We start from the raw sequence: 288,358 nt of genomic DNA, 5'->3' as shown, positions 1-288,358 counted from the left end.
CCGAGCAAGATCAAGATATCCCAATCCATCCAATCCCAAATGATCCCCTTCCATTTCATGAAAAAAATGTCCTTTCAAATCCCATTGACATTCCACTTCCTAAGAAAGATCAAGATATCCTTTCTATCCTTTCTGATGATCCCATTAAAAGTCAAGAGCAAAGCAATTTTAAAGAGGAATCCAATGATCTTCCTCCATGTCAAGATCAAAGTATCCTTCCAAGTTCATTTCCAACACAAGACCCTATCATTCCTTCAGATCCTCCACAAGATCATCTTGTTCCTTCATCTCCACGTCCTAATCCAGTATATCCACTCCAAGATTGCATTTCTTTTGATGATCCCATTATTTCTCCCATTCCATCTCTTGAAGAGCCTGTCATTGAACCATGTCCACAACACAATCCTAGTCCCCCTCATGATCATAATCCCACTCATGATTCTAACGTGTCAGTGCAAGATGTTCATGAACCCTCAACATGCATAATGGGTTCTTCCACTTTGGTGCAATCTGATCCACTTCAAGATCTCATTATTTCTCTCATATCATATCCACCTCATAATGGACTCGCATCTTCTTCCCAAAGAAAAGAGTATCCTACAAGTCAAGATATTCATAAAGGAAAAGGAATAGACCTTCATGAGCAAGAATCCCTTCATGTGAAAGAAAATGTTAAGGGTCATGTCTACACAACTCACTCTCAAGACGCTGGTATCCCTTCAAAGTCAAAATCCAAATGTCCACCTTCCCCATCATCGCTTCCATCCATTCTAGGTCCCTATATCCCTCCATCTCCTATGCAAGGTCAGCAAAGGCACACATCCTTGAGTAAATTTCATCCATCCAAAAGAACTCCATTTCATTCATATCCATCCATGCATTCCTTTCCCCCTCCAAGCAATTTGGATGCCAAGCATAAAAGTCATAAGTCTAGAAATCCACATGTATTCAAGGATCAACATGTCCAATATAATCGACATGTCAAAACAAAGAACAATATGATCTATAAAGAAAAAGAAATATCCAAAAGGCCACAAAGGCCCACTGAGAAAAATAAAGCAAAGTCAAAATATATATGGGTTCCTAAATCCCTTGTGCAAGCAATGCACTCCAAGGAACCACAAAAGCATGAAAAATCACAAACCATGTGGATCCCTAAGCGGCTCCTTGAAGCACAAAAGCCTAAAGAAACATCCAACTTGGCATCTACAATTGCTATTCCTCCATCCAAACCTCTCAAATTTGTTCCTCCATCACCTTCTTCATCCGTTTTGGGCCCTTATGTCCCAAAATCCATAGCCTTTCATCCATCCAAATCTCACAATTTGAGATCCATTTTTCCTCCATTAGTCCATCACCCCTCAAGGTGTGTGCCAATGTCGATCTTGCCTTCATTTCCATCCACTGAAGCCCAATTCTTCCAATACCCTACCCATTATCCAATGCATATTTTCCATCCTTCCATCCCTTTGATCCAATCCTTTGCATAAATCCTTGCCTTAGTTTCATCTCATTTTCCATGTCCTTATCCTACCAACGTCTTTGAGCATGCTTTTAAAGGTCATGGTCCATTTTTTTTTCAAGGCTACTATCCAAACAAAAAAGATGCTTGAGTCTTTCTTCCATCCCCTATCATGTGTCCAACTTCTATTGAAAAAGTCAAAATCAAAAAAAAAAAAAAAAAGTGAAAAAAGACAAAGAAAGAAACAATAAAGAAAAATAATTTGTCCACTGGTGAAACCTGGCAAATAGGCGCCTTGGGCAAGTACCGTGATGAAAACCTGGCAAACAGGCATCATGCGTAATTTATGAACTTCTTGCACACCACACTTGGGGGCAGATTTCCTCCTTCATATCCTATTGCCCTTCATTATCCTATCCAACCCCTGTCATTACCCTTCATATCCTATTATCCCTCATGCACATATCCCCTTTTTCACATTTGATCTTGACAAGGCTGAGGATCATCATGAGCATCATGCATCTTGTTTGCAGCTTTTAGTCTATCATAGCTTTTGGTCATTTGCCCATTTGCTTATTTCAACCTTTCATCCATATTCCCTGGCTTATTGCAACTTTCTGCCACTGTCCCTTAGCCAATCCCGACCTCCAATCCATGTCCCTTATCCATTCTTGGTCTTGCTTATCCTATCCATATCTTATCACTATCCATACACTCTTTTTCATTCCTTGATCTTGATCTGACATAAGGATGCAAAATTTAAACATGGTTTCAAACACCTCTTGACATGTCCCTCATGCCATGTTCCTACTTTACATTGTCATATCCAGTCTCTTGTCCCATCACGCAATAGCCCTTGGAAATTGCATCCATATTGTCTCCACGATAAAAGGCCTTTGTCTTCCCTCTATCCACTATCATTTCAGCAAGCCTATTTATTCACCTATCATATTCCTTGCCTTGCTAGACACTGGGGGCAAAATCCATAAACATTTAAAAATGTCCTGAAAAAATCCTAAAAAATCAAATAAAGTCCTGAAAAAATTCAAAAAAAAAAAAAATTTGAAAAATGTCCTGAAATAATCCAAAAAAAATCAAAAAAGATGTCCTGAAAAAATCTCGTAAAAAAATCGAATAAAGTCCTGAAAAAAGTATCTAAACACTGAAAAAATGAAAATCTCCAAAAAAGTCATATAAAGTCCTGAAAAAATGAACAAAAATTTTTCAAAACATTAAAATCCAAAAACAAGCATTTTGTAATAAAGGATCCCTTGGTGCATAGACAGATCACTGAGCATCCATCCAATACCTCTAACGACAATCAATCCAACACTGAGCTTTAATAAAATCATGCATAAACAGATGAACTCTTTTTACTCAAACCAAACATTCAAACTGATCCGAGTTGTCATATCAATCAACCTCAAAATCATTCGTCCTTGGCACATTATCATGGGTCTTATACAGGGTGTGGTATACTCGAAACCAGACTGTGTCCTGTCTTAGACGAGGTACCGCATGTCCTGAAACCAGACAGCATGATCGTCCTATCAGCACTTTCAACTTTTGACAACGAAGATCAAGATGTTTGTTTGATTTGTTGGAATTTGTGCATCTTATCTTTTTATTGATTTATCTTTGGCTTCGGTCATGTTCCTATGTTGCTCGATGATGTCACTAAGTGATTTAGAGTGACCGAGATGGATCATGGTCCTTTTCTTGATTGTGATTGTTGTTTGTCTGTGATGTGTCTGTCTTTTGCAAAAAGGGTTGCATTTTAGCTCTGGCCTTCAATGCCATGATGCTACGCATCCATTTTGCTACAATAAATAAAGGTTCTCACTTACTTCTGTGCATTGGTGAAAGCAAGTTTTTCTTCATTTCTAACTGTCCTCTGTCTCATTTCTTCTTACTAACATTTCTTCCGTCAATCTTGGCAGTCTGTTCAAACCTATCGTCTTCTGTCATTCTTATCGATCAATTGGCCTCTTTTCTGCATGTTTACGGCCAATTCCTCGAGGGGGCATGCATATGTCATTGTTAATGTCTGGGGCATTTTCATTATTTTTCTTTGAAACAATGCTTAGAATCGCATTGTCTCAAAGAGGGGCAAAATGTAGACACCTAAAAATGGTCAACGCTTGCAAAGTCATACTTTAACATTTGCGCATTGCCTCATTTTAGGTTTTTGCGTCGCATTAACATTTTCTCCTATGTCACGCACTTGGTCTTTATCATTTGTGAGCATTGAGTCTTTCTTCTACATTCTTCATTCATCTCGCCTCTCGAATTTGGTCTTGTCGACAACACTATCCAGTCATGATTTTGATCAATTTTATCCTATCGCATCAATGTGCATGCTCATTTGTCATTATTTTGGACATCGTCAATCCTAATTAGGGTTTTGTCCTCCTGTCAATCTTGCGATCGATTTGTCATCGATCGTTGTCCTCTTATCAATCTTGTCATCTGGTGATCAATTTATCATCAATCCTTATCATTTTTGTCGTTTAACGATCGATTCGTCATTGATCGTGGTCATTTTCAATCCTGTCATTTTACAATCTATTTATCATCAACTCTTGTCATCTTGTTCGATCTTGTCATTTTGCGATCGATTTGTCATCGATCGTTGTCTGTCTCAAATATGTCAATTTGGATCAATTTGTCATTGTTCCTTGTCAATTGGCGCATTTTCTCAATCAAATCATTTATCACATTGGTCATTTATCAATCCAAAATCAAATCATAATCGAGTCAATTATCTTTCATCAAGACCTAATTCATCTTCTAGGGTTTCATGATTTAATCATTTAACCTTGTGTGTCATTTCTTCCTTTAGGGTTAATAAATCATTTATTTATCCTAAGTCTTCTTATTACAATTAAATCTTCATTTAATTGGCTAATTATTCCTCTTTGTGAATTAATTAATAAATGACAAATTATTAATTAATTTACCTAATTTCTAATTTTCTTCAATTCCTAATTTCTTAATTCCTCTTTTTCTAATTTTCTAATTTCTTAATTCCTAATTTCAATTCTCTCCTATTTTTCTCCTAATTTCATGGGAATGACATAGAAATTTGTCATAATTTGTCATAATTGACAATCAATCAATTCTTGACATATAAATTTGTCATAAATTGTCATAAATTCTTGACATAGAAATTTGTCATAAATTGTCATAAATCCTTGCATAGCAATTTGTCATAGACATGTCATAATTTTGCTATTCTTGATTTGAATTTCCATTCGAATCACTATCATGCTAATTTGTTCATCTCTCCAATTCTTCTATAAATTGGATGATCTTCATCAATCAAGGCTAATTGGTAATTGATAATCAGGCTATCGAATCTAAGTTTCTAGTACTCTTGATCAAAAATCCCGTCTACTTGCTTTCAATCATGTATGTGCACTTGTAGGTGAGATCCACAACTATTTGGAGAGGAAAGAAGAACAATGGAGCCGCATGGAAGGAGCATTCAAATCGTCATCCGGTTTGCACAATCATTAGTTTTGTATGCTTTGTTTTCATGTCTCTATTGAATGTGTCTTAGGATAGATTCATTACAATGAATGCATTTGTGATTGAGTTATTATGTTTATATTGTTTGTGATGATTTCCTATTTCCTAACGTACACTGTTATATGAATGTTGTTGAACCAAGGACTCAATCTTTGCCACCAATGGGTTATGAGATTGACTATGATATCACACAATAGCAAATTGATGCCTATCTTTCATTGCCAAGGCATGCTACCGAACTAAGATACGGAACTTATGAAGAGGTGAAACAAAAAGTAAAAATGAGAATTGTAGTACCCAAGGCTACAAGAAAGGCTACAAAGATGATAAAGGTTTTATCTAAGAAATTAGGAGAAGAATCCTCCTCTACACCTATCAAAGGCACTCTTGCCATTACTGAAGAGGAATCAAAAGCTCAAGAGGCAGCAATAACATTAAGTACCGAGTTGCCTAAGGGTAAAGTTTTGAAAAGAAAGAAACAAGACATTTCAAAGGCCCTACTGACTCCACCAACAAAAAGACCTAACACTAGAGCATCACCGAGTAAGAAACAAAAGAGTGTTACTGCACCCAAGGTAGCCAAGACCTACAAGAAATCTACTCGGAGACTCATTCTGGCAAAAGAGTCTAGTGATACAGAATCCGATGATGCAAACAAATTTCAGATTGTAAAAAGCAAGAAGGTAAATATTCATAGAATTGAAAACTTTTGTGCCAATCTTAAAGAATATGGTGGATTTGCAGGATTTAGATATGTCAAGTATGAAACTAGGAATAATGATGAGAAGCGACAAATTGAAGAAGTTGTCATCTGCACACTTCTAAAGTTTCAGCTAGCTCCATTAGAACTAGTAAAGTCACTTTCGAGTGAATTATACTTACATATTGATAACAGATGGAAATATGCAATGGACTCAGAGAAATAAATAAGAGAAAGAAGTCTAGTCCATTTATTTCCTGATATGTCTGTAGCAGAAATTAAAGAACATTTGACAACATACAATTCTAAATTTCTTGTCAAACAGAGAGCCTTAAAATTGATGAATGGGCTATACATTGATGTGGAAAAGGAGACAAAAGCTAAATGGTAGGATATCTTCAAAATAAAGGATGTTGGTGAACAATCTCAAGTTGAAATTGTTGATGTCACCGAGCAAGATCCTGATGTCACCGAGCAAGGTCTTGATGCTACCAAGCAAGACCCGGTTGACACTATTCAAATTGATGAAGATGTCATGGATGCAGAAGCACTGGAGCAGGAAATGATAGAAGGCACTACCTATGCAAAACTTGTATCTAGTGAATCTGTCTTAGAACAAGTTCAGCCTTATCCGCCGGTCAAGCCACCTGTCTCTACCAAAGCTCCTAAGGATACAGAACAAGGCACCGAAGGTCACAAGTCTGAAGCAGCAGAAGATACAACTAAAGATTAGATGTCTCAAGCACCGTCAAGCACTAAAAATGTTACAGCTGAGACCCCTAGTACCGAGACACCCAAGGACACCACAACGGCTACAGGAACCGACCAAAGTGTTGCATCTACCGAGCAACCTATCGAGAGTCAACAAGCCTCACAAGCACTTGTCTTAGTACAACCGACCAAAGGTAAAGAGAAGAAGGTGAGAAAGCATAGTTTCAAAGTTGATTTAACTAAACCAATAGTGTTGCCCAATGTGGATATCTCAAAATTAAAAGGGAAAGCACTTATTGATTTCGGTGAACTATGCAAAGCAAAGGCCGAACAAGAAAAACAATTGGCCATTCAAAAGAAGAATAAAGTACTACAGAAGGTAAAGACACTACTAACAGATATGCTACCTTCAGCAACAGTGTCAACCGATGCAGCCATCCACATTCAACTAGATGAACTCCTTACTCAAATAGAAACATCTGGAGTTGATGCATCTAAGTACTTGAGCAAGCTAAAAGATAAAGAGCTTACTACAAAGATGATAGAAGAGGTACAAAAAGCTCTCGCTATAGGGAAAGTAAAGCTTGTCAAATTCATTGCTGAGTTGTCCCCTCAACTCAAGCATATTCTTTATTTATTTCAGAAACTTTGTACATTTTCCTTATTCATTAAAGATATCAAGAATAAAACTGATGCAATTGAGAAAGAGATCACCGATCTCTCAACTAAGTTGACCACCGAGCCTAATTTAGTTCAGAATTTTTATACTAAGCTTCAACAGCTCATGGCTCAACAGTTAGAACTCAGAAATGAAGAGCATAAGATCAGGATGGATATAATGACCCTCCAGACATTATTCCTTCCTCATCTCTCATCAGTTCAAGAGCAGATTAACCGAGCTACACGCCTATCTACTACACAAGAGGGCAGCACTCTTGATGGCTTAATATCACTATTGGCTGATATTCAAGCACAAAATTCTTTAATGGAAAGTGTAAAGGATGCACTCTCAGTCGCACTCACCGACACCCAGAATAAGTATAAATCTATTTTTGATCAGTTACCGCCCCCGGATGGAAATTAAGTTTTTGATGTTTGTAAAAAAAGCGGAGTAATACTACATAAGGGGAGTAATATACTATATTTGGAGAGTGATACAGTTTTGGTAATACAATTTTGAGTATTGTATACAAGGGAGTATATCGAGCGGAGCAAGCAGAGCACACAAGCACAGAACAGAACCGAGCATGCAAAATCTGAGTTATATACAGAATAATGATAAGGGGAGTATATCTGCATATACTGTTTCATTGACTATTGTATATATTGTCAAGTGTAGTCATTTTGCAAAGTATATAGATTTTTGAGTTATGACTTTGAAAGTAGTTTTTGTCAAACATCTCAACTAATGTCAAAAGGGGAGATTGTTACTACTTATCAAGTTGTCATTAGTTTTTTATATTCAAAGTCATACTATATATTCTAGTCAGTTAGCACTAACGAATCATGAAGTCGGTTTAAAGAGAGAAGTCGGTATGCACAGTCTAGTCGGTTACAGAAGAAAGCAGTCACAGAACGTAGTATACACCGAGCTGTCTACCGAGTATCTTTTTATGGTTACCAAGCAGTAAAGTTAACACACCGAGTTGATATTCATCGAGTGAAACGTGTTACCAAATACATTGAACCTAGACATGCATATGAAAACGTGTTACAAGATCGAGGCACATCTAACCGTTATTACATTGGAAATTGCACTAGAAGATTGTGTATGATTGCGAGGTCAATCTAACCAATGAAATATTTTGTTTAGTTATTCATTCGAGGAATCTTGTTTGTAAGATCGAAGCAATGAATTGGATCACCATTTTAAGAGATCTATAAACAACATTATTGAAGTGTATGTATGCATGAAGGAAGATTGTTACAGAGACACAGAGGTCACTGAGAAGGTTTTTAGAGAACAATCAAATAACAGAGTAAACAGAAGGGTTTATCGAGTTACTATATGGGTTACTGAGGTATGCTATAAGCAAGGTAATCTTATCCTGAGCACATAGAATCTGCTATAACATTCCAGATGTAAAGTTGCAGATGTTTGTAATGATTTTATTGTAATATTGTGAAGTTGAAAGAGAAAACTTTAACAGGGTAAAAGACTCTAACCAAGTCTATAAATTGTAAAGCCTCTAACCAGGTGCAGCATTCAGAATAAATGTTGTAAAATCCTTTAGCAAGGTAGATCTAACAGATCTTGTACTCCTAATAGGGTAAGCTATCAGAAATAGCTAAATGTAGCTCTAACTGAGTATTCTTTATTATTGCAGTAGTGAAGTTGTGGGTGCCATCCCCACCACAGTTTTTCTCTCTAACCAAGAGTTTCTGTGTAACCAAAATATATGTGTTATGGAGTGAATCATGTATGATTGTTATCTGTTTGTTTTAACTTTATTTTATGTTACTGCACTATTCTGTTTATGAATAACAGTAAGGTTATTATTCAAGAAAGGTTTTGGAGTACTGATTCACCCCTCCCCTCTCAGTACATTAGCTTTCCATATTGGGCATAACATTATCTGGCCTACTACCGGTGGATGGTAAGCCAGTCACTTCCCTGACTGCTTTTCTAGTGATTTTATGAATAGAGTCAAGCCAAAAGAATTCTCCATGAACTCTACTGAGTACAATCCTTACAACTTCCTTAGTAAATTCTGGAGTGTCAATGATTTCCACAAAACCTAGGGTCTCAATAACCTTATGTTTAGGTTTTACAGTTCCATTCTCAACATAGATAACATTCTTATACATTTTCATGATTTCTTTTGAACCTAGTTCCTGAATGTGGCAATGTATGTAAATTCTAGGGTCTTCTACATATGCAACTCCTTTAGGGATTTTTGAAAATGCACCTAGAGTATCATCCTGCTTCACTAATTCAGGGATAATCTTGAAAACAGGCCTAGGGTGTTTAATTACTTCTATAATAGTAGGGTTTGCAATGAATTCTGGAGCAAAGGAGGAAGCCATTGATAAATACCTTAATCTGCCTGATAGGTTTGGATGCTTGAAAGAACTTTCTTTACTTCTCACTAAGGATGACTTCGCTCGGATTTTTCATGCTCTCTGAAAGTTTGAATGCTTGGTGAATGAAAAAGAGGGAAAAACACTGATTTATAATGTCTTTTACTTCAACAACCGCAATAAATGCATGTCGGTTAAGTGAAACTTAACACATCTATCGGTAAAGAAGAAGTTTATCTTCTCACCATAAATTGAGGGTAAACTTGCATGATTTTCAATTTTCTACATTGCCCCCAAGGATCTTTTCAGTTGGATGAAGAGTCTCTTGCCGGTGGAGTGATACTTTGTTCTACCGGTGAAGGAATAGTCTCATCAACATTCTGATCTCTCTTTATAATCCATTGTTTTGAACTTGCTTTACCTCATCTACCTTCTCTTTACCTTTCAAACTGGGTCCTTTGTTATTTGTCGATGATGCCTTTCTTCTACAAAATTTTGCAATATGTCCAATCTTGTTACAAGAATAACAAGTCATATTATTTTTCTAAATAGCCTTTCCATATCCTATGTCGGTTTGTGTTCTGCATTGATTAGATAAATGTTCAAATCTTCCACAAACATAACATCTTACATTCATTCTGCTATTTTCTGAATTATGACCAATTTTGTTGCATTTGGAACATTAACCAGTGGGTGCATTAGTGTTCTAATAGTTTCTAGATCTACACTGATTTTCTCTATGACCATACTTGTTAAAGTTAAAGCATTTCCCATTAAATTTGTAGGCATTAGGTTATCTTACCAATTTGTTGTGATCATGATTGTTTGCAGTACTGGAGCTTTCACCAACTTCAAATCCAAGTCCATTAGTATCTCCATTAGGTTTCTGATTTTTTAGCATATCATCAAGTTCTTCTAAACTTTTCTTGAATTTCTCTTTATGTTGATTTGCAGTAGCCAACTCATTTTCCAAAAATTCCTTCTTTCTCATAAGTTTAGTTTTATCATGTTCCATGTGAATCGGATCTGTCTTCAACATATCATTTTCATGACTGAGTCTTAGATTTTTAGTTCCATCATCATTGAGTCTCCTAGTCAAGTCATCTTCATTCTTCTTTCTGTCTTCAATGTCTTTACAAAATCTCATAGTCATGTCTTGCATCTCATTCCTCAAGGTCATGTTTTCTTGCATCATCTTGCTTACAAGATCATTAAGAGTTTCCTTTTCATCATCATCATTTTGTATCTTCTCATTAAGTTCTATTATTTTATTTCTAGCAATAGTGAGATTCTCCTGAAGTCCTTGAATGAATTCTTGTGCAGTCCTCAAGTCATCTTCAAGTTTGATATTCTTCAATTTTTTTGCATCAAAGTCTGTACGAGTTGTTTCCAATTGCTTTCTCAAGTTTTCCATCTGTACTGGTGTTAGAATCTTCCTCAAGTTGTTAGGCTTTGGAAAATAGAGGACCAGGCTCTAATACCAATTGTTAGGATTGATGATAGTCCCAAAGATACTGACAGGGGGGGGTGAATAAGTATCTAACCGGTTTACTGAATTTCTGACCTTATTAAGTTTTTTGTATTCCAAAACAATATATCAATAAACAATAATTAATGCAGTAAATAAGAACAGTAAAGATAGCATAGAAATCACACCATAACACAAGATGTTTAATGAGGAAACTCGGTGTGGGAAAAACCTCGGTGGGATTTGTGACCCACAATATTCACTCACTAGCCAATGAATGGATATTACTTACAAGAGGGGCATGCACATGCAAGAAGGCAAACTGCCTAAAGCTCACTGCTCAATTACAAAGGAAGTCTCACTAACTTAAAAAATGGATTATGAAACTCCAATATAGTGTACTGCTACAAAAAGAATCTACTATGCTAGGTTCAGTACCGGTTTAAGCATATACAATAACCATAAACCCTTCTACAAAATCTGCCTTAATATTCGCTCTACATATCCATCATATCTATCCTCTATGTTGTGTCGCTCAAAATGATCTACATGATCTCATAATTATATTTGAGTCTTATTACAATATCCCATGTCGGCTTACAAATAGATATTACAATTAAATACAATATACAATAATCAAACTCCTGTCAGCTAGGATGTTGGTAAACATTATTGTCATTGTCGGTGAACTATCTGTCGGTGTAGAGTCTGTTGGTGCCACAAGATTACAAGGTTGTCATCAATGAAAACACCTTAAATCACCTTTAACTACCATTAGAGTGTGTAATGCCAACAATAATAGGATCTAAAATAAATCCTTAATAATCTATTGGGGACATTTTAGTTTGAGGCTCATACTTGTTTGACTTTGTTCATCAATTCGGGTGTCCGGGTGGATTCCAGAGGCTTGTCATGAGGTTGTTTTGTTTTGTATCAATATATGTGGGTTAGTAAGGCCTGATTTGAGATTGATTCATGTCTGTTTATTTTTTCCTATGCTTGGATGTTGGAATGCACTGATACCAACAGTAAACTGAGAGGGGGGGGATGAATCAGTTTACTAACAATAACAGCAATTAATTCAATTATAAACCTTAAACTAGAGCACAAACCAATGAAGAATATAATATGAAAGAACAATACACATAACACCAATATTTGACATGGAAAACTCGGAAAGGGAAAAACCACGGTGGGAAACCCTACCCACAATTAGATGAATACTCCGCAGTAGTATTGTGAATAATTACAAAGGGGCCTACACATGCAGAAAGGCCAATAGCCTAGAGTGCACTTCTCATCACAAAGGGAAGTCTCACTGACTTACAAAAACATCAGACTACAATCCGAAAAACAATGAACTGTCAAAGTAGCACCTACTAATGCCTGATACAGTTCTGGTTAAGCATTGATGTCTGCTTTGCAATACAAAACCTTTCCAACCTTCACCTGAATGATATGACTTTATTCGCACTTAATTCCTTCTCTGATAATTTAGGCTTAACCAACCATAACCATCGCATACCCAATTACATGAATAAGTCGCCTATAAATACAAATCATCAACCTTATTGACAAGGTCGACTAAACCTTGAACCCATAAACTCATAATTACAAAAATTACATCACAAGATACCACCAAACCAATATTATGATTTACATTACATAGCATGGACCTAAATCAAGTAACCAAACAATTATATCCATCGGGGATTCCGCTAAGACCAAAACCCAACATGCTTCCCTTGTCGGTAGTGTAAAGCGGAAAATCGAACCCTAGGTGTTCCCTCTGCTCCACTCCAAAGAGAGAGAAAGGAGGGTCACTAGGATTGACGGTTTTCACTTGGGAGAGACTTTACATTCAAAAGAGGGGTTGAAACCCACAAGATCCAATCTCACCCAATGCAAGACTGCGTTCTAAATGAGTTTCAAGGGTTAAGACATCAAGGATACCCTCTTTTGTAAAGAATGTAGATAGAATGATTGAACTAGGAATGCATGTAAAGTAAGAAAGATTTGCTTATAAACAGAGATGGGGACAAGGGATGAAGCTACGGACCTTGAATTAGCAGTAAAATGTTGAGACAATGTTGTTCCACAAATTTGAGCGAAAGTTGACGGGACGATGGCGCCCGAAGTGCACACGGTCCTCCAAAAAATCCACGAAACGAAGGGGGATCTGTTCGTCTCTGCACAAGGATTCCAGATCTTCAATTACAGCCACGTACCTGCAACCTACACACAGAAAAGAGAGGATGATTGGGGGGTTAGGGATTGGGGGTTTGCCTTTAGGTCAAACCCCAGTTTTGGAATTAACCAAGAAATGAGAATGTTGTAAATGTAAATGTTTGTAATGTAAACAAGTACTGATACCTTGTTGTAAGAATGTTTGTGTTCTTACATGCGAAGGTGTAATGAATGTTGTACGTTATATGTTGTAAGTGATCTCCTCTTCAATGGTTGAATCCTTGTCTTTGAATGCAACACCTAGCCTTGAATGGAGACTTAGAATACTCAATTGCTTGAAGGAATGCTTGAATGCTTGAATGTTTGAATGTTTGAATATCACTTCCACGTCCTGCTCTTGCCTCTTTTCTTCCTTCCCTTTCTAGGAGAGGAAAAGTAGTTTATATACTTGTCAATTAGGGTTGAGAGACTGATTTTTCCGACCTTAGGCCAACCTAGAAGCATCATTTTCCAAATTGAAAACTTAAAGACCCGATGCCCAACAAGAGACCGGGCCCAAAATAGGGCCAGGGACTAGGGCGCTGGGCGCCATGGTCCCACCTCCCGGGACAGCAGGGTGCAAGGAGGATCAGGCCAAGGTGCAGAAATATGCAGTTTTTGATGTCATAAGCAGGTTTCGGGGTCTCCATTCAGGTTCAACATTGCGCCACCATCGTGAAGACCCAAATGCAGTCGAAATTGCAAGTGTCACAATTTTAGGATGCTACATTTAGCACCCGCTTTAGCGGGAGTATAAGCGTATGCCCATACTTCCGGTAAAGTACAAGGAAACAATGTTGAAAGACTTTCACCACATCAAGGAGGCAAGATACACCAAGCCCCCAGTGGATTAAGGATCTTACGACTTCGATTGACAAAGTAAAAGGGAAGATCACGAGGGAGAACCATGACTGTCAGTAGTAAGGTTCCCTCACTATGAGTCATGCAAGAAAAATACCAAAAATTTTCAAGGCAAAGCTAAGTTCGCAAAGAAACTTTCAAGTATCTTGAAGAGATATGAACGGGGTGTATGCCCCCCTACGTTAAAGCGATCGCACATGCCTCATCGGGGGTGATTGCTTTAAGGTAGTGATACACATAAGAAATGAGAAGGAAAAGGAGCATGTTATCACAAGGATTTAGCCCCCAAGTGTGAGATAAGCCCTAGGATAATAGACACAAAACACAAAGCACAAGGTGACTTCGCTTTCCTCAAGGTCAGTATGATGTATGATAATTCATGTATATCATATGTATGTACGCATAATTGTTCTTCATTCCCCAATCAAGGAAGGTCACCTAGAAGAAGGGAACACATGTGTCTTTTGAGTCAACATGAGAGAGACCAAAAGAGATCTCAATGCTTTGCATCATCCTCAAGTAGACAACACTAAGGACAATAAATAGAAGAATGAGAATAACACATAGAAGAAGTAACAAAAGAGATCAAGAGAGGAGGAAAGAGTTTGCTATGCTAATGAACTAGTCTAGCACCTCATCCACCCCCCGATCTTGCTGATCAATATTTCGGGAAGGCAGGAAACACGCTAGAGGAGGAACATCCAACACAGTAGATGGAGCTATCACAAGATCCAAACAAGGGCTATGTTCATGTTCCGAGCCACGTTGTTCTTTTCTAGGAGCTAGGATAAGTGCTTTAGAAAATTCGTTAGATAAATGGTTATCAACATCAACATATTCATATTCACTATCAGAAGAAAGAGGAGTAACATTTTCATCATGAATAACATTTTCATCTATATCATCATCAAGATTTATAAAAATAGGATCTTTAACTCGCACAGGATCAAGACCATCATGCATCTTATGTTTAGGAGATTTTGGCTCAATTTTCAGCTGAGGAGAAAATGGAATAATACAAGCTGAAGGTGTTTTTAGGGATTGCAAAGTTTGAGAAGCAGCTGCCTGAGCTCTAAGACAACGCTTTCGTCAGTGTTCACGTGCAGAACGATTTCGTCTAGTCTTAGTAGGAAGTTGAGAAGAGTGAGGAGGAGGAATGTTCTCATCCTTATCACCTGGGTGTTTAGGTTGTGGTCTCTTAGGTTGAATAATAGGAGAAGAGGAAGGTCTCTTCTCTCCATAAGAGGAAGGAGGAGGAAATGCTCCATATAAAGGAGGAATATTTGGTTTAGGAAGGAGACCAAGTCCATCATGACGAGGAGGTATAGGTCTACTTTTAGGAAGTTTATTAGACATAGTCACATTCATAGGGATGGGTTGGGAATCTTCTTGAGGAAAGACATTAGTTTTATCTTTCAAAGAAAGAACTTCCTTCTCAAGAACGATAGGAATATCAAGTTTGGGTGTTCTAGGTTCACTTAGAGATAGGATCATATCTTTTTTCCACTTTTGATAAGATTTGAAAAGCTGATCACTCCGTGGTGGAAGAGATTGAAATTGTTTAGGCCAAAAATAATCAATAGGAACGCTAGAAGTTCTTTTAGCTGGTTTAAAGAGACTATGATTGATAGTAACAACTTCACCATTATGGGGAAATTTCAAACACTTGTGAATAGGAGAAGCAATAGCTTTCATGGAAGATAGCCAAGGATAGCCTAGCTTCACATAAAATTGTTCGGATGATGGAATAATAGCAAAGTCCACATCAAGGGGTTTGTTATGGACCTCAATAGGTAATGTAATAGAACCAATTGCAGGAGAAGAAAATGCATCAAATAATTTCACAACCACATTTGTTTTGTCATAGATCACTTGATTCAATTGCAAAGTAAAAAGAAAATCTTCAGTAATGACATTAACCATGCACGAAGGATCAATAAGCACTCCATGGCAAGGTGTATTTTTGACTTTTGCAAGTATATATAAAGGACCATCAGGTGCCCTGATAGTTTCACTGGAATCAAATGTCATGGAAGGTTCTTTAGGGATTTTCTGCTGCTCCACAAAGTTAATCACATTCGGAGTCATAGACACAAGACTATCAGGTGAAAAAGAGGAATCATTAGTCTCAACCACATTAGAGGTATGAGAAGGTAATGGATCAGTAAAAATCTTAAGATTTTGGTTAGGAGGAGCTACAGATGTGTTGCCTTTATCATTCACACCAGAAATAGAGATAGTATTATTATCAATCAAATCTTGAATTTTACCCTTTAAAGCAAAACATTTTTCGGCATCATGCCCAGGTTGACGATGAAATTGACAAAAAGATTTGTTATCAAAATAGGGTGAATTAATCTTTGCAGGATCTATTTGCCTTAGGAGGGAGAGTAAGCACATTTTGTTCCAATAACTTATTCATAATACTATGCAATGATTCATTCAAAGGAATAAACTTTCTTTCTTTCTTGAAAAACTTAGAAATAGGAGGCACACCTGATGCTGCATTCACATTGTTGTTGATGATGTTTTCATTGAACTTAATGGACTCTCTGTTCAGTTTAAACTTCCCAAATGGTTGTTGACTACTATCACCCTTATCACTCGGAGCCATAGGATTTGCTTGTTCCATTTGACTCACAGTCAGTTGATAATTGTGAAGAGTTGCGCACAACTGTTGGAAAGAAGTAAACTCAGAAAACAGAAGTTTTCTCTAATATCTTTTTGTAAATTAGAAATAAAGATTCTTTGAATATCATTGTCAGGCACTGGAAAAGAAATTTGAGCATACAAATGCTTATATCTACCAATGAAATCAGTCACTTTTTCTTTAACACCTTGTTTACAATGCATTAAATCAATCAACGTAACTTTAGGGCTTATATTGTTTTGAAATTGTTGAATAAAAGCATTTGCAAGTTGTTCGAAAGAAGTAATAGAATAGGAAGGCAATGAGCAATACCATTGTAGGGCTTTATCTCTTAATGTTCTAGTAAACAGTTTTGCAAGCAACCTTTGGTCATAAGCAAAATCGATACATATTGTTTGAAAGGTCATAACATGTGTTAGAGGATCACCCTTACCATTATAAAGCTCCAATTGCGGGATTTCAACATGTTTAGGGGGGATAGCTTGAACAATGTCAAGAGAAAGTGGGCTCGCAACATCAAATGTGGGCACACTAGACTTAGATTGATTCATAGAGGCAATTTGTTGCTGTAAAGAAGAGACAGTTTGTGCAAGATTGTTAATGGTCGCTTCAGTCGAAGAGTTCATATTAGACGTATTAGATTGTGATGGAGGTATTATGTTATTGAAAGAAGGTATTGATTGAGAGTAAGGTGGTGGGACACTATGATAGTTAGTCATAGGAGATGATTGGAAAGGAGGAACACTACAAGGAGGAATGGAATGGTTAAATGAATTGCCCCCTTGCGTCATGTTCATTTGTGGAGATATAATAGGAACACTCATTGAAGGAATGAATGAAGAAGTTGGATTGAATGAAGGAAGAGGGTTGCTTGAAGAAGAAGGATTGCCCCCATGACTGGTGATCATAGGTGGAATGTCTTGTATTGAAGTAGTCATTATGTTTGATGTAAAGGTAGGTATACTAGCAATAGGAGTTGTCAAAGGAATAGAATGATTAACTTGAGTAGGAGGTTGTGTATAACCTAAAGTTTCGGCACAACTTTTCATAGGCATCATATTCGAATCCACAATGTGTGCAATACTACGCAAAATATCAATTCCATTCTTATCACTTTGAACCATATGTTTTAGACCCTCAATTAATGAAAGAGCTTCACTATCAGGGTATTCTTGAGACATCCATTGTCGAAAATCATCAAATTGGTTATCCAATTTCAAAAGTTGTTCTATAGAAACCTCATGGAGAGCTTCTTCATCATTAAGAGGATTAGAGGAATTACCCATGTCTTCGTTAAAAAGGCCATTCAAATTAGGTTCCATCTCCTCAGTAATTAAACCTTGGAAAGACTTAATTCTAAGGCTTCGTCTAACGGGAATAGTGTAAGTAGGGCTTATTGTTGTAAAACTCATGCACTAAAGAGAGAGAGAAGATTTTGAATTTTAGAGGTAGCAAATTTCAATAAAATCAGCCAATCTCCTAGATTTAAGCTGTTAAATACAATCAGGACAATCTCCCGAAATTTCAGGAAAAATGTCAGGGACCGTGGCGAACGGAGTGCACACGGTCCTCACAACTTTTTTCAAAATTTTCAGGGATGAAAGCTATGATGATTTTAAAGCTAATCTGAAAAAATTGAGTGATTTTACGATCTATAGATAGGCCAAATTAAAGTTGCAATCTCAAAATTGAACCCTACCAAGATTGTTGAAAAATGCAAAATTTGAATTTTGAAAAAGAGAGGGAAACTGAAATTTTGAATTTTATGATTTTAGAGGGAATACTGAAAGCAATGCAGGCTTTGAAATTTAAAAGTTGACTCAATTTCATGCAAAATTCAAATTTGAAAGCGGAAATCAAAGTTACTGCAATTAAACACTTAATTTCAAAAGTCACAAACTGCAAAAATTTGAATAAAGCATTGAAATTTCGAATGAATGCCAACACACTTTTCAGATTTAGCACTGTAAGAAACACAATTTTGATATGAATTTTAATTTCAACAATTTTTGAATGATTATAAGCCTTAATCCAAGCAATCACTAGACCAACTTTGACTTTAATTTTGAAAGTGTTAGAATTGATAAAATCAGCCAAAATTTTGGATTTTAGCAGAAAAATACAGTAAGATCTAGCTCCCAAAATTTCAGAAAAAATGTCAGGGACGATGGCGCTCGGGGTGCACACGGTCCTCGCAACTTTTTTCAAAATTTTCAGGGATGAGAGATATTGTGATTTTGTTGTGGAATCCAAAGTTACAACTGATTTGGAGGTGTTTTGATCAATGAAATTATCAGTCAAAGGTTGAATCAAGAGGGTTTTAAAAATTAGGGTTTTGACACTTAACCACTTAATTTTCAGAATTAAAGCACAAATATGAATTGACAATTTTTAATAGAAGGGTAGATCTGAAACAAGCATTAACAATTAAACATTTCACAAGCTCAATTACTAAAAAGAAAATTTTAGGGTTTTTTATGCAATTAACCTCTGAAATTTGCAAAAGATCAAACATGGAAATGTAATTAAGGAAGCAAATTTTTTAGATCTAATCATGAATAATCAAAATTAGGATGTTCATGTCAGGTTCACCAAAATGTAAAGCGGAAAATCAAACCCTAGGTGTTCCCTCCGCTCCACTCCAAGGAGAGAGAAAGGAGGGTCACTAGGATTGACGGTTTTCACTTGGGAGAGACTTTACATTCAAAAGAGGGGTTGAAACCCACAAGATCCAATCTCACCCAATGCAAGACTAGATTTTAAATGAGTTTCAAGGGTTAAGACATCAAGGATACCCTCTTTTGTAAAGAATGTAGATAGAATGATTGAACTAGGAATGCATGTAAAGTAAGAAAGATTCGCTTATAAATAGAGATGGGGACACAGGATGAAGCTACAGACCTGGAATTAGCAGTAAAATGTCGAGACAATGTTGTTCTGCAAATTTGAGTAAAAGTTGACGGGACGATGGTGCCCGGAGTGCACACGGTCCTCCGAAAAATCCGCGAAACGAAGGGGGATATGTTCGTCTCTACACAAGGATTCCAGATCTTCAATTACAGCCACGTACCTGCAACCTACACACAGAAAAGAGAGGACGATTGGGGGGTTAGGGATTGGGGGTTTGCCTTTAGGTCAAACCCTGGTTTTGGAATTAACCAAGAAATGAGAATGCTGTAAACGTAAATGTTTGTAATGTAAACAAGTACTGATACCTTGTTGTAAGAATGTTTGTGTTCTTACATGCGAAGGTGTAATGAATGTTGTACGTTATATGTTGTAAGTGATCTCCTCTTCAATGGTTGAATCCTTGTCTTTGAATGCAACACCTAGCCTTGAATGGAGACTTAGAATACTTAATTGCTTGAAGGAATGCTTGAATGCTTGAATGTTTGAATATCGCTTCCGCATCCTGCTCTTGCCTCTTTTCTTCCTTCCCTTTCTAGGAGAGGAAAAGTAGTTTATATACTTGTCAATTAGGGTTGAGAGACTGATTTTTCTGACCTTAGGCCGACCTAGAAGCATCATTTTCCAAATTGCAAACTTAAAGACCCGATGCCCAACAAGAGATCGGGCCCAAAATAGGGCCAGGGACCAGGGCGCTGGGCGCCATGGTCCCACCTCCTGGGACAGCAGGGTGCAAGGAGGATCAGGCCAAGGTACAGAAGTATGCAGTTTTTGATGTCACAAGTAGGTTTCGGGGTCTCCATTCAGGTTCAACATTGTGCCGCCATCGTGAAGACCCAAATGCAGTTGAAATTGCAAGTGTCACAATTTTAGGACGCTACAAGTAGAAACCCTCAGTGAAAGTTTAACCAAATCCAAATAGGACCACCATAATAGCACACCATCCAATGCAAAGTCACCAAATGCTCAAGATATGATCAAGAAGAACCAACAACATGAAAGAAATCGATTCCATAAGCCGGACCCAAAATCCACTGACCAAGTCACCAAAACAACATATCGGTAAAGCTAACCGGGAATGCTAGAAGTCGGTAAAACCAAAATATAGTCGATAAAGGCATAAACCAACCGGTAATCAAAAATACCAAAGCAATAACCAAATCATGAAACCACCAGAATATAGCAAGCATATAACCGTCAGAATAAATATCCAAAACTAATTCCAGAGGTCTGATCATACTAGATCAGAATCACATATAGAACCAAAATGATCACCAAGACTAATTGAGATGGATCCAACCGGGATACAGTGTTGACATCAATGATGACACTTAACCAAATCTAGCACATTTCCAACATTGGATGTAATAATATCCTATGGTTATGATATTTGGAAGTGAACTCATTGATGTATCTTAATGGATAAGGCCTAGAGAGGTATTGTGTAAGTATATGATTCAAGATTCATGATTATGGATTTATGTATGACTCATATGAGTTATTTATGTAATTGATGTTTCTCATACCTTGTAATGAAACTCTAGGTTAGAGGTCTCTAGGTGCATTTTAGGGAGATTGGCTCTCAATGGGGGTCAGGGCCCTAAAATGGTTGCTAGGGTAACTCATTGTGAGCTTTCTAATCAAGTGATAACTTAATTAATAAGTTGGGAGGGAAAACACACATTAAAAATATAATAATGGTGCCCCACCCATGGCCTTAAGTGCTCATACAGACTAAGGATGGGAGTGGGAAGGCCTGGCTAACTGGGGGATGTTGATATGGTGTTAATGAACTTCCTTGTCCTCGTGAAAGGATTGTTCAGATCTACATGAGTCCTCCATGGGGGCCAGGGTCTAGAGGTAGGAGAGGATCCAATTTCCAAGGTAACCCATGTGAGGCTATGCCATGAAACTCTTTCCTAATTGCATCTTAGAACCCAATCCTATGTAGTTGTGTTAGAAGCCTCTCCTAAACCCTTTTTGTGATTTTGGTTTGTCCATGTGTATCCTTTGTCTTTCCTTTGGTTGTTGGTGTTGTTGGTCTAGATTACTTGTGTTTTGTGGGCCTCATGTCTATCTCCAGAGCATGGTGGGGTGGACCTAAGGATTCCACATAGTCAATAGGTTGTTTCCTACTTCCATTGGGTATTGATGGACATGTTCATACGTTGGATGGATCCTATGTCTTCTTTCTAGTTTTCTCTCATTACTTGGTGTACATGATTCAATGATGTATTAGGATATGCAATGCATTTAAACATAATTGCTATTGGAGCATTGTAATTATTTCATTATCATTATAGTTTGGGCACTCCCTTAGGGAGATTAATGCAATTTGATGTAATGTAATGCAATATGTAGTAATCAAAAGAATGTAATTCTAGATTAGTGTTGGTATCGACCACTCTTGTGTTATTGGATGTATTGTTATATCTTTGCAAAAGTTATCATAAGAATACTTAGTTTGGTGAATAAAAAGGAACCTAGTGTTAGACATGTATGCTCATGCATTTTGTAATGCTATGTTATTTATTGTGGATCAAGTTTATTAGCTAATGTTAAAAGCGTTACCTTAGTAGTGACATTGGAGAACCCGCAAGAGGACCTAGTTTATGTGAATATTTTTTTCTGCTTATGCATTAATGCAATTTAATTCCATAATGAGTTAATGGTTGTAATGTACTTTATATTAAAAAAATGCTATGATTAAATCATTAGTTAGTTTTTGTCCTTTGGGTTCCTTAGTGGAGCGTTACATGCACGGTAAAAGTGAATAGTAAATTTTCAAATTTGTTAATATAACGCCTTCTCAAGCCCTAATTTTTACCGTCTCAGTCCCTTTGAGATAATTTTTTGTGCTATTTCATAACAAAAAGTTCCCTAGCCTACCAAACAAACACTCATGATTAGGACACTAAGAAAATAAGCTAAATTAATATAAGAGTGAGAAAGTGCAAACTCAATAATCTCCTTTTGGTTTGATTGTCCTTGATGATGTGTGCTCACTTTGGCAAGGGTGCTTGAACACTCCATAGTTGTGCAAATATGAAATCCAAGCTAAATTGGATGCAAGATGGATGCTAAATGCAAATACAAATTGACATTATAACAATGCGTTCATATGAAAGTGGATGAATTGTGAAGAAAGTGGAGAGATTAAAAAGAAATAGAAGGAATGAGGATGCATCAAAATGTGCCACTTGTCTTTTGTGAAGCCATATGGTAGAGAAAATGATGATAATTGTCTTCTTTGAGGGAAAGTGTCAATGCACATGATGACAAGTGGAAGAGAGGCCATGTGTCCATTTAGGAGGGAAACAACCAAATTAAATTATTTTTCCAAATTATCTAGAAAATAGGAAATGTGCACACATGGCATAGGGTTAGTTAGGAGGATAAGGTTGGTTAGCAACCATAATTTAGTTAGTGGAATGGGCTTAGAGGAAGGGTTAGAGGGGAGTTAGAGTTAGGAAAGGTGCTCCAAATAGGAATAAATTTGAATTATTTAATTGAAATTTAAAAGGCTAGGACGAAAAAGGCTAACATGAATAAAATAAAAACAAATGGGGGTATTTATTTTATTTAATAGAGGAAAGGGGGAATTAATATTAATTAATTAATCAGATGCAACTTAATTATTTAAATTAATTTAGCCAAAGGACTGACATTGATCAATTAAACAATACAATTATTTAATTAATAATGGAATAAAGGCAATTAAATCCAATTAATAAAATTAATCATATTTAAGTGTCTACATAAGTCATGGTAGTGAAGACTTCATGCAAGTATAAATAGTCTATAAGAGCCTAGATGATCATCATATGAACAAGGTTTACCCCTCCTTTGTTAATAGGTTAGGAGTGAAGGATGTATAAGTTTAGAAGATATCAGAGAGCCCTAAACAATACATGTCTTTGAGTATTGAGTGATAGTGATGGAAGTTGCTTTGTGGATTGCAAGACATGAAATGAGGAAAGTGCTAAAGATATGAAAAGTATCATGTAACCAATCGTGAATAAAGAAATAATCCATGAAGTGTAAAGATATGTACAAGGTTACAAGTATTTAAATGAAGGCAGTGAACATGGATAGAATGAATTTACATTCTTAAATAAATGGCAATCATATAGAAATAAGAGATGATATATCTTAGAAAGGATAAAGAGCATAGTCTAATGGGGTAGTTTAAAGAAATATTGAGAAGATAGTGAAGTTTAGTGTATCAAAAGAATAATCAAAAATTCATGTCATGACAGTCCATGAAGGCTTACTATACCAATATGATGCAAGAGCATCCCCGGTTCTTGGCAATCTTGCATCAACCAAAAAAAATTCCTTCATGTTTTGCTTTTTGTTTTGCAGTTTCAGTATTTCATTCTACATTTTCTAGCATTGGCTCACCGGATCTTGAGGAGTTGGATTTTGCTTGAGGACTTGATCATCTTCCTTATTTCTAAACCTTGGAGCATTTGGATCATTTTCTGACAAGTTATCGCTATCAGTTTTTCGAGGCAATTTTATGGTACCGGTTGCTTGGACCTATTTGCATTAATGATCTACCAAATCCCTTCGGTAGCTAGTAGAGCCCTGAGAATTGATTTCAATGTTCCTTGGTGTGTGTATGACCTTCCCTTTTATCTACACTTCATCCTTTGGATTTTTCGGAGGAATTTCTTTAGCAAAGGTTGATCTTGTTGTTTTTATACGTTAGGTCTTGTTCTTCGGCATTTGATCCCTTTTTGGACCGACCGGATCCCTTGGATCGTATAAATCATTATAATCAACTATTAGAATGTAGATCGAAGGTGGTAGATAGAACATAGAAGTTAGATCTTAAGATTTGAGGTCTCAATTGTGATCTATTATGTAATTGAGCATGTTTTAGTAGGCTAGTGAGCCGGTTTTTGTAACCCGGATGTCACCGGTTGATTGTAATCAGTTTTCACGATATAATTCATTATGTTTTGCATTGCCTCCATCATATCATTGTGTTTACTCTTGTTGACCGGTCTGGATTGATCTCTCTAAGGTCCCTCCTAACTGGTGACTACACCACAATAAGGAACAAATGAAAATGTATCCATAATGTGAATGACCCTTTTTGATAGTCTAAGTAGAAGGTTCAATGGGTATTTATCATGATAGGTCCATTGTTATTGTTTGTTGTACATAACACAATATTAATTGAAAGTGAAAATCCTTGTTAAAAGATAGCTATGAGTTTGCATAAAAGTTCTCTTGATATAGTAGGATAACATATAGAGGGTGTGATGGGGAGCGGGAAGGAGAAGGCGAGTGGACGGGCCCAAAATTCAATTTTTTTGGGCGGGAGTTTTGGTTTAGCACTAGGATAGAATGTTGTAGGAGATTCAGAGAGCCCGGTGGAAGGGGGGAGTTCAGATGGAAAAGATCCCGATGCTCCTTTGGATTCAGGGGACCCAATGGGAGGTCCAAGACCACATGAGGAGCAGTTAGAAGAAGGAAGCGAGAACGGACAGGTTCATACTTCATCTCTGAGAGGTAGAATACCGAAAGTGGATCGAGGTTAGCAAACGACAAGCAATTCAGAGGAAACAGTGGAAGGAATAAATTCTTATGGGAAGGATCTCAAGAACCCGTTGAGATCAGAGGATATTAAGGGGGGACCCAAAATGATTGGACACATTGGCAAGTGGTCTTCTTTGTTTGGGGTCAAGCCTAAAGGTAAGTCATCCTTTCCTCCAGTTAAAAACACTTCGAATGTGTCTCAGGGAAAGTTTGCCATTTATGTTCCAGACCAAATCATAGACCATAATATTGTTAGAATGGAAAATACTCTGATTGGTAAATTTTATGGAACGAGACCAAATATTGAGATTGTGCATGGGTTTGTTAAGAGGAAGTGGAGCTTGAAAGGTCAGGTAGATGTGGTAGCAATGAACAAAGGATGTATGTCCTTCTCTTTTTCTTGTGAGGAGGATCGCAGAAACATTCTCAGCTCTGGTTCATGAGCGATTGGAAAATATATCATGTACACTCAAAAGTGGTACCCTAACGTGGGTAAAGAAAAAAAAATTTGGTTCAAGTTCCTGTCTAGACAAAACTACCTGGGCTCCCAATGGAATATTGGGAGGAAGATGTGCTTGCAGGAATAGCCAATTCCTTTGGGGAGCCTATTGCTATTGATCCAGTTACGGCATCCAGAAGAAGGATTATTTATGTCAAGATGTATGGTGCAGGAGCACCCTTCCAAGCTCTTCCTCCTTCTTTGTTTTGTTGGTGTTATGCTTCTTTTGAAGCCATTGTATATAAAATAAAGGGCCATGTGCTCATTGGTCATAGTTAAGGTCCTAGTTGAGGTCTTAGGGTCATAAGTCAAGATTGAAATTTTCTTGCAAATAGAGGTTATGTGTGCCTTTGAGGTGTTTAGGGGTCCTTCATAGCATGGTGGTGTCCTTAGGTTGGCCCAATGTGGGTCTAGGAGTCAAGAAAAGCAACATTGAGAAAGTTGCTCAAAAGTTGCAAAAGTTGCATGACAACTTTTAAAAGTTGTCAAGCAACTTTTTCACCTAGAGGCCAAAATTCTTAGTTTGGCATGGAAAACCCTAGTATGGGCACACAGGCCAAGGAGAGGGTAGTACAAGTATTTTCCAACCCTAAATTAATGGGTTGGATGTCAGACATTGTATGGCCCAAGCAAACTGACTGACTGTGACTGCAATTTTGTTGCCAGTCGGCACAAATGGAGTAAAGAAAGAGTGTTAAAGGATTGATTTGTGAGAAAAATTATGTGTAGTGTCTTCTATGGTGTAAATAATTTCATTTTGAGCATATAGTTTAGGTTTTTATCTGGCAAGTGTGGTGTGTTTGTAAATCTTTGTAAGCTGTCTTTTCTCTGTCCAGTTTTGGACTGGTTTGAATAAATGGGCTCATAACTCCATTCCCCATTGTGGAATCACCATGAAACCATGGGGAATGAGAGTATAGACCCTGTACTATATTTCAATGCAAGAAGGGCCCTTGAAAATGCAAGGAGGCCATATAAGAACCCATTCCTAGGTGAGACTGGACAGTGCCCGGCTAGGAAGGGTCAAGTTACAGAGGTCTTGGAGAGTAAGGTTGGTCAGAGGAGAGTGCACCCTTTGGAGGAGGTGTAGAGGAGTGTGTGAAGCACCACTGGTGTGAAGGAGGAGCCTCCACCAATCCAGACAAGGTGGCTAAAACACAAAACATACACTGTGACCCAGGCAGACCATAAAAACCCTTAAAAACCCCAAAATTTGCTCTAGGCACTGTACGGCCACTTGGAGGCCCAAAACTAGAGAAATCCTTGAGCCCTTGCCAAATTAATGGTAGTCCATTTTGGGAGTTTGGGTTGTTTGTGCATCGTTTGTGAGAGGGAGCCCTAAAGGACCGGGTAGGAGGCATAATTGGTCAAAATCCTTGTAGCCCTATTTTGTAGGCAAAAACATTAAACAATGAATCGGTAAGGGGTTGAGAGCTTGAAACCTCTTGGGGGCACATGGATGGATGTAAAACATGGTTTAAGACCTGTCCTAACCTTTCTAGGACCTAGGAAGTAGTAGGACAAGCCAAGCCCTTATTAGCCATAGTAAGGGGTTTTGAGTCTCATGAGTAGGTGAGACCTTAGGAGCAACATTGCAACTCATTGGTGGGTGGATTGGGCAAGGTCAAGGGATTCCTCAAGAAAGGGAAGTCCTAGAGACCCTAGGGTGTGAAGGGAACACCAGGTGATCCAAGAGCATAGACTAGGCTAGTCTATCCCAAACCCCATCCCATCAATGTGTGTAGGAGTTGGCCCCGAAATGGACATGCCAGAGGAGATAGAGATTGAATCTAAACTTGGGAAATGGAAGCAAAATATTGTCTATGAAACAATCCCTTTTGCTTGCTTTCATTGTAAGAAAGTTGGGCACTGGGCCAAAAAATGTCCTAGTAATGTGGTCAAACCTTAAGCTCAACCTAAAGTGTGGAAAAAAGTGGACAGCTCTTTGAAAGCTAATAGTCAGGATCATGAAAATCAGTCCCAAGTTGGTAGGATAGAGGAAGAGAACGTTAAAGATTTGGGAAATGAATCGAAGAAAGAAGACAATGAAACAATAGATCATCAGGAGAAGGAGAAGAATGGAAAGGATTTAGATCAGGGAGAAGGAGAAGGAAAACCACAAGGTAGCAGCCGAAATGAGGAAACAGAAGAGGATAAGACTGAGCAAAACTCAGATAATGATGAGAGTAATGGACATAATCAATCCAAAGACAATAAAGAGGAAGGAGACAATTTCAATTTAGTTTCTAATTTGACCGAGTTAGAAAAATAAATAGACTAGATCCAAGATGCTCAACCTGATAATATTTTGGATCAAGGGTTGTTGGAGATCTCATTAGCCTCTCCAACAAAGGTGAAGATGACTTTTTCGGAGGAGAAAGAGCCAAAATGGGGAGATAAGGAAGATATTAAGAAAGCTCTGGGAAAGAGTGAGTCTAAATAGGAGGGAGTAGAAACAATGGAGGATAAAAGAAAGATCAAGCAAAAAAAAAGGAATAGCAACAACAACAATAACAATAACAGCACATCTACCGGAAATACCAGAAGTAGGCTTGGGGACGTAGGAGCTCAGCATACCTCTCCAGGAAGATATTCAAATGCAAAGAAGAGGAAAATGGAAACAAGCAAGAATATTGTAGATGGGACTTAAAGAACCATCTTTGAGGCAGGTATTTCTAAAAAACTATGAAGGTCATCTCTTGGAATATTCAAGGGTTGAATAATCCTCACAAACATGATTTAATAAAAAGTATGATTAGAGATAAAAATGCGGATATTTTTTTAATTCAAGAAACCAAGATGTCTAAAGAAAAGGTTGAAGGTCTGAAGATGTTAAATAATGGAGGATTTAGTGGTGGTAGTTCAGAAGGTGCCTCAGGAGGAATTGTTACTTTCTGGAACAAAAACAAAGTTGAAGGAGAAGTTTTGATTCAGGACAACAATTTGGCATGTATTAGATTTAAGCATCTGAAGGATAGCACTTCATGGGTCTTAACTAATTTATATGCTCCTAATACTAGGACAGGCATAAGTGATTTTTGGAATAAACTCTCTTTATTAAGAAGTAGGTTTACTGAAGATGGCTGGGTGATTATGGGGGATTTCAACATCACTTTGAAGGAAAATGAGAAAAAGGGGGGAGCCAAATTAATCTGGACAGTAGAGTGGAATTAATGGACTTTATCAATAATAATGCTCTCCATGATCTGGATTTGCAAGTTGTCAAATTTACCTGGACTAACAGAAGGAGCGGCAAGGATTTAATCCAGGTTAGACTTGATAGAGCTCTCATCTCCCTTGATTGGTTTAATATTTACTTTTGTTCTTTATCTGCTCATATAAGGGTTGGATCGGACCACTATCTTATTTCCTTTATGTCAGAGGCTAAGAAAAGAAGGAGACATTTCCCTTACAGATTTAAGAGAATGTGGACTAAACACCCGGATATGGAAAGCAAGATCAAGGAATGGTGGAAGGTCAGTATTGAAGGGAATGCCATGTATAAAGTGGTCAAAAAGTTGAAGTTTGTTAAAGAAAATGTTAAGAGGTGGAATAAGGAATGCTTTGGGAATATCTTTGCCTCGAAAGCGACTATTATCTTAGAGCTAAAAAAATATTCAGGATAATAATGGATACACTAATACTTCAAGAGAGGTTGAAGATGTTACCCTTATGAAATATCATGACATAATTGCTAAGGAAGAAACATTCTGGAAACAAAGGTCAAGAAATGTATGGTTAAAGGAAGGGGACAGAAACACTAAATACTTCCATATGTCCACCCTAAAATATAAAGACATCAACAGAATATCATAGAATAAAGTGAATGGTAGAAGAGATGATGAGGAAGATTCTATGAGTAGGGTTTCTATGGAGTTTTTCTCCAATCTTCTAGCTAGCGATCAGAATTTGGACGAGCAAGCCTACAAGAACCTTTTTTATTGCATCCCTACAATCCTGGAGCCTGACCAGAATTCTCACCTGATTGCTATCCCTACCAATGTTGATATTTTGCAAGTAGTTAACTCCTTTGAAGGCAACAAGGCACCAGGCCCAGATGGTTTCTCCATGTTCTTTTTTCAAATGTATTGGCACACTATTGGTGATGATGTGTCTAGAGCTATGAAAGAATTTTTTGGAGCAAGAAGAATATTGAAAGAGTTAAATGGTACTTTTATTGCTCTTATTCCCAAAAAGGTAGGAGTTGATTCCATGGATCATTTCAAACCTATAAATCTTTACAATTCTCTTTACAAGATCATATCCAAGGTTCTCACCTCGAGAATCCTGAAGTTGCTCCCTTCTATCATTTTGCCTCAACAAAGTGGTTTGGTTCCTCGAAGATAATCTTGGATTTGATAATCTTAGTCCATGAAAACATTCATTCTTTATCTAATTCTAAAAAGGAAGGCTTTCTTCTGAAGCTAGACTTATCTAAAGCCTACGACATAGTGGATTGGGATTTCATGATGGAAGTTATGTCTGCTTTTGGCTTTTGTGATAGAAGTATCAATCTTATAAGGCAATTAGTGTCTTCGACTTCTTTCTCTATTTTAATTAATGGCTCTCCCTCCCCTTTTTTCAAGTCCTCAAGGCGACTCAGGCAGGGAGATCCTCTTTCTCTGGTTATTTTTATTATTATGGTGGGATGTTTGGGGAGAGGTATAGGGAAGTTGGTTGAGAAGGGGGAGTTTTGCGAGTTGAAGCCTTCTTCAGCGGATCAGGTCTGTTCCCACCAGAAGTTTGTGGATGACTATATAATTATGGGGAAGGCTACTATGCAGGATGCTAGAAGTTTAAAGAAAGCTCTAGATAGTTATGGTTCTGCTTCTGGGCAAATAATTAATTGGTCTAAAAGTTTTGTTTATTTTATTAGCACTCTGGAGCGAAGAAAGATCAAGATAAGTAATATCTTGGGATGTAAATTGGGGAGTCTTCCTGCATCTTATTTGGGGCTTCCTTTAGGCCAAGATCCTCCTGATGCTTTCTAGGGAACTTTGGTTGAAAATTTCCATAAAAAGCTAGCTGGCTAGAAGGGCTCTCTTCTTAGCCAAGCTGGTAAGGTTCAATTGTTGAAGTCAACTCTTCAAAGCATTCCTCTTTATGCCATGAGCCTTTTCAGAATTCCTGCCAAGTATGCAGAGGTTATTGAAAAGATCCAAAGAACTTTTTTGTGGACAGGGGTTGAGGAGAAAAAGAGAATGAATCTAATTGCATGGGAAAAGGTTTGTAAGCCAATAAGAAAGGGAGGTCTGGGTCTTAGAAGAATTAGAGACATGAATGAATACCTCATGGCAAAGCAGATCTGGAGAGGGTATAAAAATCTGGGAGAATGGAAACAAATTTGGGACAATAAGTATAAAAGGCAATGTCCCACTCTTCAAAGTTTCCTCAAAGCTGAAGATATCCCAATCGGTTCCAATATTTGGAAAAATGTCACTAGAACAAGAGATTTAATTATCAGAGGAGCAAAATGGAAGATGGGGAATGGGAATCTCATCAAATTCTAGGAATATTCCTAGTTGCTCAAGTCCCCTTTGACTGAAATCCTAGAGTGGAGCAGATTCCAGAACCAGTGCAAGGAAAGATATGGATCAATGGTGGGTGATTATTGGCAAGATAGACAATGGAAGGATTTATCTCAGGTGGATGATACCTTGGGAAGTCTGAACATAACTACAAACTCCATGGTGGTGGTGGATGAAGAAGATCAATTAATATGGAAACTCACTGCAAATGGTAAATTCAATGTGGCTTCTCTCTACTATCATAAGTATTCTAATTTGGAGAGTCCTTCCCGGGCCAAGGCCTGGGTGAAAGGCCTTTATCCCTAAGATCAATATTTTTTTTCTGGATAGCCCTTCAAGATAAAATTTTAACTATTGATAACCTCAGAAAAAGAGGTATGTGTATGCCCAGTGTTTGTTTTCTTTGCTTGCAGAATGAGGAGACCACCAACCATTTTCTCTTTCACTGTCCCTTTTCTGCCAAGGTTTGGGAAGATGTTTGGATCAATTCAAAATCAGCTAGAGTTTCCCAAAGTCAATTCAAGAGGTTTTTAATTCTTGGTTCCATCCTTCAAAGAACAAATTTACTACTTTGTTTTGGAAACTTGCTCTACCCCATATGTGTTGGGGTATATGGAAAGAGAGGAATGAAAGAGTCTTCAGAGAGAAGGTGTCTAAGGTTCAAATTGTGTTTGAGATAATTAAAATAAATATAGTGGAAAATATGAATATAATAGGTGGTATTGCAGAACCTCAAGACAAGGATGATCAAGATATTTTCAAAAAGTAGAGACTAAAAGTTTGTGAACACCTTCAGAATGATCCTAGAGAGGGAGTGATATGGGAAAGCCCGCCCAATGGATGGATGAAAATAAACTTTGATGGTGCATCAAAGGGCAATCCTGGGATAGCAGGATGTGGGGTGGTCCTTAGGGAAGAATGGGGAAGATGCAAAATTGTAAAAAGTATACCCATTGGTAATCAGACAAATCATGTAGCTGAAGTTGTGGCTGCTTACCATGGTATGGTCCTGGCTAAGGAAGCCAAATGCACTAAAGTCTGGTGTGAAGGAGATTCATTAAATATAATAAATTGTCTAAATAAGAAGTTCCCTCCTTGGACAATTAACAATGCTATTAAGCCAGCAAGGAAAATTAGTGAGGAATTTGACATGTGTGTTTTTACACGTGTATAGGGAAGAAAACTCATGCGCAGACTGGGCGGCCAACTTGGCTTGCCAAACTAAAGATATTATTGCTAGTTATGGAGAGAGTGAGCTCGCATGTGATATGAAATCTCTACTCGATCTGGCCCTATCCAAATGGGCCTACGTGGCACCATCAAATATAATTTCTAAATGCCCCCTCCTCTTTTTCCGAAGCAAGGTTATTACAGAGGTAATAAGTATTTATTTATGTGTCTTTTCATTATTGTTTGGCACAAATTCTGGGTATTTTTTCAAGGCATCCACAAAAACCAAAGAAGAAGATTAGTAGCTAAGAGGCGGAAATTTAGAGACAGTGAAGGAAAAATGGGAGGAAATAAAAAAGGTTTGAACCTACCTCCTGATCAGATTGGAGGAAGAACAGGGAAGTGTGGGATATCCTTCAGGAGGGGGGTTTAAGTGTGTTTATGGAGAGGCTTAGCGGGAAAGATCCTGTAGTTACCAAACACTTTATCAAGAACTGGAAGAGTGGTAAAATCTTGGTCGGGTCCCAGATGATGACTGTAGATGAGGATATAATTGTTGAAGCTACGGGGATGATCACGGAGGGCATGAAATTTTATAGGGACTGTAGCATCTCTGATAAAGTTGCAGACAAATTCCCTGTAACGGATGATGAGAGGAAGAAAATGATTAAAGTTGACAATTCCTATCATTCCTCGAAATGAATATGCAGGCCATGGAGGTTTGTTTTATTTGCTACTATTACTTGTATCACGTTGGATGGGAGGTTTACCAGAGCATATGGTCACCATTTTGTTTTGCTAAACCATTTTCTCCATAAGGAAAAGGTGAGTTTGTCGTATTACCTGGCCTGCTCTATGGACCATACTATCAAGGAGATTCAGAAAGATCCTAAAGGTGACCATGCCCTGCACCAAAGTCTTATGGCTCTGGTCTATAAAGTTCTTAAAGGGAAGAGTATTGAAAAACCTATAAAAGGAAAATATGCTAGAAATGAGGACACGGAGAGTGAAGCCAGCGGCTTCAACTTTGATTCAGAGACTGAGGGTGACTCGGAGACTAGCAAAAAAGGAAGGAATAAGGCTAAGAGGAAAAGGATTGTGGTGGATTGAGAAATTTCAGAGTCTGGGGCCGAATCCTTTGAAGGGAAATTTATAAAAAAGAAGAAAGGGAAAGTTACTGGAAAGAAAATGCAGAGGAAGAAGACAAGTAAGGAAAGAAATGAAGAAATCAACCAAATCCTAATTGATTATGAAGAAGAAGCAGAGGAGAGTAAAAAGGATGAGGGACATGATAAGGAGGGGGAGGAGAATCAGGTCACGGACAATATTGAAGGTTTGAATGCCCAAGACATGCAAAAAGAGGAGAAAGAAGACAAAAGTGGCAAGATTAGTGACTATGTTGGTGAGAATGCAACTATAAAAGGTTTCTATGAGACTGTTGGTATGATGGTGAAGGATATTGGTAGCTTGAAGAAAGATATGCTAACTATCAAAAGAGCTACAGTGGGAAAGAAACCCCTGATGGAAAATGTTAAAGAACTGGCAGTTACTATTAATAATGCGGAAGCCATTGAAAGCATGGTGGGTAAAATTATTGCCACTAAAAAAAAGGTTAAAGAGATGGAAGAAAATAAGGAGGGGGGAGGAATGGACACCACTGTGAACAATTTGGGTAGCAGAATTGATAAGTTGGAGCTCACTGTTAAGAAGATTGCAGAACAAAATTTCTAGATCCTTAAAGCTTCGGTGGATAACATGAACATCTCGATCAATAGATTTGAGAGCAATACTGAGAAGGAAGTTGATAAGGAATAGCCAGACAAAAAAGGCCATGAGAAGAGAACCAGAGCCAATACTAGGATCAAGGGTGACATCAAAGGTCGTGAGCTGGAGGAGTTAAAGACTTCAGCGAACAACATGAAGCTGATGGTTGTCCAAGTTGAGGATATTATGAAAATCATATAGTTGTCTCTGTCTGTCTTGGCAATTATCTTGTTTTTGTCTTTTTACTGTCGTTTTTCTTTTTGGATGCTGTCTTTTCCTAGTGTTTTTATGTAATGCTTTGTAATGCTATGTTTTAAAGGTTGTGGTCCCTTTTTGTAAGGTTGGGATCTGTTTTATCTTTTGAAGTGGTCAAGCATGGTGTTTTCTAGTCTTTTCTATATTTCCTGCTTTGTAAAAGGTTCGGGTTCCTTTTAAAAACCTACTTTTACTTAATCAAAACAGTGAAGTGAAGAGAGACAATCTTGATGATTGTCACAACCCATCCATGATCATTTTTAAATTATTAATGATGAAGTGTGTTGCCTTCTTTTTATTGGTTCATTTCCTTTATATTTATTGGTTTAATAAAGCAAATATTCCTAAGGTTTCCAAACCTTTTTCTACCTCCAAAAGAGTTCTCAAAACTCCATTAAGCCATGAGAAAACTTTATGCTCTTTGAAATTTTTTCTTCACCTTTATCCCATATTTCTTCATCAATTTCAAAATCATCATTGAGAATTGAGGAGGTTTCCACAACCTAGTCGGTCACTGAAGCCTCAATTTTGGAAACCCCTTTACAATCAATAAAGTTTCTCTTCAAGGTTGTAAATTATTTCTCTTATACATCAATCTATGACTTCATTTCATAGCCTATGTTGGGAGTTGACAAGATTCTCACAAGCCCATTAGTCTTTGAAAATGTTCTTGAAACCTTTAAAATTTTGATGAACTATCATTTTTCAAAGACTCAAAGTGCAGTTCTCTATTTACTATTGATCTTTAGACACAATTTCAAAACTATTATCGGGACTAAACATGGCTTTCATTACCATGTTGGGGCTAGACACATAACTCATAACTTTAAAAGTGCTCAAACTTTTTATAAATGAAATTATTAGAGACTTGCCAGATTAGGCATAAAAAAAGAGAATAGGTTTTGAAACCTCTTTTGGAACCTGATAAGGTTTTCAAAACCTATGAAAAAACTGCTTGACTTTTTAAAACTATTATTTTCAAAAGTATGGCATGAAGTATTACTCAGAGGAAGAGCTTACCCATGCATGCAATTAATATTCACCATCAATGTTCTTTTACACATTGAGGCATTGAATATAAAGACATTTAAAATACAAAAAATACTCAAGTTATTCATTTTAGAAAATATTTTTTGGATTTCATAGAGCACAAAAGTGAAAAATCACAAGGAACTCTTAGAAGAGAAATTAAGGTAAGGGACTTGAATTCAATTGAAGGCATCATGCATCTCTAAATTCATTGTGTTTAAAGGTAATATAGAATGAGTATTTTTCTCAATTATATGGAAGAAAATGTGTTTCTATATTCTAAAAATCTATCAAAATAAATTCTTGAACCCAATCTTCCCTTTTTTCACTATATTTTATTCATCATGAAGTATAATTACCTCAATTGTATATCTGGTTTGACTAGCACCATGCTCAAGGTTGGTGACAAAAGGTTGGGGCATCTTAACTTGAATGATTTTTGGGAGATAATTAATAAGGAAGGTAGACCCCCTCCACTTAACTCCTCCTCTCGTGTGACCCTATCCATTGATCTCTCAATATCTAAATCAGCCATTCATCAAAATTCAAATATTCTATATAAATAAATCTTTCATATCATTTGAGGAAACCACATCTTCAATTTTCTTCTTGTCATTATCGCATCATTTAAGCTTTCAAATTTGTTTTTGTGCAAACATAAACTTGGTAACATTTTGAAGAAGAAATAAGAAGGACAATGGAGGCTTAGAGAATTCGATGCATCAAGGGTTTGGTTTGAATTTGTTTTTGTTTGCATTTGAATTTAATTTCTTCATTGGTTGGATGGTAGTAATTTGCTTTGAAATATGAGTTTGTGGTTGCTCTAATGTTTCATTATACCTGCCCCTATTTCTATTTGACACCACTATTTGTGAAGTTTTGAACATAATGCAATTATGGGTATCTTGTGTTAGTAAAATGGTTTACACACAATCTAGTTTGTATAAAAAGTTAGATAGAAAAGAAAATAATGTTGTAGTATTAATAAAAATTACTATATTCATGAAGAAAATTAAAAAGTAAATCTCTACTATGAAAACAATACATGGTTTCTTATTTTGATTTCTAGATGAATGAAAACAAATTGTTCTTTGCAATACTTTTGTCTTCCTTCATTTGTCTCTTTCGTTATTGAGAACCATGCGATTAATTTCTTCTATCGTATCTATTTCCTATTTCAAAACAAGGACAAATCCTTTATATTTTTTGTCTAAACATTAATGATATTAAGAAGAAATCAATTACTCTGTAGAAACACAAAGATTGATTAATTAGAAGAACTAATTTTGTTAGCTTGTAATAATAATATATGAGTCTAATAATATATTGATTTAGTCAGTGAATTTACAAATACATATACCAATATGAGTAAAATATACAATCAATCTGCACATCCATTCTATAAAATATCACACAGACTAACCTATATTCAAACCAAAAAGAAACAATAACCAAGAACTCGAAGTAGTTGTAAATCTAAAATGATAGAATATCCTTTCCTATATATACAACTATAATTTTTTGAATTTATTTCAAAGAAGAAAAATAATGAATTTAAAGAATACAACTTAGTTATACGTATGTTATTAGTTTGTGAGGCAAGTCTTTGATCAATTTAATATTATCATTTGTAGCCCCAAATCTTTAAGTAATTTGTATCTAGTTTTAATAGTAATTTTCTTTTATTTATTTTCGTTCAATTTAGAAATGAATTATAGATGGTTTTGACAATTTAAAAAGTTAAGTTTGTTGCCAATGAAATTAAATTAATAATTATTTATTTAATTAAATTAATAATTTCAATATATTATGTTTTAAAAATAATAATGTGGCTGAAATCGAAAGTAGTTAATTATTTTACCTTGAGGAAAATAAGCTACATATGGTTTATGAAGCCAATTTTAATTGCATTGATTATGTTAATTATATTTGTACATAATGTTTAGATTTTTACTTAGGTACATTAAAGTCAAATTTAAATGTTTGGTTGTAAATAATTATTTTGCTAATTAACAATTATTATGTTAGAAATTAGCGAATATTGTCAAAACTAGGACAAAATAGAGATATATAATGCTACTTTGTTGAGGAGCTATGAATTGAAATAGTTGGGATAGAAATATTTATGCTCTTTGACTATAGGTTAATAAATCAACAAATCTCAAACAATTCATCTAGAAATGCTTTATTATTTTCCTAGATCCTTCATAGATAATAAGAGATTAGTTATCTTCTTGTTGACCAAGTGATCCTTAAATTTGAATTATGTGTCCTATGTAACCTTAAAGAGTTTATAAGTTGCCTTTGAGTTGTAATATTGTCTATGAGTTAGGATATATAATTCATAGCATCATAAACTTGATGCAAACACTTGAGTAGAGAATTCCTTCAAGAAATTTTTTGATTTATATTTAATTGGAAAAAAAGTTGGTAGTTGTGTTTTTGTAAGGTAGTGTAAATACTGGGAATTAAATTTGGTATTAGAGAGAGGTTTCCACATTGGTAACTCTAGAAATCATTAGGTGTTATGTTATTCAAGTCACTATGAAGTAATTAGGAAGATATTGAGATGTTATGAACGAATAAGCTGCAGTGTACTCTCCATTTGTAAGAAATCTCAATTTAATTTTCATTCAATGAATCAAAATTCACTTTGTGTTATTGAATGTTTCAATCATGAGATCAACATGAGTGTTTATGACCTAACTTTTGCAAACTAAGCTGAAATTGAAGAACTAGAATTACTCCTTGTTTCTTTAAAATCTATTATATTTAAGCAATGTTTAGGGTAGACATGTTTCTACTCTCTTATGATCACAGACTATAGATTCTTGTCATGATTAGAATATAAGAATGTGGTAGTATAGACTCATATTTTTTATTATTCATGTTCTCTTGTCTTTGTAGTGTTGATGGGTGATCGAACTTAATTTTTTGGGTCCCATAACAATAAAGGTATTGGTTATAAATATGAAAACTAGGGCTCATGAATGTCTTATTTTGGTCAACTTTAAGTGATTTTTCTATAGTTAATAGTATTTGCTCATGTTAAGTGAAGTTGGTGCTTTTTATTTTAACAATTGAGCCTAAAGTAAATTCAAGTCAGAAATGAAGTCAAGGGTTCCATAAAAAGGAGTAATAGGAATCTGTAATAACTAGTTGATTTAAAAGTGTCATAATTGTTCTTTAATTAGGTAAATGAAATAATTATAGCAAGAATAAAATGAAAATTATTTTGGTACAATCAAATAAATTTTAAAATATTGTTAAGTAAATTAAAAAATAATAATAATTTGTGTAAGGTGGCATATGCCAAATTTGATGTGCTCCCTATAGTAAATTGACTTATGAAAACTACTTAGTTACTTGATTGCTAATAATACTAAAAAAATACACACTTTAAATTAGGGGTTAAATCTTTGTTAAGCCATCTTGTCCTATATGCATGTTTGATTGAAGTTTGATTTGGTGAAATGTGAAAAAAAAGAGTTAGACATTAAGTAGATTAGATTTATTTTTATTTGAATCTAGAGTGGATATATGTGTTCCAAGACCTTTTGAGATAAAAAAATCCTTGTAATAGAACATGATAAACTTAGAGATACACAAAAATAAACTTGGAAATTTAGAAAGCGCAACAATGTTAAAAAAGAAGCAAAAATTTGGGTTTTTGATGTAGGAAAAATGTTCTCATTATTTTGCTAACAATTAAAGTATAATTGGTGAAAAGTAGTAATGGAATTGTAGTGTAACATGTGTACTAATGATTATTGTGAAGTATTGATAATAGAATAGACATATAAGCTCATTATGGCATGTCTTGTGGAAAACTAGTGAATATTGTGTGACTCGTGCCTCTATTTTGACATACAAGGTATCCAACTTGGGATGAGGGTGTGGTGGACAACTAATATTATCTACCTAATATGTTGGGAACTAAGATCCTAACCTAGGAACATAAACTAAGATCTCAAATCTCTATTTCATATCATTGGAACACAAATAGACTTAGCTATAGTCCTAATAAGAGAGTTGAGCACTTGGATTTATGTTCCTTTTCTTGAAAGGAATTTGAGATTGTGAAATGTGTATAAATGAATCAAGATAAATAGTATGAAACTGACAAATTTCAACACACAATAAAATATATACCAAGAGATCAACACATTAGTTGAGATCCAAAAAAAGGAAAAAGAGAGGAACCTATGACTGCAATTTAGACCTAAAAATACAAGGCTATTGTGTTGGGTTCCCCAACCTGAGGCTGTCTGAATCAATAGTAAGTTCTAGATTTTGGATTAGAAGGCTTTGTAGATATGTGATGCAAGTGACCTCAATCAAGACTTCATAATTCATACTACCAAAAAAATAACTCTCTATTTGAAAAAAATCGTTAAACTTTCAATCAATAATACAAATTTATTCCTTTTAACCTACAAACATCATTTTATGTTCTTGACCTATAAATGGCCTTTCTCTCACTACAAGATTTCAATTACACATTGCTACTCTATTATGCTCATTTTTTATTGCAATCATTCTTCCAACATACAAATTCCTCAATCTTTGTGTCTACTAGGCAGAGCCACCACTCTAACAATTGGGTTGATGCCTCTCTCATCTTGGGTCACTGCTACTGAATATCCTCTCTTATGTTAATATTATATTATGTCTATTGATCTGTGATGTTTTTCTTCTTTCCAGTGTCAACCAATTCTCTTTTCTTTCTATTTCATCACTTTGTTTTATTTTCTATGCACCTTTCCATATTCCAATATCCCTCTTTCCTTCGCATTCTACCTCCTCACTATCACAACCCCTCCTCTCTAAGATTTTTTTAATCATTTATAATTATTTACTTTACCTTAATAATCCTCCATAATTCATGACTCATTGGCTTTCCTTTTCCATTGACCTTGCACCCTTTCATTTCCTTTGCTACAATTAAATAACTTACATGTCTTTTGTATGATATTCACAAACTTTCATATCTAAAAAACACATGTTTTTGGATGGATTTCCTACCTTTCTCTAAGGTTCTACATTGGAAGAAGGGTGTTGGAAAAACATTGAGGAAATTGGCATTACACCTCCTAATCACTTGAAAGTTTGTAAAGCCTTCTCTACAAGTCTATTTTGCACATATCCTACAATATTTGCAATTCATGAAATGACATTTGATTGAAGCACTCTTTCAAATAGTTTCAAGTGCCCTATCTATACATCCACATTTTATTATCGTAGATGTAATTATAGCATTTTGACAAAAATCCTCTTCCTTTATCCTTTGATAGAGGTCCATATTCTCTTAGAAAATTTCAAGAAAAGAGAACGCTAGGAAAGGTTATGCAATTTAACTTTACACCTGTGAATCACTTTGTTCATGCGCCTTGTTTATACTTCCACATATTGCATACGTTTCTACTAGGCAATTGAAATTCCAACTCTTGTAAAATAAAAATAAAAAATGAATACATATTTAAGAAGTTTAGGCAGTTAAGGAGAGATGCCAATTGAAATAAATCAAAACCAAAATTCAAGAAATGAACGAGATTTTTTTTTGGTGGTGCCGATTTCTCGTTCACTCATGTGCTCCTACACTAGACATGCCAAGTAAGTGAAATGTTCCATGAGTTGGAAGACTTGGGAACATTAAGGATGCATGGAACATTAATTCCATGTTTATTTCTAATCCAAATTTAATCCTTGTCCGTAATAGCCTTCCCTCTTCCACTCTTACGTCTCTAAGCTATTATTTTATTTTCCTCTATTGCATTATTGTAATAATTTTGAATCCAATCCACCTTTTTGTCTTCAAATATACACTTGAAATATTTTTGAATCTTTATGTTCAGTCTCTTCCTTTTCCTCTATACATTTCATTTTAGCTCTACAACAAACAATGGAGCCTGATTCTTTTACTCGCTTCTCCTTCTCCCTTAAATGATTCAACATATACTTGCAACCATATTTCTGTATGATGTACACATTCTTGCAACCATAATGAATGACCTTTCTATCAAATAGCCATGGCATTCCCAACAACATATGACAAGCACTCATAGGCATCTCATAACATTTATTCTTTATAGGAGCCAATTCGAAAACCATTCAAACATTGTTCATTCACAATCATCTTTTGTCCCTCTTGTAACCATGAAACTTTGTAGGTACTAGGCTGCTTACAACTTTTCAAAGCTAAATTTTCTACCATCTCCTCTAAAACCAAGTTGTCCATACTACCACTATCTACTATAAATTTGCAACATTTACCTCTAACCTTGGACACGGTTTGAAAGAGACTCCTCCTTTTAAATGGTTCCTCCTTAATTTCCTTTCGATATATAAGCACTCTCCACATCATGAGAGATTTACCTTTTTCTAGGTCTTCACCTTTTGAGTATGCATCACTATCTTCCTCCTCTTGTGCCAAGTGATTTCTTGTTTCACCCTTCTCACTACCTTTTTGTATTTGAGGACACTTATAAGAACTGTAAAGCGGAAAATCGTGATCGAACCCTAGTTGCTCTCCCCTCTTCCAACTCCAAGGAGAGAGAAGGGAGATTCACTAGGGTTGATGGTTTTCACTTAAGGGAGAGACTTTACATTCAAAAGAGGGGTTGAAACCCACAAGATCCAATCCCACGCAATGCAAGATTGGATGCTAAATGAGTTTCAAGGGTTATGACAGCAAGGCTACCCTCTTTTGTAAAGAATGTGCATAGAAGAATTAAGCTAGGAATGCATAGAAAGTGAGAAAGATTCGCTTATAAATTGAGATAGGAATACAGTATGAAGCTGCGGACCTGGAATTAGCAGTAAAATGTCGATACGGAACTGTCCTGTAAATTTGAGGAAAAGTTGTCGGGACGATGGCGCCTGAGCGCCACGGTCCTCCGAAAAATCCGCGAAACGAAGGGGGATCTGTTCGTCTCTGCACAAGGATTTCAGATCTTCAATTTCAGCCGCGTACCTGCAACCTACACACAGAAAAGCGAAGATGATTGGGGGGTTAGGGATTAGGGGTTTGCCTTTAGGTCAAACCCCGGTTTTGGAATTAACCAAGAAATGAGCAATGCTATAAATGTAAATGTCTGTAATGTAAAACAAGTACTAATACCTTGTTGTAAGGATGTTTGTATCCTTATGTGCGAAGGTATAGATGTTGTATGTTGTATGTTGTGGTAGTATGTTGTAAGTGATCTCCTCTTCAATGGTTGAATCCTTGTCTTGAATGCAACACTTAGCCTTGAATGGAGACTTGAAATGATCAATTGCTTGAAGGAATGCTTGAATGCTTGAGTATAGTTTCCACGCTTTTTCCATCATATCGAATGAAAGAGGAAAATGTAGTTTATATACTTGTCAATTAGGGCTGATAGACTGATTTTCCCGACCTTAGGCCGACCAGGAAAGATAATTTTCCAATTTGCAAACATAAAGACCCGAAGTCCAAAAGAGACCGGGCCCAAAATAGGACCCAGGGACCAGGGCGCTGGGCGCCATGGTCCTGGGGGACCAGGGCGCTGGGCGCTCTGGTCCCACCTCCCGGGACAGCAGGGTGCAAAGGAGGTTCAATCCAGGGTGCAAGAAAATGCAGTTTTCAGTGTCATAATCAGGTTTCGGGGTCTCCATTCAGGTTGCGTGTTGCGTCGCCATCGTGAAGACCCAAATGCGGTCAAAATTGCAAGTGTCATAATTTTAGGACGCTACATTTAGCCCCCACTTTAGCGGGAGTATAGGCGTATGCTCATACTTCTGGTAAAGTACAAGGAAACAACATTGAAAGACTTTCACCACGTCAAGGAGGCAAGATACACCAAGCCCCCAGTGGATTAAGGATCTTACGACTTTGATTGACAAAGTAAAAGGGAAGATCAAGAGGGAGAACCATGACTGTCAGTAGTAAGGTTCCCTCACTATGAGTCATGCAAGAAAGATATCAAAAATTTTCAAGGCAAAGCTAAATTTGTCAAGAAATTCTCAAGTATCTTGAAAAGATATGAACGGGATGTATGCCCCCCTACGTTAAAGCGATCGCACATGCCTCACCGGGGGTGATTGCTTTAAGGTAGTGATACATATGAGAAAGGAGCACGTTATCACAAGGATTTAGCCCCCAAGTGTGAGATAAGCCCAAGGATAATAGACACAAAACACAAAGCACGAGGTGACTTCACTTTCCTCGGAGTCAGTATGCTGTATGATAATTCATGTATATCATATGTATGTATGCATAATTGTTCTTCATTCCCCAATCAAGGAAGGTCACCTAGAAGAAGGGAACACATGTGTCTTTTGAGTCAACATGAGAGAGACCAAAAGAGATCTCAATGTTTTTCATCGTCCTCAAGTAGACAACACCAAGGACAACAAATAGAAGAATGAGAATAACATATAGAAGAAGTAACACAAGAGAGGAGGAGAGAATCTGCTATGCTAATGTAACTAGTCTAGCACGTCATCTACCCCCCGATCTTGCTGATCAATGTTTCGGGAAGGCAGGGAACACGCTAGAGGAGGAACATTCAACACAGCAGATGGAGCTATCACAAGATCCAAACAAGGGCTATGTTCGTGTTCCAAGCCACGTTGTTCTTGTCTAGGAACTAGGATAAGTGCTTTAGAAAATTCATTAGATAAATGGTTATCAATATCAACAAGTTCATATTCACTATCAGAAGCAAGAGGAGCAACATTTTCATCATGAATAACATTTTCATCTATAGCATCATCAAGATTTATAAAAATAGGGTCTTTAATTCGCACAGGATCAAGACCATCATGCATCTTATGTTTTGGAGATTTTGGAGAAAATGGAATAATGCTTGTTGAAGGTGTTTTTGGAGATTGTAAAGTTTGAGAAACAGCTGCTTGAGCTCTAAGACGACGCTTTTGTCGGCATTCACGTGCAGAACGATTTCATCTAGTCTTAGTAGGAAGTGAAGAAGATTGAGGAGGAGGAATGTTCTCATCCTTATCACTTGGGTGTTTAGGTTGTGGTCTCTTAGGCTGAACAATAGGAGAAGAGGAAGGTCTCTTCTCTCCATAAGAGGAAGGAGGAGGAACTGCTCCATATAAGGGAGGAATATTTGGTTTAGGAAGGAGACCAAGTCCATCATGACGAGGAGGGATAGGTCTACTTTTAGGAAGTTTATTAGGCATAGACATAATCACATCCATGGGAACGGGTTGGGAATCTTCTTGAGGAAAGACATTAGTTTTATCTTTCAAAGGAAGAACTTCCTTCTCAAGAATGATAGGAATGTCAAGTTTGGGTGTTCTAGGTTCACTTAGAGATAGGATCATATCTGTTTTCCACTTTTGATAAGATTTGAAAAGATGATCACTTCGTGGAGGAAGAGATTGGAATTGTTTAGGCCAAAAGTAATCAATAGGAACGCTAGAAGTTCTTTCAGCTGGTTTAAAGAGACTATGATTGACAGTAACAACTTCACCATTATGGGGAAATTTCAGACACTTATGAATAGGAGAAGCAATAGCTTTCATGGAAGATAGCCAAGGATAGCCAAGCTTCACACGAAATTGTTCGGAAGATGGAATAATAGCAAAGTTCACATCAAGGGATTTGTTATGGACCTCAATAGGCAATGTAATAGAACCAATTGCAGGAGAAGAAAATGCATCAAATAGTTTCACAATCACATCTGTTTTGTCATAGATCACTTGATTCAATTGCAAAGTAAAGAGAAATTCTTCAGTAATAACATTAACCATGCACGAAGGATCAATAAACACTCCACGGCAAGGTGTATTCTTGACTTTTGCAACTATGTATAAAGGACCATCAGGTGCCCTAATGGTTTCACTGGAATCAAATGTGATGGAAGGTTCCTTAGGGATTTCTTGCTGCTCAACAAAGTTAATCACATTCGGAGTCATAGACACAAGACCATCAGATGAAAAAGAGGAATCATTAGTCTAAATCGCATTAGAGGTATGAGAAGGTAATGGATCAGTGAAAATCTGAAGATTTTGGTTAGGAAGAGCTACAGATGTATTGCCTTTATCATTCACTCCAGAAACAGAGATAGTATTACTATCAATCAAATCTTGAATTTTACCCTTTAAAGAAAAACATTTTTCAGTATCATGCCCAGGCTGACGATGAAAGTGACAAAAAGCTTTGTTATCAAAATAAGGTGAAGTAATCTTTGCAGGATCAATTTGCCTTATAGGAGGAAGAGTAAGCACACTTTGTTCCAATAACTTATTCATAATACTATGCAATGATTCATTCAAAGGAGTATACTTTCTTTCTTTCTTGAAAAATTTAGAAATAGGAGGCACACCTGATGCTGCATTCACATTGTTGTTGATGATGTTTTCATTGAATTTGATGGAATCTCTGTTCGGTTTAAACTTCCCAAATGGTTGTTGACTGCTATCACCCTTATCACTCGGAGCCATAGGATGTGATTGTTCCATTTGACTCACAGTCAGTTGATAATTGTGAAGAGTTGCACACAACTGTTGGAAAGAAGTAAACTCAGAAAACAGAAGTTTGTCCCGAATATCTTTTTGTAAATTAGAAATAAAGATTCTTTGAATATCATTGTCAGGCACTGGAAAAGAAATTTGAGCATACAAATGCTTATATCTACCAATGAAATCAGTCACTTTTTCTTTAACACCTTGTTTACAATGCATTAAATCAATCAAAGTAACTTTAGGACTTATATTGTTTTGAAATTGTTGAATGAAAGCATTTGCAAGTTGTTCGAAAGAAGTAATAGAATAGGAAGGCAACAAGCAATACCATTGTAGGGCTTTGTCTCTTAATGTTCTAGTGAACAGTTTTACAAGCAACCTTTGGTCATAAGCAAAATCAGTACAGATTGTTTGAAAAGTCTTAACATGTGTTAGAGGATCACCTTTACCATTATAAAGCTCCAAATGCGGGATTTCAACATGTTTAGGAGGGATAGCTCAAACAATGTCAAGAGAAAGTGGGCTCGCAACATCAAATGTGGTCACACTAAACTTAGATTGATTCATAGAGGCAATTTGTTGATGTAAAGAAGAGACAGTTTGTGTCAGATTGTTAATGGTCGCTTCAGTCGAAGAGTTCATATTAGACGTGTTAGATTGTGATGGAGGTGTTATGTTATTGAAAGAAGGTAAAGAGTAAGGTGGTGGGACTCTATGATAATTAGTCATAGGAGATGATTGGACAGGAGGAACACTACAAGGAGGAATGGAATGATTGAATGAATTGCCCCCTTGCGTCATGTTCATTTGTGGTGATATAATAGGAACACTCATTGAAGGAATGAATGAAGAAGTCGGATTTAATGAAGAAAGAGGGTTGATTGAAGAGGAAGGATTGCCCCCATGATTAGTGATCATAGGAGGAATGTCCTGTATTGAAGTAGTCATTATGTTTGATGTAAAAGTAGGTATACTAGCAATAGGAGTCATCAAAGGAATAGAATGATTGTCTTGAGTAGGAGGTTGTGTATAACCTAAGGTTTCGGCACAACTTTTCATAGGCATCACATTTGAATCCACAATGTGTGCAATACCACGCAAAATATCAATTCCATTCTTATCACTTTGAAGCATACGTTTTAGACCCTCAATTAAAGGAAGAGCTTGACTATCAGGGTATTCTTGAGACATCCATTGTTGAAAATCGTCAAATTGGTTATCCAATTTTAAAAGTTGTTCCACAGAAACCTCATGGAGAGCTTCTTCATCATTAGGAGGATTAGAGGAATTACCCATGTCCTCGTTAAAAAGGCTATTCAAATTAGGTTCCATCTCCTTAGTAGTTAAACCTCGAAAAGACTTAATTCTACGGCTTCGTCTAACGGGAATAGTGTAAGTAGGGCTTATTGTTGTAAAACTCATGCACTAGAGAGAGAGAGAAAGTTTTGAATTTAGAGGTAGCAATTTTCAGTAAAATCAGCCAATCTTCCAGATTTAAGCTGTTAAATACAATCAGGACAATCACCCAAAATTTCAGAAAAAATGTCAGGGACCGTGGCGCTTCGGAGTGCACACGGTCCTGGCAACTTTTTTCGAAATTTGCAGGGATGAAAGTTATGATGATTTTGGAGCTAATCTGAAAAAATTGAGTGGTTTTACGATCTGTAGATAGGCCAAATTAAAGTTGCAATCTCGAAATTGAACCCTACCAAGATTGTCGAAAAATGCAAAAATTTGAATTTTGAAAAAAGAGAGGGAAACTGAAATTTTGAATTTTATGATTTTAGAGGGAATACCGAAAGCAATGCAAGTTTTGAAATTCAAAAGTTGACTCAATTTCACGCAAAATTCAATTTTGAAAGCGGAAATTAAAGTTGTTGTAATTAAGCACTTAATTTCAAAAGTCACAAATTGTAAGAATTTGAATAAAGCACTGAAATTTCGAATGAATGCAAACACACTTTTCAGATTTAGGATAGTAAGAACACAATTTTGACACAAAATTTCAATTTCAATGATTTTTGAATGTTTAGAAGCCTTAATCCAAGCAATCACAAGACCAACTTTGACTGTAATTTTGAAAGTGTTAGATTTGATAAAATCAGCCAAAATTCTGGATTTTAGCAGGAAAATACAGTAAGATCTAGCTCCCGAAATTTCGAAAAAAATGTCGGGGACGATGGCGCTCGGAGTGCACACGGTCCTTGCAACTTTTTTCCAAATTTTCAGGGATGAAAGATATTGTGATTTTATTGCGGAATCCAAAGTTACAGCTGATTTGGAAATGTTTTGATCAGTGAAATTGTCGGACAAAGGTTGAATCAAGAGGGTTTTAAAAATTAGGGTTTTAACACTTAACCACTTAATTTTCAAAATTAAAGCATAGATGATAATTTGTAATAGAAGGGTAGATCTGAAACAAGCATTAACAATTAAACATTTCACAAGTTTAATTACTTAAAAGAAAATTTAGGGTTTTTATGCAATTAACCTCTAAAATTTTGCAAAAGATCAAACATGGAAATGTAATCAAGGAATCCAATTTTCAGATCTAACCATGAATAATCAGAAAGGATGTTCATGTCGGGTTCACCAAAATGTAAAGCAGAAAATCGCGATCGAACCCTAGTTGCTCTCCCCTCTTCCAACTCCAAGGAGAGAGAAGGGAGATTCACTAGGGTTGATGGTTTTCACTTAAGGGAGAGACTTTACATTCAAAAGAGGGGTTGAAACCCACAAGATCCAATCCCACGCAATGCAAGATTGGATGCTAAATGAGTTTCAAGGGTTATGACAGCAAGGCTACCCTCTTTTGTAAAGAATGTGCATAGAAGAATTAAGCTAGGAATGCATAGAAAGTGAGAAAGATTCGCTTATAAACTGAGATAGGAATACAGTATGAAGCTGCTGACCTGGAATTAGCAGTAAAATGTCAATACGGCGCTGTCCTGTAAATTTGAGGAAAAGTTGTCAGGACGATGGCGCCCGAGCGCCACGGTCCTCCGAAAAATCCGCGAAACGAAGGGGGATCTGTTCGTCTCTGCACAAGGATTCCAGATCTTCAATTTCAACCGCGTACCTGCAACCTACACACAGAAAAGCGAAGACGATTGGGGGGTTAGGGATTAGGGGTTTGCCTTTAGGTCAAACCCCAGTTTTGGAATTAACCAAGAAATGAGCAATGCTGTAAATGTAAATGTCTGTAATGTAAAACAAGTACTAATACCTTGTTGTAAGGATGTTTGTATCCTTATGTGCGAAGGTATAGATGTTGTATGTTGTATGTTGTGGTAGTATGTTGTAAGTGATCTCCTCTTCAATGGTTGAATCCTTGTCTTGAATGCAACACAGCCTTGAATGGAGACTTGAAATGATCAATTGCTTGAAGGAATGCTTGAATGCTTGAGTATAGTTTCCACGCTTTTTCCATCATATCGAATGAAAGAGGAAAATGTAGTTTATATACTTGTCAATTAGGGCTGATAGACTAATTTTCCCGACCTTAGGCCGACCAGGAAAGATAATTTTCCAATTTGCAAACATAAAGACCCGAAGTCCAAAAGAGACCGGGCCCAAAATAGGACCCAGGGACCAGGGCGCTGGGCACCATGGTCCTGGGGGACCAGGGCGCTGGGCACCCTAGTCCTGAAGGACCAGGGCGTTGGGCGCTCTGGTCCCACCTCCCGGGACAGCAGGGTGCAAAGGAGGTTCAGGCCAGGGTGCAAGAAAATGCAGTTTTTAGTGTCATAATCAGGTTTCGGGGTCTCCATTCAGGTTGCGTGTTGTGTCGCCATCGTGAAGACCCAAATGCGGTCGAAATTGCAAGTGTCACAATTTTAGGACGCTACAAGAATGATGACCAACTTCTCCACACTAGTAACATTTACCAATGAGCCCTCTATTGTTACTACCACATCCTCTTGCTAAAATTTCCTTTTTCTTTTGTGCTTTGGACCACTTTTTAACTCCATTTGGGCTTGGATTCTTCTTCAATTTGATTTCCTTTGTTGTTGCTCACTTATTCCTTCTCTCTGCAAATCTTCCATAACTTTTGAATTTTGTTATTTTCCTTCTCATCAACTTTTCCTTAACCTTCAATGCATATTTATATGCTTATTCCATGATGTTAATATGAAACAACTCATTTCATCTTGAATATTGAATCACAAGCCATTCACATACCTAGCTACCATTTCCTTATCAGTATCATGCCTTCTTGATCGAATTTCCAACTTATAGAACTCCTTTCTGTATTCTCTTACACTCATATCTTTATATTTAAGATTTTGCAACTTCTTATATAATTTCATTTCTTAATCTCTAGGAATGAATTTTCTCTTCAACCTTGTTACCATCTAATTTCACCTTGTTACTATGGGGTCTCTGTTCATTACCCGCTCTCTCTACAACTCTTTCCACCCTAATGCAACATGCCCTTTCAACTTTGTTTAGGCCAAATTTAGCCTTTGTGGATCGCTGATTTCCTCCACTTCAAAATATTCTTCCAGCTCCCCTATCCAATTAATCAACTCATCTGGATTTAATGTTCCAGATAGATCGATACATCTATTTTGTTGCTCTTCATGATTCTTGAAAGAGCCCTAAAAAATCTATATCCTCCACCTTCCTCTAGTTGTTATTGTTCTATTTCATTTCTTCTGCTTCACTTTCTTCACTTACAAAATTTCTTTTATTTTTGGTAGCTAATCTCACCTTGTTCTTATATCATTTATGATATCATTTCTTATCATCTCTTGAAATCATTCTAACACATCCTTTATTTTGGGAATTCCTCTTTGACTTGACATCTTTGTCACCCTTTCAATCAATGGCTTCAATCTCTCTCTACTCAACACTTCTCTCTCGCCTATAACAAGCCACACAAGCTTATTCATAATTGCTTGATGATTCATACAAGTCTTGGTGTATCCTTTACACTCTCAAGACCAATGACTACCTTATTCAATTGACTTTGAAATTCAAACTACCAAAACCAAAAAATCGTAGTTTGAAAATTATCAATAAACTTGTAATCAAGAATATAATTTCATTCCTTTTAACTTGCAAACATCATTTTATATTCCTAGCTTATCAATGGCCTCTCACTCAATACAAGATTTCAATTACACATTGCTCCTCTATTTCTCTCATTCTCTACTGCATCTGCTCTTCCTAACCTATAAATTACTCAAGCATGGTGTCTACTAGGACAAGCCACCACTCTAACAATTGGGTTGATGCCTCTCTCCTCTTGGGTCATTACTACTCAATATCCTCTCTTCTGTTGATCTTATATTATGTCTAATGATCTGCAATGTTTTTTTATTGAAGATGTCAACCAATTCTCTTGTCTTTCTCTTTCACCATTTTATTTTCCTTTCTATGCATATTTTCATATTCCATTATCCCTCTTTCCTTTGCATTCTACCTCACTGTTGCAACCCCTCCTCTCTAATGATTGATGCAAAAAAAAAATTGTAACCATCTACAAATATTTATCTTATTTTAATAATCCTTCACAATACATGACTTATTGGCTTCTCTTTTCCATTCGATGGATGTCCTTTTATCCCGCATCAACCCTGCACCCTTTCATTTCCTTTCCTACAATCAAATAACTTATGTGTCTTTTGTATGGTAGTCAAAAACTTTCATATTCGAGAGACACCTTTTTTTTGGTGGATTTCCTACCTTGCTCTAAGGATCTACATTGAAAGGGTATTTGCAAATGTTGGGAAAATTTGCATTATACCTCCCAATCGCTTGAAAGTGTCTAACACCTTCTCTTCAAATCCATTTTGCACACATCATGCAATCTTTGCAATTCATGAGATCATATTTTATTGAGGCATTCTATCAAATAGTCTCATATGTCCTCCATATGCTTCCACACTTCACAAGTATAGTTGCAACTATAACATTTTGATAACATTCCTCTTCCTTTATCCTTTGATAGAGGTCCATACTCTCTTGGAAGGTTTCAAGAAAGGAGAATGTTAGGAAAGGTTATGCAATTTTTCTTTACACCTGTGAATTGCTCAGTTCATGCACCCTTTTTATACTTCCACATATTGCATACATTTCTACTAGGTAGTTTAAACTCCAACTCTTATCAAAATAAAATAGAGAAAATTAATACATATTTAAGAGGTTTAGGCACTAAAGGAGAGATGACAATAAAAACAAATCAAAACAAAAATTCAAGAAATAAACTCCAGATTTTATTTTTTTGGTGGTATCGATTTCTCATTCACCCATGTGTTCCTACACCAATATGCCTTTTTGAAAATTAGCCACAAAGTGTTAGACACGGTTGGAGGCTACCCTGGTGTAGGGGTCTCTATTTGTTCAAAGTTTGAGATAATCTGTTGTTGTTTCCTCTATGCACATGTAGCATTTTATATGGCTGGATTTGGATCTGCACACATGAATATGGAGAAAATGTTATCTTGTATAAGGGTTTGTCTACTTGTCAATTCTCATGTTGGTGTTCCCACCTCCACTACAATAATGAATGATGAAAAGAAAGCTTGTCCTAAAAAAGGACATAAGCTAAAGAATTTATGGAAGTGCTTGAATTGATAAAAGTTACCTTAGATATGAAATCCTCAGTTGAAGTCTCAGATAAGGCTTGATGTTTCTTGAATGATGTTAATGCATGCCTCCACCATGGAGCAACACATTATGATTGATCATGATTTCTAAAGCTCGAATACTTGAATCCTTGATTGTACCTATACAAAATTTTGTTTGATTAAATGCTCAATTAGAATTGTATCATGTGAGTTCGAGTTTGAAAAGAAAGATGGAGTTGTATTTATATGCAACTTACACATTTTTAGATTGATTTTTAGGTAAGGATGCTTTTGAGGATAAATTTCTCGGTACTCTCAAAGTTGACTATTGTAATTTGAAAATTGGAGCCAAACTACTTGGATAGGGGTGCTAGGTACCATAGTCCAACAAGATAGGGACATTAGGCACCTTATTCCCAACAATTTGAGCTAGAGAAAAGGTCATGAGTAGGGGATTGCACCGAGTTTCCAAAAACAATCCCGAAATCGGGCATAATAAAAAATGAATTAGGTATGTTAGTAACAATCACCAAAGTGAGTTCAAAGTGAGTGTGAAATTATAAAGGGATATAATTTACTACACTACACTACCTATGTGTACCCTTATTAGTCGATAGGCTATATTACATGGGGTTTTCACTCAACCTTGTCTCATGTCGATAATCTACTTGGGAATTTGTTTGTTGGTTTTCAGTTGCCTGTCAATTCTTTTAGCAAATCATGACATCAAATCAAATCAAAATTCATTCAACTTGAGATCAAATTAGAATTCAAATCAAATCAAATCAAATCAAATCGTATTTGGCTATAAATTCTTACCATAAATTCTTCAGCTTGTTAGCCGACATGCTATATTTTATGTGGGGTTTCTACTAAAACTTGTTTCACTCTATTTTTTATGAAGGCAAAAATAGGTTTTGAAGGTACCCAAAACCCATTACAATCAAATTTTGAATGGATTTGGAACCCTCAACCATAAAATTGTCCTAACAAAAGGAACACGAAAGCACCAGACAACCATGGGTTGTTTTGACTCCTATAGCCATATACATGGGTTTTAAAAATAGACTCCCACAACTAAAAATAAAAGCTACAAAAAGAATAGCCAATAGCCAACCTAAAGTTGACCCCGTAGCAAGAACCATCAAGATTTACATTTAGAGCTACTCTTGTGGGAGTAGAGAGTCATATCAAAAGAGGGCTTAGTGAACTTATCTTTCTTACCCTTAACAAAAATCCAACCCTCTTCCACTTGCACTTCCTTACCATGCCAAGCTAGCAAAAGACCACCATTTTCCTGAGAATGAATGCCTGCAAAAAGAGTCTTCACTATCTCAGAGATATCATAAGTTTTCCTCCCTCCAGGCATGACATTGCCAAAAAAGCCAACAGATTTGATAGCTGGAATGCTATCACCAGAAATTGTAGCATGAGGCTCATTCTCTCTCTATTAAGGGGTTTCAAAATGATAATCTTGCACAGCTTCAGCAACCCCACCATTTGTGATATCTGGAGAGGATGCCCCAAGACCCCGTGAGTCAATCGCAACCACTTGAGAAAAACTCCTATGTTGCTCAAATTTCTTCTCAACTTTGCTCCTATGTTTCACTCTGTTAAACCTTGTAAGAATACAAGACCCCATAATCATTATTAGAATACAAGCTTTAGGAAAAACATTCAAATTATTTCAAATTCAATCAAATCAAATCAGATTTGGATTGGGCAATCAAGTCACATCTTTCTTGTAGCTCAAAAAAATTTAAATCCGATCTTTTTACATTTGTTTTATGTCTGTTATAAATAGATTGAAGAAGGTGTAATGAAATTATGTTGGCTTATCTCTTCTTAAACAAATTCTTATTTTCATAGGGTTCTTTGATATTTTTCTTGCAAACTTGCTCATTTATTCTCATCGACATCATTGGCAACAAACATTGATATTTTTCCTACAAACTTTGCTCATTTGTTCTCATCAACATCGTTGGCAACAAACACAATATGTGCAGAACCTTTTGGTAAATAATTTGCTATGGTTTTGGAATGACAACTTTTTGTTTTTGGGAATCTATACGCGGTAGGGTCATTATTTGGTGTGCTTTATTTTATTCTAAAACAATGGTGTTTTTATTTGTTAAATGAAGGCTTTGCGTTTGAAAATTAAATTCTCCTTCAAAGCTACCATTGTGCGAGGAGAAACTAGGATATAGATGGTAAAAGGAAATGCATGTAGCCGCAAACTATGGACCCAAGAAATAAATTTGCCTTGCTAGTGGAGAAATAATAAAGCATGGGTTACATAAATGTATAAGCCATAGCTCGAAAACACAGACATGTCAGCTAAACTCTGATATTCCCAAAAATGGTTCGAATGTGATGAACCAAGATATATAGATCTCACATATAATTCCCTTTAAGAATGTGAAGCAAAAACTATCCCAAATTGAAAAATAAAGGCATTTGTTCAAAAACACATATTTTAGGGGAGCAAAACTTAGAAGATCAATGTCAAAGGTCAAGAAAGCAATTTCAGCTTCATGGAGCAACCACTGATTTCATCTTCTGACCTAGCTTCTTCCAACTACTTATATCACTCCATTGATTTCCTTAAACTGGTTTAAATTCTAAGTTAGATGAATGAAAATGAGGAGAAATTCATGTCCTCAAAAGAGAGAATTGATATGGCTTTGAAATAGTTTTTATCGACGTAATCCTTGCACCCCTTTCTGGTGCAAATGCTAGTGATAATTATGTGTGATGTGAGTTCAAATGTAAAGATGTAATATTTTGTTGATAAATGTTGTTGATCCTATTTGACTATGTTGGTGTATTCCTCTAGTGTCAACCCTCCCACTTGGAGGAGGGCCTACTAGAATAACAAGGGATTGAGTGGGGACAGAAGGCCTCCTTTATGACCTTTCCTAGGGTGAGATGAGCTACCATTTGGCCCTACTTTATTAGGAGTGAAGTGAGCAAATAAATGACCTTCATAGTCGCATAGGAGTGTTTTCCCCCATTGCCCCCTCTTTATGGATCCATTGGTGATTCATATGTGGAATCTATTCCTTGAGAGTTATCTTTCATGGGTTGAGGATGAACCCTTATGTGCCATAATATTTGATTTGTATTATTTTTGCTACAAACATAAGATAATTAGTGATATGGGTACTTGATACTATTACAACTTCATGGGTATGTGATATGGCCATTTTTTATTAGCATAAGGGTTAACTTTAATAGGCATGTATCATAATTTAATTAATGATAGAAAAAGAATGAATGATATGGGAATTGTTTCAAAATTAGCACCAAAATTTATAACAACGAATATCATGGAATATGATTCAAGGTTCAAGATAGTACATAACATAACGATGATACTTGTACCTTGGCAACACTATGTAGGTGATAGTCTTTGTAGTGATAATGACAATGTTTTATGATGGTGATCAATGGTTCACATTAAATGTTGTTGGAAGTATATGTTGTTGTAGTTGTCATTAATGTCAAACTTGTTGTTTTAGATAGGTGTTGGTCTAGAATGCCTATGGTGTAGAGATATCTTGTTGTGTTGATGTTGTAGTTGTTCTATTGGATGTTCCAGAAGTGTTTGGGTCTTAAAAGTGTTGCTGATGTTGTTTGTTATTGTTATCTTCCTTGGATATAGTTTTGGTATCATGGATATGATAGTTATGTGGTTCGAAAATATCTTTGTGTTCTTCAGAGGTTGTGGTATTGTTCATAGATGGTTGTGATATTCTATGTTAGACCTATCCTTAGGTCCGAATATGATTTGTGGAAGATTGTTTGATGTGTTATTGGGTCTCACTATAGCATGTAGAGATATAGATTAGAGATATTTGCATTGGAGGATATGTTTTAACAAGTAATTGCTTATATGGATGTGTAGCATGTTCATATCTTGTTTGTTATGTTTCAATGATGTGGATCAATGAATTGATTTTTGGAAGATGTGTTTTGGTCATGTCTTTCTCCTGGAGTGGATCAACGTGTGTTTTTTTAGTCTGGAAGGTATATTTTGGTTTAGGCTGACTTGGTTCAAGCTTTGATGATCTATCTTATATATAAGAATGAATGTGATTGAGTTAAGTGTGTGATGAGGTGTAGAGTGTAGATGTGTGTTGTAAAGATAGCCAGTAAGGTTTGGTGAAGAGAAGAGATTAAGAGTTGTGTTTGAATAATATGCAAGTTGTGCTGACACCGTGATAGAGATATGAGACAAAGTGTTGGTAGTTGAGGTTTTAGTTGTGTGTGTTGATGTTGGTCGCTTAATGAAGAGTTCAAGGACAACTTCATGATCAGGAGATCCTTCTTTTCATATTAGTTTTGTATCTTGCCCTGTTGCAGTTAGCTTCAGGTTTGCAAGTCCTCTTTTGTATCTTACCCCAAGAGCAGTTAGTTTTGGTTTGCTAGTCCAGAGCAGTGAGCTCTTTTCATTGTAATATGATATACATAGTGGATATATTTTTGTGGGCAGGTGCTCACTGTGGTTTTTCCCTATTTGGGTTTTCCATGTAGAAAATCTTGATGTTCATGTGTTGGATGTGTTGTTGTTCAATTGTTTGTGTGTTGCATTAATTTTTGTTTTAGATTGATTCACCCCCCCTCTTAGTCCTGCCTTGGGTTACACAAACGTGAGATCAAATATTATTAGAAGATAGAGAATTTTTATGTGGGATTATTAAAATATATGATTTATGGATATGTTAGCTAGTGTGTCCCAAGTTGTGTGGGAGTATGCTTATTTTTAGGACTATAATAACCCACCATGTTTAACCCAACAAATTTGACCATTCTTTTTTTTTTTTTTAATTTAATCATTTGTGTTTGATTCAATCACATACTCTGGGCATCTATCCATTTGGATTAGGCATTCATCCATCTGGGATGAGCATCTAACCATACGGGTTAGGCATATGTCCATATGGGACATAAGATTTCATCTATCCAATACAGGATAGGCATCTACCCATACAGGGTAGGCATCTATCCAATCGGGATAGGAGGTGCTCTGGCCAGAGACTTAGACTCATCGGGACCATTCGGGTCCTGAGCCACTCACTAAGTACTACACTCTTCTAATAGAAGTGCACCAAGGTCACCGTCCTTAGGAGTAATTAAATTACATAATAAAAGCTTGAGTTTCGCCTCAGAATTTGGCTTAAAGCCTCGGGAAGTCAAGCGAATCCATACGGGATTCCTTCCGAGTATGCATTGATTTACTTTTTCCATTTTATTATACTTATCTTTCAAATTAGGATTCTTACTCAATCCTTCTTTTTTTCCAAGCCTAGACCCCACCCACGAACGCCTGAGTACGAGGGACAACTCTGTCCCAAGACTACCTACATACCCGCTTTAGCACGGGATCAAGGCGTAAAGTATGTAGTTCTATTTTCTACTCTATGGTTTGATGTAAACTGATTAGTGGGTACGCAACCCTTTCTAGGGTCAATGTCCCAGATAGTTTCTCTGTGGTTGCTACCCACGGAGGTAGCGCTTAAGCAAAGGCTCAATATGGCCTATTGCTTGTGGCCTAAAACACTAGATCCTAATTCTTATCATAAGTGTCACCCTTGTCCAATTGTCAATCGACAATAATTCTTCAAGATTAAATCAATTTCATAAAAGCATTTTTACTCATCATCCCTATAAGGGTTTACTATAGTTTAACTCAGCGGATGAAAGATCATTTTAGAATTATCTTATTAAATTATCGATCCAAGGGGGATTACCCGCCCCTTGGATTTTAACTTCCAAGTGTCCCTTATTACTCCCCGATGATTTATAGGGACGATGCCACAGACGTCGTTGATGCAGCTTTATTAGGCGTTAAGTGCAGTAGTTCAACATGATGGCATTACCCGTAAGCGTGACCCAGAGGCACTGTATATACCGAATGCTGCTAGGTTTTGGTTTTCCAGCTTCCTTTATTTAATTTCTAACTTATGATAAACATCATGCTTGGAAAATAATTATGAATTGAACGCGCATGCAAAGCTCAATTAATTGAAATAACTACTTGATGAATTACATGGAATAAAAACCATAACTAACATTATTTATTATTCAAAATTTGAAATATAACTTGCATAAAAATGATAATTATGAAACTTGCCTATTAATAATTAAAAGTGTAACTTGCATGCAAGATTTAAGCAATGCATGATTCCTATCACGGGAATAATTAATTATGGTCATAGGTTCCAAAAATAGTGATTAGTTTAGACAATTAGCATACGATAATTGCTTTTAATGAGTCCAAATGCCAACTAAATAACCCAATGAATTTTAAGTAGGTTTTTTATAAAATTCCAATTATAAAATTTAATACAATTTTAACTTACAATTTGAAAATTGCAAAAAGAAATTTAATTATTATAATTTTTTCTAAGGGCAATTATACAATTTAAATTACAATTGGAAAAGTTGCTAAAAATAAATGCTTTTTCGAAAATTACCTAAAAAATTTTTTATTAACTTAAAAAAAAGAATTTAACAATGTCTGAATTTATAGTGGCATTTTTTTAAAAAAATAAAGAAAGGGGAGCAAGTGGGAGTGGGACCCACGGGTCCCATCACCACTGTGGGTCTGTGGAAGCAGGCCCGCAGTGGTGAGGGGACCTCGTGGTCCCCTCCACTACCCTATGGCCACTGTCGTGATAGTGATCGCAGGGGAAGTGGATGGTACCACTTCCCCGGCGGTTACGATAACCGCCTCCACTACCCTACACGCTGCCCAATACCCCAATTAAATTTTGAAGGACATAATTTTCATATTAACATTACTTGCAATATTGAATATATTCATTTTGTATGAAATAAATTTTTAATATATATATGTGGTTTACATTTATTTAAAGGTATATAATAAAAGAGTATTTATGAAAATAGGAACAAGAATGGAATATAAATCAAGATATCACAGAGGTAGATAATTGCTTTAAAATTGATTTTACAGTAAACAGGAGATCAATATTTACAGGGAGAGAGAGAGAGAGAGAGAGAGAGAGAGAGAGAGAGAGAGAGTTTATTCCAGCATTCACAGGGAAATAATTTATTTTCTGCATTCATAGGGAGAGAGAGAGAGAGAGAGAGAGAGAGAGAGAGAGAGAGAGAGAGAGAGAGAGAGAGAGAGAGAGAGAGAGTTTATTTCCAGTATTCACAGGGAGATAGTTTATTCAACTAATATTCACAGAGAGATCTTATTCAACTAATATCCACAGAGAGATTTTATTCAACTAATATTCACAGAGAGATCTTATTCAACTAATATCCACACAAAGATTTTATTCAACTAATATTCACAGAGAATTATTTAACTAATATTCACAATGAGATTTATTTTAAGAATAAGATTCAGATTTCCATTCGAAGAACCAGAGAAATGAATTAGAGGGAAGAAATAAAGATTAAGATTCAAATCACATAGGGAAGAGTTTTACTCTCAGAAAAAGAGATTTAAAAATAAAGGAAATATGATTTTTGCACAAATCTAAAAATCTTTGGAAAAACAAAAAGCAAGATTATGTGTATATTTTCTAGGAAAAATAAATAATAATGCTATCCTTTATGTGCATTATAAGAAAGTATTTTATCAATATTTATTCCTAAATAAAAAGATTTAAAATAAGGGAGAATCTAGAAACTATCTTTGGATAATACCATTTCTCATATGTGAATGTGAAATAACAAGAAGAGAACCTGGCTTATCGAAGCTTGATGTTGAATCCTCTAGCTATCATTTTGATCCTCCTTTGCAACTTGAGAGAAACCTTTCAAACAACAACTTAAAAATCCTGCAATGAGAAATGAAACTACCAAAGAAAAAACTTGGGAAATTTTCTTCAAAACATAATCAACTCCCTTCTTTGAAACTTGCATATCATTTTATAAGAAAAATCCCTCCGTTCCACTATCTAGAAAATTTAATTAAAAAGGAGATTCTTTTCCAATATTGGACTCATGCAAATTGATTAAACTTAGTGGGGGAGTTACATGCAAGGTGGTGGAGATTCCTCTAGAAGCTTCTTATTCTTCCTACAACATGTGCCATTATTGGGAGTGGAAAATAAATAAATAAAAATAATGCCTTTTGAATTATATTCTCCAAGTGTGTATGTTTGTTCATTTTTATTCTTTTATAACATTTATTCAATCATTTAAATAGCTTAACCAAAAATATAATAGAATTGTATTTAAATCAAAAAGTGATAAAGGAGGGTTGTGACAAGGACATGTTTACTATGTTGATATTTCATAGTTTGGGACCACTAGTATACTATATTTATTATGTGGTTTGAGACCACTATTCCCTTCCACCCTTTGAGTGCCTTTAGAAAATTCAATAGTGGATATAGTGTGCAATTTGTAAAATGTATAATATTGTTAATTTATTTGATTGGTGATTATATTTCCTTCAATTGATGCCAATAGCATTGCGATTTTAAGATATTTAGCTTGTATTGAAATTTTTCAAAATGATCCCTTTTGCCTCAAGGATTTATTTTATTTTAATTTATTTTGATTGAAGTTGAGATGTTGCCTTATTTTACTTGGACTAGATTCTTTTTTTACTTTTATTGTAATTTTGAAATCTTATTATTCTTACATTTCTTAGTTTTGAGGATTTATTAATGTTTTTTGTAGCTACTGGCATGTGTGGTGTAATGTGAAAGTTATAAATTGCTATATCCAAGAGGAATCCTTGGTAGGTTGTATGGAAGTGTAGATGTGTTGGGAAATTTTTATTGTGAGGATGGAGCTCCAAATGGGACCTGAGACGGCCATAATTCATTTCCCCCTATTTTCATGTGAGTGTTTATTTTTGTAACTTCCTTCTTGGAGGCTAACTCCCTTACACAAACAAGGGGAGGTACTAGGAAATGTATGGAGGGGACCTAAGAAGTGGGCCTCAAGGCTATCTTTCCTAATTTTATTACAGTTCTATGGATACTTAGTGGTGACATAGTGAATCTATAGCTACATGATATTTCAAATTACAAAATCTAGAGTGATATGGCATATGGTTATTTAGCATTTGTTGATATCGTTCATCATCATAAATCCCATTTTGTGAACCTTGTGCTATGTTTGTGTTGATTGACTTGTGATATCTGTGTTGTGAACAAATTTTTATGTGATGTGGAATACCCATGAACTCATGATAAAGAATATTATAATAAAATAAAGTGAGTGTTTCTTTGAGATGTGATTTGATTTGAGATCATGATAGTATGACTATTTTTGTTGTGTAATTAATGGGATTAATGTGAACTAACATATACACATGTAGTATTGTTTTAAATAACCATCAATTTAATATGAGAAGTGATGTAGACAAAAAAAATACTAGCATTATTGGGTTGTGATTGATATTTTTAGAGATTGTCGTAATTCCTTAGGATATTTATATAGTAGAATAAAAAATTTGTTACCATACTTACAAAATTATCATAAATGAAACAATTATATTCAAATATGTTGAGTTGTGTATGAAAATTTCCCTGAACCTTAGTGACGTCTAGGAGGAAGTTGAATCTAAAGGGAGGGGAGTGTAAGGTCCAAACTTTTTATGTCTTGAGTTGTTCTTGTGATAAAATTATTATTGTTAGATGGTATAACCAAAAAAAAGTTGAGATAAATTAATTGGTTAAATTCATGTGATGATAAGGTAACTATTGCATGGGAGGATGCATCTTATACGAGGAATTCATAGGCTCGCCCTTTTGAGGATTTCTAGGAGGAAGTCCAAAACTTAGGGGGGAGAATGTGAGATCCCACCTTTTGTGATATTGTTGATGAGCTATATTTCCTTGATGATATTATGAATTTGGCTTGAAGTTTTCATGTGTTGGACTATGATTGGACATTATACATGAGTGCTATGGATGGTGATTTGTTTCATAGACACAATTGACGTTCTTATGCTTATATGTATAGTCTTGATTATTATTGGACATTGATTTGATGATATAATTTAGTCGATTAATGTTAGTGTAGTTACATTGGGATTACCTAATGAACTCCTTATGTGAATAAGTAGGTATACATATTTATTGAGATTAAATCTAATGAGTTCAATTTTCATTTGCGATGATTTATGAAATTATACAATTCCTATTAGATTTGGGAAAATGACAGTTTTTTGAAATAAAATTATTGATATATATATTAGGTTTAGTTGTTACATGCTTTGACTATTATCACTTCTAATGACATACTAACATATGTGATTGAGAGTGCATGCTTAATTGCTAATAAAATTTGAGGGTCACATAACAATTTCCACTTTTATTATTTCCTATGACTACTGATCTCAATTGATATGGAGGAATTAAGATCATGTGTTGTATGCATGTTGTAGTGTTTTGAATATGTAGTTATGTGGTTTAATGTGTTTGTGATGTCATTAATACATGAGAAATTTTATTTTTATTATTATTTTGAGTTGATTCTTAATATTTTCTTTTAGGTGATTGATGTGGCTTTTTATGTGAATTAATTTCCTTTTTAAAAACTTAAAATGATCCTAGGTGCTAGTTACAAGGTTAAGGATCTTGTTCAACTATAAAAGTACCTTTTAATATGTTTTTAATCCTCCTAAAATCCCCATTTCTAAAGGGTAACACAAATGGGGAGTTAGTTGGTGGATGGGGTGATATGTGAGTAACTGTCTTTCTCTTTTCATTTTTATTCTTCTTTCCTTTTGGGAGGGGATATTTTTTAGCTTTCTTTTTGTTTTTTTGGCATTCTTTTGGAGATTGTAGATTCTAGATCAATTTATACTAAGTTTGACAAGTTATTTTAAGGGACAACAAGTGTTTAACATGTTTTGTGGTGGAGTAGAACCCCCTCTTAAGAGGATTAGGTTCTCTTTGTCCTTGGGGTTTTGAGTGAGAGTGGCTCTCATGAAAGGGTTTACTTTTTGGGTATGAGTATCCTCTTCTATCTCATTCTGGATATGAGTATCTATTTATATGGTTATGATGAAAAAATTAGAGAGTTTGTGATTGGAAGGATGTGTACATATGCAAATAGAAAGGAATGTATGGGGTTATATATAAGAAATACATCTAAAATAATCTTTTTATGATTCTTAATGGTTGATTCCTCACTCCCCTATCAAATATTCCAAAACTATGATTGTGAGGATTGAATGAGAATTTTTGTAATGTGTTTAAACTTGTAGATATGGAAAGTTTGAAGTGTTATATTGTAGGAAAGTTAGTGTTTGAAATGTTATGAAATATGTTGTGTGTGTAAACCTGATTGGTTATGTGACCCCTTGATTTAGGGTGGGTTGATAACAACCCTATGATTGGGTGGAGAGCCCATGGGCCCTAGTGGTTTTCTTTCCATTGCAGTTTTTGCTTTCAACACTATAGATGGAGGCTAGTGTAGTTTCACATTCTATGATTATGCAAGAATATATTTCTATTGAGCATTTTACTATTTGTGAAGTCCCGAAGACAATATAATTATGTGTATCTTATGTTAGTAAACTGACTTGTAGATAATCTAGCTTGTGTAGAACTTTAGATAGAAAAAATAATGTTGTAGTATTAAGAAATTATCATGTTCATGTACAATAATATAAAAGATTAATGTTTATTATGAAAATATTATAGGGTTTCTCATTTTGACTTCTAAATGAATTAAAATAGATTTCACTTTACAATACTTTTGTTTTCCTTCATTTCTCTCTTTCCTTATTAAGGACCATATGATCAATTTTCTCTCTTATGTTTATTTCCTATTTGAAAACAAGGAGAAATCCTTTATAAATTTTGACTACATATTAATGATATTAAGATGAAATCAACCACTCTATAGAAACATAAAGATCGATTAATCATAAGAAATAATTTATAAGATTTTAATAGATATATCTTTAGATTGATTGAACTAGTAAATGTACAAATACATATACCAATATGAGTAAAATGTACAATGAATCTACACATCCATTTTGTAAAATATGGCAAAAAGTATCCTTAATTCAACCTATAACATTTATCATCAAACCAAAAGAAACAATAACCAAGCATTAAAAGTAGTTGTAAATCTAAATTGATAGAATAACCTTGCTAATAGATTTTTTTCAATTGTAATTTTTTGAATGTATTTCAAAAGAGAAAAATAATAAATTTGAAGAATACAGCTTAGTTATAAGTATGTTATTAGTTTATGAGGAGAGTCTTAGTGAATTCAATTTTCTCATTTGCAATCCAAACCTTTAAGTAATTTGTATCTAGTTTTAATATCAATATTCTTTTATTTATTTTCATATTTCAATTCAGAAATGAATTATTAATGGTTTTGGTAGATTTGAAAAGTTAAGTTTGTTGCAAATGAAATTAAATTAACAATTACTTCTCATTCTTGATTTTTTTTATTGTTTCAATATATTATGTTTTAAAAATAATAACCTAGGTGAAATTGGAAGTAGTTAATTATTTTATTCTGAGGAAAATAAGCGATGGCTTATGAAGCCAATTTTAGTCGCATTGATTATTTTAATTATATTAGTACACAATATTGAGATTTTACTTGAATACATTAAAGTCTAATTTAATTGTCTATCTATAAATAATTATTTTGTTAATCAACAATTAGTTATGTTAGAAATTAGCAAATATTGTCAAAACTAGGATAGAATAGAGATATGGTGCTACTTTGTTGGGAGGTTATAAATTGAAATGGTTAGAATATAAATATTTATGTTCTCTAACTATGATTTAATAAATCAACCAATATTAAACAATTATTCTAGAAATGTTATATTATTTCCTTAAATCCTTCATTGGTAATAGGAGATTAGTTTACTTCTTGTTAACCTATTTATCTTTCAGTTTGAATTATGTGTCTTATGTAACCTTGTAAACTTTAGAGGTTGCCTTCGAGTTGTAAGATTGTCTATGAGTTAAGATATGATATAGATTCTTTCTTAATAGGTGATAGGAGATCAATTTTCTTCTCTTGACCAAGTAATCCTTGAATTTAATTTATAAGTCCTATGTAACCTTGTAAACTTTATAGGTTGCCTTTGAGTTGTAAGATTATCTATGGGTTAGGATATTAAAATAGATTCTTCCTTCATCGTTGATGACATTGTAAACTTGATGCCATTAATTAAATTAAATAATCCTTTAAAAATATGTTAATTTACAATATTTTTTAATAGTTATATTTTTGTTAAATTGTGTTTTTCAAATACCATTTCCTTATAAGAAACATATTATTTTACTAGCAGTTGCAGGGGGAGTGCCTGCAACAGGAGGCCGATAGGTCTGATTGTAAAGGCATTATGTCATTAGATCAATCAGAGTTTTGTACATCTAGAGATATCTGGATTTAGATTCATGTTATAGAAGTATTAATCAATTTGAAATCTACTTGCTCATAATACTTACAAACAATAAATGGATAGTTCTTTAAAGTGAAATCATGGATTTGAAATATTCATGTGTCAAATGAACATGTGAAGAAACAGATAGTAATGCTATATTTTCCACATTAAAAATGTTTTGGTGTATAACCCAACCAATGGTTGTTCCCAAAATTTAAAGTTTTCCACCCACCATCCCCCATGTTGTTGTATGCAGCATGATGTACTGAAAGAAAATGTCATGAATATTATTTTTGACAATTATTTTTTTTGTAGGCTATATTGTTCCCAGCCAAATGTATTCGTTGGACCCAGAAAATTGTTGTTATCCACCCTCCATCCCCCATGCTGGTAAGACCAGCATGTTATATAGCCTTTTGTTGAAATGCATCTGATTTACATCATGAAAGACCTGCATCATTGATCCATTTATATAAGTTAGATTCTGAAAACTTATAGAACTGGTGAAGTTAAATACTTTTTAAAAAATCCAAAATTTATAATGAAGTAATTTTTACTAAAATAATACCTTCTGGAATGTGACATGGTACAATGGCAATCTCACCAATCATCCATAAGATAAAATTAGTCAGTATTTGAGTGTTGTGGGAGAGGTTTTCCTGCAGATAAGTTTTTTAGATCAATAATCACATTTGGTTTAAGAAGTTTTGTAATTCTGTTATATAAATAATTTCTTGAAAATAGTAAATGAGTGCTACAGTTGTCTTAGTGCTACCAAAACAAGTTAAATTTTTGAAGTGGCTCTGATAGATTGAGCAATCTAATACCATTATGTAATCTGAAAAACTTTACATACCTTGAAAGTAATGAGCTTGGTGTATTGGATGTTGTTCTTTATCAAAAGATGAATTCTTTAATCAAGACAACCTGAAAATGTTAATGGATGGTAATGAGAGAAGGTAGTTAATGTTAAATTGAGTAATTTTAATGATAGATAATTTGTTCAATGTATTGAAGAATTGTACAATATACAGTGATGATGATTAATTACATTGGTGAGTTGGATGGTTAATCAACATAAACAAATTAATAACCCTGCAAGGACATGCAAAAAATACATAAGCACAGTATAAAATAAATCTTTGCCAAAGAAATAATCTGTAAGAATAAACACTTACCTTGCAGATTAAAACCATTCACTAACAGGATAACGGCAAAAACAAACAATATTAAAGCAGAGAACATTAAACATATAACACTTACCAACTATAAAGATATTTTAAGTTGATGATGAAAGAGCAATACCTGAGAGAGAGAGAGAGAGAGAGAGAGAAAACACCTTCACAAATCTAATACCTGTAAGAGTGAACAGTTGCCTTGCAGAGTGAAAGTAGTGACACCCACAAACACCGAATCAACACAAACAAAGTAATAACATTGCAAGCACACCACGAAAAAACATAAGCACAGTATAAAAAAAAACTTTACTAATTAAACAAACTGTAAAATAAACACTTACCTTGCAGAGTAAAATCATTCATGGCAAGAAGCTCAGAAACGACACCAAGAAAACAGCCAAAGCGAGCAAAAAACCTAAGTTGATGACTTATGTTGCAGAGTCAAACAGTTAGCACAACAACAAAACCAAATACATTTTACACTGTAGAAAATTCAGTGAATGTATTGCTTCTGAAAATAGGAATTTAATGACAAAGAGAAGATATTGTAAATGGTTTCATAACCATCTGGTGTATATCATCTTAAGCCTATTGCAAATAATTTGTATTAGAACTTTATGATTGAATAGTAAATGTATTCAACAAGTGGCTAATATCTATAATTGTTATTTTGGTGCACTTACAGGTTTTAGTGGTCATGTATTTTGTTAAGGTGGTTGTCATGTTCTGTAGCTTTCTTTGTTGGGTTGCATTTGAAACCTGCGATAAATAACAATGTATCAGAAAGTAATTTTGGCAAATATTAGAAAATGTAGATTTTGAAAGCAATAAAATAGTTGAAGAACAAATGGATGATAGAGGTGTACCTGTTGTTGCAGACTTGGCACATCTAAAAGGCCTCTTCAAATTCATACTCAATATAATAAACATTAGTTGTGTTGTTGATCCTGGAAAGTGTAAATATTCTTTTTGGTTGGTGCATTTGATAGAAGATATGCAGCATGTAAAAACGTAATGAAGATGTGGTTTGCGTACCTGATTCTATTTGTTCTGTAAGTATGTTTCTTCTATTGTGCGTGAAAACTTTAGCTAACGGTCTTCCTCGTTCTTCCATAGAATTGTTGATGTTGCACCTTGCAATCTTGAGTACCTTTGGTAGGTGAAAGTTGGGTGTATGCGTAGGTGATCAATTTCTTTTACTCTTGAAAGTGTTGTGAATGTGAGGCCTTGTTTCTCTGTTTTCCCGATATCAACTGTGGCAAAGTCTAATGTTAGACCCTGTGATTTGTGAATAGTAATGCCCCATGCCATCGCTAGTGGAATTTGTGTGTGATTTCCTCTAGTAATTGGTGGAATAGGCACATGTTTTGGATTTTCTGGATCCCATGAAGGCCCAGTATAATGTTAGAAAAGAACCACTACATATTTTGGCAAATTAGGTGGTTTAGAAGCTACATCGTAGATAATTTGTTTGATTTGACCCAAAGCACCATTAACAAGGCCAACTTATATCCATAAATTTGCAATAAGCATTACTTCCTGGTCTACAAAAAGAAGGATTTCAAATGATAGTTGTTCTTCTTGGTGTGTTTGCTTATCTCTTTGATGTGCAATGATTGTTGTTGCATGTGCAATGGGTGAGTGCAATTGTGTCAATATTTTTATGTTGTGTGCACTTGAAGCTACGTTTGTTGCAAATAAATGCTTTTGTTGGTTGAAGTGGTTATTCTGATCAAGAGTCACAGCATGGGTTGACCGCAGTTGCAGGGATTCCCAATCTATTTGCAATGGTGTTGTGCTGCATATATTAAGCAACATTTCACAGAATTTGATCTATGAAGAACTTATACCTTGTTGACGAAATGGAACATCCAAGGTGACAACAGTATTGAATGTGTGCCATAGAGCCAGTGCTATTGAGTGAGATGCATATAATGGTCTATCCATAACTGGGGGAAGTTGTGCAAGATCACCAACCAAAATGATTGAGATAGCTGCAAATGATTCATGTTGTCTAGTGGGAAAAGCTTCTCACAATCTTTTATCAATCTTAATCAATAATTGAGGGCCAACAAAGCTCATTTCATCTATTAAAATGTAATGTAAATGTTTGCATTGCTCTTGAAACATTAATAGGGAATGGCCTGTTAAGGGTTTCTATTCTTGAATGGGTATACGGAGGGCAGCATGGATTATGGTTGCTTGGATATTATATGTGGAAACACTTGTTGGTGCCAGTACAAGAAAAGGGTATTGTGCATGTTCTAAATCAGAATTTAACTGTCTACGTATACAGTCAATAAGAAATGATTTTCCAGTGCCTATTGTGCCTTGAATAATAAAATGTAATGGTGAAGAATACAAATTATGTTCAGCATGGGTTTTAATAATATCAAGTGCAATAATTTGGTTTCTTGCAAGCTCATAGTTAGCAAGTGTATTTAAATGTGGGTTGGTAAGGGTGTGGGGTGTTTGGCTCTTCTCTGTCAATATGAACTGAGATGCTTTTGAATTCAGTATTTCATCGGGTATAGAATCACTCCAATTAAAGTTGAGATCAAAATCATGTTTGCCAAGCATTTGAAGAGTAGCAATGTCAAAGTTGTTTGATGCTCCCATTTGTGACAACAACTCCCATTCGTATAGATCTTGATGAGTATATTGTTGAATGTCTTCTGGTTGCAGCTCTTCACTATTTTTTGTTGTGATGTGTTCTTCAATCCCATTTACATGCCAGCAGATGTAATCTATACTTTGAAGATGTTTCCAATTTATTATAATTTCTTCAGTTGAGTTTCCTATATGTAGAGGGATGCTTTGAAACGGTTTGTAGAGAAGCAATTCACTCCAACAAAAACTTTCAAAATTGTTGTCATCTTGTAAAGGTAAAGATTTGTGTTGTGGGTAGACATTTACAATTGTTGGTAGCTTTCTTTTCAACCATTTACATGATTTACGTTGGTCAGAGTATGTATATTGTTGAGCTGAACACAACAAAGTTAGGTTTGCTAACTCTGATGGTTGTTTCATGTAGTTGGAAATGAAAGAAATTGAGGTTTGTGATCCTTCATCACAATTAACTATATGTTGGAATATTATTTTCCCAACATTGAGTGTTACAAACTGACATGTGCAAGATATCAATGGGAGTTTAAGCAGCATGTGACAAGTTTCTTGAGCGCTAATGTCCCTATCAGCAACAATTCCCATCAAGAATATTTGGTATGCTAGCAGGATTGTATCTTCTAAATTTGTCGATCCAACTATGCGTTTTAGCATATCAGTATAACTTTCTGACTTTTGTTCGGTTTTGGATGCGTATTTTGAGATATATAGTAGAACTTCTTTTTTGGAGCAGATGGCTTGACAGTCAACATTAGCCCTCCATATGGCGAGAATCGTTGGGTTGTGTACATTTAGACGATTGTCATTCCCTGTTGGCTTGTATGATGGGTTATTATTGTGGTCTAATATGAATGAGGATTCAAGTTGTTCAGGCCAAGGAGCCTTGTACCGACATTCAAGTGTTGAGTTTTTTTCTTCAAGTAGGTATACTCTGAACACTTTGTATGCCATTGAACAACATTGAGTAATTCAGTATAATCAGTGGAAGGATCAGACCTTGATATGATTTATGTATCTTCAAGACACGGATTTGAAATTGCGAGCACATATCGCATGTTCAAGCAAGCCTCTTCAGTACGTGGATTCCATGTTGTGATGTATTGGTCAAAGAAGTGCTTAACTGATTGGATGCTTGCATGGTCTGACCAATCAAGGTTATCAATATTGGGTGCTTGTGGCAACCAAAGAAAGCCATGTATATGGGCAGATCCTCGATGTTGCCATTAATATCTGTACCAGTGGTCAATGGCTTTCAGCTGTTTGACGATGACTTCGTCACGAAAGATTTGAAATCTTAAGTGCAAGTATAAAGCTATTATATGTGGATTATTGACTAAATTTTCAATAAATTGTCTTATGTTGTTGTGCACAGTAGTTGACTTTGTTTTTGGGAATAACTTATGCAGGTTTGGCCATTTTATATCAGCTGAGCTTAAGGTAAAGAATAGTGTAGGTGCACCTAACTGTTCTATCATTGTTGTAAGGTCTCACCGGGATTTGCTCCAAAATGCACATGTACCACGCAATGAGGCTGCATATCGCATGATATGATTTGGCAATTCATTTGAGGGTGTATTTTGCAAGTATTCTTTTAGACCATGAAGATTGTGTGGAAGACTATCTTCTAGATTAGTCTTAATGAAGACAATAGCTGATTGTTGAGATCAATGTCTCATCATAAGATTGTAGATATAATATCTAAAGCGCACATGTTGACCAAATCTTTGATTGTAATATTTGATCAGGTGCAAAGCATATTCATGTAAATGTACATTCCTTGTTCTTTGTTGTAGTGGTAAAGCCATTCCAGAAGGGAAGAGTGTTGGGAATGCCATAGAAAGGAGGCCCTTTGTATTGTACTCATTGATAGGCGATGTATTGATTTGTGTCCAAGGAACAACATTGTTGTTGGTATTATCTAGATGTAGGATTGCTTTTATGGTATCAAGTTCTGGTATTGATGATGGTAGTTGTGGAATGAATGAAGAAGTGTTCTCCACTATTTGTTCTTCATTGTTAATATTCGGCAGAGCTGGATTATCTTGAATCGCATCTTCTTGAGGTGAACGTACTGAATGCAATAGCTCTATAATGTCAGTGGTTTGGTTTGGCAATAGATGCACTACATCTAGATCAATGAGTACATCTTTGTAGTATTGATCATGTTTTATTTTGTAAGTCAATACACCCATGATGTGAAATCTATTCACGTAACCGTCATAAGTTAATCCTTGTAAATTGGTTCTATGGACAATAAGGATTTCTAAATGCTTAATTTGATGGGGCAATGTTAATGCAATTTCAGAAATATCTTATGGAAAGTTAATTGTGTGGCCAAAATATTTGTATTGCCCTCCCCTTGCACGTGCAACTTGAAAAACAGGGGCAATCCTTGCTATGAGCATTTTTTCTACTTGAGAAAGAGACTTTAAAACAGAAGGTTGCTCACTTGGGTCCATATTGTTTGATAACAAGAAACGGTGGACACCTTTTTCAGCAGAACATCTCATGCACACAACTACATGATTGACTTTTTTAATAGTCATGCCCACATACGTTTCTTTACAAATAGTACATGGCTCTGTGACCTCCAACATATCAATCCTATTCTGAAAATTAGACAATGCATGTTGAAATGAAGGTGTCTTTAGGGCAAGTTCAGGAGCAGTAGAATGTATTTGATTCACATTAATTTTCTCAAGATCATTGCTTTTCATTTGTAATAATTTTTCTGAGTTATTACCAGGTCTTTGTAGTGCATGACGCCTCAATTGTCATTTCTTGGAGATATTGCCTCAGTTCTTTGCATAGTAAGTTCTATTGGTTTGCTTTCTCTTCAATTTGATAGCATCGACTTCTTGAGTGAAAGGCTCGATAGATATCTAATATTTGGAAGAGAATAGAGGTATGTCAGAATTTTCATAAGTGAAGAGAGTTAACATTGAAGTATGTATTAAGAATGTATGGGAATTGAAAATTGCCTGATCTATGATTATGTGTTTTATGAGGATTAGTTTTGTGATTTGTAAAGTGGTTTTCTGATGTTTATTTGTATGTATACTGATATGTTCTGTTGTTTTGTTGTTGTGATTTAGTCAACATATATGTACAGATGTATATATACATGTAAATTAAGTATGTCAATACTTCTACACGTAGATATGCACATATATAAATACATGTGCATATATGTCGAATGATAGAATCCTATGTTTGTTAGTGTATATATGTTAGGTTGAGATTTTGTTTGAAATGTATGGGTTTTATAAACTGGTTTATTTGAAATGTATGGGTTTTGCAAAGTCGTTAATTGAATTTGTCGAGTTCTTCTGGCTACACTTGTTGTTGTTAGTGACTTGCTTTTTCAAAAGCATTATTGTAATATACATATGCATAGATATAGTAATTTCTGATACATACAAATGTATGTATACATATACACATGTATATATACATATCAATTAAATATTTGAAGTTCAGTATATAAACATATGCACATATATAACTACACATGTATATATCAAAAATTCTATAACTATGAATGATTGTAGTATATATATATATATATATATATATGTATGTATAATTATTTGATACATACATATGTATGTATATATATACACATGTATATATACATATTAATCAAATATATGAAAATTTGTATATATAGATATGCACATATATAAGTACACATGTATATCTACATAATTCTATAACTGTGAATAATTCTGGTGTTGTATAGTTCTACAAATAGATATGCAAAAAAGAAAAAAAAGATCTATGTGCATATATGTATAAATTTTCTGCAAATAGGGTACTCCCCGTCCATTAGAAAAGTATAGAAAGAGGATAGAAGGTACAAGACATATTGGAAAGAATGTTGAGATTGCAGAAACTTTGTAGTTCAAGAAAATTATTACTGAGTAATTATTAACGCTTCAAAGAAATAGAGAACTGGAAATTTGAGATAAATTTCAACATGTTATTGTAGAGGAAACCATGACCAGAAAGTACTTATATATGAGAAGGATCTCAAGGAAAGCAATTTTATTCTGCAAGGCAGTTAACCAGTATAGAAGAATAAGCAGTTAAACGTGTTGTCCAATGCAAGAGCAAGCTTCCTCAAAGATTTTGAAATGTTGTATATTTAGATGTGCATAAACATATAAACATATCTATTTATTGACTAAATCTCATTACAACAGTACATGCAAAAGTAATAAGCACGAGTGAAAAAAATCTTATGTCAGAAGGAAAGAATTTCAAAGAGATAAGAAATAGATGTAAGAAATGTACATATACATATTTATAGAACTAGTCATGTGTTCATAAAAGCTAATTGTTTGTATTTGTAAATTTATTAAATATGTAAATTATGTAATGTAATAATTGTATTATAAACTAAAAGTTTTGTAATCAGGAAAGATGCCTTATAATCCTAAGCCTGTGTACTTAGGCGACCAATTTCTACAAGCAGTGCATCACACTCAGCTTTGAAGTCAACAGGAGAGACTTTGTTGACTGTGACTTTCATCTTTGATTCAAAATTGTATGTGTCAGTGGACACCAGGAGTGTGAATGAATAGTGATGTGACAGAAGCCTGGTAATCACTGAGCAAGGTGTTTCTGTTTTTGTTGCATCATTTTCCAATGCACAAAGCTCTTTTGCAGTTTTGTTTAGCAAGTGAATGCCAACATCATCAAATGCAATGGCCCAAAGAGTACCTATTGCATCTTGTAACTTTACTAGCAAGAGGTAACTATAGTTGTAGTCTTGCATGGTCATTTCACATCTAGGGCAGAACCAAGAATCGTCAGCCTATTGTGTACATTTTTTTTTGCAAGGCCTTCCATTGACTATTAGTGGACAAGCTGCGTAATAGAAACTTTTATCAGTTACGTTTACAAAATGCAGAACAGCCAGTAAAGTAGTCTAAATTGTTTCTAGTTTGATACTCATCCTCTCGCGGATTGAAGAAATAGTCATTCTACTATATTTCCCATCTATGTGGATAGTTTCTGGAACAAAGGCTGCAACAAGCAAAGGGTCCTTTCCTCTTAATGTTAGAGGTTCTGCCTCTAGAAAAGGTGGGTTGATATGTAATGTTGTGGCCGCTGTTATTTTTATAAGCTTTCCATTGAAAAAGCCAACATGAGAATTACGTAAAGCAAGGATAACAACACTATCATTGGTCAACATGTTTTTCAATTCTAGGCCTCTTTGTTCTACCATTGGACCCCATAGGTTGATGTCAATTGTTGATCTAGATAGATCATTAATTTTTACAACTCGCTTCTATGTTTGACTACCATCTTTCTTGTGTATTGGAATGATATCTCCAACGTATAAAACAACACCAATTATGTCAACCAACGTGTTATTGTTTAGCTGAAACAATTCACTAATGGGCGTGAAAGGAGAACGTTGTTGATCTGGTTCTTCTTCATTGGTGCAGTGTTTTAATATGGATGTAATAGACAAGATGATTTCTAAATGGTTGTTTAGTTTGTTGTATCTTGTGTTTGCTTCCTTGATGGATCCCTTTGAAATAACATAATGTGAACCTACTTCTACACGGTTAGAGTGTAATTGAGCTAATTCATCAAAACATGTGACTCTAATCTCACAGCCCTCGGTGTCGATAATGTCAAAGCTAAACACGTGCCCATTTTAAGTGGCTCTGTTAGATGCCTTAATAGGGCGCTTATGAGTAACTTTGCCTTTAATTGTCCATTTATTTTGGTATGGATTTAAACTTTTGATAGGGCTTATGCTATCAGAGGTTGTACTTTGTGGGGATGGCAATTTAGTAGAAAATTGAAGAGATCGTTTAGATGTTGATGGTGTGTCCTCAAACGTTATTTCTGGTTGTTGTTCTTTGAACAGGTATACTAGTTTACCAAAGAATGGACAATCACTTTGTTTTACTTGCAAACTAAGTATTACAATAGTCCTGTAAAAAGAAAAGGCTTTTCTTTAAAATACTTTCAATTATACTTGAAAATAATTAAATAGAGATGAAACATGTCGTATTTAATAACCATAGTTTGTTTCCTACCTTGTGTTCCATATGTATCTGCATGTATAACTAGACAATTGGACTATTGTGCCTATTTTTAGAATATCTGAATCTATCAGAATAGCATACTTAGAAGGCAAGAGTGCTAACTGCATGTATGTGCCATCAGATAACACTAATTTATGTCTGTCAGTATCATCTTCGTTGTTCTGCATTTTCTGAAATGACAAAACTTGTAGCAATGTTGAAGGAAGCTCATTCCCAGCATTGATAGATTGAATTGCAAAAGGGGTAGGGGCATAGTATTGGGTATTTTCCTACAAAAAAATAATATGAATATAGAGGATTTAATGTTAACGCTAAACAAGTCATACATGTGCTTACTTGTTAATGTAAAGCATGTGTTAGTAGAGTATGTAATCAAGCGATGTTATTTACAGAGCATTCATCTATTTTTTGACTATGCTATGAAATAAGGGTACATGCAGTAATGAAAAGGATGGAATGGAAAAGAGAGATGTATTGTCAAAAAAAGAACATTAAAGTTTCTTGTTTTGAAAAGGTTTCATAATTTAGCTTACCAAACTGTCAATTTTGGAATCCTCTATCGGTTCAAAGGTGTTTGCTGGAGATACCATTGTAGATATAGACCTTTTTTGTTTGAGACAAATCTCACAACTTAGCGTACATGCCAGTTCATGTTATGAGAGAAAGTTAATTTATTTAATCCTAAAAGTTCTATTTATTGGAAGATTTGAATATTGTACAGCTCGTATGAAATAAACAGAACGACAGGCAAGGATAGGGTAATTACCTGTTTGTTAGTTTCAAAATCCTTTTAGATTCAATCTGATGATAAATTCCATGTCGCCTTGACTGGTATATTGCCTTGCAGAATAAAGTTGATTAGTTTCCTATTATGACGTTTAAAATATTTTGTTAGAATAGATTGAATGCCATAATGGGTAGAGTAATTCATTGTGGTTGATAAGTACGCAGCAAAATCCTACTAAACACAAAAACTGTTGCCAATACAAATTGAGGATTGTATTTTTTTTTTGTGTTATTTTATTTAGTAGTTCTTCAGTTTGGGTAAGTTCAGCTAAGCAGTGAACTAACCGCATTGAAAATGGGGAAATTGTACCTACATTAAGGTGGAAAGTTTTTTTATGATTTCGACACTTAAAAAAATTACAAGCATGATGAATTGTATTTCTTATATCAAAATACAATCACAACACGAGTTTCATTGATCAAAGGCATATATGCATAAGAACAACAAAATATAAATTCTTAGTTTACGATTTACAAATCAAGTACAAAAAAATGAGTTCAACTCACCATAGACTAATGATGATATGAGTTGAAGATTTTGTTTCAAATGGTAATGAACCAATCATAGTGTAATTGAAACATGTGTTCAAATGGTCAATTGGTCATATGCTGACAAGCTTAAAAAATATAAAGTATCACTTTATGATTTAAATATTTGACAACGAGTTGCCAAAATATGAGTTCATATCATCTAAGACCAATCAAAATATGAGATGAATTTGTTTGTTTTGAAGGTTAATCAAAATATGATTGTAGCTTTTCAAAGATTCAGTAATTATAGAGAGAGAGGATTTACCCAAGCAACCCATCCAAGCTAGTTATCACTCCATTTAAATAATTTGTCTCCCAATGTGAAAATAACCAGTGGATCTGTTAATTGTTCAGCAGTTGGTATTAGAAGAGGCGATAATTCCATACTATGTATGATTGTTACAACACTACAAGATGTAGAGAGGTTTTTTGTTGATTGGTTGGCTAATTTATATTCGTAGTGCTGGATTAACTTTCTGAGATTGCTCTTTAACTTGTTGCTCTCTTGCAACATCCTTCCAATGACATTGTTAATGTCCTTTGTTTCTTTCAATCTTCTATCCATTGTAGAAATTTGATTGTGTTAGTGTGGTTGTTTTCTGTTGGAATGACAGAATGAAAATGCATTACTAAAAAAAGTGAACACAAAAGAATAAGAGAGCTTATCTCAAAGTAGATCATAATTTTTTTTGTAAATCCTAACGAATTTTCTGTTGACTGATTATAAAAACTTTTAATAATTAGTTGAAGAATCTAACTTATGTAAATGAATCAATGATGCAGGTTTGACATGGCATAAATCAGATGCATTTCAACAAAAGGTTGTATAACATGCTGGTCTTATCAGCATGGGGGATGGAGGGTGGATAATAAGAATTTTCTGGGTGCAACAAATACTTTTGGTTGGGAACAATACAGCCTACAAAAGAAATAATTGTCAAAAAAATAGTTCATGACATTTTCTTTTAGTACATCGTGCTGCATACAGTAGCATGGGGGATGGTGGGTGGAAGACTTTAAATTTTGAGAACAACCATTGGTTGGGTTATGTACAATACCTATACTATTTGACATATATAGAAAAACATTTTCAAACTGCAAACTAATGTGGAAAATATAGCATTACTAACGTTCAAAAGTTTTACGGGTTAAGTAGTGATGCTTTCTTATAGTAGTATTTAATGGCAACTCTTTGTTTCTTCACATGTGCATTTGACAGATGAATCTTTCAAATCTATGATTTCACTTTTAAAAACTATTCATTTATTGTTTGTAAGTTTTACATTTTATTGTTTCATAACATCCAACAATGTAATCTCATTTATGCTATCATATGTATTTTGCAATAGAGCATAGCCATGATCGACATTACATTGTTGTTGCTAAGTCGAATAGAACTGTAAAATGTAAAAAAACTTCCACTCTACAAAAAAATTGTTCACTTTCTTGTTACTCTCTCTTGGTTATTGATCTTTCGTAATCTTGTTAATGATTAGTGACTTTGTGGATATATAAATTTCAGAATGGATTTACATATGTGTATACATGTATATATATACATGTATTTATATCTATAAGTACTACGAACACTTTTAATAAAATCTAATATAAATACATGTACATATATATATATATAAACACTTATTTTAGGATCTGTCCATATATATATCCATGTGTATATATATAGATATACATGTGTATATAGATGTAAATACACGTATATATATACATGTATTTACATGTATAAGCAACACTAACTGTTTTAAGAAAATTTAATATATATATATATATATATGTATATCTATATATATATATATATATGTATATCTATATATATATATATATATATATATATATATATATATATATATGTATATCTATATATATACATGTATATATATTTAAATATGGTCGTGAATGCTTTCACTCAGCAAGGTAAGTGTTCACTTTTACAGTTTAAAGGGTTTCTGAAGTTTTTTGTTATAGACTTTAAGGGTTAACCGGTGGCCATAAACAACATCAGCATTCATGCACATGGTCAGACAGGAAAACATTAAAGATAGGGTCACTTCGGGGAATGCACGCACAAAGCAAGGTGACCCCAATCAAACACGTAACCACACCAAAAGCCTATCATCACGTCACCATGCCGGTAGGAATGCTGGCAGGGAAAAATTATGGTAACCTCCAGAATGCCTTGCAATTTGGTGGCAAAGTTCTGCAAAAGTGCAGTTAGGTTTAGCGGTTGCTCTCTAACTCTGGCTGCTTTCTAACAAGTAAACATTCTTTCACTGTGCAAGTTGAGTGTTCACTTTTTTACATCTTTTACAATTGTGCACGTAACAAGTGCATGTATAGTTAGACCTTGGTTAAGAAGTGAAGGGTATTGTATGTCGAAAATGTGGTGTCATCCTGCAATAGGAGGAAACATCTCAAACACACACATGAAACATTGCATTAGAGGTTAGAAATCCAAACAAAGCAAGTTAAATGAATCTAAACTCTTAAAATTGTTCCATGTTCCTCTATCTCCAAGGATCTTCAATATTCAAGGTGGCTCTCAGCTTGGAAGAGCACTTGATTCTTTAAGATGTCAACCTAAAGAACGAGATTTAAATGATTCTAAGATCTAAATGGAATGCAACCAAGATCCTAGTGATGATTTAGATATGAAACTAGATGATGATAGGATGCAAGATATTGATATGAAGCTTAAAATAGTATGAAAATGATACTAAGATGAAGCTAACATGATATGAGATTAACATGATAAATATAAGATTATAATGCTATCAAAATGATCTAAAATGTTATTCTATCAAAGAGAGATAATATGCTTAATGTTATGAGACTATAAGTTTGATGCACAAAGACTTGATTGTTTTGAAGAAGGAATGAGCTCTATCTATAGGGAAAATAGGGCAATGGAGGGTCAAGATTGGATAATCTTATCAAGGGCTAGGATTGAAAGTTAATCAATCCATGTTTACAATTCTCACCAATGAAATGGTGACAATTGTCAATAAGAGATTGCTTGAGAGGAGATGTAAGAAGCATTATATGCTTGAGAAGACCTCATGGTTACCCTAGAAGGTAAAGGTTAAGGTTAGGTTAAGGTTATCCATTGGATAAAGCTTTTACCCAAAGGGTAAACTCTTGTGCAAGGGTTAAAGGGATAACCATGGTCAAAGCAATGAATGCTTGATGAGACCCCTAGGTTAGATGAGGGTTGAGTTAGACAAAAAGTCTCTAACCATGCCACAAAGGGTTAGTTAACCAATAATGGTTTGAATACTTTGGGGACAAATTTGTAAGAGTCCTTCCAAATTTAGGGGAACTCAACAAGTTAGCTTGTCGAAGGCATAAAGACTTTAATGCCTTTGGAAGACTTTACTCCAATTTTGAGAAGCAACCTCCTCAAATTTAGGGATAAGGGACAAATGAAGGGTTTAGCTTAATTGATTAGGATTAGAGGGATTCTAGAAGAATGCTTTAGGAGGCAAGTGGGAGATGTAGGATTTTGCTAGTGGGTGAAGAAAATAGAATTTAATTAAAATAAATTGTTTTATTTCAATTTGGTTGCAAGTTGGGAATTTAAATAAATTAGATTTATTTAATTGGGGTAAAAATTTTAATTAAAAAATAGAGAGAAGGGATTTAATTAAATAAAATGATTTATTCAATTAAATGATGTAAAGGGCTCACGTGAATTTAAATAAATAAATTGAAATATTTATTTAATTAAATAGAAGAATGTGGGTGATTTAATTAAATTAGATTTAACTAAAATAGAGGAATGAGAATAAAATGAACATTAAATATTCATTTGGGAATATGGCCATTTTTATATGTCTACATTTTGCCCCTCTTTGAAGTGACGTGTGTGCACATGTTGATTCAAAGAAAATGATGTGTTGTCATGATTTGGTTATGATCGGTGTGATGTCATGTTGAGATATTCATGTCGTGCCCCAAATTTGATAAACGATGCCCCATATTTGATAAATGATGTTGATAATGCCCCCTCGGGAGATGAATCAAAAATTTAAAAATTTGATTTATTTTGATAAATTTGATTGCGTTTTAAATTTTTGTCTATGTTGAATGTGATAAGTTGATTCATCTCCCGATAATAATGTTTGCAAGGGTTAGAAATGAGACCACGAGCAATTTATATGTTCGTCCACACAACCCTAATTTTCATTTACCCTATAAAAAGGTAAAAAGTGATTTCTTTTGTCTCATTTGTACTGGTTGACTTTGGAGAAAGTGACACTTGGAGAAAAAGACAAAATGTTGATTCCTTTTGCTTCTCATCGATTCGAGCATGTTCAGAGGTATCGAAGGCCCGCCACGTATGGACCACCAGTAAGTCATCATTTTTTACCCCTTTTTTAAATTTTTGTTTTGTCATTTTTAGGCATGTTTTTGAAATTTTCCACGCAGATTGAACGGTTTGGCGTGTCGAGTAAAAACCGTAGCGCATACGATAAGTTGTGTAGCACGTAGTGTTTAATGAAGTAGGGTAGCATCCAGGTAGATTAGGATAGCGCAGGGGTGGGTTAGGGTAGTGCATAGAACTAGGATAGCGCATCGGGGGCACAGGGTAGCGTGCAGGGGAAAAAGGGTAGCGCCTAGGAAAGACCTGGTGCATAGGGTTAGCAAGGGCTCGCATGGGTAGAGTAGGATAGCTCGTAGGCATGACCTAGTGCGCAGGGTTAGGTTCACAGTGCAGGGACCAAGTAGGATAGCACATAGCGTAGAAGTAGCGCAGAGGGTAGTTTGGGTGGTGCGTCGATAGGACAGGGTAGCGCACAGGTGCAGGCTAGCACGTAGATAAGAGTTTTTAGCACATGAGTGGAAAAATTTGGGGAAAGTAGGATTTTGGATGAGGAAAAATAGGTAGGTTTTTGCCAGTTTTGTCGAGATGGGTGCGAATTTCAGTCTATGTGTCTGCTGTCATTGTTTTGATAAGTTGTCCAATATGAGTCCCGATATGGTTTTTGGACAGATAACTTGATTTGATTTGCAATGTGTCAAGTTGATGTTGATTTGATGTTGATTTGATATGATGTGGATTTTGATATGGATGTTTTAATATGAACTTGATTTGATAGGCTTTGTTTCAAGTTGATAAATAGGTGGAACTTGAGTTGTTTTACAGGTTGATATGATTGTGGAACTTGAGTTGTTTTACAAGTTGATATGATTGAACTTGAGTTGTTTTACAAATTGATATGATTTGATATGGAAATGGATTTGATATGATGTGGAACTTGATTAGATTTTCAATGTTTCAAGTTGATATGAATTTGATTTTGATATGAATTGATTTGATAAAGAAACTGATATTGGACTTATTTTGTTTGTGACAAGAGGGCATTGGGGTTGTTCAGTCACGAGAGCGATTTTTGAAACTGTGGTCATGGATACCACGATTGACGTAGGCAAACAAGGATATCATTGAGAGGTGTGGCATATCCTCTTTGTTAGAGATGCCCCAGTTCATCATTAACCGAGGTTTATTGACAGCATTGGCCAAGAGTTGGAATAGTGACACCAACACCTTCCATTTGGTGATAGGTGAGATCACAGTGACACCTAAGGATTGCTATTGGATTCTACGGATTCCTGTAGTAGGTGCATTATTACCTTATGAGTAGACAAAGGAGGACGGGACAAAGGCACTTCACTGGATGCTACAGGATGATATGGTTTGCAGATATGAGATCCCTTGGCAGAAGTTCATAGATTTGGATTACGATCCTCTACCATCTATGCTGGCAGGATTCATAGGTGGTTTCTTATGTCCCGACCGTAGGTCGAAGGGACTGGCAGTAGGATGGGGGTTGGTCCTGGAGGACATGGTGACATAGGGTGGTCGATTTGCATGAGGGTCGACTATGCTGGCCCACTTATACAGGGATCTGCATCAGGTGGTTTACTTGGGGTACAGTAGTCTATCCGCTGGAGTGACACTGCTACAAGTATGGGCGTGGGAGCATATTCTCGCAGCCAGGCCACTTGTGGACAGAGATAGGCCAGCTGGGTGTGCTTATGCATATGGATATAGAGGGATAGTTGTCCAGCGTAAGCTGAGCAAACTAGAGCATTGGAGGAGAGTTTTAGATGATATTGATATGGTCATCTAGAGACCGTACATGGAGTCTAAGGTATGGGCAGAGGATGGGATGGAGATTCCCTATGTCTACATGTCCCAATTTTTTATAGGGCGGACACCCTTTGTGATTGAGAGATTCCTGCATAACCAGGTGTTGCGATAGTATGGTCGTCAGTAGGGAGTTCCACAGGAAGCATGCTTATATGCTCGACGGAGACAGGATATACCAGAGTAGGGACCCACTATTGATAGCGCAGCGGTAGTTGAGGAGTTCTTTCACTTAGCCGACCAGATATGGGACTACGCCTATGGGGTAGTGGACGCAGGGATGACAAAGGAGTTCATCACATTGTTTGCGGAACATGTTGTGGCTAGGATATCAGATCCAATGGAGATGATTCCCGCTTTTGACGATGATGAGGAGGATGAGCAGCCCAAGAGGATAGGGAGATGGGGAGAGGATGGAGAGGAGCTGGATGAGGGACGTGGGGATGGTGGAGGTGATGATGGTGGACATGGTACAAGAGGTGGTCGAGGTCGACGAGGGGATAGAGGGAGAAGAGATCGGGTTCAGAGAGGAGACAGAGGTGGAGATGGTGGTGATAGAGGGATTCAGGTAGAGAGAGAAGTTTGACAAGTTGTGGTGGATAGAGGGAGAGGAGGCTTGGCTATTGGAGCTGGGGGTGAGGAGAGGGTAGGAGAGGTGATAGTGGCTGTGGGAGGGACTGACGAGTTTAGATAGCCGACTCAGAGGAGGAGGTCTAATGTGTTACCCCCACCAGCACCAAGGACAGGGAGAGGGATAGGCATACCACTTCATAGGTACCTATCCAGATGTGGATTCTGATGCACCAGGAGGATGCACAGATTAGGTCGTTGTAGTTATCAGTGTAGCACCTGTAGACACAGCTACTGGCACATCAGTGACAAATTACATAGCTGACCACTGAGTGGGATACAGTTCTAGAGCGGTTGGGTCGATCTGAGGCTCAAGCAGAGGCTTTGGAGAGAGCGGTGGCGGGTGGCTCGATGAGAGATACCCTGAGAGAGGTGGCTTTGAGAGCCAAGGAGGCAGAGTACTATCGGAGGCATTACGAGGATGTGGTGCCCAGGGAGTGTCGAGTTTCGAGTTTTACAGCTTCAAGATCTAGTCATTCTAGAGAGACTGGGTCGAGGATAGAGAGTAGAGGCATGACAGGCCCTACTAGACAGGATCCACTTGGAGATCCAGGTGCTGGGACATTTGCTGTGAGACCATCACCCTCAGGAGATAGTCATACCTGAGAGACGTTGACTCTATTATATTTTGATCATTTTGTTGTTTTTGGCACAGACATGATATATTTTGTACATTGATCATTTTTGAGATATATATATATGACACCATTTTCCTTGATCCTCATGTGATTTGATATGTGATTAAGATGATGTGTTAGTGCATGATGTTATGAGATGTATCTTGAAAATGAGATGTATGATATGATGTGTTGTGAGATGTATCTTGAAAATTAGAGGTATGATATGATGTGTTGTGAGAGGTATCTTGAAAATGAGATGTATGATAATGATATGCAACTAATTGTAAAATAATATGCAACTAATTGTAAAATGATATGAAACCAATTGAGCATCCTCATACTTTCATTTGTCATCTTTGTATAGTCACATGTTTTTGCTTTCTTTGTAGGTATCATCATTGAGCATGGATTTGCTTGGGATATGTTGAAAATTTATACAACCGTAATGGTATAATTGAACCATAATGACCTAAGAAAAATTTACATGATTTTTTATTTTTCAAGATAGCACAAGCGTCAAGGTATAATTGAACCAGGATGACCTGAGTGCGGATTGCGTATAAACATACAAGATTAAACCATTTGTATGCACAAAGTGGAATCATGTCTTCAGTGATTTGTTTGAATCACGTCTCGAGACAAGTATTTGCATAGTACAAGTGATCGCCTCACAGACAGAAAACTAAAAAATATTGGAGTCCCCATGACGTTCTCTAGCTTGATGCATCGTTGAGAAAATGTAGAGGATCCAATAGTTCAAAAAATTTAAACGCAAAAATAGTCAAAACTTCATGCAAGATGCATACATTTGATACTTCAAAAAACCATCCATCATGTTTCGTGAATCCCTTTAAATGATCAATGTTTGTTTTTGTGATTGTTGATTTGTTTGCTAGATATGATGCTCTAAGTTTGCTGCAAGTTTTGATCAATGCTACCCCTAGTTGAGTTTTCCTCTTAATGCGGATATGTACAGTGATTACCAAGCCATGGTGGGATGTGGTGAAAGGATATGTGGATAAACCAGGATAGTGACTACGCTAAGTATGTCCTGGATAATGTGATAAAATGATGGACGATGGTCGATAAAGCTTGACTATGGATATAATAGTTTCTTAAGATAGATAGATAGAGGAGTTGTCCGCTCGCAATAGCACCTATTGCCAGGTTTTCACCAGTTGCTTTTATTGTACCTTTTTATTTGCTTTTTCTTGATTTTTGATTTTTTGATATTTTTGACTTTTCTATGCATTAGACTGCTTAAGTGTAGTATTTCTTCAGATGGATGTTGTTAGTTGGTTCATCGAGCACATCTCCTTCTGAAGTTGTTAGCTGATAAGCACCTAATCCATAGGCTGATATGATGACATAGGGACCTAACCAGTTAGGTTCAAATTTCCCTTTCTTTTCTCGATCCTGTTGATTTCTAGGATTTTCCTTGAGTACTAGATCACCAATTTTAAAAATTCAGGGAATGACCTTGTGGTTGTAGCTTCTGCACATGTGTTGTTGATATGCTTTGAGGTGAGTGTAGGCATGTTGGTGTCTTTCATCTAGAAGTTCTATCTCTTGCAGTCGGTTAACTCAATACTCTTCATCTGGAATTAGGCCTTTCAAAGAGACTCTAAGAGATGGAATTTCTACCTCCAGGGGTAGAATTGCCTCTAATCCATATACCAATGAATATGGTGTAGCTCATGTAGGTGTGCGGATGCTAGTTCCGTATGCCCAAAGTGTTGGATTGAGTTGTACATACCAATCTTGGCATGCATCATTCACTGTTTTCTTTAGGATTTTCAATATTGTTTTGTTGGATGCTTTGGCCTGACTATTCCCCTGTGGGTATTAAGGTGTAGAGAAACGATGTTGGGTCTTGAATCTATCACATAGTTCTTGCATATCTTGGTTCTTGAAAGGTCATCCATTATCTGTGATGATGGAACTTGGGATGCCATATCTGCAGATTAGATAATTAAGGATAAAAGAGGCGATTTGTTTCCTAGTTACTGTGGTCATGGGGACCACTTCAATCCATTTGGTAAAATATTTTGTTGTAGTGATAATGAACTTGTGTCCATTTGAAGATGAAGGATGTATTTTTCTGATTAAGTCCAGTCTCCACTGGCAAAAGGGCCAGGATGTTGTGAATGGTTGCAGTTCCTGTGCTGGTGCATGTATAAGATTGCCATGGATTTGGCATTTAAGACACTTATTTGCAAAATGGTAAGAGTCTTTTTCCATTGTCGGCCAGTAATATCCCATTCTTAGAAGTTTTTTAGCAAGAGTAGGACCACTTGAATGTGTGCCATGGATACCTTCGTGAAGCTCTTGTAAAGCGAAGTCAGATTCATTCCTATCAAGGCAACGAAGAAGAGTACCATCTAGACCTCGATGATACAAAGTATCAGCAGTGAGAGTGTAACGGGCAGCTTGTCGGATAAAGTTGCATTTTTGGTTTTGGGATAGGTCAATGGGTAGGATATTGCTTTTAAGATAGTCGTATATCGGTCTGTATAACAGAAAGTCAGAACCGATCAAGGCATAGATAACATGGGAATCGGAATGGTCATAGGCTAGGGAGAACAATTTCTCTACCAGAAACTTGTAACAACTCTGTTGCTCTGGAATTTATAGTAGTGAAGCGATAGTAGCCATTGCATCGGCTTCTCTATTGTCCAACCTTGGTATTTGCTCAAAGGTGATGTGTACAAAATATTAATTAAAATCATCCACCATTCGTTTGTATGGTAGCAACTTGTCATTCTTCATCTGATAGTCATTGTTGATTTGATTGATGACTAGTTGTGAATCTCCGTAGACTTTTAATTATGTGATTCTCCATTCCACGACCATTTTGATGCCTATAACCAGTGCCTCGTATTCAGCAATGTTATTTGTGCATGGAAACATGAGCCTATAAGATCTTGGTATGGTGTGCCCGTCAGGAGTGATGAACAAAATGCCAACACATGAGCCATGTTGAATATAGGATCCCTCAAAGTATAGGGTCCATTGTTTGGTGGAAATAGTAAGAACATCCTTGTCTGGAAATTCGATCCCCATTGGTTGTTTTCCCGGTAGCGGTGCTTCAGCTAGTTGATCTGCAATTGCTTGTCCGTTGATAGCTCGTCGCTCTATGTAGTGGATATCAAATTCACTGAGAATCATGACCCATTTAGCCAATCTGCCTATAAGAGTTGCTTTGTTGAGCAAATATTTGAGAGGATCAATTTTTGCGACTAGCTTAATTGTGTGAGCTAGCATGTAATGCCAGAATTTTTGAGAAGCAAATACAACTGTTAGACAAGCTTTCTCAATGAATGTATAGTTGAGTTCATATCTGTTTAATGTCCTGCTGATGTAATATATAGCTCATTCCTTGCCTTGTTGATCTTCTTGTGCTAATAATGCCCCCAGTGATATATCTATTGTTGAAATGTAAAGAATGAGTGGCTTCCCTGCTATTGGTGGTACTAGAACTGGTGGGTTCATTAGATATTGCTTGATTTAATAGAATGATTCTGCACATTTGGCTTCCCATCTGAATGGTACATTTTTATGTAGCAAATTATTGAATGGTAGACTTTTATCTGCTAGTTGAGCGATGAATCGCCTGATTGACTGGAGCCGTCCTTGTAGAGATCTGAGCTGGCTGATGTTCTTTGGTGGTGGCATCTCCATTATGGCTTGTACCTTTGTTGGATCCACTTCAATGCCCTTTGCTGAAACTATGCAGCCTAGTAATTTGCCTAATGTTACCTTGAAGACACTCTTCTTAGGGTTGAGCCTGACTTGGAATTTCTCCAATCTGTCAAAAATCTTTTCTAAGATTCTTAGATGTTCTGCCCGGGTAAATGATTTAGCTAATAAATCATCCACATAGTCCTCCATGAAGGTATGCATCTTGTCATGAAAGATTGTTGTCATTGCTCGTTGATAAGTTGCCCCAGCATTTTTAAGCCAAAAGGTATGACATTCCAACGGTACGCTCCCCAAGGATAGCTGAATGTTGTTTTATCTTGATCCTCTGGGGCTATCTTGATTTGATTATAGCCCAAAAAATCATCCATTAGTGATAGCATTGCATGGCCTGCTGTGAGGTCTACAATTATGTCAATGTTGGGCAAAGGAAAGTCATCATTTGGACAGGCTTTGTTGACATATCTAAAATCGGTGCAAATCCTGATGTTGCCATCTAGTTTAGATACTGGTACGATGTTGGAAATCCATTCAGCATTATCAATAGGTCAAATAAATCCGACGTCTAATAGTTTCTTCAGCTCAACTTTGACCATGAGTGCTACATGTGGATTCATCTTTCTTAATTTTTGCTTGACTGGTTTAGCACCTGGAGTAATGGACAAGTGATGCATGATTAATTGTGGATCAATCCCGGGCATATCTGCATATGACCAAGCAAAGTTGATATGCTTTTCTTTGAAAAATTGGATAAACTCTGATTTTTCTTCCTCTGTCAAAGATTCTGCAAGGTGTATGTTTTTGATTGCTTCTGTTATACCAATGTTGATTGATTGAGTGGGTTCAATCAATATGGGTGATCGCTCCTGATAATGTTCAGGAAGAGTGTCAAGTCTCCCATATTTAGGTTCCTTAAAAAGGTTTTCACCCTCAGATGTGCCCTTTGTTTTTACTTTTTTTGTGATCTATTGCTGCCATTGACTGGTTTTCAGCAATAGATCCTTTATGTTGTTCATTTTTGCGACTGAGAAACTTGGCACTCCCTTGATTGCAGATGTCGTTACTTTGTTCACTGGTAGAGTCTGTTTCCAGGTTAATGGTACACAAGTAATGGATAATGGATTCATCATTTGGGAAAATGGGTATGTCATGATTTTCAGGTTCATCCCAGTCTATGAGGTCAGGAAAGATAAGTGGTAAGGAATCATTAGGTGGATCAAGTTCAGTTGTTGTAAGTGTTAGGATGGAGGTATCATTGTGGTTGGCCAGGATATTAAAAAAGTTAAGGATTTCGTCGAGGTCTTCGATGGTATCATCTTCTATGTAGACTCGCTCATAATGTCACTGCTCATTTTCTTTGGCGTCATAGATATTCTGTGGACCAAATTCAAGTAGTCTAGGTTATGTGTCGTGTCCTTCTTGAGAGATAGGTGTATGACTGTCATTTGCAGCAATATCTTTAGTAACATTAGAACAGTTGCCCCATTCATAGTCATTTGAATCAGTCTCAGAGGTATTATCCTAGATTCTGGTAGTGTTGTGGATGGGTATGTTGTAGGGTGAAAACAAGTCTTTGATGATTGATACAAGTCTGATAGTTTTCTCTGATTCTGTGTCAGATCCTACTTCCACTTTTTTCATTTGTTTATATATTGTCTCTCCTCGGAGAGGAATGATGTTATCAGGAGGTGATTCCTCTTTGTCGGACACTAGTTCTGGAACATGATGTACTTCGGCACTAGATGCTGCCTTCTTTTGATTGACGGGCTTCTCTTGATGTTGCTTTCTTTCTTGATATTCTCGTTCTTTACGTATTGTCTCTGCTGATTCGAATAGTGCTTCTGGCCATGAGTTCTCCTTGTATTTCTTCTTTGCCTTCCACTAAGGTTTTTGGTATTTGCTTGGTGTCTTCCTAGGTGGTAGAGTGTGTTCATAACCCAATCCTGTTTTGTCTTTACTGAATTGTGAAGGAGGATCTAATGGTTATGTGACACCTTCCTGATGCTTGCCAATAGGTCCTTTGCCATTGCATTCTATTTGTTGCATGATTAAGTAGCCTTTTCCATACAGGTGTGTTGGTATAGCTACCTCCATAGTAGTCGCTCTGTCTTCTTCCTCATCCTTTTATAGCCAACTAAGGATGTCCTTTTCCTCTCACTCATGTGCTAGAGTGCCTAGTTGGATAAATTTGCCATCAAACTTGGTGATGGGTTGTGTTGATGCTGTAGGTAATCCATGAGATTTAGGCAATGCTGGTAAGTTGGCTAAACACAAAGGTTCCAAAGAGTATTCTCCCATGCCTTGCTCTTTGATTTTCATTTTCTACTTGAAATCCATAGATAGCGATTTAGACTTTTCTTACTGAATAGTTGGTGCTGAGGAACTTTGTTTTTCTCTATTATGTGGAACCAAGCTATATTGGGCTGCCCCCATAGCATTACAATGTTGAAATGGGTTATGATCTGCTGATATAGAAATCTCCTGCCATTGTAGGGGAACTTAACACATTGAGATAAGTAGAAGGTACTACTTGCATTTCATGTATCCAAGGTCGACCCAATAAGATATTATATGTGAGATCTATGTCTAAGACTTGGCACATAGTGTCCTTTTGTATTGGTCCTACTTGAATTGGTAATATTACTATTCCTTTGGATGATCTTTCTTCATCATCATATGCTTTGATAGTGATCTTTTTGCATGGATCAATAGATTTCTCAAAGAAGCCTAATACACAGATAAGTTCCAAGATACAGATATTGAGTCCAGCTCCTCCATCTATTAATACTCTTTTGACTCGATGCTTATAAACCAAGACTTCAATGTGGAGTGGAGTATTGTGTGGATGGCTCAATGAGATATTATCATGCTCAGAAAAGGTAAGGTTATGAGGCCCTGTCATATGAGCCACCATGGATTGGAATTTGTCAGCATCCAGATCTTGAGGTACATTTGTTTCCAATAGTGCTTGTTCTAAGATGTCCTTGTGTTTTGGCGAAAGTTTTAGCAACTCCAATATAGATATTTGAACAGGAGTTTTGCGCAGTTGACTAACTAGATCATATTGAATTTTGGGTATGTTGTTTGTTGTTGACGTATGCCCCTTCAAGACATAATTTTGAACTCTGGTTGTTACATTGACGGAATCATGTTCATGCTTGTCTTTGATTGTGATGACGTTTACTTGATTGTCCTCGGTTGATATACGATTGATGGTGTTATTGTATATATGATTGATACAAGCTCCACATGTATCGTTTGAGGTTGAAGCTCCATCCTTGTTGTAGTTTGGAAGAGGATTCTTAAAGGCTCCATGGTCACCATTTGTCTTGAGACCATCGACTGTTAAATCGCCTCTATTAATTATGTCTTGAACAATGTTTTTTAGTCTCATGCAATCATTTGTTTGATGACCTTTGCTGTGATGAAAATCACAAAAGTGTGAGTCATTCCACCACGGTGGTTTGATTTGTGGTTCAAAGTTGTTGATCACTGGTAAGGAGATAATTTTGTTTGCTAGGATTTCTCTGAATGCTGACTCCAATGAATGCCCTAGTGGTGTGTAAATGCATTTTGGAAAGTTGTTGGTGTTACCTCGTGAGTTTGTATTAGGTCCTCGATTGGTGTTATTGCTTTGGGTATTGTTGGCGTTGTTTGCATTGAGATGATCTTGATTGTTATTTGGTGCATAAGTGTTAGTACCTTGGTTAGCACCTGTCAGATTCTTTATAGCTTGAGGATTACCTGATAACGCTAGCACTGGTTACTTGGATTTTGTATCATTTGATTCATTTCCTCCTTCATTTCTAGTGTTTTTGTTTTTGGTCCAGAATCTGGATTTGTCGATGTTGTTGTTGTTTGGGTTGTTGTAGTTGGATGAATTTGTTCCTTCTTTGAAGAATTTCAATGTTCCTTTCTTGACACATGCTTCCTCTACCTGGATGCCATTTTCAATTAATTTGGCAAAAGATGGTATGCATTGAAGTTTGGGTATGTAACTCATCTCACTATTCAAGTTGTCGATGAAAATTTTCATCTTTTCCTTTTCGGGCACATCTTGAGGATATCTCGAAACCATACGTCACCAATGTTGAAGGAATACCATGAATGTTTCATTGTTTTTATGCTTGGTATTACAGACATCTAGCATAGTGATAAAATGTTGAATGTTGTAGGAATATTGAGTTATGAACTTGTTGACTAATTCATCAAATGATCTGATAGGAGGTGTGATTTTGGATAACCATTCCATTGATGTCCTCCCAAGCTTCTTGGAAATAACCTCATCAAATAGGTGCCATCATGGGCAAATTCAAGACTCATGGTGCAAAATTCTCGAAGATGATCATGAGGGTCGCTTTTCCCATCATATTTGTCAAATTTGGGAATATCTAAGTTTGGGGGGAAAGGCACCATGTTTAACCATCTATCAAAAAGATAAGGACAAATTTCAGTCAAGGAGTATCGTAATGTTGTCCCTTGTTGCATGTCTTGCATTTGTCTCTGCAACATTTGCATTTGCTGAGTGAGAGAAATCAAAGGTACATTTGCCTGCTGAGAGAAGAGTTCTTCCCTTGCATTATTTCTAAGTTGAAATGGTGTGTAGTGGGGTATGTTTTGCTCAGGGATGTTTTGCTCAGGAAAATTTTGTTTAGATAGATTTTGCTCAGGTATGTTTTGTTCAGGGTCGCGTGCTTCCTCCTCTCTTTGTCATTCTTGATAATCATAATGTCAAGATCTTATTCTAAATATGTCAATATCGAAATCGTCGGGGAGCTTAACCCCTTTGCTTGTGAGCATGAGTAGATATTTTTCTTTGTCATTTTTCATGACTCTTTCCACAAGTTTTTGAAATGAAGAACTTTCTTGACACTCTTGGAGGAGTTATTCAGAAATTTTGGTGTCTTCTAGATTGGGACACTCGAAAGGATTTGATAATCTTTGATCCATGCTAGACTCAGGTTGCATTTCGCTTTGTTTGTTTCATTGAGAGCGAGTAACAACGGGCATCTAGTAGAAACTTTCTGTGACAAAAAGAATGAACTCCTCTTCGATGTGTTGCTCAGGGGTTGGTGGTTCAAACTGCGGTATATTGTAAGTGATGCACACTTTGGGGAATAAGGCCGGATTGATCTTTCCTCCTTGATTTAGGCATTGACTGAATGCTGATTTTTTACAGAATGCTCTACTCCTCAATGGTTCCTTGTCAAATTCGTTGCTTTTGTCTTGAAGATAGAAGCACGTATGATGAAGGAATGTTCGATGAGATTTCAAGAGTTGGCGATTGATGTATAAAAATTTATTCCTTTTGGCAAGTTTTAGAGAACTGGGTTGTTGTTTCCTCAACTTAGTGTTATGATATATACTCTTTCTTCTCAAAATATGAGGATTAGTCATGCACAAGTGATCAATGGTTTCCTTTGATTTATTTTGAATTTTTCTATCTTGTTTGGAAACTCAAGTTTTTCTTTATCCAATGAAGGTTTAGATGCCCCCTCACGATAAAGCGTGTCAAATGATATGGAATAGGAGCTTTCCCGATATGGAAAGTCAATTTGACAACTTGGAGTTTAAAAACAAGTGTGTTTTTTGATAGAAATCTTTTTGATTGAAGGACCTGTTGATACTTGTGATGATGTTTCCCGATTTTGATATGAGAGATGTGTTTTATCTTGTGACTAGTTTTCAGATTTTGACAACTTTGTTTTATGGAGAACTTGCTTTGAGAATAGTTTTCGATACTCTGTTTGATGAAGTTCAAGCTGAGGAAAGAAAGCTTCCTAAATTGTTCTCAGATTTTTCAAAAATAGCCTCTGTTTTGCCTCTTGTTTTCTTAGTTTCTGCTACGCGCTAAGACAGAGACGCAATGCGCTACTGAATTTCCTCAACGCGCTAGAGAACAAACTCCACGCGCTAAGCTGCCCTCTATGACGTGCTAACTGGTTTGTTTTGAATTTGTTTTGGTCTAAAAGGTTGTGCGCTAATATGGGTTGTCAATGCACTAACTGCTGGTCTCGACGCGCTAATTCTTGATCCCCACACGCTAAGCTGTTGCTTCAACGTGCCAAAATGTTTTTAGAAAGCGCTAAGTTTAAACTGCTAGTGTTGGATTTTGATGAAGCGCTAAAGTTCATAATGAATGCACTAAAGTGAAGTTCAAGTGCGCTAAAGGATGGTTTCTACGCACTAAGAAGTTGCTCTTACGAGCTAAAATGCCCTGACAGTTTGACTTGGTTGTTTTTCTGCAATTTTTTTATTTTGTTTTCAATGATGATGGATGATTTTTTGAAGTAATAAATGAAAGCACGACACAAAATAAGCAACCATTTTGCTTAATCTAAACAATGAGTGTATGTTCTGCGAAGATGTGTTCAAAACCCCCATGTTTTAACAAGTTTAGATACAACATCATGCAATCCAGTCATACTCTTTATTCAAAGGTCATAAGTAATATCATAGCCCACTAGTCTCGATACTCTGTCAGCTCAAACAACCTTGTCACCCCCTAAGGGGCGCCCTTTTTTTGTCTTTTGCCAGAAATTAACCCAAAGTGAATTGCTTCACAATTGAGTAGTTATCTTGGGAGATATATGGTGAGCGATCTTGGGGGCCGATTCTTCCCCACCCTTGCTCTATGATATTACAAATGTCTAGATATTGACTCGGCTCAAAGTTTCTATGCTAAAGTTTGTAATCGGGCTTCCCATTTGGCCGTCAGTGATAAACTCCCTTAGGAGGCTTCCCAACCTTTAGAACAAAGGTTTTACGTATTTCAAGGATACTGGGGGAAGGCTAATCGCTGCGCGCAACCGTTGAAAAGGACTTTCGTCACTTTCCACTTTTGATTATAGTGGGTTGGAACACTTGGCGTCAAAGTCGTTTCCCACTTAGGTTGTTCCCTTCACACCAGCCAAAGAATGGCTTTAAGAGTTTTTCAACCCCTCCGAAAGGTAGGCGTGCTAAAGGATTTAATGCAATAAACACTGAAAGCGTAAGAGTGGTTTTTTTTTTTATCACCCAGTTAAGGGGAAAGCATATTCCTTCCGCTTTCGTAGCAAAGCAAACAAGTGTTCTTTTTAACTTTTATTGCAATGATTTGGTAAAATCTATATGGAGATGTTGCTCCACAAAAACATGGTGTTTATTTTATCCCTTCAAACCAATGATTTTCTGATCTAGGAAAAGAGCCTGGTCAACAAAGCAACTTCGATGTTTGGTCAACAAAAGAAATCGATTAAAAGGGGAAGATCTTCCCTCTTTAATTGTGAATAAATTTGGACATGTGTGATTCTTTTACTTTACAAAAATTGAAGTGGATCATTTTATGCACCAAAGGATGGTGAAGTTTTTTTTAAATCCCTTTGTTTGCAAAAATAGAAAGATTGCCTTGTTCTTTTTAGGGCCCAAAGTGAAAAATTTTCTCCTAAGAAAGCAAGAAAGATGTTTTTGTTATTCTTTTTATTTGCCCAAAATAAAGATGATTTCAATTTTATTTAAACAAGAATTAAAAGACTTTAAATTTTAACTAACTTAGTTAAGTTAGAAAAAAAAATTAAACTATTGTAACTCTCAAGCTAAAACTAAGCTCCACCTGTAAGAAACTTTGTCAGAAATCCTGCAAAAAAACCAATCAAAATAGTTAGACAAACCTTGGCTTTTGAGGACTTCTACAAGTGTATATTTAATCGCGGTTACAATTTAATTTTTTTCTTCTGTCTGTGATGCGCTACAAGATAACCAGGATGCGCTATCGGACAGACCCAATGCACTGAAATGTTTTTCGAAAGCGCTGCTCTGTTAAGTTCTCACACTGAGACCTACAAGAAAAATGTTAAAAAGTCTATGCGCTAAGTGATGGTCTGTATGGGCTAGGAAGTGAGTCCCACGTGCCAAACAGTGAGCCGGATGTGCTAGAATATTAACTAGATGCGCCAAGGGATGTTCCTCACGCGCCGATTCCTGTTTCTCGCGTCCCTGCAAAAGTGGTTAGATTCAAAAACCAATTTGATTAATGGGGTTGAGCCCCACGGTGGGCGCTAGAAATGTATGTCGAAAATGTGGTGTCAGCCTGCAATGGGAGGAAACATCTCAAACACACACATGAAACATTGCATTAGAGGTTAGAAATCCAAACAAAGCAAGTTAAATGAATCTAAACTCTTAAAATTGTTCCATGTTCCTCTATCTCCAAGGATCTTCAAGATTCAAAGTGGCTCTCAGTTTGGAAGAGCACTTGATTCTTTAAGATGACAACCTAAAGAACGAGATTTAAATGATTCTAAGATATAAATGGAATGCAACCAAGATCCTAGTGATGATTTAGATATGAAACTAGATGATGATAGGATGCAAGATATTGATATGAAGCTTAAACTATTATGAAAATGATACTAAGATGAAGCTAACATGATATGAGATTAACACGATAAATATAAGATTATAATGCTATCAAAATGATCTAAAATGCTATTCTATCAAAGAGAGATAATATGCTTAATGTTATGAGACTATAAGTTTGATGCATAAAGACTTGATTGTTTTGAAGAAGGAATGGGCTCTATTTATAGGGAAAATAGGGCAATGGAGGGTCAAGATTGGATAATATTATCAAGGGCCAGGATTGAAAGTTAATCAAACCATGTTTACAATTCTCACCAATGAAATAGTGACAATTGTCAATAAGAGATTGCTTGAGAGGAAATGTAAGAAACATTAAATGCTTGAGAAGACCTCATGGTTACCCTAGAAGGTAAAGGTTAAGGTTAGGTTAAGGTTATCCATTAGATAAAGCTTTTACCCAAAGGGTAAACTCTTATGCAAGGGTTAAAGGGATAACCATGGTCAAAGCAATGAATGCTTGAAGAGACCTCTGGGTTAGATGAGGGTTGAGTTAGGCAAAAAGTCTCTAACCATGTCACAAAGGGTTAGTTAACCATTAATGGTTTGAAGACTTTGGGGACAAATTTGTAAGAGTCCTTCCAAATTTAGGGGAACTCAACAAGTTAGCTTGTTGAAGGCATAAAAACTTTAATGCCTTTGGAAGACTTTACTCCAATTTTGAGAAGTGACCTCCTCAAATTTAGGGAAAAAGGACAAATGAAGGGTTTAGCTTAATTGATTAGGATTAGAGGGATTCTAGAATATTAACCAGATGCGCTAAGGGATGTTCCCCAAGCGTTGATTCCTGTTTGTCGCGTACCTGCAAAAGTGGTTAGATTCAAAAATCAATTTGATTAATGGGGTTGAGCCCCACAGTGGGCGCCATAAATCTATGCAGGAAAAGCGGGGCTATGAAACTCAAAATGTGAAAAATTATGTTCAAAGGGCTTGTCTACACATCCATAGGACTTCTTGGTGCAAGTTATAGAGTCATGAAGAATGACTCAACTTCTCAAAGTAGGTTCCATGGTTCTCTATCTCACAAAGTCCCTCAAGCCATTGCCTTTGCTCTCAAATCATTGAACAAAGCGACTTAGGGATGACGAATGAAAGAACAAGGGAACTTTAGATTGGTTTTAACATGAATGCATCCTATTTATACATGATTCTACAAATGAGCTAAACTATATTATAAGATGACAAGGTTAGTAGCAATACTATCCTAACATGATATACGAGTTAATGATTTAAGCTAATGATAACAGAAATACTCTAAAATGCTTATTAAATTAATTCCCATTATAAAGAGAGGCTACATGAATTACTAAAATTGAGCATAAATGAGATACTAAAAGCTTGGATGATCTTGAAATGGAAGAATAAGAGCTCTATTTATAGGGAAAATGGGGCAATGGATGGTCAAGATTGGAAGACTTAATCAAGGGCCAGGATTGAAAGTTATCAATCCATGTTTACAATTTCCACCAATGAAATGGTGACAATTGTCAACATAAGACTGCTTGAGAGGAGAGGTAAAAAGCATTAAACGCTTGAAAAGACCTCATGATTACCTCAGAAGGTAAGGGTTAAGGTTAGGTTAGGGTTATCCAATGGATAAAGCTTTTACCCAAAGGATAAACTCTTGTGCAATGGTTAAGGAGATAACCAAGGGTAAAGCCATGAGTGCTTGATGAGACCCCTAGGTTGGAGGTTGAGTTAGGCAAAAAGTCTCTAACCATGCTACTAAGGGTTAGTTAACCACTAATGGTTTGAAGACTTTGGGGACAAATTTGTAAGAGTCCTTCCAAATTTGGAGGTATTCAACAAGTTAGCTTGTTGAAGGCATAAAGGCTTTAATGCTTTTTGAAGACTTTACTTCAAATTTGAGAATTGACCTCCTCAAATTTAGGGAAAGGGGATAATGGATGGGTTTAGGCTAATTGATTAGGATTAGATGGGTTCTAGAAGAATTTAGAAGGGGGGGTTTTAGATGCAAGTGGGAGATGTAGGAAAATGCAAGTGGGTGAAGAAAATAGAATTTAATTAAAATAAATTGTTTTATTTCAATTTGGTTGCAAGTTGGGAATTTAAATAAATTAGATTTATTTAATTGGGGTAAACTTTTTAATTAAATGTTTAATTTACTTAAAAAGTAGAGAAAAGGGATTTAATTAAATAAAATGATTTATTCAATTAAATGATGTAAAGGGCTTACGTGAATTTAAATAAATAAATTGAATAATTTATTTAATTAAATAGAAGAATGTGGGTGATTTAATTAAATTAGATTTAAGTAAAATAGAGGAATGTGAATAAAATGAACATTAAATATTCATTTGAGAATATGGTCATTTTTATACATCTACAGGTACAATTCTTGGACAGATTATAATCACTAAATCAAAGCACTAAACCTAAGACAACAAATAAAGGCAAATACATGTTACGGTTAGTCGGCAGCCATAAACACTTTGACATACGTGAATAAAGAGCCAGACCAAAGCAAGCAAGATCCCACTAAAAGCCTATTGGCTTAGTTAACAAGTTTGTATTGGATTTATATTTAAGGGGTACTTGTTTACTAACTTGCAACACTATAATCCAATTACTGTGAAGGTATATGCCTTATATAATAAGTTGGTCGCAAAGTGACAATTATACACATCAATGCGATTATTTTAATGTTGTCAATTTGCATGGTTTTTGAGTGGCTATTTATCTTGTAGAGTAAAAGTCTTCATGTCCACAAAGACAATTATCACAGTTGCCTCAGTCTGTGCACACATTTCCTGAAGCGACACTGTGTTTAATGTTTTCCTGTCCAACCATGTGCACGAATGTTGACATTGTTTATGGCCGTTGGTTAACTGTAAAATGTATTTGGTTTTGTTGTTGTGCGAAGTGTTTTGGTCTGCAAGTTTTCTGGTAACGTTGGATTTAGTCATCGACTCAGGTTTTTCACTCGCTGTGACTGTTTTCTTGGTGTTACTTCTGAGCTTCTGGTCGTGAATGGTTTTAGTCTGCAAGGTAAGTATTTATTTTACATATTGTTTAATTTGTAAAGTTTTTTTTTATACTGTGCTTATGTTTTTTCGTCATGTCCTTGCAGGGTTATTACTTTGTTTGTGTTGTTTCTCTGTTTGTGGCCGTCAGTAGTTTCAGTCTGCAAGGCAAGTGTTCCTCTTTTGTCATCCAGTTAATAATCTTTAAAGTTGCTAACTGTTGTATGTTTAATGTTTTATGGTTTAATATCCTTTGTTTTTGGTGTTATTATGTTTGTGAATGGTTTTAGTCATGTCCTTGCAGGGTTATTACTTTGTTTGTGTTGTTTCTCTGTTTGTGGCTGTCAGTACTTTCAGTCTGCAAGGCAAGTGTTCCTCTTTCGTCATCCAGTTAATAATCTTTACAGTTGGTAACTGTTGTATGTTTAGTGTTCTCTAGTTTAATATCCTCTATTTTTTGCGTTATTATATTTGTGAATGGTTTTAGTCTGTAAGGCTAGTGTTTATTTTACTGTTTGTTTGGTTTGTAAAGATTTTTCTTATATTGTGCTTATGTTTTTTCGTCATGTCCTTGCAGGGATATTAGTTTCTTTATGTTGTTTCACTATTTGTGAGAGTCAATATGTGTTTGTGTTGTTTCACTATTTGTGGGCAACTGTTTCTGGCCGTCGGTACTTTCACTCTGCAAGGCAAGTGTTCCTATTTCGTCATCCAGTTAATAATCTTTACAGTTGGTAAGTGTTATATGTTTAATGTTCTGTGGTTTAATATTCTTGGTTTTTGGCGTTATTCTGTTTGTGAACGGTTTTACTCTGCAAGGTAAGTGTTCTGGCCATCACTACTTTCACTCTGCAAGACAGGTGTTCACTTTTACAGGTATTAGAGTTCGTGAAGGTGTTTGCTCTCTCTCTCTCTCTCTCTCTCTCTCTCTCTCTCTCTCTCTTTGTTATTTCTCTTTCGTCATCAAGTTAAACATCTTTGCAGTTGGAAAGTGTTGTATGTTTAATGTTTCGTGGTTTAATATCCTCGATTTTTGACGTTATTCTGTTTGTGAACGGTTTTACTCTGCAAGGTAAGTGTTTATTTTTACAGTTTATTTGGTTTGTAAATTTTTTTTTGATACTGTGCTTATGTATTTCTTTCGTGTCCTTGCAGGGTTATTACATTGCTTGTGTTGTTGACAGTTGATTTGTCATTTGACGTGAATTCTAGGCGGACTCTTGTTTCAAGGAATAACTAATTTGTTAAGTCAATTCTACTACAGACTTGAATAGGGAAGTTTATTTGCAGGGTTATTGATGTGATTTTTGTTTACTGGTTCTATGTCGTTGTTGTTCATTTGGAGGGTTACTCATGTTTCTATTGCATTGTTGTTAATTTGCAGTGTTATTCATGTGATTATTGTTGTCTGGATATGAAGGCTTTTACTTTGTAAGATAATTAACCTTTTATCTATAAACGCTAGAGACCTCGGAATGGATTTATTAAAACAAAGATTTGCTTGAACTATACATATATACGTGTGTATATATATACATGTATATATATGTGTACGTGTGTCTATATATATAGATGTATACATGCCTATACGTACGTGTGTGTGTGTGTACATGTATCAGCACTACAATCCCTTTTAAGAAAAACTATTATACATACATGTACATCTGCAAACTTTTTAAAGAAACTAACAAATACAATTTTTTGTAGGAATATAAAAAAATGTTCACAGCTAACATGTATTTATGTGCATGTATATATATATATATGTACATATACATGTACGTGTGTGTGTGTGTATATATGAGCACTAAGAAAAAAAATTCATAGCAAAATAACAACAATATGCTAATCAATGACATATTCTGAACATCCTAATACGTATACAAATCTAATTTTCAAAATGGATTTATGAAAACAAAGATTTGCTTGAACTGTGTGTGTGTGTGTGTGTGTGTGTGAATATACATGTATATATATGTACATGTGTATATATATATAGACATATACATGTCTATACATACATGTGTGTATATATATATACATGTATATACATTTATCAGTTGTAGACACTTAAAAATAATTATTTTAATTATTTTTAATTCCTTGCATAATTAATTAATTAATTGTGTTAATTCAAATTATTCTTAATATTAATTAAATATAATTAATATTGTCACTATAGCATATGATTGATTTATTTAATAAATCAATCATTTTCTTTATTCTTCTTAAAAAAATCAAATCCTCACAAATCTTCCTCTTAGCTAATTAATTTCAATTAATTAGTTAACCCACATGATTCCTACAAATCATCTTCTTAATTCATTCTTCTAGAAACTCTCTAAACTCACTTAATATTATTCTTCTAATTTTTTTATTCCCTCCACTCATTCTCTCTCCTAGTCAAATTCTCCTACAAATATTAATCCCACCTAACATTTCCTCTAATCTCCCTCCTAATGAATCGTTAATGGTTAATCAGCATGATTAGTCACAAAGTCAACTCTTTGTCCTTTTCATCCAGCCACTAGCTTTAAATGCTCTTTTCTTAGGTAAATGTAAGATTTTCGAAATCACACATTCCTCTAAGCATCCCCTCTCCCAAGAAATTTTTAATTCTTTTTTATTCCTCCAATCCCCATAATATCTTTTTTTCGAGAATTTTGAATTCTTTCAATGCATCTTGTGGAGTGTGGAGATACGAAATGCCTTTAAGGCATATTTCTTGGTCTCCACACCCTCTCTTGAACCTTGTGTGAGCTCACAAGTAAATCTTAGCCCTTCATCTCGAACTCATCCTAGCCATCCATTTTCCTCTCCTCTTCCTATAAAATAGGGCTTCATCCTTTCATTCAAAACATCTTGAAATCTAGTAAGTTTATGCTGCCCTTTTGAGCCCAAGAAATCATCTTAGCAACTTGATCATTTCATTCTTATCATTTTTCAAATCCATTCCATTTGTGCACAACATTGGAGAGTCATCCACATCCAGCAATCAAAGGAGCACATCAAGTGGAGCATTATCAAGGGGCACCTTCATTTCATCAAGCTCAATTCGAAGGAGAAGGTAAAATAGCAAAATGAAATGGTCTTTTAATAATATATTAGCATTCTGCATGTTTATTTCGTTATGTTTTGATCATTTGACCTTCAAATCCGTTTTCCCTTCTTTATTTTGGCACACCCGGTGGGACCCACGTCCCTAAGAACTAATATTTTTTTTTAAGGTTTTGTGAGTTGTGAGACGCAGGTTCCAAAATAGCGCGACTACAAAAAAAAAAAAATTACAGGTTCCATAATAGCGGCTCTGTATTTCTGCACAACAGCTTCTTTTTTGTTTCTGTTTCGTTTTTGTTTCTGTTCTTTTTCTGTTTCAGTTTCAGTACGATAGCTCTACGATTAGCGTGAGCGTTTTTGTGAGAATTTGAATTCCTGTTATCCGATATGTTATTTGCTCTGTTATCTGCTCTATTTAATTATAATATGTGTGAAAGTAGGAAAGTATGTTCTTGTCTATATAGACAATCAGAAATCTAGACCTTTCACTTTTCTATTCTGTTTAGTGCGATTGTATGCTCTGACCGCAGGAAAGTGTGAAAATAAGAGTGTATGCTCTTGTCTATCTAGACAATTAGAAATCTGGACCTTTGATACTTTTCTATCTGTTTAGTGCTACTGTCCTCTTTGTTAATCTGTCTAAAATTTTTAGGCGCTAACTGTAGTCTGCATTTCTTTTTTTTCTTTTTTTTCTGTTATCTGCTTTGTTTAAATATAATCTGTATGACTGCAAGAAAGTGTGGAAGTAAGAGATTATGCTCTTGTCTATCTAGACAATAAAAAATCCGGACCTTTAACATTTTTTTTTCATTCTGTTAAATTTAAGGTTTCTGCTCTATTAAATCTAGGGTTTATGTCTGCTTTGTTAAATCTAAGTTTTTTAAAAAAAAAAAAATCTTGAAATCCAATAAGTTTATGCTGCCCTTTTGAACCCAGGAAATCATTTTGGCAACTTGATCATCTCATTCTTATCATTTTTCAAATCCATTCCATTTGTGCACAACATTGGAGAGTCATCCACATCCAGCAATCAAAGGAGCACATCAAGTGGAGCATTATCAAGGGGCACCTTCACTTCATCAAGCTCAATCCGAAAGAGAAGGTAAAATAGTAAGGTGAAATGGTCTATTAATAATGTTTTAGTATTTTGCATGTTTATTTCATTATGTTTTGATCATTTGACCTTCAAATCTATTTTCCCCTCTTTGTTTTGGCACGTCCGGTGGGACCCACGTCCCTAAGAACTAATGTTTATTTTTTTTAGGTTTTTGTGAGTTGTGAGACGCAGGTTCCAGAATAGCGCGATTGCAAAAAAAAAAAAAAACTTTTTTTGCAGGTTCCATAATAGCGGTTCTGTATTTCTGCACAACAATTTCTTTTCTGTTTCTGTTTCGTTTTTGTTTCTGTTCTTTTTCTGTTTCAGTTTCAGCACGATAGCTCTACGATTAGCGTGAGCGTTTTTGTGGGAATTTGAATTCCTATTATCCGATCTGTTATTTGCTCTATTATCTGCTCTATTTAATTATAATATGTGTGAAAGTAGGAAAGTATGTTCTTGTCTATATAGACAATCAGAATTCTAGACCTTTCACTTTTCTATTCTGTTTAGTGCGACTGTATGCTCTGACCACAAGAAAGTGTGAAAATAAGAGTGTATGCTCTTGTTTATCTAGACAATTAGAAATCCGGACCTTTGATACTTTTCTATCTGTTTAGTGCTACTGTCTGCTCTGTTAATTTGTCTAAAAATTTTAGGTGCTAACTGTAGTCTGCATTTCTTTTTTTTTTCATTTTCTGTTATCTGGTTTGTTTAAATATAATCTGTATAACTGCAAGAAAGTGTGCAAGTAAGAGATTATACTCTTGTCTATCTAAACAATCAGAAATTCGGACCTTTAACTTTTTTTTTCATTCTGTTAAATTTAAGGTTTCTGCTCTGTTAAATCTAGAGTTTATGTCTGCTCTATTAAATCTAAGTTTTTTTTAAAAAAAAAATCTTGAAATCCAGTAAGTTTATGTTGCCCTTTTGAGCTCAGGAAATCATCTTGGCAACTTGATCATCTCATTCTTATCATTTTTCAAATCCATTCCATTTGTGCACAACATTGGAGAATCATCCACATCCAGCAATCAAAGGAGCACATTAAGTGGAGCATTATCAAGGGGCACTTTCACTTCATCAAGCTCAATCCGAAGGAGAAGGTAAAATAGCAAGGTGAAATGGTCTTTTAATAATGTTTTAGCATTCTGCATGTTTATTTCATTATGTTTTGATCATTTGACCTTCAAATCTATTTTCCCCTCTTTATTTTGGCACGTCCGGTGGAACCCACGTCCCTAAGAACTAATGTTTTTTTTTTAGGTTTTTGTGAGTTGTGAGACGCAGGTTCCAGAATAGCGCGACTGCAAAAAAAAAAAAAGTTTTTTTTGCAGGTTCCATAATAGCGGCTTTGTATTTCTGCACAATAGTTTCTTTTCTGTTTCTGTTTCATTTTTGTCTCTGTTCTTTTTCTGTTTCAGTTTCAGTTTCAACACGATAGCTCTACGATTAGCGTGAGCGTTTTTGTGGGAATTTGAATTCCTGATATCCGATCTGTTATTTGCTCTGTTATATGCTCTATTTAATTATAATATGTGTGAAAGTAGGAAAGTATGCTCTTGTCTATATAGACAATCAGAAATCTAGACCTTTCACTTTTCTATTCTGTTTAGTGCGATCGTATGCTCTGACCGCAGGAAAGTGAAAATAAGAGTGTATGCTCTTGTCTATCTAGACAATTAGAAATCCGGACCTTTGATATTTTTCTATCTGTTTAGTGTTACTGTCTGCTCTGTTAATCTGTCTGAAATTTTTCTTTTTTTTTTCATTTTCTGTTATCTGCTTTGTTTAAATATAATCTGTATGACTGCAAGAAAGTGTGCAAGTAGGAGATTATGCTCTTGTCTATCTAGACAATCAGAAATCCGGACCTTTAACATTTTTTTTTCATTCTGTTAAATTTAAGGTTTTTGCTCTGTTAAATCTAGGGTTTATGTCTGCTTTGTTAAATCTAAGTTTTTAAAAATAAAAAAAAAATCTTGAAATCCAGTAAGTTTATGCTGCCATTTTGAGCCCAGGAAATCATTTTGGCAATTTGATCATCTCATTCTTATCATTTTTCAAATCCATTCCATTTGTGCACAACATTGGAGAGTCATCCACATCAAGCAATCAAAGGAGCACATCAAGTGGAGCATTATCAAGGGGCACCTTCACTTCATCAAGCTAAATCCGAAGAAGGTAAAATAACAAAGTGAAATGGTCTTTTAATAATGTTTTAGCATTCTGCATGTTTATTTCATTATGTTTTGATCATTTAACCTTCAAATCTGTTTTCCCCTTTTTATTTTGGCACGTCCGGTGAGACCCACGTCTCTAAAAACTAATTTATTTTTTTTAGGTTTTGTGAGTTGTGAGACGCAGGTTCTAGAATAGCGCGACTACAAAAAAAAAAATTTGCAGATTCCATAATAGCGGTTCTGTATTTTTGCACAACTTCTTTTCTGTTTCTGTTTCGTTTTTGTTTCTGTTCTTTTTTTGTTTCAGTTTCAACACGATAGCTCTACGACTAGCGTGAGCGTTTTTGTGGGAATTTGAATTCCTGTTATCCGATCTGTTATTTGCTCTATTATCTGCTCTATTTAATTATAATATGTGTGAAAGTAGGAAAGTATGCTTTTGTCTATATAAACAATCAGAAATCTAGACCTTTCACTTTTCTATTCTGTTTAGTGCGATTGTATGCTCTGACCGCAGGAAAGTGTGAAAATAAGAGTGTATGCTCTTATCTATCTAGACAATTAGAAATCCGGACCTTTGATACTTTTCTGTCTGTTTAGTGCTACTGTCTGTTCTGTTAATCTGTATAAAATTTTTAGACGCTAACTGTAGTCTGCATTTTTTTTTTTCATTTTCTGTTATCTGCTTTGTTTAAATATAATCTGTATGACTGCAAGAAAGTGTGCAAGTAGGAGATTATGCTCTTGTCTATCTAGACAATCAGAAATCCGGACCTTTAACTTTTTTTTTTCATTCTGTTAAATTTAAGGTTTTTAATCTGTTAAATCTAAGGTTTATGTCTGTTCTGTTAAATCTAAGTTTAAAAAAAAAAAAATCTTGAAATTCAGTAAGTTTATGCTGCCATTTTGAGCCCAGGAAATCATCTTGGCAACTTAATCATCTCATTCTTATCATTTTTCAAATCCATTCCATTTGTGCACAACATTGGAGAGTCATCCACATCCAGCAATCAAAGGAGCACATCAAGTGGAGCATTATCAAAGGGCACCTTCACTTCATCAAGCTAAATCCGAAAGAGAAGGTAAAATAGCAAGGTGAAATGATCTTTTAATAATGTTTTAGCATTTTGCATGTTTATTTCATTATGTTTTGATCATTTGACCTTCAAATCTGTTTTCCCCTCTTTATTTTGGTACGTCCGATGGGACCCATGTCCCTAAAAACTAATTTATTTTTTTTAGGTTTTGTGAGTTGTAAGACGCAGGTTCTAGAATAGCGCGACTACAAAAAAAATAAAAATTTGTAGGTTCCATAATAGCGGCTCTGTATTTCTGCACAACAGCTTCTTTTCTGTTTCTGTTTCGTTTTTGTTTCTTCTTTTTTTCTGTTTCAGTTTCAACACGATAGCTCTACGACTAGCATGAGCGTTTTTGTGAGAATTTGAATTCCTATTATCCGATCTGTTATTTGCTCTGTTATCTGCTCCATTTAATTATAATATGTGTGAAATTAGGAAAGTATGCTTTTGTCTATATAAACAATCAGAAATCTAGACCTCACTTTTCTATTCTGTTTAGTGCGATTGTATGCTCCGACCGTAAGAAAGTGTGAAAATAAGAGTGTATGCTCTTGTCTATCTAGACAATTAGAAATCCGGACCTTTGATACTTTTCTATCTGTTTAGTGTTACTGTCTGTTCTGTTAATCTGTCTGAAATTTTTAGACGCTAACTGTAGTCTGTATTTCTTTTCTTTTTTCATTTTCTGTTATCTGGTTTATTTAAATATAATCTGTATGACTGCAAGAAAGTGTGCAAATAGAAGATTATGCTCTTGTCTATCTAGACAATCAGAAATCCGGACCTTTAACATTTTTTTCATTCTGTTAAATTTAAGGTTTCTGCTCTGTTAAATCTAGAGTTTGTCTGCTTTATTAAATCTAAATTTTAAAAAAAAAAAAAAAAATTTGAAATCAAGTAAGTTTATGCTGCTCTTTTGAGCTCAAGAAATCATCTTGACAACTTGATCATCTCATTCTTATCATTTTTCAAATTCATTCCATTTGTGCACAACATTGGAGAGTTATCCACATCCAGCAATCAAATGAGCACATCAAGTGGAGCATTATCAAGAGGCACCTTCACTTCATCAAGCTCAATCCGAAGGAGAAGGTAAAATAGCAAGATGAAATGGTCTTTTAATAATGTTTTAGCATTCTGCGTGTTTATTTCATTACGTTTTGATCATTTGATCTTCAAATCTGTTTTCCCTTCTTTATTTTGGCACGTCCGGTGGGACCCACGTCCCTAAGAACTAATGTTTTTTAATTTTAGGTTTGTGTGAGTTGTGAGACGCAGGTTCCAGTTTAGCGCGATTGAAAAAAAAAAATAAAACTTTTTTTGCAGGTTCCATAATAGCGGTTCTGTATTTCTGCACAACAATTTCTTTTCTGTTTCTGTTTCGTTTTTATTTCTGTTCTTTTTCTGTTTCAGTTTCAGCACGATAGCTCTACGATTAGCGTGAGTGTTTTTGTGGGAATTTGAATTCCTGATATCCGATCTGTTATTTACTCTGTTATCTGTTGTATTTAATTATAATATGTGTGAAAGTAGGAAAGTATGCTCTTGTCTATATAGACAATCAGAAATCTAGACCTTTCACTTTTCTATTCTATTTAGTGCGACTATATGCTCTGACCACAAGAAAGTGTGAAAATAAGAGTGTATGCTCTTATCTATCTAGACAATTAGAAATCCGGACTTTTGATATTTTTCTATCTGTTTAGTGCTACTGTCTGCTCTGTTAATCTATCTAAATTTTTTTTTTTCATTTTCTGTTATCTGCTTTATTTAAATATAATCTGTATGACTGCAAGAAAGTGTGCAAGTAGGAGGTTATGCTCTTGTCTATCTAGACAATCAGAAATCCGAACCTTTAACATTTTTTTTTTCATTCTGTCAAATTTAAGGTTTTTGCTCTGTTAAATCTAAGGTTTATGTCTGCTCTGTTAAATCTAAGTTTAAAAAAAAAAAAAAAAATCTTGAAATCCAGTAAGTTTGTGCTACCATTTTGAGCCCAGGAAATCATCTTGGCAACTTGATCATCTCATTCTTATCATTTTTCAAATCCATTCCATTTGTGCACAACATTGGAGAGTCATCCACATCCAGCAATCAAATGAGCACATCAAGTGGAGCATTATCAAGGGGCACCTGCACTTCATCAAGTTAAATTCGAAGGAGAAGGTAAAATAGCAAGGTGAAATGGTCTTTTAATAATGTTTTAGCATTCTGCATGTTTATTTCATTATGTTTTGATCATTTGACCTTCAAATCTGTTTTCCCCTTTTTATTTTGGCACGCCCGATGGGACCCACGTCCCTAAGAACTAATGTTTTTTTTTTTAGGTTTTTGTGAGTTGTGAGACGCAGGTTATAGAATAGCGCGACTGCAAAAAAAAAAAAACTTTTTTTGCAAGTTCCATAATAGCGACTTTGTATTTCTGCACAACAGCTTCTTTTCTATTTCTGTTTCGTTTTTGTTTATGTTCTTTTTCTGTTTCAGTTTTAGTTTCAACATGATAGCTCTACGATTAGCGTGAGTGTTTTTGTGGGAATTTGAATTCCTGTTATCCGATCTGTTATTTTCTCTGTTATCTGCTCTACTTAATTATAATATGTATGAAAGTAGGAAAGTATGCTCTTGTCTATATAGATAATCAGAAATCTAAACCTTTCACTTTTCTATTCTTTTTAGTGCGACTGTATTATCTAACCGCAGGAAAGTGAAAATAAGAGTGTATGTTCTTGTCTATCTAGACAATTAGAAATTCGGACCTTTGATACTTTTCTATCTGTTTAGTGCTACTGTCTGCTCTGTTAATCTGTCTGTAATTTTTAGACGCTAACTGTAGTCTGCATTTTTTTTTCATTTTCTATTATCTGCTTTGTTTAAATATAATCTGTATGACTGCAAGAAAGTGTGGAAATGAGATATTATGCTCTTGTCTATCTAAACAATCAGAAATCCGTACCTTTAACATTTTTTTTCATTCTGTTAAATTTAAGGTTTCTGCTCTGTTAAATCTAAGGTTTATGTCTGCTCTATTAAATCTAAGTTTAAAAAAAAAAAAAAACCTTGAAATCCTGTAAGTTTATACTGCTCTTTTGAGCTCAGGAAATCATCTTGGCAATTTGATCATCTCATTCTTATCATTTTTCAAATCCATTCCATTTGTGTACAACATTGGAGAGTCTTCCACATCCAACAATCAAAGGAGCACATCAAGTGAAGCATTATCAAGGAGCACTTTCACTTCATCAAGCTCAATCCGAAGGAGAAAGTAAAATAGCAAGGTGAAATGGTCTTTTAATAATGTTTTAGCATTCTGCATGTTTATTTCATTATGTTTTGATCATTTGACCTTCAAATCTGTTTTCCCCTTTTTATTTTGGCACGCCCGGTGAGACCCACATCCCTAAGAACTAATGTTTTTATTTTTTTAAGTTTTTGTGAGTTGTAGACACAGGTTCCAGAATAGCGTGACTGCAGGGAAAAAAAAATCTTTTTTTGCAGGTTCCAGAATAACGACTTTGTACTTCTGCACAACAGTTTCTTTTCTGTTTCTGTTTCGTTTTTGTTTCTATTCTTTTTTTGTTTCTGTTTCAGTTTCAGCACGATAGCTCTGCGATTAGCGCGAGCGTTATTGTGAGAATTTGAATTTCTGTTATCCGATCGATTATTTGCTTTGTTATCTACTCTGTTTAATTATAATATGTGTGAAAGTAGGAGAGTGTGCTCTTGTTTATATAGACAATCAGAAATCTGGACCTTTCATTTTTTTATTCTGTTTAGTGCGACTGTATACTTTGATCGCAGGAAAGTGTGAAAATAGGAGAGTATGTTCTTGTCTATCTAAACAATCAGAAATCCAGACTTTTGATACTTTTCTATCTGTTTAGTGCTACTGTCTGCTCTGTTATTCTGTCTGAAATTTTTAGGTGCTAATTGTAGTCTGCATTTCTTTTTTTTTTCATTTCTTATTATCTGCTTTGTTTAAATATAATCTGTCTGATCGCAAGAAAGTGTGAAAGTAAGAGATTATGCTCTTGTCTATCTAGACAATCAGAAATCCGGACCTTTGACATTTTTTTTAATTCTATTAAATTTAAGGTTTCTGTTCTGTTAAATCTAGGGTTTCTGTCTGCTATGTTAAATCTAAGTTAAAAAATTAAAAATTAAAAATTAAAAAATTAAAAAAAAAAAAATCTGTTTTTTCGTCATATCTTCTTTATCTTGACTCCATTTTCCTCCAAACTTCACCAGATTCTCCGCATTGTCATTTTTCACATTTCCTTCCTTGGAGGCCTTATCCCAAAAATCCACTTTTTGAAGCCCAAAATCTCATATTTCTCTATTTTTAAGGTTTGTCATAACTCCTTCCCCTTTTATCCAATCACCTCCAAATTTTTTTCATATTATCCCCATTTTTCGCTTGCCTATCTTTTGGAAAGCGGCAAAAACCTAGTCAAACCCCATTTATCCATCAAAGTTTTCTTCAAATCCACATTTGCCATTAGTAAAAAAGTTTTTATTCATGTTTTTCTATTCATTCCCAAAAAATCAAAAAAATTAATATTTTTGTCATTTTGTTGTTTTTTGCAGGACGCTTGTAGAAGACTATTTTTCCAAACTACTAATCAAGTTGTTTTGCAAAACGCTTTTTGAAGACTCCATTTTTCAAACTACTAATCAAGTGGTTTTGCAGGTTGCTTAGCTGATTCAACCAAATATTGTGCATTTATTTAAATTAGGCACCTAGATATTAATTAAAATGGAATGAACCATTATCTTATATGTCTTTAAGAAAAGCGTAAAGGTAGGAAAGTATGCTCTCGTCTTACTAAACAATCAGAAATTCAGACCCTCCAACCTTTTCTTGTTTGATTGTTTGATGCAGGAGCATCCAAGAGACCACATGAGACCAAGAAGATTAAAAGCATGAATGAAGACCCCAAAGCATCCTTGAAAGTGAATTGGAATGTTTTGAAGCCAATAATGGCCATTTGTAATGACCAATATGATTTTAAAGTAAAAAAATCCTAAAGGTCCTGATAAAGGCCTTAGGACCAAAAATGCTATGTAAATGGGCAAATGATGCCTAGGAGTCTAGATAGATTGAATAGGGTTCTAATATGCTTTAATGGTCATATCATGTCAAAATAATTTGATTAGGATAAGTTTTAGTTGATGAAATGCTTTAGAAATAAAGTTAGAAATTCAAATTTTGAATTTTAATAGCTAGTTACAGTTTTGGAGGGAAAGTGGTTTATGAGTTGTTTTGTCACTCTAATCACTCAAACTAATTGGATTTCGGTTTGGGAAGTTAGAGGAAGGATTTATAAATCTTTGTAATGCCATTTTGGCTAGGTTGGATGTACTGTACGGACATAGTACGGATAGAACAGTAAAATCAATAAAAACTAGTCTTTTCTTGCTTTTCCTTTGATTTTATTGATGGTTTATTGATTGGGAAGTGTTGTATGTTCATGGTGGAGGCTAAAGGAATTTAGGAATCAGTGTTAAACATTGTTTTGAATGATTTTATAGAAGGTTTTGATCAGATATTGTCATTTTGTATTGGCTATCCTAAATTTTCTGAGTGTTACATTGGCATTGAAGGCCCAAAATGCAATTTGGAGCCCTTCTATGGATGTAAGAATCTGATTCTCATAGGAGAGGCTCTGCCTAACATGTATAATACATTTCTAACCCCTATAACATGCTGGAGATGTGAAGTTGCAGGTGTACACCATGGGTTTTGACTGGGAAAATACATGGTTTTGATGCCATAGTTGTAGCAGCAGAGGATTGGCCTTAATGAAGGGTCATTTTTATGTTTGGATCAGTGTTGGTATGTTGAATAAATGGTGAATCAACCTTTGTTTGATTCTGGAAGTGAGTTTTGATGGGATTTTGAGCAAGCCCTAGGTTTTGGGTTGATTTAAGGAGGTTTTTGTAACTTGGGTATTTGGGAGTGTAACCAGACCTTGTAACCTGGAAAATATTTGGTTTTGGAACCTAATAAGACACTGTACAAAGTGGTTTTTCTTGGTGTTAAGTTTTGTTGAAACTTGCTTCACAAAAGTGGCCTAATTAGCCCTACCGGCTAGAGAGGACAGCGAGTTTTTGAGGCATTTCGTCCAAAACACCAACACCTAATTTTTGGATATGTTATTGCTGTTAGGTAGGGGTATTCATATCCATAATTTTTTCATCTGATATGTTTGGAACATTGTGGAGAAATTTGACAAAAACCGGTCAGCAGGCTACTAGACAACTAGGCCTAGTGAAGGGCTAAAATTGGGTTTTGGTATCAAATGTTGGGTTGAGGGTTTGAAAACATTGGAGACATGTTAGTTGGAGTTATTTGAAGTATGTGGAGGTAGGGGAAGAACTTGGTTAAGATGGAGTCAAGTTTTAAGCCTATTGAGGCATTGTGAGTACTTTGTGGCACCATAGAAGCATAGGGGTTTGGGTCCATAATTTATCCTTTTCATCTGCAAGTTTGTGTTTATTCCTACTACCTCTACATCAAGTGCATCAAGTGGTAAGAAACACCAAGAGAAGAGAGGTTGGATCCTGAAGAAGCAAGGATGGCAAAGTTACTCAAAGCAGTCAAAAGTGGAGACTCAAAGACAAGAACTGATCTACCAATGTATGAAGGTAAGATGGATGATGAAATTTTGCTTGATTGGTTTAGTGCTCTTGAAAATTACTTTGATTGTGAAGATGTAGAAGATAAGTTCAAGGTTAAGATTGCTAAGTCTAGGTTGAAGGGCCATGCATTGTTGTGGTGGGATAACTTGCAGGCAGATAGAGGAAAGAAGGGATTGCCTAAGATCACCTCATGGCCAAGGATGATGGACAAGTTCCTTCCAGATGATTATAAGGTGCAATTGTACAAAAAGATGCAAGGGCTGAAGCAAAAGGACATGGATGTCCAAAAGTATACTGAAGAATTTCACAAGTTAGACATAAGGGCAGCACATGATGAAGATGTGGAAGAAAAGGTAGCAAGGTATCTTGGAGGTCTGAGATACAATATACAAGATGAGATGAGTATGGCTACACCAAGAACCTTAGAAGAATGTTACAAACTAGCCATGAAGGCTGAGGACAAGTTGAAGAGAAGACAAGAAAGGCAAAGTGGTAGAAAAGGCCAAACAAATAGAGGTAGAGGAGAAAGATTCCAAGAGAGTCAAGAACAAAAGGACAAGGGTAAGGAACAAGTTTCAGATCAGAAGAATGGACAAAGAGGAGGTGGCCGATTTGGGGCAGGAAGAAGCTTCCAAGGAAAGTGCTACAAGTGTGGGGAGGAAGGACATCCTTTCTACAAGTGTCCAGGGAGAGAGAACAATGCAAAGAGGACTGATAAAAGAGTGAATTTGGCACAAGGGGAAGACTACAAACAACAAGATGAGGAGGAAGGAACCTTAAGGGCATATCCTGAAGTTGGAGAGTGTCTCATGATGGGGAAAACAACTATGCAGCAGCAAGAGAAGCCCAAGGTATCAATCTTTAGAACCAATTGTAAAAGTCATGGTAAGGTTTGTAGAATGATCATAGATTCTGGTTCTTTTGATAATTTGGTATCTTATGAGATGGTAAACAAACTGAAATTAAAGAAGTTTCTACTTGATAAACCCTATAGAGCATCTTGGGTAAGCAATGAACAAAATATTGTCATTAGGGAGCAAGCTTATGTTGATTTTTCAATTGGAGGGTACAGTGATAGAGTTTTGTGTGATATTGTACCAATGACATGTTGCCATATAATTCTTGGAAGGCCATGGCAAGCCTCTAGGAAGACTATTCATTATGGTCTTGAAAATGTGTATGTTGTGCATAAGGGTGGACAATCTTTCACTCTTACACCTCTCCCTAGCAATTTTGATGAAGAAGGAAGTATTATTGTGTTTGGTAAAAAGGAGTATGTTGTTTTTCCAGATCAGAAGAAGAATGAATCAAGTTTGAAACATAAGTCATCATTGTTGATGGTGAAATCTAAAAATATTGACAAGGTAACAGGTTTGCAGCAGCAAGTGAGTGAAGGAGTAGTTGTGGGCAAAGTTTGGTGTCCTATTGTGTCACCAAGGAAGGTTGGTGCAAATATGTCCCTGAAGGGAAATGTTAAGGGTCTTTTAGATCCTCAAAGGCAGCAGATAGCACATCTAAGGCAGTCTCATGATGACTGTCCCAACCAACAAGCAAACAATGCAAAACCCATTGAAGTTGGTAACAAATTTTCTTTGTTTATATCTAATGATTTGATTGCAGGTTATAAGTGTTGGAAAGATGAGATTCAGACCAGTCAAGGGACAAGTTACAGACTCCCCTCAAGAAGAATGCATGGAAGGAAGACTAAGATGTTCCACTCTTGGGACAAGAGTTCTTTTGTTGGTGGGGTGTATGATGCAGGAGCATCCAAGAGACCACATGAGACCAAGAAGATTAAAAGCATGAACGAAGACCCCAAAGCATCCTTGAAAGTGAATTGGAATGTTTTGAAGCCAATAATGGCCATTTGTAATGACCAATATGATTTTAAAGTAAAAAATCCTAAAGGTCCTGATAAAGGCCTTAGGACCAAAAATGCTATGTAAATGGGCAAATGATGCCTAGGAGTCTAGATAGATTGAATAGGGTTCTAATATGCTTTAATGGTCATATCATGTCAAAATAATTTGATTAGGATAGGTTTTAGTTGATGAAATGCTTTAGAAATAAAGTTAGAAATTCAAATTTTGAATTTTAATGGCTAGTTACAGTTTTGGAGGGAAAGTGGTTTATGAGTTGTTTTATCACTCTAATCACTCAAACTAATTGGATTTCGGTTTAGGAAGTTAGAGGAAGGATTTATAAATCTTTGTAATGCCATTTTGGCTAGGTTGGATGTACTGTACGGACATAGTACGAATAGAACAGTAAAATCAATAAAAACTAGTCTTTTCTTACTTTTCCTTTGATTTTATTGATGGTTTATTGATTGGGAAGTGTTGTATGTTCATGGTGGAGGCTAAAGGAATTTAGGAATCAGTATTAAACATTGTTTTGAATGATTTTATAGAAGGTTTTGATCAGATATTGTCATTTTGTGTTGGCTGTCCTAAATTTTCTGAGTGTTACATTGGCATTGAAGGCCCAAAATGCAATTTGGAGCCCTTCTATGGATGTAAGAATCTGATTTTCATAGGAGAGGCTCTGCCTAACATGTATAATACATTTCTAACCCCTATAACATGCTGGAGATGTGAAGTTGCAGGTGTACACCATGGGTTTTGATTGGGAAAATACATGGTTTTGATGCCATAGTTGTAGCAGCAGAGGATTGGCCTTAATGAAGGGTCATTTTTATGTTTGGATCAGTTTTGGTATGTTGAATAAATGGTGAATCAACCTTTGTTTGATTCTGGAAGTGAGTTTTGATGGGATTTTGAGCAAGCCCTAGGTTTTGGGTTGATTTAAGGAGGTTTTTGTAACTTGGGTATTTGGGAGTGTAACCAGACCTTGTAACCTGGAAAATATTTGGTTTTGGAACCTAATAAGACACTGTACAAAGTGGTTTTTCTTGGTGTTAAGTTTTGTTGGAACTTGTTTCACAAAAGTGGCCTAATTAGCCCTACCGGCTAGAGAGGACAGCGAGTTTTTGAGGCATTTCGTCCAAAACACCAACACCTAATTTTTGGATATGTTATTGCTGTTAGGTAGGGGTATTCATATCCATAATTTTTTCATCTGATATGTTTGGAACATTGTGGAGAAATTTGACAAAAACCGGTCAGCAGGCTACTAGACAACTAGGCCCAGTGAAGGGCTAAAATTGGGTTTTGGTATCAAATGTTGGGTTAAGGGTTTGAAAACATTGGAGACATGTTAGTTGGAGTTATTTGAAGTATGTGGAGGTAGGGGAAGAACTTGGTTAAGATGGAGTCAAGTTTTAAGCCTATTGAGGCATTGTGAGTACTTTGTGGCACCATAGAAGCATAGGGGTTTGGGTCCATAATTTATCCTTTTCATCTGCAAGTTTGTGTTTAGTCCTACTACCTCTGCATCATTGTTGTTTACCTCTTGCGGGTCTGCCCTCCCAATTTTCTCTTTGAGAAGGTAAGAGGGGAACGACCCAAGTGAGTACACCCGGACCTGGGGTTCCCAACTCACTGTAATAAATATGTCATTGACTACGAAAGGGTTAATGGTGGGGCTATATGAGAGTTCACTCTCACATTGGGTGCTTAATAGGATCTTAAAGATCTCAATCACACTTGCGTGACTACTAAGTTCTTGGTACTTCGTTGGGCTATAGGCCTCAATTGCGCTTGCGCAACTTCGAAAGGTAGCTCCTAATGGAAAGACTTACTAAACACCTTATTCATAGTGGCCAAAAACCTTCTAGTCATTGGTGTAGGAGGTCGGACCTCTGAAGCGGCCCATATTCTTACGGCTTTTAGTAGAGACACAAAGTTCTCCATGAGGAGTTTTCATGGGAATTGATGCTTGGCTGCCCCGAGAAGTGAGTGTCGTGGAGGGGAGCCAGTGGGGTCAAGCATCTAAGTGTCCACTCTGGGTAAACGTAGATGGGAAACCAATTGGGATTCAATGACTATTGTCCTTGCCAGCCTTAAAAATGTTGTATATGAACATGAGTGTCTTTGATATAATATGCATTTGATCACTGTGTTTGCTTTGTTTGATACATACTTGCCAAGAGTAGACTAAAAACACATCACTATCCCCAAACACTTTGCAAAAACATTTGTCAAGACACAAACAATTATCCAAATCATTACCCACACAAAGTCCAAAATTGTGTCAAAACTTTGTCCGTCTCATTTTTCATAAGCCCAAGAGAGAAGCTAAGAGTTTATCCTTTATGTCAACATTCAAGTTTGTCATTTGAAACACTTATTATCGTCCAAATCAGGGTGGTCATATCCCTTCATACAACTTGTCATTCAAATCGATCCTCCATTAAGTTGTATTCATGTCAATGACAACCTAGTTATCAAGTTTCTTTTTAATCATCCTCAAATTTCTTAAATCCTTTCATCCTCAATTTTCTTAAATTCTTTCATCACAAATTTCTCAAATCCTTTCATCACAAATTTCTTAAGTCATTTCATCCTCAAATTTCTTAAATCCTTTCATCACAAATTTCTCAAGTCTTTTCATCCTGAAATTTCTTAAATTTTTTTTTTTTTTTTTTCATCACAAATTTCTCAAGTCTTTTCATCCTGAAATTTCTTAAATTTTTTTTTTTTTTTTCATCACAAATTTCTCAAGTCTTTTTATCCTCAAATTTCTTAAATCCTTTCATCACAAATTTCTTAAGTCCTTTCATCCTCAAATTTCTTAAATCCTTTCATCACAAATTTCTTAAATCCTTTCATCACAAATTTTTTAAGTCCTTTCATCACATTTTTCCTAAGTCTTTTCATCACAAATATCGTGTATGGTCACAACTCGATCCCAAAAGAAAAAGATGGTTGAACAACAATATGGCATGTCAGATATTGGTGTCCTATATGAAGATCCCATGCAAGATCATACACAAAGTGGGCAACCTAGCGATCAAGATCAAAGTCAAAATCTTGACATGGTTAACCAAGATGAACTTTGTCTGGAAGTGCAAACTTTCCTAGCGGATTCTTATAACCAAGAGATGATGGAAAAGTTTATTAAACACAATCCTACTGCACTTCTGAAAACTCTCCTTGAACATGGAGCTCAACTTCCGCCTGAATTTAATAGATCCACTCTCACCCAACAACCACAAGGAGATCTCGCTCCCACACAAAGTGTTGCACCTACTATTCAAACTCAATCAATTGCAGCCCCATCAATCATCTAGGCTCAATCAATGCCACCCGCAGTACCTCCCACCGTGGCCTCCATCCCACCTTCTTCCTCCTTACCATCCATACCACTATCAAATCCGATCTCATCCATTCTCCAACAAACTTCTATACCATCTTCTTCTATTCAACCACAAATTTCTATTCCATAAACTTCCCTTCCTCCCAACAATGTCGCAAATTTTATCCGGGCCGTATTCAATCCCGTCACAACAGTTGGCGAACCGCAACCAACTGTCCCTCAAACCCCAGCGATATCGATCATCACATCCCACGTTCCCACTTTCTTATCATATCAATATATTGGTGGTGGTGCACCTTCTTCGGTTCATCCAATTCTTGGGGTAAGTACAATTCATCAATATCAAAGTCCACAACAAGACTTCATCAAGGAAATTCAAGACATGAAACAAAGGACTAATAAAAGGGAAACTTACTTGTTTGAAGAGTTTTGCCTTTGTCCTTACGACTCGTCTATATCAGTTGCACCATATCCCCCGGGATTTGAGATCCCTAAATTCACCAAGTATGAAGGCAAAGGAGATCCCCGCGACCATGTCCGAGAATTCCACATCTTATGCCAAGAAGTCTCCTATAGTGACCTTTATCTTCGCAAACTCTTTCCCAAGAGTCTCACAGGAGACGCCTTGGCATGGTTCTCATCTTTACCATGAGGTTCCATTGTCTCTTTTCCAGACTTGGCATAAAAATTTGTGGCCCACTATGCATATAACATGGGTAATGATGTATCTATGATGGACTTATGTAATACAAAACAAAGGCTCGGAGAAACCTTCGCCAATTTCCTACAAAGATGGCGACATCTTATCAAGAAATTTCAGTGGGACATGCCAGAACAACATCAAATTGAGCTATTTCAAAAGAACTTGGTGCCTGAACTTTCAAGACCTTTAATATCTCAATGTATCAAATCCTTCCAAAAATTGACAGATAAGGGCCTCGCCCTCGAACGTGTCTTGTTGGAGGAAGGAACCTTGAAACATTACCAAAAATCAACACACAGTTCTTCCTCTTATTATAACGACAAGCCAAAATTCTGATCAAAAAAAAAAAATGTGGTCAATGATGGTATAACTGATGCAAAGCGGGTCCAAACCGTGGCCGCTCCCCCAAAATCCACCACCAACAATCATCAATTCAACAACCAAAATAAATCCCAAAAACCTCACAATAATGTCTCAATCCAGGGACGACCAACCCGATCGAATAATAGGACTCCAAGAGATTTCACTCCTCTGGCTGAGCCTATTGAAGTGGTGTTTCAAAAACTTGTCCAAGTAGGTATAGTGGTTTTTTCAATCACTTGCCCATTTGACCCCAATCAACCTAAGCCAAGATGGTATAATGAAAATGAGTATTGTGAATATCATCGTATCAAGGGACATGATACACGAAAGTGTATGAAACTGAAGATCTACATACAAAATCTCATTGATAGAGGTGAGATTGAGATAGCAAATACAAAACTTGGTAATAACAATGACAAACTCAAAATGTACCAGGAACCTTTCCCGAAGCATGATAAAGAAAAAGGCTCAACATCTAACACAATGGGTTATGACTACGCTAATCACATAACTGGTTTTGATTTTTTGGTAGGTCTCATTGAACCTACAGACAATAATGTCAATGTCATAACCATCCAAGAAGTTAATCCTCCTTCCCAAAGCAGACCAAATCCTGCTCGGATAGTCATTCAAGGTGCCACGCCTTCCACCTCCCATTTTCAGAATAACTACAATGCAACTACATGCCGAGGAAGACTCACCATCCAAGAAGTTTCTCCCCCACCCATGTCTTCCACCCGCCGATATGACCTCCTTGATCAACTTGGGAAGACAACTGCGTAGATCTTCATTTTGGAACTTCTCAAGACCTCCCCACTCCATAAAGAAATTTTGGAATAAGCCCTTCTCCAATCACGCATTCCAGATAACATCAACGCCACCCAATTCCAAGCCTTCATTGGAAACCTTGCTGCCCAGCAACACATTGTATTTAACTCCAAAGATGCTCCCGTAGATGAAAACCCTAACAAACCTTTACACATAGAATCTCTTATCCACAAGCACAAGGTCAAACATATCCTGATAGATGGCGGGTCCGAGCTCAATCTGTGTACATACAAATTAATAAAACAATTGGAACTTTATGAGGATCTGATAGAAACATCAGGAAAGATCACAAAAAAGGCATATGATGATGCAAAAAGAATTTCAAATGGCGTGATCACCTTACCTCTTCAAGTGGGCCCCATTACAATTGAAACCCCTTGCTAAGTACTAAATCTTGACCTCCCCTACAACATTCTCCTCGGGAGGCCATGGATTCATTCCTTGCAGGCCGTACCCTCCACCTATCACCAATGCATCAAATTCCCCTATAACGGAAGAGAGATCACTATCAAAGGTGATCCCCAACCTTTTCAATATTGCAAACTATTAGAGGGGAAGCATCTGTATCATTGCCCACTAAATAGACCCTCGCCAATGCCTCCATCTGACACATCAAATATTGCCTCCACATCATCCCAGCCAGATAATCAAATCAAGATCTTGGACAATGACTGTGGAGAATACAAATTGGAGGACGTCTTATTAATAGGCAACCTCCCTCTCTCTCCTAAGTCATTTGGAAAACCAAAAGAGATAAAAAAGGACCCAAAACCAGTCATGCAATGCCAAAACACCACCTTCTAGCGATGGGGCCCACTTGATAACGAGAGCCTCGAAGCAGATATCTCTTCATGGCTATACCGGAAAGAAGATGAAGATCCAACAAGAATATCCAAAGAAATGTACCCAAAAGCATCTGCCATAATTGAAAAAATGGGTTACAAAGGACACGGCCTGGGACCAGAGGAGAAAGAAAGAAAAACACCCATAAATCCTATCTCCTACAGATACAACAAAGGCTTGGGGTACACCTCGATGCCTAAGATTACTATCGCTGGTGCCCCTTCTAGTCCTTTTTCGAATATCGAAAGCGCTGACAAAGAGGAATTCCACAAAATGCCTTATGAATATGAGAAAGATATCTTCTTGGACGCTTACATCAATACCATCACCCCTGTAACTCCTCCCACTTCACATGAGCTACATCTTGTCCATCCTGAACTCATTGACTGGGGCCAACGAGACAAACCCACTTTAGATATCTGCGTCGATGATAATGATCTCATTGCTCTCCTAACAACGCAAAATATGGAAGATTGTAGCAGAATCGAGGGTATTCAACTACACGAAAAGGGATACTTTGGTAGTCAAGTCAATGCCCTTAGCCACAAAAAAGATAATAAAAGAAAAATATATGATTCCTTAGGTGAAAACCTCCCTAAGGCGCCTTTAGATGAACAAAAAATAAAAACAAAAGGCGTATCTGAAAGTGAAAACCTGGAAAATGCACTTGACGATGAGAGATTTGACCTCCCTACCATTGGTTACCTTCTACAGGACAAATCAAATTTGTTGATAGAAGAAACAAATAGCATCAACATGGGCACCGAAGTCATTCTAAAAAATGTGCTCATTGCCAAATCCCTCACAGAAATCGAGAAACAAGACTTCATCAACTTCCTTACAGAGGTAAAAATCAATTTTGCATGGTCCTATTCCGATATGTCAGGGTTGGACCCTGCCTTGGTGGTTCACAATCTCGCCGTCCGCCCAGATGCAAAACCTGTAAAACAAAAATTGCGCAAAATGCATCCACATATTGCACTCCTAGTGAAGGCGGAACTCCAAAAATTGTTAGACGCAGAATTTATCAAACCAATAGATTATGTTGAATGGGTCTCCAACATTGTACCTATCGGCAAACCTGCTGGGGGCATCCGCATCTGCATAGATTTACGATATCTAAATATAGCTTGTTCTAAAGATGATTTTCCGCTCCCCAATATAGACATGATTGTGGACCTTACAACAGGACATGAAATGTTATCACTAATGGATGGGTTTTCTGGATACAACCAAATCAGGATAGCAGATGAGGATCAGCATAAAACTACATTCACAACACCATGGGGTACCTTCTGTTACCGGGTCATGCCTTTTGGCCTTAAAAATGCTGGAGCTACGTATCAACGGGCAATGACAACAATTTTTCATAACCTCTTGCACAAAATTATGGAGGACTACATGGATGATTTGCTAGGAAAATCCAAGACAAGACAAGAACATGTCCCCATTCTAAAACAAATCTTCGAAAGATTGGAAAAATACAAGCTGCGCCTAAATCCCCAAAAGTGTATATTTGGCATCACATTGAGAAAACTACTGGGATTCATTGTTTCTCGTAGAGGCATCGAGGTTGATCCCGCAAAGGTAAAAGCTATTATGGAAATGCCTTCGCCAAAAACTCTCAAACAACTGCACAGTCTCCAGGGAAAACTCCAGTCTGTCAGGCGTTTCATTTCACAGCTAGCAAACAAGTGTCATCCATTTGCACACCTATTGCGTAAATACACAAGATTTAAATGGGATTGTCTATGTCAAAAGGCCTTTGAGAAATTAAAAGAATATCCAGCATCACCTCCCATATTGATGCCTCCTGCTTCTGGAAAACCCCTTATTTTGTATATATGTGCTACTATAGTGGCATTGGGGGCATTATTGGCGCAAACAGATGATCAAGGGAAGGAACACGCCATTTATTACATCAGTCAGACGTTGGTAGGATATGAACTCAATTACACCCCCATTGAAAGAGCATGTTTGGCATTAGTGTTCAACACACAGAAACTACGACACTATATGCTAAATAATAAGACAAAATTAATTGCTAAAATTGATCCACTTAAATATCTCTGGTCCAAAGCTGCTCTCACTAGCAGAACCACCAAATGGGTCATGCTCTTAAGCGAGTTTGACATTGAATATGTGGACAAAAAGGCAATCAAGGGACGAGTCATTGCAGATTAGTTGGCTGAAGCTCCACTTCCAGGTGACCATCCTCTTCTCACAGAATTACCAGATGAGTTCATTATGACTGTTACCACATCCTCCACATGGAAATTGTATTTTGATGGCTCCTACACTCAAAATGGATCGGGGGTAGGAATATTATTGGTCACACCTCAAGGAGACGACATCCCCAAATCATACAAGATAGCCTTTACATGTACTAATAACATAGCAGAATACGAGGCCCTCATCACAGGTTTACGCTTGACTATCCACTGGAAAATAAAAGAATTACAAGTCTATGGTGATTCCCAACTCATCATAAAACAAGTTAATGATGAATACCAGACAAAAGATGATAAACTCCTTCCCTACTGTACCATGTTTGAAGATCTTAAGCAACATTTCACGGCAATCAAGTTTGACCAAATCCCACGAATAAACAACAAGGCTGCAGATGCAATGGCCACCATTGGCTCCTTCCTTCAAATGCCAGCACACAGTCAGAACTGCGAGTTCTTGGTCGAGCAATTGTTTATACCGGCATACGACCTACCAAAGTCTGAAATGGTGTGTGTTCTCGTTGGTCCTGAATCCCCTTGGTACCAAGAAACCTTCGCTTTCCTCAAAGACAACACCATTCCCCCACACCTCACCAAAACCCAACAACAAACCTTCATCCGCTGATGTGCTCGTTACACCATCCTTGCAGACACCTTATTTAGAAGGCATTTTGATGGTTCCCTCCTAAGGTGTTTAGATAAACAAGAAGCAGAATGGGCATTACACGAAGTGCATGAGGGTATCTATGGGGCACACTTAAGTGGACTCACATTGGTTAAATTTTTTTTGAGAACATGATACTGTTGGCTTAAAATGGAAGAAGATGCATATAATTATGTGAAGAAATGCATCCCTTACTAGTAGCACGGCGACAAGATTCATGCACCGTCACAAGAATTGCAACCATTCATTACACCATGGCCCTTCTCGCAGTGGGGGCTCGATCTTATTGGGAAAATCCACCCTTCATCTTCCAACAGACATAAATTCATTATCACCGCCACCAAATACTTCACCAAGTGGGTAGAGGCTATCCCTCTTACTTTCACCACCAGCAAGCAAATATCCAAATTCATCCTGAACTACCTAATATGTCGATATGGCATCCCAAAAGTTATCATAATAGATAATGGTAAACAATTTAAGAACCAGGATGTTAAAGAACTCTGCCAAAAATTCAACATCCAACACCGCTTCTCCACTCCATATTACCCCAAAGGCAATAGCCAAGCTAAGGCTTTTAATAAAACCTTAATAAAAATCCTCAAAAAGACAATCAATGAAGCGGGTCGTGATTGGCACCTCCAAATCCATCCTGCATTGTGGGCCTACTGCACCTCCATCCGCACCCCCACAGGCGCCACTCCTTATTCCCTAGTATTTGGTTCTAAAGCCATCCTTACCCTTGAGATCGAGATCCCCTCTCTAAGGGTATCGCTACAAAACATCCTACCAGAGGAAGAATACAAAATTGCCCGCTTACAAGAGCTAGAATTGTTAGATGAAAGGCGCCTCAAGGCCTTGAATCATCTTCGGGTATATCAAAACCGTCTGCACATGAGTTATCATAAAAAAGTCAGAACCCGAGAATTCCAAGTTGGTGATCTTGTCCTCATGGAAAATCAGAAAAAATCTACAAGAAAGAGAAAAGAAAGGCAAGTTCAAGCCTAATTGGCTTGGACCATTTGTAATCACAGTGAAATATGGATCAGGAGCTTATCAGTTGGCTACTCCTGAAGGCGATCCTTTGGATGATTCAATGAATATCATGCACCTCAAAAGATTTTATGCTTAGTCCTTAGAAAGTCTTAAATTGTCAAAAAAAAAAATCAAGAAATTTTTTTTAAAAAAAATGAGAAAAAGATCCTGAAAAAATCGTCACTTTGATGAAAACCTGGCAAACAGACACCTTATGACACAAAAAAATTAAAAAATCAGAAAAAGAAAAAAAATAAAATCATCCATTAGTGAAAACCACTTGGTGGCACTATAGACAAGTACCTTGGTGAAAACCTCTGTGCAGACGCTAAGGTAAATAATCGGATCCACTGTCTATCATGTCGATACTACAAATCATCTACCATCCAGCCCACCCATGCGCAACATTCATTCTTTTCCACCTCCCAATAAAACATGTGTATGATGATGAAGTCTTCGCCTGAGTCATGAACAAAGAATGTCCCATTGAAATTGAGATTTTATGCCTCTGTGTGTAAGCTTCAAGAAGTCTTGAGAAACAATCCCAAGTCCATCCTAGTTCTACTCTTGGCAAGAGGTATCATGTGGTCGCAAGGAAGAGACTTGTTAGATTTTGTTAGATCTTTTCATATAGGCTTGCATTTTTTTTCCCTACGACTGCCACTATTTACGACTACCTGGGTTCTTCCATATCCAGGTACATTATGATAGGTGCATACTGGGGCATGTTTCATAGTATGGCATGTTTTGGATCCTTCTTGTATAAATCGGTGACCTGGTACTAATGTTTATCAACACTTACCTTCTCATGTACAAGAGGTGTCGGTGTGTTTGAGGGTTTCCTTGCACGAACCCACAACTCTGTATTAGTGTTTCTTAACACTTGCATTGTTGTGTGCAAGAAATTCCCGTTTGTCTACAGAGTCAGTCCACGCCCTGCGTTTCTCATGGCATCCTAATTTCTATAATCAATGGTGCAAGTCACTCAGGGCAACATCAAACTAGGTTGGCTCTCCACATTTGTTGTGCACAAAATCTCACCAGCATTCCATCAAATCCTAAACTCAATAATCCCATGGAGTTCTCAATTGGCCCCATTTTTCTTCGCAATCTCGCATCTCGTATTCTTCTTTCCAAATACCTCACGACTGCTTCATATTTGTTCCTCATCTATCCCTTCCACCCTAATTTTTATTCCTTTGTTTTTTCCTCACATAATCAATTCTAATTCTGAATCATGTCTTATACAGGATGAATCCTTCCTGAAACCAGGCGCTTTGATCATGTCTTATACAAGATGAATCCTTCCTGAAACTAGACATTGTGATCAATCATGTCTTATATAGGATGAATCCTTCTTGAAATCAGACGTTGTGATCTGATCATGTCTTATACAAAATGAATCCTTTCTGAAACCAGACGTTGTGATCAGTCACGTCTTATACAGGATGTATCCTTCCTGAAACCAGACACTCCGATCATGTCTTATACAGGATGAATCCTTCCTAAAACCAGACGCTTTGATCATGTCTTATATAGGATGAATCCTTCCTGAAACTAGACGTTGTGATCAATTATGTCTTATACAGGATGAATCCTTCCCGAAACCAAACGTTGTGATCTGATCATGTCTTATACAGGATGAATCCTTCCTGAAACCGGACGTTGTGATCAGTCATGTCTTATATAGGATATATCCTTCCTGAAACCAGACACTCCGATCATGTCTTATATAGGATTAATTCTTCCTGAAACCAGATATTGTGATCAATCATGTCTTGTATAGGATGAATCCTTCTTGAAACCAGACACTTTGATCATCTTTGTCTTATACAGGATGAATTCTTCTTGAAACCAGACTGAGTCTAGATCTTATCAATTGAATCAAATCAAATCTACCGGGATATCAATTTCGCAAAACTCCAAAGATTAAATACCTCAATTGATCTCCCGAGGGGGCATCACCATACCATAATCTATCAATCAAGAGCCGGGGCATCCTATCAGACCAATATCAACATCAAAACAAGATTATTCTTTGAATCAATGTGTCATCACACTTCGCTTCAAAGAGGGGCAAAATGTAGACACTTAAAAATAATTATTTTAATTATTTTTAATTCCTTGCATGATTAATTAATTAATTATGTTAATTCAAATTCCTCTCAATATTAATTAAATATAATTAATATTGTCACTATAGCATATGATTGATTTATTTAATAAATCAATCCCTTTCTTTATTCTTCTAAAAAAAATCAAATCTTCACAAATCTTCCTCTTAGCTAATTAATTTCAATTAATTAGTTAACCTACATGATTCCTACAAATCATCTTCTTAATTCATTCTTCTAGAAACTCCCTAAACTCACTTAACATTATTCTTCTATTTTTTTTATTCCCTCCACTCATTCTCTCGCCTAGTCAAATTCTCCTACAAATATTAATCCCACCTAACATTTCCTCTAATCTCCCTCCTAATGAGTCGTTAATGGTTAATCAACATGATTAGCTACAAAGTCAACTCTTTGTCCTTTTCATCCAGCCACTAGCTTTAAATGCTCTTTTCCTAGGTGAATGTAAGATTTTTGAAATCACACATTCCTCTAGGCATCCCCTCTCCCAAGGAATTTTTAATTCCTTTTTATTTCTCCAATCCCCATGATATCCTTTTTTCGAGAATTTTGAATTCCTCCAATGCATCTTGTGGAGTGTGGAGATACGAAATGCCTTTAAGGCATATTTCTTGGTCTCCACACCCTCTCTTGGACCTTGTGTGAGCTCACAAGTAAATCTTAGCCCTTCATCTCAAATTCATCCTAGCTATCCATTTTCCTCTCTTCCTATAAAATAGGGCTTCATCCCTTCATTCAAAACATCTTGAAATCCAGTAAGTTTATGCTGCCCTTTTGAGTCTAGGAAATCATCTTGGCAACTTGATCATCTCATTCTTATCATTTTTCAAATCCATTCCATTTGTGCGCAACATTAGAGAGCCATCCACATCCAGCAATCAAAGGAGCACATCAAGTGGAGCATTATCAAGGGGCACCTTCACTTCATCAAGCTCAATCCGAAGGAGAAGGTAAAATAGCAAGGTGAAATGGTCTTTTAATGATATTTTAGCATTCTGCATGTTTATTTTGTTATGTTTTAATCATTTGACCTTCAAATCTATTTTCCCCTCTTCATCAACACTACAAACGCTTTTAAGAAAAACTATTATATGTACATGCACATCTACAAACTTTTTAAAGAAACTGACAAATGTAAATTTTTGTAGGAATATAAAATACATGTTCAGAGCTAACATGTATTTATGTACATTAATTTATGTATGAATTTTAGATTTGATTAGCGGTGTAGCTTTGGAAAGGATCTTACCTTCCATAGATTAAGATAAATAGATAAGCACCTCGTTGAAGAAAACAGAACCCTAAAACGTAATACCACAAAGAATAAAACGACAACAATAACCCTGCAAATTAACATGATTAGAAAAGAGCAATAACCGAGAAAGACCCACAAATTAAAAACAGAGACTGACAAATTAGAAACCAAACAAAGAACAATTGCCTTGTAGACTTAAAGCATTCACGCCGAGGAAAAATTCTAAGCAGAGTATAACAAACACCTTTGCAAACCCCAAAAACTCTACAATAACCGACATAGACCGACAAATTAGAAGCCAAACAAAGAACATTTGCCTTGCAAAGTGAAAGTATTGACGTCCAAAATATTTTTGATTAAGTAAAAACAGGTTTTAAGGGACCCGAAACCCAATTACATTCGAAAGATATTCAAGAAGGAAACGAAACAAAACAACTGCAAAAGACCAGCAGAGAAAAGGACAGCAAGAGGCCAGCAAGAAATTAACCCCAAGCCCAGCATTACAAGAAAATTAAAAACTCTTCATGGTTTCCTCTGCATTTTGCACCAAGAGCATCATTGCCTTGACCGCTTCCCTCAAGTCGGTGTTTTCCTGAACAATCTGACTCTCTTTCATTTTCGTGTCCTTCTCAGCAGTATTCTGCCTGGTTCTGCACCTAGGGGTCTGGTGGGTTAGGCTGGAAGTTGGAGCATCTTCTATAATTACTAGGTTCTTCTCTTGTTTTTTCTTTTCCAGATGATCCACCGACGCATTCATATTCTGGGAAGAAACTTTAAGGACTTGGAGGCTGTGGTTCATAAGGCTTTTCAATGCTTTCTCATTACGGGCCATCCGGGTGTTGACATTGTCTTTGTCCTCCTCCACCTGTTCTTTCATGGTTTTAATAATGTCCTCCAAATGTTTCAGGTCGCCTTTTATCATATCTTTCTCCAACCAGTCCTCCATTTCCATTTCCTCCTCCGCTTCACTGTTTTCCGTCTCCTTGTTCTGTTTCCCAGAGTCAGACATCTTAATCAGCTTATTGACGTCCAAAATGTTTACAAACAAAACAAACTGTAAAAATAAACACTTACCTTACAAACTAAAAGCATTGACAAACTAAATAACGCAAAAAACAGAGGATATTCAACCACAGAACATTAAACATACAACACTTACCAACTGTAAAGATTATTAACTGGATCACGAAAGAGCAATAACCCAGACATAAATAGCAAACACCTTCACAAACCCTAATACCTTTTAAAGTGAACACTTCCCTTGTAGAGTGAAAGTATTGACGTCCACAAATAGTGAAACAACACAAACAATGTAATAACCCTACAAGGACATGAAACAAATACATAAGCACAGTATAAAAAAGATCTTTAAAAACCAAATAAACTGTAAAAATAAACACTTACCTTGTAGAGTAAAACCGTTCACAAACATAATAATGCCAAAAATCGAGGATATTAAACCACACAACATTAAACATACAATACTTTCCAACTGCAAAGATGTTTAACTTGACGACGAAAGAGCAATAACAGAGAAAGAGAGAGGAAACACCTTCACAAACCCTAATACCTGTAAGAGTGAACACTTCCATTACAGAGTGAAAGTAATAAAGTAATAACCCTGCAACGACACTGAAAAAATACATAAGCACACTATAAAAAAACATCTTTACAAATGATAAACTGTAAAAATAAGCACTTACCTTGCAGAGTAAAATCCTTCACAAACAAAATAACGCCAAAAGCCGAGGATATTAAACTACAAAACATTAAACATACAACACTTACCAACTGCAAAGATGTTTAACTTGATGACGAAATAGCAATAATTGAGAGGGAGCGAGCAAACACCTTCACAAACCCTAATACCTGTAAAAGTGAACAGCTGCCTTGCAGAGTGAAAGTAGTGACGTCCACAAACAGTGAAACAACACAAACAAAGTAAGAACCCTGCAAGCACACCACGAAAAAACATAAGCACAATATAAAACAATACGTTACAAATTAAACAAACTTTAAAATAAACACTTACCTTGCAGACTAAAATCATTCACGACGAGAAGTTTAGAAACGACACCAACAAAACAGTCACAGCGAGAAAAAAACCTAACTCGATGACTAAATCCAACGTTACTAGAAAATTTGCAGAGCAAAACACTTAGCACAACAACAAAACAAAATACATTTTAGGGTTCAAGAGCGGCCATAAACAACGTCAACATTCGTGGGCATGGTCGGCGAAGAAAACATTAAAGACAACGTCGCTTCGGAAAATGAGAGCACCGATCGACACCACCCCAAGCGAACACCTCATGACGCAAAAACCCAACCCACACGTCACCACGCCGGGAAGAATGTTGATAGGCAAACATTTCGATGGTCGAATTCTCCCACTAAAAACCTATCAGCTTAATTATTCTATAAAATACACTCTCAAAACATAATTTCGACTACTCATCCAAACAATGTGTTTCTTTAGATAAAAGACTAGCAAGTTAGAAGTAACCCAAAACGGAGATAAAAATGAAAGGTATGCTATTTTCACCATAACACCCCACCGTAGTCTATATATTAAAAAATAAAAATAGTAAAACAAAGTTTTGATTCTAATTATTTTCTCCATAGTAAATCTACAAATTGCAAGTCAAGATTTTAGCAAAATTGAAGCAAAAGTTTTTGTATTAAAAGCGGACGATTCGCATATCACTGGTTGATTCATCCATTAATCGCGATCACAAGAAGGCAGCTGTTGCGGTATCGAGGGTTTTACTCCGCAATTGCTGAAAATTTGAAGGTTTAGAGATGGCGGGCGTCCCTTCTCCACATCAGCCGATTGGTCATGTTCCTTGGATCAGAGGTCTCTTGCCAATGACAAGTCTTTTTTTCAGTTTTAGTCCATGATTTTTTCTACAGTAGAAAGAACCCTAGCTTTACCTTCACAGAAAACCGTCCAAAGATTTTAGTTTGTATCTTTGCGAAATCTTCTGCAATCGTGAATCACCAGTCGTGGCTTCGAATATCAAGATTACGTCTCTTAATTGTTTGCGCTGGCTACTGTATCTGCCGTTTTTTCAAAACCCTGAATTGTGGGGGTCGCAGGCCTCAGGACCGTTAGATTGTAGAATCTTCGTGAGTACATTTCGCATCGATGGTCCTACCGGCATGCGAAAATTCCTTTAAGAAAGAATATTCTCTGCCCAATACGTCAGCGGGAAAAATTGCTAAACATAACAATACCGAACGTTTCTGACCGAATTCTGATATCTGAACGAAGTAAAGGGAGGATCTACTGTCCTGAATAAAGCTCAATGATCAGTTACTTTTTTGTGGAGCCTTAGATGCAATCTTTCTAAGGGTTTAAGGATTTTGGCTTTTGTGCTGAAGTAAACACTATAAAATGCAGATTCTGTTCAATTGATTAAATTTAAGAACAACTTTTATACATGATATAAAGCTATCAGAATTTTTTTACAGGACGGACATGAGTGAAATCGTTGCGCAAACTTAGCAGATAGTTTATTTGTTTACCGTGGGTGCAGGGTTCTTCATAATAATTTTTTTCTAATTTTATTCTTTTGAAATGATGGGGCGATCTTTGATGTAATTCGAGGTAAGTATAGACGACATTCTTAAAATTTGTAACCATGAGTTGCCGTTAAGTATGGCTCGTGCTTGTTACTCCACACGTTTATCACACTATAAATTCAGCACATGTTGAATATGATTCAGTGTATGCTGAGTAGAATAATGGACTCTAGGCTCCTTATCATAATGGAGGATTTGAACGCGAGTCACTCTCTTACAACTGGTCTATTACCATTACAACCTAATCCTGGGTTGAAGAGCTTTATTTATGTAGTTTTTACGGCAGTTCAATCCATACTTGCCAGGTTTTGAACCCGAATTCTCTATGCCCGAAGTGTTTATTACATACTTCAAAATGGAAGAAATGCGTCTGTAACTACGTGGTGCCCACTTTAGTTGCCTTGCCATATGTTCCACCCTTAATTATGTTTTCCACTGCCATAAGTTTGTGAAATTACCCCTAACTCTAGTTACCGTAGTTATATGTTCAATAAGTTCTCTCTCTAACTCTCATTTCCCCATGTACTTTAAAGTCTGTGGGAACAGATCGTTCACTAGGGTTTTATTTTGTGGGCTGCGAATTTAGTATTTCTTGGATTGTCGCTGGATTTTTATTTTGCAAGCTGATTTAATGTTGCGCTCAATAAGTCTGCAGACATATGCCTTGCCCTTGGCATTTTGACCGGCAACACATTCTCTGTGCCTGGCATTTTTTATGTTTTTCAAAAAAAAAGTGTATGATAATAACATTGATAAGTGTTTGGAATTGCAACCTGAACAATTTATATTTATGCGGATGTTCTTCTGCGGTGTAGCTGTCACTAACATATGGTATATGCATGAGATGAATGGTTCAAGATGTTTTAAGTTGGAGTTTCATCCCTTTCTAGGATTCTTGAACTGTTCATCTTATCCACGTTAGGTGCATTTATGACATTTATGTTTTCTAGGTGAAAATTCTTACAGGGAATTGTTGAATTTGGTTTATCAAATTCTATATCCTTTCCGTGTATTGTGTCTATAATTATAAGCCGGTCAGGTCCTCAACATTAGCTTCACAAGGAGATTTTATTCTCCTGTCTGTTAATAGTTTACTTAATTTTATCCATAAATATTTTTACCACTGCCTTGCATTGCCAATGTTGTGAGGAGGATTTCAAAACATTTGAGTATTCAGCCAGTTTTGGGCCACTCAGCCGGTTGGTAGGGTTTGTTTAATTCTGTTCTTTCTATTAGCCTTCAGAAACCCTTAAGCAAGATGATGTTAGCTAGTTTTTGATGTCATGGAACTGGATGAAGCAACGCTAGACTTATGTTTAAGAGTTATCCTAAGTTGAATCAACATTTACACTTATAATTGTATTATTTATCTTGCATTAGTCATAAAGGAAGGTAATCGGAATAATAGGTCAAACTTCTTATCTTTTGTCTTGCACCGTGTATCTAGTCCCAGCCTATGTTTGCAAACCTGATTAGTTTGGCTTTCTTTATTAAGTTTATAAGGAAAACATAGAAATATTCAATATGATTTAATCCTTATCCTTCCTCTTTGCTTGATTCTATCGAAGGTGGTAAGTAGTTAATGCAATTTTTTGAGTTGAATTTTATCGAAATACTTGAGTTGGGTGTAGTTGTGTTAAGATGGCCCATGTCTCTAGTTTCCAAACGCTTTGAGGCAGATTTTGTTTGTGTAGGGTATGGTCCTTATTAATCTCCATGAACTTGTAATTATATTTTCTTTCAGTTACTTTTTAAACAAACTTTAAGCTTTGTTTAAATTAACAAATTTTGGAGATAAAAGCTAAAAAGTGTTAAAAAGGAGGGAAGAAAAATATGTAGCCATTTGAGAAGTTTGAGGTTAAGCAGTGACTGCAATAGTTTAGCCCTCCCTCTTTACCTACAGCTGAAGTTTCAAATCCTAAGTATAGCTGCTCCATCTTTTTAGGACAAGATTACAAATTATGGGATGTGCTAATTAAAAAATTATGTAGGACCACCTGCACCTGAATAAACAACAGTCAGCAGCTGCATGGGACCATGCTAAGTTGACTTATCTTTTTTTTTTTTCATAAAGTGAATTTATAGGAGATGAAAACTGGTATTATTAGCGCCAGTAATGGAATGGGATTCACTAGGGTTTGCATGGGCATGGAAGGAATAGTAGTTGAAGTTGAAATTATACTAGTCTATGTGAGTGTTTGACTGAGTGAGTCAATGAGTCTGCATTGTATGACAACTGATAGGAAAAACTCAATAAAAGTGGGTAACTGCAGTGAGGAACATACAAAATTTGTCAAGTAATTGCTAGTCATTCTCAATTTCGAGGTTGATAGTGCGTGCCTGTTAGAAGGTAAATCTTGGAGAATTGCCTACCCGACAGGCCCTTGGAGAATAAATCTTAGTGGCAGAAGAACAATTTTAAGAAGATGCTGATGAGGTACTCATAGCATCCAAGGCCAAAGAATCCTTTGTGCTGGTGAATTTGGCAGTTTGCTTATAGCTTGAAATCACGTGGATAAGTTAGTATTGAGTAGTAAGTGGTAGGTACTCTTAGGAGATGTAACTTGGAGAATTGCCTGGCTGACACACTCTTGGGGAATACTTTTTAGTGGCAGCAGAATATTCTATGGAAGATGCAGATGAAGGGCTCATATTATCTGAGGCTGATGAATCCATTGCACTGTTGAAGTTGGTAATTTTTCTCTAGCTTCAAACCTTATGGCAAGTTGCGAATGAGTAGATCACACCCTCATTTTCCTGGACACTGTTTGATGGGCTGTCAGTTAGTCAGGATCACAAGACAATGTTTTGTGGATCTACAACTATCAGATTATGAAACATAAGGAAGTTGATTGTTTGCTTGAACACATGGGTTTTAAGGATTTGTTGCTTTTCCACTGCTACCTCCGATTCTGACAGTTTAAGTGAAAATTGTGGAGTCAATAACAATTTGTGTTATTACTTCCATCGTTTGGAGTTACTTTCAGCACCAGCATTTATTGCCCATTGCCATTCCAGAGTAGTCGACATACAGTGTGACCTAATTCTATTGGTAGTTTGCTAACATTTGTAACCCCATGTAACATAGGTATGTGCTTTTGTCATTCAATTCCCACTCTTAAATTATTGACTTCCTTGCATTCTTTAATGGTAAAAACATCGAGTGGGGTCAAAGCAATTTTTAACTTTTTTTTAGATAATAAAATCTAAGTTGTCTTTATTATTAGACTGAGAACTACAATGATCTTTTCTTTTTATTACAGCCTCTCAGTTTTGTCATTGCGTGGTACCATTATAAGTGCGTCTTAGACATTTACAGTAACTGTAAGAATTTGAACTACTCGCTATAAAGGTTGTAACAGTTCACGTTGCCTTGTCATGAAAACAAGCATACAAGAAACTAGCAATGTGCAAGTTGTAAACAGTGACAAATGTTGTATGCATCACTATCAAACCTTGTGTTAGTTCATTTATGGGTAAAGTATGGTTAATACGACCAAATTTCTCGTATTACAAATGAGCCTATCAATCTTATCTTGTAAATTTCATGTCCCAAAGGCATGTTGATTTTAGTAATCAGACTGAAAGAAAATATAAATGCAACACATAACACAATGCTATCCTGGGAAAACCTCCCTCTTGGAGGTGAAAAACCCAGCAAGAAATCTGAGATCCGATTAGGTTAAATATAACATCAAATTACAATATAGCTCCTCTAGGGCATACAAGTAACTTATCTGATTCACAACTCAGATCAGACTTGATCAACTTGCTCAGAATGCAGATTTCAGACCATATGACGATATTCGCATGCCCTAGGACGAATGTCTTCAGGTCTGGAGCAGATTCAGCAACCTTGAATCAGGTTCAACACCCTTGATGCAGGTTCGACACCCTAGGAGCCGGCAGGCCTGTGAATAAGTTCGCCCAGTTAGAAGATGATTCACTGAATAGTTCGCTGTCTTAGATGATTAATTCGCTGTTTAGGAAGTTCGCACAGCAGAGGTAGGAGTATTCACTTGGTTGATTGCCTTTGTGATCCTCAAATGATCACATTTGAGGATCACAAAGGCAAACCTTGGTCGGCCTTATTCATTTTGGCACCAAGTCACAAGAATTTGAATACTTTATCTACAAGTTACATCGAATAGGTCTTGACCTATTTACAATTTATAAGTTATATATTAATCATTTGCCCTATTTAGGGCCTGCCCTTAATCGGATATTACAACTGAGATTTCTAAATGTTAAGGCCGACAGGCCACTTGACATTTTGTGCACTAGGTCGGCCCTAGAAGGCATCTAACCTAGCTACATAACAACACTCCCTCTTAGCTAGGGGGGATTCCTTCTGAATGACCAAGTCACATAGTGACTACCACCATGGCTACTCCCATGGATGAAAGACATAAGTGCTTATTGTCATCTCAACATGACGTTCACCACTCCCAGAAGGTGAACAAGCACATCATGGAATTTCTTTTATGACATCCACCATACCTACTCACAGAGGGCGGATCCACCATGCCTACTCGCAGAGGGTGGAAGAGGGCTTTCACCTCAAACTTCTCCCAGAGAAGAGTGCATCTCCACCATGCCTACTTGCAGATGGTGGATCCACCATACCTACTCGCAGAGGGTGGATCCACCATACCTACTCGCAAAGGGTGGAACGAGGGCTTTCACCTCAAACTTCTCCCAGAGAAGAATGCATTAACCAAAAATGTGTCTTCCTCTAAAGCTGAAAGAAACTGGCTCCCTCTGAGCTTGACAAGCTCCCTCTGAAGCTAAAGATGTCAAGCTCCCTCTAACATTTCCTCCTTTTAGAAAAGGAAGTCTTCATTTGACCTTTGCTCCTCCTGAGATGTCCCTATGTCAACTTTTGCAGAAGAAACAAGAGGAGTAGACCTGAATTTGCAATTCCGAGCAAAATGACCATACTTGTCACACTTAAAGCACTGGATGTGAGATAAGTCCTTCTTCCTTTTTGATTTAGGGGCAGGATTTGAATCTCTGTCTCTATCCCACTTCCTTCCTTTTCCTTTAACCTTATGCGAAGCAAGGACTTGATTTTCTACATCATAATGATCACGCTCAATTCCTCTTGCTATCAACTGTGGCTCTTCTTGTATGCAATCTGCTCTCAAACGGTCAAACTTGGGAAGTTCTGATCTTGCACTAATTCCTTGAATGTAAGACTCCCAAGATGTCGGAAGACCATTGAGAGCAAGCATGATCAAGTCACTGTCATCAACAACCTTTCCAATGGATGAGAGCTGATCTCTCAAATCAGAAATCCTCATGAAGTATGCTATGACGGATTCACCTTTCATCATCTTGATATGATGAAGCTGTTGCTTCAAAGCTAGGGCACAGTTGGTGTTGTTGATTTCGTACATCTCTTTCAATGTCTTGAACATTTCGCTGGCAGTCTTCAGCTTGGAGATGATAGGTACAATATGATCCTTCACGGAGTCAACCAGCATTCTCTGAGCTTGCAAATCTTTCTTCCTCCATGAAGTCTTTTCCTCTTCTGCCTCAGGTTCAATGGATGATCTCTCCACAAAGTCTGCAACTTCCATTCAATGCAAGCATGATTCAGAATCTCCATGACGTGAAGTTGGATGCACCATCCAATCTATCTTCAACCCTGAGACAATTTAACATTTCGAATGAAGTGATAAGAGCAAATAGGAAGAGGAGGAACAACTACAATCAATTTGATTACCCCTAATTCGAACCAAGCTTTGATACCATGTTGATTTTAGTAATCAGACTGAAAGAAAATAACAAAGAAAATATAAATGCAACACATAACACAATGCTATCCTGGGAAAACCTCCCTCTTGGAGGTGAAAAACCCAGCAAGAAACCTTGAATCAGGTTCAGCACCCTTGATGCAGGTTCGACACCCTAGGAACAGGCTCAGTAGACTTAAGAGCGGATTCGGCAGGCCTGTGAATAAGTTCGCCCAGTTAGAAGATGATTCACTGAATAGTTCGCTGTCTTAGATGATTAATTCGCTGTTTAGGAAGTTCGCACAGCAGAGGTAGGAGTATTCGCTTGGTTGATTGCCTTTGTGATCCTTAAATGATCTTACTTATATGAGTTCAAGCCCACAACAAACCTTGGTCGGTCTTATTCATTTTGGCCCCAAGTCACAAGAATTTGAATACTTTATCTACGAGTTACATCGAATAGGTCTTGACCTATTTACAATTTACAAGTTATATATTAATCATTCGCCCTATTTAGGGCCTGCCCTTAATCGGATATTACAACTGAGATTTCTAAATGTTAAGGCCGACAGGCCACTTGACATTTTGTGCACTAGGTCGGCCCTAGAAGGGATCCGACCCAGCTACATAACAACAAGGCACACTTTGTAACCTCTTGCTACTCAATGGAATTGATTATGCATGTATATCTCCCTATTAAATGCCAATTAATTGATATCAGATGATTAATATTCTTTATGGGTAAAGTATGCTTAATACAAACAAATTTTTTACATAACAAACGAGCCTAACTATCTTATCTGGCAGATTCTCATGTCCCAAATACACACTTTCTCAACCACTTGCTTCTCTATGGAATTCTTTATGCACGTATATTCTCCTACTAAATGCCAAATAATTAATATAAGTACATGAATAATGCTATGACCTCAAAATATATGGCAGATGATATGCCATAACATCTCCGCACACCTATGTGAATATTTTTCTAACTTGTCATGGATACTGTCAAACTTCTACTACTATTTCATTTATTGGATAATGGATGTTTAATATATAAAGAATTATCATAGGGCAAATGATCCTACCAATCTTCTCTTGTAGATTCCCATGTCCCAAATGCATGGTTTCTCAACTACATGCAATCATTTAGAATTCTTTATGCATGCTTACTATCCTTCTAAATGCCTAATGATTAATATAAGCACATATCTGATACCATCAGCACAAAATATTTGGCATATGGTATACCAAAATATCTAGATGCAACTTTGTCAATATTTTCCTAACATATCATGGATATTGGTACCATTTATTCTGAGCTGTTGACCTTGATACACAATGCTGCTGTTTTCTATGAGCATTGTTATGGCATGATGATGCGATCTAGAGTGTGGATTTGGATTGTGTTTACTAATCCTAGTATTGCTTTGACATCGTTCTTTGGTGTACATTTTTGTGTTGTCACCAAAGACATTGGTAGCATTATTCTTTTGTGATTGCCAACTTCTTAGGTCCACCCTTTGTCAATGTTATGATTAATTAGATTCCTCTTGCACAACCATGGAATCATTCCACAAATTAGGCAGGCATTCAAAGCTTTTTTAGTGCTGGTTCTTAACAAGCATCTTTTTTCCATTATTTGCCAAGGTCTTTGCTTCCTTTTTATTCTTGATCAGTGCATCTTCTTTGTGAGTACTTTCTTCTGGTTTGGTCACTGTGGGGGAGTCATGGGCTTTACAGCAAGCACCTCCAAACATTTCAAGAATATCACCTGTCATCTATCTCATTGCAGGATAGTCACTTGTTCCAAGTTATCGGCTTGCAACCCATATGTTGACCTTTCCTTTTTCATATTCATGCTTGAACTGTTTCTACTCAATGCTTTAATCACATAAATAAGGCCACCCTAATCTTATATTGTAGACTTCGATGGCTACAATGTTGCTTTCACGTTTATCTGTATGGTTCCTTGTGAGAAACAAGCAAAATTGCCATTGTTGTGTCACTGCCTTGTTCACACACTCAACTTTAAGCCAATATGGAGCATGGTTTGTTGTTATTGCTACTTGCTGTCTTTTAACAATATCTGCAATTGAACAATCATTGTTTGCTTCATGGAGATCCCCAAACAAAATTTCATCGTGTGGTGTTGTTGCCAATTACTGTCCTTCAACAATAGTGGCAGTCTTTCTTTGACTACAACAATAAAGGATCATTGTTTCCAAGCTCTGTTTTACACATGCAGATTGTTCAACAAGATTTCATGCATCTCTTGGCTTTCTATTTTGCAAATTTCTAGTGTTAACTGCAAGTGTGCATTAATTGGGGAGGGCGGGGGGGGTGCAGATGTATTGAATGCAGGTTCTGTTTGGACATAAAATGCCTATGCCATTTTTTTCCTGAAAACTTTTGCAAATATTCTTTATTTGAATTTTCATATCATGTGTAATGGTTGTAGCACTCACCCGTCCTCTTGAAAGGAGAGTTGTGAGTACAGGATCTGTCTTATTGTGCTACATTCTGGGTTGGTGCCTTTTAAGGGATCTTTCCTTTGATTATCCTTGACTATTAATGGATTCCTTTGAGATTTTAGATTTCTAACAGTCATAGTTTTTTGCAATCCTCTAATGTCATTCAAAATTAGTAGTTTTAGTCATCTTGTACTTTTATTGGCCAGCACAATGGTCAAACTGCATGCAGTATTCCACCGAATATCCTTATTTCTAGCACAAGAATTACTGGATCATCACTTGTTTCTCTGCTGTCCAGGTGGATAAAAAGTCTTTTGATTTACTTGATTTAGCTCTTTTCAGTCCCATGCTTGGTTTTGGCTTTGCTGCTGTTGGCACTTGTGGAAGTTGAATTATTTTAACATCTTTCAGTTTTAATAACCATCAAGGATATGTAATAGTTTGCTTTTTCTGTTGTGGATCTCGGTTCTATTTGTGCGATCATCTTGTTCACTTTATTGCATTTTTGTTGCTGCCTTCAACTGTTACCTTTGCCATGTCCTGCCTTCTGGTATGAACAGTGTTTGCATGTCATCAGGGTAGCATTGTCTTTGTACTGTAGAGTGGTTATGTGGGCTGTTACCAAAGGCTCCGGTATTAACTTCTGTCACAATTTTTAGCTTCTTAGGAGAGACCTTTTTTAGTGATGGAGGCTTAATAGCATCAAATGATGGCACCATGGAATCATGCCCCGCTTCAGAGAGGAATTCTCCATCTATCTTGCCATTGAGCTAACATCAAATTGGATGGGGCAAATCCTTTAGCTAGGTATGCAAAAGTGAGACTATTGGGCTTTTACCATTCACATGCTGGGTTAATTACTAACTCGTCAAAATTTCCTAGTGTTGAAAAGTTTTGAATCCTTTAATGAAATTGGCTTTGTTTTCTTTATTGTGGACTTGGGTAGTTCTGTCCTAGTCATCATGTAATAGCTGGCTTGGAGTATACATGAATTTGATTGTGGGTGGGATGTGGATGCTATGAATTTGATTGTGCTCTGTGTGAGATGTCGTTGCCAAATATCATTTGGTTACCATACAGAATTCTTGATGATTGTTCATTCTACAATTATAAAATAGCTGCTTACTGGATGAGTTCGTCCTGTGTAGTCTGTGTTACTTTATTAGCTAGAGGCAAATTCGTGTGCCACTTTGTTAATGGATTTATCATTTGGCAAGGTTGGGTAGAATGATTTAGAATAAAGTGATTGTCGTAATTCAATGACCAATTTCACTTTTTCTTTGCCTTATTTAACATGCTCGACTTATCTCTTTTGCTGATATTTTTTATTATTGGTGCTATTTGTGATAATTTGCTATATGTTGGTATATTGTCTTTGTTTTCACTTTTGAGGTCAAGTTGCTATCTTCCATGTAAGGGTTGTCATATACATGAATGACTAATTTGGGAGGGGTTGTTTCACTGTTCTGAGTTCTCTATGTAAGCATCTATCTAGATTCATGTGACAAATTGTGAGATCCTGTCGGAATCCTTACTTTTGTTTGGGGATGGTCCAATTTTAGTTCACATATTTGCTGTTCCAGCCATGCTGTGTACTGCGTTTTTTGCACGACAACTATCTTGAGTGATTTCTAGGTACTTCTTGTTAGTTTTATATATCAAGGTAAATTTTTTTATTGATTCTTAGATAGAGTTCCTCTTACATTCTTAAGTATATTTGTTTTTGTAGGGTCATACAGATGTTAAATAGTCAATTGTTGTAATTCCATTTTTTGACAGGTCTCATTTGATATTAGTGTGGTGTAGTGCAATTTAATACATTACCTCATGAGTTAAGTGTTCATGCTATCTTTTACAGTTGATTGCAGATGGCTTTCTTCCAGACCTTGAAGATTAATTGGTTTACATGTCATAATTCTTTCCAGGTCCAAATATGCCAGCAGCTACAGTTGTGTCTGGTCAGCCTCTTGCTCCGCAGGCTCACTTGGGAGACAACTCTTCTGCTTCAGGGCCACTGGTAGTCAGCGTTTTGAACTTTTAGCCATCTAAATAACTTCTTGATACTGTATTAGTATGTAACATAAATCAATTAGCACTTAAGTATTCTATCATTTCATGCATATCTTATGAATGTGCAGCTACCTCGTCCTCCTGGCTTGGCTTCTTCTGATCAAGCTCAAAGTTTTGGGGCTCAACAAAGTCTACAGGTTTGATTTGGATAGCTCTTTTGTATTCATTTGCTTTGCTTGCAGCTGCATTTGTATGCAATTTTAAGAAAGCTCTCATTTTGATTTCCTATGATCTAACTTTGGCCTATTACAGTTTCAACCTGCCGTTCCACCACAACCAGGACAGAAATTTATCTCTTCAACAAGCATGCAGTTTCGCCCACCAATATTTTCCATGGGACAAGGCATGCCACAGACAAGCATGGGGGCTCCTTCACAAGTTCATCAACAGCCTGTGCAGTACTCTCCACAAATTCAGCAATTTCCTCTTCGTCCAGGGCAGCTGCCACAACCTCCGCCTTCTTCACATGTGGGATCTGCACAGTTTCCACAGCAGCCTACACTCACACCTTTCTCACAGGCATCTACTGCATCCTATCTTCAGCAGACTCCACCAACATCTTCATCACAGGTGCTTTCTGTATCATATTCCCAACAGCCCCAACCAACACAACCGTCACAAGTGGTTTCTGCATCTCATATTCAGCAACCAAGGCCCATGATTAATGGGAACGTCCCTCCTCCCCAACCTCTCAACATGCCTGCTCCGCCGGGTTTATGGGGTTTGAGAATGCCACCCTCTTCATCCTTTACGGTATGGTTCAGCATTAGTTTGTTCAAAATATTGTAGTAGTTGACATGTGAATTTTTGGGAAGTTTTTGCCATTTTTTTGTTTCAAGGTGGTAGATAGGATATAATTAATAAAAATAATTTACCAATTCACAATTTTCTTTTTAATCTTCCAGTTCACAACCTCTTTACCTCGTACCCAGTCACAGAACATGCCTAGTATAACTCCAGCTTCAAATCAAGCTTCTACTGAATCTCAACAGGTGCCGGCACTATCTGTGTCTCAACCTTCTTCACATGCGAGTCAAAATAATGCTTCTGCTCTAACTAAGGGAGTTGATAAGGACGAACAAGCTGAGGTTGGTGCTGTTGTTACTGCTCTGGTTGTAAGTTTCTTCAATTTATATGTCATTGTACTTGTTTCATGGCATAATTCAGTTAATTGTCATCATATGAATTACAAAAATCCTCAATAAGATGCTGTTTATATAGATTATTATCCATGAGCAAAGTCTCTAGCTGCAGTGAATTTGTTTGATGAGATTTGTGTGCCTGATATCAACCTTTTACAGGACAGGGGGTAGATTAAAATTCTGGGCATTGCAAAAACTTTCAATCACTCTTTACTGTGAAATGGAATATGTATTTATTTTTAGGAGAGGGGCAATGTTTGGAGCTTATATAGGATTTCTTGTCTTTGATTCTACGGACAAAGTTGTTGCCATATTAATACCAGATGCATTTTAATGCCTCCTATATCTTGAGTGCCAATAGCAAGCCTAGCTGCAGACATAGACAGTGTTTATGAGTATTAGTTGACTTTTAGATTGAGTAGGTGACTTCGCAAGGAAATTATATGCTATTATTTTGATCTCGTCTTTGCCCATGAGAGTCTTATATTACATTTTAGCTATTGTCCACCAGATATTTTCTTTCTTAAGTATTTGATTGTTCTTACCAGACAATATATATTTAACGGGGAGATGCTATGGGGACTCTGTCCAAAAGCATTGCCATTTACTATTGGTGGCATAGATTGAAAATTCAAGATCAATGTAGATATGCTTTTTTGCCTGTCTTAGTATTTGATTCAACTTTATACAGATGAATGAATTTGCTACACCTTAGGGATTACTTAGGTATATATTCATTTCTCATGCATGAACTCTTGATAGCCTTTTTCTATTTATGTGCAGTTCAATTCCTCTTCCCTAAATTCAGAGGGATTTCTGATGTAGTCAGGCTCATTTCCATCTTGAGTGACAGTAAATGGCTGGAGGCAAACATTATAAAAAAGAGGTTATTACATTTTGCAATTCTAGAGATGAGTATTTAGGCTTACTGTTTCTAATATATACTTCTGTTGGAATTGGCTTCTTGTGCTTGTATCTGATGGTATAATTACTGAGCCCCTTTTCTCCAAGGCTTTGAAAGTCAGCCATAGATGTTCAAGTACACTGTTTTTTTGTTTCATTTTAAATCATTACTTTTAGGAAGTCCTATTCAAGTTTATGGTTTGATATTGATTATCAACTTTGTGGATGGAGCATGTTGTTGACAAAAATAGGAAGGATCTCAGAACTAGAAGGTTGTGTGCTTTCTTTTTGTTAATATGCTACAAATAGGCAATTGTTTGAGTATTTGTTTGACCTTAGTTTGCTGCCTATTTATATTGAAAATTACTTTTTTTAGTGGAATCCTTGTACAAATATTCAATGCAGACTTAGTTTAGCCTGCTAGTATTCCTAATGGCAGACTTCTTCTTTGTTTAGGTTTCAGGCAAATATATGAATTGCCTGTATGTTGATGTCTCCTTGTTGTGTTTGGTTCTCTGTCTCTAATAGAATGTTCAGCATTTCAAAAAGTGGGAGAGGTTATCAAGATGACATTTATTAATTCTTTTTTTCATTCTGCAGGGCTTTACTTCTTGCTGTCCTTTATTTGTAGCTTTCACACTACTTTGACCACTTCTTTTAGTGAGTCTGGTTGCATTATTAGTACCCTAAGGTATTTGTTTCACATCCGATGTAGTGTTAGTGTGCCTAGAGTTTAGCTTTGCATTATTCAATATAAGTGTGAATTGTGCATATCGGGTCTGCAGAAGGACACTTTTAACCTTTTTCTATTGAGTCTATTATGAGATCAAGCTTATCATTGCTAGTCTGTATTTTATGGAAGTATTTTTTGTTTTATTGCTTATGATAATTTTGTGTGAGAATCTTTTTTTCTAGGAAAATCTCACCCATTCAGGTGTGATATAAAGGATTTATAAAATTTAGTGTATCATGCTCTACTCAAAAGTTGATCTGGCATTGTCCAATGATGCATTACTTGTAATTCTTCTTTTCTTTTCTTTTCTATAGAAGGAACCCTCGGAAAGTAACCATTTGCTTGAAAACAAGAATGAGAGCTTTTGCCTGTTGCTCATAACCTTATTTATATTCCTTTTTTTTCCAGAGATGATGTGTTGAGTTTGGACTACAAAACGTCACAGTTAGAGCAACAAACAGGGAGTTACCTGCACCCTAGATAATTAAGGGAACTCACGATTACTATTCCAGAAACATCTTGGTCCATGAACATTCTTATCTAATTGATTTTCCTGTTTATTACATTATCCAATGGATCTATAGCAATTTTATTTTGTCATAAATGCTCGTGTTGTCACTATTTATTCTCTATTTTAGCTTAGCAAATAATAACATTGGTTGCATAAATGACTTTAGTCCTGTGTCTTTTCACGTTTACTTTTAGAGAGTTTCATTAGTATCAATTTAACTAGGCAGTCCCTGGAAGCAGCTTTCATTATGCATTCTTATGTGATATATGTTTTAGCATAGCATCATCTTTACTATTCGTACTAAGTTTTTAGCTGTTTAAAATCATTAATTTTGTTCCTTCCTCCATTTCCTTAATTCTAACTGTTTATAGTTGGACTTTTTATAAATAAGAATACATCAGAGGAAAATATCAGAGAACAGCCTATTCTACTTCAGCTGTTTGAGAGGCTTGTTTCAGAGGAAAATGCTCAAGTTGTCATCTAACTGTAACCTCATTGCAATATTTTGCTCCTTCTAAGGTTCCAATATATTAGAGATAGCTGATGTAAAACTGTTGCCAGAGAGGTTCTCCCTATGACATTGAAAAACTCGTGTAATTCATGTTCTCATCTATAATAGGAAACACATTTTTTAATTTTTTTAAAATGGATTCAATATCAGAAAGAAAGTAGGAAAATGATAAAATATGTTAATGTCCACTGGATGACCAAAATCATAGTTTGAGGACTTGGCGAGTTTTGGCAAAGAATCGTGGGACTCGGGAGTCCTATGGTTCTTGAAGTCAACTTGCCATGGTCTCATGAGCCGAGTCTTGGAGAGTCTTGGCCAAAACTTGCTGAGTCCTGGCATGAGACTAGTGCAACTGCTAGACTCAGACTCATGAGTCCTGATGTGAGACTCTCGCATCTGGCTGGGAAGTCCAGCAGCTTTAAAAATTTGGTTTTTAATTTTTTTTTTCACTTATTTTTGCACTTTCGTGTCCAAAAAAGGTATGCCGAAACTCAAACTTATCCATTTCTTCATATTTTGGCTCAAACTTCCCATTGTCAGTCATCCAAATTTTTTTTTTCCGGGGGCATAGCCCCCAAAACACCACTTCCAGCCCTTGGGGAAACAAAAGTTCGTTTCCCCGCACCCCTTCTATCATTGGGGTTTTCTCATATCCAACACCTTGTGCAGCTTATCATTGCTGCCCCTCAAATCCATTAGGGTCTCCACTCCTAAACCCCCACTAGTTATTGAGTATGAATTATGAAATTTCAAATATTAAGTGTTTTATGAAATTTCAAATATTAAGTGTATAAAGATCATATGATGTGTGATTTTTGATTATGACAAATTTATAGGCAAATTAGGCTTTTATGTTCTGTAAATGCATTAATTTCTTTTTTTTTTGTTGTAAAACTTTGGTTTTTTTTTTCGCCGAGTCCTAGCTGGTTTTGCTGCCAAGTCTGCGCCGAGTCCAAGTCTTATTTTGGGCTGCCGAGTCCGAGTCCTATTTTGGGTTGCTGAGTCCGAGTTCTAAAACTATGACCAAAATAGATCAAAGGGGCTGAAATGTACAGCAGGTACAATAGTAAAGGTCTCAACACAAAACAAAAATGAAAAAGCAAAAAAGTCAGAAAAGTATAGATTCATGGGGGTTAACCTAAAAAACGAATCGCATAGTAGTACAAATATAATTAGGTGAGTGGGGAAAGACCCTACACAAAGCAGAAGAAACAGATGAAGATCACACTGAAGGCGAGAAAAAACCCCTCAGGTATCAGTGTTCAGGGATTTGTTGGAGGAGCCAACAATATTATCATCAATCATTGTATGAGTACAATGCAGAAACTGAAAATGATTGTGTGCTAATTCCAGTGCTAATAGGTCAGACAATCCTAGGAGACAGTCAAGTATGAAGCAAGCACAAGTAGGGTTGATGACTTGATTGCATATACATGAGATGCAGTAAGTTCACATCAAGTTACAAGCCAAGAAGGGCTCGGCAAGCCCAACTGAACCAACAGATTTGGCTGAGTGTCCAAATAAGCATAAACAATTTAAAAAACCATTAAAATCAATTTTTGTACATCCTATATAATATTAAATTGCGGAAGTTTTGCAAGTCATTTTGCTAAATTTGAGTTTCGGGGTTCAAAATTGGGTTGTTGAGGCTGAGACTCATTACTAGGGCTCTTTGTTAGTTTTGTTCTCATCATTATATCATTAATGTTTATGACTTCATTACAACATCCTCTTTGTATAATGAAATTTCTGAATTTGTGATTATCTACAAACCTACTCCTCTCCGGGCTGTCCTGGAACTAAATAAGGTGGTTATACCTACCTGTCAATGCAAGTATCAGGAACTCATTAATATGCCATTCTAGTCAACTTTCTTTTTCAATTGGTCAGTGTGCATTTCAAGTATATAAAAGGTAATGATGGACTGTACTGTTTAGTTCAGGGAAGCTTATTGTGATATTAGCAAGTCTTTAAGGCGTTGATGAGTCCATTTAGTGCTCTTTTGTCCTCTTGTTGACTGTTTATCTTGGTCCATGATCAAGTAACCTCTTATTTTGGTCAAGTTGTTGATGTATTGACCACAAGACTACCATGTTGACCTGGGTTTTCTTCTGTTTGGCTGAAGCTTTGACTAGAGTCAAAGCTAATTGATTTGTTGACTTGTTCTGATTGTTTTTTCTATTACTTGACTGTGATTGATGCTGTTAAATAATTGCAAAGTTGATTGTTGACCATCATAAATAAGAATCAATGCTTTTATCCTTTCTATTGATTAAATGTTTATATTGTTTTCTTAAAATCTAGTCACGGTTGTTTTTGGGCCATTGATTTGATTAGGGCTTATTTGAGGTTGCTTATAGGTCATTCTTTTTGTGCAAGGCTTGGTTGAGGTTGCTTACGAGTGATTAATTTGTGATAGGCTTGGTTGAGATTTTTTGTTGGCTACTTATCTGGTTGAGGTTCAGTTGAGGTTTCTTGTGGGCCATTGATCTAGCCGTGTCTCAATTGAGGTTGATCATGGGCCATTTATTGGTTGTGAAGGTAGCTCATGGGATGTTCATTTTTGGCAAGTCTAAATAATGGAACTCAAGAGACAAGTAAAATGCTTAGTTGAGATAGCTTGTAGGGATATTGCTAAGAACCTTGAAATGATCAACAGGGTATGGTAATCGTTAATGTGTGAGTGAGGTAGAGAACACATGTTGATTGGAGTCCTAACTTAGCTAAATGTACAACATACTTCATCTATGAGCTTTGTAAAGTCTATATTCTTGTTAAAAACTCACAAGATGTGACATATTATTGATTTAGTGAATTGTTGTTGAAATACAACATAAAAGGCTGAATTTGAGATATGAGATGCAACAATTTGGCTGCCTTGTACATCCAATATGTGGTGTTAGAATGCATGAATGTGCAAAAATCTTATACCCATCCATATGAATTACATTTAAGAGCTATTCTAATAGTGCAAATGCTTAAATGTTGTCATTGTTAAACAACAAGCATTTGATGAAAAATACCATTACAGCATTGAAGGAAATGAGTTTCAATGTTCAAAGTGTTGCCATTCTGAAGACAAAACATTCCATGAAATATACTGCCACAGCATGGAAGGAAATGAGTTCAAATGCACACATTGGAATGCTCAGAATAACTTACGTTGGAGAGACCCATTGTTAGGAAACTCTAGCATGGTATTTGATTCTTCACAAGCTTAGTATTGAAATCAATCCAAGAACAACATGAATAGAGAGTTATACATGGAAATATCTCCTACTTATCAACATGGATATAGAGTTATACAAATGTAACTCTTGGGATTAACGGTAGTCTTCCCAACTATGTGATCCATAAAGGACCTGGATAATCAAAGTTTATTAGAGGAATCACTTCCAGGGTTTCAACTCTTAGAAACTACCCCAAAAATCGGTAAAACAAAACCACTTGTTCACATAGGCAGCAGCTTAGAAACCACTGCGATGATTTCATAATAGTCTTGGTCTGCTGAAAAGGTGTGGTTTCATCAATATAATACAAATACAGAATTTGAAGTGAACAGCTTGATGTTTCTTTTATCAGTTCCGCTTTTGGGACCACCTAATGCTTTAGGAGGATATCCCAGCACATATTCATGGACGAGAGGTAGTTGGATTGTATCATGGGAGATAGTTTTGAGTGATGTCGAATGTAGAGAAGTAGAACTCCATTTTATTCATGCCATAGACTTGACAGTGTGTCCGTAACCAAGTGCAACAAGGGCCAGATTGTTTTCAACAAGATGTTACATCATATTGTACTTGTCTAACTTCTACTAATAATTAGGTAGCATTGCATTTACCACTACCAAAGTTGGTTTTACTCTTTTGATGGGATTCCAGGATGTGTTCACATATCTTTTATAGCATTTTTTTCCTTCTGACTCTCATTTATTTTGATTATAAATAGCACATTCCATTGATTTATTGATTCTTAATTTCTACAAGCACATTTTGGTGAGATTATGGATCACTACGATATGTAGCTCTCCCAAAATATAGAATTACAGAGAATACTCAATTTGGAATCTGTACTTTGTTATTGAGCTTGTGTGCTATTATTATATCAATGCACCTTGGTGGTGCTTGGATATTAGCATTTTTCATTTTTTTTTTGCCAAACTGTTTTCTGGCATTTTACTTTTGTTGGACTGCTTTTTGGTCTTTTTTGTGTTTTTGTTCACTTTTTATATTTTATGATCTGATCCTAGATATAAACTTCAAGGAACACCCATTCTTCCTGATGCATTTCTGTGATTATTTTCCTTCTTGGTAGACCTCTTGGGTTTTGATTTCTGGTCTTGTTTGTTTTTATATGCATCATAGATCTGTTTGGGAGTTGATTTCTAGTGTTGTATGTTTTATGTGTAGGTACGAGTATTGGCAAGGCTATTTTTCTGTATTTTCACTTTGTGTGCAAGTATCTAACGTGTGTTTCATATCATTGATAAAAGACTCGGTTCAAAATTTTTCCCACATATCCACATATTGCTGAACAACAATAGAATGTGTTGCAAAGATATTGCCCCTAAAATAACCAAACATTCACGAGGCAAAAGGAATCTGTATAAAGACACACAAAATCTATACAATAGTAATTTGAAAGCAAAACATGGCTCAAGTGCTGTAAAGTTAAAATAACACCATTCAAATGCAAATCTAAAGTCCTTTGTCAAGCATGGGCAATAGAGGAAGGGAATTGGAAAGGTATATAAAAGGACAGGAACAAAGACATTGATACCTGTTGCCGTGTATTTTGTACACCATCATACACAGAATAAAATACCTAAGGGTATCTTATCCTCTCTTGAATAAAGTTGCTAACTGCTGAAGATTCGCATGAAGGATCAGTTAGGATGACTTCAAGGTTCCTTTTGGTAGGGTCTCTACATGTGGATAAGCTCCAGTGGTATGATGTGATTTGCTGGAATCACAAGGGGACTTACATTGAACTTCCGATCTGCTTTGCTGGAACACAGGCTCTTACTAGCTTAGATTAAAAAATGGAAAAAGGATGGGGGTGAAGAGAGGATCTAATCTTAATACTAAGAATGTAGGAGCAATGATTGATTTTGATGAAACTCTAACTAGGTCTTGTTTTGACATCAATGGAACATCTACACAAGGCTAGTGCGATCTTCTATGGGAAGCTTTATGATGTTCAAATCATCACCGCAGCCATAGATACCATCCAAGTTGATGCATATCAATGGAGAGGCGACAAATTGAAATTGAGCTTGAGCTGAACGATTCCAGTTGACTACACAAGGCAAGTCTGCAATCAACAAACTGTTAGTAGTATGGGTATACGAATTTCACCATTAATCAAGCACATTTCCTCCATTCATCTAATTATCTACCATCTAAGATTGAAGACTTCAACAAGAAACCATGCAAATTGCAAGAAAACGACATATTTCACCATTACTTCAATGAAAATGGAGTTTGTTTACAATCAATGGCAACAATTTCTTGCCTTGTCCTCCTATTCTACTATCTATCTACTAACTACTTTCAACTATTTCTATCCTATCTCTCTAATTCTAATCTTTTACAAATGAAATGTCTGGGCTTATATAGTGCCCACAATACAATTTGATGGCTTAGATCAATTCAAGATCAATGGCCAAGATTTTACAATGAAAACCCTAATTAGGGTTTGTTACAACCATTACATAACATTTAATGCTTGACCAATGATAAAATTGTATTGCTTGGACACATGTCCTTTCTAGAAAAATCGACCAATGGATAACCGGGGTAGGTACATCGGAGTTTGTGCCACCTTCCATAAGTTAAATACATTGAATCTGGACATGCTGAGATGGACTCCACTGATTGGAGAAATGATGACTAGGACGCCACCTCACTTGACACCTGTAACTTGGTAGATATTCAACTTGATGTTGTTGAGAAGCTTGCTTTAATGAATTCATCTGGAACTATTTTGCTTCTTCAACGAGCCCTTGTTCTAACTCCTTGTGTCCTTGATGTGCAGGAAGATGATGTACCTCGCCTTGGAACACTGGATTGAAAGAGGTCGCCCATGTCTTGGCTTGATCGTCCTGGCGAAGACCGTCTTGGCGAAGACCGTCCTTGATCCGGCTTGATTTTCCTTGAAGAGACCTCCATTTGATGCCTACACAACATTTCAAAATTAGTAACATGATTTTGCAATACATAACATAAATTAGAGAGCAAATTTTTAGGAAACCTAATGATAAGTCCTTTGTTAACCATTTCCTAAAAACAATTGAGCTAAGGAAAAACAAAATTTCAAAATTCAAAATTAAGGCAATGACGATCAACGCTCAAAATCAAAACAAAAAATCCATATCGCCATACCTCTTTGAGAGCTTAACTCTAAAATGCAAAATAAAGGAATTCGCCCAGGCAAAATTTGAAATTCGATAGTCTTGATGTGATCTTCAAAAGAACGTTCCTCTTATCAACTTCGCCACCCTTCAAGTCTTGGACGTGATCTCCTCTTCAAGTTAGCAATTTCGCCATCTTTGATATGTCCTTGACGTGATCTCCAATGCCTTGGACAAGTTCGCACTTCCTTGGATAGTACTAACGCCTTCCTTTGGATATAAATTCGCACCTCCTTGAACACAACTTCGCACTTCTCCCTTTGTCTTCCTTAAATCGCACTTGAGATGATAAAAATGATAATGTGAAAATAAAAATCTTTCACCTCCCTTATATAAGCGCCTCTCATCATTCACCCTAAGGCCGACTTTTGTGAAATAAAGCAATTTTAAACGATTTTTAATTAAATAATAAAGGCCGACCTCCCTATCTAAGCGCTCCTCTTGATTTTTATTAATTAATAAATAATTAATTAAATGCCTGTATCATTTAAATTGACAAATTCGATTTTTACAAGGCAAAATAATTAATTAACATTAAGCGCAATATTTAAATGCTATTTTTAATAAAATATCGATTTTGTTAGCATTTAAATAAATTAAAAAATGTGTTTTAAGCGCCAAAATGAAAAAGTGAGAAGATACGTACCTCATCGCCCTGGTCCCTGACTGGGGGACAGGAGCGATCCATCAATTTGATCATAATTCTTGCATTTTTTACGTCCAAGGTCTTCATTTCTACGTTGAATTTGCCATTTTCCTTGGGATCTTCGAACTTGATTGACTTATCCTTGCGATTGAATGTCCTTTTGTGGTGATATCGCCCTGGTCCCTTGAAGAGGGACAGGAGCGATCCTTATGTCCTGGCTCAAATTGGCAAGTTTTTGATCTTCGTTTTTCGTTCATTGCCTTCCAAAGGACGTCCCTGACCTAGGCTATCTTTGCATTGTCTTGATTTTGTCGGAACATGAGTGTTTTAGTAAAAATCGCCTTGGTCCTTGTCCAAAGGACAGGAGCGATATGAGTTCCTTGGCTCATTTGATAACACTTTTACGTTCAAAACTCTTGCATATCATCTTCAAAAGACACCTTATACCTTGTATGACCTTGCAAAACATTGACTCAACGTGATTTTTGCATGAATTAGCCAATATATTCAACATCGCTCTGGTCCCTTCCTGAGGGACAGGAGCGAACTTCATGATTTTGAGCTTGTCATTGCCTCGTTCAACTTGTCATCGCTATCATCGTGTAAAATAAAGTTCCTTGATCCTTCGTGATCACTTGATGCTTGATAAACTTTCAAATTTTATGCCTTTATGCAAATTTCGCTCTGGTCCCTCCCTGAGGGACAGGAGCGAACTGGGAATCTTGGTGTAAATTCTTCAATGTTAGCAACCTTTGATACTTTGCGCTTGATTAGGACGGCTTAAAATGTCTTCACCACCTTGTATTCGAACTTGGAGTGTCTTGAACTTAAAGGAACGACATCATACTTATCATATCGCCCTGGTCCCTTGGAGAGGGACAGGAGCGATCTTGCTCTTGTAGGCTCCATCTCACTTTGTCATCTTCGAAAATTATCTTCAACGGATCCGTTGTACCTCCTTTCATTCATCTATGCCTTGGAATTCACCCAAACTGGGCAAGAAAATCATCTAAAACAAAAATCGCTCTGGTCCCTTCCTGAGGGACAGGAGCGAACTTAAGCATTTAGGGTCCTTGCTGACGTTTCATAATCTTCAATTTATCTTCAATGAGTTCATTTCATCGTCTTCCTGGCCTTCAAACATGAACTTGACTTGATTTTTTGCCTGAATTTTGCCTTATGAAGAATATCGCTCCGGTCCCTGGGAGAGGGACAGGAGCGCATCGCCTTGGTCCTCCCGAGAGGGACAGGAGCGAAATTTGACATTTCGCACTCTCTATCAGGATAAATTTTATGGAATATAACATTTAAGTATTTATACTTTAAGTTATATTCCATATATACTTTCAGGATGTTTGAGAGTGGTTTCAGACCTCCAGGAGTTATATTGCAAAATCTAGTTTTTGGAGGTTTTGTCAGTTTCCAGACTTAGTCAAATTTCAGGGTCAGGACCTTACTCAAGCCGGACTTGTTATCCTGTTGATCTCCCCGACAGCGCTTCAAGTTATATTCATTTGATAAAATGCACCTCTTTGGACCTTTTCACATCGTCAAGACGTTAAAATCTTGCAAGGACAAAGCAAAATTGGATTTGTAGCTCCGGTCCTTCACTGAGGGACAGGAGCGATTTTTCCCCTGGAGGCATTTCTGTGCTCATGAAAATCTTCAATTTATATTCAATGGAAAGATCTCGCCTTTCTCCATCACTTCCAATTCGTAATTCATTTTGACCCTGCAGGAATAGTAAAATATTTGAAAACGAGCTCCCGTCCTTCACTGAGGGACAGGAGCGATTTTGCTTCTACAGGCCAAAATAACATGATTTTACACATTTTAACACTTCACAAGGCGAAAACAAATCATTTGAGATGCCTAGGATCAAAAACCAAAAAAGTCAAAATTTGGTCAAAAATATTCAATTGGACAAAAATTCACATTTCATCTTCAACACTTAGTCAAATTTAAGCTCTGCATCAACATTCCAATTGAAAATTAGACCATTCTGGCGAATTCATTGCATTCAAAATTTGCATCCTACGAAAGGAAGCTCAAAAAGCTCTCAAAAACGACTGGATTTTGGTTCGAAAAGACGGTAATTAAAACCCTAAGGCTTGACCCTAAATCTAGACAACTAACAAACTAACAAAACCCTAAAAAAGCAAAGCGAAAACGAACAAAACGAGCAAAAAACATGGGTCCCCATTTGCAATGGGGCGATGTGTGAAAACGTCACAACAATACCTCACACCAAATCTATACGTCAGTAAGTTGAAAGCATGCAAAAACATGACTCAAGTGATGTGGAGTTAAAATAACAACATTTGAATGCAAATCCAATGTCCATTGTAAAGGATGAGAGATAGAGGAAGGGAATTGGAAAGGCATGTAAGAGGGTACGAACAAAGACATTGTGGCCTCAAAAACTTCTTTTCTAGAAAAGAGAGCAATTATGGGAAACTAATGAACTGGAAAGTAAAGGTAATATAGCTTGTTAGGTATGGTTCAAATGTAATGTCCCCTTGTTGAAATAGGATTCATTAATAAATAATAATAATAATAAATTAAAATATTAAAGAATAAATATAAAAATTAATATAATTAAAATTTAGTTAAGTTTAATGAATGGTCAAAAGGCATGAAATGAAAAGTTGTGACTCCCTCAAACATGAGATATAGAAGGGAGAGAGGAGAACTTCATTTGGGGAAAAAAAAGGAAGAAAGAAGGGAGCAAAGGAATTAAGGAAGCATTAATGGGAAGAAGATAAGGAAGTGACTCTTTCAGAGGGGCAGCAATGATGAAAGGTTGTGACCCTTTCGAAGGGTGGTAATTGTGAAAGGTTGTGACCATTAAGAAGAGGTGTGACTCTCCCTTACATTGGAGGATATAATGTGGAGAAGTTTTCATTTGAGAAGGTAGGATCCATGGGGTAGAACAAAATATCTGAAGCGTTAAAAGCAGATTTAGGAGCAGACCTAAATCAGAATTATAAGAAAATCTGGAAGAATGATATGAACATTTATCAAAGAGATCAGAAAACAAATACAAATCTGCAAACAATAGTAAAGCAGGCATCGAAGGGAAAGAAGAGGAAACATTAAATCAAGAATCAGAGAATCAGACCTGACGGACTAGAAAGGATTTTCATACACACATATATACATCTGAGTATAGTAGCAGATCAGATTGATATAAACAGCAGACCTGTTCATTTAAAGAGGGAAACAACATTGAATTGAATATGTCCAAATAACTATAGCAGACTGAATATACATAACTTGCAATAACTCTACAAGTATATTAGGCAAGATTTAGTGTCCTCCCAAAAAGGGGACATTACATCAAATGGAGAAAATTCTTTTTAATCATGCAAAGTTCTGAAGGCAGGTAATGTTCCTACTTTATACTTGATTTGAAGGGGTTAACAATAGTGACTATAGATTTTTAATAAATGTTAGGTAATGCAAAAGATACATCCCATAGAATGACTTTAGAATCCATTTGGTAATGCTTAGAATGTAGACAAGTAGGCTATATTACAAGACAAGGCAAACAACTCTCCTTATCAGTTAAGATCTTCGCCCCATCTTTGTTGAAAATGGTAGGCCCTTGATCTATTGATAAAATTCCATGTACAGATGGCAACCTTCAAACATGGGGCTATGGCCATTTTGTCCTCAACTTAGCTTATATCCAACTAAGTGCATTGTAATTGATGTGCAAAAACACAACTCATGTATACAACTGCAACAATATGCAATCAATGAGATCTCTACAATTGGACAATTTCAATCTTCTCCCTCTCTAAACATGGTTGACCCTAAATTAAAAACTGTGTGTGAAGGCACTTCTACATGCTTTGGGATATTTGTTTGGAAGAATTTTATATTGCATTTTTTTATTATTCATTTTGCTTAGATATATTTCATGCTTTTTGAGCCTCGTTTCATTTTTCTGATCATGGTTGCTTTTTTTCGAAGTATCAAAGCTTAGGATTATATATGGATGGAAATTCCATATTAGAGAAATTCCATATTAGCTTTTAAGAGAAGTTCAAACAACCTTCCAAACCTCTCTTCGGGGACAACAACTAATAAGAGAAAGCAATAAAAAACACATAAAACATTCAACATGGAAAACTAGTTCAACAACATGAGAAACTGAAATCTTGGGGTGAAATCTATAGAAGGTAACTTTAGAGAATTTTTGGGATTTGAAGGAGGTTGGAGTATGGAACAAAATATAACGTGATCCAACATTAAAATGAAGAAACAAGGTAACCAAAATAATATAGTTTGCATATATACTTTTAATTTTCACATTTAATTTAAGAATAAAAGAGTAAAAGTATGAGGATCAATGTGTTTAACTTGTCTATTTTCATAAGGCTAGGGATGTCTCATTAAAATTTTGTACATGGGTATTTCTAACTGGTTGAACTCCAATTGTTGTATCCATTCTTACTCTTCCTAAGTCCTATTGATATACATTACTTATAAGGAATAAATTGTGATGTCACTGTATAGATTAATCTGTGTACTTAAATTGGTAATGCACATAATGTCATTTTAGTAAGCCCGTATCATGCATGTTTGATTCAATGAGTTTTCTTTCTATGGTAATCTGTTATGTTCTTTACCACAACTATGTGATATGCATGTAGGAGGTTTGGTATGTGTATAAAAATCCCTCCCTATATGAATAATTGATTGTGTGATATCATTGTGCCTTGTGGAGATTATTCTATGTACTTGGAGTAGTAATGAATGTATGGACATTTTAGCAACCAAGTGTCATGTGTATTTGATGTGACGAAATTTCTTTCTATGTTAATATATTATGTCCTTTACTACAACTATGTTATATGCATTTTGGAGGTTTAGCATTGATATAAAAATTCCTTCCTATATGAATAGTTGATTGTGTGATATCATTATGGAGATTATTCTACGTACTTGCAGTAGCAATGAATGTATGGAAATATAGTAACCAAGTATCATGTGTGTTTGCTGTTAAGAATTTTCATTCTATGAATGTTTTATGTTCTTTGCTACAACTATATTATATACATTTAGAATGTTTAATATGCATATAAAAATTCCTTCTTATAAGAATGGTTGATTTTGTGATATCATTGTGGTGATTATTGTATGTACTTATAGTGGTATAAATGCAATGACATTTGAGTAACCATGTATCACGTGCATATGATGTGATGATTTGTCTTCCTATTTAATTGTGCTATATCCATTACTACAATTATATTATATACATCTAGGAGCTTTTAGCATGTGCATATGAATTTCTTCTTGCTTTTTTGGTATCATTGCCTAGAGAGATGTTGAGAGAGAATGAATCCTCAAGCCCTACAAGGACTTAGTAAAAGAAGGGGAGGAACTAGAAAGAGAGGACAAGTTACATTGTTGGGGAGATTTATGAGTTATGAATTTTCATATGAACTAGAACAAATCACTACTTATGTAGGAAAAAGGACATTTCCTAGCCCAATAGTGCTTTTTACTAGAATTATTGAGGGAGAGTAGAGAAAGATTATGAAGGATGAATTCATGAAATGAATTGATGACTTCAATTATAGCATTTGAGATTGGAGGTGAAAACAAGGATGATTGGAGGATTGTTGATGAGAATAGAGATGGGAGGATTGTCAAGGAAGAGATTGATCAACTTTGATTGTGGGAAGATTTTTGAAGGGAGGCTAATTTGAGGAAGGTGAGAGAGAAATTATACCCCATATAAAGGAAAATATGGCACTGAGTTAAAATAGAGGTTGCACCTTTTTGCTTGAGAATAGGTAGCTTGGGTTTAGGGACTAATATTGTGTAATGGGCATTGGGAACTAGTATTAGTACTATAAACAATGTGGTATTAATGGTAGAGACAAAATTACTTGTGTTAGAAGGTTGAGGGAAATTGGGACATGCTAGTTGAATGAAAGAGACATAACACCACAATGACGACCAATACTGCCACAAATACCACCATGGAATTTAGGAATTATGGTGGGTCCATCATCAATAGGGGATAGAGAAAAGTTAGCCAAGTTCACAAATGAGGGCAATTGAGAGCTTTACAGAGGCATTGTAGCACGTGTGATACAATATGGATTGGTAGTGGGTACAATGTAGAATGTTACTTGTACAAAACCCTTTCAAAACCCTTTCAAAACCCTTGATATGGATTACTAATGATTGATTACTAGAACATGACAAGATGAATATGAATAGTTTGGACAAGTTGAGAGAAGACTTTAAAAGGAATTCAGTAACTTTTGAATGTCAACTTGAACACAACATTTGAGAAGGAATTTAATAATTAGTGAGGACACTTTGCTTGAATAACCTGAAGAAGTCACAAGGAGGTTCATTGTGAATGTGCCAATGATGGTAACTAGGATAGTATGATGACAAAAGCTGCCCAAAGCATAGATTTGTTCCCAATGTGAATATTGGGAACTTCAGTACAATGTGATAATAATAGGGAACCATCCTTGATAGATTATGTCTAAGGATTCTTGCACACAAGAAACGACACCAATTCCAAGCAAGAAAACTAGCCAATTATTCAAATTGAGCCTTGTGAGATGGATGACTAATGCATTGGTTCCTATTGAAATTGGTGGTGGAGCATCACTAGTTTCGATAGAGATGTAGGAAGTTTAAGTCATGAACACCATGACATTTTGGATAAAAATAATTGACCCTATCTTTTTGCACATGTTCTAGGATGAACTTTGAAGGAAGTAGTTCTAGATTTGGGCTTGAGAGTGAATATGCTTTTGGAGAGCATCTAAAAAAGATTGAATGATTGACACTTTGATCACCTTTGTTCAGGTTGTCAAACAATTTGTTATGGAATACCTAGGAGTCTTAGCAACACAAGTGCAAATAGAGGGATGCCACTTCTTGATTGACTTTTTGGTAATATTGTAAGTCAAGAGCAACCAATGATTCATTTTTAGGACCATGATGCATGAGGTTAAGTTGTAACTAAGTGTGAAGAAGGTGGCATTGAATCAAAAAGCCATGTCATCTCTTGAGACTTGGAGGATTAAGACTAATCAAACGACTAAGGACGACAATTAGAATAGTGCTCCTAGAATGTGGGACATAAAAAGTAGATTGTTACATTGGCATATGGCAAACATTGGGATTTTGTCCTCATTGTGGTGTTGTGTTTTGATTGGAGGAAAGCCCATGGAAGACAAGGATAAGGAGAAGTGGTTTGTGAAGGAGAAGGATATTGAGGAGATTGAACAAGCTGAGGCAAAAGTGCAAGATATGTGAGTTATTATATTTCACAAAATTCTTGATGGGTGAATTGAAGATGGACAACACTCCTATGGTTGGCTGATGAAGACATGCTTTGTCAGCGCCCATGCTTTGTTATGTGGTACACATGGAAACCATCTAGATGATGTGCACTTTGTTTTGTTACAAGTGTTGTGTAGCTCAAAAATTGCATAGGGATAGAGAGATTCCAAGTTCCAACTGTGCTGCAAGATGCGAGTCCTTTGAATCCAATAGAGGTATGCCTGCAAAAAGGAAGATAGTATAGGCAGCTAAATAAAAAGTAACAACACAAGAAATGCTAATGCTTACATATTATTAGTCATTTTAATTTCTTGAAAAGAGATTTGTCAAGATGTGACAATATCATTCCCTTTTAACAGCCCTCCTTGCATATGTTGAGGCATTTTCATTAATTTTCAAATGGAAACTACGGATTTCACAAGCTTGATGTTAGGGTTGTTAATATATTTTGCTGAAGAAAGTTTAATAATTTCTTAGGTCTTTCATATTGCATGCTCTTTATTGATGAATTCAATGGAGTTGGAATTTCTGTAAGCAATTGATTTTTGAAGATATTGGGTCACTCATATGGATCTTGAGTACCTTGGTGAGATTTTTTGGTCTTGGTCATAGCTATCACAATAGTTTGGAACATGGATGGATCAATCTTTATTTGTTGCCTCCTGTGATGAATCATAGTTGTGCTAGTGATTGCATGGGAATTTCATATTTATTCATGTTTATGTGCAGTTTATATGACTCAAATGACCATGCCGTATTTTACTGAAAATCAGAATAATAGTTAAATACACAATGAAAAGCTTGTCAAGTCAAGGTCCTAGATCTTTATTGTTGAGCCTTCTAAATGTGGCAGGTGCATTGCACTAGCTAAAAGATATAACTAACCATTTAGATAGACCATACTAATTTTAGCTTTTTCCTTTTAGCTGTCATCCTCTCTAATTTTGATTCTTGAGCCTTGTGTTGGTCATAGCGTAACTTAATGAAACTTGGTGAAGTGCTTGGCTTTCTGCCGTTAAACCAACATTATATTTATCCATAACAAGCAAATATTGAATCTTGATGGTTGTTTTTGTTTAAGGGCTTATGCACAGGCAACATAGTCTGCCCTTTCAAAAACAAAAACTCATAGTTGATTTACTTTGAACAGCTCATGGCCTAGTGGGTCCATAACCAACAAATTTGTGGATCCACTATTTGATATTCTCAGATCTGTGAATTGAATATCTGTACAGGCCAATGTTTGACAATGGAGAATTAGGTAATAATTATATTCCATGCTAGGTTGGAAGCTTGTTTGGCAAGCCCCTTTGCTCTAGAAATGCTTTCTAATGAAAAACAAATCATCAATTTTCATTTCTTTGTCTGCGAATGATTGATGGGACTTTGTTTCATTCTTCTTTAAAATGTTTAGAGTAATTGTAAGTAATTAATAATATTTCTGGCTTTGATCCATCTCTTTGCCCAAGTTATTCATATCAGAGGTGTCATCTCTATTTCCTATATGCATTTATTGGGTGTGGTTCTCCATCTTTAGTCAAGTGATACTTATGCACTTCACAATGGAATATGCCATCTCTCATCTATATACAATAATTGCTCACCACAACTTAATAAATATCTAGATGGACTATGTTCAAATTTTCTCATTAGTGGATTTCACAGAAATTGCAAATTTGAATTGGCACTGCTAGTTATGTTCAATTCAACATCTCTGCCCAATCATCCTTTTATAGATGTAGTTTTAGTCATTTGCATTACAAAGCAATAGCTTCTAAAATAGTTAGCACTCATTGTGGTAAATGAGAGATATTTCCTGATACTAGATCATCTTGCTAACCCATTGAAGATAACATTAATGGGTTTCTAGTTGCACTGTTTTGGTTATCTCCTTGCATAGCAATTTTTCATGTCTTTCTAACAGCCTAATTAGAAACAAATGGCACCATGTTTGTGATACAGGGTTTTTACTTACATTTATCAATTTAATTTGTTTTTGATTTTTCAGGGTGCATCTGTGCGAGCTCAATTGTCCAACTTACAAGTTCCCAGTGATTGGCAAGAACATACAACCTCTGAGGGTAAAAGGTATAAAAAATAGTCTTCTGGAGTTTTAAGTGAAATGTATGCTTTTGCAAGAATTATGCTCTTTCACGTTGTTAATTTGTTTCTTTTAGTGAGCATACAAAGAATTTAAGCATTTACAATTAGAAGGAAAATTTTGACTCTTTGTAGATATTACTATAACAAAAGGACAAGACAATCAAGCTGGGAGAAGCCATATGAATTGTTAACTCCAACTGAGGTTAGATATTCTCAGAACTTTCTCATCTTATGATTTGTATCTGTTATATATTGATATTTTTTATCAAACTAGTAGTGATCAAGATTTGTGTCAATAAAAAACCAAAACATCCCCTCAATGTTTTGATGATGTTATATGCTATTGTCAATGTAGTTTAGTATTTCACTTCTAAAATTTTGTTTAACAAGATTTCTGTTGATTTGTATCCACTGCTACTGTATTGAAGCCTTATCCAAGGTTGTTGGAAAATTATAGCTTAGGTTTTACAAGAGTACAAATTCCACAAAAACTTAATAAGGATGAGGATCTTTGTAAATTTGTTCAAGAAAATATGATTACAAAAGGCTTTAATACTTAAGAGTTACTTCAGGGTCGGAAGAATAGGGGGAAGTATTGAGTATTGGGCCACAGTAAACATTAACCTTTTCCCTCACCTTTAACAAAAGCTTTAAAATTGATATCATGTTGACCTAGACAACACTAAAGTAGATTACGAATATTGCATCTAGGTTTATTTGTTTGGAGCATAATTTTCAACCCATTAGGGTGAGCATACTCATTAACTGCATTCAATTTTCTTTTTATCTCATTTGTAGAACCTGTACCACTGTACAAAATTTTATATGTTTTGATTATCCCTTCATTGTTCAATTTGATCTTTGGAACAGTTTCCAAGATTTTATGATTCCTTGAAGGCTCGAAAGACCTTAAACTCGTTACTTTTATTTCAAAATCTACTATTGACTTATTTACTGGTGTATATGAATTATGCAGATGCTGGTCATAGTACATGGATGACCAAAGTAGGTCAGTTGGACTCAAAAGTACAAAAAAATAGTATAATTAAAGGGAAATTCTATGGAAACTTCAACAACCAATAAGTTTCCTAAGTTGCCGGTTCCGGTTCGGCTTGGGTTTGGCCAATTTTTTTTTTGGGGTTGGGTTTGTTTTGGGTTCATCCATACAAAAATAAAAAATATATACATATATAAGCAATAGTTTAGTTCAAAATACACCACTATGCTAATAGTCAAATAACATAGCAAAATACTCCACGATGTTAATAGTCGAAACTTGACTGTCATGATATATATGAAAGTTTTAGTTCAAACAACATAGCAGAATACACCACCATATTAATGTTTTATTTCAAAAACAATTAATGTCAAAGTGTGAAAAGTCAGCCATCAGTGATTAAATATCATATGGGTCATCAAAATATCATCATCCTCCACATGCTGTGGTAATTAGGCACTAGCGTACTTACCAATAAGGAAGTATGCACCTTCTCATAACCTAGGCCTTTGACCCCTTTGGAGACTCATTAGTTGATCACACCTGTTTTTGCCAATCCATTAGCATATATACATGTAGTTATTTCTTGCTCGGCAATCTCTCTACCCTCATTGTGAAATGTTGTTTCCAACGGTCTGTTTTCTCTCTTATGTGTCACAGGTTGCTCTTGAGGTACACACAAGGATGGATGACCCTTTGTAGGTTCAAGATTGGAAGGAGAGGCCTTCAATCCTTTCTTATTCTTTAGCAAAGGATGAGCAGTAGAATTTGTAGCTATTTTCCTTGCTTCTTTGTTTGCTTTTACTTGCTCTTAACTATATGCCAGTACTTTTTCCCTTCCAAGAAGGCCTTTACCTTTTGGAATGCCTGGACAAAACTTGATGCTTTGTCAAGGGATAAAGCACAAATGTGCTTTCACTCAACCGTGTGAGCTCTTTTATCGTGCTTTGCAATGCGAACAAATCCAAACAAAACTTCCTCCACCTAGAAGTTGTTCTACCATTTCCAATATTTCCAAAGGGGAGAGAGTGGGTCTGTTTTAAAGTAGGGATGGCTTCCAGAGGTAGAAGCACTTCCCATTTTAATACCTAACACAAGTAATTCTATAAACACCATGGATAGGCACAAAGCCACAAACCAAAATGAAACAATAAAACAAAAATAGAGAGTTCATTTCAATTTGTTAAAAAAATGTAAGGAAAAATTAACAAAAAACAAGTAACAACAAAAAACCTACCTTTTTTGTTGAAATCTCTTTCTTTTTAGTGTTTTTGAGAACAAATCATCACTTGCGACCGCATAGGAATAACACAAGAACCAGCTTCAAGCATGCAACAATCAATCCTCAACTCTCTTTGAGCAATGGCAAGCAAAAAAGAAAGTTCAGCAATGGAGAAAAATGGTTTTGTTTTTTCATTCTATCAAGCATAAATGAAATATGTTTTAACTTTTTGTTGTTTTTAGTGGTCAAATCAGTGTTGGGGGCTTGAAATTGAAGAGTACACAGGAAATCCAGAGGGGTGGGGTGAATCAGTATTTTAAACTTTTGAGCCAAGAAATCACATAAAACATAGAGTGAGCAAACTTGAAGGCACAAACAGCAATTTTATGTGGAAAACCCTTTCGGGTAAAAAACCACAGTACACCATAGAATCCTATTAACAAAAGAAATGGGCACCAACCCAAATTACACAGGTGAGCACCAACCCTCCTTGAAGCACCGACATCAATGATGAAGCACCTTCTCCACCAAATTGGGGCACCAACCCCAAACTCTCCATTTTTTATGTTTCTCTTCTTCAAATTCATCATGCTGTCTTTTCTCAACCTCCACAATCTGATCACAGGTCTGCCATCGAACTATCTTCACCGATTTAACAAAATATTGCTTCCATATTGTTCATAGAAAATGCTCAAAATCAATCTCTGTTTGAAAGAAAAGACCATCTTACTTATGGGGCTCTATCTTTTGGCATGCAGCACACAAATTATGCATTTTGCACTATATAGTAATAACACAATACACCCCATTGATATTCAGCAACACCTTCCCATTTTATTCAAAAACACACGGTTGTCTTATAAAAGCATCCGCTAATAGTTGGAATCACATCAATTTATAAATATTCATTTAACATGCCCATTAGCTCCATATGTTTTTTTTTTAAAAATAATGCCTGGTAAATTTTTTTAACGTGACTGGCGACGCTGGCATGACACACCCTCCGACTCCACGTAAAACGCTTTTGACCCGGAGCTATGAACCGTTGAGGCCACAATTGGGGGACCTCATCCCCACACTTCACTTGTTCACACCCGCGAGCACAATGGCCCAGCAAAGACACAAGGCCTGCGAGCACAATGGCCCAACAGGGGTTTGAACCTTGGTGGCCGCTTCACCAATGAAGTGTTTAAACCGTGACACTACATGTCCGAAGACCATTAGCTCCATATGTTGCAACCTGACCAGCGGCAGACTTATTTCGAAATGTTGGAAGGCTAAAAAATTAAAACGATACTATGCATCCTCAACTGTTACGTTCCAATACGGTCTCCCATCTCCCACACATTTATTAAAGTAAGTCAGCGATTTAAATTTAGCACACCACAATTTGAATTCTATGCCCCACCAATCAAAATAGATGCGTAATAATAGCCATGTCTCCATAGACCAGCCAAAAGGTGGTCAATGGAAAAGTTATAAAGCTGTCGACTAAGAATAGAATAAGAAAAGATGCGTTCACTAAAATAAGCCTCCGTATTAAAATATAAAACCACTCAGAAAATTTAAATCAGACCACTAAATGGTATTATTTTAATGATGATGTGTCAATCTGACTTGGCACAAGTCAGCACGTGAAGTGGACAAGCAGGCAGCTTAAGCTAACACCCAAGAAGCTCAAACACAGCCAAGTAGCTCAATCAAACAACCAGGTAGCTCAACCAAGCAAGTAGCTCAACCAAGTAGGCAAGTAGCTCAACCAGCTCAAGAACACATCTAGGGAGCTCAAACATGTCAAAACATTCTTCGTTCCAAAAACTCTTACTGAACAATGACAATCATCCTTGACATCAATGACAAAATTTGCAACAAACTCCCCCTTTTTTATTGATGGCAACTCCATCTGGAACAAAAATTGAAATCCAAAACACGCTGCTACCCCTATAATACTACTCCCCCTTTGACATGAATGACTGATTGTAATCTGCAAAACTGAAATGGGGCAGAAAATGTAACAATAAACACTCCCCCTGAGATTGAACAACACTTTAATGGTGGAGTGAAATTACTCCCATTTTTGTCCCAACCGCTCAAAAGCATCTTTTGGCAATGGTTTGGTAAACAAATCTGAAATCTGCTATTTAGCTGAAACATATTCCAGCTTAACCTCTTGATTACTAACTTGTTCTCTCAGAAAATGATACTTAATAGGAATATGTTTAGTCCTAGAGTGCATAATTAGATTTTTAGAAATGTTAATAGCACTCGTGTTGTCACAAAAAATGGATATAGGATGATCATACTCCACCTTAATATCCTTTAGTGTTTGCTTCATCCAAAGAACCTGTGTATAACAAGACACTACTGCAACATACTCCGCTTCAGTTGTAGATAAGGAAGTAGAAGCCTACTTTTTACTCAGCCAAGATACAATACAACCACCTAGGAGGAATGCACCTCCACTTGTGCTCTTCCTATCAATTGAACCACCCCAATCTGCATCAATATAAGTTGTAAGTGTAAAATCATTACCTTTAGGATACCAAAGCTTACCCAAGTACCCTTAAGATACTTGAAGATCCTTGAGAGTAGCCTAAAATCTAGCAACATAACCAACAACTTGCATAATGTTAGGTCTAGTAGCTGTAACATATAATAAATTTGTTATCATAGACTTGTAAAGTGTTTGATTAACATTCGAAGACTCATCATCTTTATCGAGTTTACATCCTGTCACCATAGGAGTTCTAACTAGATTGCAATTTTCCATCTTAAACCTTTTTAGCATTTCTCTAATATACTTAGTTTGGGAAATAAAAATACTTTTCTCTAATTAAGGAATTTGTAAGGCAAGGAAGAAAGACAACTTTCCCAACAGGGACATTTCAAACTCTTTCTTCATATTGGTAGCAAACACTTTGCACATGTCCTCACAATCACTACCAAAAATTAAATCATTAACACAAACTACAACAATCAACATGTAATTATCATCTTCTTTGACGAATAGATTGCTGTTTGCTATTCCTCTTCTGAATCCTTGTTGTTGTGCGTAACTGCAAAGTCTGTCATACCAAGCACGTGGGGCTTGTTTAAGGCCATAAATAGTCTTTTTCAACTTGCAAACATAGTTTTGATTTTCTAATAACACAAACCCATCTGGCTGCTCTACATAAATTTCTTCATTTAAATTACCTTTTAGAAAAGCTGATTTAACATCCATTTGGAAAAATTTAAATCCTTTAGATGAAGCGAAGGCTAGGAACATTTTAATTGCTTCTAAATGTGCAATAAGAGCAAAGGTTTCGTCAAAGTCAATACCTTATACTTGTGCATAACCTTTGCACACAAGCCTTATTTCTTTAATGGTCATCTTAGTTAGTTTCTAATTTTGGCTTCAGTTCATGATTGTTTCATTTAGAAACATCGTCTTGTAATTTGTTATAAATAGTCTTTCGACTCTATCATAAATATACATTTACCCAAAGTTGGAAAACTCGGACTCGCTGCAAACTCAACCCAAAAACTGGACTCGAATTTGGACTCGCGAAAGGACTAGACAAAATAAAAACCGTAGTTTTACAAAAAACAAAACAAAACAAATTAATGCATTACATATGTCATATGATCTCCAAACACTTAATATTTGAAATTTCATCATTCATACTCATAGTTTCAAACTTTAAAATGTATAATAGCAGCATAAGTTTATAAATGTTTACAAAATTACCTATAATGATATGTCCAAATGTTATAAACATAAACAACAAATTAAAGAGAAGACAACATCTTCCTCTTTGCTCTCCTAATATAGCTCAATTTTTCAGGCCTTGAGCTAGTAGTAGTAGCAATAGGTGTTGCAGTATCTAAATGGTGAGATGATCCTTCTTCAAAATCAAAGTCCTCATCTTCATCCTTATCTTCATATTAATATCTTCTATGATGGTCATCTTCTATTTTTAGCAGTCATCTTAGTTGTTGACTTATTTAGCTATTTAGCTTTTTAGTCGACTTATTTAGCTTTTTAAGTTAGCTTTTTTATTATTTAGCCTTTTAAGCTATATTTAGCTTTTTAAGCTTATTAGGTTTTCACGATTTTTTCTTCAAATCCCATGCGAACTTCGCGAATCTCAAATCCCATGCAAACTTCGTGTATTACAGATGATTTTTGAGGAAAAAATCGTAAAAACCAGCAAACAATTTTTGAAGAAAAAATCATGAAAACCTAGAAATCCCACGCAAGCTTTGTGGATGATACATAATAATTTTTAAGGAAAAAATTCTAAACCCCGCGAACAATTTTTGAGGAAAAAATGTGAAAACCGACAGACAATTTTTCAGGGAAAAATCGTGAAAACCTTGGGACTTGTAAGACGAGGTCTGGCCTAAGTCAATTTGATAAAGGTAACGATATTCAGATATCGTGAACATGCATTGTTTCCAAGTGTTGTGGTTGAGGCCACTGAACTTCTGACTGTGTTCCAACATGATGTTGGTCAAAGACGCCATCACTGAAATTGAGGTTGATCGAGGTCAATTGAGTGAAAGCAAGAGACGGAAGAATCTGATTTAAGAAAAAAACAGAATAGAAGTAGCTGTTGAAAAAAATGAAACCTTGGAGGAGAATTCTGGCACGAATTCCAAGGCAGAATTTCCAAGTTTGGAAGAAACCCATAAATTAAAAATTTTCTGCAAACTTAAAACTTGAAATTTTTCCGGAAAATAATCAGAAAAAAATAATAATTTGCAAAAAATAAAAAAAATACCTCTGATTTCTTTTTAAAAAAAAACCAGAAAAATATAGAAGATTTTATTTTTTCAAAAACAATGCAAAAAAAAGGGGGCAGAAACCCTAGGTCGGATGTACAACATAAACGGCGTCCAAAAGTTACCACAATTCTCGATGTCCACAAAATTAGAAGAAATTGCAGATTGTTTTTAAATTCCAAGGCAAATTTGTTGGCACAGAATTCGAGGCACAAAGATCGAGGCATCCAAAAAAATCTGAGATCAACCCAAAAAAGCTCTTGAAAAACCCATCAAGAATATGAAATCAGAATGCAGATCCGACGACTCAAAAATCAAGGCACAAAAAACGATGCACATAGAAAAATCTAACAATGACCTAGTTGAGGTCTCGAAAAACCCACCAAGAATATGCAACCAAAATAAAATTTTGACTTGAACTGAAGGGTCAAAACCCTAGTCAAAAATTGCAGAAACCCTAGGAAAATTTTCAACTTGCAGAAATAAAATCCACCCAGGAAGAGAAAAAGAACCTGCTCTTTTATATATAAAAAAAACAATTTATAAAATAATCTCTTCAATAAAAACTTCAAAAAATTTCAATAACAAAAATTTTCGAAATTTTTAATTTCCATGCTTTGATACCATAAAAAATAAATTGAATGAATGATTCAATAATCGGATAATCTATTCAACAATATACAAGCGTATATAAAGAGATTACAAGGACGACGTTCTAAATTAAGAACAAGTCGTTTAAAGTGAACTACTAAAAAGCCAAATGCTTAATAAAGCTTAAAAAGCTAAATAATAAAAAGCTAACTTAACAAGCTAAAAAGCTTAAAAAATCGTCTTGTAACCTCTATGTATATGTGTATATCGTTCAATGTAATCATCCGATTATTGAATCTTTCATTCAATTTATTTTTCATGGTATCAGAGTGGGTCGATGGGATTCTTTAAAGTGTGGTGAATTTTTTTATTAAAATTCATGGCCTTCTTTCTGGAATATTTTCCAGAATTTTCTTACGATTTTGCTTTTTGAAGGCTTTTTGAGGGTTTCGAGGATTTCTGGTTAGTGGGTGAATTTCTTTGCGTTGGGTAGCAATTCATGTTTTTTTATGGTTGTGGAGATTTTTTGGGCCTGCAACCTGGAGGTTTTTTTTTGAAGATTGAAAATTTTCCTAGGGTTTTTGCAATTTTATGACTAGGGTTTTGACCATTCAGTTCAAGTCAAAATTTTATTTTGGCTGGAGATTCTTGGTGGGTTTTTCGAGACCTCAACTGGGTCGACATCAGACTTTTCTGGATGCATCGTTTGCTGTGCCTCAATTTTTGAGCTGTCGGATCTGCATTCTGATTTTAGATTCTTGGTGGGTTTTTCGAGAGCTTTTTTGGGTTGGTCTCAAATTTTCCAGGGTGCCTCGTTTTCGTGGCCTCAAATTTTGTGCCATCGAATTTGCCTTGGAATTTAAAAACAGTTAGCGATTTCTGCTAATTCTGTGGACATTGGGAATTTTGGTGTCTTCTGGGTGCCGTTTATGTTGTACATCCGACCTAGGGTTTTTGCCTCTATTTTTTTGCTTTTTTTTGGAAAAAAAATCGTCAATATTTTCTATGTTTTTTTACAAAAAAAATCAGAGGTATTTTTTTATTTTCTGCAAATTATAATTTTTTTCTGATTATTTTCAGGAAAAATTTCAGGTTTTAAGTTTGCAAAATTTTTTAATTTCTGGGTTTCTTCCAAACCTTGAAATTCGCGCATTGGGATTCGTGTCTCGAATTCCACTCCAAGTTTTCAGATTTTTTGTGCAGCTGCTTCTATTTTGATTTTTGAATCAGATTCTTCTGTCATGCTTTCACTAGGTTGACCTCGTTCAACCTCCATTTTTGTGATGACATCTTTGACCAACATCATTTTGGAACATAGTTAAAAGTTCAACAACTACCACAACACCTGGAAACAGTGCATGTTCACGATATCTGAATATCGTTACCTTTATCAAATTGATTTAGGCCATACCTCGTCTTACAGGTCCCAGGGTTTTCACGATTTTTTCCTGAAAAATTGTCTGTCGGTTTTCTGATTTTTTCCACAAAAAATCATGGGAGGGTTTTCACGATATTTTCCTCGAAAATTGTTTGTAGGGTTTATAATTTTTCCTTAAAAATTATTATCTGTCATCCGCAAAGCTTGCGTGGGATTTCTAGGTTTTCATAATTTTTTCTTCAAAAATTGTTTGCTGGTTTTTACGATTTCTTTCTTCAAAAATCATCTGTAATACGCGAAGTTTGCGTGGGATTTGTGATTCGCGAAGTTCTCTGGTTTTGATCAATTTTTCTCCTCAAAAATAATAATTTGCAGAAAATAAAAAAATATCTTTGATTTTTTTTTCTAAAAAAAACCAAAAAAATATGGACGATTTTTTTTCCCAAAAAAATGCGAAAAAAATAGGGGTAGAAACCCTAGGTCGGATGTACAACATATACGGCGCCTAGAAGACACCAAAATTCCCGACGTCCACAAAATTAGCAGAAATCGCTGTCTGTTTTTAAATTCCAAGGCAAATTCGATGGCACAAAATACGAGGCACCCAAAAAAATTTGAGACCAACCCAAAAAATCTCTCGAAAAAACCCACCAAGAATCTGAAATCAAAATGCAGATCTGACAGCTCAAAAATTGAGGCATGGATACCGATGCACCCAGAAAAACATGATGACGACCTAGTTGAGGTCTCGAAAAACCCACCAAGAATCTGCAAAAAAAAACCTCTAGGTTGCAGGCCCGAAAATCTCCAGAACCCTAAAAAAACATGAATTGCTGTCCAGCACAAATAAATTTGCCCACGAACCAGAAACCCTCGAAACCCTCAAAAAGCCTTCAAAAAAACAAAATCGTTTTTTTATAAAAAAACAATTAAAAAAATCTGGAAAATATTCCAGAAAGAAGGCCATGAGCCTTCAAAAAAACAAAATCGTTTTTTATAAAAAAACAATTAAAAAAATTTGGAAAATATTCCAGAAAGAAGGCCATGAATTTTTATTAAAAAATTCGCCACTTTAAAGAATCCCATCGACCTGCTCTAATACCATGAAAAATAAATTGAATGAATGATTCAATAATCGGATAATTACATTGAACGATAAACACACGTATATATAGAGGTTACAAGACGATGTTTTATAAATAGAACTAGTCGTTAAAGAAAAATCGAATAAGCTAATAAGCTTAAAAAGCTAAATAATAAAAAAGCTAACTTAACAAGCTAAATAAGTCGACAACTAAGATGACTACTAAAAATAAAAGATGACCATTATAGAAGATATTAATATTATTTTAACACATCCTCCTCCATTTCATGCAATCTTGCTGCTTCTACTTCTTGTGCTGCTCATCTCTCTATTTAAGCATAGATCTTCTTCGATAAGGACATCATCACCATCATTTTCTTCATTGACCGTCCAATCACCATATGGATCAATTTCATTCGAGTCAATGGCCTCATGTGAAACACCCTCCACCTTTCTAACACGAAGGCAAAGGTTGTACCGAACGAAGACAAGATCATTGAGGCGCTTTTGTGTTAACCTATTTCGTTTCTTTGTGTGAATGCTCTCAAATAAATTCCAATTTTGTTCACAACCATAAGAACTACATGGCTGGGACAAAACACAGATGGCTATCTTTTGAAGATTAGGCGTGCCAACACCATAATTCTCCCACCATAAATCTACAAGAAAACATTTAGAAATATTAGAATTGAGAAAAAAATATAACAATCAAGTTTGTAGTTTTTTTCTTTTAGTATTGAACTAAATTTTTTACCTGTTTGTTGTTTTCCTCTCTTATCAATTGCTTGTTGTGAAGAGAAGAGTCTCCCCTCTGCACCCTTGTACATCTTGAACAATGAACATTTCCAAATTTATAAATAGATAGTCAAACTCAACAATGAACATTTCCAAATTCATAAATAAAGATATATCATATAGCAAATGTCAATTTTAACGGGCCTTGGTTCTCCTACGTCTGCCCGGGTTCTCCTTGGGTTCCTCCTGGGTCCTGCCCAGGTTGCTGGGTTCTCTGTGGATCCTTCGTGGCAGGACCCACAAAGAACCCAGCCACTTGGGCAGGACCCGGGAGGAACCCAGGGAGAACTTGGGGAGAACCAAGATCGGGCAAGAACCAGGACCCGGACCCAACCCATTTTGCCAAGAATCGGTATCTTAGGTTCTGTCAGCTAAAAAAATGAAAACAAATTTTAAATTAGTACAAAATTTACCCCTAAAAAAAATTCAGCAAATAGATTATCTTGTATAAAGCTTATGTTTGTGTTTGTTACTTACCCTTCATAAAAAACAATGCTTACAATCTTCTCCGCTTCAACTTTTTTGGAGTATGCAGATGCCAACCAAGCATCAGACACAAACTTTTGCTTAAAATGAGGAATGGCACCAGGAATGCTCTGCAAAGTGATGAAGTGGCTAACAAATCGTGTCACTCTAGGTCGCACAAGGTCCTTGCCATTTGTGTGTTTTCTCATCAGTTTAAGGACTCAAGTATGGTTGTAGATGAATTTGGTGACACTTTTTGCATCTCCAACCACCTTTTTCACCCATCCAATCTTCTCAATGTCTTCTAACAACATGTCCAAGCAATGTGTAGCACAAGGGCTTCATGTAATCATAGGATGCCTCTCTATAAGCATTCTACTTGCAAATACATATTCAGTTGTGTTGTCCGTGATATCTTGGACAACATTCTCAACTCCAACTTCCTGAATCACCCCATCCAATAGATTACACAAAGTCTCTGCATTTTTTATTTCATTTGAGACATCAATAGACTTGAGAAGAGTCCTATTCTGTCCATCTGTCCATTCATCCGATAAAATGTTGAAGCCTTTTCTCCTCCAATATCTTTTCTAATCATCAACCACAACTTGTAAATGCATTAACCAAACCTTCCCAATATGCATTGTTCGCCGCATTGAAAGGTATATTATTGTAAAAGCAAAAGTTTGCTATTGCTATCCTTGGTTGTTCATGCTTCTCTCTATTCCATTCTTGTACCTTAAAGTGAAGGTTGTGCTCTTAGAACATTGCGTGGATTAAAAAAAAATTGGGTCTGATCTAAATGAGTGTCACTAGCCTCACCCTCATTGTCACCAAAAAAAGTGATTGATGTAAATTTGGGCTTCCATGACCACGAGTGTGACCAAGGGGACCCAAACAGGGCAATGTGGGGTTCATTGCAGCTGCTATGGCTTCATTTATTTTTTGCCTTTCTTCCTTTTGCATATCATGCTCAACAACAAGACCTTCATCTCTCTAATAATCTTCGGAGTTATTTTGGGGCATATCTCCACACCATATCCAGTATTTGTGCAAGGTGGTATTTTAATCTTTTTATTCCACCAGTCATTCATTTCGTACATTCGGTGCAAGTGACCTCCCCCTTTTTGTTTCTTGTTATCCCATACTTCCATGCTTTGTATTTTTGTCTTCTTGGCCTTGGGGTTGCCCTTGGAGTTGAACTTGCCATTGCTGTTTTAACATGAAAAAATAAAAAAATCAGCAGGGTTTTGTGGAAAATCAGCAAAAAAAATGATAATGAATTATTTGAAAAGAATAGCATTTGAAAACAAGAAAAAAATTTAAGGAAATAAGTTAGGAAGGGAAATAGAAACTTTTTTGGTAGCATATCCCCTTTTTTTTCAAGATTTTTTTGATTTTCAAAACATGGAAATGAAAAAAAAGAGAAGAAAAATCCTTGGATCTCTTTTGCTGTTTTAATCTTGTTTCCTCTCCTTCAAACCCTACAAACCTATTTTCAGCAAGTAAGAATGCCAAATGAGTGAAAAATGAAAAAAAAAACCACTTTAAAACGTGGTTGGGCGTGCTTGCTAGGTGGCACGAGTCTCTAGGTTGGACTCGTGAGTCCTAAATTAGGACTCGCATGAGCCCTTGTGAAAAACCCGCAAGTCTTTTGTTAAGACTTGCCAAGACTCGGCTCGCGAGTCCTTGGCGAGTCGACTTGGCCCGCCAATGGACTATCGAGTCCGTGGCGAATCCCACGAGTCTTCCATCTATGCGTTTATCATTTCATGGTATCAAAGCGGGTTGATGGGGTTTTATAAAGTTTGGCAAATTTTTTAAAACAAAAATTTACAGCCTCTTACCTAGATTGTTCTCCCCGAATTTTTTTTGTCGTTTTTTTATAAAAAATGTTGTTTATGGGTTTTTTTTTTCTAAAGTCTTTTATGGAAATTTTCATGGGTTTCTCTAGCGTGATTTTTGTATTTCTGGTTCATGGTCATGGGTGACAATTCTTGAAAGAATTGTGAATTTTTTGTGAATTGGCGTTGTGGGTTTGTGTGAAGTTTTGCTGCAAAGTCTACATCCTGTCAGACGTTTTTTGCGGGGACTTGTTTGTGGTGATGGATATTCGAGGGCACGTTTGTCTTCAGCAAGGGGTCGCACCCGTTTTTTTTGCAAAAGGCACAAACTTATTTCATGTTTTTTGATGTTTCTATTTAGCCCGCGACCTTTGTGTTTTCTCAATGGATTTTTGATGCAATTTTTGGCGGTTGTGACTAGGGCTTTGGTGATTTTTGTTTTTCTTTGCAATTTTGTAAGTGATACTGGAGGTTTTCAAAATCGTGGAAGATTTTTTTGTTTGGCACCTCTCTGATTTTTGGGTTTCCAGTTCCATCGACCTAGGGTTTTTGGGTTTCTATACCAGCACCTAAGTATTAGTATTTGGTTTTTCTTATTTTTCTTCATAAAAAATTAGTGATGGGTTTTCTAATTCTTGTTCATAAAAAAAGTGTTTGGTTTTTGTAATTTTTCTCCATAAAAAATTAGTGGTGGATTTTTATTTTTTTTCCTAAAAAGCTATTTTTGGGGGTTTTATAATTTTTTCCTCAAAAATCATATCTAGGTTTTGCTTTATTTTCTCCTAAAAAATCATAGTTTTTTTTTTTTTTTTGCTTGATTTTTTTATACAAAATTCATGAAATTTTTCTCCACAAGAGGGTTTTCTGATTTTTTCCACAAAAAGTCAATGCCGCAAAAAAATCATGATTGATGTTTCAGTTTTTGGGTTTTGATTGTTTTTTCACCTCAAAAATCGTATTTGGTTTTGATTGATTTTTGTCCTAAAATATCGTGTGGGGTTTTTTCGATTTTTCTCCTTAAAAATCGTTTCTAGGTTTATAATTTTTTCCTAAAAATTATTGGTCGGTTTTTTGATTGTCCTAAAAAATCGTGGGTTCTTTGTTGGAAGGTTTTCTTTTTTTTTTTTCTAAAATAATCACGATGGGTGTTCCTGTTTTAGAATTTTTACCATGTCTTCCCAAAAAATGATGCTTTGTAACTTGAGTTTTTAGGGTTTGACGGTTTTTTTTCACAAAAATCGTGGTTTCTTGCAGTCTATTGTGGGTTGCACTTGGAGTTGCTGGGGCAAACATCTGCACAAGTTTTTGCGGTTTTTGACAAGATTGGGTCTGTTGCTCTTTGGGAGGGTTTGTTGATTCAGAGGGTTTGTTGAACATCTTGGTTTTAGGTTTTTTGTCAATTTCATTTCTGTTACCCAACATCAGGTTGGACGGATTTTGGTACTCTTGGTCATTAAACATTTTGCAGATCCAAGAATGGTCTCAACAACAATAGAGTGTTTTGAAGAGAAGGGGGCAGCTTTCTTTGCATTTGTGACCCAAGACCTGGAAATTGTCTTTTGTAAGGATAGATAGAACGATGACCATTAAGTGTGTTAATTTTTGTGCCCTAGATCAGTAATCAGTATTAGAATATTTAATTATATTTTAGTCACCTATATTTAGTTCCATGTTTAATGGTCATTTAGCTTTTGAGTTAATTAGCTTTTAAGCTTTATTTAGCATTTAGCTTTTTCTTTTTAATTAATTAGCTTTTAAGCTTTATTTAGCGTTTAGCTTTTTAGAAGTTCACTTTAAACGACTTGTTCTTAATTTGGAACGTCGGCTTGTAATCTCTATATATACGCTTGTATATTGTTGAATACATAATCCGATTATTGAATCATTCATTCAATTTATTTTTCATGGTATCAGAGCGGATCGATGGGATTCTTTAAAGTTTGCGAATTTTTTAATAAAAATTCATGCCCTTCTTTCTGGAATATTTTCCAAATTTTTTTTAATTGTTTTTTTATAAAAAAACGATTTTGCTTTTTTGATGGTTTTTTTAGGGTTTCGAGGGTTTCTGGTTCGTGGGCGAATTTCTTTGTGCTGGGTAGTAGTTCATGTTTTTTTTTAGCATCCTGGAGATTTTCGGGCCTGCAACTTGGAGTTTTTTTTTGCAGATTGAAAATTTTCCTAGGGTTTCTACAATTTTCGACTAGGGTTTTGACCCTTCAGTTCAAGTCAAAATTTTATTTTGCTTGCAGATTCTTGGTGGGTTTTTTGAGACCTCAACTGGGTCGTCATCATATTTTTTTGGGTGCATCGTTTTCCGTGTCTCAATTTTTGAGCCTTCAGATCTGTATTCTAATTTTAGATTCTTGGTGGGTTTTTCGAGAGCTTTTTTGGGTTGATCTCAGATTTTTCTGGTTGCCTCGTTTTTTCGTGCCTCGAATTTTGTGCTAGCGAATTTGCCTTGGAATTTAAAAACAGTCACTGATTTCTGCTAATTCTGTGGGCGCTTTTTATGCTGTACATCCGACTTAGTGTTTCTGCCCTATTTTTTTTGCGTTTTTTTTGGTTAAAAAATCGTCAATATTTTTCTTTTTTTTTACAAAAAAAAAAAATCGAAGGTACTTTTTTTATTTTCTGCAAGTTATTATTTTATTCTGATTATTTTCAGGAAAAATTTCAGGTTTTAAGTTTGCAGAAAATTTTAATTTCTGGGTTTCTTCCAAACCTCAAAATTTGCGCTTTGGGATTTGTGCCAAAATTCTTCTCCAGGGTTTTGGATTTTTTGTGCAGCTGCTTCTATTCTGATTTTTGAATCAGATTCTTCTATCTCATGCTTTCTTTAGGTTGACCTCGTTCAACCTCCATTTTTGTGATGGCATCTTTGACCAACATCATGTTGGAACACAGACATAAGTTCAACAGCTGCCACAACACCTGGAAACAGTGCATGTTCACGATATCTGAATATCGTTACCTTTATCAAATTGATTTAGGCCAGACCTCGTCTTACAGGTCCCATGGTTTTCACGATTTTTTCTTGAAAAATTGTCTGTCGGTTTTATGATTTTTTCCACAAAAAATCATGGGAGGGTTTTCACGATTTTTTCCTCAAAAATTGTTCGCAGGGTTTATAATTTTCTCTTAAAAATTATCTCATTTGTAATCCGCGATATTCGCGTAAGATTTTAATTATCTAGGTTTTACCCTTTTTTTTCCACAAAAAACGATGATTTGTAACCTTAGATGTCTTGGTTTTTCGATTTTCTCCTCAAAATCGTAAATTCTCTTTTTGAGGGTTCCTATTTCAGGGTTTGACGGTTTTTTCCTCAAAATCGTGCTTTGTTGCAGTTAGTTTGGGTCGCACCTGCCAGGGCGAACGTCTACAACCGTGGTATCTTGCAGTCAGTTTTTGGAGTTGCTACTCTTCTGCAAAAGGGTTTGCCGATTTTTCCTCAAAATCATGGTTTTAGGTTTCAATTTGGTTACCCAACATCAGGTTGGATGGATTTTGGTATTCTTGTTCATTAACACTTTTCAGATTTAGGGAGGGTCTCCACCGCAACAAAGTGTTCTGAAAAATCATGGTTTCAGGTTTCAATTTGGTTACCCAACATCAGGTTGGATGGATTTTGGTATTCTTGTTCATTAACACTTTTCAGATTTAGGGAGGGTCTCCACCGCAACAAAGTGTTCTTTTCATTTGTGATCAAAAAACCTGCAGTGTCTTCTGTAGGGTAGCTAGTAGATAGAATGACCATTAAGGGAGGGTATTAGAATATTTAATTATATTTTAGTCACCTATATTTAGTTCCTTGTTTAATGGTCATTTAGCTTTTTAGTTAATTAGCTTTTAAGCTTTATTTAGCATTTAGCTTTTTCTTTTTAATTAATTAGCTTTTAGTAGTTCACTTTAAAGGACTTGTTCTTAATTTAGAACGTCGTCTTGTAATCTCTATATATACGCTTTTATATTGTTGAAGACATAATCCGATTATTGAATCATTCATTCAATTTATTTTTCAATCAGATTTATGTCTTTTAATTATGCACTAGTTTGTTAATCAGATTTGTAACATTTTAGTAAACCATAATTTAGTAAACTTAGAAATGAAACAAGTAAACAAGAGACAAACACAAATACCCTGGGAAAACCTCCAAGGAGGAAAAACCCAACATTAAAGACCCACAGGTCAGATTATATATTCTCTCTTAATTGCACAAATACAATACTTAGCTTGCTTCTCCAGATCTGATCCTTTTTGTATGTCAGATCTGCACTTCTAAGCACTTCAAGTCTACACCAAAAAAGGCCTATGTCCTCTTGGACAAGTTCGCACAATCCTTGGGTAAATTCGCACTTTTATTTGTAGAGCTAGTTCGCTGATTGCATGAATGAATGTAGTGAGTGATTGTGTTTGCAATTTATCTTTATTTATATGGATCTTTGACCTAGGTCGGCCTTAATCATTTTGGCGCCAATTTATATTATTGTGGCGTGAGGCTTTTTTTTAGTGTAGCATGGAGGATGGGGCCAAACTTGTCTTGGGGGCACGCTACCCCTTAAAGATAGGACCCAGTCCTAAATGGGTTCGGATGTTGCCTTAAGGCAATCTGAACCCATCTTCCCTTGTTATAAACAACACTCCCTCTTAACTAGGGAAGAAGAGAATACATACTCTAAACCTTTAGAGTTCCATCTAGCACACAAGCGTAGAATTGCATCTTCCACCTAGCACACAAGCATAGGATGGTTCTAGCACACAAGCATAGAAAGTGTAATACAAAAGTGGGTCTTTACATAATTACAATTTTCCATCTACCACACAAGCATAGATTGGATACTTTTCATTCTTGCACACAAGCAAAGAATGATCAAAGCGCAATAGATAGAGTCACTGAGATTGGAGCTCCCTCTCAACCAGGGGTTCATTTTCCACAATACCAAGTCTGTCTCTGAAGTATTTGAACTTCACTCTGGATAAGGGTTTGGTAAGGATATCCGCAACCTGTTCATCTGTGCTAATATACTTTAGCTGAATGGCTCCTCTTTGCACCATATTCCGAATGAAGTGATAGTATGTTTCCACATGTTTGGACCGGTCATGGAACACAGGATTTACTAACATCTTTATACAACTTTGATTATTACAATGAATGGTGGTAGGACCACTAGCTTGACCAAATAATCCAACAAGGAGTTTGCAAAGCCACACTGCTTCTCTGGATGCAACGGATGTTGTAATGTACTCAGGTTCTACAGTGCTTAATGCTACGGAAGATTGCTTCCTACATGCCCAAGAGATCACTGCAGAGCCCAAATTGAAGCAGATACCCGAAGTACTTTTCCTGTCCTTGACACTTCCTGCCCAATCTGAATCTAAATAGCCTTCCAAGAAGATTGAGGTATTAAGTGAATACTTCAGCCCATAACCAATGGTGCCACGCAGGTATCTTAGAATGTGCTTGGCAGCCACTAGGTGAACAAGTTTAGGCAAGCTCATGAACTGACTGAGGGCATTCACATCATAACAGATATCTGGCCTTGTATTGACTAGATACATCAAGGATCCAATCAACTGCCTGTACTCAGATGGATCTGCAAAATCAGAGTTAGCTGCAGAAACACTTAATTTCTTAAAGTTAGATTCCAAAGGAGTATGCATGGGTTTACAATCCATCATTCTAAATCTTTTCAGAATATCAATAGTATATTTTCCTTGACTTAGAAAAATTTCATTGGATTTTTGCCATACTTCTAACCCTAGGAAGTAATGCATTAGTCCTAAATCCTTCATTTCAAATTCTAAGGCTAATTCTTTCTTACATCTTATGATTAGTTTATTTTCACCAGTGAGAAATAAATCATCCACATACAAAACCAAAATAAGCATATCATCATTATAGACCTTTAAGTAAATGTTAGCATCAGCTTCATTCTTACGAAATCCTAAGCTTAGTAAGTACTTATCAATTTTTTCATACCAAGCATGAGGAGCCTGTTTGAGCCCATATAAGGCTTTCTTCAACCTGCAAACATGAGAATCTCTTTTATGGATTACATAACCTTCTGGTTGCTCAATATAGACTTCCTCCTCAATGACCCCATTGAGGAAGGCTGTTTTAACGTCCATTTGATGTAGTGCCCAACCTTTGGCTGCAGCAATAGCTATTATAGATCTAATAGAAGTATATTTAGCAACATGAGCAAAAGTTTCTTCATAATCTATTCCTTCCTTTTGAGAGAAACCACGAGCTACAAACCTAGCTTTTTATTTTTCAATACTACCATCAACATTATGCTTAATTTTAAACAACCATTTAGAAGAAACAACAGACTTACCTTTGGGTTTGGGTACAATGTCCCAGACATCATTCTTGATAATAGACCCATACTCTTCATCCATGGCTGATTTCCAAGCATGATGGGACATAGCTTCTTCGACATTGTGAGGTTCAGACTCAATGATATTACACATCACAGAGATGTAGTTGGCGTGGTTTTGGAATCTCCTGCTATCTCTAAGGTTCCTTTGGGAGCAGCAAATCCTTCAGCATCTTGAATCATGTTTCTAACCCAAAGTGGTCTCTTCTTGCAGACCACAATATCCTGAGGTATATCGGTAGAGACCATGGGTTCTGTTGGGTCATTCTGAACTTCCTGATTCGGAAGGTCAGTGGACTCCTCCTGTATCTCAGGGTTAGCATCAACTATTGAATCTTGATTTTCAGTCACCATATCATTATTGTCAGATAATGAACCTTTAGATCTTTTGAAAGCAATATCTTTTTCAAAAGTTACATCTATACTTACCTCAACATACCTTTGACCTAAAATGTAGATCCTGAAGGCTTTGGAAGATTCACTGTATCCCACTAGGATGCCTTTCTTTCCAGAGGATCCAACTTGGTTCGTTTTTCTTTAGGCACATGAACATACACCGGACTCTCGAATATCCTTAGGTGGCTGATGTCAAGTTTGATTCCTGTAAAGGCTTCTTCAGGAGTTACATTCTTTAGAGCATGATGAGGACATCTATTCTGAATGTAAACTGCTGTTTTGGATGCTTCCGTCCATAGAAAATGTTGCAGGTCTTGATCATGAATCATGGCTCTTGCAGCTTCAATAATGGTCCTGTTCTTTTTTTCAGCAACTCCATTTTGCTGAGGATTGTAGGGAACACAGAACTCCCTCTTAATTCCTGCCTTAACACAGAAGTCATAGAAACTACCCGAGGTGTACTCACCTCCATTGTCAGACCTTAAACATTTAATTCGATTTCCTGTAGTGTTTTCAACTAAGGCTTTAAATTCTTTAAATCTGTTTAGGACTTCTTCAGACTCTTTAGATTTAAGAAAGTAAATCCATGTTTTCCTAGAGAAATCATCTATGAAGATAACATAATATAGGAAACCGCTAGGGGATGCTACAGACATAGGACCACATAAATCTGAATGAATTAGTTCTAACTTTTCTTTAGCTCTACTATCGCTTTTATGAAAAGGATTCTTTACATTCTTACCCATTGCACAACCTTTACAAGCATCATCATGAGATAAACTAAGTTTAGGCATACCTTTAACCATTTTACCAAGAGTGGGAAGAGCTTGAAAGTGTAGATGTCCAAGTCTTCTATGCCATAGCTCACATGATTCAGGGGCCTCATGGATGAGAGCTTGAATTGGATTAGCTGCAAGCTTATATAAACTATCACATCTATTTCCAATAACACGAGCAGTTTTGAAATTAGATTTCTTAGACCAAGCTAGTACTTTCCCTTCAGAAAATGCTATTTGCAAACCCTTATCTTCTAAGGCAGAAATGGAAATAAGATTTCTTTTAATACCAGGTACAAAAAGAATATCACAGAGTTGTAAGGAAATACCAGAATCTAGTTTTAAAGAGGTAGTACCAAAACCTTTTACCGAGTATCGAGCGTCATCACCGATTACCACATGAAGGTTGGTGTCTTTTTCAATTAGATCTAAAAGATGCTCACGAAAAGCTGAGATGTGTCTGGAGGCACCACTGTCAATTATTCAAGTATTACTGTCCGTAGGAACATTGCTGGATAGAGCAGAGATAAGAAGATAGTCCTCACTTTGATTGGCAACTTCATTTAAATTGACTTCCCTTTCCTTGGGATCATTTTGACAGTCTCTGGCATAGTGACCATACTTATTGCATCTAAAGCAACGAATGTGAGAGGAATCTCTTGACTTCTTCCTTGGATCATAGGAGGAGGATCTAAAATCTTTGCTTCTCTTTTCTTTCTTCCAATGTCCACCTTTCCTAGATTTAGCTAAGAGAACATGATTATCATCTTTGTGAGAGTTCTTGAGTTTTCCTCTTACCTCAATTCAAGATTCCTCTTCAATGCAATCAGATTGAAGACGCTCAAAGTTGGGACGATCAACTTTTCCACCAATGCTACGAATGAATGGTTCCCATTCATCAAGCAGACCATTTAATGCAATCATAACAAGATCTTTATCAGAAATTTGGCAATCAAGAGTGCTTAGTTTGTCTTTTAGTTCATTGATCTTCATGAAGTAGGCTATGATTGAGTCTTCTTCTTTCATTTTCATGTGAAGAAGCTACTGCCTTAGAGCAAGAGCCCTGCTGAGGTTGTTGACTTCATACATCCCTTCAAAGTGTTTGATCATTTCCCTGGCAGACACAAATTTTGATATGACAGTGACAAGATGATTCTTAATGGATTCAATTATGATCTTCCTAGCCTTGAGGGAGTCTTTCTTGAACTACTTCAGCTCTTCAACATCTTCCGGAGGGGACAACCTTTCTTCTTCTATGAATTTCAATAGATCATTCTCTTCAAGGATCAATAGAATACGGACTTTCCAAGCAGCAAAATCAAGGGCTCCATCAAGTCTATCTTCAGCCCTCAAACCTGACATTTTAATCTGAAAACAAACAACTATATGTAGTAAATGATTTACTAAAATCTGAAGTTAGTGACACCTTAGCTCTGATACCATGTTAATTTTTGTGCCCTAGATCAGTAATCAGATTTATGTCTTTTAATTATGCACTAGTTTGTTAATCAGATTTGTAACATTTTAGTAAACCATAATTCAGTAAACTCAGAAATGAAACAAGTAAACAAGAGACAAACACAAATACCCTGGGAAAACCTCCAAGGAGGAAAAACCCAGCATTAAAGACCCATAGGTCAGATTATATATTTTCTCTTAATTGCACAAATACAATACTTAGCTTGCTTCTCCAGATTTGATCCTTTTTGTATGTCAGATCTGCACTTCTAAGCACTTCAAGTCTGGACCAAAAAAGGCCTATGTCCTCTTGGACAAGTTTGCACAATCCTTGGGTAAATTTGCACTTTTATTTGCAGAGCTAGTTCGCTGATTGCATGAATGAATGTAGTGAGTGATTGTGTTTGCAATTTATCTTTATTTATATGGATCTTTGACCTAGGTCGGCCTTAATCCTTTTGGCGCCAATTTATATTATTGTGGTGTGAGGCTTTTTTTTAGTGTAGTGTGGAGGATGGGGCCGGACTTGTCTTGGGGGCACGCTACCCCTTAAAGATAGGACCCAGTCCTAAATGGGTTCGGATGTTGCCTTAAGGCAATCCGAACCCATCTTCCCTAGTTATAAACAACAAAGGGAGGGTATTAAAATAATGTATTTTTTCTTTAATGGTCATCTTAGTTAGTTTAGTTAGTTTCTAATTTTGGCTTCAATTCATAATTGTTTCATTTAAAAACATCATCTTGTAGTTTGTTATAAATAGTCTTTCGACTCTATCGTAAATATACATTTACCATTACAGTTTCTCACCACTTAACTATTTTCATTCAACTTGTTTCTGTAGACCCACTTTGTACCCTTTACATTCTTGTCTTTGTGCCTTGGGTCAAGTTCCCAAGTTTTACTCATCTGAATTTGATCAAGCTCCTCTTTCATGGCTGCCACCCAGTGTTTGTCATCAGCTGCCTCCTCAAAACTCTTAGGCTCAATCATGGACAACAAAGAGATGTCTTCATCCTCGTAGTAATTTACAGTTCTTCTTGTGGCTCTAGGTTTGTTGTCTTGTAAAATTTGATTGATAGGATGATTCTTTTGAACAACTTTGGAAAAAGTCTTCAAAGAAGCTCTGATTGAAGTCCTTTTTGATCAAGTGTAGGTGTGTTCTAGTTGATATATCTGCTGTCCCAAATTGAATATCGGCTGCCTCATTATTAGGATGTGTATCAGTTGCTTCATGTCGAACATTTTCAGTTGTATTTTCAGAATTACCATTTGCTGTCCCAATTTGTATACTTGAGGAAAATTGTTGATCAACGCTTTCAGCTTCATCTCTTTGAAAGCTATCATCAGAATTTTGCTACTTATCACAAGTGTCAGAAATCTCACGAACATTCACATAGCACAATATGTGTCTGCTGTTTATACATTTCTGATTCTGATTATTTGTTCCTTGTTCACTGATAGCTGTGATTAGTTCTTAGTCGATGATCATTTGATTGATGTATTGTTGTTGAATTATTGGTACTTGTATGAGTGATTGATTGCTTTCCTTTGATTGTCTTACCTCATACATAGAATAGAATACAAATTATCCTACCCTCTCTTGAACAAGGAAATCTTGAATGTTAAGGGTTAAGATCAATCAAGAAAACCCCAAGGTTTACAATGTGGACTAAGCGACTTGATTGCCTGGATAGACTCAGTTTTTGAATGTTGGAATTCTGGTTCACACAAAGGGACTTATGCAATTGTTCTAAGATATCAATCGTTCCTTTTCCTTGAGATGACTTAAGATTTTGCAATTAAGCTCTTTACTACTTCTAGGGATGCTTTTGGAAATAAAATGCAAAAGAATTAAGGTTTAGGAATCTAATCTAACTCTAACAATGCAAGAGATTATCAATGACTTAATGAAATCCAATCAAACTTTGCTTTGCCATTAGGAATAACTACACAAAGTCGATGCGATCTTCTAAGGGAATGTGAAAGATTTTCAAAATTGCTCACACACATTAACACCAATGGAAATGTGAATCAATGATAGCAAAGCAATTTAACTTAAGCATGCTTAAATAGAGCTCTTAAATGAAATGAGCTAGCTTAAATAGAGCTCTTATTACAAATGAATGTCCAAGATCAATCAAAAATCAAGGGCCAAGATTATGCCACCTAAACCCTAATTAAGGTCTGTTAAAACAAAATACCTAATTATTGCATATCACTAAATATCAGCCAATGAGAAAGTAATAACTTTCTAGCATGAACTACGAGGAATAATCGTCCAATTAGAAAAATCAATGCCACATGGGATCATAACAAACTTTCATCTAGAAGCTTATTCCCCTTATCTCTTTCCTTACAAGAAAATTCAATGATCTTCAATTGATTCTCCATGTATCCAACTTGGCTAAGGATTAAATGAAAATCTTCTCCCACTTAGTTCCCAAGTCACTGATGTTGCTCACAAGCGTCATGAATGATTGAATGGCTTCTAGCTGCTTCTCTGCAAGTGATCCGGCTGGCTTGAAGACGATACATCTTAATCTTTCTGTGAACCTGTCAACAACTATGTCTACTTCTTCCTTCATCTCTATCCCAAGTATGGTTTCACTTTGATCATCTGCTCAACTTGAGTGCAACTGCCGTTGATACTTTCAAACATATCTCTTCTCATCTTGAGTGTGCAATACCAATGGTGGAAGTCACACGATTGTCCATCCTTCACCACTATAACATTCACCAAGGTTTGTCAAGGGATATCCATCAATACTTGCAGCCTCGGAATGGTTAACTCCCTAGTGAAAGCAAAGACATCATAGGAAGCAGTGAGCGTTGGAGTCTTGTCAAGGATGGCTGAAACTCTCACAAATATGCGTGCTAATTCTCCACTGAACTCATTTGCCTTGGTGAATACATTAACAATCCAACTCTTCACCACGTGAGAGGTGGTCCTCATCTCTTCCAAATCATCAATTGAATCCGGTGGAAGCAATGTTGGAGGAATGCAAGAAGGGTTAGCTTGCCTTATTGGATTCCTTTTCTCGATTCTTCTTTTCTTCTTGCACAAGCTTCAATCTATCCTGGACTATCCTCATTGAATCATTCAACTCTTCCATCTCCTTTTCGGTGGTAGCATGACCCAACTCAATTGTTGTCATGTCATAGTCATCAGTAGTGATCTCATCTTCTGGCTTATCCACTCTTGGAGTAGCTATCTATATAATCTGGGACCTGTTGACGTGTATTTTATACACAATCATACACAGAATAAAATACTAAAAGGCATCTTATCCTCTCTTGAATAAAGTCGCTAACTGCTGAAGATTTCGCAAGAAGGATCAGTTAGGATGACTCCAATGTTCTTTTTGGTAGGGTCTCTACGTGTGGATAAGCACCAGTGGTCGTTGTGATTTGCTGTGTCCTCAAGGGGCCTTACGTTGCCGAAGATTTTACTAAACTAAAGAAGCTTTTCAAGAAATAACAAAAAGATAGGGTTTACAAGAGATCTAATCTAGTCTAACCCTAAGAATGACTTCATGTGGACAAGACTTGGCAAGATTCTACCAACTTCAATTTTGCCATAAAATAACAACTCAATTGAAATTGATGCAATCTTCTAAGGTAACAAATGATTTTTCAATACATCAAAGATCAAAGACACTGCCACGAAGGTACATATCCAAGATACAACAACGATTGAAGGTTAAATGATTCAAGTATTCTCCAGTTGACCACGCAAGACGTTCCTACAATCAGCAAGAAGCTAGTGGTTTGGAAAGCGAATCCTACCAAAGATCAAGTCCAACACTTTGTCCTTCGAATTAACACACTACTTTGATTGAGAATGATTCAAGAAAATTGAACAACCATGAAGATAACCAAGAAAATTGCAACAAAACACCATAACTTCAATATTTCATTGATTTCAAAGTCATCATGTACAACAATTGTTTGAATTCTTTCTTCAAAGCTCAATCTTGCTACGAAAGTAAATTGCTTCTAAACTCTAATCTCTCATCAATAATCTAATCTTCTTCTTAAATCTAATTCTTATTATGAAAATGAAATGAAATGAGGGTATAAATAGCATCCTCAATTACAATGAATGGTCCAGATCAAAAGCAGATCAACGGTCAAGATCATGACACCTAAACCCTAATTAGGGTTTGTTACAAAAGTTCCCCTTTTATTGCACAACATTAAATGCATAGCCAATTATTAAATTTGGCACGAAAATCTAGGAGACATAAACCAATGACAACTAAGGTGCCATGTCATCTATAACAACCTTTCATCTAGAATCTTATTCCCTTTCCAATTCTCTTTTTTAGCATATGCAATGAATCTTGACACGATTCCTTCGATCTCAGCAATTGGAATCTCGGGAAGATTCTTCATTCTTTCTTCCAAGTGGATGACCTGATCAAATGCATCTAGAAGAGCTGCGTCCCATGTAAGTTCAAGTTCCTTAGTCTTTTCAATCAGGAGCATGGTAGCAAACATCTGGTCCTGTTGCTCATCTGTGATATTAGCGTCCTTGCAAAAGATGACCTTGATTCTATCCTCCAATTCCTGCAAATCCACATCTGTCTCAACCTCGATCCTCCTGCCAAGAATGGTACGTAGTACCTCAAATACTCTGTCCTGGATCGGATTGATCACCTCCTCAACATGGCTACATCTAGTACTGATGTCCTCGAAGAGAACTTCTTTCATCTGGAGTAAGGTTGACCACTGAAGCAAACTGTGAGGTCCTCCATCCATAATCTTTTCCTGCGCTAAGACCTTCCTCGATGTTTGTCTAATTACTTTCAAGACAGGAATGATAACCTCTTTGGTATGAGCAAAAGCAGCTACTGTTATCATCAAGTTGTGGATAATCTCAAGAACCTGAATAGCCCTATGAATAGTCTTCATCATCCTTGTTGTAAATTCTACGGCAACTGTATGAGATTTGTCCATCCAAGTACTCATACGCTGGACCATACTCCTGAATCTCTCTGCCTCACCAATTGATTGAAGGGGAAGTGCCTGTATGGGTGATCTTGCTGGATCCTGACGTCCTAAAGGTTGATTGAGATGGCTGAAATATGTTCTCCATGCACCAACCTCTCTCTCAAGCTTCCTATTCTTCTCCATTTCTTCCCTAAGCTTGTCTTTCAAGGCCTCAAATGAATCGGTGGCATCATCTAGTGTCTGCTTGGCTGTGGATGGACCTAGCTCAAATGTCTCTATATCATATTCCTCTGCTAAGATCTCACCTTCATACTTGTCCACTGCCGGCGTAGCTATCTGCAATTTTCTGGATCCAGTCTCATCTCTAATCATCTTGGACATCTTGGTAGCCTTCCTCTTTTCTGTCACTTCCTGGGAATGTCCGACAAGGCTCTCCAAGTCAATTACATTGTCTTCGTCTTCAATCACGATCACCTTAGTTAATCTTTCCTTCAACCAATCTGGTATGGCAGATCTTGTCTCTTTAACCTGTATTTCCTTGGGCAATTCTTCTTCTCTGGGAGGAGATGTTACTTCATTATCTTCCCCATCTTCATGCAACTCATTGTCTTGAAGAGATCCACCTGTTGCCTGTCCTTCTTTATCATTCTGTACCATTGACTCCATAGAATCTTCCACTTCAAGTGTCCTCTTCTCAGGTCGAGAAGATGTGCCGGATGAACGATCTCGGTTGGCCCCTTGCTTCTTCTTGGAAGATTCTCTCTTTTCAGGTCTCTCTTTCCTCTTCGAGCCTCTTGGATGGAGATCGCCTTCACTTGCACTTCGAAGGTTGCCTTCATTTGTATTTCTGGGATTAGGATTACCTTCGCTTACACTAGCTCCACCTTCGGCTGGTTTCTCTTCCAAAGTGAAAGTCATAGCTATGCCTTGCTCTCTCAACTTCTGATGCTGCACATCAACCCATCTGCGAGTACAAGACAAGACTGGAGCCATCAAAGCATCTAGATCCACGACCTCGGGCTCATTCCAATCTAACTTTACTGATTTGCTTTCTCGATCATAGGATGACTGGAGATGTCTGCCACTGTCCTGAGCTTGGTCGGCCACTCTGTAAATCTTGCATTTCCTGATGAAATCCAAAGGCAATCTAGAATGCATCTTTCTTTTCACTTCAAGATCGTCTAAGAGATTCATCATAAAATCTTCTATCTGAAATTCATGCTTAAACTTCCTACCGACTGTCTCCTCTATATATCCATGTGGATCAAAGCTTTCTCTCAAGGCAAAGGATGAAAAAGAATACAAAGCTAACTCCTTCTCTGCATCATCCATGGCTAAAGCATTAGGACATACCTCAACTGAATTGCCTAAGATGATAGGTACAGGAACTCCATTTCCATGTCTGTGTCTGAATGCCTTCGCATAAGCTGCCAACTGTCTTGTTACCTCAAGTAACACTATTTTGTCTGTCGGATATCTCGGCAACATGTATGGAGGTGAAGGACATCCATGAACTTTGATATAAGTAAACTTCGGAAATTGGATAAACCAAGCACCGTACCTCTTTACTAGTTCCTGTGCATCCTGTGATAATCTGTTGTGAATCCCACCTTGCAACGTCCTCGTGATGTTCATCGTGAAGGTATCATTAACTAACTTGTAGTTGCTTCCTGGCGGATGATGCAAGTGGACATAGGAATCACAAACTCTGACCTCGCCGGGTCCTCTTCCAATCACTCCTCTGTGAGGTAGTCCTGCGTACTCAAAGCTCCTGATTAAGGCATATATGACGTATGAACTCATGTGGAAGGACTTGGTAGCCTTTAGTCTCCTCAACTGTACGTCCAAGCAATGGCTAATCATTCTGGCCCAATGAATTGTTCCTTTTCCCTGAACTATCACCTGGATAAAGTAGAACATCCACCTCTCAAAGTAGAAGGCTTGAGGAGCTCCTGTGACTCGGTTGAGCATTGTAATCAAATCTCTGTACTCCTCCTGGAAATCGATCCTATGTGGTGTGTTCGGTATCTTGCTCAGGCGAGGACGACTCTTGAGTAACCAGTTCTTGTTAATGATGCTTAGGCAAGCATCTGGATCATCTTCGTACATTGACCTGGCTCCTTCTATGCTCTTGTAGACCATATCTCTGTGCTCTGGAAGATGGAAAGCCTCACTTATAGCCTCTTCTGAAAGATAAGCTAAAGTGTTTCCTTCCTTGGACACGATTGTTCTGGATTGAGGATCATAATGACGAGCACACTCGATCATCAACTCATGGCATTGTACTGCTGGAGGGAAGCCGGCCGCCTTAATGATGCCACTTTCAATTATTCTCCGGGCGACAGGTGATGGCTTACCAATGTAGGGCACCTCTCGAAACTTCTTCGTGCTGAAGTTGCCCAAGTTGGTATCTCCAATGTTGCTCCATTTAGACACGATCTTGGTCTCCACTTCTTCGGTCTTTTGATCTTCCTTCATGAGAGCTGGACGACTGGTGGATGCTCCCGCCTTCGGGGTCGCCATACCTACACAACATTTCATAATAAGTAACTAGATATTGCAATGCATAACATAGATTAGATTAAAGATTAGGAAACTTCATGATAAGTCCTTGAGTTATCATTTCCTAAAAACGATTGAGCTACTGGAATTCAAAATTTCAAAATTCAAAATTTGAAGCTATGACGATCAAAATTCAAAATTCAAAACAAGGGATCTTCGCCATACCTCACTTGAGAGTTTAACTCTAAAATGCAAAAAAGAAGAAAATCGCCTAGGCAAAACTCGAAATTTGGTGGCTTCAACGTGATCTCTCTCAAGCTAGCAACTTCGCCACCTTTGGGGGTCTTTGACGTAGTCTTGGCAAGTTCGCCTTACTTGAAACTAAGCTCGCACTCCCCTTTGAAGATGATGTTCGCACCTTCCTTTAATGAAATTCGCACTTCTCCTTTATGAAATTTGCTCCTTGTAAATACAAATCGCATACCTCTTTGTCTTCTCCAAATCGCATATGAATGAAAGTGAAATGATGATTTGAAAATGAAATTATTACCTTCCCTTTATAGGCGCTTACCCTTACAACTACCTCAAGGCCGACTTGGTAAAAACAAAGATAATTAAAAGCAATTTTAATAAAAACCAATGGCCGACTTTGTAAATATTTAAATCCAAGCGCTCCAATTTGATTTTTATTTAAAATAATAATTAATTCATTTAATGCCTTTGCAATTAATTAATTCGATTTTTAAAATAGGCAAAATTAATTAATTAAATATCCAAGCGCAATTTTTAAATGCTATCAATTTGATTTATCGATTTTTTCTAGCATTTAATAAAATTTAAAAAAATTGTTTTAGCGCCAAAAATTAGGAGAAGGGAAAGATACAAACCCCATCACTCTGGTCCCTGGGAGAGGGACAGGAGCGAATTATCCTTTTGACCTTGATTCTTGTGCCTTTGACGTTCGAAACCTCCATCTTCATGTTGAAACTGGCATTTTTGCTAAGAATTTCAAACTTGATTAACTTGGTTTTGTGGATGAGTGCCTTTTATGACCATTATCGTCCTGGTCCCTTGGTGAGGGACAGGAGCGAACTTTATGTTCTAGCCAACTTTTGCTATCTTTCAACCTTCACTTCTTGTTCATTGCCTTCCAAACGATATCTTCGACCTTGTGTAACCTGGCTTTGTCATGATTTTGAAGGAAAAATGAGTGATTTAATGAAAATCGCCCTGGTCCTTGACTGAGGGACAGGAGCAAATTTGTCTCCTTGTTCAAATTGATCACCATTTGACGTTTGGTTTCCTCTCATATCATCTTCTCAAGACGCCTTAGACCTTGTGCAACCTTGTACGTCCTTGACTTGGAGTGATTTTTGAAGGAATTAGCCAGTATGATGATTATCGCCCTGGTCCCTGACTGAGGGACAGGAGCGAACTTGAGCATCCTGGGCTCAACCTTGTTTGTATCAACTTGCAATCGCTTTCACTATGAAGAATGAGGTCCTTTGATCTCTTTTGGCCACTTGAAACTTGATAAACCTTCAAAACTTAAGCCTTCATGAAGATTTCGCTCTGGTCCCTGGGAGAGGGACGGGAGCTACACTGAATTTCGCCCTGGTCCCTGACTAAGGGACAGGAGCGAACTTGGGCTTTTAGTGCAAAATCTTCATCATATTAACTTGTAATTGTCTTCAAAGTGCAAAACGATGCCTTTTACTCCCTTTCAAACATTTAAAATGTGAATGGCAACTTAAATTTGGCCTCATTTGAAAATTTCGCTCTGGTCCCTGCCTGAGGGACAAGAGCGAATTTAGACATTTTAGTGCAAATCCTTCATTTTGGCGATCTTCATAACTTCGTCCTTCGTCAAGACGCTTCAAAATGTCCTTGCCTCCTTGTATCCTGACTTGGAGTGGTTTGAACTTGAATGGAAGGCAAGATAATCATCATTTCGCCCTGGTCCCTGGCTGAGGGACAGGAGCGAATTTGCATTTTCAAGCTCAACTACACTTTGCCAACTGCCAAATTTATCTTCAATGGTCTCGTTATGTATCCTTTCATTCATCTTTGGCTTGGAATTTATTCAAACTTGGCAAGAAATTGACCTAAGGCAAAAATCGCTCTAGTCCCTGACTGAGGGACAGGAGCGCCTAGGCCAATTTGAGTCTCCTATTGATGTCTTGTAATCTTCAATTTGTATTCAACGGGTTCATTTCATCCTCCTTTCTTGCTTCAAACTCAAAACTTGCTCAATCTTCACCCAAATTTTGCCCTATGAGGAATTTCGCTCTGGTCCCTGGGAGAGGGACGGGAGCTACACTGAATTTCGCCCTGGTCCCTGACTGAGGGACAGGAGCGAACTTTGCATTTTTGGTCCGTTTTCCTTCACGAAGGCACTTCAAGTTATATTCAATTGATAAAACATATCTCCTTTGATCTCTTCAAATCGTCAAGTTGTTCAAATCCTGCAAGGACAAGGCAATGTTTGATTTTGAGCTTCGGTCCTTCACTGAGGGACAGGAGCGATTTTTACTCCTGGGACATTTCCACGCTTGTGAAATTCTTCAAATTATATCCAACGGAAAGATTATGCCTCCCTTTATCACTTCCACTTTGAAATTCGTTTGGATCCTGCAAGGACAGTAAGATTTTTGAAAACGAGCTCCGGTCCTTCACTGAGGGACAGGAGCGATTTTGCTCCTACAGGCCAAAATATCATGATTTCGGGATTACAATCACTTCACACGGCAAAAACAAGACCTTTCCAATGCCCGGGATCAAATATCAAAATTTTCAAAATTTGGTCAAAATCACTCAATTGGACAAAATTCGCAATTTATCTTTCACACTTAGACAAATTTAGGCTCTTCATTCAAAATTCCAATTGAAAATAGACCAACTCACTTAGCCTCTAGCGAATTCACCTTATTCAAAATTGCATCCTACGAAAGGAAGCTTGAAAAACTCTCAAGATTGACTGGATTTTGGCCTGAAAACGACAAAACAGAAACCCTAAGGCTTGACCCTTAATCCAGACAACTGACAAACTACCAAAACCCTAAAAAGCAGAGAAAAAGAACAGGGAAAACGAGCAAAAAGAAGGGGCCCCCATTTGCATGGGGCGATGTGTGAAATGGTCACAACAGGACCCTGTATTATCTTTTGTGATCTTGGAAAGGTTAGTAGCTTTCTTCTTCTCAATTGTCTTACCAATTCTATCCAAGAAGCTATCCAAATTATCTGTTGCATCTTCTTCTGCTATTATTACTTCCTTAGTCATTCTTTCCTTGAGCTAGGCCAGTATAGTAGATCTCTCCTTCGTTGCTTGTAGTTCCTTGAATTGTTGATCTACTCGGGGTGTAGAAGTTGTTTCCTCATTATCATCTTTATCCTTTATCTCCACATATTCATCCCCTACGACCTTGTTGTTTATAGCTTGTTCTTGCATTGCTGGAGGATCTTGTACTTGGGGTTTCTTTCCCTTATTTGTCCTTTTACCTCGATTGTCTTGTATTGTAGATTCCAAGGACTCATTCATGCTTTTATCCATGCCTCTTGTGAGTGATTGCCCTTCATTGATGGTTACTCTATTAATTGTGGTCTCATGTATGGATGAAGTGCTAGTAGAAGGATGATCTGAATTTGTCTTGTGCTTCTTTTGTTTTGGTCCTTCTTTGTGACTTCCTTTCCTTGTGAAACTCTTAGGTTGAGATGACTGAGTAGCATTCTCACTCATGCTTATGCTCTCCATTTCTTCATATAATGAATCTGGATCTCCCATCATATCATATCTCAATTTTACTTTTTGATTCATGAATTTGTTGCTTTGAACCATAGTTTAAAAACTCGTGGACTCGCCACGGACTCACAAGTCCATGGGAGCCACGAGTCGACTCGCCAAGGACTCGCGAGGCGAGTCCTGGTGAGTCTTTTGCAAAGACTTGCGCGAGTCTTTCAGATGGACTTGCGTGACCCAGAAAAACCATCAGGCAAGCTTTAAAAATGAGTTTTTTTTCGTTTTTTTGGCCTTCATTTGGCATAACCCCCCCCCCTTTTTGACTTTTTTGGGGGTTAAGGGGCAACCCTAATTGGACGTGGGCCAATAGAAAAATAACACCCGACGCCTTTATAAAATAATAAAAGTATTTTTGGCCTCGTGGGGCGCTGCCCCTCGACCCCGCCCTGTATTGCGATAGGGAGTGCTGCCCCTTGACCCCAACTTGGGGGTGCTGCCCCCAAACCCCCGCCAAAAAATATAGGGGGAAATTGCGCTGATGGAAGTAGGGAAAATTTAACCTTCGAGTTTGATTAGGCTCCATATAACAACATAATTAGCATTGAAGAAATCTTGGTATTATACATTTTAGAGTTGAAAGTTTGAAACTATGAGTATGAATGATGAAATTCCAAATATTGTGCGTTTGTTGATCATATGACATGTGCAGTGTTTCAATTATGGCTCTTATGTTCTCTAAATGCATTAATTTCTTTATGTTTTTTTGTAAAACTACGGTTTTTTTTTTGCTGAGTCCTTGCCGAGTCTTTCGTGAGTCTTTCACGAGTCCAAGTCCGGGTACAAATTTTTGGTTTGTTGGGTCCGTGGCGAGTCCGAGTTTTTGAACTTTGCTTTGAACATCTACCCATTTTCGTGTGTTTGCCATGATAGGTTTCATGGGCTCTTCTAACTTGGTGATCTCAATGTCAACCCTATCAACTTCTATCTCTTTGTCCTTCTCTTGCTCATAAGCCAGTTGGAGACACCATCCATCATCTTGAACTTGATTGAGGATGGGGAATACTCTACAAGTTGTGATGACCTCTATAGGTAGCCTGGAGAACATCTTCCTTCTAATTTCAAAGTCATCCTTGGTGTTTATCCAGTAATCTTCTATATGTGGCCCGTGCTTGTGATTGCTTCCATTGACCCTCCTTATGTTACCATATGGATCGAAGTTGGTTCGTGAAGGATATTCGTCAAGAGGATAGAATCTTTATTCCTCCTTCTCGGCTGCTTGTATGGATGGACACGCTTCCTTCCACTAACTGTCCAATAGACAGTTAGTAGGATAACATGAAAGCTTTTCGTAGGTGACTAATTGCCTCAAGAGTTCCAATAACACCATCTTGTCCGTAGGATAACATGAAAGCTTGTATGGTGGAGATGAGCATTCTTGCGCTCTTATGTAGGTGAACTTGGGTGTATTGAAAGAACCAAGCTTCATATTTCTTCACTAATTCCTTCGCTTGCAGGGATAGCTTCGGATGGATGCCACCTTGCAATGTTCTTACTATGTGCATAGAGAAGGCGTTATTCACCCTTCTGGAGTGTGCCTTGTTGTGGAATGCAACTGTGTGTAGCAGTCACACACGCTTATCTCTCCTTCGTTTCCAATTGGGCCTCTATATGTTAATACTTTATATTCATAAACTGTTGGAAGTGAGTAGATAATGTAGGAACTCGTGTAGAACTGCTTAGCGTGATCTAGTCTTCTCACCTGTAGATTGATGTTATTGCTTATGATCCTAACCCAATTGACTTTCTCTCCACCTGCTGTCACTACCTATATGTAGTAAAACATCCAATTCTCAAACTGAGAGGCTTGATGACTTCCCATGATCCGGTTGAGTAAGGTGATCAAATCACTATACTCCTTGAAGTTGATTTGGTGAAGCATTTGTCAAGGTCGTCATCAAATATTGCTCGTGCTCCTTCCTTATTCTTATATATCATGTTCTTGTGATCAGGTATATTGAATGCTTCGCTGATGGTGGCTTTTGATAGGAATGCTAGGACCTTGCTATTAGGTGCCACTATTTGTCTTGTGCTTGGATCATAGTGCTTGGCACATTCAAGTATTAGCTCGTTGCATTGGATAGCTGGAGCAAAGCTAGCTGCTTGCACAGTTCCGCTTTCAATCACCTTCTTCGATATTCCGCAGGGTTTTCTCCTGTAGAGAGGTCCTTGGAACTTCCTCATGTCGATCTTGCCTAAGTTGGTATCTTCAACGTTAGCCCATAGGCATACGATCTTCGACTCTGGTCGCACTCCTTTCGAATCTTCTTTGATGAGACCTTGCCTTGAAACTCCTCTGGCCTTCGGGGTTGACATCTTTCACCAGTGAGAATTGTCTAAGTTAGGGTTTCAAAATAGATATTAAAGTATAGAGGATTGAAAATTATCAACAAGGGTAGCAATTTAGCTTTTGAAAACTTGAAAATCAATATAAACTTTATTGAATTGCTATGACCCTAGCTTCAATTCAGATCCTAACCCTCCAAAAACTCAGATTTTGCTTGAAAAATGATCATAAAAATGCAATGATTGAGGAACAAAAATCAGTAATTAAGGGTTTGAACATAAATGCTATTGAAAGAATTTCAAAATTCAAAACTCCTCACAACCCTGATCTAGACCTGCGCCTGCCCACCCGCAATCAGATCTAATTTAGTAAAAATGCTTCAAAATCACTAAAATCAGACCTGATATGTGCACCGGAAAATAATCAAATGATGCTATGCTTAGAAAAAATGTCTTTAAAGCTGATGGAAGTCGCCCAAATGCTGATAAGTTAGCTGGATTCTTCGTATGGTGATAAAAAAAATCGCTGCCTGATTGAATTTGCCTTCTCCTTAATGTTTCAGGTTCGCTGATTACCTGATTGGGAGATTCACCACTGCTCGGAGGAGGAAATAGCTGGCTGTGTCAATATAAAATTCGCTGTTTAATGAAGTTTGCCTTTGCTGGAAGGAAATCGCTTTGAAAGAGGAAAGAAATCGCTTTGATGGTTGAGCAAATGAAATGCAGAAGCCATCATATATAGGCAATCCGCTCAATAGACACGATTTTCTGCATGCCATCTTCCCAAACAAGGCCGACTTATCATTTCATGATCTTTCATTTAATTATTTGCAATGCTTTAATTTCCAATATTAGCCGATTTGTTTTTTTGCTTTTCAAATTTGAATTGAAACGGCTATATTCTAAATGCCGACTTGTTTTAGTGCCCAAAACATGTTACCTCATCATCCTTGGCCATGGATTTGAGTGACCCAGGGAAAATTTGGTCATGGCTGTTGCGGATTTTGGGAGGTGAGGAAAGATTGTGATGACTGCTGTGGATTTTGGGAGGTGAGGGAAAGACTTGACTTATGCCATGGATTTAAGGGGGTGGAGGAAGAACTTGAGGATGGCCATGGATTTTGGCTAGTGAGGGAAGGATGCAAGGAAAGTCGTGGATTCTGGCCAGCCAAGGAAGAGTGCTTAAGACTGCCGTGGATTTGAGGCAGTGAAGGAAAATTCCAAGTCATGAATTCTTTGTTGCTGTTCATCTTCAACATCAAGATCTCCTCACTCAATTTACTTCAAAGCATCTTTATCCTCATTCATCATGGCAATTGCATCATCACTCAACAAGGTTTTGAGATAGCATTACTCATCATTGCTTTCAAGTTCTTCAATCTTCGAGCCTCTAAAAGTCGTGGTAGCAAGTTAAGGAAAAATGCATCGTAGGCCGTGGATTTGAGGAAGTGAGGGAATAAATGCTACCTTGGCCATGGATTTGGGCAGGTCAAGGAAAAATTCTACCTTGGCCGTGGATTTGAGGCATTGAAGGAAAAGTTCCTTGCTTCTACTGTCCTAACCTAAAGATATCCACTTGCTTGCTTGACTGCTCATCACACCTAAGACTCATACCCTGACCTGACCTGAAGATCACCCTGTGAAGCATCATTTAATGATCATCTTGACCTCTATTCATCATCTAAGCATTGAGAGCTATAATGACCTCAATTCAACAAAAAGAGAGACTTGACTGCTGCTAGACTGCCTGAGACCTAAAACTACCGACAAAAAGGGAGGGTCCCCATTTGCAATGGGGTGAAAAGGTCACAACAGTGTTCACTTTCAACCTATTAGCAAGAGGAATGGGGAAACTACTGTCCGAACCCCAATACATTGTACTCTTGATACCCCAGAGAACACAGTAAGGGAAATTATTAGATGTGGAAGTAAATAAAGACAATAAACCATTCATCCATCACCCATCAACAACCATCAAAGAACAATCATAACACATATTCTTGGATCAGCAACATCATTATTATATTATATCTTCAATCCTAAAATGCAAGCCTTAGTGTCCGCATTACAATTCACAATATGTATCATATATCGTTCCTATTCTATCTCTTCCGGATTAGTACATATATATACAATTCCCAAGGTGAATTATTTCCTAAGGTTGGCTAGTAGTCTATTTCTATACCACAGACCATATGCGGAAGCCTGAGTTGGCTCTGTTGCTGATCCTTTCCTTGCCAACACATCTTAACCTCTTGGCAAAAGAGCTCCAAGGCCCTCCAACCACATAACTTCACAATTGAATACCCTCTCCAACCATTTTGCTTAACTGTACTTCTATTTTGTCAATGGACCAAACAAAATAGGGTATAGAGGACATCCCTGTTTAACCCAAATGTCGCTGCCATGATATTCAGACACTCCCTTGTTTGTTCTGATTTTAGCCTTGATCTGCTCTTAAAGTCTATGCACAACAACTCTATACTCTAGGCACTATATCAAAGGCCTTGTAAAAAATCTATGAAGCAACATGAAGCTTCTTCACCTTGTGTGTTCCATATTTTTTCATTAAGCGTCTAAGGGTGATGCATTGACCAACGATAGAGTGTCTTGGATTAAATACAGCTTGCCCTTTTGTCCCTTTTTCTCCTTTTCTACCCTTCTGCTGATTGTATGCTCTATCATGCTCTCAAGAAGCTTGCCAAAAAGAGGATCGACCATAATAGTGCAGTAGTTCGATGGGTTATTGAAATCTTGATGTAATGTCCTGTTTGAAGGATCACAACAAAACCCGACGAACATTTTTTTTTGAAATAATAACATCAATACACCACCACATCATGGATAAGAAGGTAACATGACTCACTTGCACTGCATTGTGCATTACAGTATTGAATAAAACACAATGATATGAAAGTAAAGCTTGAAGAAAAGCCCTCAACAATGCATATAATGGTGGCACCAGTGGAAGACCAAACATTGCAGGGCAAGCTCAAACACAAAGGGACATCAAAGGACTGAATGAGGACACCCTTCAAATAGCTGAGATCATCTTATGAAAGGCTGCTCAACATGGATGGAATTTGAGGTCTAAACTTTCATTGGTCTCTTAGAACTGTTGTTGTAGGCAGGGTTCAAAGGGACTGGGTCTAGATATCTTCAAGCTTTTTGTGATGATATAGGGAAGTTTAGTTTGTGATCATTGGTTTAGAAGTTATGAACTTCACAAGATGGGGTAAATAAAAGCACTAACTATCAAATCAATTCTATAAACAAAGGGAATACCTTTCCTACGCCGTTAAACAATTTGCAGCTATATAGAAACAAGAACAACAATAACTAAAGGACAAATGAAGATGTTACCATAATTTTTACTAAAATTTCTAACTTGAATTTCTTTTCACACATAAAAAGAATGCTTGATTCCACACAGCAGTATGATCCCCTTCCCAATCCTACCCTGATGCAACTAATTTCATTTAATTCTGTTCATTCTAGCTCCCACAATCAACCAAACAATTTTTCAGCCTATAGGGTTTTTCTCTCACCATATTCTTCCAGCAAAAATGCAATATCCCCCACCCCAAAATGAATAACCTTTTTCCTATTTACCCAAAATCCACTTCCACTTTTGAAAATAAAATAAATAGATTAATTCTTTTAATTCCTAAATACTTAGTTTACTCCTCAATTCCCAGAACACATAATTAACGATATTCATAAGCTATAGTTCAATTTCGATCATTCAATTATGATTTAAAAGCACAAAGCTCATTTTTACACTTAATTTTTCCGTAAAAATATAAATTAACCTAAGCATCCAAACACTCATTACTCATTGACCACTTAGGGATTAAAGTTTCCGAAGTATTACTGATCACAATATCCGAGGCATAGTGCTGAATGTAATAACGGGAAATCATACTTGAACTGAGTACAATGGGCAAGGTAGAATGGGTATGGCCAGTGTAATATCTCCTCATAACCACCATCGGGGAATAACTCAAACTTGTGAGGCCAAGTTGAAAATTTCATAACTAAACCCGGAAGCGAAAGAACCTAACTGCAAGGATTGAAATCAAAAGGAATGAACCTTAGGCAAGTCAGTATAAAGAAAGCCATAAACAGGAGTAATCTTGTGAAAGGAAGGTTAAAGCAAGCATCAGAGCAAGGAGGACGAGGAGGAATTATCATCTCACCAAACTACAAAAGAGCCAATACAGATTCTGATAATACACCTAGGAAAGAACAATTTTAGGGAGAAGGGTAATTTTGCTAGTGCCTCTCGCAACATTCATGGTCCTAAATCCTTAAAAAATTCCAGTTTCTGGCTTTCTGGACCAAATAGAATGTTGCTTTTTTTCATTGCTGCTTTTTGGATTTTACTTATTGTCCCATCAACCTATTTTGGTTACTTATGGATGCTAGTTCCTTTGTTTAAGTCAATCCTTTTGTCTTTGGTCAATTACAATAAATTTAATGAAGTTATTTAAAATTTCCTCATTGGTTACATTTTGGTTATTATAATTTGATTTCATCAGGGTTCTGTTTTGAAATGTACGTGCAAGGTGTACTGTCAGTTGTTTGATTGCCTGTTAAGATTTGGATGCATGTAATTATTTTTAAAAAGTAATTTGTTTTAGAAATTAACTTACGGGTATTAGTTATTTCTATATATCTTGGATAATTGAGATAACTTTATTTTATATGACATGTTTCTTGATAAAAGAAGTGAGAGCAACAATACCATGGCTTTCCTTGGACAAATCAATTAATCTACATTATCTATTATTGCAAATTAATAACCAATTTTTTTTCTTTGGATTATTTTTGAAGTTTTATTTTGCGTCTTCTGTTTCTTAATATACATAGCAAGAACAACCATGCTATGAATTTACTTCGACAATCAATTACGTTACATTTTCTTCTATAATTGCAACAGAGGGCAGATGCATCTACAGATTGGAAAGAATTTTCAACTCCAGATGGACGAAAGTGAGTAGTTTCTCTGTATTCATTATGAAGTCTGGAGTGGTGAAGTTTTGCTGCTGTATTCATTGCAGAAAAGCCCATGCTCTTTCATGCATTGAATGAACTACAAACTTTTTTGTTTAGGTTGATTTTTTTGATTGTATTGTTGATTTCTATCACAATTTACAGGTATTATTACAACAAGGTTACGAAACAGTCGAAGTGGACGATGCCAGAGGAAATGGAGGTTTTTGTTATTTTTTTTGTCTTCTAGGCAATTTTTGTTTTTGATAAGTGTTTAGGAGTTTTTATAGAGAATGTTTTATGTGCACTATACTGTATGGAGCAATTATTAACACACTTCACTTTGTCTTCATCAGGCAGCTCGTAGGCAGGCGGTACAAGCAACAATATCTGTCTGTGGAACGACTTCTCCAATATCTGTAGATGTTACAGGTTCCTCTTTGATAAAATGTTCAAATATATCTAATGGGAACTCCAATTCTACCAATGCAATCTCAGGGTCTGCAGTGGTGGCAGCTATACCACAGACATGCTCAAGTTTACCTTCTCCTGTTGGAGTTGTGTCAGCAGGAATGCTTGCTTCAGTTGCCACTTCTTACACAGCTGGTCAACCAGTAGCTGTAATTGCTAATTTACCCAGTCTTGTGTCTGCCCCTCCGTTGGTTGCATCAACATCTGCAGAAACTACATCTGCAGGAACCACATCTGCTGTGACATCAACTACTATTTCAGCATCTATATCTACTGGCACATTTACAACTGAAATAGCACCTAAAACAGATGTGGAAGCTGTCGCTACTAATGAACCCTCCAATTCCATAGCAGAATCACCTGCAGCAGTGACGTAAGTATTTAATTTTTGAGCTTTTTATGTTTTCTCTTATGAAGATGTTGATCATTTATTAGAACATATTTTCTACCACGGTACCAAATTTCTATAGCAGCATGAATCTTTTTACCATGCACTGAAATGATTCAATTAAGTAGAGATATTCCAGAGATATTTTCCTGCCTTGTAGTTTCTAAATTAAACTTTCTGCAATTGAATGCTTTCTGATCAGATATATTTCTCATTGTTTCTCCATGTGATTGTGACCTTCAGATATTATTGATTGAGAGGAATCGTCAAGACCTATTTTGTTCTTCCAATCCATCTTAGGTGGGGGGGTGCTAAGTGTAGTATGGTTGTGCAGACATACACAAATGGTAAAAGCCTTGTTAGGCAGTGTTCTAAGATCGGTTCACATCTTTAGCCCTCTGTAGGGTGACAGCTTCTTCTGCCTCTGTGTAGAGATTTTAGACTCTGAAACTGTGCCCTCATCACTATGTGATTGATTGCTTTCAGTTCACCAGACCTTGACAGTTTGAAGAATCTAGAGAATTCTCACACATCTTAGAATAGCTACTCTAGTCCCTCTGCCTACGTTAGTCCTGAGAGGATGTCATCTGAAATGAACAGAATTGAAATCTGAAAGTTCTGGAATGAGGATGTCTAAAATGATGAAATCTAATTTATGACAACAGAAACTTGAATGCCAAAATCAAAACTCGACTGATGAGCTCTGATATTTACTAAAATGAATCTGATTGAAATCTGAAATCCTGGAAACAGAAGTTTTCTGAAAATCCGATTTTTTTTTGTAATTTTTGAGACATATCTTAATTGCCAAACTACAATCTAATGATCAGCTCCGATTCATTGAAATTCCTGGAAACAGAGGTCTATTTGATAAGTGAACTTTCCACCATAAAAGCAATAAAAGGCTACTGCAATACTAACAGCCAAAGATCTTGGTTTAGTGCTTTTATTAATTTTGAAGTAGAAAGTGCTAGACCAGCTAACTCACACAATTTTGCATAAATATGAAATAATTCACCATCATCATACTTAATCTTGGGGATGGTATAGTAGTTGATAGCCTCTAGAGTCATACTCTGCCTTTGACCAATAAAGAGTCAGGACTAGGGATCTTTTGGTTCCATACTATCTGGTTGCTCTTCTGTTTTGGGATGCTGTTTCATTTCATTGTTACTGTATGCCATTGTGATTGTACTTTCAGAACTATTGCTTTCAATCATGTAATTTTATATGGGTGTTTTGGTTTACATGCTTCTTGGTAGACATTCCCTTCTATTTTTTTATTTTTCTTGAACCTGTAGTCGATGATGCTTTTTTGTCATTATCAATGTTTCTTTTATGTTTCAGTCCCATTGAACTAGCTTGGTAGTATTTTGATGCTATGAAATAACCTTTTTGGGTCAACTATGCCGATACTGAGCTGAACTTCAGCTATTTTCTTACAGTTGATGTCAATTTTTTTGTCAAAACAGTAGGGTTATCAGTGAAATAAACTAATATACAACATTTATAACTTTTGATATTATCAAACACTATTGGATTTCTTTCTATCATCTTGGTTGGTAAAATTCTGCTGTTAGAGATATTACTGACTGATTATAATAGGTCTCCATGGCACTCAAGTGGAGAAAAGGATTTTGAATGCAAGCAATGATCATAACTAGCAACAAGGCAAATAGAGATATACTGATATAAGCACTCTTTGAAGTCAGTCTTGAGGAGTTTCTTTTCCACCTTCACAGGCTTGAGGTCCATGGACATTAATGCACCGAGAGTTTCATAGCTTCAGCAATCTGTGATTTTTTTGCTATGACCTCTTTGTTTATTTGTTCTTATATTTGCCCATACAAGATATTAGTAAATAGCCATTATGTTCTTTGGGTTGTAATTATTAGAATATTTAATTATATTTTAGTCACCTATATTTAGTTCCTTGTTTAATGGTCATTGAGCTTTTTAGTTAATTAGCTTTTAAGCTTTATTTAGCATTTAGCTTTTTCTTTTAAATTAATTAGCTTTTAGCTCTTTAATCTTTTATTTTAATGTTATGTTCTAATTATAGAACATCGTCTTGTAACCTCTATATATACGTGTGTATATCGTTCAATGTAATCATTCGATTATTGAATCATTCATTCAATTTATTTTTCATGGTATCAGAGCGGGTCGATGGGATTCTTTAAAGCTTGGCAAATTTTTTAATAAAAATTCATGGCCTTCTTTCTGGAATATTTTCTAGATTTTTTTTATTGTTTTTTTTATTTTATAAAAACACGATTTTGCTTTTTTGAAGGTTTTGAGGGTTTCGAGGATTTCTGGTTCGTGGGCGAATTTCTTTGTGCTGGGCAGCAGTTCTTGTTTTTTAGAGTTTTGGAGATTTTCGGGCCTGCAACCAAGAGGTTTTTTCTGCAGATTGAAAATTTTCTTAGGGTTTCTGCAATTTTCGACTAGGGTTTTAACCCTTCAGTTCAAGTCGAAATTTTATTTTGGTTACAGATTCTTGGTGGGTTTTTCAAGACCTCAACTGAGCCGTCGTCAGATTTTTTTGGGTGCATCATTTCCATGCCTCAATTTTGGAGCTGACGGATCTGTATTCTGATTTTAGATTCTTGGTGGGTTTTTCGAGAGCTTTTCTGGGTTGATCTCAGTTTTTTTGGTTGCATCGTTTTCCGTGCCTCAAATTTTGTGCTAGCGAATTTGCCTTGGAATTTAAAAACAGTCAGCGATTTCTGCTAATTCTGTGGGCGCTGTTTATGCTGTACATCCGACCTAGGGTTTCTGCCCTATTTTTTTTTTTTGTGTTTTTTTTGAAAAAAAATCGTCAATATTTTTCTGTTTTTTTTACAAAAAAAAAAATCAGAGGTATTTTTTTATTTTCTGCAAGTTACTATTTTTTTCTGATTATTTTTAGGAAAAATTTCAGGTTTTAAGTTTGCAGAAAATTTTAATTTTTGGGTTTCTTCCAAACCTCGAAATTGGTGCCAGAATTCTCTCCCAGGGTTTCAGATTTTTTGTGCAGCTGCTTCTATTCTGATTTTTGAATCAGATTCTTCTGTCTCATGCTTTCACTAGGTTGACCTTGTTCAACCTCCATTTTCGTGATGGCATCTTTGACCAACATCATGTTGGAACACAGACAAAAGTTCAACAGCTGCCACAACACTTGGAAACAATGCATGTTCACGATATTTGAATATCGTTGCCTTGATCAGATTGATTTAGGCCAGACCTCGTCTTACAGGTCCCAGGGTTTTCACGATTTTTTCCTGAAAAATTGTCTGTCGGTTTTATGATTTTTTCCACAAAAAATCATGGGAGGGTTTTCACGATTTTTTCCTGAAAAATTATTCGTAGAGTTTATATTTTTCCCTTAAAAATTATCTCATCTGTAATCCGCGATATTCTCGTAAGATTTTAGTTATCTGGGTTTTACAGTTTTTTTCCACAAAAACGATGATTTGTAACCTCAGATTTCTTGGTTTTTCGATTTTCTCCTCAAAATCATGCTTTGTTGCAGTTAGTTTGGGTCGCACCTGCCAGGACGAACATCTGCAACCGTGGTATCTTGCAGTCAGTTTTGGAGTTGATACTCTTCTGCAAAAGGGTTTGCCGATTTTCCTCAAAATCATGGTTTTAGGTTTCAATTTGGTTACCCAACGTCAGGTTGGATGGATTCTGGTATTCTTGGTCATTAACACTTTTCAGATCCAAGGAGGGTCTCCATTGCAACAGAGTGTTCTTTTCATTTGTGATCAAAAGACTTGCAGTGTCTTCTGTAGGGTAGTTAGTAGATAGAATGACCATTAAGGGAGGGTATTAGAATATTTAATTATATTTTAGTCACCTATATTTAGTTCCTTGTTTAATGTTCATTTAGCTTTTTAGTTAATTAGCTTTTAAGCTTTATTTAGCATTTAGCTTTTTCTTTTTAATTAATTAGCTTTTAGCTCGTTAATCTTTTACTTTAACGTTATGTTCTAATTATAGAACATCGTCTTGTAACCTCTATATATACGTGTGTATATCGTTCAATGTAATCATCCGATTATTGAATCATTCATTCAATATATTTTTCAGTAATTCTCAGTCTCATAGAAATAGGATTTCTCTCAATTTCACCTCATTCAGAAACACTTTGGCAACGAAAGGTCACATCCTATCAAGAATTCCTGTAATTTCGAAGGAGGAACTCTGAATTAGGGTAAAGATTGGTCATCGAACCCTGATGTCAGCTCGGGTCTCAAATTTTTAAAAACATCTATCCCTATACTGATTTGTCTGAATTTTTGTTTAACATCCAGTAGTTAATCATTTTGTATTTAATTCAAGACCTAGTCTCTTAAGATTGGTATCTCGCTGGTAATCAATTCTCTTTGCTTTGTCAGTAGTGTCCTACTGTCACTTTGTGCATGGTCTGGGGTTATATATATATCAGGACATGTTTTTATATGTCCAAGAGTTATATTGAAGTTTCATTTTTGTTTGTCTTGGGAAATCAAGGTCCAGGTTGTAACGCAGTAGTTCATAGTGGGAATGCTTGTAATGTGTCCTTTAATAGTGAATATACACTCAAGCTTTGATTTTGTGCATGGGATTGCCATTAAGAAAACATTAAAAAATTGAGAAATTCTACATAGAAGGGGACTATTTTCTTAGAATCAATATGATCACTATATAGTAATATACAGAGAACAAGCTAACATTGGAACACCAACAGATTTGGAGGTTGGACCCTCTTTTATACCAGATTATATAACATATTAAAAAATTCCAATGCCACGTCCAAAATAGGTTGAGAAAGAATAACAAGATTGTAGATCTATTGGTCAATAAGACAGTTAACATAAAGCACAATGTTGACCACATCTAATGGCAGGACTCACAAACTCCTCTAGAGAAATCTAAACAATATGAAGCCTTAGAGAAGCTCCCCACCTCAAATCATCTAGATCGAGAATAAATCTAAGAGGATGCTCATGCTAAGGTTACTAGCCAAGATCTCTCCTCTTTATCGTCCTCATCTATCCTAATCTTTGTCTCCCCATTTATTTTGTTGAACAAAAACCCTGCCAGTCTTATTTTAATAGATCCATTCTTGGGAAGATAATATTTACCTTCTTTATGTTCCCTTTTGTTATTCCTAGTCATTACTTTTGTCCCCAGCTCCCAATCACAAAGTCCCCACTCATCTTCAATTGTTTTCTCTATGACCAACATGGCTTCTCTTCATTATACAATCTGCACACCTTGTAATGTCCCCTTCTCGGGCCTAATTAGCAGGGTTGATTGTTAGCCTATTTTATTGGAGGGCATTGGTTTAGTTTTAGTTGGTTTCTGTTGATGGATTTGAGCCTAGTTGGCCTTATGGATTGCGGTTATGCTTTTTGGAGCACTTTCATACTCTTGGGGTGTTCTCCAAACATCTTGGAGAATACACCTTTTTTTAGTAAGTCTTTGACTTGGCACCAGTCTTCATCCCACTGCCTCATTTTCAACTTGGCATGCTAAATTTTGGTTTTCAATGCCTTGACAATGAATTTCACAACTCAGACGAGAGTATTTAAAATATGTACCAAATTTTTCATGTTAATGCTATATTATTTCACTTTAGTGTTATATTTCTTGTAAAGTTACGTTATGTGCCCCTAAGGTGGACTCCTAGGGGAAGGGGAGTTGCACATAAGATATTTTAATATTTCAAAATGTGCTTTGGGGTGGGAAATGAATTATTTTAAATTTCAAATTGGCTTATTTTCACCTCAAAGCTATAAAAGAATGTTTGGGCTCTCATTTTGGCTATGCAGAAGAGTAGACATAGCAAAGTGCTAACAGATTGAACTTGCATGTTTTTCCTTGGATCTTGTGAGAACAAAAACACTCACTGGATAGCTGGTTGCAGATTTGAAAGACAATCCCTAGCTGGTTGGAGTGGTTCTACTAAAGGAATCACCATTGTTATTCATAGAGATTGCAAAGTTGGGATTTCAGAAATGAAGATCTTCTAGGTGTTTTCATTGCAAATTTTTGGGTGTGTATTTAGAACTGATTTTCAGATATTTTTGGTGTGTTTGTTGCATTTTCAGATTGTTTCTTGCTGGCCCCACAGTTGGTGATTTTGTGCTACCCAAGCTGGTGATACCACTCTTTAATCAGTAATGCAATAAGTAAAGGTGAATGGTTTTGAAGCGGCATGAATTTCTATGAAGGGTCATACATGTGATAGGAGCCCTTGGAACTAGGCGTGAGGTCCTAGGAGGCTGGTTGCTTGACTTTCTGGAATTGTTTCTATATGGTTGGTAGCCTAGGTGACTGTTGATCATTCCAAGCAATATCTTGCTGAGAGGGTGTTTGGGCATTTGGCTTTTCTGGCCACCCCTGTTTCCAACTGGGTATGACTGAAAATACATAGAAGACCTGAAACTTGTCATAATCGATCATTTGAGGTTGAACAACACTGCTGGGTTGTGTTTAGTGTTTGGTCACCTATTGGAGGTGTCATTGGTGAGGTTGGAGGGCATTATTGAAGATTTCTACTTCTGGTTTGGGCTTGTAACAGTCATTCGAGAGATGCTATCTTTCAGACAAACATTGCAGACCTGTTTGCTTCTATTTTGGCAAGTTTGGAGGGCACTTGGGTTGAAGCTTTTGGTGTGAATCTGTCACTGGCACTTGGGAGTGTATTGCATTCAAGTTTGGAGGTTTGCTGGCAATATCCTTCACTGTCCTGCCTGTAACAGCAAGAAATTTGTCCACATTTAGACCTGCAACAGTCATCCTTGTCTCTGTTTGGTGGTATTTCATGTGGGGTTTCATATTTATGTTCATTTTATGTATTAGTGTCTCATTGTGAATGACTATTCACCCAAAACTTTGTAACAGTAGTTATATGAACATTGAAAAATTATATCAGAACTTTGTGACAGCAAACGACCACTATTTTGCATGTTATTGTTGTTATTTTCGTTGTCAAAAGATTGAATTTTTTTTTTGGGTGGGTACTATACACCTCCATGTCCCACCTTCATCCACAACTGTCTTTCATTTTCTCTCTACATACAAATCCTTATCCTACCCATCTTCTCGAGGAATGTCTCTTAATGCATCCAACCCCACTTGCCCAATCCTATATCAAATTGTTAAGGTGTCAAATCAGCATTAATGCAAAGTGCATTTTCTCACTACTATGCCCAGCAACAGATATGATACTAGTTTGATAGAAAAATATCGGCCACAACTTCATGAGCAAAGAGCTTGATGGCGATTCTTGATAGACAAAGGTGCACATCCTTAAACAAATAAATTTGCTATCACTCGCTGCCATGATGATTAGGGATTTCACCCTTTTTACATAGGATTAGTAGATTGGAATTATGAATTTTTAGACTTAAGCTTCTAACAGTCAACAACTTGTGTCAAATCTAAATACAATGTACGAAAGTAGTGGAGTGATATGCAGTCACAAGATTAAACAAGACAAAAATTTTACATGGGAAACCCTTATGGGAGAAAACATACCACTGAAGATGTTGAAATTGTATCATTCAGAATCAATACCAATTCAATACAATAAGGTCCATGGAAAACTTGTCACAGAGTCTCAATCTATAACACACCCTTGTTTTGCAATCTGTTGAGTGTTTATGTGCCAACAATGTGCAAAAATGTGTTAAGTGTCTGTTACATTGAGTTGATAACTTTGAGTAACCTTGGCGCATTCACACGAATTGTTATGCATAGACGTATTCATTGCAAATGCCAACTGTACAATGGTATAACTAACTTGCAGAATACCAAGAGTCATGTAACTATACTTTGTACACATAATGTCAGCATACTATACTTACCATCAAGTAAGATGCCTCCACATGGACAAGCTCCTTGTACAATTAGCTGCTGCCACATACTATGAAACAATGGTTACCACCATACGTTGTCAGTATCAATATGTTTTTTATGTAACAATCACTATTAGATTCTCTCTTGTGATAGCACATACAAACACAGCTTCACTCCTAATTGGTTGCAGTACCTTGTATCATCTTCTAGAACATTATCCAACTCTTAGATCATGCTCACAGGTTCACTAGTTCTATAGCAAGTGCACCTACATAATTGATCATGCTTTCACCATATGTGGTTGTGATTTCTTCCAAATACCTTGCGATTGCTGAAACAACATCACCACATGTGAATCAATATACATGATATATCACAACATCTAGAACATCACTATCATATGTGTATCACTACGTCAATTGCACCACGATATTTGGTAACTCATACACATTACCACAAAGAATACTACAGACAAATTTTAAATACAGGGACCCTCTGTAGGTAAATATCACCCAAGTCCCAACTGTGAGAGATCACAACCAACAAACTGCAATACAAGTCTTGTCACACATTCTAAATGGAAAGGAATTATGTTTGTTATAAAACTTAGGGAAGAAGTGTGTAGCACAATCTTATGCTATAGCAACATTTTTTGACATATATAGTGAATCTATAGATTCACCATAATTGCTGTGGGTTTTGACTGCCATAGATTTATTTAACTCTTGTTTAAATGAGATAAAAGAAAGGACGAGTCTATCCCTAGTGTTAGGTTATTCTTTAATAGAAGCTACCTACATTTTTAACAACTAGCATTATTGATTGGATTCAACATGGAGGTAACATAAAACTAATGTGACGAGGAACACTACTTAATGATTATGAACATGTTGGGATAACAAAGGTAGACTACTACAGTATGGAAAATCTGAAACTAAGTATGATCGTTCTTGAAAGACCATTCAATAAATTGTGCTTAATTGTTGAATACCACTAATAGATTTGAACTTTGAAATTAATAAAATAAGGAATCAACAAACCACATGAGAAAAACACATTGTACAAGATTTACGTGGAGAGATCCTTTTGGAAAGCTTCACATAGAAGAGAGGCTAAGCACGTGTTGTTTTCTTCAAATAAGATTACAAAGCAACACACTTCCTTCACTCCTTTGTCTCCAATTTGATAACACTTGTGTACCTTTGGAAGAAGGATACCACTAGGAGTTTCTAGAACAAGGGGTGAACAAATCATTGTAAAACATGGTGCCCAAAAGCCTCTTGCAAATCCAAACGTCCCACTCCTTGGAACTTCCTCTTGAATGTATAAGGCCATTCATTTTGGCATCCAAAGAGATACCTTTTCCATCCTTTATAAATGCCCAACTGGGAGTAGTTACAGCCACTTGTATGGAATATCAAGAGTCACTTTTCCTTCTTTTTTAAGCTCTCAACTTGAAGAGATAATTAATCATCACAAGTAATTAATTATTGTTTCCAATGACTCTTTCATCCCTTATGAATGCATTTACAAACTATAGGTGGGACATTATTACTAGTTATTTTCCACTAGTACCTTAGGTGTGTAGAGACACTTTGTCAAGGATGTTATAACAAATGGAATAACATAGTGTCTACAAGGTTGATGGCACCATAATAACCTAATGGAACAATTCTGCATGGGGGAACCAAGCAATCAATTTGATTTATTCCTTGCTAAGTTCTCTGCCAGCCACTTCACTTCCTTGCCAACTATGGAAAGGAACTAAAAGTGGTTTGGAGTAGTGGAGAAGACCTCACAATTCTATGTAAATTATGTTGTCACATCAAATTCCATTTGAATTAGAACCCTAATCAAGTGCCTCAGGTTAGTGGCTTGATTAGACTTGGTTAAAGGATTTCTTGCCTTCTTGCTATGGTTGTAAAAGGAAATCTTTTTCAGTGTCTAAAACTAGTTAAAATTGAATATTCTTTTATTTCATTTCCTTATTTCCTTAGGAACAAAGCACTTTGATGTAATCAACAATAAAGAAATGAGTAGAATGTTTTGTTCTACCTAAATGTGGCTTACCTAATTAAGAGCTACATTCATTCCCTAGACGAAATACTATTCTTTTTGCTAGTGGACTTAAATTTTTTTGAAATATCTAGAAACATAGTAATATATTCTTAAAAATAGAGATGGAAATAGAAATGTGGAAAGGTGTAGAACCTGGAGAAATTTTAGAAGTCACCTGAGACACACATTCATGCAGTTCATAGATGACAAGTGTCATGTCCCCACTTATCAACCACTTCTTATCTGCCTTCTAGCATGAAAGAAAACAGAAATACATAAACAAAGAGACACCGTTGATCAGAAAATCATCTCATTTATGAGACTTCATGATTTTCTGAGGTTTTAGAACCCAGAAATTAATGTACCCAGAAAGAGGCAACCATGCTATACTTAAGCGATTAGATTAAGGATGAAATATAGAAATGGAGCAATCTTAACTATGCAGAAGGTCCAATATGCAGATCATGGTTACTATTATGCTACTGTGTATGATTATGATCCAAAATTGCAAGCTGTGATTGTCGTCTGGTTCATCTACTTTTTTCTGAGTGCACAACGATTCCCCCCGAATCCATTGAGGGAGTAATTAACTGGTGAAGAAGTAAACAAATTTAATAATCATATTAGAGAGGCGATGCTGAAGAGACACGAGGGAAGATCAATAGACACAGTCCATCATAAGGGTTGCAACCTCAAAAGAAGATACAACTATTCAAAACCGCTGGAAGGATATGAGAGTCATGGCCCAAGCAGAAGTAAGGGGACCATTGAAGGAGCAGATCAGATTGAATTACTGGCATTCATTATTGTAACAGCAGATTGGTATGCTGTATCTTACTAATGAACTAAGTGCTTATTTACAGTAATGTTATATTTGAATTCTATTAGGAATAAGGGGCAAATATATGGCCTATAATATAAGCTATTTGATTTATCCTTATTTATATATACATATAATAGAAATAATGTCAATATATTTGTAAATAATAGGGAAATCAGATTTATATGACAGTTATGCTTAATTTCATTTATTTACATATACATTCATAATGCATGAAACATTAGTATATCAATGACCTAATTCTTAGTCATTTTCTATTGCCCCTCATGAGGATTGAGTGGATTTGTTAGGAAGAGTTGGTATTAATATCTCACAAGGTAGGTGAGCCCCAAGAGGTGGTATGGGTGGGTGTTTCTGAAACCCTTAGGGAGCCCAAGAGGTGGTATGGACGGGTGTTCCTGAAACCCTTGGGCCTACTTGTGGAGAATGGTTTTTCTAGCGCCCTAACATAGTTATTCCCCATCCTCAGTTAGGGTTGATGATTAGGAAAGAATTAAGGATTGTGCTTAAATATAGTAATCATCAATTGTATTAATCAATACTAATGGTTCTCTAGTTTTAATGATTTGATTTAAAGGATAATAAGTATGATGAAGTATGTTTAATTACAGAAAACAGGCATTATCCTTAACATCATCCTTGGATTTGAGAAAAGGTCTCATTTGAATTGGGAATGATGACATCTCTATTTTTCCTAACCTAGAAGCTCAAGCTTAACAACCTCTGACCACCAACCGTACTCATGTATGTGTTTATCACCTTTTGTTCATGATATGAGCTGCACACAAACCAATCTATCTTACTCTAATTTGCCCCCTTCACTGATTGGCACTATGATCCCAATCATTGAGGGTTGTTTCCTTGGTTGAATTATATGAAATGTACCAAGGTATTTTTAGCTCTCCAGTGCCAAACATGTCCCTTAAATTTAAACACAAGGTGTTCTGTATTTATTTAAAAACTAGTGAGTACTTTACACTATTTTGATTTGATTTGCCAGATTTACTTCTATATTTTACATTAGCTTGTGACTTATTTTTGTGTTGAGTATCATTTAAACTAAGTTTGACTTGTTCTGATGAGACTTTGCTTTTAGATGTTGTGGTTTCCTTTGGCATTTCTGATTAGCTATTGCAACTTGTGGTACTTTTGAGTCCCATTGAACTATGTAAGTCATTTGTGTATGTTAATAGACTTTTTCCTTTTAACAAGAAAACAGTGCGTTGCCTTGGCATTTCTGGTAATTTAATTATTCTGTCTGTCGTGAAGTGGGAAGAAAAATGTGTTTCATTGTTTTTCTAAACTATACACTGACCTCTACAAAATATTTGCTTTCCAGGCTAGACAAAGCTGATTTGGGTGATACAAAGGGAGGAGGAATAGATGATGCTTCTGCACAAGATCTTGAGGTGGAATTAGCATTTGATCCTTGATTTTAAACTCTAATTGTACGAGAATCTTCTGCTTGGTGTTGCCATGAATTTAGTTTTAAATGCCACAAGGCCCATAAGTATTAATAATTTGTCTTTGAGAATTTTTTCATTATTAAAGTTGGGACAATTTGGCTAAGCTGATATCTGATAGATGGATTTGCATTTAGCAGTCCATTCCAGTCAGCATAAATCACAAATCCATGTGCTTTTGCTTGTACTTGTATAGATAGATACTAAATTCCTCAACAAGAGATACTTACATGAACTCAGGTAGAGCTCAACATCTTCTTTTGCACTTTTATTTTTTAATGTGTTTCCCTAACACTCTGTATAATTCTGTCATTCTAAATTCCCAGTAGTGTGTTTCAAAATTATAATCTGATTGTGGAGCTTATTATTGCAGTAATTGCAGCCATTGTTTTTTGTTAGTGACCATGGGGTGCTTGTGTTAGTGACAATGCCATTGTACTTGGACTGATTTACATGACCCAAATTCATTTCCAAGTTATGCAATGAAGATGAGGAAAATCCTTTCAATTGGGCAGAGGCAAAATGCTATTTGAGACTGGGAAGGGTGATTAGGCTAGAGGTAATTTTGCTCTGTCTGGACAGATTGGGGCTGCTTTTTAATATATGAATTTTTGGACCAAAAAAAAGGAGAGACCCTAGCTTGGACAGTTTAATTGGTTTCTATCTCTATTTGTTTCAGTTTGTTTTATTTCTACTTATGGTAAAAAACCAGTTGCGGACAGCCTGATGTCCTTGGAATCGTTGTGGGAGCTGTTGGATGATAGACTGCCCCTGGTACTTTAATAAAAGGGGGACTTCTTCAAATTTTTAGCAGTTTTTTGGGATGCACTGGGAATCATCCCTGTTTTGAAGGACTTGAAATGCCCCCGAATTGGTGAACAGTGAAACAAAATCACAAACCACACTTAAATTCCTTGCCTTTGCTTTAATTCAAATTAATATATCACAAGGATATTTTTTTGTCCAAGAGGGTGCTGCAATATAAGAATGCTGAAGTTAATTTTGGGTAGGCTTGGAAATTTCATAGCTTCAACAAGGCACAACCTGTACTCTTCATGGCTAAGGATCCATTTACCTTCAACCTCTTGCCATAAAATTTTTAAACTCTTATTTTATAGATTTGGCCATCTTTAACTTTATAATTGTAATTTCGATTCCATAAGTTAATTAAGTTTATAATTTTTACTCTCAATAGCTAGCATGAAATGAACTTGATTAATATTGTTTTATCCATTAAGTTCTGTACAACCTGTTGACATTTGAAAGGAAAGGCCAGTTTGTGCCTCATATTACACAAGAATGTTGAGTACAAGGAGGGGTGATGGGGCATTGGTATATTGCACTAAAGCATCTTGACTTGGATGCTTTCATTGCACAACGGTTTTTTGGTTAAAACTTAAGATTGAAGAGGAGGGGCAAGTGGCACTCTTATTGTCCTAATGAACCAATTAGTGATATTGATGTTTTCAACTATGTTACCCCAAGTTTCCAAGACGGGTTAACGAGGGGACGGGGAAATGGGTTTCTAGGACGGATTTTTGTTTTACCATTTTAGGGGACGGGGGAATGGCAGAGGGGACAACTATATAAAAAAGTAGTTTAAAATATATAGGGAAATCTTTAATTTCAAATATATTCATATGATAACAATGTAACATTGATAAATCTAAATGGAAATTCTAAAATTTAAATCATTCATCAATGCATCATATACATTATGCAATTGAGTTGAAATGAGAATTCAAACTTGACATTCATCAATTCATCAATTCATATTCATATGCATTTTTTTATATTGAATATAAAGGATAAACAGTTAACAAAAAATATCGAAACTGTCAGGTCATGCCAAGACCAATGGCCTAACTATAAAGGTTCAACTTCGGACGTTATTTTGAATATATAGACTAAAGAGCATGGCTGAGTATAGGAACTGAGAACAAAATACTCCATATACACAACGCTATACATCCAAAAAGTGGGGGACAGCCAGCTAACTAGTTATCAATCCAAGAGGTCCAACCAAGCTGACCTTCCATCCATATAATCTGTCTGCCCTCCCTCACTGGGACTGCTCCATGTGTGGCAAGCTGAGCCATGAATTCTCTCTCGGCCCTCCTCCCTTCATTGATTTCTGCTACACAGGCTGCAAGGGCGTTGACAAAGGGGGTCGTTTCTAAATTCTCCCTGCTGCACGTGAAACCATATGAGAGTTTTGAGATGTATACCCTGGTATGACCATCCTCCAGGAACCTTTCGAACTTCTTCGTGGCTAGTCTCATTAGTGGTGTAACCTGCGATTCAACATAATGTAAAGTAAGTCTACGAAAAGACTCAGTAAGCTTTCCAGCCCTACCCTGGAACTTATCTTCGTTTCTGATAATCCATATGTACCATAAATTTCACAAGTAAGAATAAACCAGAACAGATTACAATCCTTTTTCAATCTCTGCATAGAACCAGTAATAATGTCCAGAATATTAACATTTTCAGAAATGGAAATACCAAATAGAAGCCATATCTCCCTAGCAATGATACAGTCAAAAAACAGATGCTGGATATTCTCAGTCACCTTACACAAATTACATATATCAAAAGAATTTTGATCATTTCTGCAAGGAAGCCTATTAATAATCAACAGCCATTTAAAACATTTCTTCTTAGGAGCAACTTTGCTGCTCCATAAATTTTCAAAAATGTGCTTCCATTTGCTATCAATCTAATCAGTATGCCAAACATCATTAATATGAGAAATTATGGAGTTACTTGCAGTTAAAGAATTATAATCATTTTTACCTTAACATTAATAAGCAAGCTGCCATCCTTCCAAGTGAAAGTGACGAATCTATCATTATACACAAGGCAACTCTTGGGGAGTTGCAATATATTACAAGCCTCCCTTAAAATGGAGTATGTTATCCAATTAGATGCAGGCAGGGAGAAGGTCTGGGATAACTTAGCCCAAGGGATCAGTCGTTCCCTATTGATGAGGTCTTTAAAGCACTTAATACCTTTGTTAGCACAGTTTTTAGCCGAACACCCTTGAACAAGAGCGAGGCGTTTCCCTTTATGAAACAAGTTCCACCAAATGGACCTCTCACCACTGACGGAGAGACTACTGCTGACCCTACAGTTAGAAATCTGCACCCTTACATACTCCCACGCCTTCCAAATGGTTTTGAACACCAAGGAGCTTGGGACAGATGCCAGGAAATTCCCAGCAACAAGGTCACTAAAGGGGAGATTCGTTGATGCCTTAGCTTGCTTGGGTACTGCCATCATGATGTTATTCCTGACCAGGAATTTCCATGGCTCATTGCCACTAAGAGAGTGGAAGACCCATTTGGCCTCAAGTGCTATCCCATCTTGGCTTGGATGCTTTCATTGCAACATGATTTTTTGGTTAAAACTTAAGATTGAAGAGGAGGGGCAAGTGGTTCTCTTATTGTCCTAATGAACCAATTAGTGATATTGATGTTTTCAACTATGTTATCCCAAGTTTCCAAGACGGGTTAATGAGGGGACAGGGAAATGGGTTTCTAGGACGGATTTTTGTTTTGCCATTTTAGGGGATGGGGGAATGGCAGAGGGGACAACTATATAAAAAAGTAGGGAAAAACTAAAATATATAGGGAAATTTCTAAATTCAAATATATTCATATGATAACAATGTAACATTGATAAATCTAAATGGAAATTCTAAAATTTAAATCATTCATCAATGCATCATATACATTATGCAGTTGAGTTGAAATGAGAATTCAAACTTGACATTCATCAATTCATATTCATATGCATTCATAAATATAATTCATTGAATCTGGAATCACTATCAATATCATGCATATAATATCATTATCAAAACGTCCAAAGGCTGCAAGTTTCAATGCATATAATCCTCTCTTTTTTTTCCTTCAACTGCTGTTTCTTTCCCCTTTTTTGCTCTCCTCAACCAAATCACAACACAATTTTAAAATTAGGGGTTTTTGCCCATTTAGGGCGAGCTATAGGTGTGGGGGTCACTCAACAAAGAAGGAATAATGTTTTTTAAAGTTATGATTGTTATTTTTTCGAAAAGAATTGACACGTCTGGTGGGGCGGCTAGCTGTACCCGGGATGGTTGAGGGATGTCTTGGATGCCCCCAACCGTCTTGGGACAGCTGGTCATCCCCCCACAGACGTGCCTGATGTTTCTGGGTTTCTGAAACGTTTCTTCCGAAAACCCGAAATTTGGGGATGGCATGGGGACGTTTCTTGCCGTCCCCCAAATGTCCCCTTTTCCAAAACGTGGCAAAAACAAGGGGAAGCGCGTCCCCGGGTAACAGTGGTTTCTAATGAAGGCGATATGATGATTCACTTTGAGTTTCCATATTTACCATGTACCTTGACCTCTGTGTTAATTTCAAGCAATCAGATGTTAATCTAACCAATTAATTATAATCAGGCTGTGAATAAACAGTAATAGTAATAAAACACAAGAAACAAGACGCCAATACCTTGGGAAAACCTCCCTCTTGGAGGTGAAAAACCCAGCCTTAAATATGATATGTATTATCTCAATTGTAGGCAATTACAATATAGCAAACTTATCTCAGATTGCTGTCCAAACAGAAGTTGACAAGGTAATGAAGGATGCAGCCCTAATCAACAGTAGATGACCAAAAGAGAGGATCAGCAGCAGATGACAACAATAGGCTGGAGCAGAATTGCAGAAGATCTTGACAACTTCGCCCAACAATATCCTTGACTGAATTCGCACAAGTGAAGAGTTCGCTAAAATGTAGGAGAACAGATTGCATTTTCTAAGAATGATTGTGTAAATGACTTCGTCTTCAAGTGGATTATATACCATCCTTTTTGGTGCTAAACATCCTCAAGCCGGCTTGCAAGATAAATAATTAATATTATACATTTTCCCACGTTAGGTATTGGGTCCAGCCCAATAGCCACCACGTTACAATTGAGCCCAGCCCAAAACATAGTTAATTGTTACATTTGGGTCTACCTTGTCTGCAAGTTACATTTATAGGGCCTGTCCTATCCACAAGCTACATTATATATAGGTCTTGCCCACACAAGACATAATTACAAGTTACATGTATTTGGGCCTAGCCCTAAGTTCAATTTACATAATAGATAATACATGTGTATTTTAATTGTCATTGACAACATTAAAATACAATAGATAGGTATCTGAGCCAGCTACTATTTCAACACTCTGATCATCAAATAATTTTGAACATATCCTTTTAATACAAACTTATGAATACATAGGAGGAAAATCTTCTAAAGAAATCATGCCAAGGTTTAAATTGATAGCTTTTGACATCGTAGAGGGTCGAGACAATTACAATGTATTGAGGAGAGGTATTGAAAAGAAGTAAGCTTACAAAACAAGAATGGAAATCTCTTAATTTTGTATTGACTTTGCCTTAACAGGTCGAAGTTTGTCTTTAGATGAACGTAGCTAGAGTACATATTCTTTTATTTACTTAGTTAAGTGCAACTGGTTGGCAGCAAAAAATGCAAAGGAGTTGGTATATGTGCATTCTAACATGCGACTCTTATCACACACGCAAGCTAATTGGAAGGGGTTGACAAGCCATTGAGATCTAGCGTTAGAGCATCTTGACTTGGACGCTTCCCTTATATAACTTTTCTTAGTCGAGAACAAAGAAGAGGGGCATGAGGCTGCTAAGCAATACTTTTATAGCATAGCTACTTGGATTTGTGTTGCTTGTAATCCAAATTAATCAATTATGCCTCAGAATAATGTAAAACAAAATAATAATCTAATCTAAGATACCTGATAAAGAACTTGTGGAAAGATACAATTTTTGAAAGCATAAATTTCTTTCATTCTCATAAAGCTTAAGAAATGTGAGTCCTATGTAACAATCACCAATAATTACAACCTCAAAATTTCGTAACATTTAACAAGATCAAATAACTCATGCATATAACAGAACGCACTAAGATCAGCTCATATCAAATTGGTTAACATCCATTATAAGATCTGCTCAATAATTACATTCAATGGTTTATCTCCATAATACTACTATACGATGAATGCACAATTCAATTATACATTGGCTCACAACTACAGCCCATTAAGTATTAATGATATAGAAATACTAATATATAAAGGCCACATGGTAGTATAGCGATCCAAAGACAATATACAATCACCATGAAACAACTCTAAGAAACTCTAACTTTGTCCAAATATTAACACTTTCTCCAAGGTCTTGTTGCATATGGGAAACTATATTTAATCCACACATTGAAGTAATTCTTTTCCTCCCAACCATTGGTTTGGCTTGAAGCAAACAAATGGATAACCTAAAAATCATGATGTAATAATTACTAGTATATTGGTTATTTTATTAAGTTGTTTCTATTATTTTACACATAAACATACATCCATAATCATTTGGAACGTAAGGTACCACTCTTTCAAATTCACAACATTCTTTTATCATAAAAGATATCCATATTTACCTTAATCATGGACCCAAGGTCTTAGAACATTTTGTAATAATCTGAATTGAATTTTTTCTGACTTTTCACTTTCACAAGGACAAGCATGTAACCTTGACTCCTTGACAACTTTTACAATTTTTGGAAGAATCGCTTAATTTGGCATCAAGACTTCCAGGTGATTTACAAATTGATATTGAAAATGAATGAACTAGTTCTAGTGGGAAGCCCTCTAGAAAAAATTAAAAACCTAGTATTGAATTTGGAAGCGAACCACATAAATAAACACAATTTGAAGCTATTGCAATATTAGTTTTAGTAGCAAGACTTTTAGAATAATACAAGATTATCATAGTTTGCAGGAGGCCCGTCTCCTACCCCCGAAGACTCATCTTGGTCTTGGAGACACGTCTCCGCACCTTCGGTATTGGAGACATCTCTGGAAACTTCTTGACGCATAGGGTGCTTTTAGCTGCTGTCTCTTGCCGGCTCCGAAGTCTCGCAAGTAGAATTTGACGTTTCCTACCATAAAACTTAGGGCAAAATGCAGTAAAAGGCAAAAAGGAAAGCAAGTAAATAAAATAAGCGTGCAACAAAACAGAGTCATAGGGAAATAATTAATAAGGAAACCGTGTCACAGGAAGACAAAAATCCATGCAAAGTTATAGTGATCGAATCTACTGATAGTGTAAACTTTTTGAGAGGGACATAAACAGTTGTATGATTGATTTCTTATCATTGTAATGGTCTAAAGAGAAATTGCCTTTACTATTTAGTTAACAATATCGAGTGTGCTCAACACCTATATTACCTTATTTTCACTAGACCATTTAGATTGGCTATGGTATTGGCAATATAAGCAATTTTAATTTCAATTTTTGTTCAATTTTAAAGTTAATATTAAACTTTACCACTGTTCTTTTTTTCAAGGTTCTCTGTTGTGATATTTTTTTGAAAATTATTACATTATATTAAAAAAAAATTGGTGTCTCTAAGTTCCCTTGTCTCCTATTTTTGAAAATTAGCCATACTTGTACTGGTACCAGTCTTCGAAGTCTCCAAGTACTCCCGTCTCCTGGTAACCTTGAAGATTATACTATGTGGAGAAGGGCACAAATTTTAGTGAAGATCTTTTTTAAATCAACGAGTACAAATTCTTCAATAACAATTGCAAATCAAACATTCAACAATAACACCCTAGTGGGGTTTGAACCTTAGCAAGAACCACAACACCACAATTTAAGCCTCTGCCCACCACTCGTTAATTCTTTTCTGGCTGTCTTGGGGAGCTTGGTTCTGTAGACACATAAAATTTGTCCTCCTAATTAAACTTAATTTTTCCCATTATCAGGTGGATCCTCGTTATATAATATTCTTATTATTTATTCCTCCTTATTCCATTTTTCATTTTAATATTCATATCATAATATATTACCTCATTATTCTTCATTATCTCATTATTCTTCATTTAATCCATTAATATAAACTATTATTAAATCTATTTTCCAAATATCTCTCATATCAACTTCATCTCCTATTTATCAATTCCCACTCTATCTATTTCACTCATCTAATGCGTGTGGGATAAACACTCTTCATTTTTACATCAATCCTTTATCCCACATTTGTCTTGATATTGGATTCATCCTTGAGAACTTCTATAAAAACCTAGCCCCCTCTTTCATTTGAACAATCTAATCATCTAGCAATCTAGCAATTTGTTCGCTCTTTGCATTCTTCTTAGCTTGCATTTCGCATTCTTTAGATTTCTTTGCATTCATCATCTTGAATCGCCAAAAACCATAGCTTCTTGTGCTTTTGAGAGCTATATTATCTACATAAGATCTTGGTTTAAGGAGTGCAATGGAGTAGATTGTGTGACATGCATGTGTGTTTCTAGTTTAGATTTTAATTTTTATGTGTGTTTTGGCAGGTATATCCATTGTTGGATGTTGGAAACAAGTTTGAATCTTTGATTCAAACACTCCATTTCCTCCATCTACAGGTTCCACTGCTTTTTTTAAGCATTGTGCTTTGGTTGAGATTGTTTTTTTCCACATGAGTGGACCCTATTGGGAAGATTGTTGATCATCTGCAATTGTTGTGGATGGGATGACTATTGTCCTCCATTTTATTGCTAACTTTTCTCCATTGTTATGCAGTCACAGGTGTCCTCCAATGCATTTGGTTCTAATTTATTCATTTGTACTTACATCATTCTAAGTACTTGAGCTTGTGTGTTCTCTATAGATTTTGTGAGAGGTGTGTAATTTGACATGCAGTTATTTATACAGCATGTGCTACTTCTACTTAAGTCTCGGTTGTTGGTGTTTGTCATGGAACTCCGTTTTTGCATATCCTTATCTAGGCATTTTTGGGAAGTTCTTGATGCCTCTCCTCTCAGCAATGATAAGCTTCAAAGGATTTTCAGCATTCCATGCTCACAGGTTGACTCTGCAATTGTAGATTTGGTGGTGTAGGAAACTTGACTCTTCTTTTGCTTGTTATCCTTCTTTTTCTTCTTGTAGCACATTTTATTGTTCTTCTTTTTCATCTTATTTTTCTGCTACTTCTCCTTTGGCTTCACCTCTTCCTCTTCCTCACAGAGCCTCATTTGATATCAAGTTTTGAGATCTAGAATGAGTGCTAGCATTGAATCACAATCAACTTGTTTGAATGATGCACTTTGATTGAGTGGGTTATGGGTTTGTTTGTTTGGTTGTGAGAATGGTTAGGATGAAGATTATCTGAATGGTGTTTAGGATGAGAATTCTTTGGATAGAGGTGAATGTAAAGGCTTGACTAGAAAACGATGGGATAGAGATTTTAAAGAAGTGATGACATATGCACTGCCTTGAGCATTGAGCTGCTCCTACAAGTACTGCCATTGTTGCTTGCATTTACTTCCACCTCGTATGCCATAGACAAAATCTAAATGAAGGCCTGACCTAGGAGAAAAGTATTTTACTCCACTTATGGGATTATACTCCTCTAACTCAGTGGGGGTTGGTTGTTCATCTATTACAATAATAATTTGTTTTTTTTTTTAGTGTGGAGGAGTTGCATGTTGTAATACACAAATACAAGGTTGTTCAACCTTAGCATTTGCGATTCATTGCACTTTTTGGTGTATGTGTTCAATCCAAAGAAACGGGACTCGGACTCGGTGTCAGACTCGACTCCAGACTCCGCTGGACTCAGGAAAGTGAAAAACTCAAGAAATTTAGAGTTTTTTAAACATTTTAAACTTGTTTCAGGCACCCTTTATTGAATACACCTTAAAGACACAATAACATCATCAAACTCGGCTCATTTGATTACATACACAAGTATACATCAATCACATAAGCATAAACGCAAATTGTAGCTGAAGGAAATAACAAACATAGATATATAAATATTGTCAAATGTATACAATATTACAAAACTCACGGAATAAAAAATCCATGTCATCATATGACCATCATCAAATGTTTCATACAAATACCAAAGGTAGATACAACTACAAGCCTATGGCTCAGAGGAGCCTGCACCCTTCGGCCCCGGCCCCGGCCCCCTGCAAAGGCGTCTAAGGTAGGTCCTGAATGATTCGACAGCCATAGCCACTCCCCGTGACACCATACCATGCTCACCAACATTAGGAACATCCGTGTCACTATCTGCCTCTGAATCTCCTATTTGTGCTCGTGCTCTCCGCTCCTCCTCTACCATGGCTACAGTCTCAGCCTCTATATCTACTTGGTTGATCCAATCAGTGTCAGACTTGGAGCTTAAATTTTCCCTACTTCTATCGACGCAGTTTCCCCCCATATTTTTCGACGGGGGTTTGGAGGCAGCGCCCCCAAGGTGGGGTCAAGGGGCATTATTTTTCTATTGGCTGACATGTTGTAACCCTAATTTTTCTCATTCTCAGGCAAAGGTTGTAGTGAACAAAGACGATACCATTCATTTAAAAAAAACTTTTTAAAATGTATTTTTTTTGTCATTTTACTAACCCAGCCAGTAGTCGAGTTTGGGGTTTGAGACTTGCTGAGTTTGGCGAGTTTGAGCCACTCGGCGAGTTTGCTCGCCAGACTCGGACGAGTTCGAGTCCGAGTCCCAGAGACTCGGCGAGCATGACTCGGACTCAGACTCGCCGAGTTTAGGCGAGTCCGGGCGAGTCCCGTTTCTATGGTTCAATCATACTCTAATTGTGCTCACAACTTGAAGCACTACATGGTTGGCTTTGTAGTTCAATCGTTCTTTCGACACCTTAATGCTAAAATTTTCCTAGTATTCGTTAGCAGTAGATTTTTTCCTCGCATTCATTAGCAGCAAAAATATAGAATGCTTAAAATTTCAGTTCAATTTTTGAATACCAAAAATTCAATATTAGTATGAAAAGAAAGGAAAAATTAAAATTAGTGTTTGAAAGAATGTAATGTACCAACCCAATTGCTGATGCAAATTCTGATTTTTTGGAAAGTTTTGTTTTTTGCATTATTTTTCTGATTTTTTTGTGATTTTGAAGTTTTTGATGCTTTGCTAACAGGAAATAAATATAATAAAGGAAGAACTGCTGGAATTGAAAGAAATGAGAAACTAAAGTAATTAGGGATTAATAAACCAATTTTCTTTATTGGATAATAGGCTGGTTACACACCCTTTCAACATACTTAAGCTGATCTGAGGTTTTTGACAGTATATAATGGCAATTTTGAGGTCTGATCTGCATTTACAGTACTAAATAAATTCTGATCTGCTCCTTATTTGATCATCAAACCCTCACCTTCAGCTGGTAGAGTTGTTCCTTGCTGCAATAAAGGTAATAGTTGGCTAAGTTGCTGTCATAGGTTGTTGGTAGTGTCTCCAATGATGTAGATCTGCTCTGGAACCCTTCTAATCTGCCCTTTAATCAAACTGATCCACTGTCTTTGCCCCCACCAATGCTGGAAATGAGAAATTTATTTGATAGAATACCCTTGGATGGTCTTGCACATCTGTAGGCATTCGAAACTTCTGAGAATTTTCGCTCCCAAAAGCCCCAATTCACTGCTGAAACCTTTCTGTGGCTTCACACAAGCTGCTGCTCCAGAAAACAATTCATAATAATAAAAAATAACCCAACCAAACTCACTTTATTCTCTCCTTGGATCAAACTTTCCCAAAAGAGTATCTTTTTAGCATATTTAATGGCATATTTCCCCCTCATGAAGGGAATCGAACCTCTTGGGGAAGCCTTATGTTTAATGATTAAGTTGTTTTTAAAAGAGACAAGTTATGTCCCTTGGCATCATGTGGTCCAAGGGGGTCCACTTTTGTTTATTATTAATAATTATATAATAAACTTATTGGACCTTTATTCAAATAAATGGAGACACTAAAGTCACTATTAAAATATTCAATTTATTCAGTGAAATCTCATCCAATCACCTCCAAACTGAAACTGAGGGTACCATTGGTCCTCGGGGTGTTGATTGGGCATAGAACTCCAATTGCCAGTTTCCCCTAAAATCGAGGAATCCTCCTCCAAGGCTAAGGAATCATCCCTGAACACTGAAACTCACACCATTGGCCTCCTGTCAATCCTCCCGACATCTTGGTGGGTCCATTGGTGACCGCCAGTCTGCTCCTAAAAAATAGGAACCTCTCTAAAATTTAGGAGGAAACTCCAAAACAACTGAGGATGCTCCTAGTGACTCTTGCTATGCTTCCCCACACTCCGGATGAATTAACAGTCATTCCCTAAAAAATAGTAACCCTTCCGAAAAATAGGAAACTAGCTCAAGACTCCACAAATGACTCATATGCCTCCCCAAAGTCTCCTATTCCATTGTATAAGTCCCCGGTCCACTATGTTAGGAAGGGGACATGTCAAAGAAACAAATTTAAATTTATAGCATACTTTACTTATCCTATACACTGTCTTTGTTGACTCGCAAATGTCTTGAGAAAATAGATCATGCACTTGTTTGTAGATCTCAATCTCAGGCATAATCTTTGCTATGCATTGCAAATTTGATTCTATTGCTTCTATGATTGAAGGGCCTGACATAACCTTTTTCTCAACTTTGATGCTCTCAAAGAATCACAAGGCTAAGTTGATAAAGTATGTACAGGTATGAAGTGGCCTATGAAATTGTTTATCCATAGTTGGCCAATGATATGTCAAATGGACCTATATTTGACGTCCAAATTGCTCTGTAATGTCCCCATCCTAGTCAGGGACTTTGGATTGAGGAGTTAGCTTATTTTTGGACCCTTGTAGGCTAACAAAGTATGGATAAAGGGGTCAGTAATGCAGTATCTTGAGGAGTGGTTTGTCTATTTGTTCTAGTTCAGTGTTGAGTTCAGTTCTGGTCTTCGTTTCATCAGTTTTTGACACTTTATGAGGATTTCCTATTTTTAGGGAAAAATTGCTAAAAATAAACATGGTCCTATTTTCATTGGCATGGCGAACTGTGTCCCTAGCTTCTGACAGATTCAGTTTCAGAGCAATAATGAGAGAGATATGAATTTTTTTGTGGTTCCACAGGTAATTAATATTTTAATGAAATATTAATATAAAATCATAAAGTGCATCACTTAAATTTATTTAAGTGAAGATTTATTATCTCCTAAGCGAGGCGTGGCTTTTAGGGTTAAGTTGGGAACCCTAAAAGCAAGTTATTATTTTTAAATCCCTAATTGCTAAAAATCGCACCTTTTGGGTATTTAGGCAGCCAAGATGGAAATTAAACCTCATTCTTGATATTGAGCATTTGACATTTTCTCTTGAGCACTTGGCTATGGCGGCTAGGGTTTGGACCAGTTTTGGAGAGCGAGCATTCTTCAGAATTCAGTAGCTTTGAGATTGTGAAAGATCAATCGAATTGTTGCAGCTTCGTTGGCTTCATTCAGAAGTCAAATTGAATTGAATTGGGGCAGATTTGGCTTCTTCCAAGGCAGATTTGCTGTAGGGTTTTTCCTATTTACTGTTTTGTTGTTGATTCTTTTGTGGTTTGGAGGTTTCTTATCCCAAACACACAGCTTGCTCATTTATTGGCACCATCTTTCACTGTTTGGGTGTCCTAGTATTTAAATAAGAGCAGATCTGAATTGTTCCAGAATAAAAATCAGAACTTTGTAAGTTGCTGATTTATTCTTTCTTTTCAATAAATTGGCTAAGGACCTACGGGTATGCTTCTAAATTCTCCAATTCATTGTTTCAGTTGATTAAATTCATGTATTATTCAATATGTGCTGCAAATTAAAGAAACCCTCTTCTGCAACTTCTGTCTATTTCTGAAAGACCATCTTAATAATTAAAAATTACAAAGAAGATCTACAAATTACAGCAGGTTGAAGAGTTGAACCAGCAAGGGTTCATCACAATGGTATTAGAGCTCACTCCGTGCCCTTATATATGCAGCCCATTGGTTAATTGTTTCTGTTGATTGCATGAAGGAGAGAAACCGATGGCTTAATAACATGTATAACATTATACAGTTAAAAAATAACTTAGTCTTCAATGAAAAAAAATAGAGAATCACTACAAGAAAAATGAAACTTAGAAATACAGTTGCCTTTTGCATGGATCCAAAATTTTGTCTCAAGTATGTAGTGCACAACATCAACCCTGTCATTCTCCATCGCCTGTGAACAAAAAAATGCTTCAGAGAAGCTTTTGATTGTAGCAAAGATTGCAACATGATGATCAAGGCTTCAAAAGTGGTTACATCAGGCTGGACCAGCTCCTGGTTATTTGCACACATGCACCACAACTTGCTTGATCCATTCCGTTTTCCCAATTCTCTAGGATTAAGCCAGTGCCTCAATAAGGAGATATAAAAATGGCATTGTGCCTCTTTGATAGTTGATTGCTTGTAGCAAAATAATTTCTTGCATTGTTAGTTATTAATTGCACCACATTTTCTTCACCCATCTTCAGGAAATCTTCTCTTAAAATTCCATAGAAATATTTGGCAGTTTTAATTTGTTGCATTGTTGGTGATTAATTACACCACATTTTCTTTGCCCATATTCAACAGAACTTCTCACCAGATTCCACACAAATATTTGGCATTTTTAATTTGTTGGATTGTCAGTGATTAATTAGATCACATTTCTTTTGCCCACTAACAAAACTTCTCTCAAGATTCCGCTTTAATTTTCCTTTGGTGCATCAAGCAAATTAAGGAAATTGTAACACCTAAAGAAGAAACTGAGAAATTTAGTTATATGTAATTTTCTCTATTAGTCAATCCATCAGTCATGATAGTGGAGTCCTCCTTAAGCCAAGTACTGTGTTGCTCATCACTGATTGAATGTACTTTTGCCACTTTTATCAAAATCGCCCCATCTTGTTGTCAATAGAAGGGCGTTGAACCTTGGAGCACTCACGACAATTGCATCCACTAATGCTTGTCATTAAGGGGATTTAAAACACCACACATAAATTCTAGAATTGAAAGACATAATTACAATAAAAATGAATTTTCTTTTTGAAAGTAAAGTCTTAATTAGAAATAAAAATTTAACAAAATTGTTAAAAAAATAGAATTTAGATGATAAAATGAGACTAGAAAGAGTGAAGTGTTACCTCATTGCATTGAACGGAATGCCTCAAAAGTATCGAAAATCATTCATCATTCCCTTCACCATCATGTGTTAGTCTCTGTCCAACTCATGCCTTCCAACAATGGTTGGAAACTTGGAGCACAATGTGTCTCAAACTAACTCCCTGAATTACAAGCTCGAGACCCATTGCTGCTAGAACTTGTTATGTGCATTGGAGTGGCAGAGGCAACTATCTGTTTGTTTTGGCTTATCCTTTGCTTCTTATTTGCTGTCACCTCTCTCCGTTGAATATTTCGTATAATGACACATAATGTCTAGTATGTGACAAGATTGAATTTTAGTCAATTGGTGCCTTCAATTATTGCCTTCTAAAAGAAACTCAACGCTTGAGTACTTGCATAAAATTTGCCCATTTTTCATGGCTGAAATTTCTATGCATCCAGGTAGGATCTTTTCTTTGTGGCTGTAAAATATTAAATGTATAAAACCTACATTGTAGAGAAAAATAGTGGTAGGATTAACTAAGAATATAGATCCTCGTAAGGCTAAGAAAAAATAATCTAAGGAATCAGTTAAAAGGAGTTTTAAGGTAAAAAAGAAGGAAGGAAGATAAAATTTTAGGTTTTTATTGTTCTTTTTATATTGAAAGAGAGTATAGTTTGTTCCATTTGGCAGTTACCTTAATTTGACACTAGAAGTTGAAAGTTGCAAATATGTGTAACTGAAATGGACTTCTCAATATATGCTCCTCCTTTGCACAAAATAATCATGAATTTACCTGTATCCAGATCCCGCACAACAAAGATCATCTCCTTTGAAGAGAGAATGAAAAACCAAAAAATATTTCTCCAAGTTTGAAGGTTGGGATGAGGATTCTAAGACAGCAAGATTTTTTTCAAATATTGGGGATGACAAGGGATGGTGGCTATTAAACTAACTTCTCGAAAGTTAAAAAAGTAAAAGCAGCTGAAATTCCTCATAGTTCTGAGTTAGCCCTCCTTAGCTCTTTATCCAGTACCAAAATGAAATCAATGAGGATTTCCAAGCTAAACTTGAGTCAAATGCTGAATTGACACAAGTTCAATATGTACTATCCTATGTTGAAAATCTTTAGCAAGTGTCCTCTTTGCAAACTCAGAGCTCATAAATTTTAACACACAGGCTCCTCTTGATGCTGTCATTGGTCCAATGATTGGCGACAAGATTATTTGTTAAGATGTTCTAGCAGTGGGAAGATTATGGAAAAATCTGTTTTTTATGGCTGGGTCTCCAAGGCTCAAACTGATCTCTCTCTGGAATTCACAATTGAGAGAGGGACTAATATAAGAAGAAACAAGTATTTCATGGTTAGGTAACGTTTTGTTTTTTCGAGGCATTTTCAATCTATTATCTGTTTAATGGTTTATGAAATGATTCTATGTTTCCCTTATTTGTAAATGTAAGGGACTGATTTCTTATTCTATACCGAATGTAAAATGATATGATTAGAGAAAAATGTAAAATTAATAAATTATCTACCTATCCTTCCATTTATCCACGTCTCTCTCTCTCTCTCTCTGGAAAATAGAGGTAGGGTTAAATTAAGGTTCTATGTTGCTAGAAGGTGTTTACATCTTGCTATTAATAATACGGATGTGTAAAAGAATGAAATTGCATTGCATAGTGTGCCCTTCCTCCAGGTTCTTGTTTCCCTTATGATTGTTGTTTTGTTTGTTAAAATTTGATTTTCAGGAATCCATGAGTGTAGTATTGATGTTGGGTTGTCTTCATTGCAGGAAGCCAAAAAAGCAATGCCTGTAACTGGAAAGATTAATGTCACTCCTTTACTTGATAACAAGCCTTTGCCTGTGGTGGAGGAGCCAGTGACATATGCTAACAAGACGGTATAAATTAAAATGGAATTGCATAAACTTCATTGGATGTTAAATTGGTATGTATACTTGTTTGTAAGCTGAGTGTTTGTGGTTGTTTTCAGGAGGCAAAACTTGCTTTCAGACAATTGTTAGAATCAGCACATGTAGAATCTGATTGGACATGGGAACAAGTAATCTATTTCTGGTTTTATTTTTATTTCCATCTTTATGTAGTATGAACATTTATTTGTCTTTGCATCCTCACTTTTCTTAAACCTTTGTTGGTAGTGTTCCACCAAGTAATAGTTTGATCCTTTCCCAGGCAATGCGAGTAATCATCAATGATAAGCGATATGGAGCCCTTAAAAGCCTTGCAGAGAGAAGGCAGACATTTTTTGAAGTATCATCCTACTTCTTTCATCCCTCTATAAGTCATTTTCCTATTTCATTGGTGTTTAATACCTTTTTTATGTTCACTACTGATAATTGGTTCTTAAAACAATGTTTTCAAATAGTATACAGTGCAGCGAAAGAAACAAGAGGCTGAAGAGAAGCGTCTTAATCTAAAGAGGGCACGTGCAGAGTTTAATAAGATGTTGGAGGTAATCTTAGGCCTATGCAAGGGTTGACATTGGGAGCCAAATGATTTCTTACAATGTTCTTGTCAGCCTTTTCATTAAGACAATTGCACAAAGACGTTAAAAGAGGCATAAGTTTATCCATGCAAAATGTAGTAATTTTTTTAAATTTTCTGTCTTATGCAGGAGTGTAAGGAGCTTACATCAACAACACGTTGGAGGTTTGTTCATCCTATCTAAGTAGCATGTCTTGCAGTGCATACGAAAAATGTGCATGTAGCAAATGTTAAAATATTGTTTTTGTAGCCCTGGTATCTTAGATTCCTTGCTTCCTATATGCTCATGCTCACCGTCGCATTTTATCAATAGCTAAACTAATTGATGAAATACTGTTGACAGCAAAGTTATTTCTCTATTCGAGAATGATCCAAGATTTCATGCCATTGAGCGTGGAAGAGAGAGAGAAGAACTCTTTGAGAATTATTTGCTTGACTTACAGCGCAAGGTTTGTTTTCTTTTAATAGTCTTTCTCTTTGTGTTTAAAATAATATATATCAAAGTTCAAATCCAACCAAATGTATTTGGTCCACTTATGTGCCAAATCAGCTGTGTTGACATCCATTGAATTTATTGCATCATAACTAAGAAGAACAGATACAGATCTTGTACAATGAGAACCTCATATTGCTTCATCTTGGTGTGCTTGAGCTTTGCAAGTTACCCTTTCTTGAGAATTATTTCTTTGCTTGCACTGGCCATCATTTGAATACATGTGTGAGCTATATTTAATTTTGTCTAAAACTCTGTATGTTCAATTAATTATGACTGTGTATATATTTGTTCCTTTAAGTGTATATATATTAATTTATTATTATAAAGTTACATTTAATTTGAAATGAGAATGAGTTTTTAGGTTGCAATCTCTATGTATGTTGAGATTAGAATTTCATCAGAGAAGTACGTCATTTTGATTTATGTCTATATCTTTTTGTTTGATGGATGCATGAATGCATAGGTTGTTTGGCCTATTGTTTGGTTAGAATCTGTTTCAAACAAACTTTTTTGTTCCAACTCATGTCATTATGATAGTCTCTAGTCTCGCAAAATAGCTTAGACACAGTATGCACAATTGTTTTACATATTACTTCGCAATAAAATCTTTCACGGTCTCCCAAATTTACCCAGTTTCATTTGGCTTTCAATTAGTTTGTATATTATTTTAAGAATATGTTTTTTTTTCAGACAATATTTCAATGATCAACTAAGATCTCACTATTTTTGTAATCTAGAAAGGAAAGACATGGACCTTTTGAGTATATTGGCAAGGACGTACTTAACCAATACGATACTGTGTATGTTTTTGTAATCTAGAAAGGAAAGCATACTTAACAAATATGATATATTGGCAAGGACCCGAAATGCTGAAAGAAAGTGAAAGATCCTTTTCTAAAATTTTTGGCAATTTCCACTAAAATATATTTTTAAAAGTTCTTCGACAAATGTTTGATAAAATGTCAAATGTTTTGTATATATTTGCAAATGTTTGACAAAATTTCAACTATATTGTGTATATTTGCAATTTTGCATTTGATTGACAAAATGACAGTAGAGATAACAATGCGCTAATTGATATTGCGATTACCAGATCACTATGGAGAATTCATATATATTTTGTGTATATTTGCACTTGTTTGATAAAATGACAGTAGAGATAATGATGCACTAACTGATATTTGCATTTACTGGATCATTATGGAAAATTCATATCTATTCCATATAAAAATAAATCAGATATTATAATAATCTAAAATTCTGATGCAGGTGACTAAAATCAACAGCTGGAAGTGATTATTTCACTAACACTTATAACCACACACACACACAGATATATATATATCAAATTCTTGCAATAGAAGTGACAATATTATTTCGTCATGGTCATAATTTCGGTCTGAAACATTATCGTTCGGGCAGACTATATTCGTCTAAAACATTTCCGTTCAGGCAGAGAATATAGTTTGGACACAGCTATCTGGCGAAATTCCTTGACACTCTTTCCTCTGTTTTTATAAGCTCTGCAACCTGGAATTCATGGCTTCCATGACTGTTATTATGGCCTTGGGGAAGAATCCCATCGTTGAGGAATATGATCTTAGTCGCTTGCAGCTTAAAGCTATCATGACGGCTGCTGCTCCTCTTGCCCCCGACCTGCAAAGAGCTTACAACAAAAAATTCCCTGGCGTTGAGCTGAGCCAGCATATGGAAATAGCTGTCATGCCCTTGGACTCGAGTTTGGGAAACACATTTATTATTTTTGGGAGTAAAAAAATTTCTGTTTAGGGTTTTCAGAGGTCGCAAAGTGGGCAAAACTGAATCAATGAATCCTGGTCGTATTTTCACCGATTCCAAGCCGCCTGCGATTCTGAGACATTTCATACCCGGAATCAGCCTTATTTTCCCACGACTCGGTAACTTAGGAGCAAAGATGAGAACAGAAAAGTGAAAACACTAGTGATCTTGTAATGCAGTGCTATTTACATTTCCAAATCAATATAGACCGGATTAAGTAAATTTCATCCAAAGACTAGAGAGGTTACTCTTTTAGGAAGTAATATGGAAAGAACGAAAAAGAATATTCCACCTTCAAATATGACCCAAATTTATTACTGCTCCTATGGAAAAGCAGAGAACAGTTAATCTTAAGATGGATGCATCAAAATATTTAATGATGCATGAAACGTCAGTTGGGTTCTCCCAGGGTCAAAAGGACACACAGGGTACCTGGGGTGCCTTGGGTAGATCTGGGGTTGAACCCCAGGCCATACTAGACCTGAATTGGGACCAGAAATACAGCAGAAACCATTAACATAGAAACAACTGTAAACATTGAAAAAATTGTTTATTTTTGTCTTATGTTTGTTTCTCATTCTATACACTATGTTTGAGATGAAATAATATTAACAGTTCTTTTTTTCCATGTTTTTTCTGAATATTTCAGTGCTATTTTGATTTTCTGGTGTTTTCCTGTTTAAAACTTGAGTAATTGAATTCAAACTGTACTAAGAAGCTTCATGAGGCCTTGGCAAAATATGGTTATTAAATAGGATCCTAACTACCATTAGAACCAACATTTCTGATGAAGATCATGACTGTCCTTTAGCAAAAGAATTCATCAGTATTGCTGGGTTGGAATAAAGACTGCACTTCCATTTCAAGATTGGGTGCACCATGTAACTCCACCAGTTTTCCGATCTCCAATTGCATTGGAAAACTGCTCACCTGTAACAAACTCTTACCATGTTTAAAAAGCTGCATAAAATATGCCATCATGTTTATTTATTTGAATTTCATCGTGATTTATTGGTTAGATTGTAGTTGAAAAACTCGGATGCTGGACAAAATTGCGAAGCCCAAAAGATACAACTCAGCAACTTAAAAAATTGCTCAAATTTCATTAGAAACACATTTAAAAAAAAAATCCAATGACAAGGTGTATCCAATGAGTCTGTTAATGAGTACAAAAGTGTTTTCTATTAAATTTGATTGATTTGAACGCAAATTGAGTACAGAATCACATGCTCATGTGGAATCCTAATATAATAGTTAGCTGACAACTACTATGAATTTATGATGATTGCCTTTGAACATCATCATGATTCATAAATTGCATATTACAACAGTTTACATCTTCCTCTTCCCTGGTCTAGCAAAAACTTTGGGAGAGGATCTAAATTTCTAATAATCACATTTGAATCTTTGATATTGATAGTATGATGTTTCATCATTTATCAATGATATTGTGATAGTAATACTTTTAGTTGTCTAAGTTCTTGATTCTGGTCTCCACTCATTGTAATCAAATTTGTTATATGACAAGAGATTCTGATAACTAGTGGGGCTTTGGGAGTGGAGACCCCAGTGAGTTTGAGGGGCAAATGATGGCAGGCTGCACAATGTATTAGATGTGAGAAAACCCAATGACTGAGGGGGTGTAGGGGAACAGGTCTGTTTCCCAGTGGGCTAGAATTGGTGGTTTGGAGGCTATACCTCAGAGAAAAAACTTTTTTAGATGATTTTTTGAGACGTCTGGACCATTTTATTGATGCAGCTGAGTTTTTGCCACAGACTCTCCTAGTTTTTTTTGGAAAACTTGCCAAAAACTCGGCAACCAAGCAAAAAAAACTTGTTGAGCGAAAAACCTTGTTGAATACTTTCCGAGTCTTGCATCTATGAGGCAGATGAATGATTGACATTAAAGCAGCCATTAAATTATATATCTTGTTCTCTTAGACCTATTTTATATGATTTAAATATTTCATTTGTGTTGTGGCACAATAAATGTTCATGCTTTAAAGAAGAGGTAGTTGATAAATAAACTGCAATTTAATGAATCAGACTTTTGTTTTTGGAAGTCTTTAGTAAGCTTTGTAGACAAAGCTCCTTTCATATTTGTAAATATTTGTGCAAGTCATAGGCATTTCTAAATTCAGTGGTATTCTTCTATTATTTATCCTAGCTTGAATCTCTTGGTTTGACTTTATTCTAAGTTGCCAAATCAGAATTGTGTACTGGCATGTGGGTATGGTATGCTGGTATGACAAATTTTCGAAGGGGGCTTGGTTAGTCCATACAAGAAAATATAAAATCTATAAATATATATAGCCTTGAAAAAAATTAAGTTCAAAATACCACATTTCATACGTATACTAAATGAAATGACCATTAATATTACAAATTTAAAATACAAAATACTTATTCTTATTTGATATCAATTTGTCAAACTTAAATGTCATAATAAATATTCTTTTTTCATAAATATTATGAATAAATAAACATTTATTTATTTTTTTAATAAATAGGCAACTTTTATTTATTTATTAAAGATTTTAAAATTTGAAGTCCTAAAAGTAAAACAAAACAAAACTAATAAATCAAACAAAAGTGATTTAAAAGAGACAACACGAAACGAAAAGAAAAGGAATTTTAACTATGTTCCACGACTTTCCTGGGATGGGGAAGAGGGGATGGCGGGTATGTGTTTTGGCTGATAACAACAATATCAATATGCAAATAAATCATGAGAGTAGTAGTATAACAACAGTCTCAAACATCAAAATACCATGTTCTTTAAATATTCAAAACATAGTAGCAAAAATCATTTGGGGAAAAAATCGGCAAAACAAAAGTATAAGATTTTTTGAAAAAATAGGGAAAAAATCAGCAAAAAATGGGGAAAAAAATCAGATATAAGAAAAAACATAAAAAAATGTAGAAAAGAGAGAGAAACTATAAAAAAAAAACTTAAGGGCATTTTCATAGCATAGAGATATAAAGAGCAAATAAAATAGAGTTTAACCCATGCATTGTAGAAAATAATATTTTGTTGTTTATATTCATATTGTTGATTACATAGGCAAATATTCAGTTAACTTTTTAAGAGGGCAGTCACCAAATAGACCAAATAGTTGTCTAAGTTTGAGATCAAATATTAGCCAAGTCTATGAAGTAACTGAGATCAAAAGTTAACAGACGAATAGTAAAAGTGGAAGCCATTTTGAAGTGATCCAAGAATTTCATTTTGATTGAGGTAAGGAGTTTTGTAGGGTTAATTCAGTATTTTAGAAAGCTTATCAAATCGTATTCCACAATTGCAATGCTTTATATCATAGCAACAAAAATCGTTTGGGGAAAAAATTGGCAAACCAAAAGTACAAGATTTTTTTAAAAAGTGGGTAAAAAATTGGATTTTAGAAAACTGTAAAAAATGTAGAAAAATAGGCACAAACTACTCAAACTCAAGGGCATTTCCATAGCATAGAGATATATAGAGTAAATAAAGTAGAGTTTAACCCATGATCGTAGAAAATAGATTTTTGTTGTTTATATTCATTTTGCTGATTACATATGCAAATATTCTTTTAACTTTTTAAAAGGGCAGTCATCAAATACGCCATATAGTTGTCTAAGTCCTAGATCAAAGATTAGCTAAGTCTATGACGTAGCTGAGATCAAAATTTATAAGACAGAGATCCAATTATTGTTAGGAATTAAGTAAAAGTGGAAGCCATTTTGAAGTGATCCAAGACTTTCATTGTGATTGAGGCAAGGAGTTTTCCAAGCGTTGTTCAATATTTCAGAAAGCTTACCAAATCATATTCCACAGTTGCAATGCTTTATATTCCCTGATGGCAACTGGTAAGTCTTTAATATGGGGTAGAATTCAACAAAAGACATTTGTTTAGCTGAAGTAAAAGATTAGCAAGCCACTGGTTTTGGCAATACCTAGCTTGCCACTACTATTTTAGGTAGAGACAAATTTTAATGGTTGTGTTGGAGGCTCTTTTATTACAACTATGTAAGCTTGCTTGCTGTCATTCAGATTTATTTGGTGCAGCACTTTGGATATGTTGCTCACATAATGAATTGCATGTCTTTGTTTGAGCAAAAATCAACTATATCAATCATAAATTAAATATCATTTATCTATATACATATGTATTATATATGTCTTTAGATGTTTAGTGTTGTGGTAGAAACACTCCATTGGTGAGGCAACCACCAAGTTTCAAACCCCTGCTAGGCCATTGGGTTTGCGGGCTTTCTGCCTTTGTTGGGTCATTGAGCTCGTGGGTTTGAACAAGCAAAGTGTGTGGAATGATGAACCCCTTGAAATTAGACAAAATAACAAACGTTTTCAATGTTGATTGCACATTGACTCTGATTCCATCTTGGATCAACCATATTTCTAAGCAATTCAATATTTTCACGAGTTTTTCTAGGGTTTTGCAAGTTTTTAACATGATTTTAACGTGATTTAAATGCAAAAAAATCATTGAAATTTGGGTCGATGATTGGTCAACGATTTTTTAGAGGAATAAATTGGCTAGCTCCAAGTTTCAGGATTAATCGGGTATGATCACAATTTTTTGCAGATTGTTGCTTCTATGATTCAAAAGTCTCAAACATCTATCCAAAAGTTTGAAACATCAAAATACAACAGTTTATGAAACTAAGCCTCATTTGGGCTATCAATACTTAAAGAATTAGAAACATTTGAGTCATTATCACGCTTTGCTTGAATTGGATCATCCAATGGTAGCTTGACCATTCTTGGTTGCACCTCCTCTTGAATCTGTCTAACATCTTTAGGATCAACATCCCATCGCGCTGCTGGAGCCTATTGATACTCAGTAGTCTATCAATTGTGAAGTCTCAAGGCACTATAAATTGCAACTAGTTTTTTAGGTTGTTTTGAAGTAAGTTTGTTTCTCTTAATGGAGTGGATGAAGCCATATGTGTTTTCATTAATGTCAACCTGATGTCTAACAGTATTTATTGACTTTAAGGAGATAATTGGAGTATGTGCGGAGATCATTGTTGTATGAGATGGTGTCTGTATGTGTTGAAGATGTTTGAGTGCAAGTTGTGTGATTGATTAGCGACTTAGACAACAATTCGGAGAATCATCTGATGACATTATATTGGTTTGGAGCAGATGGTATGTATTGGTTCACATGACTCTTGACTTGATTTTTATATTGCAATCATCGTGGTCGAAGTTCACAGGTTCAAGAAGTTTGTACTATGCTGTTTGAGTTCAGTCTTATTTCTGGTTGCCTGAGAAAACTTATTTAAGTAGAGAATAGTTTGTTTCCCTATGATGGCGTGTTAGTATTTTGCTCGACATTCTTCCGCCTTGCATGTTTTTTGTGTGCGGTTCTGCAATTATGCCATGAAGTGTTTCAGGTGCCATTCCACCATTTGTATAGAAAAAGTTATAAGTGTTGGAACTTTGGATCGTAGTTTGTTAGTATAAGGTTTTTCAGTTGGCTCACCACTGCAATGATTGCTTTGGCTATGTGGTTTTGGGAGAATGTTGAGGACAGTATTTTGGACAAGTGATATGAGTTTTAGGGTGGTTGGTGTATCTGTGCATGGTATTCGTTGTGATGACTTCATGTTGGTCTGATCTACATAGTGCTTAATAGGTCAGTAATGATGTTCCTCTGCACTAACACTTAATGATTGATCTCCTTAGGAGATGTTGTAGGAAGGTAGTAGATGGTCTTTAGTGTAGTGATCTTGGTTTGCATGATGTTTTGAGAATCTCCCTAATCGTTAAAAGGTAACCGTGAGTTGTCTTGATAGTGATTGTGTTATTTGGCCAACCAAGTATGTTCCTTCAATTGCGATTAATCTAGACCTAGATCATTTCAGTCGATCCAGACTATAAAGAGGACTACACTACCGACATTTGTCAGATGCTCCTTCAGCAATTCACATCATGTATGTTATTGTAATTTTATTGTACTTTTCTCCGAAGAAGTGATCTTTAGACTATATTGTATCTTGCTCTAGGGCAATGCGCCTTAGCCTGCAAGTCCATTCAGGAAACAGTGACCTTCCTTGGCTTGGAGCGTAAAATAAATTTTGTAACAATTTGGTTCATATATTGTGAGTTGATCGTCACTGTGGTTTTTCCCTCCTTTGGTTTTCCACGTAAAAGTATTGGTGTTCTTTTGTTGTGCATGTTATGTTTTATTCTGCAATTTTGATTTAAAGGTTCTAAAGTTAACAAATTTTTAAAATTTGATTTATGCTGATTCATTCCCCACTCACATCATCTGTTTGTGTTCAACAAGGTCAACCAAGTCCTCTCTGCATCAGAGGAACGGAAATTTTTGAAAGCGAATAAATGATAAGTTGTTTCAACTCTGGTGTATCCTTCCCATGAGATTTCCACCATCCAATGAGGTTTTTTTTGTGCAATAGTGGCCCTATCCATCCTAGCCTCTGGTTTGCTCAATGTAGGACCTTGAAGATTGGCAAATTGAAGCCACTACTCTCAAAGAATGGCTGCCTACATGTTGCTATACATTTTACAAAGGCTTGTTGTAAGCTCCTATATCGCCTCTTCATCCTTGGAAGCAATGGACTAGGTCTTGGTGCATACCACTTCGGATTGAGAGGATAGGCAAGCATATGAAGAGGGGTGTTCATTGTGTTCCACCTCTTTGTGAGAATAGGCTTAATATGCTCCTTATAGAATTGCAGTTTAGGATCCTTTTGATGACTTAATTGCTTCATTTGGTCAAGCATGCTATCAAATCTCTCATAGATCTCTCCTAGGCTAGTAGAGTTTGTATTTGCATATCAGTTTATCTCCATAGCTGGTGATATGATAGAGAAAATATACTTGCTAGCAACATTTAAAAATTAAAACTTTTGAAATACAAAGTAAAACAAATTACAAATTCAATTTTTAATTTTTTTTTCTTACTTGATATTGGACAACCAAGCATCATTAGGTACTCTTTCTCTCACTGCCTTCCCTTCTTTTATCTTTGATTGAACCTACTTTTTCTAGTCTCCACAAACAACCATGGATTGTAAAGCATCTTGCACCTCCACTATCCTCTCCAACAAAATATAATAGCTAGCATATCTATTCTCAACTCGTTTGAGGAATTCTTTCTTTGAATAAGACTGGAATAGTGCAAGTGAAATGTGATTGTTACATACAAACAATTGCATGTCTCTAGCCTTTGCCACCACCACCTTCTCACAATCTATTTTGCCAATGTCTTTCAAAGCATTATTCAAAGCATGTACACAACATGGAGTCCAAAAAATATGTTTGTAAGCGGTCTCAATCATCAAACCAGTTAACTTACAAACACGAGCTGAATCTCTCACAACGTGCACAACATTGGAAGGCCCGACCTCCTCTATGGCCTCCTTCAAAATGGCAACTTGAAATCAGCATTCGCAAGTTTCCCAAAACAATTAATAGCTCTAAAAAAGTATGAACCAACAGGGAATGTAACAATAACATTAATGAGTGGCCTATATCGAATATCAGTCCACCCATCCATGAAAATGGAATAGCCTGTCCTAATCCATGTCTGTCTCAACTTCTCCATCATCAGGGCCGCTTTTGATCATTGTTTGTCAATGAGGGAGGTGTGCAATCTATGTTCTCCAGGCTGGCATAAGAGGGTCCAATTGTCAATATATCTCTCAACATAGTTTCTAAATAAGGTGACCTTGCCAAATAAACTGGAAGAGCATGTGCATTAAAAAATTTGGCCACTGAGTCATCGGCTTGGTCACATTTTTGCATATTCTTTAATCCTATCATTGAATTATTTTCACTTGTAGTGGCCTTCCTCTTCCATCTATGACAACTCTCTCCAAATGATACATTGGAAGAGGCATGCAAATTAGTAGATCACCGTTTCTTATTGTGAGGTGTACCAATGGTTTTGTCCTCATTCCAACCAACTTTGCCATTTCAACCTACTGTTCCAATGTTATTATCTCACAAACTCTTAACACCTTTTCCACTCTCACCCACTAGATGGCCAGTAACCGTAGTATAACGCCCATTGTAATGAGTGTAGCAAACAACATGACAAAGCCACTTCTTGCTGCCCCCTGTATTTTTACCCCTGTTGCCAGTCACAATCGTGGCAAACTGAAGCAATGGTTTCTTGGGATTTTCAGAAGTAGAAGAAGGGTCTATTGCTATTATGATCATTTCATTTTCACTTTCACTACCTTCATATCTGTTACTACTGCTGCTGCTCATTTTGTGGTGTTTTTGTTTATGGTTGAAAGCCTGAAACCTAATCAATGAAAATATTTCTCAATCTTTAAACTTATTAACAATCTAAAATTTAGAAAACCAAAAAAAAAAATGGCATACCTGGCTGGACCTTCAAACTTGCTGTTGATAAGTTGTTTCAGTGATAGGGAGATTGCTAGGAAAGTGCCCAAAAGGCTAATTTTCTCAAAAGGTTCAATTTGTTACCCAAAGAATTGTTGAGTCTGCTGTATATGTTCATAAAGTCCTTCTTGTGGTTATAGTACCAAGCAACTCATATATCACTTTCCTAACAAACTCCCCTTTGGTGAAAGCTCACTCCCATGCTCAAAATCTACTCAAATTTCTCACTCCACCCATCTACAGACCCTCAATCTTCGTTCTTTAGCATTCAACCCTCTGTTCAGAGTGCTTTAGGAGTCTTTTGCATGTTCAAGTAAGGGCAGCAAGGTTTCACTCCAGTTTTGATGCTCAAAGTTTAGTTTAAGGCCCATAGCCTTGGCTTACTCAACTAGGCAACCAAGGGTCAAAGACCTCAAAAGGGGCTACACACTGACCAAGGACCTATATTCCATCAGTTTCACTGTTCTAGGTTGTTCTCGCAAAGTTCCAAGGGTTCCCAAGTCCTCCTTGCAATCGGGTTCATGAGTTTTGTGTGTTATGCAGTCAAAAGGCTAGTAGCCCGTGGAGGGGTAATTTGGCACTTTTTTGCTTGCCCTGCTCTACGATGGGTATTTCCTCCGTCAAACTTGATTTGGATGGTGTCTTAGGGGTATATGCTCATAGATTTTTGTGTTTTAAACCACTGTTAAGGCAGATTGAGGACTGTCCACTTTTTGTGGCACTTTTGTAGGGTTTGGTAGGGTTTAGACCCAAACACATTGGGAAACCATTGCATCTCCACCAAACAAGCCTCCAAGTTGGCTTAGAACCTCTGCCCCATCAACATTAAGCCTTCCCCTGCTGCTGCTCTGCAAACAAAATGCCAAACACTTGGCACACAACTGAAAATGTCACTTATTACTGTTAAAACTGCCCTTTTACCAGTCATAACTGCTGCTCCAACTTTGGGCCTGCATCACAAGGTGTTTGAACTGCAATTATACCTCAAAGAGGTCTGAAAAAACTCTAATCAACTTCCTATTACATTGCCTTCTTCAATACAAGGCTTGGATGATGCCTTTGAAGCATTCCATGAGCATTTGACAAGTATAATTCACAAAATCAGTGAACTCACTGTTTTGTTTACAAAATCAGAATGATTGAATGGAACAAGCTTATTCTAACACTTCAAGATGATGCCAAACAACCTTGGTCACATGTCCAGACCTTTGCCTCATTCATTTGTTCACTCCAAATTGCTTTTGGGTGCAAATCTTGAGTTTTTGTTCATGTTACTAGCCAAGCAATCAACACTTGCCTAGTATTCGCCCAAGTTCTTCTTCCAACCACACCTTTGGCACAAAATAGAGAATATGTACAATATATACATGATAGCCAACTTGACTAAATCCATTATGTGGGATCCCAGAGTTGGATTAGTCAAGTGGTGACATTTTAAACCATCAAACCCTTGATAGGGCAGCGAGCACACGGTTTACAAATATTTTTGTACAAACCAATTTGCAAAGGAAACCAATACAACAAGTCAACTGGAGAGCATCATACAACTATTGTGCACACCTCCCAAAGGTACAGTACGGACTAAGAAGGTACAGTACGGACTGTTACATAAAGGAGAGGAAAAACAGTCATAAAAGCCAAAATTCCATGATTTTATTCAAAAGCTCTTGCTTATACAATCACCAACTCTTTCCAAGGCAAAGGGAGGCCTTATATAGTTTCTCCAGTTGGTTTTTAAGCCCCAGTACGGACATGAGGCTTCCATAACTTCATTTTGCAAGAAAATGACAATTTTGATAACTTTTCAAGCCAAATGACAACTTTCTTGCTCAAAAAGACATTTTTGACAATCTAGCCTTATCAACTTGTCTAAACAACTTAGACATGCCAAAAAACACTTAACATGTTTCAATGCTCTTGAAGGTATTAGAAGACCTTTTTGGCAATTTTGCACATTTTTGCCAAAAATTGTCAACTCAAAGCCTGAAGGGCAAAACTTGATCTCTAGAGCCCAAAAAGAGATCAAAACCACTAAACATGACACAAAACAACCTAACACAAGACATTACAAACAAAAAAACATTAAATACTCAAAAATGGGAGTTTTACTCAACTAGGTGCTCCTGCACCATTTAGGCTTGAAGCAAAACAAAAATCAGTGCAATATCTCTTCTAATAAGTCCAATCCCTCCTCTAAATCAGTCCAATCTCTTACCCAAGAACCAAACCCTCAGAGGAAGAAGCAAAAACTGAGCAAATGAAAATGAAATAATGGCAAATCAATTTGTTGTGTTAGTGTTTTGTTTTACTTTTTAGATTTTAGGTTGAATTAGGGTTTTAGCCTTCACATTGGACGAATGATCCCGACTGGCGCGAGATGCCTAGCTGTCCATAGGATGTCTGAGGGACCTCTCAGATGTCTCCAGGCCATTTCAGGTTCAACTAGGCATTCCCACGCAGTCCGGGGATGTTTCTACAGTTTTTGGTGAATATTTGTGATGTGTGTTTTATGCACATGCAAGCATCGGAATAAAATACCAAAGTACTTTACCCTCTCTTGAACCAAATCACCTTAGATGCTAAGGGTGAGATCAACTAAAATGATTCCAAGGTTTCTACAGCCAGGTCTTGATGAGTGGGTAACTCAATGGTCGATGTGAATTGCTGTTTTCACTTGGGGATTTACACAATTGTTCAAATCAACTTCGCTTATCATGAATATGGAATAGGTATGCTTACAACTTAGGATTTAGCAATAAAGGTCTGGACTTTATTCTAACAAGACTTTCTAAAAGAAAAAGGGAAAAAGGGAATAGGGTTCAGAAATTCTGTTCTAAAGCCTAGAATGCAAGAAGTGAAGAACAAATTCAGTGGAATCAAACTAGGCAAGGTCTCACCATCAAGTCGAATAGATTTTGACACAATCTTAGTGCAATCATCTAAGGTATATGTCATAGATTTTCAAATTACTACCATCAAACATTGATACCAACCAAGTTGATGCATAACAATGGACATATAATAATTGAAGTCAAACTCATAAAATTCCAGTTGACCACACACGACGCACTTACAATCAGCAAGAGGCTAGTAGTATGGATGAATGGATTCCACACAAATACATTCAACAAATTCTTTCATTCAATCTAACAAACTTGAAAGGAAATTCTAATCTAAAATTCTTATCTAACTTGGAGGAATTGAGAACCTTGAATGCAAGACAACACTTAAACAAAAATCACCATCAAGTCGAACAATGATTTATATTCAAATCTGCAGCATCTACCAACAATTCTCAAAAATCTCTCTCTTACAAATGAGAGGCAATGGGGTATATATAGAGTCTCATACAAAATGGATGGCCAAGATTAAATCAAAATCAAGGGCAAAGATCATGGCAACACAACCCTAGAGTTTCCTAGTTGGGGTTTACATCAAGAAAATGGAGCCACCAACATATGGACCAATAGAAAGACACCTAGTCATCAAATATGGAATCTTCTAGAAGGTTTCGTCCTGCATCTCTTTCTCTCACAGCATAATCCAAGAATTTAGCCAATACAAAATCTAATTCTTCCATGGAAAGGCTGGGTAAGGTATCCTGTTGTAGATCAATCATGTCCAACACATTCGAGCAAGCATCCAAGGTGTTCTCCCAATTTGGCATGAGCTTCTGCAAATTGTAGACATGAATCAACAAAGAAACTAAGTCATCCATCTGACTCTTCTTCAAAGAGTCCAATTGATTGAAGTACATGAACTTCATCTTGTCTCTCAATTTTGCTTAGTGTAAACCACTGGCTTCACTGACATCAAATCCCAATAATTCCTCAATTGAGACAAGGATCTTTGACTGAATAACGTGAATTGATCCTTCCATCTTTGCACAATCCTTTTGTGCATGCTCATAAGTTGATTTCTTCATGGCCAATGAACAATACGAGCCATGGAAATCGTATTTGTCTCCATCGTGCACAATATTCTCCCTGATCAATGTGGACATGGGAATTCTCTTCAAGGCTCCGAGGCATGGAATAATCTTCTCCCGAATAGGTTGTAATTCCTCCCAAACTCCATCCAAATACTGTATCCTGAATATGAGCACTGTTGTCCTGTCAAAAGCTTGAACAAAGTGAGTAAGGATATCATCCGCCTGTCTCTTCGTATCTTCAATCCATTTCTCCACTTCGAAGAGTGTATCTCTCATTGCTTCATAATCTGTATGTAGTCCATGATCAATTGCAATAGGGGAAATAAGGGTGGGATTCTCATGCCTTATCCCTGCAATGTACTCTCTAAGTCTGATATTTTCTTCTTCATACTTCTCTTTCTTTTCTATCTCTCTGTCCAATCTTGCACTGATTGCCTTGAAGGTATCACCAACTTCTTGGAATTCCTGTTCTTTTGTAGTACGACCAAGGGCAATTGAAGTAATCTGGAAATCCATGGGAGTAGCAACATCCTTCGTCACATCCCCAATAGGAACAACTACTTGCGCAATCCGCATTCCTGTGTCATCTCTAGCTATATGTGACAAAATCTCAACTTTCTTTGGTTCTTTTTCCTTGTTGCTCCTGGTTAAGTAGTCATCAATGTCGTCAATAGGCTACGCCTCTACCATCTTCTTAGTCATCAATGTCGTCAATAGGCTGCGCCTCTACCATCTTCTTACTTTTCTCCATACTCTTCATCAGCCATTCAGGAATAGCAACCATCTCCATACCATCATCGAGACACATCTCTCGATCAAGCTCTCTCAATGCCAAGATAACATCATCATCATCATTAGGATCATCCCTGGTCAAATCATATACATTCTTCCCCAAACTAACCCTCCAAAAGGACAGTAGGAGATCCCGACTGATCATCATCTTCATTAGGTGGAGCAGATGTAGCTTTGGCATATAAATCTTGAACATTCTCTGATAATATCACTGTGTTGGAACATTGTTCAATCTCTTTGTTCTGTTCTGGCACTTCAAATTCCTTGATTGATGAGACACTGAGGGGAGGCGAAGGAATGATAATTTTTTGCTTCTTCTTCTTAACCTCCTCAATCTTCTTCCCTCTAGCCTTGACTTCTCCTAGTGTGTTCTTCCTTTGCTTGGGGGCTTGACTTTCCTCTTCTGCATGAATCCTTGTATCACTGATAGTTCTTTGATCATCTTCGGAAGAGGATTCCCCCTGTTTCATCTTTTCATATGTGAAGATAACACCCATATCAACTAACTTGTTCATCTGACTGTCTACCCATCCTTGGGAGAAACTCAAGACTTCTCTCATCAATACATTCAAATCTATCACTTCTTGTTCTGACCAATTAGGCAACAAAATAGCCTTCTTCATTTCATTCTCATACTGTGGATGTGTGTGATCCTTGTCATCTTATATCTGATCAGGAACGAAGAAAAGTCCACACCTCATGAAATCTACGAACATTTTGGACCACATTCTTCTTTTCACTGCTTGCTCGTCCATCAGGTTGGCCCAATAATCTTCTATGTCCACCTTGTGAATGAACTTATCTCCCTTGATCCTTCCAACTTTCTTATTTGGATCAAATCTTTCTCTTCTCTTGTATGTCGCAAGGCGATAAAATGCAAGTTCTTCAATAATTGTGTTAGCTGCAGTGGTAGAATGACAAACCTCCAATGCCTTCCCTACTGAAATAGGAAATGTCATCCTCATTCTATGTTTGTCTTTCTGGATAGAATCAAACTCCAGAAGCTATCTCACCACCTCAAGTAGTATTATTCTGTCTGGAGGATACCTAGGAAGCTTGTAAGGTTCGGATTGAAATCAATGAATCCTTAGGTATGTGAAAGTGGGAAATTGTATGTACCATGATCCATACTGCTCAATAAACTCTGTTGCCTCTTTGGACAACCTCTTGTGAATTCTGCCCTGCAACATCCGAGTGATACACATGGTGAATGCATTATTCAGTGTCTTATAATCTTCAATTTGATACATGTTCAGTTGTGGATAGCATTCATAACTCCTGTACTGCCCTTGTCCATTCCTGACTTCACCTCTGCATATCAATCCTTTATAAGTAAAAAATCGTGCAAGTATATACACGAGGGAGGTAGTCATGGCAAATGATTTGGATCTCTCCACATTCTTTAGGTGAAAATCCAGATTGTCACTTATGATTTTTGACCAATTGATCAATGTTCCTTTCAGACAATCCTGGATGAAATAGAACATCCATCGATCAAATATTGCACCTTGTGGCATCCCCATCACTCGGTTAAGCAGGAATACTAGTTGCTATATTCCTCTTTGAAATTTGTGCACATGAGTGTCTTGGGAGCCTTGGAATGATGAGCCTTAGGTTTGATCATCCACTCCTTGTTCACTATGGTGTTGCACGCATCCATCTTCTTCTTATATCTTTCTTCATATTCATCCTTGGTCCTATCTTTCATGTCTACACCATGTGGAATTCCGAACACCTCAACAATTGCATTCTCAACAAGGTAGGCAATGATGGCACCCTTAGGAGTCTTGATCATTCAGAAGCGAGGATCATAACATCGCGCACACTCCAAGATTAGCTCGCTGCACTGTATGGATTGCGGGAATCCTTTGGCCTGATAAATACCACTCTTCATAATGTTTGCATAAGTAGGGGAAGGAATCTGGCTTCCAATTCCGTAGATCCACTACCGCATCTGGTCCATGTTCAGGAATGCATGTTCGTGTCTGTAATCTTCTTCCATCTGGATGACATCTTGGATTCTGGATAGAATCTCGTCTCAACTATCCTCTGTTGTTCCTTCGGAATGCTAATTCCGGACTTCGACATTGCACTTGTATGAATCTGGAAGTTAGAAACTTCGGAAAATTTTTTTGACAACAATTTTCAGAATTAAATAAGTTCTGATTTCTTAATGGTTTGGACAATTTCAGGGATAGAGATTAGGGATTTTATCCACATTCTCAATGAATTCTGAAAATAGAACAAAATGTGATAACACTAGGGTATGAAACCCTCATGAAATTCATTAAAATCGTCAATTTCAGACTTAACAAAGTCTGAAGTAGAAATTTTATGAAAATCAGAGTACAAAGGAGTATACCGGATCGGGAAATGAACTAGGAAAGGTGTGAAAAGTAGTGTTTTCACTCAAAGGTTGTTGGAGGACACCTTCCCAAGGTCAACAATGGCTGCCCGCAAGTTTGAAGACAACTGCAATACTACAAATCAGTCACTAAAAACATGTTGCAATCACCCAAAATGCGCAAACTTGATTAAAATAACTTTCCATGGTGAAAAGAATCGATTCCGGGTGGGTATATATGGTTGGTAAAATAAAAGTTTTCTGAAGACAAGTCTGAAAATGTGTGTTTCAGACTTACCAGCACTTTGCAAAGTGATAAGAAACCCTGGGAATGATCCCAAAATGGTGTAAAAATGCCCCCTCCAAGTAAATTCGTCAAAGTTGACAAGTGGCTGGAAATGAAGTTTTCTGAGGACAGCCTGCAACAATGGCGTCTCAGACCTGCAACAGCACTGAAAAGCTCTGAAATTTCACTTAAAACCCCTCCAAACAGCCTTTAGACAAAATCGTCTTAGGTGGAAATCAGCTGGGAGCAAAGTGTATGTCTGAAAAATACACTTCCAGCCAACAATGGAGGTCAAGAATTTTCAACAAAGGAGGAAATAATCAGGTCTGAAAGCAACAACAACAAACTCCCAGCAATGGCGCCAACAATGATGAAGTAAATGCACCCAAAATGGAGGCAAATGATGTTCCAAACAAAATCGCCCCACTTGGAGAAGTAGTGCTACCCTAGCAAAATCGCCAAAATCTGAAAATTAGTCTTCAAACACACTCCAATGGGTGTCAAGAAAAATCGCCCAAGGTTGGAAAGGCAGAAAATAAACAATGAAATCAACTTTCAGCCTCCAAGGTGTCAGTTGACACTTCACCAAATTTGCCCAGTTGGAGAAATTCGCATAAATCAGCAACTTAGCAATCACACTTGGCAAATATAATATTATTATATTGCTGGCCTTCCCTTCTTAAACTAGCTTTCACCTCAAGTTTTCACCACACAAGCAATGTGGGATAAAACTTTGATACTTATACTTGCCTGGGGAAAATCAATTTGCTTCTAGAATGTGAAAATCGTTTAATGTTTATTGTAAATCATTTATTAATTTCTTTTTTATTTTTTAAATAATCGTCAACACTTGTAAAAACAATTACATTTGGGGTCAATTTAAAAAAAATATTTCAAAATTTAGATCAAAATTGACCAGGGGAAAATTGCCCCCTATTGGGATAAAAATCCCCAATGAAAACTCATTAAAAATCATTAAAAATGTCCTTGGGGGAAAATCGCCCCATTTTGGGATAAAAACCCAACAAAATTTTATCAAACTTGCACAAATCTGCCTCCAGGGGAAAATCGACCCTTGTCTGGACTATCTAGACTCAAAAATGTCAAAATCATCATTGGTGGAAATTCGCCTTATGTCTGGAATCACTATCTGCATTAAAATCCTTAAAATCTTGTCATAAATGCATTGGTGGAAAATCGATAGGCATTAGGAATCATCATTTTAGTCATCATTAAAGTCATCTATAGTCCTGGTGGAAAAACGTGGGTCATCAGGAGGATTTCCCACACACAATCAAATTTATACCTCCCTGGTGGAAAATCACCCCATGTCTGGATTCTGAGTGGGGGAAAAGAGAGGTCCATCAAGAATCCAGTGGAAATTCAGCCCCCATTAGGATTTTGAGTGAGGGAAAATCATGGGTCATTGGAAATGTGGGGGGAAAAGCACCTCCCATCATGAATTTTGACATTTTGACCCTTAGAATATGGATTTTTTTTCAGGAATTTAATGATTTAACCACTCAAAATCATCTGGACACTTAGGATTTTCAATAAAACGCATCGGGACTTAGGCAAATTTACCAAAATTCGAGCAAAACGAAAGGAAACCTATCGGGATAAAGTGCAAAATCAACTTGAGGAACTTCCTAGGAGTGAGAAAACAATTCCAAAAGGTCCTAAAACACCTAGGCACTTAAAAATCACTGACAAGGACGTTCAAAAACATGTTAACGCTCAAAATGTCTACACTAAGACAAAAATTAGGATCATTCAAAATCTCAACTTTTACGCACTTGATCTTATAACTTCAAAAACCCTAAACAACAATTAGGCATGATAAAAAATCCGAGACTCGGGCTCGGGAACTCAATATTGCCCAATACAGTGCCAAAACCCTAAACTAACCAATGCAAAAAGCAAGAAAGAGGGGGTCCCCGTTTGCAATGGGGTGATGTGTGAAAAGGTCACAACAAGACCATAGGGGTTCATCCTCATACCATCTCGCCATCCTCGAAACGCCTAGGTGATGGGGACGTTGGCTTTTAGGGCCAGGGACACATCCTCGTGTATCCTTGAATTGAAAAGCTAAATTGAAAAGGTAAATGGAATAAACAATTCGCTGTGTAAACTGAAACAAAGTACTTGTACCACAAAATAGATGGACTTAGAGAAAGACATTGTAGACACCTAAAAATGGTCAACGCTTGCGGGATCATATTTTAACATTTGTGCATTGCCTCATTTTAGGTTTTTGCGTCGCATTAACATTTCTCCTATGTCACGCACTTGGTCTTTATCATTTGCGAGCATCGAGTCCTTCTTCTGCATTCTTCAGATGTCTCGCTTTCGAATTTGGTCTTGTCGACAACAATCTTCAGTCATGATTTTGGTCGATCTTTGTCCTTGTCAATCTTGTCATATTGCGATCGATTTGTCATCGATCCTTGTCCTCTTCAATCATGTCAATTTGGATCAATTTGTCATTGTTCCTCGGCACATTTATCAATCAAAATTATTTATCAATCAAGTCATTTATCAATTCAAAATCATGATCGATAACAATTATCTTCAATCAAGGACCTAATTGTCATTCTCGCATTGCTAATTCATCTTCTAGGGTTTTATGATTTAATCATTTAACCTTGTGTGTCATTTCTTCCTATAGGATTAATAAATTGTTTATTTATCCTAAGTCTTCTCATTGCAATTAAATGTTCATTTAATTGGCTAATTATTCCTCTTTTTGTGAATTAATTAATAAATGACAAATTATTAATTAATTCACCTAATTTCTTAATTCCTAAATTCTTAATTCTCTAATTTCTTAATTTTCTAATTCCTAATTTCAAATTCCTCCTATTTCTCTCCTAAATTCATGGAAATGACATGTCAATTTGTCATAATTGACAATCAATCAATTTTTGACATAGAAGTTGTCATAATTTGTCATAAATCATCAATCAACAAATTTTGCATAGAAAGTGCATAATTTGTCATAATTGACATAATTGATTTGCAATTTCCATTTGAATTGAATCATGCTAATCTTGTCATCTCTCCAATTCTTCTATAAATTGGATGAATTTCTTCAATCAAAATCCCTTGATTCTTGACCCCTAATCAGATTATCGAATTTCTAATCAATCACGCTTCGAGTACTTTTGAGCAATTTTCTTATCTACTTGCTTTCAATCATGTATGTGCACTTGTAGGTGAGATCCACAACCAAACTATTTGAAGAGGAAAGAAGAACAATGGAGCCGCATGAAGGAAACATTTGGATTTACCTATGGTTTGCATAGTATTTACTTTTGAATGTTTCATCTTTATGTCTCTATTGAATGTGTTTAGGATAGATCATTGCAATTGTGCTTTCGTGATTGAGCTATGACTAGTATGTTTATCTTGCTTGTGATGATTTCCGAATTCCTAGCTACAGACACATATACAAAAAGTGGGATTAAGGCAAAGATTTGATGAAGTTTTTCGGTTTATGAAGGGAGCAATAGCCAACAGGTCCATAAATTAAACCCACCAAAGGAATGAAATTGGAAATGCACTCAGCCTTCAAATCATGTCATCATTTGCTGTTTTTTTTCCTTCATGTGGTGGATAAAAGTTGCAGCATAAACAAAATGACTAAGGTTTAAAGCTTTTATGGGGTAAAAATGTTGAACAAAAACCCTTAGAAAATCATCTCTGCAGTTTTAAATGCTTGGAATTTGCTTTGGTATCACCACATCATCACTGGAGTTGGCTGGATTCGAGGAACATTCCAGGTGTGAGAAATTCAAACCTTTGTCAAATCCATAGGTGATTCAAACCAAGATCTTGTTCCAGGATGTTTTGTACCCATAATTGGCTTGTATATGTGCCGATTCAGCAACTTAGTCTTAATGGTGATTTTTTAAATAGTCAAATTAGCTTGACAACGTTACTAGATCTTCTTGAAAGAAATATTTGACAAAAGTTAACCTTTGGTAACATTACAAAAGTGAACATTGAAATGAGAAATTTTCTTTTGATGCTATATGGAGTTCTCCTCATACTGACTATGAACAATATATTAGATTTGTGTTATTCTAGTGAGTTGGATAATGTACTAAATTTGCTTTGGGAATTTTTTGCCATGAGTTAAAAATGATAATTATAGAAAAGCAAACATTTAACTGAGATTTTTTTCTTTTAATTCCAAATGGTGTAATTCATCTCACAGTAACTACAAACAATAGATTATATAACTGCATTTAATTGCTTCAATCATCACCTCAGCAGCGTAGTGAATCTTAACTTATGTTTGACCATAGGAAAAGGACAAAGCACGTGAGCAACGGAAGAGAAATCTCAGTGAATATAGAGAATTTTTGGCATCTTGTGATTTTATCAAGGTGTGCAATAGTTTGATTTTGTCGCACAAATTTCTTGTTCTAAGATTGTTGCTTTTACAGCAGAAGGATTATTCATGTCTTCAATTCATGATTACATGACAGGGCAATACACAATGGAGGAAAGTGCATGACAGGCTTGAAAAGGATCAGAGGTGCTATCAGATAGATCCAATAGATCGACTAGAAGTTTTCCAGGTGATGTTACTTGTCATTTTTCGTTGTAGATTTTCTAGTCCAATAGCTCTAAATATATGGAATTTTGAATGCTTTCAGGAATATGTACATGAGCTAGAAAATAAAGAGGAAGAAGAGAGAAGGGTTAAGAAGGCAAGTACAGAAATCGACATTCATGTTTAGGTTATATGATAGTTACATGATGATGCTTAATTTATTATAAGAAACATTATGTTTTGTTATGCAGGAGCAATTGCGCCGTAAGGAACATAAGAACCGTGATGAGTTCAGAAAGCTGATAGAAGAGCATAAATCTTCTGGTTTGCTAACTGCCAAAACAATTTGGTCTAACTATTTTTCAAAGGTATAAAAATGATGAATAAATTGGCATTAATTTAGTTTTCTCTGTAAGCGTGTGCAGCAGAACTTTCCATATAATATATTTCATTCATTAGGGCTGGCTTTGGGATTTCAAGTTAATTATTGGGTTGTACGGCTGTAGGTTAAAGATTATTCTGCATATCAGGATGTGGCATCAAATACATCTGGGTTGACTCCAAAAGAGTTGTTTGAAGATGTTGTTGAAGAACTGGAGAAGCAGGTATGAAACAACTTACATTTCAAGATGCTAGTTTAGATCTGGTTGCCAATGTGTTTTTACCTGAAGTTATTTGAGTTGGGAGAACAATGTCAGCATTTTGCCTGTTTTTTATGTATGAGCATTGTAATTTTCTTTTGAGTTGACAATTTTTTTCTTTTATTGCAGTATGAAGCTGATAGGACAAGGATAAAGGACACTTTGAAGATGATGAAGGTAACTTTTCTGTGAGCTGCAGTGCTCTTTTGATGCTTAGAACTTCCTTCAAGTGTTTCCTAATTTTGTATGATTGTTTGCAGATTGCAATAACATCAGGTTCAACATTTGACCAATTTAAGGCTGACATGGCTGAAACAGGTGACTTGGCAATGATATCTGAACCAAACCTTAAGGTTAGTAACTAGTTACATGTCCATATAGCTGTATACTTGTAGGATAACAATTACAGTATTACCGATCACTTGGGGATTTAAATGCTGGTTTTGTCTGCAACCTTTAGTATTTTGGATGTTGTTGCAGGTATAGCATGTGTAATTTGTTCATTCTTTCCTTCTTTGGTATCTTTTTTTTCTCTCCACATTTTAAGTTACTGCTTTCGCATGGAAACATATAATATAATATCATTTCTCATTAATCCATGCCTAGTTTCTTTGTTAACATTTTATGGTTGTTTTGTTAATAACATGAGCAATGATTGGTAGGTTTATGATATTGTATGCTTGTATTCAAAAGACATATCTCCCCTTGTGAATGCTTCTTCTGAGTTTAAAGACTTCTCAGAATTCCTTCAAAGAGATTACTTCAAGTCTATTTTCATTTCTGAATAAGATTTAGGAGTGGGGAGGCTATGGCCTCCACAATATGTTCTCAGCCTTCTTGCAAAGTAGGAGTAGAGGGTAAAGCCTTTGGTCTCAATACATGAGCTGCAAAAGTTTTGTTATCAGAATGCAAGGAAAACTGTAGTCAAGGCCAAGTCAAACTTGTTGCTCAAAATGGATGATAAGATGTTATGAGAGTTTGAATGATCCTTGAAGATACATTGTCTAGGAGAGATGGTTCAAAGAGTAGATATGTTACTGTTGGCCAAGCTATCAGATCCGGGTCCAGCTTGTACTTGATTTGGGATCTGGTTCGATGCTGCAAGGATTTGTTAATTTTTTTGTGCTTTGGCAAAGGGGTCAGGTTTGCACCTCAGATACCGGTTCTTGGGGAAAAAGGCTGGGTCCAGGTCCTGGTTCTTGCCCGGTGCTGGTCCGAGCCTGGTTCTCCTTGGGTTCCACCCGGGTCCTGCCCAGGTGGCTGGGTCCACGCAGGACCCACAGAGAACCCAGCCACCTGGGCAGGACCCAGGTGGAACCCAGGGAGAACCTAGGTGGACCCGGGAGAACCAAGGCCCGTGGGTTCCCAAAAACGGGGCCCACGGGTCATACAAGTCAAAAAAGTATAACCAAACATGAAAATTATAGGTAAAAAATGTATAAACAAACTTGAATCAGTTTGAAACTTGAAACTTGAATATTATCTTTTTTGCAAATTATGAATATGATATTACATTTACAATATATGAATATCAGATTATTTATTGATATTGGCAATTATGGATTTTTGATTTATGATTTATCTGTTATCATTTATGTATCATTGTATGGGAAAGTCACATTGTATGTTTGAAGTTTGAACTGTGAACATATATATTTATAATTTTGATGTTTGAACCTATATATTATTATATAATATATGACATATATATATACACACACATACATGTATGTATGTATGTACGGACGAACCCGTACTCGTACCCAAGAATTTTTTTTTTGCCGAGTCCGGGAATCCGTACCCGAATCCGAACCCGAATCGGTAACTTAGGTTTGCACTATTATTCATCCAATTTGAAGAGGAAAATAAGGAGATAGAATAATAGAAGGCATCATTTGCATGTAGGGCACCCAAATACAAAGACTACACATTTATTTTATTGAATGTATTGTGTTGTTAACTAGACTTGCCATTTAATATTTATCATCTTGCAATACAAAGACTACACTTGCATTCCCAAGGTTTTCTCTTGAAACCCCGTCAAAATTTAATTTAACTACCTTCCTCAAAGGGAAGATTCAATGAGCTTCCAATCCAATATCATTCCCTTTGTTAATTATTCTACTAGTGTTAATGCTACTTACCCCAATTAATGGGGGATTTTTTGTTATATTATGTTTGTCTATAGTGATTTATGTGCGTACGCAATATTTATTTATTTTCTTTTCTTTGGAAATTTCAAAAGAATTTTCATAAACCCTAAGTAGATACAGCCCTAGAAGGTATGGTTTTGTTTCTAGACATATCAAATATAGGCCAAATATAGGCTTGTATATGTATAAGCTTGTGTATAGCATTTATGCCATATTTAGGAATATTGCATTTGTATCTGATATTTGATATACAATACATATATACATGTATCTCGAGGGGAAGTGAATTATCCTACTCCTCTGTGGATATTTAATTTTTTTGATTTTTGTCTCTTTTTCATTTATTTCTAATTTCTGATATATATTTTTTTTTTTGGTAAGTGTGTTTTTGAGATATAAATATTGCATACAAATGCTTGGAAATAAATTGTAATAACTTTAAATACTAAATGAGAATTTGTTACACAAAATCCACAATTTTTTTTCCAATAATTAAATTAACAAGCATGCTAGGGGAAACGCCTTGCTTGGTAGAGAATGATTGGCAAATAACAATTGTCAATTTATCGGTAGCAATAGTCAAACCCCAATTTTGAAAATCTGAAAATGGCACAATTTCGAATGCTCTATGACAAACCCCAGCCAGTTTTAGCCTAAATGACTCTTGAAGGATAACCAGTAGAAAATGATGAGGAGCGGCTAGGTATGAATGCCACCAACCTGCAATAAATTCTTCAATCTGGCTTCAAACAACTTTGTAAACCCCTGAATAACTCTGGAAATTTGAAACAATTATGCCTTGGTATAATCCTTGAATGAGACTATAAATCAAGTGCTCCTGGGTGATCTATCACACCTGCAAACACTATCCTCACCGAGGGATTTCTTTATCAATAAGCTTGAATCTTCAGCAGCAAACACTCGCTCTCCATAAAGCTTCATCAGTTTTGCAAAACAAGAATGAATAATGAAGCTCTCACAGAAGTCTTTTATATTTAGCCAAAAATTTATGCACCTCCTTGCCTTTTTAGTTTTTAATTATTTAATCATTAAATTTCCCAAAGTTGGCACCCACTTTTGGCTTGAAATGGCTTTGTAATCATTAAAATAACTTATGCAATTAATACTCCTTATATCCCCTTTATATAAAGTCATAAATTTAATTAATATTTTTAAAGTCGAAACTTTAATAAATTAATATTAATCATTAACTCCAGTAAATGCCAGTATTGGAGCATTTAATTAGTTTTGCCAACTACTTAGCAATAGCCGTGGTACCCTTGATCAACCTTGGTGGCTTACTATTTATAGTAACTATGGAATCCAACATCCAAGTGACTTACTAAAAATAGTTAGCATCTATCAAATGGCTCTGAATGTTCCCTAGAAGACAAATCCATGAACCAACTGATAAACTGAGCTTGAGAACACTGGAAAGACACCGAAGTGTCAGCTGAAGAATGTTGAATTATCTTCCAAGAGCCCACTAATTAGTACATTAGCCTATGGGGAACATTGATAATCAGCTAACCTCTTAAAATAACTAATACTTAGTAAGGCACAAAAATGGGGAAATTACAGTCTGCCCTTCCCAAAGATTGCTTGTCCTCAAGCAATGCAAATACAACTCCACAATCATCGATTGATCCAAAATGAAACCAAGAGCAATCCCTGGATGTCAAGTCAACCTTGGAGATAGCTCCGTTTGCACAAGGCACTATCATCCAAGGTCCTAACATAAGAGACCTCCTGAAAACCTCCTGTAAGAATGGCAATAAAAAACAGTGTATGCTCAAACAACTCCTTAGAGAATTTCTCTTTGAAAGAACCATCCCAATTCACCATAGGCGTAAACTCCAATAAGCCAACACTTGCTCCCTGCTCCCTCACCTCAACTACCGAATTGCAAAACCATGTGATCCTAGCATTCTAAATCAATCTGAAAAAGGAGCTACCATGCTGACGCCGCACTACTTTGATCAAAACTGTTAACCTACCAACCATGCTCTCCTCTCGTCAGACAAGTCCAATTCAACAATCTCACAACCAAATTCGATCCAAGGCAATGGAAAAGAAAAATTGCTCAAGCATAAAGTATAAATCCAGAGTAACCGGAAACTCTTTTGCCCCTCCTTGGATGCACGTATCCTTGTATCCGAAACGGCTGAGATACACGGATATTGTACCCATGTGTGCCCAAAAACCTTGATTCTCCAACCATGCCATATTCTATGTGATTTGATTTTTTAAATATTTGATGCAAATCTTCCTAAATTTAATCTAAAATTTTCATTCATGCATTTAAATTTTTTTTGGTATAAACAAAACCTACACCAAATGAGAAAGACAAATGAATTTTTTCCTATTTCAATAACCCATTTTTTGGGTTATCTTCCAATGCAACTCTACTATTTTTGCATATTGTAAATTGTTAAATCAACTTATAATTATTTATGTACCAATTATGTGTCTATATTGCTTTTGAAGTAATGAAGATTTGCTCCAATAACTTAGAAAATTGTGTTAAATATATGTGTATGTGTTTTTTATGACTGTTGTATCTAGCTGTATCTATATTGGTGGTCTTAAAAAATGGCCGTATCTGTATCTGATACCATATCCGTGTCGATGCAACTTTTTTTAAATCCCAACATATTCCTTTGAGTTGTAGACGTTCTTCCAACTATATTATGCAACCAATGACCACTGCCCAACAGGTTGGCAGGGAACACTTGTGCTCTGATACCACTGAAATATCCCACCCATTCGTGGATTTTTAATTTTCTGATTTTTTTTCTCTTTTTTTGTTTTTTCCAGTGTTCCACGGGCGTTGGGGACGGGGGGACCAAGGGCCTAAGTTTGTGGACGGCGGGGGTGGGTGGGGGGGGGCTGTGGCGGGGTGGTGTTGCTGATATAGTTATACATATACATATAGTACTTGAAAAACTAGTTTTGAAAAGATGTATGACAGTATTACAGTATAAGAATTATATTTCTAAATGAGACTAGGGGAAATTTGAAATACTAAATCTAAATACCAATTACCAAGATTTCTAAGTTGTGTTGTTATATGGAGCCTAATCAGACTTGGAGGTTAGATTTTCCCTACTTCTATCGGCGCGGTTTCCCCCCATATTTTTCAACGGGGGTTTGGGGGCAGCGCCCCCAAGTTGGGGTCAAGGGGCAGTGCCCCTTCCGCATTCCCATGAGGCCAAAAATACAAGGCCCCAGCGCCCCGCGAGGCCAAAAATACTTTTATTATTTTCTAAAGGCGTCGGGTGTTATTTTTCTCTTGGCCCACGTCCAATTAGAGTTACCCCTTAACCCCCAAAAAACTTAAAAAGTCACTTTTTTTTTTAAATTTTAATTTTAAACATTGCATATACGTGGGGGCGACAGGAGACGTCTCCCCGTCCCTTGAGAGACGTCTGCACGTCTGTCGAAGGATGGGGAGACGCTCAAACGTCTCCCAAGGAGATGTGGAGGCGTCTCCATGTCTCTCTGGGAGACGCAGAGATGTCTCCGGCGGTGCTTGGGTGGTGGTGGCAGGACAGCGGGGGACGTCGTGTCCCCGTGCCCCCCGTCCTGCAGACGTCCTTGTCTCGGAGACGCGGCCAAAAAGGTGGGGGGGGACGCGTCCCCGTGGAACACTGGTTTTATCTAATTTCTGATTTTTTTTTTTTGTGTTTTGAGATATAAATATTGCACATGAATGCTTGAAAATAAATTGAAATAACTTTAAATACTAAATGAGGAATATTACACAAAATCTACAATTCTTTTTCCAATAATTAAATTAACATGCATACTAGGTGAAACGCCTTGCTTGGCAGAGGATGATTGGCAAATAACAATTGTCAATTTGATAATTAATCCATATCATTAGCATTATTGTTAAACCCAATTATGAAAATCTGAAAATGGCACAATTTCCAATGCTCTATGACAAACCCCAGCGAGTAACATGTTAAACGCCTATTGAAGGATAATAGGTAGAAAATGATGAGCGACTAGGTATGAATGCCTCCAACCTGCAATAAATTTTTTCATCAGCCTTCAAACAACTTTGTAAACCCTTGAATAACTTTGGAAATTTGAAACAATTATGCCTTGGTATAATTTCTGACTGAGATTATCAACTGAGTGCTGTTGGGTGATCTCTCACACTTGTAAACACTATCCTCACTTGGGGATTTCGTCCTCAATAAGCTTGAATCTTCAGCAACAAACCATTGCTCTTTATAAAGCTTCATCAATTTTGCAAAACAAGAATGAATAATGAAACTCTCAAATGAGCCTTTTATATTTCTCCATAAACCCACGCACCTCTTCGCCTTTTTAATCATTTAATTTATTAAAAATTCCCCAAAGTTGGTGCCCACTTTTGGCTTATTAAATGACTTTATAATCATTAAAATAACTTATACATTTGATACTATAATTTCCCCTTAATATAAAGTCATTAATTTAATTAATATTATTAAAGTCAATTTTTTTAATAAATTAATATTAATGATTAACTCAAATAAATGTCAATATTGGAACATTTAATTAATTCTGCCAACTAACTAATAATAGCCGTGGTATCCTTGATCATTCTTGGTGACTTACTATATATAGTAACTGTGGACCCTGACATCCAAGTGACTTACTAAAAATAGTGTCTATCAAATAGCTCTGAATGATCCCTAGAAGGCAAATCCATGAACCAACTGATGAACTGAGCTGGAGAACATTGGAGAAGACACCCAAGTGTCAGCTGGAGAACCTTGAATTACCTTCCAAGTGCCCCCCCAATCACAACATTAGCCTATGGACAATGCCATTGCAGATCTTGGACAAAGGAAAATAATCACAAATGTCAAATGAATACTCAGTATTTCTACAATAAAGCTATGACTATAATCATAGTCAAAGGAAGAACACATCTTTCACCTATATGTGGGTAGATAACTTTGCCTTTTACAGTTTAGAATGGTAGCTAGTGTAGTTCTGCAATAAATAAAATGAGCTAACATGTAATTAAGTTTAGTCCCTGGCAGTTGATTGTTACTTGGTAGTTGCCAATGATTGGCATCCTCAACCAACATTGGCTTGGCTATATATTTCTTATTGTAAAGTGTATTTGGGGATGACTTTATGAAGTTCTTGTATCTTTTGCACATCTAAGAATTGAATGAATGAAAATATATCTTTCTAGAACATTGTTGGACGCAATTGTTATTGTTATATTTTGCTATTTTATTATTTTTGTTTAGTCTCTATCATTCATTCAAGTATAATTCTTTAGTGAACATTTGGTGCCCTTGCCGATTCAAACACTGGCAAAGTAGAACTCATGAACAAGAATCATGTGATGTAATGGGCAGCTTGTAGATGAACTTGTGCAAGCCAATGAGGAGCAAGAAGATCAACTTACACAAGATTTGGTCTAGTTGTGGGACATGCTCGTTAAAGGAACATGTTCCGAGGTAAGCTCTGAAGAGAGAGGTCTCTTCGGATACCATCTAGGACAATCTTACCATCAACGAAGAGGTTGATTGTCTACTACATAGACTGCTAGAGCTTATTGCACACCATTTTATCATCTTGCAAGACCTTTAGACAGAGAGGGATTAGGAGCAGTGAAGAAAACAAATACTACAACGGTATGAAGAAAGGATTCGGTGGGAAGAGGAAGAACGTGATACCAGTAGGAGACATACCCCAATAATTTATTGCCGTGCAGCCTAATAAAGATAGGACATGTATTCCAAGTAGTCCTTCACCTTCAATAGTGCTCTGAGGATGAAACAAGCTCTCAATGGGCTTTTCCTTTGGCAAATGGAAGTCTATGAAGTGTTCCAGTTTGATTGCAACATTTGGCAAATTAGGTATATTGAAGAAGATGACAAAACCACACCCAATAAAACATTTCTTTTGGACTACAAAGAATACAAGGAGCGAGTATGAGGTTAGATGACACACCAAGCCATAAATTTGAGTGGGACAAAGTGATTAAGTACGAAGAACCAAGAATGAGGAAAGTGAACATGAGAGATGAAGGCAATCCACGGACAATTATTGTTGGAGACAATTGTGTCCCAGTGTTGAAGGCAATAGTGTTAAAAATCTTCATGGAATACAAGGACACTTGCCTTATGTACAAGGACCTCAAGGGGATATCGCAAGAATTGTGTGTATATAGGATTGCTCTCGTACCAAGAGCACAACTCGTATGGAAGAGAACCAATAGGATGAATAAAAATTATGTTGCAAAGTCTAGGAGGAGATAAGAAAAATGTTGGAAGCTGGTATAATCTTAATGGTCTATACTAGTGATTGGGTCTCCTTGATAGTCATCTCCCTAAAGAAGGAATCCAAGCAAATCTGAATGTGTGGACTTTAGAAGCTTGAATGTAGTAACCATTAAGGACCCATTTCCAATTCCTCTTGTACCAAGAGCACAGCTCGTACGGAAGAGACCCAATAGGATGAATAAGAATTATGTTGCAAAGTCTAGGAGGAGATAAGAAAAATATTGGAAGGTGGTATAGTCTTCAAGGTCTATCCTAGTGATTGGGTCTTCTTGATTGTTATGTCCCTAAAGAAGGAATCCGAGCAAATCTGAATGTGTGGACTTTAGAAGTTTGAATGTAGTAACCATTAAGGACCCATTTCCAATTCCCTTCATTGACTCAATTCTCGAAGAGGTTGTGGGTCACAAGATCCACTTGTTTGTGGACAGATTCTTGTGGCATAACCAAATAAGCATTGTCGAGGAGGACAAGTTGAAGATGGCATTTGTCATTGAAGATGGGGTGTATGTATACAACTGGATGTCGCTTGTCCATGCAATGCTCTGATAACTTTTCAATGGATCATATTACACATCTTTGATAAAATGTCAGGTGGAACAAACCATTCTTGGACGATTGGTCGATGTATAGTGATTAGGAGACCCATTTGAAAGCACTCAGGGAATGTATAGAATGGTGTAAAGTAGCAAGGTTGGTGCTGAATACAAAGAATTGTTGATTCATGGTACCATAGGGACAACTATTGGGCCACATAGTGCGTAAAACCAAATTGAAGACAGACCTTGACAAAATAAGAGTGATCGTACAGATGGAAGCACTTCAAAACATCATGAGTAAAATCATTTTTGGATCATATCAGCTATTATAGGATATTCATAAATTCTTTTGCTTAGATATCTTGCCCTTTGGATGTACTGACAAGTAAGGGCCAATTGTTCAGATGGATTGAGGACTAGGAGAAGGCCTTCAATGAACTTAAGGTGCAATTAATAAGGTCACCAATCCTTGCATAGTTGGACTCGAGTAAGGAGTTCCACATATATTTTGATGCATTGAAATATGCAATTGGAGCAACACTGGCACAAGTAATACCCAAAGCATTGGACCATCTAGTCTTCTTCGCCAACTAGTTGCTGTTGAAGGTAGAGAAGAATTACAATATGATGAAGAGGGAAGCATTGGGGATGGTATGTTCGGTGCAAAATTTCAAGAACTACTTGTTGGCGACACCATTCACCTTCAATGTTGATCACAAGGCCCTTATGTACTTGGTGAACAAGCCAATCATCCAAGGTTGGGTAGGTAGGTGGCTCTTATTATTGCAAGAGTTCGCATTTACCATTCTTGTTTGGCCAAGGAAAAGCCATGTCATTGCTAACCGATTGTCAAGGATTAAGTTAGGTGAACCACTCGAGAGAGTGAATGAAGATTTTCCAGATGTCCATTTGTTTCATATTGCAAAACTACCTCCATGGAGAATATTTGTCAACTTCCACCTTTTTGAAGGAGATGCCACTAAGAGAGAGAAGAAAGCTATCCTTGAAGAGTGAAACCTTCTAGCTCATTAACGAATTGCTATATAAAATGGGGTTTGACCATGTCCTAAGGTGATGAGTTAGGCAGGAAGAGATATGACACATACTTAAGGAAGTACATGAAGGCCTTGCTGGAGGACATATGGGACTAGATGCCATAGCTTGGAAAGTTCTGTTGGTGGGTTTGTGGTGGCCGATAGTACATGGATATCCGAGAGTGGGTGGTGGGATGCGATACATTTCAGAGAGTTGGCAAACCCTTGAAAAGAGATTATATGCCATTGTTCTCATCACAGCCATAGGAACTCTTTGAAAGGTGTGGATTGTATTTGATCAGTCCGCTCAAGGTCAACCGATTACATAGATGCAAATACATTATCGTAGCCACAAAGTGCTTGACTAAATGGGAAGAGGCCAGAGAACTTCCAGATAATAGGACAATTAGTACGACGAGGTTCATCCATGAGCAAATTGTCACTTGTCATGACATTCTAATACAAATTACCAATGATTGGGGAGGACACTTTGTGACCCATGTCATTCGCCTAATGATGATGGAGTTTCATATCTTTCATAACCTATCAAGTCCATACTACCCAAGAGCAAACAGCCAAGTAAAGTTGACAAACAAAGTGCTTTCTCAATCATTCATAAGTGTGGCATTGAAGAAGTAGATTGGGGATAGAAGCTTCCAGCTGTACTCTAGGCATGCTGAATGACGTACCAGGTGGCGATGGGGACACACCTTTTCAATTGATTAATGATCAGGAAGTAGTGGGCTTCATTGAATACATGGTATTGAGTGTAAGGATTGTTGTGGAGAATCGACTTGGCGATACAAAGAGTTTAAAGGAACTACTCTTCCACTGAATAAAATTGATGAATGAGGAGTGGTTGCCCAGTGGGCAATAGAAGTGATGCAAAAAATGAAGGAATTACAGACATGACAAGCGTATTTGAAGAACGAACTTCGAACTTGGAGAGGTAGTACTAAAATATAATGGTTATAATGAAATTAAACTAGGGAAATTGAAAGTGAGATGGCTTGGTCCCTTTAAAATTCGATAAGTTTGTGATAATGGAGCTATCAAGTTGGAGAATCCGGATGACTCTCTACTCAAATTCAACATTAATGGTTTAAAATTAAAACTATACAAGGAGAGAATAGAGACTCCAATTGCAATCAGCTTGGTGGATTGGACAACCTACACAGAGGTACTTGTCAATTGGTCTGGAGTGATAATGGAGGAGCAACCTATCGATACGGAGATTGAAGGAATTGCTATACCAATGACAAATCCACATTTAATTATTGGTATGCTTGGGCCACCAGCCACACAAATAAGATGTTATGACGACACTTGGATAATATATGCTCTTTATTCGGGTAGAATAATAGTTTATGTAAGCCATGACCTGGATGAAGACACAAAAGAAGGAGAAAGTGGGAGTAGTATGGTCTGAGTTTGCTAAGGAGGATAGAGAAGGCCCAAAGCTGTGACTTGTATTAATGGCAGAATGCTTCAGGTGGCAGAGAGGTCAGGATACAAGGAGGTTGTGATTGAATATGCAAAGTAACATGAGATACCTCCGCTGCCATTACCCTTTACAAGCATGCTTTGGCAAGCTGTACACAACCCGGTTGGTAGCACAGCAATACAAGTAGAAGCTGTTATTTTGTACCAGTAGTGTGGGGGAAGGTTTCTCAATGGCTGTCAAATTTTAGAAAGAGGTATGACATCACTACCGGCAATAAATTTTTTGATTAGAGTATATGGGTACCTGTTGTGAAAACTAATGTTATAAAAAACCCTATGACTCGTGTATGAGGTAGCATGACAAGGAGATAAAGGTAAAAAGTAAAGGAAAGCCAGAAAAGAAAAATAGAAAATGGAGAAGAAAATAAAGAGATTTCTTTTAACATTTTTTTTATCAATGAGCAGGAGTGATTTCTAGTTTTGATTGTTGAAGTGGAGCATAGCCATGAATTTTCCTTTTCTCGAGAGTCATGAAATTGAACTAAAATGGAAATACTGATTAGGTGAATTATGCACATTCATGAGTTGAATTGTTTTTTGTGGCATAGATCTTTACTTGTGGAAGTTTGATAAGTGTGATGTCATGTTATCTCATTTCAATGTAACTTTTCTGCCACAAGTTTCTTAGCATTGGAATCATTTTTTTGTGAGAGCACTTGTCTAATTTCTCATTCTTCAGAGAGATTTGAGTGAAAGATGTAAAATATGGCCCACATGACTGTTGAAAAGCATTCTATTTTTATTCAGTAGTTAAAAAATAGTTTTTATAATTATGCTCATCTTCTCATATGGTACATTTACCATTTTTCTCAATAACTAAGGTTTCAGTGAATGCAAAATGGGAAACTTCAGAAATAGCTCATGTTGGAATGACTTGTGTCAACTGCTTTTTTCGTTGATTAAAATGCAGGCACAAGGTAATGCTTACGAAAACTGCTAAAATTTGTCTCTTATCCAGGGAGAGGAAATTAAAGAGATCTATTAGCCATAGGTTAATGCCAAAATGATCTGCAAAATTGGCTCTACATATATAACTAGGGCAAATGTGGATTACTATCAATTAAATATTATCTGAAATCCTACCCAGAAAAAATATTAGATCATTATTTCTAATTTTCTGTGATCAATTTAGAATCATTTTCATTCTTCTGTTGATAATGTGACACAGAATTTTGGAGTAAACCATGTACATGATTTTTAAACTGTCTAAAAGATTCCATGATATTACAAATGAGTTTGATGTACTTTCTATATTCTTTTCTGATATAAAATCTTCTCTTTGCAGCTTGTCTTTGAAGAGCTGATTGAAAAGGCAAGGGAGAAAGAAGAGAAAGAAGCGAGAAAGAGACAAAGGCTTGCAGATGATTTCAAAAATTTGCTGCTTAGTACAAAGGTCTGTCAGTGCCTCTTATCTTATAAGTTGTTGCTTGTAATGATGCTGTCATTGATGGTGGATATGATTATTGGCTGGCATTGTTTAATATTATTTATATGGGGTCTGATTTTCTTTCTATATAGGCAATATCTGCTTCCTCAAGATGGGAGGACTGCAAACTCTTGCTAGAAGATACTCAAGAGTACAGGCATGCTCAAGTTGCAATACAACCTTTGCCAGTTTTATTGAATATACTCATGGATTGTTATTGAATTAAATATGCTGGCTATTATTTTCAGGGCCATTAAAGAGAGCACCTTTCGTAGGAGTCTTTTTGATGAGTACATTGCTAGTCTTCGACATAAAGAAATGGAAAGGGAAAGGGAAAAGGAACTTGAAGAAGAAAAGGTTTGTTAGATTTTTAGTTAAAGTACTCAATCTTGTGCTGCAATAAAATCCTAATCTAATTGTCAATATGTTGGCATGAGATCTTGCTTCAACTATTCTTTGATTTTAAATAGATTCTAAATTCTTTTAAATGATTACTTGTTAGCCGGTTATTTATATTTTGACTTAATAGTGTTGAGTAGAAAGTTTTCAGGAAAATCTCTGGAATAATTTTCAACATTTTTAGTAACACTTGGTGGTCCATAGTGAGATTTTAGTATGCTAAAAGTATAGGAAAGAATTCCAGAGATCTCTCAATACATGATAGTGTGATAACTATGATGGAAAATGAGGAACACCCAGGAAAGGGAGAAAACCAAAATATTAAATGTCTTAACTAAAGGTGTCATTAAATTCAAAAAGAAATTTCAGGTTTTTCCATTAGTTATGTGAGAATACAATTACTTTTTTTCAATTCAATAATCAAATTAATAATTATTGTTATAATTACTGCCTTTATGCACGCATGTGTGCATACAGTTTAAATAATTGGCTTGTTGGTTTTTAATTTTGGATTATTAATTAATATGAAGAGCTTAAACTTTTCCAATTTTTAGAGATCTCACTATATAGGAAGCGACAAGAGGAAACCCTAGAGAAAGTGCTTAAAAAAATACACGTCCCAAACAAAAATGACATTTTTTGTAATTTATTTATGGATTTTTGTATCAAGTTAATAATTGGACACTAAGAGTTTATTAGTTCTAATTTTTTGTCCCTATTTATATTTTTAGAGTGCTTGCTAATTTCAATCAGTGAAGCAAAAATCTGCAATGGCTTGTAAGTAATCAGCGCTTTGATGGTTGGGGCTAACAGCAATCTGATCTCAATAGGATTCCTGATTTTTTTTTCTGGAAACTTTGGTAGAATTTCAAAGCAGGAAACAGCTAGGAATAACTTCGGATTTATTTCTCACTTAGGGTTTTACTTTCTTAGCAAGGTAAATAGCTAATTTGTAAGTAGGAGAGTTTGTGGTGTCAGCATTAGGTCTTAAATGGACACCACCTTTATGAAGCTTAAGAAAACTATATAACCTCAAGATGATTTCTTTATTGGGGAACTGTTGATGTGTTTTTTATGCACATGCGAACACAGAATAAAATACCTAAGGGTACCTTATCCTCTCTTGAACAAAGTTCTCGACTGCTGAAGATTTCACCGAAGGATCAGTCAGAGTAACTCCAAGGTTCCGTTATGTAGGATCTCTACTCATGGATAAGCTCTTCATGGTATGATGTGATTTGCTGGAATCACAAAGGGACTTACACTCGATGACCTAAACGTCTGATTTGCTGGAATCACAAGTCCTATTTACTAATTGGAAGACAAACAAATGGCAAAAGATGCAGGTTTTAGGAAGTCTACTCTACTACCTAGAATGCGAGAAGATGGATGAACGACTAGGTGGAGTCCTCCTGGGCTGGGTCTCACCATCAGGCTTGAACAATTCGACACTAACTCAGTGCGATCTTCTAAGGGATGCTTCCAATACGTTCAAATCGTACACCATCAGACACTGATCACCATTCAAGATAATGCATGAACAATAGATGTGTAACGACTTAAGATTAAGCTCATTTTATACTAGTTGACCACGCAAGGCGCACTTACAATCAGTAAGAGGTTAGTGGTATGGATTAGACGGATTCCACACAGGTGCATTCAACAACTTCTTTCATTCAATTTAATTATCTATCATCTAAAATGAAGATTCAACAAGAGACCATGCATATTGCAACGAAACAACACACTTCACCATAACTTCAATGAAAATGGAGTTTGTTTACAATCACTGGCAACAATTTCTTGCCTTGTCCTCCTAATCTATACTCTAATTGCTATTCTATCAGCTGACTATTCACTATTAGCTAACTATTCACCCACTATCAACTATTGACTAACTATTATTCGCCTTTACAAATGAGGAGCCAGGGCTTATATAGCGCTCACAATACAATTCAATGGCCCAGATCAATTTGAGATCAATGGCCGAGATTTTACAATAAAAACCCTAATTAGGGTTTGTTACAACAAACTCAATTTTGGCCAATGAAATAATTGCATTATTTGGACACATCTTCTCTGGAATATTCGACCAATGGATAACCGGGGTAGGTACATCGAAGTTTGTGTCATCTTTGATGAGTCAGGTACATTGAATCTGGACACGCTGAGGTGGACCAATCTGACTGGAGGAGTGATAACTGGGACGCCACCTTGTCTGACACTTGCAACTTGGTTGATGTTCAATTTGATGATGCTGAGAAGCTAACTTTAATTAACTCTTCTGAGACTATTTGCTTCTCCAATGGACCCTTGCTTTAACCTCCTTTGTCTTTGATGTGCAGGATGGATGGTGTACCTTTCCTTCAAATGCTGGACTGGAAGAGGTCGTCCTTGATGATGCTGGATTGGAGGAGGTCGTCCCTGCTAATGTTGGACTGGAGGATGCCGTCCTTGCCCTGGCCTGGTCTTCTTTCACCTGCAAGACAAACCATAAAATGATTAAGGACACATAATATATTTATTCTAACATAGCATTTTATACCTTAAATCATCAACAAGAAGACATCGAAATGAAGTTTGCTCAAGGTTCTCCCCTGGGATAGGCTCCATAAGAATTTTGCCCTGGACCCTCTGGAAGGGTCAGGAGCGAATTTTACATTCCTGGCCAATTTAGACCTCTTTTCAACATTACCTCACAATTAGCTCCTCGCCTGGCCCAAACAAGGTGAAAAATAGTAGTTTCAAAGGATTTCGACTTGGACCCTCTGGAAGGGTTAGGAGCAAATTTTGCATCTTTGGACAAATTCCATCATGTCTCTACTCCAAAATGCCTTCCAAGGCAAGCATATGCTATCCTTCTCCTCACCAAAGGCTGGGAATCCACAACTTGACCTTCCTCATGGGCAAACTAGGTGATTTTGGGAATTTCGCTCTGGACCCTCTGGAAGGGTCAGGAGCAAAATTCCTTCTTTAGGCTTCATTTTACACTTCCTTCACCTCAATTCATCTTGCAAGGCTTAAATAACCTCCCTCTAGTCTTTTCATGCCTTGGGAATCAAAATCTTGCCTCGACACAAAGGGGAAATAGTGATTTTGATGAATTTCGCTCTGGACCCTCTGGAAGGGTTAGGAGCGAAATTCACTCTTTGCTTGCCTATTCACACCCAATTTCACTTTCTTCACTTCACTTCATCTGGACTCCCTCATATTGAATCCACTTCTCAATTTGGCAACATTGGTTTGATCTTCACAAGGCCCAAAAAGGAGAATTCGCTCAAAAAACTAGCCAGGGATAGGACCTATCCAGAATTTCGCTCTGGACCCTTTGGAAGGGTCAGGAGCGAAATTCTCATTTTAGCTCAAAATTCACACTTTTGATTGTCAAACATCTTTCCAAGGTATTCCAAATAGTTTTTCTCACCCTAGTCCAGGCTTGACTTAGCACAAAATTTGGAGAAAAGGATGGTTTTAGTGTTTTTCGCTTTGGACCCCTTTGGAAGGGTCAGGAGCGAATTTCTTCCTCTAGCCCAAAATCATCATTTTTGGAGACCAAAATCCATTCAAGGGCAATCTCAAGGGCTTCTATCATCCTTGTCCAGGCCTGGCTTGGTCTAAATGTGAAAGGAATAGGTGGATTTTAGAATTTCGCTTTGGACCCTTTGGAAGGGTCAGGAGTGAAATTCTTGATTTGGCTCAATTCCTTCAATTTCAATGTTTCCTAGCAACTTGAAGTTACTCCTAAAGACTTCTTCCATCCCAATTCACTTTAGTTTGCAATTGTCTGGACACAAAATTGGAAAAAAGGTGGTTTTGGTGAAATTTCGCCCTGGACCCTTTGGAAGGGTGAAGAGCGAATTTCACATTCTAGGCTTGATATTTCATCTTTTATTACTTTCCATCATTCCTCAAGGCAAGAATATGTCTATCCTTCCTCCAACATGCCTTGGACACTAAGAACTTGGCCTAACAAGGAAGACAATGAGGTCCATGAAGATTTTCGCTTTGAACCCTTTGGAAGGGTCAGGAGCGAAAATCTTGATTTGAGCTTGATTTTTCATTTCTCCAACTCCAAACCACCTTAAGAGGCAAAGACATACTATCCCACTTCCATCCATGCCACAAAAAACCAAGGACTTGACCTCCTCCAATGGAAAAATAGGGGTTTTTAGGAATTTCGCTCTGGACCCTTTGGAAGGGTCAGGAGCGAAATTCCTACTTTAGGCTAATTTCCATCATTTTGTCACCTCAAATCTCCTCTCAAAGACAAATGCGCATCAAAACCTTCCCATCACGCCCTAGAAGTCAACAAACTTGGTCATGTCAAAGAGTAAAGTGGAGAAAAATGAATTTCGCTCTGGACCCTTTGGAAGGGTCGGGAGCGAAAATCATCGTTGGGCTCAAATCCTGACTTCATTTTCACATTTCCTCATTCAAACAAGCGTTTTTACCTTCATTCAAGCCTAGGAATGCGTTAGTTCTAGGTTTTGGTCAAAGTAGAATGTCTTATGGAGAATTTCGCTCTGGACCCTTTGGAAGGGTCGGGAGCGAAATTCGCTTTGGACCCTTTGGAAGCATCAGGAGTGAAATTTGACATTTTGGTCTCTCCGTTAGGATCATTTTATGGAATATAACATTTAAGTATAAGTGAGAGTGGTTTCGGACCTCCAGGAGTTATATTGCAAAATCTAGTTTTTGGAGGATTCTTCAGTTTTCCAGACTTAGTCAAATTTCAGGATCAGGACATTCCAGACAGCACCAAATTTCAGGATCAGGACATTCCAAACTTAGCCAAATTTCAGGGCATTTGAAGATCAAGATGACATTCCAGACTTCATCACTCACCAACTTGACCTAGCTCGGACCTTCAAGAATGATACTCACTCACCAAGCAAGACACAATTAGCAACAAGAGCAAAACTAGACCCTAAGGAAGACTTTCAAATAAACCCTAATTCTGGGTCCCCAAAGACTCACCTCGGCTCAAGCAGAGCCTGCCATCCTAGTGATCCCCTTGGTGACACTCGAAAAGCAAAGGTCAACAGACAAAACTCTAGAAACCCAGAAAAACAAACCCTAGAAAGCAAAAAGCAGGGGTCCCGATTTGCAATGGGGCGATGTGAGAATACGTCACAACAGGAACCATCTAACACAACATTATTATTGGACAATGAGATTTTAGAAATCAAATGTGGAACCAAATGAGAACAGTCCAAACCATCTAGCATATACCTTTTAAGTGTCAATGGACTAAAATAATCTCTATTATTTAGTAAATTATAATTTTTCAAAGCTTCCTTTCAAAGCAAATAAACTATTAAAAATGGAAAGCAAACTAGAAGACCTGATATTTAAAATATTAGTAGTTATACCCATAGTTATGTGCTGAAAAAGCATAGGCCTGCATTGAATAATTTTGTGTTCGCTCACCAATGCTCCATCGTTGACTTATTTGCCAAACTTTAGCAAAGTCCTGAGGGATTATTTGTCCACTAACAAATTGCAGATGCTGCCTGATAGGGACATGTTAGGAATCTTATAACAAGCTCTAAACAAACTAGAGTGATTTTAATTGAGGAAGAATGTATCATGTTGCTATACTTCTACGAAAAGCCTTCCTAAATCTCTTGCATCAAGCTAGAAGCTATCGGGGCAAAAGAAGATGAAAGAAGAGGAGCTACACACTATCCAATGGTACAACAAGAACTTGTTGTCACAAAAGAATTGGAAATAAGAGATGCTTTTTAGGAGCTTTTGTTTTCAAAGGCACCTAGCTACTTTTATCTCCACAACTGAAATTCATCAATAAAGCTGTGATTTGACTGCTTTTTCACCATGTTCTAAAGCTTATTTTCTGTCTATCCTCAATGTTTAATTTCAATCTTGTAGCACTTGCATGAGAGGAAGTCTCTTGCTGAATCCACAAATCCATTTATAGGGGAGTTGACAACTCGAGGTGCAGCTAAAGTAATTTAAAGGAGAGAATACCAATACGAGTCTCCATCTTTACTAATAAGTGATCTCAAAAGAGAAAGCTAATCCACGTAAAAATGTGTTTAGCGCCACAACTCCATATGTAATGGTTTTTGTGTACGAAAGAAGGAATGAATTCATTTCTTTGGCATCATTTAAAAGTGCCGTAGTCTCTACTCTCTTGGCCGATTTTGTAGTAGCAAAAGGCTTTCTTCAGAATAAATTGGCAAACCAAAAGATAAGGATTTTGTTGATTAATTGGGACAAATTAGGTTAGAGTTAGGGTAAGGGAAAAATCACCATTGTAAGGGAATTATTTATTTATTTTTTTGCATAAAAAATTAAATTATTTTTTATATATATTGCCATCCTTCCACTGCCCTCAAAGTCAAGAATTGCTTCTCCATCCCCAAGACCCTGTACCTCCATTCCACTATTCTTGAAAGTTGGAAAAAACACTAGGCCCACTTGACCACAATTTCTGGGAGAGCTGGATCCAAGCATGGCATTGATAAATTTTTTGACTTTGGTTTTTAAAAGATCAAAGAGAGCTGCTTTTTCTGTCTTCTCCAATTCTCAACTTCTTTCATGTTCAACATTGTTAGGCTTCTTTACTCAACAATTTTCATTCCAGTACACAGTTTGTTGTTTAATTGCATCACTCATAATTCAAAGCATCTTTACATGGAAATGCTATATACAAAGTTTAGCTAAAGTGTCTTGTACACAATCTACCTGTCAAATTTATTTCAACCATATTGTTAAGAGTCTTACTTGTTAATGATGTAGCGTCAGAAGTAATCCTTCTGATCGACTGAGACCAAATATGTGAATGGCCTATCGGCCTTACATATTTGGCAATTCGATCATTCAGATTTAACCAATCTTAGCCAATTTCTATTAAGCAAATTAATGTTAATATTACTAATCAATAATAGAATCGATATTGATAAGCAAGTCATTGTTAGTCTAATCAATATATATTAACATATAGATTATTGGCTTGGTTAATTGATTGACATTAATTAACACATTATCTAAAGGCTTTAAGTCAGCCGATTGATTAGTTAGTGACTTGTGACAAAGTCGCTATCCTCCGTGCCTCTATGTAGGGTGGCGACTCTTGGAAAGAGTCACCCCCTCAGCGATGATATAAGTGACAAACAGTCTGTTCGAACAAGGAGATATGGATCACGTATAATGCACAGTGAATAACATCAGACCCGTAGCACATCGAACATAAGGTCGAATATCAACAGCAATAAATTATCTAATATCAGATCAAATAAGATCAACAAGGAATATACAAATGTTTGACGTATAGCAGAGCACATCAGATCGATACAACTGACAACGAAGATTCAAATGATTCACGGTGTACAATCTCAGGTTGGATATCGACAGTCAGCATACACGGGACAGTTAGTATTCACGGTGAATAATATATGGTTAATAACATATCAAATATATGAATAGTATCAGACCGAATACGACTGTGAACAAACTCAGATCGATACCATATTGCATAAATATGTATAGCAGACAGTGACAACTAATATGTATCACTCATTATTATATTCAGCAATATACCGTCGAACAGTGCATTAAATTCACAGGCGACACATACAACATCAGATAGCCATCCATAAGTAAGAAGATTGAATTTATTGTGTCAGGGCGAATTCGCTTAGTGGCGGATTATATTCTCAGCATTTCGAACACATTCCAGTAGATCGTTTCAACCACTCAGCATATCATGTAGATCGAATCTGATCGAGAATACAACACTGCAAATTGGAGATACACCAGCAGATAAAAGACATTTGAACACACAGAAAAGAAGTTCGAATTCATACTTAGATAAAGATTATCTAATTGATATCAAATTGTGATCAAAGCACAAATAAAATTTTAAAATTACCTGCTTATACAAATCTGATCAGAACTTAACATTACTGGTCACAGTTTTACTTTTGTAATGCAATTGGTTGAAAGGATTGGATGAGATATAAATGAATGAACATGAGGATGTTTAGCATGGCGGTAATTAAATGTCATTCGTGGGTTGACTGATGACTAATAAAAATTGGGAAAAGAAGTCAGTGGGAAGTAGTCTACATAAATATTAGGACATGTGGATTCTGTTTGTGCTTTTATCATTCACATTGGATGCCCTTTTGGACTTGACACTAGCATAATTTTATTTTTTCTCCATAAGGGAAGTTCATGGTCTTTGTGAGGTTAGTGGCACTTGGTTGCTTGCCATATGCAGGCAATCAGTGTCATATGGAATGAACCATCAAATTTCTAATTTTCTAGAAAAGGGAAATCTTTGTCTTTATGAGGTTGGTGGGACTTGGTTTCTTGCTATATGCAGGCAATTAATGGCGTATGGAACCAGCCACTGATATTCTGATTTGTACTCTAGCATAAATTGGACAAAACATATGGTACTTCAGTTTCCCATGTGATAGGATTCTTTTAATTTAGGCTTTTATCTTCATCTTTTAAATGTTAATAACAATTTAGTCATGTTTCTAAAATTAAATCACAACATTGTATGTAGGCCATGGGGAGATACGAAAAATCTGAGCTAAGGCTTTCCATAAAACCATTTCACTTGTCACCCAGAAAAACAGAAGCAATAAGCTTTTTAGAGGCAGTTGATCCTTGATAATTTCTTAGCCCGATAATTGAAGTTGTGGGTTTTCTTAACTGTTTTACTTTATTATTATTATTATCAATCTCGTTATGTGGCATATTGTTGAAATTTTAAACCCTCTTCTTGTCCCAGAGAAAAAAGGAGAAAGAAAGAAAGAAAAGGAAGGACAAAAAGGACAGAGATAAAGAACATGATCGAGAGAAGAAAGAACGGTCCAGAAGAGGTCAAGATTCTCTTTATCATAATGCTGCTGACAGGGACAGTATTGAACAAAATGGTGATCAATTGAAGGCCCAGGAAAATGAAAAAGACAAAAAACATAAAAGGCATCACCATAGGAGCACTGATGATCTAAGCTCTGATAAAGATGACAGGGAAAATTCGAAAAAATCACACAAGCGTCGGAAAAAATTATCTCGGAAGGTAGTCACTTACTTTCTTGCAGACAGGATCATTGAATCAGTGAAATCCAACCTTTACTGTGATACGATTTACTCATTGCATTTCTCTCATGTTTATATGTTAAACAGCATGGATATGAATCTGGATCTCATGGTGAGCACAAGCATAAACGACACAGGCATTATCGAGATGAATCACGAGGAAATGGAACAATGGAGCAGGAGGATGGAGAAGTCAAAGATGACGGTGAATTTCATTAGGCCTCTATCTTCAACTCATTATTTGTCATTTAATCATCCCTGGTTATGAATTCTGCATCATCTTTGTTGTGTTCATTAATGATAATAGAAGTGTTATTTTACACTTCAGTAGATCAAATTCAAATATCGAGGATCAATTTTTTAATGTGTACATTTTAGTGGATGTGCATATTCATGCACGCTTTGTATCTTGAGTATCAAATTTTCTGTCAAATCATGAGAAATTGGCATTCTTATAGGCTTTGTCTTTTGTGTAGACAGAATTCTACAGTCACAAAGGCTCATTTCATTGGTCTTTTTTCACCTGATGAAATTTTCAGAAACATTAATCTTCTTAACCTCAAAGAATCTTCTTTACCACATTTGCTATTTTTGAAATAAATATCAGAGGGGAGAGCTTCATTCTTGCATCTTCTTGGATACCTGTACTTATCTGACATTGTCCTCAGATAAAAGTTTGTCTATGTTATTTAGTCATCCTTTTTTTAATATGATTTGCCTGTTTTTGGTGCTCAGATATACTGAACACTAATATTTCCTGATCATGTCACATATTTGTATCTTAGGTTACTAGTAAATCATTTGCTTGTCAACATGCACAGTACACCAGCACCTCAATAAGTATGTTCCAAACCGTTGACTTTCACAAAGGCTTTCAATTGGAATGCTTGTTTCTTATATGAAAATTTTTCAAATTGAGATCTGTTACTAGGATTCTAGATAAATTTAAAGTTATAATCATTTATATACAAGCTTTTAATCCTATGGGTGTTCCCTTTGACCTACCTTATCTGTAGTTTATAAGAGTTGTAAGTGAACTGTGATATCTTAGATTTATAGCTCTACTTAGGAAAAGGGCATTGGTTTCCAAAATAATAATAAATATTTTTTAAATAATATGAAGAAGGTGCCATCTAGGAACTTTGGTCATAGCTAGCCTGCCCTCATGTATGGATGAATAAATGCACCTCATTTTCAACCAGCCACAAATGATGAAAATGGAACACAAGCTATTACAATGCATAAGAATTGGAATCTGTGCCACTGCACATAGATGTAAAAATAAGATGCCAAAATAGTTAATATGATAAAATAACCAAAGAATATGATTATTTGAGAATACTTCTGGTAATAGCTGTGCAGAAGTTTTGTGCACCAATGTTTCAGATTACACTCCATGATCCATTACCAGGGTGAGGAGATTCTTCAGAGTTATTACCACAAGTGTTCTCAAATAATTTTATGGATGATTCTAAATGCAGGCAGAATATTAGTCTCTTCAACTTTCCAGCGATATGGATACTGTCATTTGTGTAATGGCCAGATAAGGAGGATAAACAATCAGAAGAGAAGATCAAGAAGACACATGGTTTATGTTTTTAAGTACATTACCGTTGTTTCTCATTATAAGAGACCCCTTAGAGTTGATTTTATTTCAAACATTACAAGTGAAGGTTTTTTGATGAAGTATTTTTCTCTATGGTGTCGATAGAACATGTAAAGTGATAGCTATAAGGGTGCTGTCCTAGGCAGGGAACAATTTTTTTTCAGGAAATATCCCTATGATCCTGGGTTACATCATAAATAATTTAATAGTTTAAAGGAGGTTAAAATTGGCCTGATCAATGCTCATGTTTAAAGACATGAAGCAATCATGATTTCTTCTTGCAAGGGAATCAATATGTTCTTGGGTGAAAACTTGTTATAATTATAAATGTGTACACTTCAGACAATATTATGGTTAACTCCATTATTTCAGCTGTATGAGACACATATGGTGAGGGTCATTGCTGAACTTGGTTTGAGTTACAGTAGCTGTTGGTCTCCTTTAATGGTTTTAATAACTAGGCCCTAGAACCATAATTTAGGGATTGGATATCCATACTAAGTAGTTACCTCATCATTATGAAGGCTCATTTTCTGTCAATCCGGGGGCGTATACTTGAAATGGGTCAGGAAAGTATATGCACTAGAGATTCAATTGTAGCCATGCTATCTATGACTGAAAAAGAAATGGTATTGAAAGTAAAGTGCATGGAAAGGTAACAACCTGAATTCTTAACAGCAAACTAAACTCAAATGAATAACAACAATCTAATCCATGGCAAGCAAACAAGAAACTACTTTGTCTGCTTTGGCTGCAGGAACAGTCACAGGATGGAGTTTCGAGTGGTTGCAGGAACAATCAACTGCCAGGACAGCAACTAAATACTGCGTGAAAAATAACTACTGAACACAAAGATTGGAATTCTTATTAAGTGGCCCCCTTAGTGGGTTTTCTCAAAGCTCAACCAGGTACTGCACACTAGAATATCATCTTATTTATCGAAAAATGCTGTTACATCACAATGTAGCTGATACTGTTCTGCAATAAAGTAAAGACTGGAATTACAATATCTGAAGTTCTACTGCCTCTAAGAAGGGGTATCTGAACTTTATTTATTTATAGCAAGAAGACTCCTAACTGATTCTAACTAACAACAAGTCCAATCCCAAGACATTAGGAGGACGCAATTTATTACAACATATGAAAAGGGAAGGGAGTTATGCTCCGAAAAGGAAACAGTCAAGCTGTTTTTGCCGCAGAGAAAATCTAGCATAACTGATCCCCCTAAATCTACTCTACTACAAGCATGAACATTAAAGTCTCATTATTACTCCACACGAGCTATAAATAATCAGTTGCTGACTCTTTCAATGTTCATCTTGGCGTGATTTTGTCTTCAACCAGTTAATTGGCATGAACTCCCATGTTGTGAGGCTTTGACCATTGCTACTCCATTTATTCCTGCATCATGACATGAGCGTGTACAAAACAAAGGCATATCCATTGCACATCAGAATAACATTTATTTAACTACATGCAAGATTAATATGAATAAATTACATAGCAAGGTCACCTATCATATTTCACCATTTAATCAAAAAGGAAGTACAAGGGCAAGTTCATGCCCACTTTTGTCAAGTTCAGGAAAACAACATAGAACCATCATTAACAAAGTATGAAGACCTATAACAGTATCTAAACCCCTGATGGAACCAATAAAAACAGAAAAGACAGACAGAATTGAGCCATTAGTTGGTCTCATCAGTAGCCATGATGGCCTTGATCACCAACCGGTGTGTCACATTATATGGTGAGACAAGCAACACCCTTAGCATATTCATGGACTTTAAACAATAAGGAAACATAATGGAAAATTGTGATAAAAATTTACTATAGTTGAAAAGTTATTATCATAAAGAACTTATTTACTTTGAGAATATCTGAGACCTTGATTCGGATTAACAAACATACTGATAATATTGATGAATAGAAAAGCTTTTAGTTACATTGAATATACCTGTATTTATATCCAAAGCATTTAACTAAGCAACATTTTATTTGCTGGAAATCAGTAATCTTGAAAACCTTGTTTTGAAACAAGAAAAACTGGAAAAGCAATATCATGTAAGAAATTTTCACTTCTATGAAGTTCATTCTAGAATCCAAACCCAATGTTATTTATAAGAGTGAGGTAAATAAAAAAGGGAAATGAAAAGACTTAAATGGGAAAAGGAAGAAAAATTATTATCATGGTCATATCCTAATTTCTTGCTTATTCTATTAAAGTCAAGCTGCACAATGGCATTTTCCATTTTACTATTTGCACTTTGATTCAATTAAATCCCTCTAACCTAGCAACGTTTAGTAGTTAAAGTTTGATGGTGGATGTTATGAGAATGTGGCAGAGGAAAAGCAGCATATTACTGATCCAAAAACGTGGAGGATATTCCTCACATTTGTTTACTAACAACGTATTGAATTCTTGGTCTAAGTGAGCAAATAAGATTGAATTCAAATAGCTTTGAATGAAAAAGGGAATGCAACATGTTAGAGAGCAAACACCATAAAAGAAGGCAAGTTATGCTGGAGAAATTTCTTTTGTGTAAACTGTAAAAACTCCAGCTGAAAATGTGAGCACTCTCACTTAGTACTTCCAAATGGCATTACAAAGAGGTCCCAGCTCTTAGGATTTCTGAACAGAACTTGAACACCTTTGTAAGCCTTAAACAACCTCTAATAAATTCAGATCACTTCACCTGCTTCTGCTGCTATGAGAGTTACAAAAGCTCGAGATTTCAGACCAAAAATATCCAATTAGAGCTCCATACAATGCATGAGCCACTAAGAATTGATTACACACATCCATACATGGGTTATATAACATTCCAATGCAAAACAAATCTGAAGCGACCAAGAAAATGTGCCAAAGGAGAGAAAAATTGAGAAGTGAAACATCAGTTGATGTGTACAACTTGTGACATTTTCACTGCTTCCACCAGAAAGGTGATTTTCACTGCAATTATGGTGAGTTTGCCATGGTAGATGACAAATTTGCTGTGGCATTTGTGCTTTACCTGCTTGCTGCAATCAGCAATTTTTCCAAAATAGGCAAAGCACTCAGTTTTTTGTTTTTCTCACATACTGAATCTTGTACATGGATGCCCCATACCACCCTCTAGATTCTTCAGCATCCAAGAAGCTGTCTACCACCCCAAAACATGCAAATAGCACAAAGACTGGGTCCTTTACTGATGAATTGCCAAATGATTGAGTCAAGTCACTTTTTGTATGAAACATTGAAATGTTCATTTGCACCTGGTATACTGAATCAGGATTCGAAACAATAGAAAAAATTGAGGTCCTTATATCCAACAGAAAATTGATATTTGTGTATTGTATGTCTAGATAAGTTAACTAAATAGCTGAATTCCATCTACACGTAAACACGAATTTTCATTATTTGACTATATTGTTGTTGAAGTAATCAAGTAGAAACTTCAGAATTATGTCCCAATCTAGTTATTAAGATGGTTAGACAAAATTATCAAGTGCTCACCAATGATTAAGTTGATGAAAAAATTTCGCTTTGTGCACAATGACACCTTAGGCCATTAAATTTGCATTTTAAAGTGAAAGGACTGTAGTATGACTCTAACAAGCAAATGGCAATTCTGTAGGAATTGGTATCCTCTCTATGTCAATGCTTCTTTGATCAGCTTGTAATGATATAACAAGTTATCTTCTGTACATTGTTCTAGCCCGTCATTTTCTTTCCCATTACCTTGTATCTAGCAAATAAGATTGAGGAGGAAACCATAACATTAAAAGTATTCTTGGAGAACAGCATTGAGATATCCTCATTAACAGTGTAGATAGAAGCTACGTCATACTCCAGAAACCACCTTAATTGAGTCTATACAAAATTGATCATCTTCCATTGCTTCTCTTACATAGTGTGAATTGAAACTGCAAAACATTATGCAGTACCTCTGAGAATGAATTATATAGAATTTATTTGGCTCCTCCATAAAGTAAAATCATTGGTGTAGTCCTTGATGCTTTCTACCAGTAATTACATTGAATCTTCTAATCTAGTTAGTTTGATGGTAGTCGCAATTTTCTGTTGAATATGGAAAGAAGATTGAAAAGGAACCAGCCAGCTTGTCACTCCACTAATCTTTTCTTGGATTGGAATGTTATTTGCTTTGTTGAGATATTCCTGCATGTAAATTTTCAGTCGCAATCAGGTAAGTATACTTTTTCCATTAAACCTGAATTTGTTATGCATCTTAACTGACCATTGGATTAATTTCATTTGCAATGTTCTTTTTGTTTTGATATTAGTAAAACCATTTCAATGATGGGAGGGTACTTAAACTTATTACAACACACTGCACTACATTCTGTAGCTGCGAGGAGAATTGAACCTGGGTCACTCACATGAATGCAAGGTGACTAAGCTGCTAGACTACAGCCCTTGGACTCTTTCATTTATTTCATGATTTTATGAGATAAAAATTTTTGAATAATTTTATATTGATCCTTTCTGCATCAAATGAAATGAATGTTTTATTTTTGTACATGGGTAGTTAATTTATTTTTCCATAGTTGAATACAATAATTGAAACACATTTTCACAATGAATTCTTTATGATCTTCATGATATGTTTGACAGACGATGTCATTAACGTTTGGATATCTTCTAATAGTTAAAACATTTAATATAGCTCAAGAGTGAGGCACAAGTATAAAGTTTGTGACAAAGGCTCATTAGAGGCAAAAGTAAAGTTATTGTCCATTCCCAGGCTATGATTATGTACTCGAATTCTACATCCTGATGATGGGTCACAATCTGTAACCTGACATTGCTTTTTATCCAAAAAGCTGTTGTGGGTGCTATCCAAAAATTAACTTATTACAATCAATAGTCTTTCCATGATCAATAATCTTAAAACTGTAAACACCATTTAATCAACCGTTGACATTAAGCTTGTTGAACCTTTTAATAAACAACAATCAACACCGAACTCTTTAAGATCATGGGCGAGTCATTTTACAGTAAAAGGTATAGGGGTATTTTCTTGCTTGTTTCTTATGCAAACCAGAGTTTCTACAGTTCTGGTTGAAGATCAATACAAAGACTTGAGAGCACATTTCATGCAAGACATGCCATGCCTATACATACAGATTTAATTCTGTATGTTTTCTTCTAGATTGATACCATTACTGTTTCTTGGACTTTTAAAAACTTTTAGCTGACTTAATCTTTGTCTTCCCTTTCTAGAAAATCATTGTTTCTTTGTTATTGACTATGATTATAAGAGAGAGAAGGTACAGATTTGCTAGTTTGGTAGGGTTATGTTAAATCAAGAAAAAAATATATTCATTTTCATGCTGGTTTTCCTAAAGGACTTTTGCTTTAATGATTTAAAACTTTATGTTCCGATTGTTATTTTGTAAATTATACTTCTATTCAAACATTAATGCCTTAGATGTGGGTTTGAGATGTTTCACGTTTCAATTAAAGGATTTGCTTCTTTTGAAATTGGGTTTTTCTCTTGGCTTTCTTACTAGGTTCTTTATTATATGCACTCTGGGTATTTTATTGTTTCTTTTTTAACCTTAGCTAAGATGATATTTTCCCATTTGCTACAATCTTGTGTATTTGCAGTACAAGATCAAGTTAGTCATGTTACGCATGCAGACATGATCTGTAATCCATCTAGTATATGGCTTATGAAACGAATAAAAAGATATGCTTTTCATATCCTGGACAAAAATAGCATTTTTGGATAATAATTGCAATTACTGGATATCTATTCAAACAAAAAGTGAACTTTTTCTTGCTTCTCATATTTTATGCTTGGCTATTTGAGAGAGGCTATATGATTCTACATATTTGAACAAAATGTTTTATCTCATTTGGCCAAGTAAATTGAAGACATAAATCTGCTTATGTCCTCAAGTTGCAAATCAAAATCAAGATGGGGGACAATTCACAAGAGAGGAGTATTCAGATTCACTGAAAATGTGAAATTACATGGAAAAAAAGCAGGCATGTTCTTTTATAGGCAGTTAATTGATCTAGCAAATAGCCTTGTCAGAGTGGAGAATGTCCAATCCTTTGGATATTTTATATGATGAATTACCATGAAGATTTTAAATGATTGTGTATGGCATGCTTTTTCGGAATTACAATTCTGAATATTTTATCTCATTGGTTCGTCTATTGTAGTGCATGGTTACCAGAAATAAATTAATATATGCATAGTTTGTTTTAAAGTTAAACTACAACTGATTTATTGCTGGTACACCATGTATTCCCTTAACTTTATGTAATGTCCCCTATTAGGTTTAGACCTGTTTAACCATAATTAATCTATTTCTATACACTTATGACTTAAACTAACTTAAGTAGGAGACAAATCTATCTTAACAATTAAATCAGTGTCATTCCACAGTTCAATGAGTAATTTAAATTACCATTTCCATATATTTCTATATATATTTATATTTATTTTCAGATAGTATTATAATATATATTTTACTATAGAGCAGTTCTTATAAAATATTATAATAATTATAATCATTATATTATTTTCTATAATTATATTACTATTTAGTTCTTTCTGATTATACAATTTAATATTGTTATTGGTCTAATCAAAGCATATATATATATATATATATTCCCTAGAATATCAATTATTAACAATGCCATTTTCTAATCATTAGTCTATCTGGTAGCTACAAGGGTGGACAGATCTGATGTGCGTCAGATCTGGTCTGCCACTGTATATGGGGTAAGTATGACTGCCTTACGTATTATAGAGTATATTAACATTACTATTAAATCCTTTATAAAAATATTATAGGTTGTATATGTATATAGCACATCCCCGTGCATACCACCAAGAACAAAGATGTTTACTACCTGATTGGGCCTTTGCGGCCAAATGCTCAAATGATCCAAATTGGATATATTTACAATCCCAGGTTGCCAATATCTATATTC

The 288,358-nt window shown here is 36.2% G+C and overlaps 1 protein-coding gene across 7 annotated transcripts; it reads left to right on the top strand.

Moving 5' to 3' along the window:
- Positions 1 to 131,374: 131,374 nt before the first annotated feature.
- Positions 131,375 to 280,426, top strand: LOC131071660 (pre-mRNA-processing protein 40A). 7 transcript variants are annotated; one of them, XM_058007590.2, is made up of 29 exons: positions 131,378 to 131,597; positions 142,463 to 142,554; positions 142,676 to 142,744; positions 142,860 to 143,360; positions 143,513 to 143,722; positions 162,803 to 162,882; positions 163,030 to 163,099; positions 203,527 to 203,579; positions 203,745 to 203,802; positions 203,936 to 204,423; positions 216,513 to 216,582; positions 233,430 to 233,537; positions 233,630 to 233,698; positions 233,830 to 233,907; positions 234,023 to 234,109; positions 234,272 to 234,306; positions 234,485 to 234,590; positions 256,478 to 256,558; positions 256,661 to 256,753; positions 256,832 to 256,885; positions 256,980 to 257,096; positions 257,259 to 257,333; positions 257,499 to 257,546; positions 257,630 to 257,722; positions 270,180 to 270,287; positions 270,413 to 270,477; positions 270,569 to 270,677; positions 279,487 to 279,777; positions 279,885 to 280,426. In XM_058007590.2, exons 1-29 carry the CDS (start codon positions 131,543 to 131,545, stop codon positions 280,014 to 280,016), a joined length of 3,495 nt encoding a protein of 1,164 aa, XP_057863573.2. In that variant the 5' UTR covers positions 131,378 to 131,542; the 3' UTR covers positions 280,017 to 280,426. The 7 variants fall into 7 exon arrangements, 6 of the variants coding, with proteins under 6 accessions (XP_057863576.2, XP_057863573.2, XP_057863572.2 ...); XM_058007589.2 differs by having other exon boundaries at positions 131,379 to 131,597; positions 257,235 to 257,333; XM_058007591.2 differs by having other exon boundaries at positions 131,380 to 131,597; positions 143,513 to 143,695; positions 257,235 to 257,333.
- The last annotated feature ends 7,932 nt before the right edge of the window (positions 280,427 to 288,358 follow it).

The sequence above is a fragment of the Cryptomeria japonica genome, chromosome 9 (assembly GCF_030272615.1).
Source record: "Cryptomeria japonica chromosome 9, Sugi_1.0, whole genome shotgun sequence".
NCBI classification, from domain to species: Eukaryota; Viridiplantae; Streptophyta; class Pinopsida; order Cupressales; family Cupressaceae; genus Cryptomeria; species Cryptomeria japonica.
The sequence above is the reverse complement of the archived record's forward strand: the minus strand, read 5'-3'. Positions and strand labels throughout refer to the sequence as shown.

Excerpts from the sequence above, each read along its gene's own strand:
- LOC131071660 (XM_058007589.2), top strand. The coding sequence starts at position 131,543 with ATGGCGGGCGTCCCTTCTCCACATCAGCCGATTGGTCATGTTCCTTGG. Across the intron at positions 257,547-257,629 it reads ACACTTTGAAGATGATGAAG|ATTGCAATAACATCAGGTTC; the intron begins GTAACTTTTCTG and ends GATTGTTTGCAG. Across the intron at positions 257,723-270,179 it reads TATCTGAACCAAACCTTAAG|CTTGTCTTTGAAGAGCTGAT; the intron begins GTTAGTAACTAG and ends TTCTCTTTGCAG.